Here is a 214,691-nt window from a genome sequence, read left to right as displayed (position 1 = left end):
CAACATGATAAATATAAGCAAAAAAATTGAAAATTCCGAAAAAAAGTCCGCGAAACTGTGTACCGATCTCCCTGTAACGTCGCGAATTACTAACCGATAACATTCGTTGCTATACAGCCCGCATTATTGGAGCTAGAGGCTGTGAAAGAAACCGACACTTGTGTCATAGCCAATGAGTCATGTACACCCGCTACTACGGCAGCGTGAGAACGGCTCCTGTGTCAGTTCTTAGCGACCATACATTCACAACCTATAAGAACCTAAATAAATAGTATTAAATATTATTCAATCATTTTCAAAATCGGTACACTACCTTTTGACATTCAGGAGAAGAGTGTATCCAAATTTCAGCTTTATAACTATCATAGTTTCAGAGATAGAAAAAATTGCTAATAAAGTAAAAAACCGACACTTAGGAATCTAAATTCAGTTAGGAAATATAATAGTTTATCTTTTGGTATTATCTAAAAACATAAACAGAACTCTCAGTGTGCAGAATTAATTAACTGAGATTTTATATCAAAACTTTGTTTTCCGTTTTCTGTAATATAAAAGTCAGACAAAATTTTTATTTGTGTCTAATTTTGTTGTGGGAATAAATGTGAGTGAATGAGAGTGTGTACGTGCGACATTCGTCAGATTGTAATGTTGCATTATATACCATCTTAAGTAACCTGTAAGAGTTACGCAAGCCTGTCGTGGGAAAATGTTCATAGGGAATTACCAACTTTGCTGATGATGTATGTCTAGGTGTGATTGCTATTGTAACAGAGCAGCCAGAAAGTCAGCTGGAGTATTATCTGTATCTAAAGGATATTTCCGGATTTATTGCCTCTTCGTTTTCGTTCATTAAACATTACTTTAATATTTGTATATCAGACTGACGTATATGCGTCTGTATGTAAGGATTGGTGCAGGCCAATTATGGTGCGAGTATGACCATGAGCGAGCATCCTGATTGGCAGCGAGTGTGTTTAGCCAATCAGTACTGAGACGGTTCCCGCTCGTTACCTGATAGTTATTCTGGGAGTGAAGCCACAAGAAAGGAGTCACTCGCTAGCTTTGAACGCGGACGGTCATGTTACTAGTGCGAGTCAAAATAATGTGTAAAATGAGGGGATATTGAGTTCCTCGCCTTTGATACGTGTTGTGGCTAACGCTGATGACGTTATGAACAGTTTTGTTAAGTTTGGAAGTTTTAGAATTGTTTTGTTGGAATGATATTCGCGTGTGAAAATTTGGCCTTCGTAGTATCCACGTGGCGTGTTTCAGTATTCAACCACTGAGCATTTATGGCGAACAGCTTTCTTTCTTCAGAAAACCGGAAGAAGGACCGAATGTGTTAACTCAAATTAGTGGTGAAGTTAATGACTGTGAAAACGTTGTTTAATTCGGGTCGGGTTTGGGCAGATTTCTGTTTGATGTGCGTGCGAAATGACTGTATGAATTGTGAAATTGACGAAAATAACCAATAGTTTAAATGTGAACTGAATAGTACCGTTTCTTTGACTATGAGAACAAAGAAACATTTTTATGTGGAAATTTTGATCATTATTTTGCGGAAGCCGATGTATGATCTTTTTTTTTGGTCATCAGTCTACTGACTGGTTTGATGCGGCCCGCCACGAATTCCTTTCCTGTGCTAACCTCTTCATCTCAGAGTAGCACTTGCAACCTACGTCCTCAATTATTTACTTGACGTATTCCAATCTCTGTCTTCCTCTACAGTTTTTGCCCTCTACAGCTCCCTCTAGTACCATGGAAGTCATTCCCTTATGTCTTAGCAGATGTCCTATCATCCTGTCCCTTCTCCTTATCAGTGTTGTCCACATATTCCTTTCCTCTCCGATTCTGCGTAGAACCTCTTCATTCCTTACCTTATCAGTCCACCTAATTTTCAACATTCGTCTATAGCACCACATCTCAAATGCTTCGATTCTCTTCTTTCCGGTTTTCCCACAGTCCATGTTTCACTACCATACAATGCTGTACTCCAGGCGTACATCCTCAGAAATTTCTTCCTCAAATTAAGGCCGGTATTTGATATTAGTAGACTTCCCTTGGCCAGAAATGCCTTTTTTGCCATAGCGAGTCTGCTTTTGATGTCCTCCTTGCTCCGTCCGTCATTGGTTATTTTACTGCCTAGGTAACAGAATTCCTTAACTTCATTGACTTCGTGACCATCAATCCTGATAAGTTTCTCGCTGTTCTCATTTCTACTACTTCTCATTACCTTCGGCCACCCCGGCTGGCTGGAGAACTTTTAATTATTAGCTTGCACAGCACAAGGAAATTCAAATCCCGCCACGCCGCATCCCGATGAGAATGTTTTATGGATTATAAGATTCTCGTTTGGATCTGTCTATGCATATTTAAATTTTCTGTTGATGCCTCATATCACTTACAACAACAGGAGGGATGGTTCATTCGGAAAGGACACGTTCGATTTCCTTTCCTATCCCTGTCCCTGCATTGTTTGTGGTCCGTCCCTTCTGATATCATGAGGTCACGTCGTCCATAAACAGCCCTTTTCAATCTATACCAGGCATCTGCGATAGGGTTCATGTCGGGAGAACATACTGGCCACTCTAGTAGAACGATGTCGGTATCCTGAAGGAAGTCATTCGCAAGATGTGCACGATGGGGGCGCGAATTGTCGTCCATGAAGACGAATGCCTCGCCAATATGCTGTCGATGTAGTTGTACTATCGGTCGGAGCTTGGCATTCACGTATCGTAGAGCCATTATGGCGCCTTCCATGACCACCAGCGGCGTACGTCGGCCCCGCATAATGCCACCCCAAAACATCAGGGAACCTCCACCTTGCTGCACTCGCTGGACAGTGCGTCTAAGGCGTTCAGCCTGACCGGGTTGCCTCCAAACACGTCTCCGACGATTGTCTGGTTGAAGGCATATGCGACACTCATCGGTGAAGAGAATGTGATGCCAGTCCTGAGGGGTCCATTCGGCATGTTGTTGGGCACATCTGTACCGCGCTGCATGGTGTGGTGGTTGCAAAGATGGATCTCGCCATGGACGTCGGGAGTGAAGTTGCGCATCATACAGCCTATTGCGCACAGTTTGAGTCGTAACACGCCGTCCTGTGGCTGCACGAAAAGCATTATTCAACATGGTGGCGTAGCTGTCAGGGTTCCTCCGAGCCATAATCCGTAGGTAGCGGTCACCCACTGCAGTTGTAGCCCTTGAGCGGCCTTAGCGAGGCATGTTATCGACAGTTCCTGTCTCTCTCTATCTCCTCCATGTCCAAACAACATCGCTTTGGTTCACTCCGCCTGGACACTCCTCTTGTTGAGAGCCCTTCCTGGCACAAAGTTACAATGCGGACGGGATCGACCCCCGATATTGACAGTCTAGGCATGGTTGAACTACAGACAACACGAACGTGTACCTCCTTCCTGGTGGAATGACTGGAACTGATCGGCTGTCGGACCCGTTCCGTCTAATAGGTGCTGCTCATGCATGGTTGTTTACATCTTTGTGCGTGTTTAGTGACCTCTCTGAACAGCCAAAGGGACTGTGTCTGTGATACAATACCCACAGTCAACGTCTATCTTGAGGAGTTCTGAGTTCGCAGGTCGTGGTCTTGCGGTAGCGTTCTCGCTTCGCGCGCACGGGGTCCTGGGTTCGATTCCCGGCGGGGTCAGGGATTTTCTCTGCCTCGAGATGACTGGGTGTTGTGTGTCTTTCATCATCATTGACTCGCAAGTCGCCAAAGTGGCGTCGGCTAAAAAGGACTTGCAATTCCGGCGACCGAACACCCCGCATGGGGTCTCCCGGTCAACAATGCCGTACGATCATTTCATTTCAGGAGTTCTGGGAACCAGGGTAATGCAAAACTTTTTCTGGTGTGTGTAGTTCGCCGCATTTCTTATATTCACACAGCCACATTAGCTTTCCTCATTTTTAGTTCTAGTAATTGCGCTTTGTTTAAATCGTCGCAGTGGTTGCACAAAGCCCGTTTCTGTGCGTGTTGTTAGTTCCATGAGTGTGCGGATTATCAGATCCCTCTCCAAGTGTTAAGTTACGGAAGGCAAAGCTCAGTCGACACATAACGTGTCAGTATCTCGATGAATCATGCGTGGCGACATGGAGGTTAATTTTACTTACGCAACCCATTGCGTCTTGTGTCACCAGATGGTTTTTCACTTTCTCTGATAACTCCACGTGCGTCTGAAACGGTGCTTTGATAGGAAAAATCCAGCAGATAAGGTTTTGCAGTCTTAGTGCGATAGGCAGCCTGCAGCTTCTTTTATTTAGACACAAAGGCGCGACGCAATCAGTTAACGGATCAATACAGAACTGGTGAGTGCAACAGAAGCAGATGCAGCTGTAGTAGTAGTAATAGTAGTAGTAGTAGTAGTAGTTTTATTCATTTGTGACTCAATTTTAAAATGACGATGAACATACCGCAGTATTATAGTTCGACAACAATAAAATTTAATTCGTATACAGTGTCAACGCGAACTTCTTTCCTCCCATTGCGTCTTTGAGTGGTTCAGACACATGGAAATCACTTGAGGCAAAGTCTGGTGAGTATGGTGGATGACGAAGACACTCACAATGCAGGTCTGTGATTGTTCAACTGTTGTACGGGCAGTGTGGGGCCTTGCATTGTCATGTAGCAAAAGGACACCTGCTGACCGCAATCCACGTCGCTTTGATTTGATAGCAGGCCGCAGATGATTTGTTAGGAGATCTGTGTATGATGCACCGGTGACAGTGGTCCCTCTAGGCATGTAATGCTCCAAAATGACGCCTCTTTCGTCCCAAAAGAGAGTCAGCATAACCTTCCCTGCTGATGCTTCTGTTAGAAACTCCTTCGGTTTTGGTATGAGGAATGGCGCCATTCCTTGCTCGCTCTCTTCGTTTCCGGATGGTGGAAGTGAACCCAGGTTTCGTCCCCAGTAACGATTCTTGCAAGGAAGCCATCACCTTCTCGTTCAAAGCACCGAAGAAGTTCTTCACAAGCATCAACACGTCGTTCTCTCATTTCAGGAGTCAGCTGCCGTGGCACCCATCTTGCAGACACTTTGTGATACTGGAGCACATCATGCACAATGTGGTGTGCTGAACCATGACTAATCTGCAAACATGCTGCAATGTCATTCAAACTCACTCGGCGGTTTTTCTTCACTATGGCTTCAACTGCTGCAATGTTCTGTGGAGACACAACTCGTTGTGCCTGACCTGATCGAGGAGCATCTCCCTCTGAAGTCACACCATTTGCGAACTTCCTACTCAATTCGTAAACTTGCTGCTGTGACAAACATGCGTCACCGTACTGAACCTTCAGTAGTCGATGAATTTCAATAGGTTTCACACCTTCACTACGCAAAATCCGAATAACAGAACGCTGTTCTTCCCTGGTGCAAGTCGCAAGTGGGGCGGGCTTCTTTATACTGATACTGCGGCGGTATGTGTGCATCTGCAATATGCTGCCACCTACAGGCCATTCTGCACGCTGTTTTTAGCATTCTTACTAACTTACAGGATGTTGTTGTTGTGGCCTTCAGTCTTGAGACTGGTTTGATGCAGCTCTCCATGCTATTCTATCCTGTGCAAGCTTCTTCGTCTCCCAGTACTTACTGCAACCTACATCCTTCTGAATCTGCTTAATGTATTCATCTCTTGGTCTCCCTCTACGATTTTTACCATCCACGCTGCCCTACAATGCTAAATTTGCGATCCCTTGATGCCTCAGAACATGTCCTACCAACCGGTCCCTTCTTCTTGTCAAGTTGTGCCACAAACTCCTCCCCAATTCTGTTCAATACATCCTCGTTAGTTATGTGGTCTACGCATCTAATCTTTAGCATTCTTCTGTAGCACCACATTTCGCAAGCTTCTATTCTCTTCCTGTCCAAACTATTTATCGTCCATGTTTCGCTTCCATACATGGCTACACTCCATACAAATACTTTCAGAAACGACTTCCTGACACTTAAATCAATACTCGATGTTAACAAATTTCTCTTCTTCAGAAACGCTTTCCTTGCCATTTCCAGTCTACATTTTATATCCTCTCTACTTCGACTATCATCAGTTATTTTGCTCCCCAAATAGCAGAACTCCTTTACTGCTTTAAGTGCCTCATTTCTTAATCTAATTCCCTCAGCATCACCCGACTTAATTCGACTACATTCCATTATCCTCGCTTTTTTCTTTTGTTGATGTTCACTTACAGGATACAGGCGCGAAATTTCGATTTGTTATTACAAATTTAAGGTTTTCATTTGACTCACCCTTGTACTTTTTTCCACTGAAAATGTTATTACACGAATGAAAAAGTCTCTAACATGCTATTACCAAAAAGTACAACGTAAAAGATAGAGTAATGTCTAAATGTAAAGTCGTGTACCATGAATAGCTGGGAGACCCAGAAAGCATGTTTGGTCGCTTATTTGGAAAGGTTTTCCCTGTCCTTCGCGCGTGGAGGCACCTTTCCTTCGCGAAGCATGAGAGCTGTGTAGGTACAAGTGTAGCTGTTAAGTGTAGGTGTCTGTAACAGGTTTGTGTGTAGTGTAATGTGTCGTTCTCGTGTTGGGGACGTTGGGAGAAGGGAGGGGGTGAAACGCGGTGCCGCAACATAGCCTACTCCCCTCGAAGAGCACCAAGGGGGCAGCTCTGAGTCCTTAACGTCCCCATCCGATGGCCGATCACCGTCAATACTGTTGCATGCCCCCACTTCATGAGACACTGCAGAGGGGCTTGGGATTTAAGCCATTGGCGCAAAGGCGACCAGGGTCTCTGCGCCACCACCCTTCGTGTCCCTGCTATCATGAAGACAAAGGGAAAGCTGTCAACAGAAGGCGGAGTACCCTGACGGTCACCCACGCGATTACTGGCCACCCCCGACTTAGGTGATCTGGCGGATGTCGGTGTTCTCACAAAGCGTCACGACTGTTGACAGAGTAATGTAGAAACCATCGACGCAAAAGTACTGTGAAGTGGATGCCGTTGCTGCAGTAACAGCGCTGGATAGCATTATTGTTCCAGTGCATTACGTGAAACCGTACACAACGTGCATATCGGCCAATTCTTTATCAGTATACCTCTCGATACTACAGCGTTTCACTGTCAACTTACAGCTCAAAATGCTGGGAAAACTAATTCGAGACAGAACCGACCCGTATGACGCGCAAGCTTGAGGGCGAGGACTAAAGCGGGCATTGCTGTATGTCAACAGCATGCACCGTGAATGTGTCAAGTTTGTTTACAAACGAGACACATAGTGCATAACGTCGATATTGTAACGCAGTAGAGATATTTCCAGTGCTATGCTAATTCAAAAAAGTGGGAATGAGAATTCAAACCATCGCAGCCGGAGACCACGGGTACATTACTCCAAACTTACTTCTATCATAAACCTCCGAAATTTTCTCGGGGGGTGGGGGGGAGGGGGGGGGGCTGTATGGAGTGATGAAGATGGAGCAGGTAGTCGGTCGTGGCCTTATAGTAGGAACCACCCCGGGGTTTGCCTGAAGTAATTTAGGAAAATCACGGAAAACCTAAACCAGGATGGTCAGATGGAGATTATAGAGTTTCCATCCTCTACAATACAAGGCCAGCCTGTTTAAAACAGCGCAACCTCATTCCGTTTATCCCTAGTTGTTCATACATTTCCCAACACCGATCACTACGCACACTGTGCAGTGTTCATAAAAGACATCATATTTACGTCAGTGACTGTAAGACTTTCTTTGTTTCACGATTGCAATTTCGGCCTTAGGTCATTATAGGTGCAGATTTTTGTGGCTTTAAAGCAGGTCAACTTAAAATTACCTGACACATTTATATGTCGTTGTCATTACTATTAAATACAAAATGGTTCAAATGGCTCTGAGCACTATGGGACTCAACTGTTGAGGTTATTAGTCCCCTAGAACTTAGAACTACTTAAACCTAACAAACCTAAGGACATCACAAACATCCATTCCCGAGGCAGGATTCGAACCTGCGACCGTAGCGGTCTTGCGGTTCCAGACTGCATCGCCTTTAACCGCACGGCCACTTCGGCCGGCTATTAAATACATTTTTCACGCTGTTTAGTGCATAGGTGACTAGTGATGGGCTATCGAACATGAGTGTCTACAGACTATGTTGTTTTATGATATACGGATATGTGTGCTCGAAGTATGTAACAGTGTCAGTACGATCACGTTGGCGTGAGTCTCACTAAGCGGAGGGAAGCGGCACTCGTCGCTGAACACTGCCGACTGCCACTCGTTGTCCTATCTGACTATGGCTCTACATCATGCTGGTGTCTGTTGTTTGTAGTTTGGCGTCAGCGCTAAACGACACATGGCAGTTCGAAATCTCAATCCGGCTTCCAGTAATCTATCTCTGACTGTTCGTGGTGACATTCTCTCGTAACCTCTACACGAATTTTCCAGAATATTCCAGAAATCGAATCAAGAATAGATGCCAACATGAGCTACTTAGGTAGATATCCTCAGTGTAGTACAGCAGCTTACATCACGTAATAAAGGCAGGTCTTCTGGTCCATATAGTACACCAATTAGGTTCCTTTCAGGCAATGGCGATAAAGTAGTCCCATACTCAGCAATCATAAACAACTGCTCGATCGACGAAATATCCATACCTAAAGACTATGATGTTCCTCAGGGCACAACAGTAAGCAAGGAAGGAAACAGAAGTAATCCGATGAACTACAGACTCATATCACTGACCCGATTTGCAGCAGACTCTGGAACATAAACAGTTCGAATATTATGAATTAACTCGAACGTAACAGCGTATTGACACATAATGAGCATGGATACAGAAAAAAAGTTCTTGTGAAATACAAAAAGCTCTTTATTCGCATGAAGTAATGAGTGATACCGGCAGGAGATCTCAAATTGATTTCACATTTCTAGATTTCTAGAGGGTTTTTGGTACCAATCATCGCAGAAGACTTCTAATCAAACCCCTCCCCCTCCCCCCTTACTGGCACACTGTGATGCCTAGGACTGGACTCCACAACCGACATCTAGTGTACGTTAACACTGAACTATAGACGGTTGTTGCAACAGGCATAGGCCAGAATAATGGATCAACACCTACGGTCATCACGTAACCACTAGCTGATAGGCTTATGGCTGTATACATTTCCTTTGTCAGCAAAGTAATGTTGTTTAAAATTGGATACGAGTCCCTTACCCTGCCCAAGGACAGAGAAGGACTCGGTCTTATCAACATCTATGAGAGGGTGGTATCTACCTGAAAGTGAGGCGAAGATTCCTCTTGACCCCTACAAGCTCGTTACTGATCGCAATGGAGCTGGCGTCTCTCGACCCACAGATTACGTTAGGAGACCTTCTGGCTCTGTTCAGTCAAGTTGGGTGATACTACAGAAATTCTTCCAGTCCATATGTGGCATAGAGCAAACCAGTGCTTAACAGTATTGGTTAGAAGCAGTCTTGGTTGCAATTTTAGTTTTCAACGACGCGTTTCGCCTTATTTAGGCATCTTCATGTAATCTACATCGAAAAAAGAGAACAAATACATCTCTTTGAGAATCGCGATTGCGTTGTGCAGACTTGGATAACCTATAAGAATGTATAAACAGATCAACTATTGAAAGAGCAAATACCTTATTTGGAATTACTTAGAAGAATCCATTAGTCAGTGTAGCCAAAGGGCATCGTCGAATATATCAGGCTAACATCGCCTTCGTTAAACTCAGTAAAAACTAGGAATATAAAATAGTAAAATCATTACCTTTTATAGATGGACGCGAGAGGCACCAAGATCTGCATAAGGCGTTCCCGTTCACAGGAGCGAGTAACGGAGTAAGATGGGGGCTTAGGTAGTAAGCATAATGCACCACAACGTCGTGTGCTACTAACACTGAAGCCTAATACAGAATCACCTCAATAGGTGGCGCTGCGACGCAGCAGTGATTAAAAATGAGAGATCGTAAACTGGATATACATACCCACCAAAGTTTTATAAATGTAATGCACATGAAACATTGATACGTTGGAATTACTAGGGGCAACACCTGTGCAATAACTTACCCTAAAATTTTGACGAAGTAAAATATAAATGAAAGCAGTAAATTTAAAATGAGAAAACAAGGTGTATAATACAACGCACAGATGCACTACATAAATAGATTTTTCGTATCATATACCACTAGAAAGAGCACATTAAAAACACAGGACCGTAATTTCAGATAAAGAGGCCGCCCATATAATACTGAATATTGAGTCATTCGGATCTAGAACTTCTAGCAAGTAGACTTTTTTTATAAAATACAAATAAAATTATTAGGCTTAAAAAATACACACCAACGTGGAAGAAGGACGTTATGCGAGTAAACTTTTCCTCCCTTTTTTATAGCTACATTGAAATGTGTAAAATGCGTCATCATTAAAGTGACAAACTCGCAAGTATCCTATTTGAGTCAAAAAAATCCTAACGGCTTGGCTAAGAAGACGACATAAGACCAGAGAAGAATTAATGCTCTCGTAATTCTGCCTATATATTAACCCTGTCTTCTTGCTAGAAGTTCTAGCTCCGAATGACGCAATATTCAGTATTATATGGGCGGCCTCTTTATCTGAAATTACGGTCCTGTGTTTTTAATGTGCTCTTTCTAGTGGTATATGATACGAAAAATCTATTTATGTAGTGCATCTGTGCGTTGTATTATACACCTTGTTTTCTCATTTTAAATTTACTGCTTTCATTTATATTTTACTTCGTCAAAATTTTAGGGTAAGTTATTGCACAGGTGTTGCCCCTAGTAATTTCAACGTATCAATGTTTCATGTGCATTACATTTATAAAACTTTGGTGGGTATGTATATCCAGTTTGCGAACTCTCATTTTTAATCACTGCTGCGTCGCAGCGCCACCTATTGAGGTGATTCTGTATTAGGCTTCAGTGTTAGTAGCACACGACGCTGTGGTGCATTATGCTTACTACCTGAGCCCCCATCTTACTCTGTTACTCGCTCCTGTGAACGGGAACGCGTTATGCAGATCTTGGTGCCTCTCGCGTCCATCTAGAAAAGGTAAAGATTTTACTATTTTATATTCCTAGTTTTTACTGAGTTTAACGAAGGCGATGTTAACCTGATATATTCGACGATGCCCTTTGGCTACACTGACTAATGGATTCTTCTAATAAATTCCAAATAAGGTATTTGCTCTTTCAATAATTGATCTGTTTATATATGCTTATAGGTTATCCAAGTCTGCACAACGCTATCGCGATTCTTAAAGAGATGTACTTGTTCTCTTTTTTCGATGTAGATAACATGAAGATGCCTAAATAAGGCGAAACGCGTCGCAGAAAACTAAAATATAAAATTGCAACCAAGACTGTTTCTAACCAGTACTATTGGGTGATACTGTTTGGACCACGCTTATCGATGCCAAGCGACCCCAACCCCACTTTTGGCGGTGGGCGAAGCGACTCTATGGTGAACTACAGTGATATCATCTGCCTAACATGATCGAATCTAAATATCCAATTACGAGGTGAAGAGTGGTCTGGAGAAAGGAACACCACCCATTACTTGGCTCTGACGCAAAAGCCGCGTGGTATGTGGTTGTCAACTGGAAGTATGTGGCACACAAACTCTTTATAGCACCCACCTGGCGGATTCACCACTTACTGGTCATCTCATTAGGTGGATACCGACGGACACTGTCTCAACTGTGGAGATGCAGGGCAGGTGTGGTACCTTGTGCACAAGGTTTTAGCGTATATTCTAGGTGCAGCGCCATTCCATATCGGAGCACATACGATTCTTCTACCAGACGAAACGTTCTACCCCAGGGCTCAGATGAATGCAGTCTTGTGGATCCGCGGCCAGGCCGTGTGCCGTGATGACCCCAAACACGTTCTTGATTTCTGGTGTTATCTCCATGAGCGGCACTCGACACTACCACAATACAGTCATCGGTTTGAAAATTACGTATGGAGTGTCTTGCACCATCTACCGAGTAGTTGGAACGCCCCCAGCGAGAGAAGTTGATATGACTGATTACGTACTTTAACGAACGAACATGGTGCAAGACGGACTGAAACAAGAAGATACGCCGGGCGACCTGGCGCCACTTCCACCGTGTCCGTTACTGCTTTGTTTTTCGTTCTTCTCCTCAATGTCCATTTAGGTCTCACCCTCCGACTTAGCACAGCGTATCACAGGTCTTCCCGTTTGGTTCTTCATGTATATATAAAAAACGAAAAAATAAATAAATGCGCAATTGTTGATCTATGGCTGTAAGAAGAGAGAAAAACGATTGACGAAAAAGAAATGAATGTGGCCATATGTTAGGCACAACATTTGATACATGATTGTCAGTAGTTCGCAGGGCTGACAACAGCATCCGTTTCTCATGTTTCAGACTCGGCAACATGGGCTTGTATGCGGAGTCGTGGCTCACGGAGCTGTTGGTAGCCCTGTCACTGGTGACAGTGGCAGTGTACGCGTGGTTCTCCAATTCGTACAAGTACTGGCAGAAAAAGGGAGCACCCTACCTGGAACCACAGTTTCCGTTTGGCAATATCTACAAGAGTTTTGTGGGCAAGCAGCCCATGCCCATGGATGTCACTGACGCATACCGGCAGCTCAAAGGTAAGACAACTCATGCAAACATTACATAACTGAAGAATCGGAGGTATCTGAAGCTACAAGTCAAAGGCTGTAAATATACAACAGTTTTTGTTGTAAAATAACATTTGTCTCATAAGAATGTGATCATTTATTTTTTACGAAATATTGACTGAACTTAATACTCTGTAATTTGAGTTTCACGTTTATTTACGAGACGTAGAACTGTTTCAGAAGTTCTAGCTTCAGTGCAGCTTATTAGAAATAGATTGAATATTATTAATTATCTGTCCCTTAAACTTACAGTTTTTCCCAATTGTTTCCTAATGGGCGTCTGCAACTTCTCCCTGTAAGCTGACGTTTCCCTTTCCCCAACCTGTACTCTTACCATCAACCTTGACGTTACCCTTTCTGTTAAAAAATTATGGTTGAAAGTTCTCATGATTTCGATGATATAAAACAAAAACGTTCCTCACACAGACGACGAAAAACTTGATCCTGTTACGGACGACTGAAGGGAAGGAGAACTACGCATGACATACGCCGCCTGGCCATGGAAGATTTGGTTTACGAAACGACAAGGCAAATCTTTGAGCGTGATCCCGTTTAACTAGCAACATTTTTTGATGAATCCCGACACATAAGAGAGAGGGAGTCATCTTATCTTTTGATACCGATACATCTGTAGAAATGGTGACTGGGTAGTTACGCTGTGTGTTCTCCAAAATGAAATAACTACGTAAGACAAAAGCTACAAGAAGTTTGATGATCCATGTGGATAAAGAAGAACCTTTAGTGCACTGCTGACTTTCCATTTTACTTTCAGTAACAGCTGTGTCTCGCACACTCGTACGAAGTATGAGCGGTGTTCAATAAGTAATGCAACACATTTTTTTGTCAAAACAGTTTGTTTTTATTCGGGATTTCAATACTCCATATTATTCTCACTATTTTGGCTAAAATATCCTATATTTCAACGTAATCTCCGCTGAGCGCGACGCCCTTAAGCCATGTCACTGGTAGGGAACGTGTGCCAACGTGGTACCACTCCACTGGTCGACGTCGGACCCATCATCCACGTGTTGTTTCCTTCGGTGTGCATCCCTCATTGGACCAAACAGACGGAACTCGAAACATGCGAGATCCGGGCTGTGCTGTGAATGAGGAAGAACAGTCCAATGAAGTTTTGTAAGCTCCTCTCTGGTGCGTAGACTTGCGTGAGACCTTGTATTGTCATGGAGAAGGTGAAACGCCCGCTAAACCCGTTGGGTAGAACAGGTGATTAGGATTGTGGAAAGGGCCAAATAAGGTGTCGGTCAGTTTCACTCAAAATTGTAATTTGTTGTAATTTAATAACACCTTTAAACCAAAACGGCACATAGCCGAATCTTTACAACTAGGAGTTTCAAAATACAATTCTTTCACGGCTGAGGGCCTCCAAACAAGAAATGTTAAAAATCAACAAGATAAAAATGCAGTTAAAATAGCAAAAAAATTTTGCCTCAAGGCAAAAGTAGATAGAACAAGTACATGCATGGTGCAATACAAACGGCTGAAGGCCACACTTAAATTTCAAAATTCTAAAATATATTACCATAATCTTTTAAGGCAGAAGGCAGCAATGTTTTCGCTTAAGGGGAAATTTTGAGAATAAGGCTTTAAGCGGCTGAAGACCCACAGCTGATTTTCCAAAAATTCAAAAATACCTTAACCTTTAAATTTTCAATTGCAGAACACACACTAAATGAAAAAGCAACGCAACGACAATAACTAAATTTAAGAATATGGTTTTAAGCGGCTGAAGGCCCACAATTGATTTACATAAATTGATTTGCATAAAACACAATAAAAAAATTTCTTTTAAAACATTGGCTATAATAGATTACCAACAGACCATTAAACACCCATGAAAACGACAGTACAGACAACGGCACTAAGACGCCTCCAGGGGGGGGGGGGGGGGGCTGCCCTCGAAACATCAACATGTGAGACAGGTAGACAGGTAGTGGGTTCAACTACACTTGATCCGTCGGTAATCCAATCAAGAGACAGTCACAGACCAACCGACCAAACGACTTGCTCGCCACCAATCGGTACATAAAACTCAAAGACCAAACTCTTACGGACTTAATTATCCACAATAAAATATGTATTAAGCTGTCAAAACTACACACCATGTTGGACAGCGACAACAGGTGAGGTAAGGACGCTGCCTGAAATTGTGTTAGTGGTGAGGGCAGGTAACCGGAACACTAACGGCAACAAGGCAGAAAATTCCGTCGGTACACTTGAATTTGAAATAAGGTAATATAGTTAACTTCACCAAAAAGGAACACAGCCTGAATTTATGTCAGTGGCCAGGGCAGGTAACCAGAACACTAATGGCCACAAGGCAGAAAATTCCGCTGGTGCACTTGAATTGTATTGAACCAATATAGTTGACTCCACCACACGGTGGCTCGATCTCACCACTGCAAACTCGGTGTTGCTCACAGGAAAAGCTCCCCAACAGCGAATCACTGAAACGTGTTGTGGCGTAACAACCGAGCTACGCCACACTGAGAAGGAAGCCGAAAGGCACGCGTACACACACGCCGACTGGCGTCAAGTCTGGAACAGGATACGTAATGACTGCTATAAAGAAAATACGTAGCTTTGGAATATATTTAACTTTTAATCACTCCTTGGGATACATCTCTCTTGACTATACAAATGAGAATCGTAAGATACATGCATTGTGACAATTGGCGCCTTGCTAAGTCGTAGCCATTAACTTAGCTGAAGGCTATTCTAACTGTCTCTCGGCAAATGAGAGCAAAGGCTTCGTCAGTATAGTCGCTAGCAACGTCGTCGTACAACTGGGGCGAGTGCTCGTACGTCTCTCGAGACCTGCCGTGTGGTGGCGCTCGGTCTGCGATCACACAGTGGCGACACGCGGGTCCGACATGTACTAATGGACCGCGGCCGATTTAAGCTACCACCTAGCAAGTGTGGTGTCTGGCAGTGACACCACAAAACGAACGACACAACATGAACGGACGTGGCTTGCGTACTTAACACACCACTCAAGTTTGACGTGCTGGGTCGGTGAGCCACAAAGCTCGTAGCGATCGGACAGCTTCATACACACTCCGTCACTGTGCAGCGACCGCCAGCGGACCCAGCCGACTGTACCATACGGAGATCCTCCCTGGTCCGCACTAACCAACCGACTCCTCTCAGAATGCTGGCAACATCTAAAATAATCGTCAGTAGAGATATCACGAACTACACACACAACCTGACAAACACTTGCATGAAGACCAGAACGATACCCAACATTAACTAAGCACGCACGGAGACAAATCGGGAGTCGATGCACACACTCAGCCGACTCAAGAACGATCGGCTAGCCAAAACGCTTCGTCGGATTGGACGACCGACCGACGATCCACCAAGACCGTGGCCCGACACAAGTGATGCGTGGCGGCAATGGTCGGGCGAGCCATGTCGACGCAGACCTCACAGCTTCAAACCAACTGCACTAGTGCCGCATTGCAACTCCCCAACTGGCAGGTCCGAACTGCGCTCCAGACGCGTTCCAACTGACTGGCAGACCCGAACTCGCTACCCGAACTCCATCAAGACAGACAACGACCGGTAAGTAATAGTAGTCGAGCAAATGAAATGAAATGAGCGTTTGGCGTCAATGTCCGGAAGGACCCTTATGGGGCAGGTCCGGCCGCCTCGGTGCAGGTATTCATTCGACGCCACATTGGACGACCTGTGCGCTGGATGGGGATGAGATGATGATGAAGACAATACAACACCCGGTCCCTGAGCGGAGAAAATCCCCGACCAAGCCGGGAATCGAAACCGGGCCCCTTAGGACGGCAGTCCGTCAGGCTGACCATTCAGCTATCGGGGCGCACAGTCGAGCGAAGATACTACGAGAGGGGATATATCGAGACGCGCTGCTAACGCCGCTCACGGTCAGGCAAAGCAGCAACTTAGTGACAGTAGTAATTTAAATTAACGTAGTGAGTTGGAAGTACATTAAAAACAGGGTGTAAAATACATGATGGCGGGAACACGAGCCACGCACGGCTCAGAAGGAGAAGTTCATTTGTATTTTTTCGGCGACGAACAGACAGAAGTCGTTTCTTCAATTTCTTGAGGGTAGCACAATACACTTCAAAGTTGATCGTTGCACCACGAGGGAGGACATCAAACAGGATAACCAGCTCAAAGTCAGCGGAGAGGTGTTTGGCGTTACTCCATGGATTGTCGTTTTGTTTCCGGTTCAAAATAATGAACCCATGTATCGTCGCCTGCGACGATGTGCGACAAAAAAATTGTCGCCAACAGCCTCGTAACACGCAAGAAATTGCGCACAGATGCTCCTTCGTTTCTCTTCACGGTCTTCTGTTAGACGGCGAGGAACCGACGCCTTTGAGTTCCCCAACTGCTGGAGGAGTGTGTCAGCACTACCAACAGAGACGTCTAGTTGTGCAGCGAGTTCTTTGGGTTCCATCGATCACCTCGAATGAGAGCGTCTGCACATTCCAACGTTGCAGGAGTCACAGCTGTGTGCGGTCGGCCGACATGCGAAAGATCGGACAGGTCTGCGCGACCTTGTTGCGATGACAGCTGTCTTGCACAACGACTCACCGTGCTTTCGTTCACTATCAGGTCCTCGTAGACATTCTGCAAGCGTCTATGAACATCTGCGATGCCGTGGTTTTCCGCAAAAAGGAACTCGATGACAGCTCTCTGCTTGGAATGCACCTCCATTGCAGGCATTTTGAAGGCTACGTAAAGCGCCACCACTTGTCGGAACTTCATGAAACTATTGGGGCTGAAGCGGGAATATTCAGCGATGTTCCACAACAAATTCCGCAGATTTTCAATCGAAACTGGCCGGGAAAATAAATGTGTTGCATTACTTGTTGCACGCCCCTCGTGTCTTTCTTTATGACAATGACAACAGTCAATTTTTATCGACGATGTGTTGTATACTGTGTCCCGCTTTCGTTAATATATTCAACGCGCACGGCCTCATTGGTTTCTGGAATACGGTTATGGCTATCAGATACGTCACGAAACACATATGAAAAGGTAGGGAAACGTTAGTGCATAACTTGGTGAAGGATAACGGCTTCTGGGAGCAAGTCCATTCATAACAGAGACTCTACAGCCGCTCATCTCACAGTCCGGCCTTACAATGCTGTCGTATGTATTTTAACATAAAATACATCAAGAAAGCTACGAAACCAACCAGATATCATGCTTACCGTTTGTTTCGAGAGTTCCGTGAAGAATAATTTGCTAACATTCGTTTAACAAGAAGTTTCTCATTGCATCATCTACGGCGCTAGGAAGAAGGGGTTTAAAGGCTGTATCTCAGGCCTCTAGCCGATATCCTCTCACACGTTAAATACACTGATGTTTTGTGCCATGGTTATGAGGTCCCCTGGTCGAATTTTATTGATATTGTCTCCCTTAAGAGTACTTTGTGCTGAAACTTCTTTATTTAAATGTGTGTGTCTATAGTTAAATTGCAGAACGACTGAAAAAAAAAAAGTTCAAATGTGTGTGAAATCTTATGGGACTTAACAGCTAAGGTCATCAGTCCCTAAGCTTACACACTACTTAACTTAAATTACCCTAAGGACAAACACACACCCATGCCCGAGGCAGGATTCGAACCTCCGCCGGGACCAGCCGCACAGTCCATGACTGCAGCGCCCCAGACCGCTCGGCTAAACCAGCGCGGCAGAACGACTGAGAAGAAGAAACTTCTACGTTATTTGATTCTGAGACAGCTGAGTAAAACTGAACGTACTGAGCCTACTTTCTCTTTACTTTTTTTTTTATCATGTCAACACTGACCCATAATATTCTAGCGGAACGCAAACTACCTGTTCAAAAAATTACAACCTGACTTCAAATTATTAATTCAAAAGAATGGCTCTGACTAAAAATAAATCTTGACAATAACCTGTACATTTCACTAAGCACTTACCTCACAAAAATCTTCATTATGCGAACTACTGCAACACAGCGAGCGTCAATACTGTCAGCTAAATAAAAGATTCTAACTACTAAAGCCACTAACTACTAATAACCATGTGGTTAGCAAAGGAAAGATTTTGTTGCAAACCAAATAATGTATTTTTTTTACCTTAATAACGTGACATCTAATTCAGACACGAATATAAATCCTCATTGACATCTAATACAAAGGTATATAACCATGAATAATATTCAATCTCCAGGTCGAACATGTACAGATCGTTAACCTACGCTAACACTTCAGACCTCCACCCTCCATAATGCTAACTTCTCACATCTAACATCCATCACTGCTGGCTGTTCGCCTCAAACTACACAACTGTACTTCCATCACTGCTGGCGACTAACTTCCAACTGCAACAACACTACTGGCGGTTAACTTCCAACGACGAGTCCAACCAGCCACAGAGTCTCTTACAAAGAAAGCGCAGTCAGAGATCCAATGCAAAGCGCTACACAGCGCTGCCAACACAGAAGCAGCCCACTTACAGCGCGTACTACTTTGATGTTACACTGTCTATGTTAATTTCAATGTTATATAACGTGGGGCCTAGTTGTATTACATCTAATTGACGTCACGCAGCGTGGACCGCCATGTGGTGGTACCTCTTAGTGCTAGCATTTTGTTGTGTTTCAAATCTTGTCATCAGTTACTATGATGTGGTGCCATCGAGATATACAGGTCCTGTGGCGTGTGTCACAGCCGTGTCACTAAAGGTCTTATGAGTGCCGGCGCCATCTCCGACAGGGAGTGAGCTACTATTTCAGTCATTCTTATCTTTGCATTTAAATATATGCAAGCTTTCGAAATGACATGACGAAGTTAAGGCCTTTAGTGGGCATCTTTTCACTGACGTATTGACTGCCTGTAGGCCCTGCCTGGAGGTGAGTGTTCCCTATGTACACTCCTGGAAATGGAAAAAAGAACACATTGACACCGGTGTGTCAGACCCACCATACTTGCTCCGGACACTGCGAGAGAGCTGTCCAAGCAATGATCACACGCACGGCACAGCGGACACACCAGGAACCGCGGTGTTGGCCGTCGAATGGCGCTAGCTGCGCAGCATTTGTGCACCGCCGCCGTCAGTGTCAGCCAGTTTGCCGTGGCATACGGAGCTCCATCGCAGTCTTTAACACTGGTAGCATGCCGCGACAGCGTGGACGTGAACCGTATGTGCAGTTGGCGGACTTTGAGCGAGGGCGTATAGTGGGCATGCGGGAGGCCGGGTGGACGTACCGCCGAATTGCTCAACACGTGGGGCGTGAGGTCTCCACAGTACATCGATGTTGTCGCCAGTGGTCGGCGGAAGGTGCACGTGCCCGTCGACCTGGGACCGGACCGCAGCGACGCACGGATGCACGCCAAGACCGTAGGATCCTACGCAGTGCCGTAGGGGACCGCACCGCCACTTCCCAGCAAATTAGGGACACTGTTGCTCCTGGGGTATCGGCGAGGACCATTCGCAACCGTCTCCATGAAGCTGGGCTACGGTCCCGCACACCGTTAGGCCGTCTTCCGCTCACGCCCCAACATCGTGCAGCCCGCCTCCAGTGGTGTCGCGACAGGCGTGAATGGAGGGACGAATGGAGACGTGTCGTCTTCAGCGATGAGAGTCGCTTCTGCCTTGGTGCCAATGATGGTCGTATGCGTGTTTGGCGTCGTGCAGGTGAGCGCCACAATCAGGACTGCATACGACCGAGGCACACAGGGCCAACACCCGGCATCATGGTGTGGGGAGCGATCTCCTACACTGGCCGTACATCACTGGTGATCGTCGAGGGGACACTGAATAGTGCACGGTACATCCAAACCGTCATCGAACCCATCGTTCTACCATTCCTAGACCGGCAAGGGAACTTGCTGTTCCAACAGGACAATGCACGTCCGCATGTATCCCGTGCCACCCAACGTGCTCTAGAAGGTGTAAGTCAACTACCCTGGCCAGCAAGATCTCCGGATCTGTCCCCCATTGAGCATGTTTGGGACTGGTTGAAGCGTCGTCTCACGCGGTCTGCACGTCCAGCACGAACGCTGGTCCAACTGAGGCGCCAGGTGGAAATGGCATGGCAAGCCGTTCCACAGGACTACATCCAGCATCTCTACGATCGTCTCCATGGGAGAATAGCAGCCTGCATTGCTGCGAAAGGTGGATATACACTGTACTAGTGCCGACATTGTGCATGCTCTGTTGCCTGTGTCTATGTGCCTGTGGTTCTGTCAGTGTGATCATGTGATGTATCTGACCCCAGGAATGTGTCAATAAAGTTTCCCCTTCCTGGGACAATGAATTCACGGTGTTCTTATTTCAATTTCCAGGAGTGTATGTTGGGCAAGGCAACTAGTGTGACATCACAGGTTCGTTGTGGTGCACGTATTTCTCGTGTGCCCCATCCTGCCACGGCCAACATGGCATTATACCACGAAATGATAATGTGCAGTGGATGTCTGTTTTGTTCATTCCATATAAATTGTAAGCTTTCTTGTGATAAGTTTTTATTTAATTTTACTTGTTAGGTGTATTTATTATTGTATTTGGACTTTGGATTGCATCAGTTAATATGAAGAGACTCTTATGTGAGTTATGTCCGCCTGCTTAGATGAATGGTAACGTATTTGCCTTCCGTGCAGTGGGCACAGGTTCGAGTCCCAGCCAGGTTGGAGGTTTTCTCCGCCCATGGTCTGAGTGTTGTGTTCCCCTCATCATCAGCATCATCATCGTGACACAACTCGCCCAATGTGGCGTCACCTGATATAAGACTTGCACTTCGGCGGATGAACTCGATCCGATGGGGACTCTCGCCCATCAATTTTATGTGACTCATTATCGTACAGCACGTTGTATGTTACTCTTGCGATAGAGTGGCTTAAAGCATTGTATGACCGAAGTGCCATTGCCCAGTTTTAAGGGTACATAATTTTTGTCATTGAGTTGTAATGCACATCCCTGACAATATTTTTATGCTACTGTAAAACTGTAATCTCAACGAATTCTCTTTTATGGGTTTGAAGATAGCAACTTATGTTGCCGTAGTAATTTCCCAATAACGTGTCAACATAGCGATCTTGACAAGTAAACAGAAAATTTTCGCATAAAGATTGCAGTACAAATTGTAAGTAGCCTGTTTATATTTTTGTATGTTGGCAGCCCTATAGGCTGTATTAATATCGCTGACAGCACTCTGCGCGCTCGGTAAGAGACTCTCTGGTTGGACGGATTAGCAGTTAACAGTTAGCGAGCGGATGGCTTGGACTTGTGTTCTTCGTGGAGACTCAGTGTTGGTAGGAAATGCGTTGTAAAATGAGGATGGATGCAGTTGGTAATGTTTGGGTAGTTGAATTATTGACAACTATATAACTTTTGGAACTGGATGTCACATGAATAAGGTAAAATCTTCTAAATACATTGTTTGCTCTTCAACAAAATCTTTCTTTTGCTAACCATATGCCTCCTAGTAGTTAGAGTCTATAATAGTTAAAATCTTTTTATTTAACTGGATGTAGTTACTGCTTGCTGTAATTGCTGTAGTTCGTGTTATGAATATTTTCCGTGCGGTAAGTGACTTATGAAAAAGTATCGGATATTGTTAGGATTTTTTGCAATTCAGGACCATTCTTTTATGTTAATTATTTGAAGCCATGTTACTGTATAGCAGTCAGATTGCTTTGGGCTTGTACATTGTGGGTAATAAAGGAGTAGGTCAAGTCTGAGTTGCCTTTGTCAGGGAAAATTCTGTAGATCAGTGTTGAAAAGATAAAAATAAGTAAAGAGACAGCAGCAGCGGTTTCACTCAGTACTTTCAGTTCACACTCAGTAGTTTCAAAATTTGTACATCACCTCCTGCACCGACTGTTCATTTCAGGTAACCACTAACTTTCAGACATTGTTCACCGATTCCTTCTGAGTATTTTGGTATAAATGACGCATGACCTCTGGCAGCTCGTTACAGAGTGTTTCATGTGGTACCTTGTCCAAGTTAGCTCTGTGTATGTATTGCACTGAAAATAGTGGACAATAATGCAAATTCCGAGGGTACACACTTACTTCCGTTTAGTCACGGTACATGATGATGGCAACAGTAATTCCCTCTTTAACTGGTTGCTCTCAAGTTTATATTCAGTATTGTTCGGTTTTGCCTAGTGTTTATTTACCAGCAGTGTTAGTAGTGTGTTAATAGTGATACAGAGCAGTACTATCGATGGATTTACTGATGGCGAGTTGGCCGATATGCTCCTGGCTTATGGGTTCAATGAATGCGATGAAAAAGTGGCACAACTACGCAAAGTTGATCTGTCTCCACAGCGACACCAAACCCCTTAAGCTTTACACTGTGTGAGGTGCCGATTGAACTGTTAGCATGTTCCTAAAATGCTATAAACCCAGTCCCCGGTGACCTATAGAGAAGGGAAGCTCTCCCATAATATCACGCAAAATTTAAGAAAGAAAACAACGTCACACAAGTAGGAACACCTTATTAAAGGAAAATTAATAGGTGTGCCCAATCAAGCACGAAAATATAGGTACCGCACCACACATGTACATACTCATGTTAATGAAGGAGCTCACCTATCTGGAACAAAAACAGCCGGTCACTGTGATAATTTGGTTAATTACCATAAAGCATCAACATGTGAATTACAGTCTCAGATATGTATGTAAACATTTAATAAATGGATAAGGGATAGTAATTATGGCATATAACCATGACACAAGTGAGCGAACACAATAAAGTCATAATCACAAAACTAAAATGCGGATATGGCCAACGACTGCAAGAATCGTAAGTGGTTAAAGAAGGAACAAGGAAAAATAAGTACAAACACCAGTAGAATCGCCAGAGTACACGATGGAAGCAACTGTGAATATTACCACTGTGCAAATAGCCCCTAATGAAAGCATTGCATCCTCCTCGATTCGGTGATTACATCACCAAAACATTTTACCATTCTCACACAGTCTGAATCTGGAAGATGGCTGCAGTAATGACTGGAGATTCTGAGTGCATCCTGTCCTTCATACTCTGTCTCATCCGTCGCCTGGCAGTGAGTTTATTACTCTTCCTTCTCTAAGCAGCAAGTCTACTCTTCGAATTCCTAGCATTATGGGTTACCTCATCAAAAGTTTAACAGCAAGTGTCCGCTGACAACTTTTTGTAATTCTGCTAATTCTGTCGGTGTAGGAATCTCGCTGAGCAATTGTAACAGACCCTGCAAATTGCCTTCTAGTAAAAATTTTGCAAGTACGTTAAAAAAGCTTTTTCTCCCATGATGACCTAACGTAGGGAGCAAGGCAGAAAATCTGGCCCACTGTATGCCAGGATCCTGTAGCTGAAAAATCAAAGGGCTTGCACTTAGACACACACAGGAAATTGCGCTTTCTACAGAAATAATAAGTTTGAGCCAATCACTCAGTTTCTTGGTCCAGGTGGTTTGGGTCCACCGACGCACCGCTACCTGCTAGCCCTGACCGCTGCCCATCACCCCACACTCTGCTCTTTTTCCTTCTGTATCGGCAAGGTGAATGCTGCCATGTGGCAGGGCGCAGGTATGGCCTGCCATGCCTACACACAGTCAGACAGGTCGCAGGTAGGCGACTCGTTCAGTAGGGAGGGGAGGGGGGGAGGAGATTGGGGTTGGATGACTGGTCAGTGTGTATAGATCCCATGCTTCTCTCAGTCTGTTAGCTTTCAAGGATTTCTGCAGGCAAGGTACAAAGAAGTTATTGCGACAGGTAGACTAACACTTGGACTGACCGGAGTGCAGAGATCACCCACAACAAATTCTGCACTTTCTACAAGCACTCAGCTCTGAACATGCTCCTCCTGGTCCTTTTAAGCAAACTTCTATGTCGCCCAAGCTACGAAGCTTTCTGGTCTGCAGAAAAGTAACAAGCTCCTCACTGTCACAGAAAGAAGGGAACAGAGGAAGTAATTAGATAGACATTCAGTGATAGTACTGAATACTGTCTGCAGCGTAGGAGGTAGCCTACGTTGGTCATGGGGATGTGCCTACAAAATTATGAAAATGGAAATGCCGTGTGGCTAGGGACTCCAACGGGTAGACCGTTTGCCTGGGTCAAGTCTTTCGAGTTGGCGCCATTTCGGCGACTTGCTTGTCGATGGGGATGAAATGATGATGATAAGGACAACACAACGCTCAGTCCCCGAGCGGTGAAAATCTCCGACCCAGCCGGGAATCGAACCCGGGCCGTTAGGCATGACATTCCACCGCGCTGACCACTCAGCTACCAGGGGCGGACAAATTATGAAATATTTTGCGTGACATTTCGGTGCCTACTACATGAATCCAAATAATACATTTCATGTTGTTCATTTTGGCGATTACATATTACAGGTTTTTTCAGTGTTGTAAAGGTATTTTCTCACAAACATAGGTCATTGGGTTAACAACATGTATAAATCATGATCATTTTATTACTCTGAAATGAGCTGCAAGAGACCGCGGATCCTTGCATATACTCAGAATGTACGCTGGATAACCTCGGGAAGTTTGTCAGTGGAATTCTGGTTCGCCCTGTACATTAATAACGTGTAGACGTTCACGACCGGTGTCTTAATTAATGAAAACTTCCGAACAAAGAGGCCGTGGTCGAACAGTAGAAATTTTTCCTCCTGACGTTTCGTAGCCAATTTTACTCACTAAAACATCACAAGACAATCAAGAAATGAAAATGAGATACGACGTGGTGTTAGTTCCATTAATGCTAAACACGAAACAGTTTACATACCAACCCATATGAATGGCAGGTAACTTGCAAGTTTTATTAATGCAAAGCGGTATTAAACTTCGGAGTAAATCTTGCTCATCACAAGTGTCTTACATGTTTCTAAACAGCGGCAGTAAATTAAGTTTCGTCCACGAGGAAACATAGATGATTTAGTTATTGACGTTCTTTTTAGTAAGTGTTAAAATATTGTTGTTCTTTGTATCCATGAGATGCTTTCTTCAAGATGGGCATAGAAATTCAAAATAAATACAGAATGTGTAGCTGGAGACGCAAAATCAGGGACAAGATGATAGGACATGTATTAAGACATCAGCGAATTACCTCCATGGTACTAGAGGGAGCTGTAGAGAGCAAGAACTGTCGGAGAAGGTAGAGATTCTAATGCTTCCAACAAATAGTTGAGGACATGAGATAAAGAGGTTGATGCAGGAGAGGAATTCAGGGCGGGTCGCATCAAAGCAAATTAGAAGAATTACATCTAAAAAAAATGTGACCTACGACACATATGGCTAATTAATATTGCAGCATAGTAACCTAAAAAGTACCGATACAGTAAGTCAGATATCCCTGGTGGCTCCCAGTGACGTGAGGAAAATAAATATCGCCCGTTTTTCGGAGTTAAGACCGGATGTGAGTTTCATTGTATTCTATCTACTGAAACTTCCTGGCAGATTAAAACTGTGTGCCGGACCGAGACTCGAACTCGGGACCTTTGCCTTTCGCGGGCAAGTGCTCTACCAACTTTTTTTTAATATTTTTTTTAATCTCTTTTTGTTCGTTTTTGTTCGTTGCATCTGCTCGGTGCGGACGTCAGAAGACACCCGTTTCAGTTCGTCGTTGATCCATCAACTCAGTTTTTTAATTGCAGAGGGCCATCTAACCCTCTGACAGAACACGCTGAGCTACCATGCCGGCTACCAACTGAGCTACCCAAGCACGACTCACGCCCCGTCCTCACAGCTTTACTTCTGCCAGTACCTCGTCTCCTACCTTCCAAACTTTACAGAAGCTCTCCTGCAGAGTGAAAATCTCATTCTGGTAACATCCCCCAGGCTGTGGCTAAGCCATGTCTCCGCAATATCCTTTCTTTCAGGAGTGCTAGTCCTGCAAGGTATCGCAGGAGAGCTTCTGTAAAGTTTGGAAGGTAGGAGACGAGGTACTCGCAGAAGTAAAGTTGTGAGGACGGGGCGTGAGTCGTGCTTGGGTAGCTCAGCTGGTAGAGCACTGGTCTCGGTCCGGCACACAGTTTTAATCTGCCAGGAAGTTTCATATCAGCGCACACTACACTGCAGAGTGAAAATCTCATTCTATTCTACCTACTGTTTTCGCTCTCATTTTAATTTCTTGGTGTTATGTTTTAAACTATCAGTACCCAGCACTGCTCGGGCTTGTACTTACTCCAGTGTTCTATTACTCCATCTCCTTCCCTCTCTCTCTGTCCTTTTCCTCCTGCCCCCTCTCTATCTAAATCCTCCTTGCTCTCTCTATGCCTTCTGCCCCCTCTGTCTGTCCATTTCATCCTCTCTCCTCCTTCTATCCGTCTCCTCCTCTTTTCTTTCTCTGGCCATGTGCTCCTCCCCTTCCTGTCCATTTGCCTCTTTCCCATCTGTTCATCTTTTCCTCCCCTCCTCTAAGTCCATCTCCTCCTTCCCCTCTCTCTGTCTATTGCCTTCTCCCTCCTCTGTGCATCTCCTCCTCTCCCCTCTCACTGTCCATCTCCTCTCTGTTCATCGACTCATCTGCCCCTTCTCTCTCCATCCCCTTCTCTTCGTTCTCTGCGTCCATTTCCTCATTCCCCCCTCACTGTACATGTCCTTCCGCTCCCTCTACCTGTCCACACATCCCCCTCCACCTCTCTGTCCATCTCCTCCTCCCTGCAGTATATTTCCTTCCCCTTCTCTGTCTCTGTCTGTTCATCACCTCCTACCCCACTCTATGATATCACTGCCACTCCAGCAGAAATTTGCTGGTTTGCTGGTTCTTATCTTCCTAGTACTTCTTTCCGGAAAGTAAGGTTGAAATAGATCCAGGGATTTAGGAAGAGCTTTTTTATCTGATGCTTTGCCCACATACGAACATGTCTCATATATTTTGTACACGCTTGATATATTTCACATATATTTGTGCACACAGATCACCCATATCTCTAGCAAATTTTGGCCTATAGTTTAGTTTTCACGCAGCTCAATGATTATGACGTCACACCTCCTGCATATACGTCGCACATTGATTGTAGAAGCATTCAGCAGCATATGCGAATACTGTCTGCGAAATGTGTTGAGAATTTATTTACTAGGGAAGAAATTTAAACTTCAAGGAGGATGTTACAATGCCCTCTGTGGCATTGTGGGGAGAAGGAAGCGACTTTGCCTTACTTCTCCTGTTTCTGTATCACTAACCTGGTGTCTTGCTGCTTCTGTAGTCCCTCGAAAATGGCTCTGAGCCCTATGGGGCTTAACATCTGAGGTCATCAGTCCCCTATAACTTAGAACCACTTAAACCTAACTAATCTAAGGACGCCACACACATCCATGCCCCCGGCAGGATTCGAACCTGTGACCGTAGCGGTGGCGTGGTTCCAGACTGAATCGTCTAAAACAGCTCGGCCACAGCGGCCGGCGGTAGTCCATCGTCGCAAAACAGCAGCGCTCAGGCGCCAGGTTCGATGTAGGTTGTGATCCTGCTGGGTCGGGATGCCAGTTGTTAAACGTTAACAACGTTTTGTACTATACTCGTTTTAATAAAGAATGCTTTGAAACACTTCACCGAATTTCCAATATGGCGGCTCTTGGCTACGCCGTTAATCAACCCTTTACAACACATGAACACCTTTCGATTTTCCATAACCGTGATACACACTGCCCACGACACGTGGCGTTCACTGATAACTAACCTTCACTATGTCTCATGTTTAACAGCTGGAATATGTACTCGCGACCGTTCTTTTGGAGCCGCCCCCGGTTACTCGACCATACGTTTTGAGCGGCGGCTCGCTACTAACTCGCCCTGTCTTCCCGAAGGACAAGAGAGACCCCACCTTTCTCCCTCAGCCAATAAGGACACTTCGCTCGTTTCCTATATATATCCAAACTTTCAGACAATGGGCGTTCAGATCGCTGTGGCTACGCGGATCTGGCGTCACGTTTGCGGACATTGTGACGGAAGTTTGTCTCGTAACACTGTCTCAGATTGTAAGATCCGACTCCCGAATAGGTGGATCTTGTCCCTACTAAGGTTGCACGACATTGCCTCCTGTGATATTATCATTAATGCTGCTTGCTGACGCATAACTGTCTGATGTACATGTAGCCTAGCTGCTACTGAGCATTCTTGATCACGTAAATGTGCGTGATACTTGACCTAAACACGTGAAGGGAAAGCTCATATGCATTACAATGTGTCAGTTTTTCACGCATCTCGGTGTTTATGATGTCATATCTCCTGTACTACGTCCCGCGAAATGACATAATTTCGCATGTAAATTCAGTGACATTGGGAAACCTGTACAATTACTAGTAAAGAAGTAATAAATTAAAGTGTCTTTGCTGTTGCGGCAGTTTTGCTGCACGAACAGCGCCTATGTTTAAGCGATAAACTTGTTTGCTTTCATCATTTTATGGGGGTTGTCAACGAGAAAAATTTTCGTGAACGGTCGAAATTATTATGTGTAATTTGTGTTGTAAGTCACTAAAAGCTCTCATTCTCAAATACTGGATGAGTAAACTTAGGATACTGGTGCGTCATGGGCTACACTCATTTTTCTCCCCCACCCCACACCCCTTTGATGGGTAGGTGGCTCATACCCCCAAAGTGATTCTTTCAAGGTAGCAAATAATATGTGTACCAGGTCTGGTTGAAATTTGTACGGTGGTACATTTTTGTAATATGTATGAAGGTCTCATAAGGTACATGAATCATAGAAATGCATACCTGAGAAAAATTAATTTTCTTATTTCTTCTAGGCAAACGTTTCGGCGGGATTTACTTCTTCAACCGACCGAGTCTGGTGATACTGGATCCCGATCTGATCCGCACTATCCTCGTCAAGGATTTCTGGTCCTTCCAGGACAGGGGGTTCAAGTTCGATGACGCTGATCCTCTGACCAAACACCTTTTCCTGCTGGGTGGCAACAAGTGGCGGAGGTTGCGCGTGAAGCTGTCCCCAACGTTCACGTCGGGGAAAATGAAGATGATGTTCCAGGTGAGCAAGCTAAGTTAATCATCGGTTTGGCACCTACAGAGCACTATTCACTGAACGTAACGTTTATCTGGGCACATTTTTGGTGCCAGAAGGAAGCCCACTTTATTCCGGTCTCAACCCGCTATTATATTGCTGATGTTTCAAGTATTCCCTACGAACCTTCGGGTACGATTTCTGTGTTGATATTAACATGGCACATAACCTAGAAACATTCCAGTAATATAAGGTTTAAGGAAGTCTTTCGAGGTGAAGAAGCCTTTGAAGCTCCACACCAGTTTTGGTAATTTCAGATGGTTCAAAATGGCTCTGAGGACTATGCGACTTAACTTCTGAGGTCATCAGTCGCCTAGAACTAATTAAACCTTACTAACCTAAGGACATCACACATATCCATGCCCGAGGCAGGATTCGAACCTGCTACCGTAGCGATCGCTCGGTTCCAGACTGTAGCGCCTAGAACCGCACGGCCACTCCGACCGGCAATTTCAGATGGTGTTTTGGCAAATTAGCCGGTAGCTGTTTACCAAGTTTTATCATTACTGAAGATAGCGTTGAGGTCATAACACATGTTACTTGAAGGAGGATTACTAATTAACGTCTCTTCGCCGACGAGGTCATTAAAACTGATGCTTAAATTTAGGCAGGAAAAGGATGGGCGAAAGAAATCGCCTGTGTCCTTTTTCCAAATAACCATCTCGACAACCAAGGTGCTTGTCGATTCAGGGAAATCACTGGGTTGTTGGGTGATAGGATATGCCACATGTGCTGCATTCCCAAATACAGTTTACCGATATGTTCTACACAGGCGCATGATAGAGGACTAGCCACAGGACTGGGAGGAAACTACAAGACACAAAGGCAATAATTATGCAACAATTCAGGTGTGCATCACCTATTCTACGAAATCTCGTACAACTTAAGTGCCTAGGCACCTCATTTCTCTGAGAGCCAGACTCAGATTTAACCACAGGTGTTTCTGTGAACATCTTCACAGGCTGCACATTGTAGAGACACCTTTCTGCTCTTGCGGAGAAGAGAGCACACAGATCACCTTTTCTTCGTGCGTCTGGGACTACATGGGATCATTAGAATCCTTTTATATTAACTTAAGGAGCTTGGTCATCTGTTACCTGCCTGCGTGACGGGTTTTTGTCAACACAGGAGCACAGATTTTTCTGTAAAATGTACAGATTAATCGTTGCGACAAAAATCCGCATCTAAGACCTATGTATTACTGACAATGGACTGCACAGAAATGTTCTGTAACATTTGATTTTAGAAAGGTTACATGCTATTGGCCTGTAACTGTATACTGGGTGTTTATAATCAAAGAGCAGCTACTCACAGAGGCCCATTGTTGGCTGTAATTATCGTATGACAGCGAAACGAGGTAGAGTTTGGTAGAGCTAGTTTTTTAGTATCGCGAAATAGGGAAGAGAATGCCACGGACATGATACGTTATTTTGGATAGCAATCAATGAAACGAAGGTGTTTCTCGTTGCTGCAGGATTTCTCATGAAATTTCAGTCACCAACTTTCCCCTCCGATCGCGAAAATATCCTGTTGACACATACCTACATATGGAGAGATGATCGTCATCATAAAATAAAGGAAATCGAAGGTCGCCCAGAAAGATCATGCGCTCGTTTTTGCTGCTCGCCGTCTGAGAGTGGAACGATAGGGAAATAGCTTCTAGGTGGTTCGATGAACCCTCTGCAAGGCACTTAAATGTGAACTGCAGAGTAGTCATTTAGATGTAGATGAAAGTATTCTAATGCGTGAATGTGGAACCAATTTACGTAGCAAAAATCTTAGTCCCAGTTTTGACCACCATGTGCAAATCTGACACTGTGAATGCAAAAAAGTCATATAGAAATGTTTGCATGTGTAATTGATTAGGAATGGGACGTGAGCAAAAGAAGTCAAACAAGCGAGGAAAACGTAATATTTATGTTATGTTAACAACCCCTTACACAGTTTTTTCAAGATGAGCATTGGAGACGTCGACTAGGTGTTTTACAGCGCCAGATTTGCACCTGTTGGCCGAAATTGATATTTTTTTACAGCGTATATCGGTTCCACATTAAATAATTAGAATATCTACCAAGTTTCGCAGCCGTACGATAGTTAAAACCCACTTGAACCGCTGTGAGTAGCTGCGCTTTAATTATAGCCAACCAGTGTGTTCTGCCTACAACGTGTGTGTGTGTGTGTGTGTGTGTGTGTGTGTGTGTGTGTGTGTGTAAGCAAACTAACAAAATTCAACCTATAATTTTCTGTCAGTACCCACGTATCTTATACAAGTAAGAGCTGGGTTTATTGTTTAAGATAAAGGCTAATAAATTAATTAAAAAACAATTGAACTAAAGTCTTTACGAACCAAGCCAGGCCATGCGGATTATGCGATGCTGATCAGTCACGGTGCCATTAATTTGTCTATGGGAATTTGGAATTCAGTATGGGACAATATACGGTGGCCATCGCGCTCGTAGCTGTAAATGCGGATTTTTCGTAACGGAAAATGCTACTGCTCGATCGAGAAGCTGCATTTAGTTCCTGACCTTGGAATGCTTGACTATGGTGGGCAGAGCTACAACCACTAGATGTGGTATCCAGATTCATTTGACGCCAGGACTCGAGTTTTATTGTCAGTAACTGTTCCCTACATTCCCGACATTACACAGGATATAGTGTAGATAAGTACTGATAGATGGCAGATCTGACTGTCTAGGTAGCTCAGTTACGAAGAGAAGTGACCTGAAACGCAATAATATGGGCTCTAGTCCTCGTGTCGGAAAATGTATTCATCCTTCAGAATTTTTCACTACGATGTACTTATCTTTCCAGAGTGGAACACTGACTTCCTTCCACGATGGCTAACAGGCTACTTCTGAAAGTAATCTCACCAGACAGGAAGGTTGTTACCCACCAGGAGATATCACGGGAACACAGTATAACACAGCCTCTATCGCCAGTTGGCTTCTATCTCGGGTTGTTAAGCCGGCTGCATTGATAATTTTTCTGACATTTCGTGAACACGAATGGCTGGCATTGTCGAAGCTTCACCTTCCATTGCTGGTGGCGGATTGGAGTCGAACACGAGGCCGCAGATTATATACACCTGGTGCGCCAACGTCCGAGTGTTTTCCTGTGGTAGTTACCGGTGAGTTAGTCTCCCTGCTGTCAATGCAGAGGAGAGAGCGGATAGATGGAAAGAGTACATTGAAGGCCTCTATGAGGGGGAGGACATTATGTGATCGAAGAAGAAACAGGAAGCGAGAGGGAGGACATAGGGGATCCAGTGTCAGAACCAGAATTTAAATGGGCTTTGGAAGACTTAAGATCAAATAAAGGAGGAGGGATAAATAATATTCGATCGGAATTTTTAAAATCATTTGGGGAAGAGGCAAAAAAACGAATATTCATGTTGGTGTATAGAAAGTTTGAGGCTGGCGATATACCTTCAGACTTTCGGAAAAACATCATTCAAACAATTCTCAAGATTGCAAGAGCTGACAAGTGCAACAATTGTCGCACAACCAGCTTAACAGCTCACGCATCCAAGTTGCTCATTAGAATAATATACACAAGAATGGAAAAGAAAAGTGAGACTCTGTTAGATGAAGAGCAGTTTGGCTTTAGGAAAGATAAAGCCACGAGAGAGGCGGTTCTGACGTCACAGTTGATAATGGAAGCAAGACTGAAGAGAAATCGAAAGACTTTCATAGAATCTGTCGGCCTGGAAAAAGTGTTCGACATTGTAAAATGGTGCAAGATGTTCGAAGTTCTGAGAAATGTAGGGATAAGCTATAAGGAAAGACAGGTAAAATACACTACTTACAACAGCCACGATGGAATAATAATAACACTAGATGACCAAGAACGATTTGCTCGGAGAAAAAAGTATGTAAAGCGGGGATGTAGTCTTTCACTCCTACTGTTCTATCTATACATCGAAGAAGCAATGATGGAATAACAGAAAGTTTCAAGAGTGGTATTAAAATTCTGGGTAAAAAGGACAATAATAAGATTCGCTGATGACACGCTATCGTCAGTGAACGTCAAGATTGCAAGATTTGTTGAATGAAATGGATAGTTTAATGAATACAAAATATGAATTGAGCGTAAATTGAAGGAAGACGAAAGTAATGAGAAGTAGCAGAAATGAGGACAGCGAGGAACGTGACATCACAGTTGTAATCACCAATTACACTACTGGCCCTTAAAATTGCTACACAACGAAGATGACGTACTACAGACGCGAAATTTAACCAACAGAAAGAAGATGCTGTGATATGCAAATGATTAGTTTTTCAGAGCATTCACACAAGGTTGCAGGCGGTGGCGACACCTACAACGTGCTGACATGAGGAAAGTTTCCAACCGATTTCTCATACACAAACAGCAGTTGACCGGCGTTGCCTGGTGAAACGTTGTTGTGATGCTTCGTGTAAGGAGGAGAAATGCGCACCATCACGTTTCCGACTTTAATAAAGGTCGGATTGTAGCCTATCGCGATTGCGGTTTATCGTATCGCGACATTGCTGCTCGCGTTGGTCGAGATCCAATGACTGTTAGCAGAATATGGAATCGGTGGGTTCAGGAGGGTAATACGGAAAGCCGTGCTGGATCCCAACGGCCTCGTATCACTAGCAGTCGAGATGACAGGCAACTTATCAGCATGGCTGTAACGGATCGTGCAACCACGTCTCGATCCCTGAGTCAACAAATGCGGGCGTTTGCAAGAGAACAACCATCTGCACGAACAGTTCGACGACGTTCGCAGCAGCATGGACTATCAGCTTGGAGACCATGGCTGCAGTTACCCGTGACGCTGCATCACAGACAGGAGCGCCTGCGATGGTGTACTCAACGACGAACCTGGGTGCACGAATGGCAAAACGTCATTTTTTCGGATGAATACAGGTTCTTTTTACAGCATCGTGATGGTCGCATCTGTGTTTGGCGACATCGCGGTGAACGCACATTGGAAGCGTGTATTCGTCATCCGTCATCGCCAAACTGGCGTATCACTCGGCGTGATGGTATGGGGTGCCATTGGTTACACGTCTCGGTCACCTCTTGTTCGCATTGACGGCACTTTGAACAGTGGACGTTACATTTCAGATGTGTTACGACCCGTGGCTCTACCCTTCATTCGATCCCTGCGAAACCCTACATTTCAGCAGGATAATGCACGACCGCATGTTGCAGGTCCTGTACGGGCCTTTCTGGATACAGGAAATGTTCGACTGCTGCCCTGGCCAGTACATTCTCCAGATCTCTCACCAATTGAAAACGTCTGGTCAATGGTGGCCGAGCAACTGACTCGTCACAATACGCCAGTCACTACTCTTGATGAACTGTGGTATCGTGTTGAAGCTGCATGGGCAGCTGTACGTGTACACGCCATCCAATCTCTGTTTGACTTAATGCCCAGGCGTATCAAGGCCGTTACTACGGTCAGAGGTGGTTGTTCTGGGTACTGATTTCTCGGGATCTATGGACCCAAATTGCGTGAAAATGTAATCACATGTCAGTTCTAGTAGAACATATTCGTCAATGACTACCCGTTTATCATCTGCATTTTTTCTTGGTGTAGCAATTTTAATGGCCAGTAGTGTAGGTAAGTCAAGGAACTGTGCTATCTAGGGTGCAAAATAACCTATGACGAATGTAGGATGGGCGACAGAAAATCAGACTAGCAAACATAGGCCTTAATTTGAGGAAGAAATTTCTGAGAATGTACGTTTGGTTGTACGTGACAGTTGTATGGTAAAGAAATACGGACTGTGGGAAAACCGGAACAGAAATGAATCGAAGCATCTGAGGTGTGATGATACAGAAGAATGCTGAAAATTACGTGGACTGATAAGGAAAGGATTGAGGACATTCTCCGAAGCAATCGGCGAGGAAAGGAATATATGGAAAACACTGACAAGAAGAAGAGACAGGATGATACATCTGTTAAGACATCAAGGTACAACTTCCACGGTAGTAGAGGGAGCAGCGGAGGGCAAAAATTGTAGAGGAAGACAGAGGTTGGAATACATCCAACAAATAATTGAGGATGCATGTTGCAATTGCCACTTTGTGGTCAACAGGAATCCGGCATACGATCACCCTGATACTCCCCTCTTTCCTGTTGAAGCTATTCTCATTTTTGCCTATTTCTATAGCTTCCCTGGACAAGCAACTACGGTAGCTATTCCCTGCAGGAAGATCTTCTGTGTCGGCGAATTTTATAATGTAGTCGATCTCACACAGTGCGTGCTCAGTCACGATACATCCTTTTCGGATCTGCCGGCCATGGCAGGGCTTGCGTTGTGTGAGACTGACGACATAATAAAATTCGCCGATATGGAAGGTATTGCTGTGGAGAAGAACTACTACACCCTCTTGTTTAGGGAAGCTACAAAACACAAAAAATGACAGTAGCTTCAACAAGAAAGAGAAAGGCCTCAAAGTGAACGGATCCTGGATACCAGTGATGGAGCGAACGACCGTTGCAGGTGACAAGGGCAAACTACAGTGGTAATGACCATGGAAAAGCCCTCGGACGTTGGCGCGCCAGGTTCATATAACCTGCGGCCTCGAGCTGGATTGCAGTCCAACACCAGCAATAAAGGCTGCAGCTTTGGTAATGCCAGCCACTCATGCTGGCGAGAAGTCAGAAAAGTCGTCAGGCTAACGTCGGCTCAAGAACCCGAGATAGAAGCCAACAGGCCATTTGTTAAAAAGTGGCTACGAAAGTCTTAAGGGGAGCCGGAGGTGCCTATGCTGCCCATGTTAAAATCACTAAGTTTGAGGAACATTTATGAATAAACTACCAAATAGAAAAATTTGAATTTTTTTTTTACGTATAGAGTGGTTTAGTATTGCAGTTATGACAGAGGGATTTTGGAGTATCTTTTCTAGTTTCCTTCCTATTATTTTTTTTATTAATGACCCAAGTTTTTTTACAAATAATTGCTTTATAATTAAACTGAAATGAAACTACTGAACATATTGCCAAATAGCTGTGTTACAATGTAAGTTTGACCACCAGGAGTGCTGTATAAAAATTTCATCTCTCTAGCTTGAGTGGATTTTGACAAAATGTTCCTTATATTCGAAAAATTCTAATTTACGGGAAATGGCTATCAAAGTTTCTCAATACATTCCTGCACTATAGGATGGATTATCAGGGTCTTCTTCTTCATCCCCCAAAAGCTTCCTCTTCTGTCTTCTTTTCTGGCCTGTTGTTCCATCATACTTCATATGCCTTTCTCTTCTTTCTTCTCCTCTTATCCTTTCTCTGTCAATATTTCTTAGTGCTCGTACAGTGTACACCCCAGCTGTAAATCCTAATGAATTCAGAAGTTCACACTTCACACTGTTCCCTTGGTTGTAGGTTGCTATTGCATCATAAATGCCAAAGTGCAGTGTTTTTATGCTTACAAACACCCTTTTAGGAATCGCTTTCCAAATCAAATTGTTTACGCTCTCATTAGGATTCTGCGTCTTTCCGTGTAGACATTTGTGCAACAATTCTGGCTGTGCTAAGTCATGAAAAATTGGTTTTATTGCATATATTTCTTAGTGCTCGTACAGTGTCACTAACATATTCACGAAATCTGTCACTTCCACCAGTCAGCTTCTTGCTAGAAGATGTCACAGGGCTATGGACGGCCATGTGTTGCTTAGCAGAAGAACGCACTGTTTCAGTAATTGTAGTATCGCAACTTGGTATGAGTGTTAATTTTCTTTTCCCTACGTTCTTCCTCTTCTTATATACACGGTTACTAAAGCGTGGCATCGTAACCAGAACAACGCTTTACACAAGATGTATAATACTACCAACAACAGGCGCAACACTGAACTAATTCGAAAAGGTAAACAGCAAAGAGACGATGTTCCGCGCTCTTAGCGCTTCATTTGTCACAGAAAACAATGTAGCCAACCCTTGCACACTCGCTGTATGCGTAACATAAGGAGCTGTATGCGTAACAGGCCGAGAAAATCCCAAGCAGTTCGCCAGGAAGTCACGAGAGGGTGTTAGATGCATTCAGCGGCCGCCCATTTCCTTTTTTTTTTTTTTCTTTATTGTAATTTTAATCACCGATACAGGCGGCCTGTCAGCAGCATATTACGCTGCTCTTCAGCCTTAAGTGAAACAATAACATGACGTATAGGTGATACAGACAATACAAAAAACGGCGGGCAAAAGATTGAGATACAAAAAACAATAAACATGAAGCGTTCACGCTGGACGATAAAACACTAACACTTGTTGACACGGCGCACAAAACACAGAGGACGGCGACGGCACATGTGAACAGTGGAGTTGGAACTGCGAAAGACCGCGACACACAAAACGAAGCACACACACGAGACACTGATGAGGATGATCTCCGGCGCGCGAATGTTCACTATGTGTGAGCGAGTCCGGGGACCTGCCAAGAGAGGAGGAGGAGGAAGGGGAGTGGGAGAGCGAGAGGGGAGATCAGAGATGCCACGGGCAGGGGAGATAGGGGAGAGGGAGGAAGGGTGAGGGGAAGCCCGGGGGAAAAGGGGTGGAGGGAGGGGATGGGGGAAAAGGAAAAAGAAGGGAAGGGAAGAGAAGGGAGGGAGGGTGCCTAAAGGAAAGGACACCGGAAGTGGGGGGGTGGGGCAGGGTCAAAGTTGATAGGAGGGGTAGATGGAGGGGAGGAGCACATCATCAGGGACGGGGAGCTGGTGGAAGCCACCTCGGGAGAGGGTAAGGAGGGTGGAGAGATGGAGACCGGGTGGGATGTGGGAATACAGGCGCGGCAGCGGGCGGGGGTGGGAGAGGATCTGGGAGACGAGCGGGTGAGGAGAATCGAGTTTACATGAGGTGTACAGGATCTGTATCCTTTCAAGGAAAAGGAGGAGGCGGGGGAAGGGGATGAGATCGTACAGGATCCGCGTGGGGCGCCCATTTCCTCTGCAGGTGTGGGGGAAAATGGTAATAACTCCACTTCTAGGGCGAGTAGAACAATAATTTCAAGTTTACATTAAAGAGGAATGTTCCAATTAATTTTCGGTAGCAAAAAGAAAAAAATCGTAATTTTTTGGATTTGACCACCTCTGGCTCCCCTTAACAATTTTGTACATCCACTGTCCTTAATAATCGGCTCAATGCGGGAGGTAGGGAAACCATGACTTTATTCAGTCAGCCATATCCAGGTGAAGCCAGCTCATTGACGATCAGATCACGTAGAGCTCCAGAATTGCGGTGACGTTGATCGCTGTACATGTTTCACCCTTAGTTCAAAAGAGACTCAGACTTATTCTATAGGATCAAATGGGTGATTTAGCGAGGTAGCTGAGGTGAGGTAGATTGACTGAGTGTTCGTCAGAGCTGAAACGTATACGTGCAGTCCCATGAACACGCTTGTTGTCGGCTAGAAGGACGAAGATGTCCACAGCATACTGACCGTGAAAACGTATAAAACAGGGCGATAGGTGAATGTTGGAATGAACATCCAGATTTATGTCCACGGTAGTCTGAATCAATGCGCCCAATTCACTGTACGAAAACGATCCGTAAAACATCACAGAACAACCGTTGACTTGAAGTATACCCTCCGCAGACTGCGGGCTCATTGAGGTGTCTGTGCACTCGGCACCTTGTATCATTTTAACAGAGGCAAAACCGCCGCTCTTTGGACCACAACAGACTGCGGGCTCATTGAGGTGTCTGTGCACTCGGCACCTTGTATCATTTTAACAGAGGCAAAACCGCCGCTCTTTGGACCACAACAGACTGCGGGCTCATTGAGGTGTCTGTGCACTCGGCACCTTGTATCATTTTAACAGAGGCAAAACCGCCGCTCTTTGGACCACAACAGACTGCGGGCTCATTGAGGTGTCTGTGCACTCGGCACCTTGTATCATTTTAACAGAGGCAAAACCGCCGCTCTGTGGACCACAACAGACTGCGGGCTCATTGAGGTGTCTGTGCACTCGGCACCTTGTATCATTTTAACAGAGGCAAAACCGCCGCTCTTTGGACCACAACAGACTGCGGGCTCATTGAGGTGTCTGTGCACTCGGCACCTTGTATCATTTTAACAGAGGCAAAACCGCCGCTCTTTGGACCACAACAGACTGCGGGCTGATTGAGGTGTCTGTGCACTCGGCACCTTGTATCATTTTAACAGAGGCAAAACCGCCTCCCTGTGGACCACAACAGACGGCGGGCTCATTGAGGTGTCTGTGCACTCGGCACCTTGTATCATTTTAACAGAGGCAAAACCGCCGCTCTTTGGACCACAACAGACTGCGGGCTCATTGAGGTGTCTGTGCATTCGGCACCTTGTATCATTTTAACAGAGGCAAAACCGCCGCTCTGTGGACCACAACAGACTGCGGGCTCATTGAGGTGTCTGTGCACTCGGCACCTTGTATCATTTTAACAGAGGCAAAACTGCCGCTCTTTGGACCACAACAGACTGCGGGCTCATTGAGGTGTCTGTGCACTCGGCACCTTGTATCATTTTAACAGAGGCAAAACCGCCGCTCTTTGGACCACAACAGACTGCGGGCTCGTTGAGGTGTCTGTGCACTTGGCACCTTGTATCATTTTAACAGAGGCAAAACCGCCGCTCTGTGGACCACAACAGACTGCGGGCTCATTGAGGTGTCTGTGCACTCGGCACCTTGTATCATTTTAACAGAGGCAAAACCGCTGCTCTTTGGACCACAACAGACTGCGGGCTCATTGAGGTGTCTGTGCACTCGGCACCTTGTATCATTTTAACAGAGGCAAAACCGCCGCTCTGTGGACCACAACAGACTGCGGGCTCATTGAGGTGTCTGTGCACTCGGCACCTTGTATCATTTTAACAGAGGCAAAACCGTCGCTCTTTGGACCACAACAGACTGCGGGCTCATTGAGGTGTCTGTGCACTCGGCACCTTGTATAATTTTAACAGAGGCAAAACCGCCGCTCTGTGGACCACAACAGACTGCGGTCTCATTGAGGTGTCTGTGCACTTGGCACCTTGTATCATTTTAACAGAGGCAAAACCGCCGCTCTTTGGACCACAACAGACTGCGGGCTCATTGAGGTGTCTGTGCACTCGGCACCTTGTATCATTTTAACAGAGGCAAAACCGCCGCTCTTTGGACCACAACAGACTGCGGGCTCATTGAGGTGTCTGTGCACTCGGCACCTTGTATCATTTTAACAGAGGCAAAACCGCCGCTCTGTGGACCACAACAGACTGCGGGCTCATTGAGGTGTCTGTGCACTCGGCACCTTGTATCATTTTAACAGAGGCAAAACTGCCGCTCTTTAGACCACAACAGACTGCGGGCTCATTGAGGTGTCTGTGCACTCGGCACCTTGTATCATTTTAACAGAGGCAAAACCGCCGCTCTGTGGACCACAACAGACTGCGGGCTCATTGAGGTGTCTGTGCACTCGGCACCTTGTATCATTTTAACAGAGGCAAAACCGTCGCTCTTTGGACCACAACAGACTGCGGGCTCATTGAGGTGTCTGTGCACTCGGCACCTTGTATCATTTTAACAGAGGCACAACCGCCGCTCTTTGGACCACAACAGACTGCGGGCTGATTGAGGTGTCTGTGCACTCGGCACCTTGTCTCATTTTAACAGAGGCAAAACCGCCACTCTTTGGACCACAACAGACTGCGGGCTCATTGAGGTGTCTGTGCACTCGGCACCTTGTATCATTTTAACAGAGGCAAAACTGCCGCTCTTTGGACCACAACAGACTGCGGGCTCATTGCGGTGTCTGTGCACTCGGCACCTTGTATCATTTTAACAGAGGCAAAACCGCCGGTCTCTGGACCACAACAGACTGCGGGCTCATTGAGGTGTCTGTGCACTCGGCACCTTGTATCATTTTAACAGAGGCAAAACCGCCGCTCTTTGGACCACAACAGACTGCGGGCTCATTGAGGTGTCTGTGCACTCGGCACCTTGTATCATTTTAACAGAGGCAAAACCGCCGCTCTGTGGACCACAAGAGACTGCGGGCTCATTGAGGTGTCTGTGCACTCGGCACCTTGTATCATTTTAACAGAGGCAAAACCGCCGCTCTGTGGACCACAACAGACTGCGGGCTCATTGAGGTGTCCGTGCACTCTTCACCTTGTATCATTTTAACAGAGGCAAAACCGCCGCTCTTTGGACCACAATAGACTGCGGGCTCATTGAGGTGTCTGTGCACTCGGCACCTTGTATCATTTTAACAGAGGCAAAACCGCCGCTCTTTGGACCACAACAGACTGCGGGCTCATTGAGGTGTCTGTGCACTCGGCACCTTGTATCATTTTAACAGAGGCAAAACCGCCGCTCTGTGGACCACAACAGACTGCGGGCTCATTGAGGTGTCTGTGCACTCGGCACCTTGTATCATTTTAACAGAGGCAAAATCGCCGCTCTGTGGACCACAACAGACTGCGGGCTCATTGAGGTGTCTGTGCACTCGGCACCTTGTATCATTTTAACAGAGGCAAAACCGCCGCTCTTTGGACCACAACAGACTGCGGGCTCATTGAGGTGTCTGTGCACTCGGCACCTTGTATCATTTTAACAGAGGCAAAACCGCCGCTCTTTGGACCACAACAGACTGCGGGCTCATTGAGGTGTCTGTGCACTCGGCACCTTGTATCATTTTAACACAGGCAAAACCGCCGCTCTTTGGACCACAACAGACTGCGGGCTCATTGAGGTGTCTGTGCACTCGGCACCTTGTATCATTTTAACAGAGGCAAAACCGCCGCTCTGTGGACCACAACAGACTGCGGGCTCATTGAGGTGTCTGTGCACTCGGCACCTTGTATCATTTTAACAGAGGCAAAACCGCCGCTCTTTGGACCACAACAGACTGCGGGCTCATTGAGGTGTCTGTGCACTCGGCACCTTGTATCATTTTAACAGAGGCAAAACCGCCGCTCTGTGGACCACAACAGACTGCGGGCTCATTGAGGTGTCTGTGCACTCGGCACCTTGTATCATTTTAACAGAGGCAAAACCGCCGCTCTGTGGACCACAACAGACTGCGGGCTCATTGAGGTGTCCGTGCACTCGGCACCTTGTATCATTTTAACACAGGCAAAACCGCCGCTCTTTGGACCACAGTAGACTGCGGGCTCATTGAGGTGTCTGTGCACTCGGCACCTTGTATCATTTTAACAGAGGCAAAACCGCCGCTCTGTGGACCACAACAGACTGCGGGCTCATTGAGGTGTCTGTGCACTCGGCATCTTGTATCATTTTAACAGAGGCAAAACCGCCGCTCTTTGGACCACAACAGACTGCGGGCTCATTGAGGTGTCTGTGCACTCGGCACCTTGTATCATTTTAACAGAGGCAAAATCGCCGCTCTGTGGACCACAACAGACTGCGGGCTCATTGAGGTGTCTGTGCACTCGGCACCTTGTATCATTTTAACAGAGGCAAAACCGCCGCTCTTTGGACCGCAACAGACTGCGGGCTCATTGAGGTGTCTGTGCACTCGGCACCTTGTATCATTTTAACACAGGCAAAACCGCCGCTCTTTGGACCACAACAGACTGCGGGCTCATTGAGGTGTCTGTGCACTCGGCACCTTGTATCATTTTAACAGAGGCAAAACCGCCGCTCTTTGGACCACAACAGACTGCGGGCTCATTGAGGTGTCTGTGCACTCGGCACCTTGTATCATTTTAACACAGGCAAAACCGCCGCTCTGTGGACCACAACAGACTGCGGGCTCATTGAGGTGTCTGTGCACTCGGCACCTTGTATCATTTTAACAGAGGCAAAACCGCCGCTCTTTGGACCACAACAGACTGCGGGCTCATTGAGGTGTCTGTGCACTCGGCACCTTGTATCATTTTAACAGAGGCAAAACCGCCGCTCTGTGGACCACAACAGACTGCGGGCTCATTGAGGTGTCTGTGCACTTGGCACCTTGTATCATTTTAACAGAGGCAAAACCGCCGCTCTTTGGACCACAACAGTCTGCGGGCTCATTGAGGTGTCTGTGCACTCGGCACCTTGTATCATTTTAACAGAAGCAAAACCGCCGCTCTTTGGACCACAACAGACAGCGGGCTCATTGAGGTGTCTGTGCACTCGGCACCTTGTATCATTTTAACAGAGGCAAAACCGCCGCTCTGTGGACCACAACAGACTGCGGGCTCATTGAGGTGTCTGTGCACTCGGCACCTAGTATCATTTTAACAGAGGCAAAACCGCTGCTCTTTGGACCACAACAGACTGCGGGCTCATTGAGGTGTCTGTGCACTCGGCACCTTGTATCATTTTAACAGAGGCAAAACCGCCGCTCTGTGGACCACAACAGACTGCGGGCTCATTGAGGTGTCTGTGCACTCGGCACCTTGTATCATTTTAACAGAGGCAAAACCGTCGCTCTTTGGACCACAACAGACTGCGGGCTCATTGAGGTGTCTGTGCACTCGGCACCTTGTATCATTTTAACAGAGGCAAAACCGCCGCTCTTTGGACCACAACAGACTGCGGGCTCATTGAGGTGTCTGTGCACTCGGCACCTTGTATCATTTTAACAGAGGCAAAACCGCCGCTCTTTGGACCACAACAGACTGCGGGCTCATTGAGGTGTCTGTGCACTCGGCACCTTGTATCATTTTAACAGAGGCAAAACCGCCGCTCTGTGGACCACAACAGACTGCGGGCTCATTGAGGTGTCTGTGCACTCGGCACCTTGTATCATTTTAACAGAAGCAAAACCGCCGCTCGTTGGACCACAACAGACTGCGGGCTCATTGAGGTGTCTGTGCACTCGGCACCTTGTATCATTTTAACAGGGGCAAAACCGCCGCTCTGTGGACCACAACAGACTGCGGGCTCATTGAGGTGTCTGTGCACTCGGCACCTTGTATCATTTTAACAGAGGCAAAACCGCCGCTCTTTGGGCCACAACAGACTGCGGGCTCATTGAGGTGTCTGTGCACTCGGCACCTTGTATCATTTTAACAGAGGCAAAACCGCCGCTCTTTGGACCACAACAGACTGCGGGCTCATTGAGGTGTCTGTGCACTCGGCACCTTGTATCATTTTAACAGAGGCAAAACCGCCGCTCTTTGGACTACAACAGACTGCGGTCTCATTGAGGTGTCTGTGCACTCGGCACCTTGTATCATTTTAACAGAGGCAAAACCGCCGCTCTTTGGACCACAACAGACTGCGGGCTCATTGAGGTGTCTGTGCACTCGGCACCTGGGATCATTTTAACAGAGGCAAAACAGCCGCTCTGTGGACCACAACAGACTGCGGGCTCATTGAGGTGTCTGTGCACTTGGCACCTTGTATCATTTTAACAGAGGCAAAACCGCCGCTCTTTGGACCACAACAGACTGCGGGCTCATTGAGGTGTCTGTGCACTCGGCACCTTGTATCATTTTAACAGAGGCAAAACCGCCGCTCTTTGGACCACAACAGACTGCGGGCTCATTGAGGTGTCTGTGCACTCGGCACCTTGTATCATTTTAACAGAGGCAAAACCGCCGCTCTGTTGACCACAACAGACTGCGGGCTCATTGAGGTGTCTGTGCACTCGGCACCTTGTATCATTTTAACAGAGGCAAAACCGCCGCTCTTTGGACCACAACAGACTGCGGGCTCATTGAGGTGTCTGTGCACTCGGCACCTTGTATCATTTTAACAGAGGCAAAACCGCCGCTCTGTGGACCACAACAGACTGCGGGCTCATTGAGGTGTCTGTGCACTCGGCACCTTGTATCATTTTAACAGAGGCAAAACCGTCGCTCTTTGGGCCACAGCAGAATGCGGGCTCATTGAGGTGTCTGTGCACTCGGCACCTTGTATCATTTTAACAGAGGCAAAACCGCCGCTCTTTGGACCACAACAGACTGCGGGCTCATTGAGGTGTCTGTGCACTCGGCACCTTGTATCATTTTAACAGAGGCAAAACCGCCGCTCTTTGGACCACAACAGACTGCGGGCTCATTGAGGTGTCTGTGCACTCGGCACCTTGTATCATTTTAACAGAGGCAAAACCGCCGCTCTGTGGACCACAACAGACTGCGGGCTCATTGAGGTGTCTGTGCACTCGGCACCTTGTATCATTTTAACAGAGGCAAAACCGCCGCTCTGTGGACCACAACAGACTGCGGGCTCATTGAGGTGTCTGTGCACTCGGCACCTTGTATCATTTTAACAGAGGCAAATCCGCCGCTCTTTGGACCACAACAGACTGCGGGCTCATTGAGGTGTCTGTGCACTCGGCACCTTGTATCATTTTAACAGAGGCAAAACCGCCGCTCTTTGGACCACAACAGACTGCGGGCTCATTGAGGTGTCTGTGCACTCGGCACCTTGAATCATTTTAACAGAGGCAAAACCGCCGCTCTGTGGACCACAACAGACTGTGCGCTCATTGAGGTGTCTGTGCACTCGGCACCTTGTATCATTTTAACAGAGGCAAAACCGCCGCTCTTTGGACCACAACAGACTGCGGGCTCATTGAGGTGTCTGTGCACTCGGCACCTTGTATCATTTTAACAGAGGCAAAACCGCCGCTCTTTGGACCACAACAGACTGCGGGCTCATTGAGGTGTCTGTGCACTCGGCACCTTGTATCATTTTAACAGAGGCAAAACCGCCACTCTTTGGACCACAACAGACTGCGGGCTCATTGAGGTGTCTGTGCACTCGGCACCTTGTATCATTTTAACAGAGGCACAACCGCCGCTCTTTGGACCACAACAGACTGCGGGCTCATTGCGGTGTCTGTGCACTCGGCACCTTGTATCATTTTAACAGAGGCAAAACCGCCGCTCTGTGGACCACAACAGACTGCGGGCTCATTGCGGTGTCTGTGCACTCGGCACCTTGTATCATTTTAACAGAGGCAAAACCGCCGCTCTTTGGACCACAATAGACTGCGGGCTCATTGAGGTGTCTGTGCACTCGGCACCTTGTATCATTTTAACAGAGGCAAAACCGCCGCTCTGTGGACCACAACAGACTGCGGTCTCATTGAGGTGTCTGTGCACTCGGCACCTTGTATCATTTTAACAGAGGCAAAACCGCCGCTCTTTGGACCACAACAGACTGCGGGCTCATTGAGGTGTCTGTGCACTCGGCACCTTGTATCATTTTAACAGAGGCAAAACCGCCGCTCTGTGGACCACAACAGACTGCGGGCTCATTGAGGTGTCTGTGCACTTGGCACCTTGTATCATTTTAACAGAGGCAAAACCGCCGCTCGTTGGACCACAACAGACTGCGGGCTCATTGAGGTGTCTGTGCACTCGGCACCTTGTATCATTTTAACAGAGGCAAAACCGCCGCTCTGTGGACCACAACAGACTGCGGGCTCATTGAGGTGTCTGTGCACTCGGCACCTTGTATCATTTTAACAGAGGCAAAACCGCCGCTCTTTGGACCACAACAGACTGCGGGCTCATTGCGGTGTCTGTGCACTCGGCACCTTGTATCATTTTAACAGAGGCAAAACCGCCGCTCTGTGGACCACAACAGACTGCGGGCTCATTGAGGTGTCTGTGCACTCGGCACCTTGTATCATTTTAACACAGGCAAAACCGCCGCTCTTTGGACCACAATAGACTGCGGGCTCATTGAGGTGTCTGTGCACTCGGCACCTTGTATCATTTTAACAGAGGCAAAACCGCCGCTCTGTGGACCACAACAGACTGCGGTCTCATTGAGATGTCTGTGCACTCGGCACCTTGTATCATTTTAACAGAGGCAAAACCGCCGCTCTTTGGACCACAACAGACTGCGGGCTCATTGAGGTGTCTGTGCACTCGGCACCTTGTATCATTTTAACAGAGGCAAAACCGCCGCTCTGTGGACCACAACAGACTGCGGGCTCATTGAGGTGTCTGTGCACTTGGCACCTTGTATCATTTTAACAGAGGCAAAACCGCCGCTCTTTGGACCACAACAGACTGCGGGCTCATTGAGGTGTCTGTGCACTCGGCACCTTGTATCATTTTAACAGAGGCAGAACCGCCGCTCTGTGGACCACAACAGACTGCGGGCTCATTGAGGTGTCTGTGCACTCGGCACCTTGTATCATTTTAACACAGGCAAAACCGCCGCTCTTTGGACCACAACAGACTGCGGGCTCATTGCGGTGTCTGTGCACTCGGCACCTTGTATCATTTTAACAGAGGCAAAACCGCCGCTCTGTGGACCACAAGAGACTGCGGGCTCATTGAGGTGTCTGTGCACTCGGCACCTTGTATCATTTTAACAGAGGCAAAACCGCCGCTCTGTGGACCACAACAGACTGCGGTCTCATTGAGGTGTCTGTGCACTCGGCACCTTGTATCATTTTAACAGAGGCAAAACCGCCGCTCTTTGGACCACAACAGACTGCGGGCTCATTGAGGTGTCTGTGCACTCGGCACCTTGTATCATTTTAACAGAGGCAAAACCGCCGCTCTGTGGACCACAACAGACTGCGGGCTCATTGAGGTGTCTGTGCACTCGGCACCTTGTATCATTTTAACAGAGGCAAAACCGCCGCTCTTTGGACCACAACAGACTGCGGGCTCATTGAGGTGTCTGTGCACTCGGCAGCTTGTATCATTTTAACAGAGGCAAAACCGCCGCTCTTTGGACCACAACAGACTGCGGGCTCATTGAGGTGTCTGTGCACTCGGCACCTTGTATCATTTTAACAGAGGCAAAAAAGCCGCTCTGTGGACCACAACAGACCGCGGGCTCATTGAGGTGTCTGTGCACTCGGCACCTTGTATCATTTTAACAGAGGCAAAACCGCCGCTCTTTGGACCACAACAGACTGCGGGCTCATTGAGGTGTCTGTGCACTCGGCACCTTGTATCATTTTAACATAGGCAAAACCGCCGCTCTATGGACCACAACAGACTGCGGGCTCATTGAGGTGTCTGTGCACTCGGCACCTTGTATCATTTTAACAGAGGCAAAACCGTCGCTCTTTGGACCACAGCAGACTGCGGGCTCATTGAGGTGTCTGTGCACTCGGCACCTTGTATCATTTTAACAGAGGCAAAACCGCCGCTCTTTGGACCACAACAGACTGCGGGCTCATTGAGGTGTCTGTGCACTCGGCACCTTGTATCATTTTAACAGAGGCAAAACCGCCGCTCTTTGGACCACAACAGACTGCGGGCTCATTGAGGTGTCTGTGCACTCGGCACCTTGTATCATTTTAACAGAGGCAAAACCGCCGCTCTGTGGACCACAACAGACTGCGGGCTCATTGAGGTGTCTGTGCACTCGGCACCTTGTATCATTTTAACAGAGGCAAAACCGCCGCTCTTTGGACCACAACAGACTGCGGGCTCATTGAGGTGTCTGTGCACTCGGCACCTTGTATCATTTTAACAGAGGCAAAAAAGCCGCTCTGTGGACCACAACAGACTGCGGGCTCATTGAGGTGTCTGTGCACTCGGCACCTTGTATCATTTTAACAGAGGCAAAACCGCCGCTCTTTGGACCACAACAGACTGCGGGCTCATTGAGGTGTCTGTGCACTCGGCACCTTGTATCATTTTAACAGAGGCAAAACCGCCGCTCTGTGGACCACAACAGACTGCGGGCTCATTGAGGTGTCTGTGCACTCGGCACCTTGTATCATTTTAACAGAGGCAAAACCGTCGCTCTTTGGACCACAGCAGACTGCGGGCTCATTGAGGTGTCTGTGCACTCGGCACCTTGTATCATTTTAACAGAGGCAAAACCGCCGCTCTTTGGACCACAACAGACTGCGGGCTCATTGAGGTGTCTGTGCACTCGGCACCTTGTATCATTTTAACAGAGGCAAAACCGCCGCTCTTTGGACCACAACAGACTGCGGGCTCATTGAGGTGTCTGTGCACTCGGCACCTTGTATCATTTTAACAGAGGCAAAACCGCCGCTCTGTGGACCACAACAGACTGCGGGCTCATTGAGGTGTCTGTGCACTCGGCACCTTGTATCATTTTAACAGAGGCAAAACCGCCGCTCTGTGGACCACAACAGACTGCGGGCTCATTGAGGTGTCTGTGCACTCGGCACCTTGTATCATTTTAACAGAGGCAAAACCGCCGCTCTTTGGACCACAACAGACTGCGGGCTCATTGAGGTGTCTGTGCACTCGGCACCTTGTATCATTTTAACAGAGGCAAAACCGCCGCTCTTTGGACCACAACAGACTGCGGGCTCATTGAGGTGTCTGTGCACTCGGCACCTTGAATCATTTTAACAGAGGCAAAACCGCCGCTCTGTGGACCACAACAGACTGTGCGCTCATTGAGGTGTCTGTGCACTCGGCACCTTGTATCATTTTAAAAGAGGCAAAACCGCCGCTCTTTGGACCACAACAGACTGCGGGCTCATTGAGGTGTCTGTGCACTCGGCACCTTGTATCATTTTAACAGAGGCAAAACCGCCGCTCTTTGGACCACAACAGACTGCGGGCTCATTGAGGTGTCTGTGCACTCGGCACCTTGTATCATTTTAACAGAGGCAAAACCGCCACTCTTTGGACCACAACAGACTGCGGGCTCATTGAGGTGTCTGTGCACTCGGCACCTTGTATCATTTTAACAGAGGCATAACCGCCGCTCTTTGGACCACAACAGACTGCGGGCTCATTGAGGTGTCTGTGCACTCGGCACCTTGTATCATTTTAACAGAGGCAAAACCGCCGCTTTTAGGACCACAACAGACTGCGGGCTCATTGAGGTGTCTGTGCACTCGGCACCTTGTATCATTTTAACAGAGGCAAAACCGCCGCTCTTTGGACCACAACAGACTGCGGGCTCATTGAGGTGTCTGTGCACTCGGCACCTTGTATCATTTTAACAGAGGCAAAACCGCCGCTCTGTGGACCACAACAGACTGCGGGCTCATTGAGGTGTCTGTGCACTCGGCACCTTGTATCATTTTAACAGAGGCAAAACCGCCGCTCTGTGGACCACATCAGACTGCGGGCTCATTGAGGTGTCTGTGCACTCGGCACCTTGTATCATTTTAACAGAGGCAAAACCGACGCTCTTTGGACCACAACAGACTGCGGGCTCATTGCGGTGTCTGTGCACTCGGCACCTTGTATCATTTTAACAGAGGCAAAACCGCCGCTCTCTGGACCACAACAGACTGCGGGCTCATTGAGGTGTCTGTGCACTCGGCACCTTGTATCATTTTAACAGAGGCAAAACCGCCGCTCTTTGGACCACAACAGACTGCGGGCACATTGAGGTGTCTGTGCACTCGGCACCTTGTATCATTTTAACAGAGGCAAAACCGCCGCTCTGTGGACCACAACAGACTTCGGGCTCATTGAGGTGTCTGTGCACTCGGCACCTTGTATCATTTTAACAGAGGCAAAACCGCCGCTCTTTGGACCACAACAGACTGCGGGCACATTGAGGTGTCTGTGCACTCGGCACCTTGTATCATTTTAACAGAGGCAAAACCGCCGCCTTGTGGACCACAACAGACTGCGGGCTCATTGAGGTGTCTGTGCACTCGGCACCTTGTATCATTTTAACAGAGGCAAAACCGCCGCTCTGTGGACCACAACAGACTGCGGGCTCATTGAGGTGTCTGTGCACTCGGCACCTTGTATCATTTTAACACAGGCAAAACCGCCGCTCTTTGGACCACAATAGACTGCGGGCTCATTGAGGTGTCTGTGCACTCGGCACCTTGTGTCATTTTAACAGAGGCAAAACCGCTGCTCTTTGGACCACAACAGACTGCGTGCTCATTGAGGTGTCTGTGCACTCGGCACCTTGTATCATTTTAACAGAGGCAAAACTGCCGCTCTTTGGACCACAACAGACTGCGGGCTCATTGAGGTGTCTGTGCACTCGGCACCTTGTATCATTTTAACAGAGGCAAAACCGCCGCTCTTTGGACCACAACAGACTGCGGGCTCATTGAGGTGTCTGTGCACTCGGCACCTTGTATCATTTTAACAGAGGCAAAACCGCCGCTCTTTGGACCACAACAGGCTGCGGGCTCATTGAGATGTCTGTGCACTCGGCACCCTGTATCATTTTAACAGAGGCAAAACCGCCGGTCTTTGGACCACAACAGACTGCGGGCTCATTGAGGTGTCTGTGCACTCGGCACCTTGTATCATTTTAACAGAGGCAAAACCGCCGCTCTGTGGACCACAACAGACTGCGGGCTCATTGAGGTGTCTGTGCACTTGGCACCTTGTATCATTTTAACAGAGGCAAAACCGCCGCTCTTTGGACCACAACAGTCTGCGGGCTCATTGAGGTGTCTGTGCACTCGGCACCTTGTATCATTTTAACAGAGGCAAAACCGCCGCTCTTTGGACCACAACAGACTGCGGGCTCATTGAGGTGTCTGTGCACTCGGCACCTTGTATCATTTTAACAGAGGCAAAACCGCCGCTCTGTGGACCACAACAGACTGCGGGCTCATTGAGGTGTCTGTGCACTCGGCATCTTGTATCATTTTAACAGTGGCAAAACCGCTGCTCTTTGGACCACAACAGACTGCGGGCTCATTGAGGTGTCTGTGCACTCGGCACCTTGTATCATTTTAACAGAAGCAAAACCGCCGCTCGTTGGACCACAACAGACTGCGGGCTCATTGAGGTGTCTGTGCACTCGGCACCTTGTATCATTTTAACAGAGGCAAAACCGCCGCTCTGTGGACCACAACAGACTGCGGGCTCATTGAGGTGTCTGTGCACTCGGCACCTTGTATCATTTTAACAGAGGCAAAACCGCCGCTCTTTGGGCCACAACAGACTGCGGGCTCATTGAGGTGTCTGTGCACTCTGCACCTTGTATCATTTTAACAGAGGCAAAACCGCCGCTCTTTGGACCACAACAGACTGCGGGCTCATTGAGGTGTCTGTGCACTTGGCACCTTGTATCATTTTAACAGAGGCAAAACCGCCGCTCTTTGGACCACAACAGACTGCGGGCTCATTGAGGTGTCTGTGCACTCGGCACCTTGTATCATTTTAACAGAGGCAAAACCGCCGCTCTTTGGACCACAACAGACTGCGGGCTCATTGAGGTGTCTGTGCAGTCGGCACCTTGTATCATTTTAACAGAGGCAAAACCGCCGCTCTGTGGACCACAACAGACTGCGGGCTCATTGAGGTGTCTGTGCACTTGGCACCTTGTATCATTTTAGCAGAGGCAAAACCGCCGCTCTTTGGACCACAACAGACTGCGGGCTCATTGAGGTGTCTGTGCACTCGGCACCTTGTATCATTTTAACAGAGGCAAAACCGCCGCTCTTTGGACCACAACAGACTGCGGGCTCATTGAGGTGTCTGTGCACTCGGCACCTTGTGTCATTTTAACAGAGGCAAAACCGCCGCTCTGTGGACCACAACAGACTGCGGGCTCATTGAGGTGTCTGTGCACTCGGCACCTTGTATCATTTTAACAGAGGCAAAACCGCCGCTCTTTGGACCACAACAGACTGCGGGCTCATTGAGGTGTCTGTGCACTCGGCACCTTGTATCATTTTAACAGAGGCAAAACCGCCGCTCTGTGGACCACAACAGACTGCGGGCTCATTGAGGTGTCTGTGCACTCGGCACCTTGTATCATTTTAACAGAGGCAAAACTGTCGCTCTTTGGACCACAGCAGAATGCGGGCTCATTGAGGTGTCTGTGCACTCGGCACCTTGTATCATTTTAACAGAGGCAAAACCGCCGCTCTTTGGACCACAACAGACTGCGGGCTCATTGAGGTGTCTGTGCACTCGGCACCTTGTATCATTTTAACAGAGGCAAAACCGCCGCTCTTTGGACCACAACAGACTGCGGGCTCATTGAGGTGTCTGTGCACTCGGCACCTTGTATCATTATAACAGAGGCAAAACCGCCGCTCTGTGGACCACAACAGACTGCGGGCTCATTGAGGTGTCTGTGCACTCGGCACCTTGTATCATTTTAACAGAGGCAAAACCGCCGCTCTGTGGACCACAACAGACTGCGGGCTCATTGAGGTGTCTGTGCACTCGGCACCTTGTATCATTTTAACAGAGGCAAAACCGCCGCTCTTTGGACCACAACAGACTGCGGGCTCATTGAGGTGTCTGTGCACTCGGCACCTTGTATCATTTTAACAGAGGCAAAACCGCCGCTCTGTGGACCACAACAGACTGCGGGCTCATTGAGGTGTCTGTGCACTCGGCACCTTGTATCATTTTAACAGAGGCAAAACCGCCGCTCTGTGGACCACAACAGACTGCGGGCTCATTGAGGTGTCTGTGCACTCGGCACCTTGTATCATTTTAACAGAGGCAAAACCGCCACTCTTTGGACCACAACAGACTGCGGGCTCATTGAGGTGTCTGTGCACTCGGCACCTTGTATCATTTTAACAGAGGCAAAACCGCCGCTCTTTGGACCACAACAGACTGCGGGCTCATTGAGGTGTCTGTGCACTCGGCACCTTGAATCATTTTAACAGAGGCAAAACCGCCGCTCTGTGGACCACAACAGACTGTGCGCTCATTGAGGTGTCTGTGCACTCGGCACCTTGTATCATTTTAACAGAGGCAAAACCGCCGCTCTTTGGACCACAACAGACTGCGGGCTCATTGAGGTGTCTGTGCACTCGGCACCTTGTATCATTTTAACAGAGGCAAAACCGCCGCTCTTTGGACCACAACAGACTGCGGGCTCATTGAGGTGTCTGTGCACTCGGCACCTTGTATCATTTTAACAGAGGCAAAACCGCCACTCTTTGGACAACAACAGACTGCGGGCTCATTGAGGTGTCTGTGCACTCGGCACCTTGTATCATTTTAACAGAGGCAAAACCGCCGCTCTTTGGACCACAACAGACTGCGGGCTCATTGCGGTGTCTGTGCACTCGGCACCTTGTATCATTTTAACAGAGGCAAAACCGCCGCTCTGTGGACCACAACAGACTGCGGGCTCATTGAGGTGTCTGTGCACTCGGCACCTTGTATCATTTTAACACAGGCAAAACCGCCGCTCTTTGGACCACAATAGACTGCGGGCTCATTGAGGTGTCTGTGCACTCGGCACCTTGTATCATTTTAACAGAGGCAAAACCGCCGCTCTGTGGACCACAACAGACTGCGGGCTCATTGAGGTGTCTGTGCACTCGGCACCTTGTATCATTTTAACACAGGCAAAACCGCCGCTCTTTGGTCCACAATAGACTGCGGGCTCATTGAGGTGTCTGTGCACTCGGCACCTTGTATCATTTTAACAGAGGCAAAACCGCCGCTCTGTGGACCACAACAGACTGCGGTCTCATTGAGGTGTCTGTGCACTCGGCACCTTGTATCATTTTAACAGAGGCAAAACCGCCGCTCTTTGGACCACAACAGACTGCGGGCTCATTGAGGTGTCTGTGCACTCGGCACCTTGTATCATTTTAACAGAGGCAAAACCGCCGCTCTGTGGACCACAACAGACTGCGGGCTCATTGAGGTGTCTGTGCACTTGGCACCTTGTATCATTTTAACAGAGGCAAAACCGCCGCTCTTTGGACCACAACAGACTGCGGGCTCATTGAGGTGTCTGTGCACTCGGCACCTTGTATCATTTTAACAGAGGCAGAACCGCCGCTCTGTGGACCACAACAGACTGCGGGCTCATTGAGGTGTCTGTGCACTCGGCACCTTGTATCATTTTAACAGAGGCAAAACCGCCGCTCTTTGGACCACAACAGACTGCGGGCTCATTGCGGTGTCTGTGCACTCGGCACCTTGTATCATTTTAACAGAGGCAAAACCGCCGCTCTGTGGACCACAACAGACTGCGGGCTCATTGAGGTGTCTGTGCACTCGGCACCTTGTATCATTTTAACAGAGGCAAAACCGCCGCTCTGTGGACCACAACAGACTGCGGGCTCATTGAGGTGTCTGTGCACTCGGCACCTTGTATCATTTTAACAGAGGCAAAACCGTCGCTCTTTGGACCACAGCTGAATGCGGGCTCATTGAGGTGTCTGTGCACTCGGCACCTTGTATCATTTTAACAGAGGCAAAACCGCCGCTCTTTGGACCACAACAGACTGCGGGCTCATTGAGGTGTCTGTGCACTCGGCACCTTGTATCATTTTAACAGAGGCAAAACCGCCGCTCTTTGGACCACAACAGACTGCGGGCTCATTGAGGTGTCTGTGCACTCGGCACCTTGTATCATTTTAACAGAGGCAAAACCGCCGCTCTGTGGACCACAACAGACTGCGGGCTCATTGAGGTGTCTGTGCACTCGGCACCTTGTATCATTTTAACAGAGGCAAAACCGCCGCTCTGTGGACCACAACAGACTGCGGGCTCATTGAGGTGTCTGTGCACTCGGCACCTTGTATCATTTTAACAGAGGCAAAACCGCCGTTCTTTGGACCACAACAGACTGCGGGCTCATTGAGGTGTCTGTGCACTCGGCACCTTGTATCATTTTAACAGAGGCAAAACCGCCGCTCTTTGGACCACAACAGACTGCGGGCTCATTGAGGTGTCTGTGCACTCGGCACCTTGAATCATTTTAACAGAGGCAAAACCGCCGCTCTGTGGACCACAACAGACTGTGCGCTCATTGAGGTGTCTGTGCACTCGGCACCTTGTATCATTTTAACAGAGGCAAAACCGCCGCTCTTTGGACCACAACAGACTGCGGGCTCATTGAGGTGTCTGTGCACTCGGCACCTTGTATCATTTTAACAGAGGCAAAACCGCCGCTCTTTGGACCACAACAGACTGCGGGCTCATTGAGGTGTCTGTGCACTCGGCACCTTGTATCATTTTAACAGAGGCAAAACCGCCACTCTTTGGACAACAACAGACTGCGGGCTCATTGAGGTGTCTGTGCACTCGGCACCTTGTATCATTTTAACAGAGGCAAAACCGCCGCTCTTTGGACCACAACAGACTGCGGGCTCATTGCGGTGTCTGTGCACTCGGCACCTTGTATCATTTTAACAGAGGCAAAACCGCCGCTCTGTGGACCACAACAGACTGCGGGCTCATTGAGGTGTCTGTGCACTCGGCACCTTGTATCATTTTAACACAGGCAAAACCGCCGCTCTTTGGACCACAATAGACTGCGGGCTCATTGAGGTGTCTGTGCACTCGGCACCTTGTATCATTTTAACAGAGGCAAAACCGCCGCTCTGTGGACCACAACAGACTGCGGGCTCATTGAGGTGTCTGTGCACTCGGCACCTTGTATCATTTTAACACAGGCAAAACCGCCGCTCTTTGGTCCACAATAGACTGCGGGCTCATTGAGGTGTCTGTGCACTCGGCACCTTGTATCATTTTAACAGAGGCAAAACCGCCGCTCTGTGGACCACAACAGACTGCGGTCTCATTGAGGTGTCTGTGCACTCGGCACCTTGTATCATTTTAACAGAGGCAAAACCGCCGCTCTTTGGACCACAACAGACTGCGGGCTCATTGAGGTGTCTGTGCACTCGGCACCTTGTATCATTTTAACAGAGGCAAAACCGCCGCTCTGTGGACCACAACAGACTGCGGGCTCATTGAGGTGTCTGTGCACTTGGCACCTTGTATCATTTTAACAGAGGCAAAACCGCCGCTCTTTGGACCACAACAGACTGCGGGCTCATTGAGGTGTCTGTGCACTCGGCACCTTGTATCATTTTAACAGAGGCAGAACCGCCGCTCTGTGGACCACAACAGACTGCGGGCTCATTGAGGTGTCTGTGCACTCGGCACCTTGTATCATTTTAACAGAGGCAAAACCGCCGCTCTTTGGACCACAACAGACTGCGGGCTCATTGCGGTGTCTGTGCACTCGGCACCTTGTATCATTTTAACAGAGGCAAAACCGCCGCTCTGTGGACCACAACAGACTGCGGGCTCATTGAGGTGTCTGTGCACTCGGCACCTTGTATCATTTTAACACAGGCAAAACCGCCGCTCTTTGGACCACAATAGACTGCGGGCTCATTGAGGTGTCTGTGCACTCGGCACCTTGTATCATTTTAACAGAGGCAAAACCGCCGCTCTGTGGACCACAACAGACTGCGGTCTCATTGAGGTGTCTGTGCACTCGGCACCTTGTATCATTTTAACAGAGGCAAAACCGCCGCTCTTTGGACCACAACAGACTGCGGGCTCATTGAGGTGTCTGTGCACTCGGCACCTTGTATCATTTTAACAGAGGCAAAACCGCCGCTCTGTGGACCACAACAGACTGCGGGCTCATTGAGGTGTCTGTGCACTTGGCACCTTGTATCATTTTAACAGAGGCAAAACCGCCGCTCTTTGGACCACAACAGACTGCGGGCTCATTGAGGTGTCTGTGCACTCGGCAGCTTGTATCATTTTAACAGAGGCAAAACCGCCGCTCTTTGGACCACAACAGACTGCGGGCTCATTGAGGTGTCTGTGCACTCGGCACCTTGTATCATTTTAACAGAGGCAAAAAAGCCGCTCTGTGGACCACAACAGACTGCGGGCTCATTGAGGTGTCTGTGCACTCGGCACCTTGTATCATTTTAACAGAGGCAAAACCGCCGCTCTTTGGACCACAACAGACTGCGGGCTCATTGAGGTGTCTGTGCACTCGGCACCTTGTATCATTTTAACAGAGGCAAAACCGCCGCTCTGTGGACCACAACAGACTGCGGGCTCATTGAGGTGTCTGTGCACTCGGCACCTTGTATCATTTTAACAGAGCCAAAACCGTCGCTCTTTGGACCACAGCAGTCTGCGGGCTCATTGAGGTGTCTGTGCACTCGGCACCTTGTATCATTTTAACAGAGGCAAAACCGCCGCTCTTTGGACCACAACAGACTGCGGGCTCATTGAGGTGTCTGTGCACTCGGCACCTTGTATCATTTTAACAGAGGCAAAACCGCCGCTCTGTGGACCACAACAGACTGCGGGCTCATTGAGGTGTCTGTGCACTCGGCACCTTGTATCATTTTAACAGAGGCAAAACCGCCGCTCTTTGGACCACAACAGACTGCGGGCTCATTGAGGTGTCTGTGCACTCGGCACCTTGTATCATTTTAACAGAGGCAAAACCGCCGCTCTGTGGACCACAACAGACTGCGGGCTCATTGAGGTGTCTGTGCACTCGGCACCTTGTATCATTTTAACAGAGGCAAAACCGCCGCTCTTTGGAGCACAACAGACTGCGGGCTCATTGAGGTGTCTGTGCACTCGGCACCTTGTGTCATTTTAACAGAGGCAAAACCGCCGCTCTTTGGACCACAACAGACTGCGGGCTCATTGAGGTGTCTGTGCACTCGGCACCTTGAATCATTTTAACAGAGGCAAAACCGCCGCTCTGTGGACCACAACAGACTGTGCGCTCATTGAGGTGTCTGTGCACTCGGCACCTTGTATCATTTTAACAGAGGCAAAACCGCCGCTCTTTGGACCACAACAGACTGCGGGCTCATTGAGGTGTCTGTGCACTCGGCACCTTGTATCATTTTAACAGAGGCAAAACCGCCGCTCTTTGGACCACAACAGACTGCGGGCTCATTGAGGTGTCTGTGCACTCGGCACCTTGTATCATTTTAACAGAAGCAAAACCGCCACTCTTTGGACCACAACAGACTGCGGGCTCATTGAGGTGTCTGTGCACTCGGCACCTTGTATCATTTTAACAGAGGCAAAACCGCCGCTCTTTGGACCACAACAGACTGCGGGCTCATTGCGGTGTCTGTGCACTCGGCACCTTGTATCATTTTAACAGAGGCAAAACCGCCGCTCTCTGGACCACAACAGACTGCGGGCTCATTGAAGTGTCTGTGCACTCGGCACCTTGTATCATTTTAACAGAGGCAAAACCGCCGCTCTTTGGACCACAACAGACTGCGGGCACATTGAGGTGTCTGTGCACTCGGCACCTTGTATCATTTTAACAGAGGCAAAACCGCCGCTCTGTGGACCACAACAGACTGCGGGCTCATTGAGGTGTTTGTGCACTCGGCACCTTGTATCATTTTAACAGAGGCAAAACCGTCGCTCTTTGGACCACAACAGACTGCGGGCTCATTGAGGTGTCTGTGCACTCGGCACCTTGTATCATTTTAACAGAGGCAAAACCGCCGCTCTTTGGACCACAACAGACTGCGGGCTCATTGAGGTGTCTGTGCACTCGGCACCTTGTATCATTTTAACAGAGGCAAAACCGCCGCTCTTTGGACCACAACAGACTGCGGGCTCATTGAGGTGTCTGTGCACTCGGCACCTTGTATCATTTTAACAGAGGCAAAACCGCCGCTCTGTGGACCACAACAGACTGCGGGCTCATTGAGGTGTCTGTGCACTCGGCACCTTGTATCATTTTAACAGAGGCAAAACCGCCGCTCTGTGGACCACAACAGACTGCGGGCTCATTGAGGTGTCTGTGCACTCGGCACCTTGTATCATTTTAACAGAGGCAAAACCGCCGCTCTTTGGACCACAACAGACTGCGGGCTCATTGAGGTGTCTGTGCACTCGGCACCTTGTATCATTTTAACAGAGGCAAAACCGCCGCTCTTTGGACCACAACAGACTGCGGGCTCATTGAGGTGTCTGTGCACTCGGCACCTTGAATCATTTTAACAGAGGCAAAACCGCCGCTCTGTGGACCACAACAGACTGTGCGCTCATAGAGGTGTCTGTGCACTCGGCACCTTGTATCATTTTAACAGAGGCAAAACCGCCGCTCTTTGGACCACAACAGACTGCGGGCTCATTGAGGTGTCTGTGCACTCGGCACCTTGTATCATTTTAACAGAGGCAAATCCGCCGCTCTTTGGACCACAACAGACTGCGGGCTCATTGAGGTGTCTGTGCACTCGGCACCTTGTATCATTTTAACAGAGGCAAAACCGCCACTCTTTGGACCACAACAGACTGCGGGCTCATTGAGGTGTCTGTGCACTCGGCACCTTGTATCATTTTAACAGAGGCAAAACTGCCGCTCTTTGGACCACAACAGACTGCGGGCTCATTGCGGTGTCAGTGCACTCGGCACCTTGTATCATTTTAACAGAGGCAAAACCGCCGCTCTCTGGACCACAACAGACTGCGGGCTCATTGAGGTGTCTGTGCACTCGGCACCTTGTATCATTTTAACAGAGGCAAAACCGCCGCTCTGTGGACCACAACAGACTGCGGGCTCATTGAGGTGTCTGTGCACTCGGCACCTTGTATCATTTTAACACAGGCAAAACCGCCGCTCTTTGGACCACAATAGACTGCGGGCTCATTGAGGTGTCTGTGCACTCGGCACCTTGTATCATTTTAACAGAGGCAAAACCGCTGCTCTTTGGACCACAACAGACTGCGGGCTCATTGAGGTGTCTGTGCACTCGGCACCTTGTATCATTTTAACAGAGGCAAAACCGCCGCTCTTTGGACCACAACAGACTGCGGGCTCATTGAGGTGTCTGTGCACTCGGCACCTTGTATCATTTTAACAGAGGCAAAACCGCCGCTCTTTGGACCACAACAGACTGCGGGCTCATTTAGGTGTCTGTGCACTCGGCACCTTGTATCATTTTAACAGAGGCAAAACCGCCGCTCTTTGGACCACAACAGGCTGCGGGCTCATTGAGGTGTCTGTGCACTCGGCACCCTGTATCATTTTAACAGAGGCAAAACCGCCGCTCTTTGGACCACAACAGACTGCGGGCTCATTGAGGTGTCTGTGCACTCGGCACCTTGTATCATTTTAACAGAGGCAAAACCGCCGCTCTTTGGACCACAACAGACTGCGGGCTCATTGAGGTGTCTGTGCACTCGGCACCATGTATCATTTTAACAGAGGCAAAACCGCCGCTCTTTGGACCAGAACAGACTGCGGGCTCATTGAGGTGTTTGTGCACTCGGCACCTTGTATCATTTTAACACAGGCAAAACCGCCTCTCTGTGAACCACAACAGACGGCAGGCTCATTGAGGTGTCTGTGCACTCGGCACCTTGTATCATTTTAACAGAGGCAAAACCGCCGCTCTGTGGACCACAACAGACTGCGGGCTCATTGAGGTGTCTGTGCACTCGGCACCTTGAATCATTTTAACAGAGGCAAAACCGCCGCTCTTTGGACCACAACAGACTGCGGGCTCATTGAGGTGTCTGTGCACTCGGCACCTTCTATCATTTTAACAGAGGCAAAACCGCCGCCCTTTGGACCACAACAGACTGCGGGCTCATTGAGGTGTCTGTGCACTCGGCACCTTGTATCATTTTAACAGAGGCAAAACCGCCGCTCTTTGGACCACAACAGACTGCGGGCTCATTGAGGTGTCTGTGCACTCGGCACCTTGTATCATTTTAACAGAGGCAAAACCGCCGCTCTGTGGACCACAACAGACTGCGGGCTCATTGAGGTGTCTGTGCACTCGGCACCTTGTATCATTTTAACAGAGGCAAAACCGCTGCTCTTTGGACCACAACAGACTGCGGGCTCATTGAGGTGTCTGTTCACTCGGCACCTTGTATCATTTTAACAGAGGCAAAACCGCCGCTCTGTGGACCACAACAGACTGCGGGCTCATTGAGGTGTCTATGCACTCGGCACCTTGTATCATTTTAACAGAGGCAAAACCGCCGCTCTTTGGACCACAACAGACTGCGGGCTCATTGAGGTGTCTGTGCACTCGGCACCTTGTATCATTTTAACAGAGGCAAAACCGCCGCTCTGTGGACCACAACAGACTGCGGGCTCATTGAGGTGTCTGTGCACTCGGCACCTTGTATCATTTTAACAGAGGCAAAACCGCCGCTCTTTGGACCACAACAGACTGCGGGCTCATTGAGGTGTCTGTGCACTTGGCACCTTGTATCATTTTAACAGAGGCAAAACCGCCGCTCTTTGGACCACATCAGACTGCGGGCTCATTGAGGTGTCTGTGCACTCGGCACCTTGTATCATTTTAACAGAGGCAAAACCGCTGCTCTGTGGACCACAACAGACTGCGGGCTCATTGAGGTGTCTGTGCACTCGGCACCTTGTATCATTTTAACAGAAGCAAAACCGCCACTCTTTGGACCACAACAGACTGCGGGCTCATTGAGGTGTCTGTGCACTCGGCACCTTGTATCATTTTAACAGAGGCAAAACCGCCGCTCTTTGGACCACAACAGACTGCGGGCTCATTGAGGTGTCTGTGCACTCGGCACCTTGTATCATTTTAACAGAGGCAAAACCGCCGCTCTTTGGACCACAACAGACTGCGGGCTCATTGAGGTGTCTGTGCACTCGGCACCTTGTATCATTTTAACAGAGGCAAAACCGCCGCTCTGTGGACCACAACAGACTGCGGGCTCATTGAGGTGTCTGTGCACTCGGCACCTTGTATCATTTTAACAGAGGCAAAACCGCCGCTCTGTGGACCACAACAGACTGCGGGCTCATTGAGGTGTCTGTGCACTCGGCACCTTGTATCATTTTAACAGAGGCAAAACCGCCGCTCTTTGGACCACAACAGACTGCGGGCTCATTGAGGTGTCTGTGCACTCGGCACCTTGTATCATTTTAACACAGGCAAAACCGCCGCTCTTTGGACCACAACAGACTGCGGGCTCATTGAGGTGTCTGTGCACTCGGCACCTTGAATCATTTTAACAGAGGCAAAACCGCCGCTCTGTGGACCACAACAGACTGTGCGCTCATAGAGGTGTCTGTGCACTCGGCACCTTGTATCATTTTAACAGAGGCAAAACCGCCGCTCTTTGGACCACAACAGACTGCGGGCTCATTGAGGTGTCTGTGCACTCGGCACCTTGTATCATTTTAACAGAGGCAAAACCGCCGCTCTTTGGACCACAACAGACTGCGGGCTCATTGAGGTGTCTGTGCACTCGGCACCTTGTATCATTTTAACAGAGGCAAAACCGCCACTCTTTGGACCACAACAGACTGCGGGCTCATTGAGGTGTCTGTGCACTCGGCACCTTGTATCATTTTAACAGAGGCAAAACTGCCGCTCTTTGGACCACAACAGACTGCGGGCTCATTGCGGTGTCAGTGCACTCGGCACCTTGTATCATTTTAACAGAGGCAAAACCGCCGCTCTCTGGACCACAACAGACTGCGGGCTCATTGAGGTGTCTGTGCACTCGGCACCTTGTATCATTTTACCAGAGGCAAAACCGCCGCTCTGTGGACCACAACAGACTGCGGGCTCATTGAGGTGTCTGTGCACTCGGCACCTTGTATCATTTTAACACAGGCAAAACCGCCGCTCTTTGGACCACAATAGACTGCGGGCTCATTGAGGTGTCTGTGCACTCGGCACCTTGTATCATTTTAACAGAGGCAAAACCGCTGCTCTTTGGACCACAACAGACTGCGGGCTCATTGAGGTGTCTGTGCACTCGGCACCTTGTATCATTTTAACAGAGGCAAAACCGCCGCTCTTTGGACCACAACAGACTGCGGGCTCATTGAGGTGTCTGTGCACTCGGCACCTTGTATCATTTTAACAGAGGCAAAACCGCCGCTCTTTGGACCACAACAGACTGCGGGCTCATTTAGGTGTCTGTGCACTCGGCACCTTGTATCATTTTAACAGAGGCAAAACCGCCGCTCTTTGGACCACAACAGGCTGCGGGCTCATTGAGGTGTCTGTGCACTCGGCACCCTGTATCATTTTAACAGAGGCAAAACCGCCGCTCTTTGGACCACAACAGACTGCGGGCTCATTGAGGTGTCTGTGCACTCGGCACCTTGTATCATTTTAACAGAGGCAAAACCGCCGCTCTTTGGACCACAACAGACTGCGGGCTCATTGAGGTGTCTGTGCACTCGGCACCATGTATCATTTTAACAGAGGCAAAACCGCCGCTCTTTGGACCAGAACAGACTGCGGGCTCATTGAGGTGTTTGTGCACTCGGCACCTTGTATCATTTTAACACAGGCAAAACCGCCTCTCTGTGAACCACAACAGACGGCAGGCTCATTGAGGTGTCTGTGCACTCGGCACCTTGTATCATTTTAACAGAGGCAAAACCGCCGCTCTGTGGACCACAACAGACTGCGGGCTCATTGAGGTGTCTGTGCACTCGGCACCTTGAATCATTTTAACAGAGGCAAAACCGCCGCTCTTTGGACCACAACAGACTGCGGGCTCATTGAGGTGTCTGTGCACTCGGCACCTTCTATCATTTTAACAGAGGCAAAACCGCCGCCCTTTGGACCACAACAGACTGCGGGCTCATTGAGGTGTCTGTGCACTCGGCACCTTGTATCATTTTAACAGAGGCAAAACCGCCGCTCTTTGGACCACAACAGACTGCGGGCTCATTGAGGTGTCTGTGCACTCGGCACCTTGTATCATTTTAACAGAGGCAAAACCGCCGCTCTGTGGACCACAACAGACTGCGGGCTCATTGAGGTGTCTGTGCACTCGGCACCTTGTATCATTTTAACAGAGGCAAAACCGCTGCTCTTTGGACCACAACAGACTGCGGGCTCATTGAGGTGTCTGTTCACTCGGCACCTTGTATCATTTTAACAGAGGCAAAACCGCCGCTCTGTGGACCACAACAGACTGCGGGCTCATTGAGGTGTCTATGCACTCGGCACCTTGTATCATTTTAACAGAGGCAAAACCGCCGCTCTTTGGACCACAACAGACTGCGGGCTCATTGAGGTGTCTGTGCACTCGGCACCTTGTATCATTTTAACAGAGGCAAAACCGCCGCTCTGTGGACCACAACAGACTGCGGGCTCATTGAGGTGTCTGTGCACTCGGCACCTTGTATCATTTTAACAGAGGCAAAACCGCCGCTCTTTGGACCACAACAGACTGCGGGCTCATTGAGGTGTCTGTGCACTTGGCACCTTGTATCATTTTAACAGAGGCAAAACCGCCGCTCTTTGGACCACATCAGACTGCGGGCTCATTGAGGTGTCTGTGCACTCGGCACCTTGTATCATTTTAACAGAGGCAAAACCGCTGCTCTGTGGACCACAACAGACTGCGGGCTCATTGAGGTGTCTGTGCACTCGGCACCTTGTATCATTTTAACAGAGGCAAAACCGCCGCTCTTTGGACCACAACAGACTGCGGGCTCCTTGAGGTGTCTGTGCACTCGGCACCTTGTATCATTTTAACAGAGGCAAAACCGCCGCTCTTTGGACCACAACAGACTGCAGGCTCATTGAGGTGTCTGTGCACTCGGCACCTTGTATCATTTTAACAGAGACAAAACCGCCGCTCTTTGGACCACAACAGACTGCGGGCTCATTGAGGTGTCTGTGCACTCGGCACCTTGTATCATTTTAACAGAGGCAAAACCGCCGCTCTTTGGACCACAACAGACTGCGGGCTCATTGAGGTGTCTGTGCACTCGGCACCTTGTATCATTTTAACAGAGGCAAAACCGCCGCTCTTTGGACCACAACAGACTGCGGGCTCATTGAGGTGTCTGTGCACTCGGCACCTTGTATCATTTTAACAGAGGCAAAACCGCCGCTCTGTGGACCACAATAGACTGCGGGCTCATTGAGGTGTCTGTGCACTCGGCACCTTGTATCATTTTAACAGAAGCAAAACCGCCGCTCTGTGGACCACAACAGACTGCGGGCTCATTGAGGTGTCTGTGCACTCAGTACCTTGTATCATTTTAACAGAGGCAAAACCGCCGCTCTTTGGACCACAACAGACTGTGGGCTCATTGAGGTGTCTGTGCACTCGGCACCTTGTATCATTTTAACAGAGGCAAAACCGCCGCTCTTTGGACCACAACAGACTGCGGGCTCATTGAGGTGTCTGTGCACTCGGCACCTTGTATCATTTTAACAGAGGCAAAACCGCCGCTCTGTGGACCACAACAGACTGCGGGCTCATTGAGGTGTCTGTGCACTCGGCACCTTGTATCATTTTAACAGAGGCAAAACCGCCGCTCTTTGGACCACAACAGACTGCGGGCTCATTGAGGTGTCTGTGCACTCGGCACCTTGTATCATTTTAACAGAGGCAAAACCGCCGCTCTTTGGACCACAACAGACTGCGGGCTCATTGAGGTGTCTGTGCACTCGGCACCTTGTATCATTTTAACAGAGGCAAAACCGCCGCTCTTTGGACCACAACAGACTGCGGGCTCATTGAGGTGTCTGTGCACTCGGCACCTTGTATCATTTTAACAGAGGCAAAACCGTCGCTCTGTGGACCACAACAGACTGCAGGCTCATTGAGGTGTCTGTGCACTCGGCACCTTGTATCATTTTAACAGAGGCAAAACCGCTGCTCTTTGGACCACAACAGACTGCGGGCTCATTGAGGTGTCTGTGCACTCGGCACCTTGTATCATTTTAACAGAGGCAAAACCGCCGCTCTTTGGACCACAACAGACTGCGGGCTCATTGAGGTGTCTGTGCACTCGGCACCTTGTATCATTTTAACAGAGGCAAAACCGCCGCTCTTTGGACCACAACAGACTGCAGGCTCATTGAGGTGTCTGTGCACTCGGCACCTTGTATCATTTTAACAGAGGCAAAACCGCCGCTCTTTGGACCACAACAGACTGCGGGCTCATTGAGGTGTCTGTGCACTCGGCACCTTGTATCATTTTAACACAGGCAAAACCGCCGCTCTTTGGACCACAACAGACTGTGGGCTCATTGAGGTGTCTGTGCACTCGGCACCTTGTATCATTTTAACAGAGGCAAAACCGCCGCTCTTTGGACCACAACAGACTGCGGGCTCATTGAGGTGTCTGTGCACACGGCACCTTGTATCATTTTAACAGAGGCAAAACCGCCGCTCTTTGGACCACAACAGGCTGCGGGCTCATTGAGGTGTCTGTGCACTCGGCACCTTGTATCATTTTAACAGAGGCAAAACCGCCGCTCTTTGGACCACAACAGACTGCGGGCTCATTGAGGTGTCTGTGCACTCGGCACCTTGTATCATTTTAACAGAGGCAAAACCGCCGCTCTGTGGACCACAACAGACTGCAGGCTCATTGAGGTGTCTGTGCACTCGGCACCTTGTATCATTTTAACAGAGGCAAAACCGCCGCTCTTTGGACCACAACAGACTGCGGGCTCATTGAGGTGTCTGTGCACTCGGCACCTTGTATCATTTTAACAGAGGCAAAACCGCCGCTCTGTGGACCACAACAGACTGCGGGCTCATTGAGGTGTCTGTGCACTCGGCACCTTGTATCATTTTAACAGAGGCAAAACCGCCGCTCTTTGGACCACAACAGACTGCGGGCTCATTGAGGTGTCTGTGCACTCGGCACCTTGTATCATTTTAACAGAGGCAAAACCGCCGCTCTTTGGACCACAACAGACTGCGGGCTCATTGAGGTGTCTGTGCACTCGGCACCTTGTATCATTTTAACAGAGGCAAAACCGCCGCTCTTTGGACCACAACAGACTGCGGGCTCATTGAGGTGTCTGTGCACTCGGCACCTTGTATCATTTTAACAGAGGCAAAACCGCCGCTCTTTGGACCACAACAGACTGAGGGCTCATTGCGGTGTCTGTGCACTCGGCACCTTGTATCATTTTAACAGAGGCAAAACCGCCGCTCTTTGGACCACAACAGACTGCGGGCTCATTGAGGTGTCTGTGCACTCGGCACCTTGTATCATTTTAACAGAGGCAAAACCGCCGCTCTTTGGACCACAACAGACTGCGGGCTCATTGAGGTGTCTGTGCACTCGGCACCTTGTATCATTTTAACAGAGGCAAAACCGTCGCTCTGTGGACTACAACAGACTGCAGGCTCATTGAGGTGTCTGTGCACTCGGCACCTTGTATCATTTTAACAGAGGCAAAACCGCTGCTCTTTGGACCACAACAGACTGCGGGCTCATTGAGGTGTCTGTGCACTCGGCACCTTGTATCATTTTAACAGAGGCAAAACCGCCGCACTTTGGACCACAACAGACTGCGGGCTCATTGAGGTGTCTGTGCACTCGGCACCTTGTATCATTTTAACAGAGGCAAAACCGCCGCTCTTTGGACCACAACAGACTGCGGGCTCATTGAGGTGTCTGTGCACTCGGCACCTTGTATCATTTTAACAGAGGCAAAACCGCCGCTCTTTGGACCACAACAGACTGCGGGCTCATTGAGGTGTCTGTGCACTCGGCACCTTGTATCATTTTAACAGAGGCAAAACCGCCGCTCTGTGGACCACAACAGACTGCGGGCTCATTGAGGTGTCTGTGCACTCGGCACCTTGTATCATTTTAACAGAGGCAAAACCGCCGCTCTTTGGACCACAACAGACTGCGGGCTCATTGAGGTGTCTGTGCACTCGGCACCTTGTATCATTTTAACAGAGGCAAAACCGCCGCTCTTTGGACCACAACAGACTGCGGGCTCATTGAGGTGTCTGTGCACTCGGCACCTTGTATCATTTTAACAGAGGCAAAACCGCCGCTCTGTGGACCACAACAGACTGCGGGCTCATTGAGGTGTCCGTGCACTCGGCACCTTATATCATTTTAACAGAGGCAAAACCGCCGCTCTTTGGACCACAACAGACTGCGGGCTCATTGAGGTGTCTGTGCACTCGGCACCTTGTATCATTTTAACAGAGGCAAAACCGCCGCTCTTTGGACCACAACAGACTGCGGGCTCATTGAGGTGTCTGTGCACTCGGCACCTTGTATCATTTTAACAGAGGCAAAACCGCCGCTCTGTGGACCACAACAGACTGCGGGCTCATTGAGGTGTCCGTGCACTCGGCACCTTATATCATTTTAACAGAGGCAAAACCGCCGCTCTTTGGACCACAACAGACTACGGGCTCATTGAGGTGTCTGTGCACTCGGCACCTTGTATCATTTTAACAGAGGCAAAACCGCCGCTCTTTGGACCACAACACACTGCGGGCTCATTGCGGTGTCTGTGCACTCGGCACCTTGTATCATTTTAACAGAGGCAAAACCGCCGCTCTTTGGACCACAACAGACTGCGGGCTCATTGAGGTGTCTGTGCACTCGGCACCTTGTATCATTGTAACAGAGGCAAAACCGCCGCTCTTTGGACCACAACAGACTGCGGGCTCATTGAGGTGTCTGTGCACTCGGCACCTTGTATCATTTTAACAGAGGCAAAACCGCCGCTCTGTGGACCACAACAGACTGCGGGCTCATTGAGGTGTCTGTGCACTCGGCACCTTGTATCATTTTAACAGAGGCAAAACCGCCGCTCTTTGGACCACAACAGACTGCGGGCTCATTGAGGTGTCTGTGCACTCGGCACCTTGTATCATTTTAACAGAGGCAAAACCGCCGCTCTGTGGACCACAACAGACTGCGGGCTCATTGAGGTGTCTGTGCACTCGGCACCTTGTATCATTTTAACAGAGGCAAAACCGCCGTTCTGTGGACCACAACAGACTGCGGGCTCATTGAGGTGTCTGTGCACTCGGCACCTTGTATCATTTTAACAGAGGCAAAACCACCGCTCTTTGGACCAGAACAGACTGCGGGCTCATTGAGGTGTCTGTGCACTCGGCACCTTGTATCATTTTAACAGAGGCAAAACCGCCGCTCTTTGGACCACAACAGACTGCGGGCTCATTGAGGTGTCTGTGCACTCGGCACCTTGTATCATTTTAACAGAGGCAAAACCGCCGCTCTGTGGACCACAACAGACTGCGGGCTCATTGAGGTGTCCGTGCACTCGGCACCTTATATCATTTTAACAGAGGCAAAACCGCCGCTCTTTGGACCACAACAGACTGCGGGCTCATTGAGGTGTCTGTGCACTCGGCACCTTGTATCATTTTAACAGAGGCAAAACCGCCGCTCTTTGGACCACAACACACTGCGGGCTCATTGCGGTGTCTGTGCACTCGGCACCTTGTATCATTTTAACAGAGGCAAAACCGCCGCTCTTTGGACCACAACAGACTGCGGGCTCATTGAGGTGTCTGTGCACTCGGCACCTTGTATCATTTTAACAGAGGCAAAACCGCCGCTCTTTGGACCACAACAGACTGCGGGCTCATTGAGGTGTCTGTGCACTCGGCACCTTGTATCATTTTAACAGAGGCAAAACCGCCGCTCTGTGGACCACAACAGACTGCGGGCTCATTGAGGTGTCTGTGCACTCGGCACCTTGTATCATTTTAACAGAGGAAAAACCGCCGCTCTGTGGACCACAACAGACTGCGGGCTCATTGAGGTGTCTGTGCACTCGGCACCTTGTATCATTTTAACACAGGCAAAACCGCCGCTCTTTGGACCACAACAGACTGCGGGCTCATTGAGGTGTCTGTGCACTCGGCACCTTGTATCATTTTAACAAAGGCAAAACCGCCGCTCTTTGGACCACAACAGACTGCGGGCTCATTGAGGTGTCTGTGCACTCGGCACCTTGTATCATTTTAACAGAGGCAAAACCGCCGCTCTTTGGACCACAACAGACTGCGGGCTCATTGAGGTGTCTGTGCACTCGGCACCTTGTATCATTTTAACAGAGGCAAAACCGCCGCTCTTTGGACCACAACAGACTGCGGGCTCATTGAGGTGTCTGTGCACTCGGCACCTTGTATCATTTTAACAGAGGCAAAACCGTCGCTCTGTGGACCACAACAGACTGCAGGCTCATTGAGGTGTCTGTGCACTCGGCACCTTGTATCATTTTAACAGAGGCAAAACCGCTGCTCTTTGGACCACAACAGACTGCGGGCTCATTGAGGTGTCTGTGCACTCGGCACCTTGTATCATTTTAACAGAGGCAAAACCGCCGCTCTTTGGACCACAACAGACTGCGGGCTCATTGAGGTGTCTGTGCACTCGGCACCTTGTATCATTTTAACAGAGGCAAAACCGCCGCTCTTTGGACCACAACAGACTGCAGGCTCATTGAGGTGTCTGTGCACTCGGCACCTTGTATCATTTTAACAGAGGCAAAACCGCCGCTCTGTGGACCACAACAGACTGCGGGCTCATTGAGGTGTCTGTGCACTCGGCACCTTGTATCATTTTAACAGAGGCAAAACCGCCGCTCTTTGGACCACAACAGACTGCGGGCTCATTGAGGTGTCTGTGCACTCGGCACCTTGTATCATTTTAACAGAGGCAAAACCGCCGCTCTTTGGACCACAACAGACTGCGGGCTCATTGAGGTGTCTGTGCACTCGGCACCTTGTATCATTTTAACAGAGGCAAAACCGCCGCTCTGTGGACCACAACAGACTGCGGGCTCATTGAGGTGTCCGTGCACTCGGCACCTTATATCATTTTAACAGAGGCAAAACCGCCGCTCTTTGGACCACAATAGACTGCGGGCTCATTGAGGTGTCTGTGCACTCGGCACCTTGTATCATTTTAACAGAGGCAAAACCGCCGCTCTTTGGACCACAACACACTGCGGGCTCATTGCGGTGTCTGTGCACTCGGCACCTTGTATCATTTTAACAGAGGCAAAACCGCCGCTCTTTGGACCACAACAGACTGCGGGCTCATTGAGGTGTCTGTGCACTCGGCACCTTGTATCATTTTAACAGAGGCAAAACCGCCGCTCTTTGGACCACAACAGACTGCGGGCTCATTGAGGTGTCTGTGCACTCGGCACCTTGTATCATTTTAACAGAGGCAAAACCGCCGCTCTGTGGACCACAACAGACTGCGGGCTCATTGAGGTGTCTGTGCACTCGGCACCTTGTATCATTTTAACAGAGGAAAAACCGCCGCTCTGTGGACCACAACAGACTGCGGGCTCATTGAGGTGTCTGTGCACTCGGCACCTTGTATCATTTTAACACAGGCAAAACCGCTGCTCTTTGGACCACAACAGACTGCGGGCTCATTGAGGTGTCTGTGCACTCGGCACCTTGTATCATTTTAACAAAGGCAAAACCGCCGCTCTTTGGACCACAACAGACTGCGGGCTCATTGAGGTGTCTGTGCACTCGGCACCTTGTATCATTTTAACAGAGGCAAAACCGCCGCTCTTTGGACCACAACAGACTGCGGGCTCATTGAGGTGTCTGTGCACTCGGCACCTTGTATCATTTTTACAGAGGCAAAACCGCCGCTCTTTGGACCACAACAGACTGCGGGCTCATTGAGGTGTCTGTGCACTCGGCACCTTGTATCATTTTAACAGAGGCAAAACCGTCGCTCTGTGGACCACAACAGACTGCAGGCTCATTGAGGTGTCTGTGCACTCGGCACCTTGTATCATTTTAACAGAGGCAAAACCGCTGCTCTTTGGACCACAACAGACTGCGGGCTCATTGAGGTGTCTGTGCACTCGGCACCTTGTATCATTTTAACAGAGGCAAAACCGCCGCTCTTTGGACCACAACAGACTGCGGGCTCATTGAGGTGTCTGTGCACTCGGCACCTTGTATCATTTTAACAGAGGCAAAACCGCCGCTCTTTGGACCACAACAGACTGCAGGCTCATTGAGGTGTCTGTGCACTCGGCACCTTGTATCATTTTAACAGAGGCAAAACCGCCGCTCTTTGGACCACAACAGACTGCGGGCTCATTGAGGTGTCTGTGCACTCGGCACCTTGTATCATTTTAACAGAGGCAAAACCGCCGCTCTTTGGACCACAACAGACTGTGGGCTCATTGAGGTGTCTGTGCACTCGGCACCTTGTATCATTTTAACAGAGGCAAAACCGCCGCTCTTTGGACCACAACAGACTGCGGGCTCATTGAGGTGTCTGTGCACACGGCACCTTGTATCATTTTAACAGAGGCAAAACCGCCGCTCTTTGGACCACAACAGGCTGCGGGCTCATTGAGGTGTCTGTGCACTCGGCACCTTGTATCATTTTAACAGAGGCAAAACCGCCGCTCTTTGGACCACAACAGACTGCGGGCTCATTGAGGTGTCTGTGCACTCGGCACCTTGTATCATTTTAACAGAGGCAAAACCGCCGCTCTGTGGACCACAACAGACTGCAGGCTCATTGAGGTGTCTGTGCACTCGGCACCTTGTATCATTTTAACAGAGGCAAAACCGCCGCTCTTTGGACCACAACAGACTGCGGGCTCATTGAGGTGTCTGTGCACTCGGCACCTGGTATCATTTTAACAGAGGCAAAACCGCCGCTCTTTGGACCACAACAGACTGCGGGCTCATTGAGGTGTCTGTGCACTCGGCACCTTGTATCATTTTAACAGAGGCAAAACCGCCGCTCTTTGGACCACAACAGACTGCGGGCTCATTGAGGTGTCTGTGCACTCGGCACCTTGTATCATTTTAACAGAGGCAAAACCGCCGCTCTTTGGACCACAACAGACTGCGGGCTCATTGAGGTGTCTGTGCACTCGGCACCTTGTATCATTTTAACAGAGGCAAAACCGCCGCTCTTTGGACCACAACAGACTGCGGGCTCATTGAGGTGTCTGTGCACTCGGCACCTTGTATCATTTTAACAGAGGCAAAACCGCCGCTCTTTGGACCACAACAGACTGAGGGCTCATTGCGGTGTCTGTGCACTCGGCACCTTGTATCATTTTAACAGAGGCAAAACCGCCGCTCTTTGGACCACAACAGACTGCGGGCTCATTGAGGTGTCTGTGCACTCGGCACCTTGTATCATTTTAACAGAGGCAAAACCGCCGCTCTTTGGACCACAACAGACTGCGGGCTCATTGAGGTGTCTGTGCACTCGGCACCTTGTATCATTTTAACAGAGGCAAAACCGTCGCTCTGTGGACTACAACAGACTGCAGGCTCATTGAGGTGTCTGTGCACTCGGCACCTTGTATCATTTTAACAGAGGCAAAACCGCTGCTCTTTGGACCACAACAGACTGCGGGCTCATTGAGGTGTCTGTGCACTCGGCACCTTGTATCATTTTAACAGAGGCAAAACCACCGCACTTTGGACCACAACAGACTGCGGGCTCATTGAGGTGTCTGTGCACTCGGCACCTTGTATCATTTTAACAGAGGCAAAACCGCCGCTCTTTGGACCACAACAGACTGCGGGCTCATTGAGGTGTCTGTGCACTCGGCACCTTGTATCATTTTAACAGAGGCAAAACCGCCGCTCTTTGGACCACAACAGACTGCGGGCTCATTGAGGTGTCTGTGCACTCGGCACCTTGTATCATTTTAACAGAGGCAAAACCGCCGCTCTTTGGACCACAACAGACTGCGGGCTCATTGAGGTGTCTGTGCACTCGGCACCTTGTATCATTTTAACAGAGGCAAAACCGCCGCTCTTTGGACCATAACAGACTGCGGGCTCATTGAGGTGTCTGTGCACTCGGCACCTTGTATCATTTTAACAGAGGCAAAACCGCCGCTCTTTGGACCACAACAGACTGCGGGCTCATTGAGGTGTCTGTGCACTCGGCACCTTGTATCATTTTAACAGAGGCAAAACCGCCGCTCTTTGGACCACAACAGACTGCGGGCTCATTGAGGTGTCTGTGCACTCGGCACCTTGTATCATTTTAACAGAGGCAAAACCGTCGCTCTGTGGACCACAACAGACTGCAGGCTCATTGAGGTGTCTGTGCACTCGGCACCTTGTATCATTTTAACAGAGGCAAAACCGCTGCTCTTTGGACCACAACAGACTGCGGGCTCATTGAGGTGTCTGTGCACTCGGCACCTTGTATCATTTTAACAGAGGCAAAACCGCCGCTCTTTGGACCACAACAGACTGCAGGCTCATTGAGGTGTCTGTGCACTCGGCACCTTGTATCATTTTAACAGAGGCAAAACCGCCGCTCTTTGGACCACAACAGACTGCGGGCTCATTGAGGTGTCTGTGCACTCGGCACCTTGTATCATTTTAACAGAGGCAAAACCGCCGCTCTTTGGACCACAACAGACTGTGGGCTCATTGAGGTGTCTGTGCACTCGGCACCTTGTATCATTTTAACAGAGGCAAAACCGCCGCTCTTTGGACCACAACAGACTGCGGGCTCATTGAGGTGTCTGTGCACACGGCACCTTGTATCATTTTAACAGAGGCAAAACCGCCGCTCTTTGGACCACAACAGGCTGCGGGCTCATTGAGGTGTCTGTGCACTCGGCACCTTGTATCATTTTAACAGAGGCAAAACCGCCACTCTTTGGACCACAACAGACTGCGGGCTCATTGAGGTGTCTGTGCACTCGGCACCTTGTATCATTTTAACAGAGGCAAAACCGCCGCACTGTGGACCACAACAGACTGCAGGCTCATTGAGGTGTCTGTGCACTCGGCACCTTGTATCATTTTAACAGAGGCAAAACCGCCGCTCTTTGGACCACAACAGACTGCGGGCTCATTGAGGTGTCTGTGCACTCGGCACCTGGTATCATTTTAACAGAGGCAAAACCGCCGCTCTTTGGACCACAACAGACTGCGGGCTCATTGAGGTGTCTGTGCACTCGGCACCTTGTATCATTTTAACAGAGGCAAAACCGCCGCTCTTTGGACCACAACAGACTGCGGGCTCATTGAGGTGTCTGTGCACTCGGCACCTTGTATCATTTTAACAGAGGCAAAACCGCCGCTCTTTGGACCACAACAGACTGCGGGCTCATTGAGGTGTCTGTGCACTCGGCACCTTGTATCATTTTAACAGAGGCAAAACCGCCGCTCTTTGGACCACAACAGACTGCGGGCTCATTGAGGTGTCTGTGCACTCGGCACCTTGTATCATTTTAACAGAGGCAAAACCGCCGCTCTTTGGACCACAACAGACTGAGGGCTCATTGCGGTGTCTGTGCACTCGGCACCTTGTATCATTTTAACAGAGGCAAAACCGCCGCTCTTTGGACCACAACAGACTGCGGGCTCATTGAGGTGTCTGTGCACTCGGCACCTTGTATCATTTTAACAAAGGCAAAACCGCCGCTCTTTGGACCACAACAGACTGCGGGCTCATTGAGGTGTCTGTGCACTCGGCACCTTGTATCATTTTAACAGAGGCAAAACCGTCGCTCTGTGGACTACAACAGACTGCAGGCTCATTGAGGTGTCTGTGCACTCGGCACCTTGTATCATTTTAACAGAGGCAAAACCGCTGCTCTTTGGACCACAACAGACTGCGGGCTCATTGAGGTGTCTGTGCACTCGGCACCTTGTATCATTTTAACAGAGGCAAAACCGCCGCACTTTGGACCACAACAGACTGCGGGCTCATTGAGGTGTCTGTGCACTCGGCACCTTGTATCATTTTAACAGAGGCAAAACCGCCGCTCTTTGGACCACAACAGACTGCGGGCTCATTGAGGTGTCTGTGCACTCGGCACCTTGTATCATTTTAACAGAGGCAAAATCGCCGCTCTTTGGACCACAACAGACTGCGGGCTCATTGAGGTGTCTGTGCACTCGGCACCTTGTATCATTTTAACAGAGGCAAAACCGCCGCTCTTTGGACCACAACAGACTGCGGGCTCATTGAGGTGTCTGTGCACTCGGCACCTTGTATCATTTTAACAGAGGCAAAACCGCCGCTCTTTGGACCACAACAGACTGCGGGCTCATTGAGGTGTCTGTGCACTCGGCACCTTGTATCATTTTAACAGAGGCAAAACCGCCGCTCTGTGGACCACAACAGACTGCAGGCTCATTGAGGTGTCCGTGCACTCGGCACCTTGTATCATTTTAACAGAGGCAAAACCGCTGCTCTTTGGACCACAACAGACTGCGGGCTCATTGAGGTGTCTGTGCACTCGGCACCTTGTATCATTTTAACAGAGGCAAAACCGCCGCTCTTTGGACCACAACAGACTGCGGGCTCATTGAGGTGTCTGTGCACTCGGCACCTTGTATCATTTTAACAGAGGCAAAACCGCCGCTCTTTGGACCACAACAGACTGCGGGCTCATTGAGGTGTCTGTGCACTCGGCACCTTGTATCATTTTAACAGAGGCAAAACCGCCGCTCTTTGGACCACAACAGACTGCGGGCTCATTGAGGTGTCTGTGCACTCGGCACCTTGTATCATTTTAACAGAGGCAAAACCGCCGCTCTTTGGACCACAACAGACTGCGGGCTCATTGAGGTGTCTGTGCACTCAGCACCTTGTATCATTTTAACAGAGGCAAAACCGCCGCTCTTTGGACCACAACAGACTGCGGGCTCATTGAGGTGTCTGTGCACTCGGCACCTTGTATCATTTTAACAAAGGCAAAACCGCCGCTCTTTGGACCACAACAGACTGCGGGCTCATTGAGGTGTCTGTGCACTCGGCACTTTGTATCATTTTAACAGAGGCAAAACCGCCGCTCTGTGGACCACAACAGACTGCGGGCTCATTGAGGTGTCTGTGCACTCGGCACCTTGTATCATTTTAACAGAGGCAAAACCGCTGCTCTTTGGACCACAACAGACTGCGGGCTCATTGAGGTGTCTGTGCACTCGGCACCTTGTATCATTTTAACAGAGGCAAAACCGCCGCTCTTTGGACCACAACAGACTGCGGGCTCATTGAGGTGTCTGTGCACTCGGCACCTTGTATCATTTTAACAGAGGCAAAACCGCCGCTCTTTGGACCACAACAGACTGCAGGCTCATTGAGGTGTCTATGCACTCGGCACCTTGTATCATTTTAACAGAGGCAAAACCGCCGCTCTTTGGACCACAACAGACTGCGGGCTCATTGAGGTGTCTGTGCACTCGGCACCTTGTATCATTTTAACAGAGGCAAAACCGCCGCTCTTTGGACCACAACAGACTGCGGGCTCATTGAGGTGTCTGTGCACTCGGCACCTTGTATCATTTTAACAGAGGCAAAACCGCCGCTCTTTGGAGCACAACAGACTGCGGGCTCATTGAGGTGTCTGTGCACTCAGCACCTTGTATCATTTTAACAGAGGCAAAACTGCCGCTCTTTGGACCACAACAGAATGCGGGCTCATTGAGGTGTCTGTGCACTCGGCACCTTGTATCATTTTAACAGAGGCAAAACCGCCGCTCTTTTTGACCACAACAGACTGCGGGCTCATTGAGGTGTCTGTGCACTCGGCACTTTGTATCATTTTAACAGAGGCAAAACCGCCGCTCTGTGGACCACAACAGACTGCGGGCTCATTGAGGTGTCTGTGCACTCGGCACCTTGTATCATTTTAACAGAGGCAAAACCGCCTCTCTTTGGACCACAACAGACTGCGGGCTCATTGAGGTGTATGTGCACTCGGCACCTTGTATCATTTTAACAGAGGCGAAACCGCCGCTCTGTGGACCACAACAGACTGCGGGCTCATTGAGGTGTCTGTGCACTCGGCACCTTGTATCATTTTAACAGAGGCAAAACAGCCGCTCTTTGGACCACAACAGACTGCGGGCTCATTGAGGTGTCTGTGCACTCGGCACCTTGTATCATTTTAACAGAGGCAAAACCGCCGCTCTTTGGACCACAACAGACTGCGGGCTCATTGAGGTGTCTGTGCACTCGGCACCTTGTATCATTTTAACAGAGGCAAAACCGCCGCTCTTTGGACCACAACAGACTGCGGGCTCATTGAGGTGTCTGTGCACTCGGCACCTTGTATCATTTTAACAGAGGCAAAACCGTCGCTCTGTGGACCACAACAGACTGCGGGCTCATTGAGGTGTCTGTGCACTCGGCACCTTGTATCATTTTAACAGAGGCAAAACCGCCGCTCTGTGGACCACAACAGACTGCGGGCTCATTGAGGTGTCTGTGCACTCGGCACCTTGTATCATTTTAACAGAGGCAAAACCGCCGCTCTGTGGACCACAACAGACTGCGGGCTCATTGAGGTGTCTGTGCACTCGGCACCTTGTATCATTTTAACAGAGGCAAAACCGCCGCTCTTTGGACCACAACAGACTGCGGGCTCATTGAGGTGTCTGTGCACTCGGCACCTTGTATCATTTTAACAGAGGCAAAACCGCCGCTCTTTGGACCACAACAGACTGCGGGCTCATTGAGGTGTCTGTGCACTCGGCACCTTGTATCATTTTAACAGAGGCAAAACCGCCGCTCTTTGGACCACAACAGACTGCGGGCTCATTGAGGTGTCTGTGCACTCGGCACCTTGTATCATTTTAACAGAGGCAAAACCGCCGCTCTTTGGACCACAACAGACTGCGGGCTCATTGAGGTGTCTGTGCACTCGGCACCTTGTATCATTTTAACACAGGCAAAACCGCCGCTCTTTGGACCACAACAGACTGCGGGCTCATTGAGGTGTCTGTGCACTCGGCACCTTGTATCATTTTAACAGAGGCAAAACCGCCGCTCTTTGGACCACAACAGACTGCGGGCTCATTGTGGTGTCTGTGCACTCGGCACCTTGTATCATTTTAACAGAGGCAAAACCGCCGCTCTGTGGACCACAACAGACTGCGGGCTCATTGAGGTGTCTGTGCACTCGGCACCTTGTATCATTTTAACAGAGGCAAAACCGCCGCTCTTTGGACCACAACAGACTGCGGGCTCATTGAGGTGTCTGTGCACTCGGCACCTTGTATCATTTTAACAGAGGCAAAACCGCCGCTCTTTGGACCACAACAGACTGCGGGCTCATTGAGGTGTCTGTGCACTCGGCACCTTGTATCATTTTAACAGAGGCAAATTCGCCGCTCTTTGGACCACAACAGACTGCGGGCCCTTTGAGGTGTCTGTGCACTCGGCACTTTGTATCATTTTAACAGAGGCAAAACCGCCGCTCTTTGGACCACAACAGACTGCGGGCTCATTGAGGTGTCTGTGCACTCGGCACCTTGTATCATTTTAACAGAGGCAAAACCGCCGCTCTTTGGACCACAACAGACTGCGGGCTCATTGAGGTGTCTGTGCACTCGGCACCTTGTATCATTTTAACAGAGGCAAAACCGCCGCTCTTTGGACCACAACAGACTGCGGGCTCATTGAGGTGTCTGTGCACTCGGCAGCTTGTATCATTTTAACACAGGCAAAACCGCCGCTCTTTGGACCACAACAGACTGCGGGCTCATTGAGGTGTCTGTGCACTCGGCACCTTGTATCATTTTAACAGAGGCGAAACCGCCGCTCTTTGGACCACAACAGACTGCGGGCTCATTGAGGTGTCTGTGCACTCGGCACCTTGTATCATTTTAACAGAGGCAAAACCGCCGCTCTTTGGACCACAACAGACTGCGGGCTCATTGAGGTGTCTGTGCACTCGGCACCTTGTATCATTTTAACAGAGGCAAAACCGCCGCTCTTTGGACCACAACAGACTGCGGGCTCATTGAGGTGTCTGTGCACTCGGCACCTTGTATCATTTTAACAGAGGCAAAACCGCCGCTCTGTGGACCACAACAGACTGCGGGCTCATTGAGGTGTCTGTGCACTCGGCACCTTGTATCATTTTAACAGAGGCAAAACCGCCGCTCTTTGGACCACAACAGACTGCGGGCTCATTGAGGTGTCTGTGCACTCGGCACCTTGTATCATTTTAACAGAGGCAAAACCGCCGCTCTTTGGACCACAACAGACTGCGGGCTCATTGAGGTGTCTGTGCACTCGGCACCTTGTATCATTTTAACAGAGGCAAAACCGCCACTCTTTGGACCACAACAGACTGCGGGCTCATTGAGGTGTCTGTGCACTCGGCACCTTGTATCATTTTTACACAGGCAAAACCGCCGCTCTTTGGACCACAACAGACTGCGGGCTCATTGAGGTGTCTGTGCACTCGGCACCTTGTATCATTTTAACAGAGGCAAAACCGCCGCTCTTTGGACCACAACAGACTGCAGGCTCATTGAGGTGTCTGTGCACTCGGCACCTTGTATCATTTTAACAGAGGCAAAACCGCCGCTCTGTGGACCACAACAGACTGCGGGCTCATTGAGGTGTCTGTGCACTCGGCACCTTGTATCATTTTAACAGAGGCAAAACCGCCTCTCTTTGGACCACAACAGACTGCGGGCTCATTGAGGTGTATGTGCACTCGGCACCTTGTATCATTTTAACAGAGGCGAAACCGCCGCTCTGTGGACCACAACAGACTGCGGGCTCATTGAGGTGTCTGTGCACTCGGCACCTTGTATCATTTTAACAGAGGCAAAACCGCCGCTCTGTGGACCACAACAGACTGCGGGCTCATTGAGGTGTCTGTGCACTCGGCACCTTGTATCATTTTAACAGAGGCAAAACCGCCGCTCTTTGGACCACAACAGACTGCGGGCTCATTGAGGTGTCTGTGCACTCGCCACCTTGTATCATTTTAACACAGGCAAAACCGCCGCTCTTTGGACCACAACAGACTGCGGGCTCATTGAGGTGTCTGTGCACTCTGCACCTTGTATCATTTTAACAGAGGCAAAACCGCCGCTCTTTGGACCACAACAGACTGCGGGCTCATTGAGGTGTCTGTGCACTCGGCACCTTGTATCATTTTAACAGAGGCAAAACCGCCGCTCTTTGGACCACAACAGACTGCGGGCTCATTGAGGTGTCTGTGCACTCGGCACCTTGTATCATTTTAACAGAGGCAAAACCGCCGCTCTTTGGACCACAACAGACTGCGGGCTCATTGAGGTGTCTGTGCACTCGGCACCTTGTATCATTTTAACAGAGGCAAAACCGCCGCTCCTTGGACCACAACAGACTGCGGGCTCATTGAGGTGTCTGTGCACTCGGCACCTTGTATCATTTTAACAGAGGCAAAACCGCCGCTCTGTGGACCACAACAGACTGCGGGCTCATTGAGGTGTCTGTGCACTCGGCACCTTGTATCATTTTAACAGAGGCAAAACCGCCGCTCTTTGGACCACAACAGACTGCGGGCTCATTGAGGTGTCTGTGCACTCGGCACCTTGTATCATTTTAACAGAGGCAAAACCGCCGCTCTTTGGACCACAACAGACTGCGGGCTCATTGAGGTGTCTGTGCACTCGGCACCTTGTATCATTTTAACAGAGGCAAATTCGCCGCTCTTTGGACCACAACAGACTGCGGGCTCATTGAGGTGTCTGTGCACTCGGCAGCTTGTATCATTTTAACACAGGCAAAACCGCCGCTCTTTGGACCACAACAGACTGCGGGCTCATTGAGGTGTCTGTGCACTCGGCACCTTGTATCATTTTAACAGAGGCAAAACCGCCGCTCTTTGGACCACAACAGACTGCGGGCTCATTGAGGTGTCTGTGCACTCGGCACCTTGTATCATTTTAACAGAGGCAAAACCGCCGCTCTTTGGACCACAACAGACTGCGGGCTCATTGAGGTGTCTGTGCACTCGGCAGCTTGTATCATTTTAACACAGGCAAAACCGCCGCTCTTTGGACCACAACAGACTGCGGGCTCATTGAGGTGTCTGTGCACTCGGCACCTTGTATCATTTTAACAGAGGCAAAACCGCCGCTCTTTGGACCACAACAGACTGCGGGCTCATTGAGGTGTCTGTGCACTCGGCACCTTGTATCATTTTAACAGAGGCAAAACCGCCGCTCTTTGGACCACAACAGACTGCGGGCTCATTGAGGTGTCTGTGCACTCGGCACCTTGTATCATTTTAACAGAGGCAAAACCGCCGCTCTTTGGACCACAACAGACTGCGGGCTCATTGAGGTGTCTGTGCACTCGGCACCTTGTATCATTTTAACAGAGGCAAAACCGCCGCTCTTTGGACCACAACAGACTGCGGGCTCATTGAGGTGTCTGTGCACTCGGCACCTTGTATCATTTTAACAGAGGCAAAACCGCCGCTCTTTGGACCACAACAGACTGCGGGCTCATTGAGGTGTCTGTGCACTCGGCACCTTGTATCATTTTAACAGAGGCAAAACCGCCGCTCTTTGGACCACAAGAGACTGCGGGCTCATTGAGGTGTCTGTGCACTCGGCACGTTGTATCATTTTAACAGAGGCAAAACCGCCACTCTTTGGACCACAACAAACTGCGGGCTCATTGAGGTGTCTGTGCACTCGGCACCTTGTATCATTTTTACAGAGGCAAAACCGCCGCTCTTTGGACCACAACAGACTGCGGGCTCATTGAGGTGTCTGTGCACTCGGCACCTTGTATCATTTTAACAGAGGCAAAACCGCCGCTCTTTGGACCACAACAGACTGCAGGCTCATTGAGGTGTCTGTGCACTCGGCACCTTGTATCATTTTAACAGAGGCAAAACCGCCGCTCTGTGGACCACAACAGACTGCAGGCTCATTGAGGTGTCTGTGCACTCGGCACCTTGTATCATTTTAACAGAGGCAAAACCGCCGCTCTTTGGACCACAACAGACTGCGGGCTCATTGAGGTGTCTGTGCACTCTGCACCTTGTATCATTTTAACAGAGGCAAAACCGCCGCTCTTTGGACCACAACAGACTGCGGGCTCATTGAGGTGTCTGTGCACTCGGCACCTTGTATCATTTTAACAGAGGCAAAACCGCCGCTCTTTGGACCACAACAGACTGCGGGCTCATTGGGGTGTCTGTGCACTCGGCACCTTGTATCATTTTAACAGAGGCAAAACCGCCGCTCTTTGGACCACAACAGACTGCGGGCTCATTGAGGTGTCTGTGCACTCGGCACCTTGTATCATTTTAACAGAGGCAAAACCGCCGCTCTGTGGACCACAACAGACTGCGGGCTCATTGAGGTGTCTGTGCACTCGGCACCTTGTATCATTTTAACAGAGGCAAAACCGCCGCTCTTTGGACCACAACAGACTGCGGGCTCATTGAGGTGTCTGTGCACTCGGCACCTTGTATCATTTTAACAGAGGCAAAACCGCCGCTCTTTGGACCACAACAGACTGCGGGCTCATTGAGGTGTCTGTGCACTCGGCACCTTGTATCATTTTAACAGAGGCAAAACCGCCGCTCTTTGGACCACAACAGACTGCGGGCCCTTTGAGGTGTCTGTGCACTCGGCACTTTGTATCATTTTAACAGAGGCAATACCGCCGCTCTTTGGACCACAACAGACTGCGGGCTCATTGAGGTGTCTGTGCACTCGGCACATTGTATCATTTTAACAGAGGCAAAACCGCCGCTCTGTGGACCACAACAGACTGCGGGCTCATTGAGGTGTCTGTGCACTCGGCACCTTGTATCATTTTAACAGAGGCAAAACCGCCGCTCTTTGGACCACAACAGACTGCGGGCTCATTGAGGTGTCTGTGCACTCGGCACCTTGTATCATTTTAACACAGGCAAAACCGCCGCTCTTTGGACCACAACAGACTGCGGGCTCATTGAGGTGTCTGTGCACTCGGCACCTTGTATCATTTTAACAGAGGCAAAACCGCCGCTCTTTGGACCACAACAGACTGCGGGCTCATTGAGGTGTCTGTGCACTCGGCACCTTGTATCATTTTAACAGAGGCAAAACCGCCGCTCTTTGGACCACAACAGACTGCGGGCTCATTGAGGTGTCTGTGCACTCGGCACCTTGTATCATTTTAACAGAGGCAAAACCGCCGCTCTTTGGACCACAACAGACTGCGGGCTCATTGAGGTGTCTGTGCACTCGGCACCTTGTATCATTTTAACAGAGGCAAAACCTCCGCTCTGTGGACCACAACAGACTGCAGGCTCATTGAGGTGTCTGTGCACTCGGCACCTTGTATCATTTTAACAGAGGCAAAACCGCCGACCTTTGGACCACAACAGACTGCGGGCTCATTGAGGTGTCTGTGCACTCGGCACCTTGTATCATTTTAACAGAGGCAACACCGCCACTCTTTGGACCACAACAGACTGCGGGCTCATTGAGGTGTCTGTGCACTCTGCACCTTGTATCATTTTAACAGAGGCAAAACCGCCGCTCTTTGGACCACAACAGACTGCGGGCTCATTGAGGTGTCTGTGCACTCGGCACCTTGTATCATTTTAACAGAGGCAAAACCGTCGCTCTGTGGACCACAACAGACTGTGGGCTCATTGAGGTGTCTGTGCACTCGGCACCTTGTATCATTTTAACAGAGGCAAAACCGCCGCTCTTTGGACCACAACAGACTGCGGGCTCATTGAGGTGTCTGTGCACTCGGCACCTTGTATCATTTTAACAGAGGCAGAACCGCTGCTCTGTGGACCACAACAGACTGCGGGCTCATTGAGGTGTCTGTGCACTCGGCACCTTGTATCATTTTAACAGAGGCAAAACCGCCGCTCTGTGGACCACAACAGACTGCGGGCTCATTGAGGTGTCTGTGCACTCGGCACCTTGTATCATTTTAACACAGGCAAAACCGCCGCTCTTTGGACCACAACAGACTGCGGGCTCATTGAGGTGTCTGTGCACTCGGCACCTTGTATCATTTTAACAGAGGCAAAACCGCCGCTCTTTGGTCCACAACAGACTGCGGGCTCATTGAGGTGTCTGTGCACTCGGCACCTTGTATCATTTAACAGAGGCAAAACCGCCGCTCTTTGGACCACAACAGACTGCGGGCTCATTGAGGTGTCTGTGCACTCGGCACCTTGTATCATTTTAACAGAGGCAAAACCGCCGCTCTGTGGACCACAACAGACTGTGGGCTCATTGAGGTGTCTGTGCACTCGGCACCTTGTATCATTTTAACAGAGGCAAAACCGCCGCTCTTTGGACCACAACAGACTGCGGGCTCATTGAGGTGTCTGTGCACTCGGCACCTTGTATCATTTTAACAGAGGCAAAACCGCCGCTCTGTGGACCACAACAGACTGTGGGCTCATTGAGGTGTCTGTGCACTCGGCACCTTGTATCATTTTAACAGAGGCAAAACCGCCGCTCTTTGGACCACAACAGACTGCGGGCTCATTGAGGTGTCTGTGCACTCGGCACCTTGTATCATTTTAACAGAGGCAAAACCGCCGCTCTTTGGACCACAACAGACTGCGGGCTCATTGAGGTGTCTGTGCACTCGGCACCTTTTATCATTTTAACAGAGGCAAAACCGCCGCTCTGTGGACCACAAATGACTGCAGGCTCATTGAGGTGTCTGTGCACTCGGCACCTTGTATCATTTTAACAGAGGCAAAACCGCTGCTCTTTGGACCACAACAGACTGCGGGCTCATTGAGGTGTCTGTGCACTCGGCACCTTGTATCATTTTAACAGAGGCAAAACCGCCGACCTTTGGACCACAACAGACTGCGGGCTCATTGAGGTGTCTGTGCACTCGGCACCTTGTATCATTTTAACAGAGGCAAAACCGCCGCTCTTTGGACCACAACAGACTGCGGGCTCATTGAGGTGTCTGTGCACTCGGCACCTTGTATCATTTTAACAGAGGCAAAACCGCCGCTCTTTGGACCACAACAGACTGCGGGCTCATTGAGGTGTCTGTGCACTCGGCACCTTGTATCATTTTAACAGAGGCAAAACCGCCGCTCTGTGGACCACAACAGACTGTGGGCTCATTGAGGTGTCTGTGCACTCGGCACCTTGTATCATTTTAACAGAGGCAAAACCGCCGCTCTTTGGACCACAACAGACTGCGGGCTCATTGAGGTGTCTGTGCACTCGGCACCTTGTATCATTTTAACAGAGGCAAAACCGCCGCTCTTTGGACCACAACAGACTGCGGGCTCATTGAGGTGTCTGTGCACTCGGCACCTTGTATCATTTTAACACAGGCAAAACCGCCGCTCTTTGGACCACAACAGACTGCAGGCTCATTGAGGTGTCTGTGCACTCGGCACCTTGTATCATTTTAACAGAGGCAAAACCGCCGCTCTTTGGACCACAACAGACTGCGGGCTCATTGAGGTGTCTGTGCACTCGGCACCTTGTATCATTTAACAGAGGCAAAACCGCCGCTCTTTGGACCACAACAGACTGCGGGCTCATTGAGGTGTCTGTGCACTCGGCACTTTGTATCATTTTAACAGAGGCAAAACCGCCGCTCTGTGGACCACAACAGACTGCGGGCTCATTGAGGTGTCTGTGCACTCGGCACCTTGTATCATTTTAACAGAGGCAAAACCGCCGCTCTTTGGACCACAACAGACTACGGGCTCATTGAGGTGTCTGTGCACTCGGCACCTCGTATCATTTTAACAGAGGCAAAACCGTCGCTCTGTGGACCACAACAGACTGCGGGCTCATTGAGGTGTCTGTGCACTCGGCACCTTGTATCATTTTAACAGAGGCAAAACCGCCGCTCTTTGGACCACAACAGACTGCGGGCTCATTGAGGTGTCTGTGCACTCGGCACCTTGTATCATTTTAACACAGGCAAAACCGCCGCTCTTTGGACCACAACAGACTGCGGGCTCATTGAGGTGTCTGTGCACTCGGCACCTTGTATCATTTTAACAGAGGCAAAACCGCCGCCCTTTGGACCACAACAGACTGCGGGCTCATTGAGGTGTCTGTGCACTCGGCACCTTGTATCATTTTAACAGAGGCAAAACCGCCGCTCTTTGGACCACAACAGACTGCGGGCTCATTGAGGTGTCTGTGCACTCGGCACCTTGTATCATTTTAACAGAGGCAAAACCGCCGCTCTTTGGACCACAACAGACTGCGGGCTCATTGAGGTGTCTGTGCACTCGGCACCTTGTATCATTTTAACAGAGGCAAAACCGCCGCTCTGTGGACCACAACAGACTGCGGGCTCATTGAGGTGTCTGTGCACTCGGCACCTTGTATCATTTTAACACAGGCAAAACCGCCGCTCTGTGGACCACAACAGACTGCGGGCTCATTGAGGTGTCTGTGCACTCGGCACCTTGTATCATTTTAACAGAGGCAAAACCGCCGCTCTGTGGACCACAACAGACTGCGGGCTCATTGAGGTGTCTGTGCACTCGGCACCTTGTATCATTTTAACAGAGGCAAAACCACCGCTCTTTGGACCACAACAGACTGCGGGCTCATTGAGTTGTCTGTGCACTCGGCACCTTGTATCATTTTAACAGAGGCAAAACCGCCGCTCTTTGGACCACAACAGACTGCGGGCTCATTGAGGTGTCTGTGCACTCGGCACGTTGTATCATTTTAACAGAGGCAAAACCGCCACTCTTTGGACCACAACAGACTGCGGGCTCATTGAGGTGTCTGTGCACTCTGCACCTTGTATCATTTTAACAGAGGCAAAACCGCCGCTCTTTGGACCACAACAGACTGCGGGCTCATTGAGGTGTCTGTGCACTCGGCACCTTGTATCATTTTAACAGAGGCAAAACCGCCGCTCTGTGGACCACAACAGACTGCAGGCTCATTGAGGTGTCTGTGCACTCGGCACCTTGTATCATTTTAACAGAGGCAAAACCGCTGCTCTTTGGACCACAACAGACTGCGGGCTCATTGAGGTGTCTGTGCACTCGGCACCTTGTATCATTTTAACAGAGGCAAAACCGCCGATCTGTAGACCACAACAGACTGCGGGCTCATTGAGGTGTCTGTGCACTCGGCACCTTGTATCATTTTAACAGAGGCAAAACCGTCGCTCTGTGGACCACAACAGACTGCGGGCTCATTGAGGTGTCTGTGCACTCGGCACCTTGTATCATTTTAACAGAGGCAAAACCGCCGCTCTTTGGACCACAACAGACTGCGGGCTCATTGAGGTGTCTGTGCACTCGGCACCTTGTATCATTTTAACAGAGGCAAAACCGCCGCTCTTTGGACCACAACAGACTGCGGGCTCATTGAGGTGTCTGTGCACTCGGCACCTTGTATCATTTTAACAGAGGCAAAGTCGCCGCTCTTTGGACCACAACAGACTGCGGGCTCATTGAGGTGTCTGTGCACTCGGCACCTTGTATCATTTTAACAGAGGCAAAACCGCCGCTCTTTGGACCACAACAGACTGCGGGCTCATTGAGGTGTCTGTGCACTCGGCACCTTGTATCATTTTAACAGAGGCAAAACCGCCGCTCTTTGGACCACAACAGACTGCGGGCTCATTGAGGTGTCTGTGCACTCGGCACCTTGTATCATTTTAACAGAGGCAAAACCGCCGCTCTGTGGACCACAACAGACTGCGGGCTCATTGAGGTGTCTGTGCACTCGGCACCTTGTATCATTTTAACAGAGGCAAAACCGCCGCTCTGTGGACCACAATAGACTGCGGGCTCATTGAGGTGTCTGTGCACTCGGCACCTTGTATCATTTTAACAGAGGCAAAACCGCCGCTCTGTGGACCACAACAGACTGCGGGCTAATTGAGGTGTCTGTGCACTCGGCACCTTGTATCATTTTAACAGAGGCAAAACCACCGCTCTTTGGACCACAACAGACTGCGGGCTCATTGAGGTGTCTGTGCACTCGGCACCTTGTATCATTTTAACAGAGGCAAAACCGCCGCTCTTTGGACCACAACAGACTGCGGGCTCATTGAGGTGTCTGTGCACTCGGCACCTTGTATCATTTTAACAGAGGCAAAACCGCCACTCTTTGGACCACAACAGACTGCGGGCTCATTGAGGTGTCTGTGCACTCTGCACCTTGTATCATTTTAACAGAGGCAAAACCGCCGCTCTTTGGACCACAACAGACTGCGGGCTCATTGAGGTGTCTGTGCACTCGGCACCTTGTATCATTTTAACAGAGGCAAAACCGCCGCTCTGTGGACCACAACAGACTGCAGGCTCATTGAGGTGTCTGTGCACTCGGCACCTTGTATCATTTTAACAGAGGCAAAACCGCTGCTCTTTGGACCACAACAGACTGCGGGCTCATTGAGGTGTCTGTGCACTCGGCACCTTGTATCATTTTAACAGAGGCAAAACCCCCGCTCTTTGGACCACAACAGACTGCGGGCTCATTGAGGTGTCTGTGCACTCGGCACCTTGTATCATTTTAACAGAGGCAAAACCGCCGCTCTTTGGACCACAACAGACTGCGGGCTCATTGAGGTGTCTGTGCACTCGGCACCTTGTATCATTTTAACAGAGGCAAAACCGCCGCTCTTTGGACCACAACAGACTGCGGGCTCATTGAGGTGTCTGTGCACTCGGCACCTTGTATCATTTTAACAGAGGCAAAACCGCCGCTCTGTGGACCACAACAGACTGTGGGCTCATTGAGGTGTCTGTGCACTCGGCACCTTGTATCATTTTAACAGAGGCAAAACCGCCTCTCTTTGGACCACAACAGACTGCGGGCTCATTGAGGTGTCTGTGCACTCGGCACCTTGTATCATTTTAACAGAGGCAAAACCGCCGCCCTGTGGACCACAACAGACTGCGGGCTCATTGAGGTGTCTGTGCACTCGGCACCTTGTATCATTTTAACAGAGGCAAAACCGCCACTCTTTGGACCACAACAGACTGCGGGCTCATTGAGGTGTCTGTGCACTCGGCACCTTGTATCATTTTAACACAGGCAAAACCGCCGCTCTTTGGACCACAACAGACTGCGGGCTCATTGAGGTGTCTGTGCACTCGGCACCTTGTATCATTTTAACGGAGGCAAAACCGCCGCTCTTTGGACCACAACAGACTGCGGGCTCATTGAGGTGTCTGGGCACTCGGCCCTTTGTATCATTTTAACAGAGGCAAAACCGCCGCTCTGTGGACCACAACAGACTGCGGGCTCATTGAGGTGTCTGTGCACTTGGCACCTTGTATCATTTTAACAGAGGCAAAACCGCCGCTCTTTGGACCACAACAGACTGCGGGCTCATTGAGGTGTCTGTGCACTCGGCACCTTGTATCATTTTAACAGAGGCAAAACCGCCGCTCTGTGGACCACAACAGACTGCGGGTTCATTGAGGTGTCTGTGCACTCGGCACCTTGTATCATTTTAACAGAGGCAAAACCGCCGCTCTTTGGACCACAACAGACTGCGGGCTCATTGAGGTGTCTGTGCACTCGGCACCTTGTATCATTTTAACAGAGGCAAAACCGCCGCTCTTTGGACCACAACAGACTGCGGGCTCATTGAGGTGTCTGTGCACTCGGCACCTTGTATCATTTTAACAGAGGCAAAACCGCCGCTCTGTGGACCACAACAGACTGCGGGCTCATTGAGGTGTCTGTGCACTCGGCACCTTGTATCATTTTAACAGAGGCAAAACCGCCGCTCTTTGGACCACAACAGACTGCGGGCTCATTGAGGTGTCTGTGCACTCGGCACCTTGTATCATTTTAACAGAGGCAAAACCGCCGCTCTTTGGACCACAACAGACTGCGGGCTCATTGAGGTGTCTGTGCACTCGGCACCTTGTATCATTTTAACAGAGGCAAAATCGCCGCTCTGTGGACCACAACAGACTGCGGGCTCATTGAGGTGTCTGTGCACTCGGCACCTTGTATCATTTTAACAGAGGCAAAACCGCCGCTCTGTGGACCACAACAGACTGCGGGCTCATTGAGGTGTCTGTGCACTCGGCACCTTGTATCATTTTAACAGAGGCAAAACCGCCGCTCTGTGGACCACAACAGACTGCGGGCTCATTGAGGTGTCTGTGCACTCGGCACCTTGTATCATTTTAACAGAGGCAAAACCGCCGCTCTTTGGACCACAACAGACTGCGGGCTCATTGAGGTGTCTGTGCACTCGGCACCTTGTATCAATTTAACAGAGGCAAAACCGCCGCTCTTTGGACCACAACAGACTCCGGGCTCATTGAGGTGTCTGTGCATTCGGCACCTTGTATCATTTTAACAGAGGCAAAACCGCCGCTCTGTGGACCACAACAGACTGCGGGCTCATTGAGGTGTCTGTGCACTCGGCACCTTGTATCATTTTAACAGAGGCAAAACCGCCGCTCTTTGGACCACAACAGACTGCGGGCTCATTGAGGTGTCTGTGCACTCGGCACCTTGTATCATTTTAACAGAGGCAAAACCGCCGCTCTTTGGACCACAACAGACTGCGGGCTCATTGAGGTATCTGTGCACTTGGCACCTTGTATCATTTTAACAGAGGCAAAACCGCCGCTCTGTGGACCACAACAGACTGCGGGCTCATTGAGGTGTCTGTGCACTCGGCACCTTGTATCATTTTAACAGATTCAAAACCGCCGCTCTTTGGACCACAACAGACTGCGGGCTCATTGAGGTGTCTGTGCACTCGGCACCTTGTATCATTTTAACAGAGGCAAAACCGCCGCTCTGTGGACCACAACAGACTGCGGGCTCATTGAGGTGTCTGTGCACTCGGCACCTTGTATCATTTTAACAGAGGCAAAACCTCCGCTCTTTGGACCACAACAGACTGCGGGCTCATTGAGGTGTCTGTGCACTCGGCACCTTGTATCATTTTAACAGAGGCAAAACCGCCGCTCTTTGGACCACAACAGACTGCGGGCTCACTGAGGTGTCTGTGCACTCGGCACCTTGTATCATTTTAACAGAGGCAAAACCGCCGCTCTGTGGACCACAACAGACTGCGGGCTCATTGAGGTGTCTGTGCACTCGGCACCTTGTATCATTTTAACAGAGGCAAAACCGCCGGTCTTTGGACCACAACAGACTGCGGGCTCATTGAGGTGTCTGTGCACTCGGCACCTTGTATCATTTTAACAGAGGCAAAACCGCCGCTCTTTGGACCACAACAGACTGCGGGCTCATTGAGGTGTCTGTGCACTCGGCACCTTGTATCATTTTAACAGAGGCAAAACCCCCGCTCTTTGGACCACAACAGACTGCGGGCTCATTGAGGTGTCTGTGCACTCGGCACCTTGTATCATTTTAACAGAGGCAAAACCGCCGCTCTGTGGACCACAACAGACTGCGGGCTCATTGAGTTGTCTGTGCACTCGGCACCTTGTATCATTTTAACAGAGGCAAAACCGCCGCTCTTTGGACCACAACAGACGGCGGGCTCATTGAGGTGTCTGTGCACTCGGCACCTTGTATCATATTAACAGAGGCAAAACCGCCGCTCTGTGGACCACAACAGACTGCGGGCTCATTGAGGTGTCTGTGCACTCGGCACCTTGTATCATTTTAACAGAGGCAAAACCGCCGCTCTGTGGACCACAACAGACTGCGGGCTCATTGAGGTGTCTGTGCACTCGGCACCTTGTATCATTTTAACAGAGGCAAAACCGCCGGTCTTTGGACCACAACAGACTGCGGGCTCATTGAGGTGTCTGTGCACTCGGCACCTTGTATCATTTTAACAGAGGCAAAACCGCCGCTCTTTGGACCACAACAGACTGCGGGCTCATTGAGGTGTCTGTGCACTCGGCACCTTGTATCATTTTAACAGAGGCAAAACCGCCGCTCTGTGGACCACAACAGACTGCGGGCTCATTGAGGTGTCTGTGCACTCGGCACCTTGTATCATTTTAACAGAGGCAAAACCGCCGCTCTTTGGACCACAACAGACTGCGGGCTCATTGAGGTGTCTGTGCACTCGGCACCTTGTATCATTTTAACAGAGGCAAAACCGCCGCTCTGTGGACCACAACAGACTGCGGGCTCATTGAGGTGTCTGTGCACTCGGCACCTTGTATCATTTTAACAGAGGCAAAACCGCCGCTCTGTGGACCACAACAGACTGCGGGCTCATTGAGGTGTCTGTGCACTCGGCACCTTGTATCATTTTAACAGAGGCAAAACCGCCGCTCTTTGGACCACAACAGACTGCGGGCTCATTGAGGTGTCTGTGCACTCGACACCTTGTATCATTTTAACAGAGGCAAAACCGCCGCTCTTTGGACCACAACAGACTGCGGGCTCATTGAGGTGTCTGTGCACTCGGCACCTTGTATCATTTTAACACAGGCAAAACCGCCGCTCTTTGGACCACAACAGACTGCGGGCTCATTGAGGTGTCTGTGCACTCGGCACCTTGTATCATTTTAACAGAGGCAAAACCGCCGCTCTTTGGACCACAACAGACTGCGGGCTCATTGAGGTGTCTGTGCACTCGGCACCTTGCATCATTTTAACAGAGGCAAAACCGCCGCTCTTTGGACCACAACAGACTGCGGGCTCATTGAGGTGTCTGTGCACTCGGCACCTTGTATCATTTTAACAGAGGCAAAACCGCCGCTCTTTGGACCACAACAGACTGCGGGCTCATTGAGGTGTCTGTGCACTCGGCACCTTGTATCATTTTAACAGAGGCAAAACCGCCGCTCTGTGGACCACAACAGACTGCGGGCTCATTGAGGTGTCTGTGCACTCGGCACCTTGTATCATTTTAACAGAGGCAAAACCGCCGGTCTTTGGACCACAACAGACTGCGGGCTCATTGAGGTGTCTGTGCACTCGGCACCTTGTATCATTTTAACAGAGGCAAAACCGCCGCTCTTTGGACCACAACAGACTGCGGGCTCATTGAGGTGTCTGTGCACTCGGCACCTTGTATCATTTTAACAGAGGCAAAACCGCCGCTCTTTGGACCACAACAGACTGCGGGCTCATTGAGGTGTCTGTGCACTCGGCACCTTGTATCATTTTAACAGAGGCAAAACCGCCGCTCTTTGGACCACAACAGACTGCGGGCTCATTGAGGTGTCTGTGCACTCGGCACCTTGTATCATTTTAACAGAGGCAAAACCGCCGCTCTTTGGACCACAACAGACTGTGGGCTCATTGAGTTGTCTGTGCACTCGGCACCTTGTATCATTTTAACAGAGGCAAAACCGCCGCTCTTTGGACCACAACAGACTGCGGGCTCATTGAGGTGTCTGTGCATTCGGCACCTTGTATCATTTTAACAGAGGCAAAACCGCCGCTCTGTGGACCACAACAGACTGTCGAGACATATACTGTCCAGTATCTGTATTACTTAGCACACCAATATAGTACAGGCCTGTGTGTTGTTGTGAACAGTGGACATTTGCAAGGTGTCAGATTACAAACGTCCGCTGCATGCGTCACCATTCGCAGTTTTCCGCCTGAAAACTGTTCGTCATGGACCTGCATCACAAAAGAAGTTCAAATGTGTGAAATCTTATGGGACTTAACTGCTAAGTTCATCAGTCCCTAAGCTTACCCGACTGTCATCAACAAGGCGTGACGCGAGTCATTTGGACCCTATTGGTTGGGATTAGAGCTATAAAAATTCCGTAGGCTGCCGTAAGTATCGTAATTAAGCGTAGAGTACGGTAGGTTTCTTAGTAGCCTTGGTCAGTTAAGATCCTGACAGCATTACCTGTACATTAGGTATGTTGCATACCTACTGGACGTTGCCTCATCTGATCCCTTTGTATGCGTATGCGATCAGTGTCTTACAAAATTCCTGTAGAAACCGAAAGCTGTGAACTATCTGGAAATTAAATGAGGGTATATGAAGGGCTTATTTCAACAGTGGTACAAGTCCATTACCTCCACTTTTGTGTCCATAATGCTTCTGAAATTAATGAGCCAAACAAACAGAAAGAAAGGTTCATATCTAGTAAGAAGCCCTATGCTTGAATATTTCTGGTATCTCAACTGAAGATTTTTCAGCGCTCATTTAACATTAGGATTCTGTATCTCAATATGAACAAAAATGGACTTGTACCACTATTGAAATAAGCCCTTCATATAAACGGCAGGGTAACCTACAGAACATTTTTGCTCTACACGTTTATCCTCCTGCCTGTTACTTAAAAATAAACATTATTTATAGCAAAATTGAAACTGCCAATGTTTAATTCGGGTTTTATTGGAAAATTGTTGATTTTTAACTCGAAACAGAGGGATGATGTGGGGAAAATAAGAAAAACAGTACAGATTAATCACATAGCGCTAGAAAACCTAATTTCCTCAAAGAACAGGTAAAATTTAAGAAGTACAAGAAAAACATACCCAACATCGCTTCAGTGCATCGTCGAGCTCATATAAAAAATGTTTCTGTAATGCACAAACAACTTTCGCTCTTATTAATAATAACGGGAAACTCTTGTCTTTGATCGTGATGAAGAACGTTCTGTTGAGTACAAAACAACGACAATAATTATATAAATTTTTATGCATTTAAATTGTACTTGCATCGAAAGTAATTGTTTCGGTTACATAAAAATAAAGGAGATATGCGATGAACTAATTGTTATTACTTGCAAAATGCAATTTATGTTTTGTAAGGATATAAAATACACAATGGATTAACACTGAACGATGTGCGGCTTTAATTATGTGCAAAAGAGATAAATAAATAAGTAAAATAAAGAGAATTCATCGGCTCCAAATTTCTCTCACACACATTCAGTTATGTTCATTTCCGTACTACTACTACCAATACTACTTATAATTCTAACATTTACTTCGTCATATATTTACTGTACCAAAGCTGCTGCCAATGCTACCAATATTACCGGTAACTCTACCATTGTATAAAATTTACAGTTTCAGTGCCATATTACGAGAACAAGTGAAATACAGTTCAAAACACAACTATCAACATCCAGCAAATGAAATTGTAATGTAATCCACTGATTAAGCAGAAGGAGATGGCGAGACCTCGAAACTTACCGTGGAAGAAAATAAAGGTGACTGACACTGTTAATTGTTTAAAATTGTCTTTTAAGGCATAATCCATTTTGTCAAAATTGGGCCCTCTTCACGTCTACACTACTGGCATTGCATAATGCTGCTGATTGTCACTTACTCTCGCACTAACTCGCTACTTTCCGCGTTAAACTTCACAAAGTTGTCTGTGAGTGAGTGTTAATGTTGTAGTATTTTTGTACTATACCAAAACTACCGAACCATCGTTTTTGTAGAGCGTAAATAGTTATTAAATGGCTGCGAATAATACATTTGTACACACGTTGGGCCGTGCACGTTGACACACTAATCAACCGGGTGCACTGGTCACATACACTACTTCAATGCCATGATTTCTGTCAGTGATGGAGGGTGTCATGAGCGCCGACTACCTGCCATACACCAACTACAGAGCTCCAAACCGAACAGCGTGCTTTCTTAACCTTTTGACTTCCAATTTTATTTCAAAAACATAAATGTATGATTATTTTATTTAATGTCTTAGTCAGAAGCAACAATATGAACAGAATGTTCCCCACCGTTGCGTTTTCGAAAGCGTTGCGGAAGGAGGCCGGTAGGACGTTCAGGATTATTCATAAGTATCTCGAGGATTTCAGAAGATGACTGCGGAAAAAATACAAGACATACTAAAAACAGACGCACTTCAGTTGACAGAGTTTCACTTACGCTACAGGTACTCAATAAGGGCTTCGTTTGTGATGTGGCGAGCGGCAGTTCATAGTCGTTGATGCGACGTGTCCGGGAAGGCACAGTGGCAACCCGATTTGCGAATCTGTTAATTGGGTTACTTATCTGCAGGTGCGAATTGTTAGGTTAGTGCAGAAATTTGTTTTTCCATAAGTTAAACAAACGCAAACAGATACACATAACAGAGACTTTACTCATCAATAATGTACCCTCCTTCACTATTTACAACAGTCTGCCAACGCTGGGGTAACATTTCGATTCAGCAAAATGACGTGGTTTTGAGGCAAAGAACTCGTCGAGGTGTCGCAGCGCATTTTCATCTGGAAAGGAAGGCCATTGAAGGTTCTCGATAAAGAACGGAAAAGCTGAGACTCTGACTCAAGATCATGTGAATAAGGTGGATGCGAGGTGACTTTGCAATCCCAGCCCTGTATACAAGATGGTCCATTGATAGTGACTGGGTCAAATATCTCACGAAATAAGCATCAAACGAAAAAACTACAAAGAACGAAACTCGTCTAGCTTGAAGGGGAAAACCAAATGGCGCTATGGTTGGCCCGCTAGATGGCGCTGTCATAGGTCAAACGAATATCAAGTGCGTTTTTTTAAATAGGAACCCCCATTTATTATTACATATTCGTGTGGTATGTAGAGAAATATGGATGTTTTAGCTGGACCACTTTTTTCGCTTTGTGATAGATGACGTTGTAATAGTCACAAACGTATAAGTACGTGGTATCACGTAACATTCCGCCAGTGCGAACGGTATTTGCTTCGTGATACATTACCCGTGTTAAAATGGACCGTTTACCAACTGCGGAAAAGGTCGATATCGTGTTGATGTATGGTTATTGTGATGCCCAAGTAGGTGTTTTAGCTGCTGTCGCGGCTAATCCCGACATCAGCAGCAGACAAAATGCGCGACAATCGGGAATCTCAAAAACGTTGGTGTTGAGAATGCTACATCAACATCGATTGCACTCGTACCATATTTCTATGCACCAGGAATTGCTTGGCGACGACTTTGAACGTCGTGTACAGTTCTGCCACTGGGCACAAGAGAAATTACGGTACGATGACAGATATTTCTCACGCGTTCTATTTAGCGACGAAGCGTCATTCACCAACAGCGGTAACGTAAACTGGCATAATATGCACTATTGAGCAACGGAAAATCCACGATGGCTGCGACAAGTGGAACATCAGCGACCTTGGCGGGTTAATATATGGTGCGGCATTATGGGAGGAAGGATAATTGCCCCCATTTTATCGATGGCAATCTAAATGGTGCAATGTATGCTGACTTCCTACGTAATGTTCTACCGATGTTAGTCCGCAGCTCGTGGTCGTGCGGTAGCGTTCTCGCTTCCCGCGCCCGGGTTCCCGGGTTCGATTCCCGGCGGGGTCAGGGATTTTCTCTGCCTCGTGATGACTGGGTGTTGTGTGATGTCCTTAGGTTAGTTCGGTTTAAGTAGTTCTAAGTTCTAGGGGACTGATGACCATAGATGTTAAGTCCCATAGTGCTCAGAGCCATTTGAACCATTTGAACCGATGTTACTACAAGATGTTTCACTGCATGACAGAAAGGCGATGTACTTCCAACATGATGGATGTCCGGCACATATTTCGTGTGCGGTTGAAGCGGTATTGAACAGTGTATTTCATAACAGGTGGATTGGTCCTGGGAGCACCATACCATGGCCCGCACGTTCGCCGGATCTGACGTCCCCGGATTTAAAGAAATCCGGGGAAAGTTGAAGGATATTTGCTATCGTGATCCACCGACAACGCCTGACAACATGCGTCAGCGCATTGTCAATGCATGTGCTAACATTACGGAAGGCGAACTATTCGCTGTTGAGAGGACTGTCGTTACACGTATTGCCAAATGCATTGAGGTTGACGGACATCATTTTGAGCATTTATTGCATTAATGTGGTATTTACAGGTAATCACGTTGTAGCAGCATGCGTTCTCGGAAATGATAAGTTCACAGAGGTACATGTATCACATTGGAACAACCGAAATAAAATGTTCAAACGTACCTAGGTTCTGTAATTTCATTTAAAAAAACCTACCTGTTACCACCTATTCGTCTAAACTTGTGAGCCATATGTTTGTGACTATTACAGTGCCATCTATCACAAAGCGAAAAAAGCGGTCCAACTAAAACATTCATATTTCTTTACGTACTACACGAATATGTAATAAAAAAATGGGGGTTCCTACTTAAAAAGACGCAGTTGATATCCGTTTGACCTATGACAGCGCCATCTAGCGGGCCAACGGTAGCGCCATCTGGTTTCCCCCTTCAAGCTAGACAAGTTTCGTTCTTTGTAGTTTTTTAGTTTGACGCTTATTTCGTGAGATATTTGGCCCGGTCACGATCAGTGGACCACCCTGTAGTGTTTTCTGTCAGTCTAGTAGAATACGGGCAGTCGTTACCGTGCAGTAGTATCACTTCACGCAGTCATCTAGTTGTTCCTCTTGGACGTCTCAGTTGTTGACAATAAACGTCAACAGTGGTGGATACGCCTGGGGGAAGCAATTATTAGTAAACCATACCGTCGCTATTCCATCAGATGCATAATATTATCTTTTGTGAATGCGCGCAAGTCTTTGTATGGAGAGTTGTTGCTTTGGTTGGGTCCAGTCTTTTCTTTTCCTTACATTAGGATAATGACACAATTTGTGGTCGACAGTAACAATACAGGATAAGAATGATGGGGGTTGTTCGCGAACTAATTGATGACCATTGAGCAGAGGTGCAGATATGGCTACGCACTGATGTTTGTGGTTCTGGATTAGAGCATGCGGTACCCATGAATCCGATTGTTTAATCTTCCCCATTGCGTGTAAATGTCGTACGACGGTGGAAGGATCACAATTCGTCACATATGCCAGTTCTCGACGTGGATGGTTGTGGATTAATGCATTTAAATGATCTTTATCAAACACTGAAATTCTTCCTGCATGTGGTGAGTCAATACTTCATTAGTATCAAAACAATCGTCTTTAAAACGAGGAAACCATTTTTTTTGCCATGCTCTGTGCAGTGGCACTGTCCCTATACACGGGGCAAATGTTCCTGGGTGTCCCTGCTGCTGTTACCCCCCCCCCCCCCCTCCTCATTGAACTGAAACAGAAGAATACGTCGGAAATGTTCTGATTTCTCCACTTGGCACTCGCACTCCATTTTCTAGCGTCTGTTGCTCTACTACTTGTCTTCAAATGACAATATGTAACCTCAAATAGCATCACTGAACCATAAATAAAAAATGCGAATCGCTATATCAACCCACAGCAATCGAATACCAACATGCAAAACAAAAAAGCTACGAAATTATACATCAACCTAATAATTCGATGTGACAATACGGAGACAAGGACTAACAATGAAACCTGAGGACAGCACAACCCACAAGTTGCAATCTGTAATTATAAGAATTCTGGTAACCATTAGTAGACTTTCCTTTACCAGTAGGACGCTGATACATAACAATAACGTGCAAAAAATTCCAATTGGTCTCTGATAATTTGTCGTGGGACACATACATCTCGACGGTAGACAAAGACTTAAGGAAATGACTGTGGATGGCAAAGACAGCAGCGTTTCTGGCGAGCCATGAACATGTGGCTACCGGGGGAAATATGTTAGATGGCAGAGTAGCAAAAGGAAACATACCAGGTAAATACTAAAACACTAACAACCACCCACAGACAATTGTGTGTCGTTAACATGGAAAGTAGCGAGTTAGTCAGAGTAACTAACAACAACAATATGCAACGCCAGTGACGTGGACGTGAATAGCGCCTAGTTTTGATGAAATTCATTGTGCCTTAAAAGACAATTTTAAACATTTACCTGAGTGAGCCACTTTTACTTTCTTCCACGACGCGTTTCGAGTACTCACCACCTCTTTCTGCTTTATCATTGGATTACACTAAAATTTCATTTATTGGATGTTGCAGTTGGGTTTTGAACTTCATTTCGCTACAAATAAAGTACAATTTGTCACTTGTTATCGAAAAATTGTACTGAAGTAATAAATTTTATACAGTTGTGATGTTATTTGGAAAACAATCCAACAAAAAGAATCTTGAAGTTAATTATAAATATTCATTTCCATTATTGAGTGGCAAATAAACAGGAAACAACAACGCAGTTAAGCTTAGGGATTGTACAGATGCAGAAATACAGTGACCTGCACATCGACGAGCATTGCCAGTTTACACTGCGAATCAAAGATACAAATAACGTGTAGCCCTATAAAAATGATTAAGCCTTTACATATTTGCTTTGAACGTATCATGATTACAAATAACTCATAAACATGAATTTCAACACATTTATTAGTTAATGGATCAGTTTGGTGATTTCAGAGTTGAAGCAATGTTTTCATGATTTATATCATTATACAGTGTGAGGCAGATCACAAAGACCACCCGAAATATATCCAGAATGAATAAATATATCGGGATGAGGTTTTCACCAAGTTATAGCGGATTTTATTTTAGTTTCCTGATGTTCGCAAGTACATTTTATCGTTTCTAGACGCCGAATTACGATACCAACTTTGTTTTTTTGTAGTGGAACTATATACTTTTTTTTTGGCATTTGAAAGAAGCTTCTAAGTGAATTTCGACGACATAATCTGCATGGATCTGAATCAAATAGCATTAAGATAACGGACCGAAGCCGTTACACAAACGACTGTCCTATTATACCGACTGTAAGAAAATACGTAATGTAGGTACTGTTCAGTTTATCTGTGCGCTTGAAGCCCGTCAGTCTGTGTTCTGCTGGCGTAGTAATCAGATAACTTGTTAGTAAAGCCACTGAGTCATCAGAAATGCGTACGGCAGTCAATAAAGTGAACATCGTATACGGCGAATATCGCCAAACTGTCTGAGCAGCTGTGCGATTGCTAACTGAAGGCTATCCTGATCGTGCCAAGCACTGACCATCTGTCTTTGCAGACATTACAAAAAAAAAATAGTCTAAAAATAGCTCTGAGCACTATGGGACTTAAGATCTGTGGTCATCAGTCCCATAGAACCTAGAACTACTTAAAGCTAACTAACCTAAGGACATCACACACATCCATGCGCGAGACAGGATTCGAACCTGCGACCGTAGCGGTCACGTGGTTCCAGACTGAAGCGCCTAGAACCGCACGGCCACACCGGGCGGCTAAAAATAGTCTAGAAACTGAAAGTATGGACAATAAAGTACGCCGAGGAAGAAGAAGAGCAACTGATGAAAGAAATGAAGCTAACATTGTAGCAGCAGTGACACACAATGCGCATGTCACTCAGAGGCATCTCCGAAGCACGAGAGATATCAACCAGACTAGTGGTCTGCGAGAACTACACTCCACCGCATTCCATCCTCTTCACATTTTTCTGCATCTACATCTTCATGGCAATGGCTTCCACATTAGTTACAGTTCACCGAATGTTATGTATAACAAAAGCAAAATGATACGTCAAATCGATGGAAAAGTGCGTTTGAGAAAGAAGCATAGATTAGAAAGCACAGTCAAGTCAATCTTCGCAAGATGCACTAATCGTCAGGTGAAAATAGACGCTGACTCAAAGAAGTGGATAAAAATGACATTCTTAGTATGCGCTTTGCGTATAGTTTGGTGCGTGTTTTCAAGACCCGCATCGTTGGTCCCTGTTCTATTGAAGGGAATCTACAGGGTGTTTCAAAAATGACCGGTATATTTGAAACGGCAATAAAAACTAAACGAGCAGCGATAGAAATACACCGTTTGTTGCAATATGCTTGGGACAACAGTACATTTTCAGGCAGACAAACTTTCGAAATTACAGTATTTACAATTTTCAACAACAGATGGCGCTGCAGTCTGGGAAACTCTATAGTACGATATTTTCCACATATCCACCATGCGTAGCAATAATATGGCGTAGTCTCTGAATGAAATTACCCGAAACCTTTGACAACGTGTCTGGCGGAATGGCTTCACATGCAGATGAGATGTACTGCTTCAGCTGTTCAATTGTTTCTGGATTCTGGCGGTACACCTGGTCTTTCAAGTGTCCCCACAGAAAGAAGTCATAGTGGTTCATGTCTGGCGAATAGGGAGGCCGATCCACGCCGCCTCCTGTATGTTTCGGATAGCCCAAAGCAATCACACGATCATCGAAATATTCATTCAGGAAATTAAAGACGTCGGCCGTGCGATGTGGCCGGGCACCATCTTGCATAAACCACGAGGTGTTTGCAGTGTCGTCTAAGGCAGTTTGTACCGCCACAAATTCACGAAGAATGTCCAGATAGCGTGATGCAGTAATCGTTTCGGATCTGAAAAATGGGCCAATGATTCCTTTGGAAGACATGGCGGCCCAGACCAGTACTTTTTGAGGATGCAGGGACGATGGGACTGCAACATGGGGCTTTTCGGTTCCCCATATGCGCCAGTTCTGTTTATTGACGAAGCCGTCCAGGTAAAAATAAGCTTCGTCAGTAAACCAAATGCTGCCCACATGCATATCGCCGTCATCAATCCTGTGCACTATATCGTCAGCGAATGTCTCTCGTGCAGCAATGGTAGCGGCGCTGAGGGGTTGCCGCGTTTGAATTTTGTATGGATAGAGGTGTAAACTCTGGCGCATGAGACGATACGTGGACGTTGGCGTCATTTGGACCGCAGCTGCAACACGGCGAACGGAAACCCGAGGCCGCTGTTGGATCACCTGCTGCACTAGCTGCGCGTTGCCCTCTGTGGTTGCCGTACGCGGTCGCCCTACCTTTCCAGCACGTTCATCCCTCACGTTCCCAGTCCGTTGAAATTTTTCAAACAGATCCTTTATTGTATCGCTTTTCGGTCCTTTGGTTACATTAAACCTCCGTTGAAAACTTCGTCTTGTTGCAACAACACTGTGTTCTAGGCGGTGGAATCCCAACACCAGAAAAATCCTCTGTTCTAAGGAATAAACCATGTTGTCTACAGCACACTTGCACGTTGTGAACAGCACACGCTTACAGCAGAAAGACGACGTACAGAATGGCGCACCCACAGACTGCGTTGTCTTCTATATCTTTCACATCACTTGCTGCGCCATCTGTTGTTGAAAATTGTAAATACTGTAATTTCGAAAGTTTGTCTGCCTGAAAATGTACTGTTGTCCCAAGCATATTGCAACAAACGGTGTATTTCTATCGCTGCTCGTTTAGTTTTTATTGCCGTTTCAAATATACCGGTCATTTTTGAAACACCCTGTAAGAACAATATTTCGAGTTCCGAAGATACGCTGCTGCCGCTGCGGTAATTGTAAGACATCCCGCTGGACATAATGCAATCAGTGTGATACCAACACGGGGTGCCCCTGCGATTCCGCACTCGTAATGACAGACTCTCGTAAGAGAACATTTCGAGAGCTTTGCAAGGACGGTAGTTCAGGAAACGCAAAATGGTCTGCACCATCAACAAACTTAACACTTCTATACTATTATGAAAGCGAACATTAAAACACCTAAGTCTCCAGAAGGCTTGTAATGGTTCATAACACGGGCTTGTGCTGCCGATAACTCTAGACGAAATTTAGCGTGCAGTATTGTTCCTCCAGAATCACTTTACAGCGTGTAGCAGTGCTGATGGCCAACATTTTCAGCACTTGGTATGACAGCTGTGAGAATAAACACACTATCCATACGTGAGTCACGTGTTTGCTTACATCAGAGATAACAGGACAAGCATTTGTAGAACATCTTTTCGTAGCGGCGGGACAGTGGTTTACAGTGCTGTTATCTAGATACTGTTTAGTTAAGTGCCGTACATGTTATGTCGTTGAAGTTCTCTTAGGAACCTCTTTCAAATGCCTCAGAAAAAACATATAATTCTACTAGAAGAAACAGTTCGTTGTCGTAATTCGGCGACTATAAACCATATAAATTACTTGCGAACGTGGCCGAGCGGTTCTAGGCACTTCAGTCAGGAACCGCGCGACCGCTACGGTCGCAGGTTCGAATCCTGCCTCGGGCATAGGTGTGTGTGATATCCTTAGGTTAGTTAGGTTTAAGTAGTTTTAAGTTCTAGGGGACTGATGACCTCAGATGTTAAGTCCATAGTGATCAGAGCCATTTGAACCATTTTGAACTTGCGAACGTCGAGATGTTCGTCGAAATATCCATTATAACTTAGCGAAAACCTAACGTACCACGAAGGAATTACTCGAATGCGACGGAAGTCGACTGGTGTGATGTACATGTACAGACAAACAAATTATTAAAATTTCAGAATAATTGGATGATTCATTCAAGTGAAATTCACAATCTGAGCAAGTCAAAAACGTTTTGGTCCATCTCTGACCCTTATACAATCAGTTTTTTGGCTTAATATTGATTGATAGAGTTGTTGTATGACCTCCTCAGGGATATCGTGCCAAATTGTGTCCAATTAGCGCGTTATACCGTCAAAACCCGAACTGATTGGACATAACGCAATAAAAGTTCTCAATCACGAAAATATCTGGCGACTTTGCTGGGCAATGTAGGGTTTGGCAATCACGAAGACAATCAGTTAAACCTGTCGTCGGATGCAGCCGGTCATTACATTGCTGAAATACAAGTCCAGGGTGGCTTGCCATGCAGGGCAACAAAATGAGCCGTTGAATATCGTCGACGTACCGCTATGCTATAAGGACGCCGCGGATGATAACTAAAGGAGTTCTGCCACGAAAAGAAATGGCACCCCAGACCATGACGCCTGCCTCTCGAGCCGTATGGCGGGCGGCTGTAGGGTTGATGTTCCACCTTGTCCGGCGCGTCTCCAGACAGGTGTTCGCTGGTTATCGGGGGAAGCGGGACTCATCACAAGACAATTCTACTCCAGTCAATGAGATTCCAGGCCGACTCTACGGCTCGTTTTGTTTACCTCCATGGCGACCCATCCTGGGCTTACATTTCAACAGGATAATGCCTACCCGCACACAGTGAGAGTGTCTACTGCTTGCCATAGTGCTTGACACACCCTACCTTGGCCAGCAAGGTCACCGAATCTCTCCGCAGTTGAGAGGGAGCTGGACAGGGTTTGGTACGATGACCCTCAGGAAGACATGCAGCAACACTGCCAGTCAGTGCTAAGCCGAATAACTGCTTGCTCAGGACTCAGAGGCAGACCAACACATTATTGACTTGATCAATTTTTAAAGCTTTTCCTCTAGAACAAATCATCCAATTATTCTGAAATTATAGCCGGCAGCTGTGGCCGAGCGATTCTAAGCGCTTCAGTCCGGAACCGCGCTGCTCCTACGGTCGCAGGTTCGAATCCTGCCTTGGGCATAGATGTGTGTGATGTCCTTAGGTTAGTTAGGTGTAAGTAGTTCTGAGTCTAGGGGACTGATGGCCTCAGATATGAAATCCCATTGTGCTTAGAGCCATTTGATTTTTTATTCTGAAATTATAATCATTAGTTTGTACATGTGCATCACATCAACCGATTTCTGTCCCATTAGGATTATTCCATTAGTAATAATTTCCAGTTCTTGAAAACAGATCATTTTGTGGCCTTTGTTTAGTTTATGAAGTATTACTTTATTATCATCTATGTTGTCAACAACATGCCCTGTTACTTAATGTGAGATTTATGTGGGGTGCTGTACCTAAACATTCCTTAGATCTGTTTTTGAAGCTTCCTCCAGTCTGATCCACATATTGTACTGGGCGCGGACTGGACTTTATATTGGAACTGCTCAGGTAGGAATATTTGTCTTTTTGGCTTTAAGGGGGGACGTTGATGAAAACACACACTATTTCAGAAATGCACCAAATCCACAGTTTTGGAGATATGTCAATGAACGTTTGTACCACGCTTTACATGAAAGTAACACATTTACATATAAAATCCTTTGATTATATATATTCAACTTTTTTGAATGAAATATGAAGTTTTATCTTCAAAAAAATAATGTATGTTCCTTTTTCTCAGAAAGCATTCAAGAGATTTCTACAAAAATTTCTCTGTTTCATCTCTTTATATGTTGAAAGCTTCTCTCATGAGGTTTTTGGAATAGGTCCAATAGGAGAATTTTCATAATTTTTTAATTATAATTCCACAAGTACAAATTTAAATTCCAAGCACTTTGCCCCATATCTCAGCTTACAATAAGAATTTCAAAATTTTCTCTTGAGACAACGTTTATTACGTTTACAGAAATATGTGTACAAAATTTCATAATTCTAGCATTCATAGAATCTAAGGAAAAGGTACATAAATTTTAAAAAACAAACTTTCCAGGAAACGCAATTTAAAACTCAACCTAACTTTTTTCCTTATGTCACTTCTTCAAAAGGCACCACATCTGTACTATGGGTCGTCTTTCCCTTCAAAGTTTCTCTTCTGGTTTCTTGTTGTCTGTCTTCTTTCCTTTACCAGGTCTTCAACTGACTTTTCAGCTGCAGAGACGCACTGTAAATCTATTTTTCTCAGGATGTCTTGACTAAAATTTCCTATCTTGAAGCCCATTGTTTCTAATACCTTCATCCTCCCAACATTCCCATCATTAAACACAATAACTGCATCATAAGTTGCAATCTGACAACTGTAGTAGATGCAAATGTGTTTTTAAGGCATCGTTTCCATATGAGTGTATTTAGAGACTCATTTGGATTTTGGGTTTTGCCATGAACACACTTTTTGAGAAGTGCAGGATCGGTCAGAAACCTCTGAGTGGGCTTGACAAGATCCAGGATACAATTTGGAAGCCTCTCCTTGTGAATGTAGGGGTTGTTATCCCTCTGAGCTTGGAGTGGCAGGGAGGCCGCGTCACACTTTTAATTAATTTTGAGGCACTTCGGATGCTATTTCAACATTGAAACTTTGGGAACTTATTGTCCATGAGCTGTACTAACAAATAAAATTTAAATCGAAAATTGACATTTTTGGTCAATTTCATCAACGTCCCCCCTTAATCTTGTGTGGTAGCCTATTATATGATTTACTGTGGCAGGAAAAAGTACTCCTACATTGTACGGTCTCAGTACAATAGCATGTTTCTGTGAATATCATTTGTGTGGAAGAGTTGCAGAAAGTGATAGGCTCTCAGGGACTCAAAGCACACGAGAAATTTAACAGCCTTAGCACATCTACTCCAGTGCCCTCAAGATCCCATATAATTTTGTATTGAACACAGTGAATTCCTTAGGTAGAGTGCATGCATAATAATATGGTCAGTAGATGCACAGTCGACAGGGCAAGTGTGAGGAGAGCAGTAGTGGTGGGGGTTGAGGGCAGGTGCTGTAGGGGAAATGCTGAGCGTTGGAGGGGAAATGCCGTCTAAACTGAGGCCTATGCTCACAGTTTTCATAAACATTCAGTGGAGCATTTCCACGTCCATATTTGCGTGGTGACCACCCAAAAAATCTGCTATCACCTCTACTGTAATTCCTGTCCAGAACGAATTGCACAGAAAATGAAACAAAAGCATCGATTTATTTGCATCAGACTTGTTAACCATTTGTAACATCCAAAGAAGCGTTATGGGTGGCGAATTTTGTGTACAACCTACATTTCTATTGTTGCCATGTTAAAATTTGCTTCTTTTACCAAAACACAGTGGAGTTCACACAACATCACCTCATTAATACGTTGTGCAATCGCAGTTGCGAGAGATTTCTGAAAAAGCGGTTTATTAAGTGAGGAACTGAGGACATGTAAGACCAATAGATTATGAAAAAATACATCCTTGGAACAAAAATAAAGGTCTAATGTCTCACTTATATTATTCCAAAATCCACACTATTTGTTGATTGATCAGTTATCGATGGCCCTTGAAAATTACAATCTTTCACTGAAAACGTCTGCAGGTAGATAATGAAGGTTCACATAGTAACCTTATGACAAAATACTCTCCTCTTTGCATGGTATCATTTACCAAAATCTCGTTTCGATATCTCAAACCGTTTTGAGGACAGCTACAGATCTCTACCCAAGTCTAAAGAAAAATCCAATATGTTAGCCAAATTGCCCATTTTTCATTACAAACTTTTGCGAATTTTGTGGAGTGGCTTACTTAAATGCAGATATCACAGTAACGATGATTACAATCGGAATGATAGGCACGTTACCATGAAGCTGACGTATAAAGCTATAAGTATTGCAGAAATGAATTTATTTACTGGATAGTTTCCGGAAAATCCTTTGAGAAGGACTGTAGTACGGGCACCTTGATTCTACCATCCCAACCAGCTGAAAGCGGGCAGTAAATGTCGGTCGCCCCTTCCAAACAGCCGGCCAGTGTGGCCAAGCGGTTCTAGGCGCTTCAGTCCGGAACCGCGTGACTGCTACGGTCGCAGATTCGAATCCGGCCTCGGGCATGGATGTGTGTGGTGTCCTTAGGTTAGCTAGGTTTAAGTAGTTCTAAGTTCTAGGGGACTGGTGACCTCAGATGTTGAGTCCCATTGTGATCAGAGCCATTTGAACCATTTTGAACATTCCAAACAAACGAATGAACTCGCCCAGCGCTTCGGACGAAAATTGGTCAGTGCGCACCAGGCACCGTATTCTGCACGGAATTTGTCCTCTGTCGTTCCAGACGATCTTGGACTGCGGTCGAGAGCTGTCAGACGTGCTGGAGGAGCCGGCCTCACGAGGGGAGGTGATGGAGATGCGCGAGGTGGGGGCCCGCTACACCACGGACATCATCGCATCCGTAGTCTTCGGCATCGAGGTCAACTGCCAGCGCAACCCAGACGCCGACTTCCGCCAGTGGGGACGGAGGATCTTCGAGAGCAACATGATTCGGACGATCTACGAAGTCTTACGCACTATTAATCCCGAACTGGTGAAGCCGTTACGGTGGTATGTAAAGTGCACGTTCAGGTGCAGTCTCTTTTCCTTGTGCTGTTTACAGGCACACAGTATAACAGTGTTACTGTGTCGAAAATCGATACTATGAGAGCGTGATTGTGCAAAAATACGAGGTAATTCTTCCAATAAAGTAAAAACAGCAACCAGCCACTATTAAAGGTACTGGGTGATCATAATTAAAGTGCAGCTATTCACAGAGGTCTAGTGTCGGCTGCAATTATTGTACGAAAGCGAACCTTGGTAGGTATTCCACTGCAGAACTGATTTACGCTGAAAAAAAAAAGTTCCAATTTTGGCCATCAGGTGCAAATATGGCGCTGTGGATGCAAGAAAGATGAATAGAAATTTTTCCATATGTAATGGACTGGGAACAAGGTGCAGGCAGAAAAGGTCAAACACTGACAAGGGAACCTCCCCATCGCAACCCCCTCAGATTTAGTTATCAGTTGGTACAGTGAATAGCCCTTGAAAAACTGAACACAGATCAATCGAGAAAACAGGAAGAAGTTGTGTGGAACTACGAAAAAAATAAGCAAAATATGCAAACTGAGTAGTCCATGCGCAAGATAGGCAACATCAAGGAGAGTCTGAGCTCAGCAGCGCCATGGTTCCGTGGTTAGCATGAGCAGCTGCGCACCGAGAGGTCCTTGGTTCAAGTCTTCCCTCGAGTGAAAAGTTTACTTTCTTTATTTTCGCAAAGTTATGATCTTTCCGTTCGTTCATTGACGTATCTGTTCACTGTAATAAGTTTATACCATATTGGCCACGGAATACATCTCACGTATTTAATGCACTCTCGTCCAAAGTAGCGAACAGTCAACTGCCAGCCAGGGAGCCTCGTTAGCAGGAATACTTTCTCTTCCGTGCGCTGTAGTCGACTGACGTCGTGTGTTTCGATGTTTGTTTAGGTGTAGCGACCCCATACTACGAGGCAGTTACCTCGCATCGGACGGACGGACAGATAATAATTGTCTGAAAATAAAAAATTGAACTTTTCACTCGAGGGAAGACTTGAACCAAGGACCTCTCGCTCCGCAGCTGCTCACGCTAACCACGGGACCACGGCGCTCCTGAGTTCTTATATTCTTGATGTTGCTTATCTTGCGCATGGACTACTCAGTTTGTATATTTTGCTTATTTTTTTCATAGTTCCACACAACTTCTTCCTGTTTTCTCGATTGATCTGTGTTCAGTTTTTCAAGGCCTATCCACTGTGCCAACTTATAACTAAATATGAGGGGGGTGCGATGGGGAGGTTCCCTTGTGAGAAAGGCATAACGTTGTTATTTTATTATTAACCATCGCTTACATAATTTGTTCAATATTAAAACTGCAGACGTCGACGAAATGTCACATACATAAAATTACATGTTTCCAGCAGTTCTGGTGGATCTGAGCAACGTGTTCCGAATACTGGATTTCTCATCATGCGACCTTGCACGTCATGCATCTAGAAAACTTCTGGAGATAACACGTTCGTGGAAGGTTGCATTAAGCAGATCTTTCACTGGTAGAACGACATGAGGTGTTGTCCCATCCCATGAAAACAGTGATTTCCTACACAGTTGGGCTCTTCCGAAGCAGGAATCGCATGCTGTACAAGGACGTCTCGATAACGTGCAGACGTCACTGTACACCTGACAGGTCGTCTGGGTGAGTTCGCCTAAAAGAAGAACGCACCGGCAGTAAAAGTTCTTGTGAATCCATACCGCACAGTCACACATGGCGAGTGCAGTGCCTCTTCGCGGGGAACGCGCGGTTTAGCAGTACCCCAAATTAGGCAGTCCTCTGCGTGCACTTCGCCACGTAGTGTAAAATGTGCCTCGCCACTCCATAGAATATTGCCCGGCCACATGTTAGCAGTACCCCAAATTAGGCAGTCCTCTGCGTGCACTTCGCCACGTAGTGTAAAATGTGCCTCGCCACTCCATAGAATATTGCCCGGCCACATGTTATCATCTTCGATCCGTGCCAGAAACCGAAGAGCAAATTTAGAATGTTGCTCCGGATCATGATGTTTCAGTTGCTGCACCGTCTGATCCTTTGCGGATACCGGTTCAAAATAGACCACAAAACTTTCCGTACTGCTGAACAGGTGATGAACATTTCTCGTGAGACTTCCCGAGCAGAAGCACTACCTAGCGCACGGACTGCGTGATCAATTACAGTAACAGCAACTTGGTCAGCAACTTCCTCTGGGATAGGACGACTTCCTCTTCCAAGTGTAACACGAAGCTCACCTGTGTTTTCAAATTTCAGTATTATCTTCCTTAAACCATTTAATAGAATCGGGTCCCCACACCTTTCAGTCGGCAATACTTTCTCAATCCAGCACTATAATTGCTGTCCGCCCCGATAGCTGAATGGTCAGCGTGACGAACTGCCGTCCTAAGGGGCCCATGTTCGATTCCCGGCTGGGTCGGGGATTTTATCCGCTCACGGACTGGGTGTTGTGTTGTCTTCATTATCATTTCATCTTCCCGCCCAATGTAGCGTCGAATGTAATGAGACCTGCACCAAGGCGGCCTCCCGGCCAATGACACCAAACTCTCATTTCCACTATAATTGCTGCTGTTCACATAAAACAGTTTCACCAACAGATCACGGTATCTGTTACCAATAGCCATACTGTTCAGCCACGTTACGGCTTGTTAAACGACAGCGTGGGTGTAAAACCGTCATACAAACAACGTACAGTGCGAGATGTTGACCAAAATCGGAACTAATTTTTTCCACATTAACGCATTAGCGTACCTACCAAGTTTCGCTGTCAAATGATAATAGTTACAGCCCATTCTGGACCTCCAACTGCACTTTAATTACACTGGAGCGCCAAAGAAACTGATACAGGCATGCGTTTTCCGATGCAGAGATTTGTAAACGGACAGCGCTGCAGTCAGCAACGCCTATAAAAGACAACAAGTTATATCAATTACTGCTCCTGCAGGTTATCAACATTTAAATGAGTCTGGACGTGGTGTTATACTCGTCGCACTAGCGATGGGACTCAGCATCTACGAGGTAGCGATGAAGTGGGGATGTTCCTGTACGACCATTTCACGAGTGAACCGTGAGTATCACGAATCCAGCAAAACATCAAATCTCCGACATCGCTGCGGTCGGAAAAAGATCCTGCAAGAACGCGACCAACGACGATTGGAGAGAATCGTTCAGTGTGACAGAAGTGCAACCCTTCTGCAAATTGCTGCAGATTTCAATGCTCAGCCATCAACAAGAGTCAGCGTGCGAACCGTTCAACGAAACATCATCGATATGGGCTTTCGGAGCCGAAGGCCCACTCTTGTACCTTCGATGACTACACGACACAAAGCTTTACGCCTCGCCTGGGACCGTCAACACCGACATTGGACTGTTTATGACTGGAAACATTTTGGCTGGTCGGATGAGACTCGTTTCAAATTGTATCGACAGAACGGACACGCATGGGTATGGAGACAACCTCACTAATCCATGGACCCTGAATGTCAGCAGGGGACTGTTCAGACTGGCGGAGGCTCTGTAATGGTGTGGTTCGTGTGCAGTTGGAGTGGTATGGGACGCCTGATAGGTCTAGATACGACTCTGACAGGTGTTGCGTACGTAAGCATCCTGTCTGATCACTTGCATCTAATCATGTCCATTGTCCATTCCGACGGACTTGGGCAATTCCAGCAAGACAACGCGACAACCCACACGTCCATTATTGTTACAGAGTGGCTTCAGGAACACTCTTCTGAGTGTTCCGCTGACCACCAAAATCCCCAGACGTAAACATTACAGAGCATATCTGGGATATGCTCTCTAACGTTCTGCTTGGAAGAGATCTCCACCCCCTCGTACTCTTACGGATTTATGGACAGCCCCGCAGGATTCATGGTGTCAGTTCCCTCCAGCACTACTTCACGACATTATTCGAGTCCATGCCACGTCGTCTTGCGGCACTTCTGCGTGCTCGCGGGGGCCCTACATGATGTTAGGTAGGTGTAACAGTTTCTTTGGTTCTTCACCGTAGTAACAACCAATACTATTTATAGGGTGCCCAGCGAATGAGTCCCTGATTTCAAAATTAAATAGGCAGCAATCGGTATGTCTATGGCGAAAGCTGTAAGTAACTTATTCAGAAGTTTCGAAGTAGTTCGAGAAGCTTGTAACAGGTGAATCTCTAATTGCAATACGTAGTGCCTATGAACAGTGCGTCGCAACTCAGAACGACCAGTTCCACACCTGAAATGTGAAGGGAACTTAGTGTACCGATGGAAGCGGTTTAAATCATGTTTGTCATTGAACAAAGAGATTTTTGTACTGGAATACCTCAGGTTAGAAAACAGTCCTTGTAGCAAAACATTCTATTTCAGGCAGCCACCCGGACTAAACTTGATATTTTGATATAAGATTACGTCTCTGAAGATGAACTTCGGCTTTGTATCTCAGTTGTCTGTGCGAGGCATTTTCGGTCCTTTCCTTTTGGTTACACTAATAGTTAATTGTTACACTGATATTCCTTCCTTGTTGAGCCTTGCTGCTCTAAAGTTACGTTATTCCTGTATCTTGAATTCTGTTGTGAAACAATAACGTTATTTGGGTTACTTCACCTTTATTTTGTAGTACAATGGATAGCCCTGAATTCCAGTATTAATGAAGCTTCTCGTAAAGCTTTTGGCCTGTAAATTGGTTGTAAGTAGTCAGTTCGATTACGTGATGTTCACGCGCCACAAGTTTGCTATCGTCTTCCCATTTCAATATTCGTAAGTCGAACTTTTAGCCTATGTTTTTAACGAAGTCCGATTGTGATTATTATAATTATCATGCGAACTAACACTTTTGCATTAACGTTTAGCAATAACACGGTTTCGAGTCGAGAAGTTCTCTGCTTTCCAACTACGACTGCATGACTTGGAGCCAGTTCTAGCATACGATTGAAAGAAAATTCCTGGTAGCAAGAATTAGTTTCAGCCGTAACCAAAGACTAAGAAAATCAACACCTTCTTGTCAGTTTTATTATTGCACGTTCTTTTTTCCTTACGGGTAACATAATGTATCCCCTCTTCGATAACATTTTTTTTACTTTCATGAATAAATTTAAAAGAATAAAACCCATATTGTGGAATAAAGATGATGCATTACATCCTACGAGAACAAGGTACAGTCTTCGAATACGATATAATGTTTCAAAAGAACCCGATGCGAAAACAATTCGCAAGCTATTCGCCATATTCCAACGGACAGGCAGAGTGGCTGCTGAACTAGAGAGGAATGTTGGCCCCATGCAAACTGTTGTTACTCTTTAAAATGTCGCCACGGTTTCTGTAACTATTAAGCAAAATCCAATGAAATCCGTCAGAAGAACAGCAGCTGGGATTGGTTTCGAGCGTTCCGTTTCGCAGAAACTACTGATCCAGAATACAAAACCACCAGGCCTTACCAGGAGGAGCTGTACGTCAGAGGGTTGACCTTGCGAATCAGATTCTCACAATGATCGATAATGAAGGATTTGATGTCAACTGCATCTGGCTCACAGATGAAGTACACCTGCACTTGGATAGAGTCGTGAGCAGACAAACTGGCTGTGGCTATAAAATACCGAATTACACTTACCGACTCCACGCCACGCGGATTTAGTGGATTCCATCAGGAAATAGAAATGTAGCATAGTGACTAGGTATGAGTGCATCGACTTACACGCGCAATTCCTGGACACGTGACCATTCTGATTCATTCTCCCACTGTCAGTAGCCTCCCTGTACCTTTTGCCCGTCCACAATAGTTTCTGTTCTATGTTTTTTTCAAAGTATTTAAAACTAAATCTGAAAGTATGGTACTAATGGGAGCGAACTTTCGGATCACGCAGAGAAAGATGGCACTAATTTCCGGACACGTGGATTACTCGTACTTCCGAGGCGACGTAGTGGCCGAGAAACTAGTCAACATTTTTCTTCGCAGCTTTTATCAAGCCTCCTGGAAGCTTCAGGTCAAGGCTACAGGGCACTATACTCGCCAAGGTGACCCTTTCTCCCTGTCGACTTGCCCCTCCATGCTGGATGACGAAAATATGGCAATAAATAAAAATATGAAAGGCAACGACTTCGCCTGGTAAAATACACTGACGGAAAAAAAATTGGAACCCCAAGAAGAAGTCGTGTGACATTAACGAAAGTTCTACATATGGACCATTATGACTATTCGGATTTCGGGCCTGTCGCAAAAGAGTGGCGCTAGTAACGCCACCGTTAGCGAGCAAATCAGATTTGCTTTAAGTACACTACTGGCCATTAAAATTGCTACACAAAGAAGAAATGTAGGTGATAAACGGGTATTCATTGGACAAATATATTATACTAGAACTGACAAGTGATTACATTTTCACGCAATTTGGGTGCATAGATCCTGATAAATCAGTACCCAGAACAACAACCTCCGGCCGTAATAACGGCCTTGATACCCCTGGGCATTAAGTCAAACAGAGCTTTGATGGCGTGTGCAGGTACAGCTGCCCATGCAGCTTCAACACGATACCACAGTTCATCAAGAGTAGTGACTGGCGTATTGTGACGAGCCAGTTGCTCGGCCACCATTGACCAGGCGTCTTCAATTGGTGAGAGATCTGGAGTATGTGCTGGCTAGGGCAGCAGTCGAACGTTTTCTGTATCCAGAAAGGCCCGTACAGGACCTGCAATATGCGGTCGTGCATTATCCTGCTGAAATGTAGGATTTCGCAGGGATCGAATGAAGGGTAGAGCCACGGGTCGTAAATCTGAAATGTAAGGTCCATTGTTCAAAGTGCCGTCAATGCGAACAAGAGGTGACCGAGACGTGTAACCAATGGTACCCCATACCATCACGCCGGGTGATACGCCAGTATGGCGATGACGAATACTATACCAATGTGCATTCACCGCGATGACGCCAAACACGGATGCGACCGTCATGATGCTGTAAACAGAACCTGCATTCATCCGAAAAAATAGCGTTTTGCCATTGGTGCACACGGGTTCGTCGTTGAGTACACCATCGCAGGCGCTCCTGTCTGTGATGCAGCGTCAAGGGTAAACGCAGTCATGGTCTCCGAGCTGATAGTCCATGCTGCTGCAAACGTCGTCGAACTGTTCGTGCAGATGGTTGTTGTCTTCCAAACGTCCCCATCTGTTGACTCAGGGATCGAAACGTGACTGCACGATCCGTTACAGCCAGGCGTATAAGATGGCTGCCATCTCGACTGCTAGTGATACGAGCCCGTTGGGATCTAGCACGGCGTTCCGTATTACCCTCCTGAACCCACCGATTCCATATTCTGCTAACAGTCATTGGATCTCGACCAACGCGTGCAGCAATGTCGCGATACGATAAACCGCAATCGCGATAGGCTACAATCCGACCTTTATGAAAGTCGGAAACGTGATGTTACGCATTTCTTCTCGTTACACGAGGCATCATAACAACGTTTCACCAGGCAACGCCGGTCAATTGCTGTTTGTGTATGAGAAATTGGTTAGAAACTTTCCTCATGTCAGCACGTTGTAGGTGTCGCCACCGGCACCACCTTGTGTGAATGCTCTGAAAAGCTAATCACTTGCATATCACAGCATCTTCTTCATGTCGGTTAAATTTCGCGTCTGTAGCACGTCGTCTTCGTGGTGTAGCAATTTTAATGGCCAGCAGTGTGCATGCTGCAACTGTCGCGAGCGTTAGTTACCTTTGAGTTTGAGCTGAGGGTGGGGGGAGTGATGTTGATGAAGTGACAAAGACGCCCTTATGAACACCTCACTGAGTTCGAAAGAGGTCATGCAGTGGGGTTTGGGGCTTTGAGAAGCTGGATGTTCCTCCTGCGACACTGCAGGAAGGCTTGGCAGGAACGCAGCCACTTTGCATGACATCTGACAGCGGTGATCACGAGAATATACGGTCGCCATAAGATCGGGCTCCAGACGGATGCGTGGTGCTGCCGAGAGGGAAGCCCGTCGTGTTCGGCGTATGTCTCTAGCGCATCATACTGCATATGCAGCAGAGAAGTAATTGGCTCCACAGTGACACAACTAAATGTTTACATATCGGTTACTTCAAGGAGAGCTCCGAGCCGGCCACCTTGTAGCGTGCGTTCCAATGACCGCATACCGCCGCCATCGGCGACTTCAGTGATGTCAAGCGAAAGCAGGGCGGGGTCGAGGTCGGCTTTGTTTTCTGTGGAAGACTGGTTCTGCCTCGGTTTCAATCATGGTCGTGTGTTGGTTAGAAGGAGGCCAGTTGAGGGCCTCCAACCAAACTGTCTGGGTGCTAGGCACTCCTGACCTACACTAGGATAACGGTCTGGGGCGTGATTTCGTATGACAGCAGAAGCGCTGTCGTGGTTATACCACGCACCCTGACTGCAGAGTTGTATGTCAGCATGGTGATTTCGACCAGCTGTGCTGCCATTCATGAACAGCATTCCAGAGGGTGATTTCCAGTGGGATAATGCTTGCTGACGTACCGCTATTGTAACACAAAATGCTCTACAGAGTGTCGACACGTTGCCTTGGCCTGCACAATCACCAGATCTGTCGCCAGCCGAACATGTATGCGACATCATCGAATGAAAACTCCAGCGTCATCCGCAAAAAGCATTAAACCTCCATTTATTGACCAATCAAGTGCTACAGACATGGAACTCCATCCCACAAACTACCATTCGGCACCTGTACAACACAATGCCTGCACATTTGCATGCTTACTTTCAACATGATGGTGGTTGCGCCGGTTATTAAAGAGCGGTTTACTATCTTTTGGTTCGAAAAATCGATTTTTTTAAAAAATTCATTTTTGGATCCATAAAAGTGCTTAGAAACCACCCCTGAAATGGTTTTTCCCAATACGGAACGGAAATGTTTGTTTTTCGCGGTTAAACAAAAAAATGCACCTGCCTGAAATCGGTCTTTTTCACGCGCCAATTTTTTTTTTCCTTTCGGAGGACGAGTTATTGTACCGGTGCTTGGGAGGAAACAAACAAAATTCAAATGAAAGTTTGTACGCGTGTGTTTGGAAGTTAGCGCCCAAGCATTTGCGTTCTGGTGCGAAGATTGTGGAGATTGCGAGTTTTCTGGCAGTGAGCAGCGTCAACGAACGGTATTCAGCAATTCTGAAGACCATGACAACGATGGACGGCACCCTGGGTCTCTATTCGACGCAGTTCGCCAAGCATTCGGCCTACCACCGGATTCAAGCGGCCGAAAACCGCTTGTCACCGGCGGTACGAGCGGCTGTGGAGCAGCGCAGGGTGGATCACATCGAGCAGAACGCCCTCTTTAAGGAAGAGGAAGGACTAGTTTATGGACTCGTAATAGCAGATTGAACGTACGTTGCATAATATTGCATTTATATGTAGTCAAAACTTCAAACGCGTTTTTCTCGAAATACCTTTTTTTTATCGCGCGGTATGGTAACTTCAAATCTACTGAACCGATTGGCATGATTCTTTGTTTCCAACGAAACTAACTAAATTGTCTAGGAGTTGTACAACTTTTATTCCGATCCATCAACTATTAACATTTTTACATGGCCGACAAAGTCGAAAAATCGATGAAAAAATTGTATTTTTTTTTTCAAATGGCCCCCTTTTTGTTTCCTATTGTCCAAATAACTTAAGCGAGGTACAGCTCCTAAAGAATCTTACATACTTCGCTGACGTCAACTCAATTCTGATTTCAGACCAGCCGGCTGTCCTGTTACATACCACGCGTGGAGGTCTACATCGAAATTTTGTTTCGTTCCGACGGCACTTCCGCCTTTGTCCTTCGACATTTCCGGTCCAAAAAATTCCAGTTTGTAGAGGAAATGTGAATAAACATTCCGACAAAATTTGAAATTGATATCTATAAAACATCCCGACAAAAAGAACATGCTTTCATCGGGTCAAAGATAGTAAACCTCCCTTTAATGTACCATGATTTAACATTTCAAATTCCCACTGACATTAAGCTGTGATCTTGCAATGTTACCCAATTAAATATATTACCTAAAAAACTGTGTTCCCGAAATTTCATTACTCCACTTAATTATATTTCGTCACTGCGATATTTGTCCCGTCGGTGTATAAACTGCCCGACGGAAAATGTGAAGCATCCAGAACGGAAAGAGGAAATTGAGCCGTGCTCCGGCTCACGTTTGTGCTGTTGACAGGTTGGCGTCGTGTATTCGGATTGTGACCTCTCGTTTTCTTAGTACGTTCACTGGCGCCACTACGTTTGCTCGCTTTGTCTGTCCGTGAGTGGCAGCAGCGGCGTTCATCGGTAGCGAGTACTGTGGTACTATCTTTGGAGCGGCCTCTAGTATTTCCGGGCTGGAGTGTGTTGGCAGTTCAGTGGGGACGGAGCAGAAGCGAGGTCCGACAGCGCCAGTACTCGCCGAGCGAGCTGGCGGTATATGCACTGCCCGATGGAAGGATGTGGCCGCGAGAGTACACGAGCACGTCGAGGTCCGGATTCAGCGAGTTTAAGTTGAATGGATCGTTATATTCGAGTAGTGCAACTTTCACTTGTGTGTGTGTGCCCGTCCGTTGAAGTGACCTCATGGCTATAAGTAGTCAGTCGATGATTCATACTGGGACCTTTCCGTGGCTGACTTGAGCGGGAACGACCGTTGGGTGGTCGTTCGGTCGTTCATCTCAGCGGACGACGTGTATTTGGTTTTCCGACCGTTTCTGACTCCTCTGTGTTTGTAATTCGTCCTGTTGCTCCACAGTGACTGGTTTTAATATTGTTTGAGTTGTTTGTGGTACTGTTTTCACGGATCCGTGTGTATCTAGTGTGGTTTTGAATTAGCAGTCATTTTAACGCTGTCTGCGTACTGGATTCGCGGAAGCAGCTTGTTGTGATTACCTCGGATTACTCTTGCGTCTGAACATGTTCTCTTGTATAATGTTTGTCGTTTTACGATGTCGAGAGTGTACCCCGACCGTCTGCCTGGCACGGGTGATTCCATCGTTGTATTGGGCATCGGACGTTACGTAGATTTTGCGAGAGTGTTGGTCTTGCGTTTAAACTGTGACTGGTTTGAGTTACCATCCTGGGCTGCCTGTCTCAGCTTATTTACGTTTGAGGGACTTTCCCAGGTCGATCCTTGGAGCACTGTCTGTGGATCACTCCCTTCTTTCTTTGGTCTGATTGTGTCAATTGTTTAGAAAATAATATTTTGTTTAAATTATTCCTATTTCTTGTGGCCTTCAGCCGACAAACAATTTGAATTCTTGTAAATAAGGCCTTCAGCCGTCGGTGTAGCTCGTGTTACAGTTAATTTTTTATTTGGTTGTCTTAAAAATTATTTTGGTATTTTGAACGTGTAATTGCCTTCCTCATTTGTAATTCAGGCCTTCAGCTGTTAATTGTTCTGAAATATTGCTCGTGGCCTTCAGCCGACAAATAATTTGAATTCTTTCTTAATTAAGGTCTTCAGCCGTCAGTGTAGCTTGTGTTACAGTCATTTTATTCTAAAATGATTGATTTTACAAAATTATTTTCTTAAATAAAGTGTATGTGTTTACTGTACAACCAACGGTAACTGATTAGGCCCCGTCCACACCTTTTCCTGCTTTCCCTAAGTCCGTCGTGGGTTGAGAGGTTATCTGATGTTATCTCAGCGATTACAAAAGCGAGTCAAACAAACAAAGAACTTGGCGGTATGAGCCCACTTATGGGAATAACGTTGAACCCCCCTCTGACCTGAATGCACACTCTGATTCGATTGGGAATGGTGTCATAAAGTGTTGTATTTTCTCCTGATGTAAAATGAACCCACAAATGTTCTGACCTGTCTTTCATATCCTGGATACTGGCATTGGCATGGAGCTGACGTCCGAGATGCTACCACAAACGTTCTGTCGGAGACAGACCTCGGAATCTTGCTGTCTACGGGAGTGCCTCAACATCACGCACACTGTTCAGGGAGACAGGTGCCATGTGTGGACAAGCATTGTCCTGCTGAAAAGTGGAGCCACGATTCTGTCGCATTATACACTCATGCTCACAAATTAAGGATAATCATACATGGTGCAACAACGCTCTGGTGTGCGGTTTGCGGGTTTAAATCACCTCGGGGTATGACCATGCGGTGCATTTGACCTGCGTTCGTCGCACAGTGGTTCTGGCAGCAGCCCACATACGAAGAGGTGTGTTGTTGCCTGTCAGAGTACGGTGCAGCGAGTAAGTGTGCAGACGTTTTCAGACGTGCTAATGATGACTGTGTGTTGAAAATGGCTCAAAGAACACATATTGATGACGTTATGAGGGGTAGAATACTAGGGCGACTGGATGCTGGTCAAACATAGCAGGTCGTAGCAAGGGACCTCCGTGTGCCACAAAGTGTGATCTCAAGATTATGGCAACAATTCCAGCAACAGGAAACGTGTCCAGGCGCTGCAGTACGGGACGTCCACAGTATACAACACCATAAGAAGACCGATATCTAAACATCAATGTCTGCAGACGGCCACCGAGTACTGCAGGTAGCCTTGCTCGGGACTTTATCGCAGCCATTGGAACAGTTGTCTCCAGACACATAGTCTACAGACGACTGAGCAGACATTGTTTATTCGCCCGGAGATTTGCAAGGTGCATTCCACTGACCCCTGATCACAGGAGAGCCCGTAAAGCTTGGTGTCAAGAACACAGTACATGGTCATTGGAACAGTGTGTAACCTCCCCCTCACTTATCGACCTTAATGACAGTGAAAAATTAAACCGCGTGTACCTAATGGAAATTTGGAAAAAGCAATCGTCACCAAAGTTAATCTGTCGGTAAAGAGGGAGGAAAGGGTTACATCTTGATGAAAGGAAAAATGCAAATAAAACTGGTGGAAATTAATTTTGAAAAATGGTAAAGTTAATAAAGAAAGTAAATGTGCGGTCGTTACGTTAACAATTAACTAGCGGTAATTAGATATTTGAGATTTGGGGGAAATTACGGTCGCCAGTGCTATGGACAATTAATATAGTAACTGAAAAAGAAAGGTTATTACACATATAATTAGCACTAGAAGCGTGGCAACTGAAGGTTGACACGTGTAGTGTGAAAACTGAAAGTTTGTCAGAAGTAATAAATTTCGCTACACTCTGACTTCATTTAGCAAAAGAATTAATAAAACCGGAAGATCGAAAGTTAATTTAGTGACTGAAGTTAATAGTGAGCTTTCTTTCTGAAGCACATCGAAATTCAGTAAAATACGGTTAGTCTTGGACTACCTCAACAATCATTTCAAAAGCTACTTGAATCCACGCAATTTAGAAATAAGAAATTTAACTTTGAACTTGAATTAAATGATTCTGAACAATTAACAATAGTAAAATTTAGTACGTACCAAGCTGAGCTGCAGTCACAGGTAAGCTAAAATACGGTAACAAAACTCGCACTCTTAATTTGTGCTTGTGTGATCTAAATATTGTAGCCAGCTATGAATACTTAAACTGAACTTTGAAATTAAAGCAGTGAAGTGGAATGATTGTACTTTAATGCTGGCGTCTGAATTTCAATGACACTCGGGTTCATTTCGGAAAAGGAAGGGACCCTGCTTGGTAATGCAATTGGGACAATGAGCAACAAAGGTTCATGCTAAGTTGCTGTAATTTTGCGAGGCAAATGGAACAGTTTGAAAAGCTGAGGTCTGCCATACAGTTCTGAAACTTTACGTGATTGTAGTCTTCCTTGTTGATTGGATGAAGGTTTGAAGTCGTCGATCGAGGAGGTGGCGACAGTTACTCATTGTCGGCCGTCGCTGATGCAGAAGCTGGATGTTGGCGCGCCTTCTTCTCGACACGGTCACCAGACGAAACGGGCTCTTGATGTGCGCCAGCTAATGCTTCCCGTCCGCGACACCATGTCAGAAACTATCATCGCAAGTCGAGCGCAATTACATGCTGCCAAACCCCGAAAGCGCGGCAATTCGCGGGAGCGTCACACAACACACCTGCTCAACCGCACTACTCCAGCCAGACTCTCCTGCTCTGCCCGCGCTCCACGCGACAGAGTTCACACTACCAAAGATCATAAACACTTAGGTTCTCCACACGACCTATCGATGTATTCGTTCGATAGTATAGTTTTCCCTAGGCCAGACCCAGCGTATAAATACAAATAATATTCACAAAATAAACCAATTATAAATCGACACATATATATATATATATATATATATATATATATATATATATATATATATATATATATATATAAACAGTAAAACAATTACAATCGTCACAATATACAAAGACACAGAAACGTCATATATTCAGGTAACAAAATATGGAAAAAAATATTACAGTACAATAGATGGAAATAGGAGGATATGCATTTCCGGCATTACACGTGCCCCACATTGTCTGAGGATGTTCGTGTAACCTAAACAGACTCAGAAAATGTCCCAAAAAAGAAACAGCGGAAATGCATATGCTCAAAACATCAACAAAATTTAGCATTCGTCTAATTAAGCATAAATCAATTTTTTGACCATAATAATTGAGTGGAGACACTCCTAATCATATTCCACTCTGTCAATTTGCACAAAATAAAACAGGTTGACAACATATTAAAATTCATAGAAAACAAAGAAAATGGTTTAGCTATTCTAAAATCGTCAAATTTCGTAACACTATCAAGAAATGGAATATTATTTACAAAATTAATCAGAATACATGGCCATAAAAACAGGTAGATCAAAATACGCAAATTAATTATTAATTACATATTATAAACATTTTATATAACCTTTTCATAATTAATACTCTCGCCATGAGAGTCCATTAAACGCTAAACAAGAAAATAATACACATCAGACCGAAAAAACCATAAATATTGACAACAGAATTCTTTCACATCAGCTGTCCGGGAAGAAAAACAACTTCGCCTTCCGTACCCGCAAGTAGAAATAATGCCGACAGCGGCACAAGAGCTGACAGCGGCTCCGCCTCGCCAGTATTGTTGCCCCCGCCTGTGCGGCACGCTTGATCTCACTCGCCCTTGTAACGGCGTTTCCAGAACGTCCGTTTCACTGAATTCTTTCGGAAAAACTCACTCCCGAGTAATCTCAAGGAGTCCATTAACACTATCACAGTGGATAACTCAACACTGTCCATCATCACACACGTGTACTAGCCTGAAACTCAAAACAGCGTCTAAGTACATCGGCAATGACTAGTAAATTACACATTCATTAAATCTTACAGCTAGTTACAAAATCATATTTACATTCCTTAATCTACTGTGACTCAGCTGAAAACTTAAACAAGCAGCATGGATTTTTCAATTGATTTATAATGACTCTCTCTTAAATCATTTAGTAAAAATTAATTACTTATTAATTACAACTTCTTTAATGTCCTCTTGGACAGGCAAAAGCATGGCAATCTAGCAAATCGTTAAATATTACACACTATATTTACATACTGTTCAAATTACCCATTGTGTGGTATTAATCGATCCCAGGTTGGTACAATTTCAAGTCTACAATATTCCGTATACCTAATAGTTTTCCAGAGCTTGGATACTCTAAGCAATAAGCATTTGTGTGAGGTATACCAATGACTTTATATGGTCCGTTATAAACAAACTTAAATTTAGAGATTTCATTGTCTATCTCGCTCGATTTATGAGCTTTTACAAGTACTAAGTCTCCGATTGCAAACTTAGCAAAACGCACTTTAACGTCATGATGTCGTATGCGAGCATCGGCTTTTAGCTTCATTACTTCTCGCAAACGATCTTTTTTCACACCAATACTAACGTCAATCCGTGGAGGGAATTTGATTATCTCTTCCAATTCACTTTCTACACTTTTGTCAATGCCGAAATTCCTCACGTTACGGCAGTTCAAATTCATTCCTACGTCAATGTCATCCGGCCTGTTAACAATGTGTATAGGCTGGTATTGCCTATGCACACCGTCTCCTGCCTCGTCAAAACCAACTACCATTGTTTTATCGAGTGACATACATGTCAAAGTTTTGCTTTCGCTGTTAATCACTGCACGGTACTTTAATAGCCAATCTAACCCGATAATTACTTCCATAGTTAAGTCTGGCACGACGACAAACTCTTGTTCAAATCGTGTCCCACATATCTTGAAGTGGACAAAAATCTGTTTTGTGACCGGTTTACTGGCCTTCCCAGTAGCACCGATAATTTTTACTCCTGTTACTGGCATAACTACGATACCAGGTCTGTCTTTCAGTAACTCAAATATTTTCCCAGATACAGCACTCAATTCTGCACCGATGTCAATCAACACGTTTAGTTGTAGGTCGTTCATATTAATAGACACTACTATCTGTCTACACTTGTCCTCGACTGTTTCTTTATTTTCCCACAGTAAATCCTCGTCTATATCCAGGTCATTCCAGAAAAAACCATCCGGCTTTGATCCTAAATCCTGCTTATCTGGCGGCTTTTTCAGCCTCTGTTCACATACAGTTTTAATTTCAACACGTTTGTCCTGAGGCTTAGTCTGTAGCTTCGCCTCCAATACCGAAACCTTTTCCTGTAACTCGTCAACTAGTGAGTGTTGCTTTGCTATCAATTCACTAATTGTCACCTTTGTTGATTCCTCTTTGGCCAGATTGATCTCATCTGCCAATCTACCCGGCGGAATGTGCCCAGTGGTATCTGCAATTACTTCCTCTGGATCTGTGCAACCCACACTGCTATCGTCTGACCGTATAATGTCAGCTCTAACCTCATATACGCTGTAATCTATGTGCTTTTCTACCAATCGTGTCCGGCTATCACTAAAATTTTCGCAATCTTTCTCCTTAATACTCTCGCAATGTTTAAACTGGAGTTTTGCCTCGGATGGGTCGGCTACTTCTACCACTATAACTTTCGGTAAAGTCTGCCGGTTAGGGCCAGAACTTTCCGTTACTACTTCAACATCCAACTCCTGCGGGACGAAACACGACGAATCTTGCTCGTGCTCCCCATTAACATCAACTATTTCTAGTAAAGTCTGCCGGTTAGGGCCAGAACTTTCTATCACTTCCAAATACTATCTTCCTGTGGGACGAAACGCGGCAAATCCTGCCCGCGCTCCCCATAAACACTTCTCCCATACAGGCACCTATAATCTCTTAGTTCGTCGTATAAGCGACCAAACTGCCTTAACCAGACCTCATCCCTCTCTGCATCCCCTCGCTCGATGACGGACGTTTTATCCGACATCTGATCTTCTCTCAACACTTGCGAATCATTCTTAAACTCAATCTCCAGTTCCGCTGTGGGTGTTACAGCTGCCACTTTATAATCGATTTCCGGAACATTGCTTAAATTGTTCTCACTGACAGTGAATGTATTTTCTACTACCGTGTCTATAGCTGATCTACTACTTGTGAGCGCACTCCTTTCTCCTAACACTGGCACACTCTCCCGCCGTTGATTATTCCATACGGAATTTTCATAACGACGACACCTGGGTTTTCTCCTGTTATTGGGCCTCCAAAATTTCTCCACGCCCGGTCGGCCCCTCACCGGCGCGGCTAATGGTTTCCCTGTCTCGTCCCAGCAGATGCGCTCCCCGGATACTGCTGAGGCGGCTGGTCACACCCTCTGGCGTTATTACTGTTCTGTGAAGTCCGTATCACGCTAGTGTGATACTGGTTTCCGTCATTCCGGTTATTATTTGCATTGTACCGATTGTCATTACGGCCCGAACCATTATTGTTATTGCTGCCAAGATTGCGGTATGCATTATTCCCATAGTTATCGTTGTTGTGGTTCCCGTTGTTGTTACCACGGCCTCTACCACTGTCGCGATTATTGCGCCAATAGTCCTCGTCCTCAACTCTTTCCAGGAAATCATTGATTGTCCTGTAATTGCTTCCTACGTAGCGTTTTGTATCATCTGGAAGCTTCTTGTAGAGTTCCCAGACTATTTCGGATTCCGTGCGGCGATCACGCAAATATTCCAACTTGCGGATCCAGCCCTCACAAAACACCTTCATCGAACCGCGCGAATTCGCATCGAAAGGCCTCGATACGACAAATTCGCTCCAGACACTTTGCTGTTTTTGCTCTGACCAGTATTCAGCCAGAAACAAATTTTTAAATTCGTCAAAAGTAACGTTCGCAATGTTGAGGTTGAAGCCCCAACGCTTGGCATCACCAGCCAGCACATCAATAACCGCATTAATTTTTCTCTCATTAGTCCATGATCTGGGTAAAACTCTTTCACAATTTTTAATGAAATCCGTCGCGTGTATACCGCCTTTTTTCAAGGGGTCGAACCGCTCCTCTTTCGTCAACAACTCCGAACTATGTGCACAGATTGGCACATAGCTCTGTTTTTCGTCAAGTTTCTTTTCTAATTCCGACACTCTCGTAATTACTTGGCAAGTGGTTGTCGCAAGCGTTTCTACTTCCCTTTTTTTCTCTTCGCAGGTATTAGCCTGCTTCATCACTTTGGTATCTACTTCGGATACTAAAGCCTTTAAAGTTTCCACCTTCTTTTGATCCTCTTTTTTCACTAATTGAATTTGTTCCGTCACCTTATTCTCGATGATCGGAGCAACTGCTTCTCCTACTCTTTTCTCGATTCTGCTAATTTCGGAATAAAAACGAGTATTTATGCTTGCAATTTCCGCCTGAACGCCTATCATTTCCTGTTTAAGATTACCAATTTCGGTATTAATCCCAACAATATCTTCTTTGATTTTATCAACTTTTGTGTTAACAACTTCAACATTGTTGTTAACAACATTAATAGCTTTGTTCTAACTGTCTAGCATTCGTTCAATTTTTTCAGACTGAGCTTCTTGCTTGGCAGCCTGAGCTTCTTGCTTGGCAGCCTGCGCTTCTTGCTTGGCAGCCTGAGCTTCTTGCTTGGCAGCCTGATCATCTTGCTTCGCAGACAGAGCTTTAATTTCTGCCGATTGACTCTTGATTTCGTTAATCAAAACATTCAATAAATCAGTTAAATTCCCGGAAACTACCGGTTTTACTTCCGTAGCGGCTTCCTCTTTAATTGTCCTCCCGTATTCGTCATCAAGGGATTCAGATTTGATTTTCACTTCCGATTCCGAAACATTTTCTAAAGTTTGGAATTCCATTTCTGCTCTTTGTTGCGTTTCGGCGGTCGCGTCTTTCATGCTAGCCGCCTGCCCCTGAACAATGGGTACCGCGGTGCGCGTTTCCCACTGTTCGACCGATTGTTTCGTATCCAAGTCTACCAAATTTTGGCAATTGTTGCCTTCAGTCATTTTAATAATTTTCAATATGAATGCCAAATCTCAAATCTAATTAGAATTCCTCACACTAATATTCTCGCTGACGTATCGACCATTTCGTAACCAGTACTTTGTTACGAGATTTGCACAATGCAAAATTCGTGTCCAGAACAACCTCAAATCTGAAGATTGTCCTGTAACCAGGTCGCCACGTGTAACCTCCCCCTCACTTATCGACCTTAATGACAGTGAAAAATTAAACCGTGTGTACCTAATGGAAATTTGGAAAAAGCAATCGTCACCGAAGTTAATCTGTCGGTAAAGAGGGAGGAAAGGGTTACATCTTGATGAAAGGAAAAATGCAAATAAAACTGGTGGAAATTAATTTTGAAAAAGGGTAAAGTTAATAAAGAAAGTAAATGTGCGGTCGTTACGTTAACAATTAACTAGCGGTAATTAGATATTTGAGATTTGGGGGAAATTACGGTCGCCAGTCCTGTGGACAATTAATATAGTAACTGAAAAAGAAAGGTTATTACACATATAATTAGCACTAGAAGCGTGGCAACTGAAGGTTGACACGTGTAGTGTGAAAACTGAAAGTTTGTCAGAAGTAATAAATTTCGCTACACTCTGACTTCATTTAGCAAAAGAATTAATAAAACCGGAAGATTGAAAGTTAATTTAGTGACTGAAGTTAATAGTGAGCTTTCTTTCTGAAGCACATCGAAATTCAGTAAAATACGGTTAGTCTTGGACTACCTCAACAATCATTTCAAAAGCTACTTGAATCTACGCAATTTAGAAATAAGAAATTTAACTTTGAACTTGAATTAAATGATTCTGAACAATTAACAATAGTAAAATTTAGTACGTACCAAGCTGAGCTGCAGTCACAGGTAAGCTAAAATACGGTAACAAAACTCGCACTCTTAATTTGTGCTTGTGTAATCTAAATATTGTAGCCAGCTATGAATACTTAAACTGAACTTTGAAATTAAAGCAGTGAAGTGGAATGATTGTACTTTAATGCTGGCGTCTGAATTTCAACGACACTCGGGTTCATTTCGGAAAAGGAAGGGACCCTGCTTGGTAATGCAATTGGGACAATGAGCAACAAAGGTTCATGCTAAGTTGCTGTAATTTTGCGAGGCAAATGGAACAGTTTGAAAAGCTGAGGTCTGCCATACAGTTCTGAAACTTTACGTGATTGCAGTCTTCCTTGTTGGTTGGATGAAGGTTTGAAGTCGTCGATCGAGGAGGTGGCGACAGTTACTCATTGTCGGCCGTCGCTGATGCAGAAGCTGGATGTTGGCGCGCCTTCTTCTCGACACGGTCACCAGACGAAACGGGCTCTTGATGTGCGCCAGCTAATGCTTCCCGTCCGCGACACCATGTCAGAAACTATCATCGCAAGTCGAGCGCAATTACATGCTGCCAAACCCCGAAAGCGCGGCAATTCGCGGGAGCGTCACACAACACACCTGCTCAACCGCACTACTCCATCCAGACTCTCCTGCTCTGCCCGCGCTCCACGCGACAGAGTTCACACTACCAAAGATCATAAACACTTAGGTTCTCCACACGACCTATCGATGTATTCGTTCGATAGTATAGTTTTCCCTAGGCCAGACCCAGCGTATAAATACAAATAATATTCACAAAATAAACCAATTATAAATCGACATAAATATATATATATATATATATATATATATATATATATATATATATATATATATACAAACAGTAAAACAATTACAATATACAAAGACACAGAAACGTCATATATTCAGGTAACAAAATATGGAAAAAATATTACAGTACAATAGATGGAAATAGGAGGATATGCATTTCCGGCGTTACGAGTGGTCTCTGGTTATGTTCACAGACGAGTACAGGTATAGTCTGAACAGTGATTCTCGTCGGGTTTTCATCTGGCGTGAACCAGGAACCAGATACCAACTCCTTAATGTCCTTGAAAGGAACCTGTATGGAGGTCATGGTTTGATGGTGTGGGGTGGGATTATGATTGGTGCACGTACACCCCTGCGTGTCTTTGACGGAGGAACTGTAACAGGTCAGGTGTATCGGGACGTCATTTTGCACCAGTATGTTCGCCTTTTCGGAGATGCAATGGACCCCACCTTCCTCCTGATGGATGATAACGCACGGCCCACCGAGTGGAAGAGTACCTTGAAACAGAAGATATCAGGCGAACGGAGTGGCCTGCCTGTTCTCCAGACCTAAACCCCATCGAGCACATCTGGGATGCTCTCGGTCGACGTATCGCTGCACTTCTTCAAACCCCTAGGACACTTCAGGAGTTCCGACAGGCACTGGTGCAAGGATGGGAGAGTATACCCCAGCAGCTGCTCGACCACCTGATCCACAGTATGCCAACCCGTTGTGCGGCGTCTGTACGTGTGCATGGTGATCATATCCCATATTGATGTCGGGACACATACGCAGGAAACAGTGGCGTTTTGTAGCACATGTGTTTCGGGACGGTTTTCTCAACTTATCACCAATACCGTGGACTTACAGATCTGTGTCGTGTGTGTTCCCTATGTGCCTATGCTATTAGCGCCAGTTTTGTGTAGTGCCACGTTGTGTGGCACCACATTCTGCAATTATCCTTAATTTATGAGCATGAGTGTAGATACGACATGAAAATGCAGGATGTCTGTGAGGTTCCGTTATGCCGCCACAGTGCCTTCGTCATTACTGTCCGTGACCCGAAGTGTTACCCGATGGCTCCCCATATTATGACGCCAGAATTAACACCGCTGTGCCTCTCCAATGCCTTTTTCCGCCATACTCGCTATTTACCAGCCGCGGTAGCGCAGAACCGCTATTCGTCGCTGAACCCAATGCGATGCCACTCATCAGCAGCCCATCCTTCCCAATCAACGCACCACTCGAGACACAGCCGTTTGTGTTGCGATGTTGTAGCAGCTTACAAATGGAACGGTATCTCCCTAGTACGGCTGCCGCTAGTATCTGTCCAGTGTTTCAGGATGATACAGAACGTCGTAGGGAGTCCATTACTCGTTCTCAGAACATAGGCGCAGATGTGTAGGGATAACGGCGTGCTGGGTACACAATCCTTCATTGTGATGGTCAGAAGTGGTCGACCTGGAGCATATTGACGAGTAAGAACGACCTCAGATGCCATACAGTCCAACATGAGGCTTTTGTTACATCCGAAAGCCGTACAAACAAGGATTTTGCACGATTCGACCTGCCAGCTAAACAGAGATTCGCAATTATTCCTCTCTGTCTGGTGATGATAACGTTGTCTCACACGAATGTGCGACATATCCGTGCCCTTCATTGTGATCACGCGACTTCTGACGCTGTCACGCCCTCACATACCCTACAAGGCCTGGCAACAAAGCTATGCACTAACGGCACTAATGCACACCAGTAGCCATTCCACCTGGCACTGCTGGTGTGTGCATGTACGAAGTTATACTGACATCCGTCCATGTCTTTTGGGCGCTTCATTTTTTTCTCAAGCTGTGTATATCTGAACACCCCGACATATTCTATGGTGCTACAATAATCTCTGAATTTAGTATCTGTTTGACATTATAATCAGAGCTCTTGCATTAGGAGCAAGCTCTTCCTATAATGAGCCTCTGAATACATTACTAATTTTATTTAACAACTTCATTGTTCATTGTTTCGGTGCAACTTAATCTGGACTCCAATAGAAATAGCACACGATAGTAAGACAGTGTGGTTGTGTGAGCTTTCTTTTTCGATTCTCGGAATTGTGTTGAGTGTCCAGCCCCGGTAGCTGAGTGGTCAGCGCGACAGAATGTCAGTCCTAAGGGCCCGGGTTCGATTCCCTGCTGGGATGGAGATTCTTCTCCGCTCGGGGACTGCGTGTTGTGTTGTCCTAATCATCATCATTTCATACCCATCGACGGACAAGTCACTGAAGTGGCGTCAAATCGAAAGACTTGCACCGGGCGAACGGTCTACCCAACGGGGGGTCCTAGCCACACAACATTTATTTATTATGTCGAGTTCTGATCATACAGGAAAGACCCGGAAACCGTATGACACTGGTTTGTCTCCTGAAAAACAAAAAGTATTGTTTCCTCATGGACAGAAAATGAGTGCAGAGCACACAGATTACATCTGCTACATTTTTTAAGGGATCTGTGAGGTAGCGGTTATACATGTCAGGCTTACAGATCAACAAGGCATATGTGTCAGCCGTAAACAGAAGCTGTACACCATGACCGGATGAGGCTGGCGGTACAAGTCCACATGACCAGCCCTTTTCGTAGACATTGCGCTGAGCAGATCAATCGCCATTAAACATCCGGCCATAGATCCACTGGCTTTATTTGTAACTCGACATTCCCTCTGAGTGAGGGACTACCTGTGTAAATGGCACTCCCTAATATTATCAGCAAGAGGCAATAAATTTAACTTCAACCCGAAGGCGCTCTGGATGGCAACTGCCATGGACTAATTATCGGGCCCCAGAAAGGGTTTCTGGCAGCATGCGCCCTGTCTGCTAGCGAAGATCATAATTATTTTACATTAAATTGAATCTAGAAAAGTTCACATGTCTAAAATATTAATATGCAATTCAATGAAGCAGCTAAGACAGCCGCCAAAAATATATGTATAATGAGTAAATCCAATGCCGAAAAGAAAATCGTAGCACAAGGAGTTGTACGGCATGAACCAAAGTAGGTAGGCGAGGTTCTACATCTGAATGATGATATCTATTCAGATTTCGGGCCAGTCGCATAAGAGTGGCTAACGGGATTCAAATCAGATTTCCTGTAAATATACGCTGTAACGGTCGTGAGTTGCCATTGGGGCTGGACCTTTCACGATGGACGCGGTGGGCTGATGATAGTGGAGAATGCCTTTAAGGCGACAAAGACGCCACTATTTACACCTCACTGAGTTTGAACGAGGTCGTGTAATACGAGAAGCTGGAGGTTCCTTCTGCGGCACTGCAGTGAGACTTGGCAGGAATGTAGCCACTGTACATGATTGCTGGCAGCAGTGGTCACGAGAATGTACAATCACAAGAAGATCGATCTCCGGACGGCCACGTGGCACTACCAAGGAGGGAGGTCATCTTGTTCGGTGTGTCGTTCTGGCGCATCGTACCGCATCTGAAGCAGCAATCTGAGCTGCATCTGGCATCACAATGACACAACGAAGTGTTACAAATCGCTTAATTCAAGGACAGCTCCGAGCCGAGCGTGCATTACACTGACCCCGAACCACCGCCGTTTGCGACTACAATGGTGTCAAGCGAGAGCTCAATGGAAGGCAGGCTGAAGGTCTGTTGTGTTTTCTGATGAAATCTGGTTCTGCCTCGGTGCCAGTGATGGCAACCGTGTCTTGGTCAGAAGCGGGCAAGTTGAGGGCCTGCAACCAACCTGTATGCGTGCTAGACACACTGGATCTACGCCTGGAGTCATGGTCGGAGATACGATATCATATGACAGCATGAGCACTCTCGTAGTCACCCCACGCTTTCTGACTGCAAATTTGCACATCAGTCTGGTGATTCGACCTGTTGTGTTGCCATTGATAAACAGCATACAGGAGTTGTTTTCCAGTAAGATAACGCTGTTCCATATACTGCTTTTGTAACCTAACATGCTCTACAGAGTTTCGACATGTTGCCTTTGCCTGCACAATCACCACATATGTCTGCAGTCGAGTATATACGGGCCATCAATGGACAACTCCAGTGTCATCCACAAACAGCATAAACCGTCCCTATATTGAGAGAACAAGTGCAACAGCCATGGAACTCCATCTCACAAACTGACATCCGGCACTTGTACACTTTCGCAAGCTTGCATTCAACATTCTGTCAGCTACGCCGGTTATTAATGTACCAGCATGTCACATCTGCAACGGCTTATCTGGCTCTTCCATTGACCTGTTATCTTGCGATGTTAATCACTTAAACATTTTATCTAGACAAAGGTATTCCCGAAATTTCATTACTCTGCATTAATTATTTTTTGATGCTGCGATTTTTTGCCATCAGTGTATATGGTGGAGTAGTTTTAGCTACATTATGTTTTCAAATGGCTCTGAGCACTATGGGACTTAACAACTATGGTCATCAGTCCCCTCATTATGTTTTGAATTTTCTGAAACAGGCATATACTTTTTAACTTCTACAATTGTCGAATTACGACACCGACGTTCTTAAAAAAAATGTGATTCTATGTCTTTTATCAACAAAAGCAAAACAAGGATAATGGAATGTGGTCGAATTAAGTCGGGTGATGCTGAGGGAATTAGATTAGGAAATGAGACACTTAAAGTAGTAAAGGAGTTTTGCTATTTAGGGAGTAAAATAACCGATGATGGTCGAAGTAGAGAGGATATAAAATGTAGACTGGCAATGGCAAGGAAATCGTTTTTCAAGAAGAGAAATTTGTTAACATCGAGTATAGATTTAGGTGTCAGGAAGTCGTTTCTGAAAGCATTTGTATGGAGTGTAGCCATGTATGGAAGTGAGACATGGACGATAACTAGTTTGGACAAGAAGAGAATAGAAGCTTTCGAAATGTGGTGCTACAGAAGAATGCTGAAGATAAGATGGGTAGATCACGTAACTAATGAGGAGGTATTGAATAGGATTGGGGAGAAGAGAAGTTTGTGGCACAACTTGACTAGAAGAAGGGATCGGTTGGTAGGACATGTTTTGAGGCATCAAGGGATCACAAATTTAGCATTGGAGGGCAGCGTGGAGGGTAAAAATCGTAGAGGAAGACCAAGAGATGAATACACTAAGCAGATTCAGAAGGATGTAGGTTGCAGTAGGTACTGGGAGATGAAGAAGCTTGCACAGGATAGAGTAGCATGGAGAGCTGCATCAAACCAGTCTCAGGACTGAAGACGACAACAACAACATGTCTTTTATGTGGCACTGGAAAGTGCCTCCCAAGTGTACCTGAACGACACAACATATATGGAACTTGATCGAATAGAACTGTAGAGTTCACCGGTCGGGTTAGGCCTTTGGTGGGTGTGGAAGTTGAGCAGGTGAGGTGCTGACGCTACTGGTGTAAGAGTCCGAGATCAGGAGCAGGGGAGCATTGACTGTCTTACGACTCACAGTGTCAGTGAAACGGCAGTATCTGTTATAACATTTGTTTACTACGTAAAGTGTTGAAAATTACGAGTGTCTTCAGAACTGCAGTCGACAGCCGGGCACTGCCCTGTGTCTGTCACTGCCCGTGCTGAGCTTGAGAGGAAGGCGGTGCTTCTCCAGATGTTCCTTGATCGCCTAGTCTAGTATCCACCTGAGCATTCTCGAAGAGGGACGTACCCTTAGGCGAGTGTCGACAGCGCGTCATAGATGACTATTAGTTTACCTGTAGGAAAGGTAAAGGCACTACAGAGGCAGTTCTGATGTTGCAGTTAATAATGGAAGCAAGACTAAACAAAAATGTAGCGACGTTCACAGGATCTGTCGACTTGGGGAAAAAGTTCGCCAGTATCAAATAGTGCAAGACGTTCGAAATTCTGAGAAAGACAGAGGTAATCTATGGGAAAAGACGGATAATATCCAACTAAAAAGGCTGTAAACCAGGAATGTAGTCTTTCGCCCCTGCTGTTCAATCTATACATCGAAGAAGCAATGGCGGAAATACAAGAAAGATTCAAGAGTAGAACTAAAATTCAAGGTGAAAGGATATCAATGATAATCTTCGCTGGTTATATTGATATCCTCAGTGAAAGTAATGAAGTATTACAGGATCTGTCGAATGGAATGAAGAGTGTAATGGGTACAGGATATGGACTGAGAGTAAGTCGAAGAAATCTGAAAGTAATGAGAAGTAGCAGAAATGATAACAGCGAGGAACTTAACGTCAAGACTGGTGATGGCGAAGTAGACTGAAGTTACGGCATTTTGCTACCTAGATAGCAAAATAACCCATGACAGGCAGAGCAAGGAGAACATAAAAACCAGACTAGCACTGGCAAACAGGGCATTCCTGGCCAAGAGAATTCTGCTAGTATCAAGCATATTCGGCCGGCCGCTGTGGACGAGCGGTTCTAGGTGCTTGAGTCCGGAATAGCGCTGCTGCTACGGTCGCAGGTTCGAATTCTGCCTCGGGTATGGATGTGTGTGATGTCCTTAGGTTAGTTAGGTTTAAGTAGTTCCAAGTCTAGGGGACTGATGACCTCAGATGTTAAGTCCCATAGTGCTTAGAGCCATTTGAACCAAGCACTCGCCTTAATTTAAGAAAGAAGTTTTTGAGTATGTTTTCTGGTGCACAGCATTGTATGGTAGTGAAACATGGACTGTGGTAAAACCGGAAAAGAAGGGAATTGGGGCATTTAAGATGTGATGCTATAGAAGAATATTGATATATAGTTGGACTGATAAGCTAAGGAATGAGGAGGTTCTCCGGAAAATCGGCGAGGAAAGGAATATATGCGAAACACTTGCAAAAAGATGGGTAGGATGTCTGTTAAGACTTCGTCGAATAACTTCCAATGGTACTAGAAGGAGCTGTAGAGGAAGACAGAGATTGGAATACATACATAAAATAATTGAGGATGCGGGTTGCAAGTACTACTCTGAAATGGAGGGGTTGGCACAGGAGAGCAGCTCGTGGAGGGCCGTATCAAACCAGTCAGAAGACTGATGACTCAAAAAAAAAAAATCATGGCGGTGGGTGTTGTAAAGGCGAAACCAAAGGGCCTAGATCGGCAACAGAGGGTACAGTCAGGAAGGTGGTACTGTGTACAACCGTGGAAGCGGTAATCCGGTGTCTCGCCCGACATATTGTAAGCGGAAGTCTGCATTCACTCGGCATGGTCCCTCATCAAGGGAAGACCCAAGCTAACCCACATCTTCTTCATACACGGAATGAATTAGCAATTGCGAATAAGGACAACCATCAGCTGCAGATCTGATCTGGCTATCCACGGACGACTCACAGCCAGATCCAAACTTCTGTATGTCGTCAACCACGCCTCTACACATCTTATTCAGTCAATGCGGCGGCTAGGTACCAGTGGCACCTTACAGCTTCTAACAAGGGAACCTCCCCATCGCACCCCCCTCAGATTTAGTTATAAGTTGGCACAGTGGATAGGCCTTGATAAACTGAACACAGATCAATTGAGAAAACAGGAAGAAGTTGTGTGGAACTGTGAAAAAATAAGCAAAATATACAAACTGAGTAGTCCATGGGTCACATAAGCAACATCATGGACAATATGAGCTCAGGAGCGCCGTGGTCCCGTGGTAGCGTGAGCAGCCGCAGAACGAGAGGTCCTTGGTTCAAGTCTTCCCTGGAGGGAAAATTTTACTTTCTTTATTTTTGCATAGTTATTATCTGTCTGTTCGTTCATTGACGTCTATGTTCACTGTAATAAGTTTAGTGTCTGTGTTTTGCGACCGCACCGCAAAACCGTGCGATTAGTAGACGAAAGGACGTGCCTCTCCAATGGGAACCGAAAACATTTGATCGCAAGGTCATAGGTCAACCGATTCCTCCACAGGAAAACACATCTGATATATTCTATACGACACTGGTGACGGCATGTGCGTCACATGACAGGAATATGTTGTCGACCCACCTAACTTGTACAGTTGGCGAATGGGTAAAAAGATTCTTCTACCTTGCCCGATTTAGGTTTTCTTGTGGATGTGATAATCACTCCCAAAAAAGTGATGAAAACATAAGAGTTTGTCACATAAACTGAAAATAAAAAATTAAAATTTTCACTCAATGGCAGAATTAAACCAAGGACCTTTCGTTCTGGAGCTGCTCACGTTACCACGAGACCACGGCGCTCCTTCGTTCCAATTCTCCTTGAAGTTGCCTATCCTCCCATGAACTACTCAGTTTGTATATTTTGCTTATTTTTTCACAGTTCCACACAACTTCTTCCTGTTTTCTCAATTGATCTGTGTTCAGTTTTTCAAGGCCTATCCACTGTGCCAACTTATAACTAAATCTGAGGGGGGTGCGATGGGGAGGTTCCCTTGTAAGTTGCAATGTGGCTGGCAGGCTGTGGTCAAAATGGAACTAGCGCAGATTTCGATAGCAGTTGCAGCAAAGTTTTGCTCTACATGTAAGAATTTTACTTGTACATTAAAAATATGCGTACAATATTTGCCATCGACATTTACGCTGCACTTGACAGTCATGAGCATGTTCAGTCAGCGAGTTCAAAAATGGGTTGTTGGTAGCTCTTAACAAAAGATTACCAGGATGAACGTGACCATAAAGTTGCCCATCGCAGTAGGAGCACTCCATGAATGCCTGCATGAACCAGGTTTCCGAGTCACACTGCGTTTGAACATGAAAAGTACGTGCGGGCGGTGTTTGAAAGCTCTCTGGCATGAAGTCATCATATCCAGGTACAGTCCAGCAGTACCGAGCGAAACCTGCGAAGACTGGAGAACAGAGCTGATTGTTTCGGATGCACATCAGCAACGAAATTAAATCCATCGGCGATGGTGTGAACTGATAGTCGTTAAGGACACTGTGATCTTCAGCACCGCCATGAACTGTCGGAAGAATAGCACATCAAGTCGATTGAACGTAAAATGTGTACACAGGAGGTAAGGTCTTGACTGTATACACCGTGATTTGCGGTCGGATATAATCGATATGAATCCTGTCACGATATGTCTCTAGCGAACCAATCAGAAGAAGAGAATCCTTCGTATATCACCCCACTCAATCCTCTTCGACGGGCTTCGCAGATAAGCAGATGACTGACTTCCGCTCTTCGTAACAGCTCTTCGTCACTATCAGATTCTGGGTCATCCATAAGTTTTTCACAATGAGACAAGTCTTCTTCAGCGTATTCGCGTTCTTCAATATAGTCTATTGTATTTTCATGGTGTATATTATTACCATTGGCTGCCACTGTTTCAAATATTATATTTCTCTCCTTGACTGTAATTTATCTGGACTTTCTTTTGTGTTTGTAAATGACACGATTACTTTGACGGTGAGAGTAACGTGACACGCTACAAAATCGGTAAAATCACAGACGGACTGAGTAACTGACGAAGATGATGCGACACAGACGAGGGTCACTATTATACTGGTTCCCAGACATATGGTATCGGACACTTAGTCAGGTGACTAAGGTGTGGCGTGTGTCGACTATAGCAAACGCTGCAAGTAAGTACATTAGTAGTAGTAGCTTTATTCATCCGTAGATCTATTTTTACAAGTATATAGGACATGCCAAAATATTTACAAGTATAGACCAATTTAAAAAATGTTCAAATATGTATGAAATCGTATGGGACTTAACTGCTAAGATCATCAGCCCCTTAGCCTACACACTACTTAACCTAAATTATCTTAAGGACAAACACACACACACACACACACACACACACACACACACACACACATGCCCGAGGGAGGACTCGAACCTCCGCCGGGACCAGCTGCACAGCCCATGACTGCAGCGACTGAGACCGCTCGGCTAATCCCGCGCGGCCAATTTAAAATAAGCTAATTCGTATTCACATCCATTTACAGACTTCTAGTTAGAGACAATCATTAGATTTACTCCTGGTATACAATATTTTTTTTTACAAATAACTTATTAAACTCATACACTGGTGATCTCTAGGCCATTTTCTGTACCGCAACTTCCAATTTGCTATCCTGAAAAACTGAATCAGTATCCCTCTATAAAGAGTGAGATAATGAGCTCAGAAAGAGGAACAGGTATTAGTATTGTGCGATATATAGCTTGGGGGTAAGTTTTTCTAGGGAAGGAAAAAAGGGAAAAAAACATAGTGTGACGGTGTTATGTGGAACGTTGAAATAAGGAGAACATGGAATCGAACCCAGGACCTTTCTGATGCACATTATCACGAACTGTAACGCTATCGCTACACCATTGCTAGTGTATTTTGCTAGTGTATTAGCTAGAGAAACACTGTCTATGATGACTACGGTTACTAAAATCATGATATCACGTTAGGTACCCAAGTCAAATGTCCTCCCCAACACAAACCTCAATTCATATCTTCGGCTTATTTTCCCCCTAAATTGTCACTATTGCCAAGGCTCTCCGGCATTGAAATAGTACCCCAGCGTTTGACGTAATGGCGAAGTTCTATACCACAGATGATCGACTAGATCTTATAATTAAATTTTCCCCGAGGCATTTAAGTCTCATCTTTCTGTACGCTAATGCTGGAAGCTGCATGGTGTAATTGTCAGCTTTTCTGCCTAATAAGCGTGGAGGCCCACGTTCCAGTCCCGGCTGTGGCACAGATTTTAATTCATTTCTTCAGCTTCCAGCATTATCGTAGATAAAGATGAGGCTTAAATGTCTTGAGGAAAAGTTAGTACTAAGCACTTGTGTAAGTAAAAAGCTTTTTTATTTTTTCATTTATTATAACTAGTCGCTTCAACGAATGGAAGGGATCTTCCAAGATTCCTCAAATAAAGGATTACAGAAAATCATGTGCAACTTGCTAACATTGGAAATAACAGCGTAGTGGGAGAAAAGCAAATGAAAAATTTCAGCTTCATAGACCTCTTGTTGTTTATGTTTCAATATGACTTATACAATTTACGGTGAAAAAGAGACTTCTTGACAAAAAAATCAAAGCATTGCTTATTCGTCGTTTCCTGTTTACTTTTTTTTGCTTACCTTTCTACTACGTACTAAGGTAAATGGTAAGATGTAACAAGTATTTGTTTATTTTTCGTACAGGGTATTCATGGGCGAAAGTGAAGTCTCGAAGTACTTCCGCAAGATGGTGAGCGACACAGTGGCGTACAGGGAGGAGAACAACGTGACGCGGAACGACTTCATGCACCTGCTGATCCAGCTGAAGAACAAGGGGTGTGTAGACAGTGACAAGCAGAGGGAGCGGAGGGAGGGGGACGAGGACGACACGTGGAGTGAGTTTTCCAGGCTGCTCTCTTTAATGTCAATACTGAACCGTTACTCTGTACGGGTGTAATATAAGAAAAAAATAAAAATCACCGTTTAACGTCTAGACGACGAAGTGGTGACTGGAGGCGGTGGATGTAAGGTAAAATGAGCACAGAAGTAACATAGATAATCTGTTCAACACAACAATTTTCAACTCAAATACTTCACGTCTGGAGTAGTCACGTTCAATATCGTGAACGCACACCTAACACGTTTAAGAGTACCTGAGCTACCGAAAACAGGCTGAATTCTGATGAGGGTTGACGTGCAGAAATCCTTAATGTTGGTCCATGTAGTTTTATTGTATTCCTTGTGAAGAAAGAACTCCTCGTTTGATACTGGAGGATGGTAAGAGGCCCCAACATCTTTTTTTTTTTTTTTTCGAATACAGACACTGGTGGTTAAATAACATCCCGATCAGGTGAACAGGAAGGCTTGTTAGCTCATCCTTGTCCTCCTTAAATTAACCTAGAACGTCAGAGACGTGAATGGGGGCACTATCTTTTGGTAACTGTAATTTCCTGTCGGTAATACAGCTTTCTCCAGTGAATTGGTATAATAACGTAGCCAACTTTTGCACTCTTGATAAATGTCATGTGCTGAGTTTACGGCTCATTTTCACGTGAGACCAGGAGAATAAAAAAGGAATCAACCTTAAGGACAATCGGAAAGTTTTCTATAACACTGAAATAATTTTCATTGACGTTCAACCACCATCGTAAGAATATATTGATGGAGATTGCTACCTATTCAATGTAAGAAAACGGGAAATATGCAAAGAATATACCGAGTGTTAATAAGGAGTGCTTTGGCTGCTATCATAATAGTGAGAATGTCAATGGTTTATGAACCGGCTATAACGTTGAAGAACTGGTGAGCCAAGGATATACACACATCAAAAGAAGTTTTGCGACACCTCGGTTCCGAAACCTGTACAGAAAATTGGAATAGATATCAACATAAACATCATTTCCGCCATTTTTTATTGCTCACGATAACAACACATTGCATGTAGTACCATCAGAAATGGTGGTCCAGATTGCTGTACACAACGGTACCTCTAATACCCAGTAGCACGTCCTCTTGCACTGATGCATGCCTGTATTCCTCGTGGCACACTATCCACAAGTTCATCAAGGCACTGTTGGTCCAGATTGTCACGCTCCTCAACGGCGATTCGGCGTAGATCCTTCAGAGTGGTTGGTGAGTCACATCGTCCAAAAACAACCCCTTTTAGTCTACCCTAGGCTTGTTCGATAGGGTTCACGTCTGGAGAACATTCTGGCCACTCTTGTCGAGCGATGTCTTTATCCTGAAGGAAGTCATTCACAAGATGTGCACGATGGGGTCGCGAATTGTAGTCCATGAAGACGAATGCCCCGCCAATATGCTGCCGATACGGTTGCACTAGCGGTGGAAGGACGGCATACACGTATGGTACAGCCATTACGGCGCCTTCCATGATCACCAGCGGCGTACGTTGGCCCTACATAATGCCACCCCAAGACAGCAGGAAGTCTGCACCTTGCTGCACTCGCTGGACAGTGTGTCTAAGGCGTTCAGCATGACCAGGTTGCCTCCAAACATGTCTCCGACGATTGTCTGGTTGAAGGAATATGCGACACTCATCGGTGAAGAGAACGTGATGCCAATCCTGAGCAGGCCATTCGGCATGTTGTTGGACCCATCTGTACCACGCTGCATGGTGTCGTGGTTGCAAAGATGGACTCCGCCATGAACTTCGGGAGTGAAGTTGCTCATCATGCAGCCTTTGAAGTAACACGACGTCCTGTTGCTGCATGAAAACATTATTCATTATCGTGGCGATGCTGTCAGGGTTCCTCCGAGCCATAATCCGTAGTAGCCCTTGGGCGGCGTGAGCGAGGCATGTCAACGACAGTTCTCTGTATCTCCTCCATGTCCGCTTTGGTTCACTCCGAGAAACCTGGACACTTCCCTTGTTGAGAACCCTTCCTGGCACAAAGTTACAACGCGGATGCGATCGAACCGCGGCATTGGCCGTCTAGGCATGTTTGAACTTCAGACAACACGATCCGTGTACCTTCCCCCTGGTGGAATGACTGGAACAGATCGGCTGTCGGACCCGCTCCGTCTAAAAGTCGCTGCTCTTACAGGGTTGTTTACATCTTTGAGAGGTTTAGTGACATCTCTGAACAGTTAAAGGGACTGTGTCATACAATATCCACAGTCAACGTCTATCGTCAGGAGTTGTGGAAACCGGGGTGACGCAAAACTTTTTTGATGTGTGTGTTTTAGTGAGAGCCGATAACTGGGTTGTCAAAGACCACTGGAAACGGCAAAGAAGAGTGTCTTCTGAAGGGCTGGGTCGACAAGCATCCTTAACACCTGCTGCAGAAGGGGGGTCGGGCGGAGGGTGGTGGGTGGGGGAGGGGGGGGGAGGGGGAGAAAGGAAGGCAAGGCCTTTGACAGAAGTTCGTCAAGTTCCTCCTCATTGCCTATTAAGGGGATGATAGTCTTCGCCTGATATTGACCGCTTTTTAGGATCCCATGCCTCAATCTGTAAAAACGGAACCATTGTAGGATCGCTTTGTTGTCCATCTGTCCATCTGTCTGTCCGTTCTCAGGAGCGTATAGACGTTTGAAGATGAAATTTATGTCACAAACTGGAGTCTATGGTCTCTTGCCAGAGCAAAAAGTTCAAGCTTCTACGTCAATGCAGTCAAAAGAAGCAGCCATTCATGTCACAGTAATACACACTAACTCACCCACCAAAACCTGTACTTCCCATTGGCTTAGAATCATAAAATATGGCAAAAAAAAAAAACAAAGTTTCACTTTACAACCATGGGAAAAGCACGAAAACTGTAAATTTGTAATTATGTATGTCATTTCTCAACTTGCTCTCCATCTGAAACTTCCTGGCAGATTAAGATTGTGTGCCGGACCGAGACTCGAAATCGGGACCTTTGCCTTTTGCGTTCAAGTGCTTTACCATCTAAGCTACTCAAGCACGCCCCGAGAGCTTCTGTAAAGTTTGGAAGGTAGGAGACGAGGTACCGGTAGAAGTGAAGCTGTGAGGTGCTTGCGTAGCTCAGATTATCAGAGCACTTGCCCGCGAAAGGCAAAAGCCCCGAGTTCGGGTCTCCGTACGGCACACGGTTTTAATCTGCCAGGAAGTTTCATATCAGTGCACACTCCGCTGCAGAGTGAAAATCGTATTCTACTCTCTGTCTGTTCGTCTGTCTGTCTATGGTCTATGGTCGCTTGGAAGTACAAGTTGAACTTCTAAGTCAACGCAAACAAAAGTTACGGCCATTTATGACACATATTCTGATACCTGCAAACTCTCTCATGAATTCCTGTAGAGTAATTACCGTTGACGTAGTATCATGAAATTTGGCGAAAACCGAGTTTTCACAGAACATGTAAAGGGAATAATCTGAAAATTGTTATTTTGCAATTACATCAGATCAAAAATACACTCCTGGAAATTGAAATAAGAACACCGTGAATTCATTGTCCCAGGAAGGGGAAACTTTATTGACACATTCCTGGGGTCAGATACATCACATGATCACACTGACAGAACCACAGGCACATAGACACAGGCAACAGAGCATGCACAATGTCGGCACTAGTACAGTGTATATCCACCTTTCGCAGCAATGCAGGCTGCTATTCTCCCATGGAGACGATCGTAGAGATGCTGGATGTAGTCCTGTGGAACGGCTTGCCATGCCATTTCCACCTGGCGCCTCAGTTGGACCAGCGTTCGTGCTGGACGTGCAGACCGCGTGAGACGACGCTTCATCCAGTCGCAAACATGCTCAATGGGGGACAGATCCGGAGATCTTGCTGGCCAGGGTAGTTGACTTACACCTTCTAGAGCACGTTGGGTGGCACGGGATACATGCGGACGTGCATTGTCCTGTTGGAACAGCAAGTTCCCTTGCCGGTCTAGGAATGGTAGAACGATGGGTTCGATGACGGTTTGGATGTACCGTGCACTATTCAGTGTCCCCTCGACGATCACCAGTGGTGTACGGCCAGTGTAGAAGATCGCTCCCCACACCATGATGCCGGGTGTTGGCCCTGTGTGCCTCGGTCGTATGCAGTCCTGATTGTGGCACTCACCTGCACGGCGCCAAACACGCATACGACCATCATTGGCACCAAGGCAGAAGCGACTCTCATCGCTGAAGACGACACGTCTCCATTCGTCCCTCCATTCACGCCTGTCGCGACACCACTGGAGGCGGGCTGCACGATGTTGGGGCGTGAGCGGAAGACGGCCTAACGGTGTGCGGGACCGTAGCCCAGCGTCATGGAGACGGTTGCGAATGGTCCTCGCCGATACCCCAGGAGCAACAGTGTCCCTAATTTGCTGGGAAGTGGCGGTGCGGTCCCCTACGGCACTGCGTAGGATCCTACGGTCTTGGCGTGCATCCGTGCGTCGCTGCGGTCCGGTCCCAGGTCGACGGGCACGTGCACCTTCCGCCGACCACTGGCGACAACATCGATGTACTGTGGAGACCTCACGCCCCACGTGTTGAGCAATTCGGCGGTACGTCCACCCGGCCTCCCGCATGCCCACTATACGCCCTCGCTCAAAGTCCGTCAACTGCACATACGGTTCACGTCCACGCTGTCGCGGCATGCTACCAGTGTTAAAGACTGCGATGGAGCTCCGTATGCCACGGCAAACTGGCTGACACTGACGGCGGCGGTGCACAAATGCTGCGCAGCTAGCGCCATTCGACGGCCAACACCGCGGGTCCTGGTGTGTCCGCTGTGCCGTGCATGTGATCATTGCTTGTACAGCCCTCTCGCAGTGTCCGGAGCAAGTATGGTGGGTCTGACACACCGGTGTCAATGTGTTCTTTTTTCCATTTCCAGGAGTGTATATTTGCCACCAGAGTATACATTGCACTGTCTGTTCGTCTGTCTGTCTATGGTCTATGGTCGCTTGGAAGTACAAGTTGAACTTCTAAGTCAACGCAAACAAAAGTTACGGCCATTTATGACACATATTCTGATACCTGCAAACTCTCTCATGAATTCCTGTAGAGTAATTACCGTTGACGTAGTATCATGAAATTTGGCGAAAACCGAGTTTTCACAGAACATGTAAAGGGAATAATCTGAAAATTGTTATTTTGCAATTACATCAGATCAAAAATACACTCCTGGAAATTGAAATAAGAACACCGTGAATTCATTGTCCCAGGAAGGGGAAACTTTATTGACACATTCCTGGGGTCAGATACATCACATGATCACACTGACAGAACCACAGGCACATAGACACAGGCAACAGAGCATGCACAATGTCGGCACTAGTACAGTGTATATCCACCTTTCGCAGCAATGCAGGCTGCTATTCTCCCATGGAGACGATCGTAGAGATGCTGGATGTAGTCCTGTGGAACGGCTTGCCATGCCATTTCCACCTGGCGCCTCAGTTGGACCAGCGTTCGTGCTGGACGTGCAGACCGCGTGAGACGACGCTTCATCCAGTCGCAAACATGCTCAATGGGGGACAGATCCGGAGATCTTGCTGGCCAGGGTAGTTGACTTACACCTTCTAGAGCACGTTGGGTGGCACGGGATACATGCGGACGTGCATTGTCCTGTTGGAACAGCAAGTTCCCTTGCCGGTCTAGGAATGGTAGAACGATGGGTTCGATGACGGTTTGGATGTACCGTGCACTATTCAGTGTCCCCTCGACGATCACCAGTGGTGTACGGCCAGTGTAGAAGATCGCTCCCCACACCATGATGCCGGGTGTTGGCCCTGTGTGCCTCGGTCGTATGCAGTCCTGATTGTGGCACTCACCTGCACGGCGCCAAACACGCATACGACCATCATTGGCACCAAGGCAGAAGCGACTCTCATCGCTGAAGACGACACGTCTCCATTCGTCCCTCCATTCACGCCTGTCGCGACACCACTGGAGGCGGGCTGCACGATGTTGGGGCGTGAGCGGAAGACGGCCTAACGGTGTGCGGGACCGTAGCCCAGCGTCATGGAGACGGTTGCGAATGGTCCTCGCCGATACCCCAGGAGCAACAGTGTCCCTAATTTGCTGGGAAGTGGCGGTGCGGTCCCCTACGGCACTGCGTAGGATCCTACGGTCTTGGCGTGCATCCGTGCGTCGCTGCGGTCCGGTCCCAGGTCGACGGGCACGTGCACCTTCCGCCGACCACTGGCGACAACATCGATGTACTGTGGAGACCTCACGCCCCACGTGTTGAGCAATTCGGCGGTACGTCCACCCGGCCTCCCGCATGCCCACTATACGCCCTCGCTCAAAGTCCGTCAACTGCACATACGGTTCACGTCCACGCTGTCGCGGCATGCTACCAGTGTTAAAGACTGCGATGGAGCTCCGTATGCCACGGCAAACTGGCTGACACTGACGGCGGCGGTGCACAAATGCTGCGCAGCTAGCGCCATTCGACGGCCAACACCGCGGGTCCTGGTGTGTCCGCTGTGCCGTGCATGTGATCATTGCTTGTACAGCCCTCTCGCAGTGTCCGGAGCAAGTATGGTGGGTCTGACACACCGGTGTCAATGTGTTCTTTTTTCCATTTCCAGGAGTGTATATTTGCCACCAGAGTATACATTGCACTCATCATCCGTCAAATGCGTAATAGACGAACATTACTGCACGCAAATATAAAATGTAGGTTGTAGTCATGTTTTAGTAAGTACGAGGCGTTTTTTTAAGTAAGGTCCGTTGTTTTGTTGTTCGTGCTCATAGCGCAATGAGTGCGTGCGGCATGTACCGGCATGGCTGGTTCAAATGGCTCTGAGCACTATGGGACTTAACTTCTGAGGTAATCAGTCCCCTAGAACTTAGAACTACTTAAAGCTAACTAACCTAGGGACATCACACACAATCATGCCCGAGGCAGGATTCGAACCTGCGACCGTAGCGGTCGCGCGGTTCCAGACTGTAGCGCCTAGAACCGCTCGGCCACTCCGACCGGCGTGTACCGGCATGCCTTGGGATCAACTGTGCTCAGATTCAGTTCTGTAGCTAACCTGTATGGATCTGTTCTGTGCTTTCAAAATGTTTAAGACTATCAACTCGTCGCCGCATGTGAGGTTCGCTCAGTGATACGGTTTTTGTCAGCAAAGAACCTGTCTGCTGCAGAAATTCATCGACAGATTTGCGAAGTGTACGGTGATACTGTCACGAGTGGATGCAAAGTGCGGACGTGGGTACGTGAATTGAAAGATGTCCGTGACAACGTCCATGATGACGACCGCTCCGGTCGCTCTTCTTTGATTACAGACGATTTGGTGGCTTCAGATGAAGCGAGGATTCGTGAGAAGAGGCGGATCACAATAACAGGTCTCTCAAACGAATCTCCTGACGTGTCGGGATCAGTGTTTTACAACACTGTTTCTGAACAACGTAAGTTTAGGAAAGTGTGCTCCCATTGGGTCCCAAAACTCCAAACAGAGGGCCACAGAAACCAAAGATTTGAGTTTGCGATGAATTTCTTGACACGTTATCACGAAGAAGGTGATGGCTTTTTGAGTCAGATTGTAACTGGAGACGAAACATGGGTTTCGCATATGACGCGCGAGATAAGCAACAGAGCATGGAATGGAGACACACGCACGCCTGTAAAGGTGAAGGCCAAACAGACTCTGTCCCAGCGCAAAATCATGGCATCAGTGTTTTGGGATAGGCATGGTTTTGTTGGTCAACTTCATGCAAAGAGGAACCACTATCAATGCTCTGCATACTGCCAAACCCTCAGAAAGCTATGCTGAGCGATTCAAAACAAAAGACGTGGCATGCTGACAAAGAGAATTGTCCTTCTCCATGACAATGCAAGGCCTCACACTGGGGGTGAGACCTGCGATTTACTGGACAGTTTTGGCTGGGAAGTTTTAGACCATCCACCCTACAGACCTGATCTTGCGCCGAGCGATTACCACCTGTTCCTCCACCTCAAGCGACACCTCAGTGGCAACCATTACAATGATGACAACGACATGAAAACGGCAGTGAATTCTTGGTTCTCGGAGCAGGCTGCAAGTTTTTATGAAGAGGGTATTATCAAATTGGTTGAATTAAGCTGCTCGGAACCCTCACTGCGCGAATCTTACTCGAACTCAGCAAACTTTTTCAATAAAATAAAATAACAAACTTGCTTCTTGTGTATTAATCAGGTAAACCAATAATTTCTAGGTTGAACCTAGGTGCATTCAGTCTTAAATAACGTACCCCAATTATAATTGCTTATGTTTAATTAATAAAATTTATTGTCTGCAAATTCACACAGTAATTCGAAGGCTGGTGATCAGCTATTCCATGATTAAGTGAACTGTAACTAATTCCAGCCCCCAGTATAGTGGTTAGCGAACAAAAGCTAAACTACACACTAAGTCCTTACTGGCGAAATGGATTAAAATCAGACTCAGTGCAAATAATTCAGGGTCTAGATTAACTTCACAGGGAAAATTACAAGTTCTACCGAACAGCCATCGAAAATAAATCAGCGTTTTGATATTCGCATTATAACTTTCAATAAACTCATGCAGCTACGCAAAGAATTTCCATGACTGAAAACGTGTAGCTGAACCACTGCTCAGACTATGGTAGATATTGCCTCTTCAAATTCGACCCCAACAGCGTGAAAGGGGAGGACAGTCGCTTCTATTTTAAGGCTTCTGCCCTCACTTCCACAGAAACACACTGCGTTAACGTCACTTAACGACATCTTCTGATCACCAGCCTGATTTATAACTTTTTGTACATAAATGACATTAAAAAATCTGAATCTGTCAGTAGCTGAGGGCTAAAATAAACGGGAATGATGCGTCACATTTAATGTTACACGCAGTAGTCCATCCAGTATTTGATGTTAAACCAATGCAAAGTTTTGTTACTGGACTACAAATCAATTCATGATTTCTGTGCAGCCAGTTATTAGAATAAACATGAATACGACATAACTTTCTTACAAGAATCCCCTGCTCTTCCTATTTCCAAAGTTAGAATTTCTGTCACTTTAATACTTTTTAAGTTATTGGCGAAACTACGCAAATTAATAAACAACTAAGAACCATAATGAAATTTATGAATTTTGCAAACTAAACACAGTGCATGTCAAATGAAAGAGCAACTCAAACAGTTTTGTTTGGCACCAGTGTGCACGTGCAGCGCGGAATGTTTCCGCCGCAATCCGCTAGACAGCGGTAGTAGCGAAGATGGCGACTAGTTTGTAGTTTGCAAATACCGAATCTGCAGTTACTGCGCAACGTGCGTTCCGGCTGAAGTTCGGTTGTGATCGTCCAAGTGATAACATTGGTAGTTGGTATCACCAATTTGAAGATACCGGTTGCCTTTGTAAAGGGAAGAGCACAGGACGACCAAGAGAGACTGTTGAGCGAGTGAGAGAGCCATTCACTCGTAGCCCAAAGAAATCAGTCCGGAAAGCTAGTGGTGAACTATAAGTTCCCGTGTCGACTGTTTGGAAAGTTTTAAGAAAACGCGCTCAACTAAGTCCTTAGCGTTTACAGTTACTACGGGCTCTAAAGCCGCAGACCATGCATTACGTGCCAACTTTGCAATGCATATTGCCTTGCTAATTGTATATGTGTCTTGTATTAAATTATATGCTGATTTTTCAATAAAAAGTAACTCACAGGTTAATTATTTATGTTACATTGCGTATGAGTAGTTCAGTCGATGTGTATTAATGAGCACTACACTTTGATTTCTTTTGTTTGATAAATGTAATAAAAGTTTTGAGATTTAGTTGGATAAATCATGATGATGTATCTAGTGCACTGAGTGTAAGGTGACACTCTACATATTTTATTCATATTTTTATGCTCTAATAGTACTCCCCTGGTCAACTAACATGATGAATGGGCAACTGATATGTTCTTTTTGTAATTCATATTACTGTTTGCTAAGTATTTATGTAATTTCGCATATTCCGTATATCAGGCCCGGAACTGAATTAGCTGTTCACTTCGTCAGTTAGAAGCCGCATTTTTCCGTTTGTTCGGCACAGCAGCCTAGCAGAGAGAGACGGTTGAGGGGCGCAAACATTCGGCCTTTTCCACAGCGATAAACGTGTAGCTTTAAGTGGTCTTCAGGGGTGACGCAGCCTCCACCCCCGCGCTTGCCATGTTGACGTGATGAGAGGTAACGCGCTGGGCGGCTTGAAAGTGTTCGTGCAGAGACGCTAAGCGTATGAGGAAAATTGTTTCCTTTACTCAATGAAAGTGGTGGTTGGAAGTTTCCCACAGGAACCGCAAGACACAGAGTCTCACCGGCTGCTCTGGAATGTGGCTAGAAAGATGATTAACTTCTGCTCTTGTCCCCGTCTCTCTCCTCTGGCGCTCTTCGAAATCTTGAAATTTCATTGCGGTGTTGGTCGCAATCTCAGCAAAATTTGGCTAGAAATTCGACGTATCTCGGAATCTTTACTGTCGTTGGTAGATGACTTGGAGCTTTTTTTCCAAACTTTGAGAGAGACACACACTGCTTCCTGCATCCACGAACGATGGCCTTGCTGACATCTTCGCAGGCTGCACACGCAAAGATGGGGCCAGTATGGTGTCGATCGCCGTTCACGGTCAGCGCGCACGCAGCCGAATGCTGGGAAGTTTATTTCGCGTGATTCGACCAACAATGTTGTTCCGTGGAATAGTTCAGGGAGCGCAGTATTTTTTAAATTTGTGGAATTAGTCGTTTTGGTAAATGATGACCACACTTAGTTGTTTGATTTGCAGAATGAACTTCGCAAGTTTTCATTAGCGCTTTTTGATGATTTTCGCTTGACCACTAGCAATATTTATTACGCGATCGTAAAATTGGTACTGAGATAGGAATTAAATATAATTGTTCTCTACCTTTGTGTCCATCACTATCTTTTGAGAGGTTTCCCCACTCGAATGCCCACTAAGGGAAATAAATAGTATCTTTTATAAGCGAGCATTTTAATTTAATAGTTAGATGTGTCCCTTATCTAAAATGTGCTGTCGTGAGGTGGTATTTTCCTGCGTGACTTAACTTTTAAAGGTGAGCCTATCTCTGATAAATTTAGATCTAATAAGACATTATCCATTGAGCAACTTGTTTCATTACCTTTTAAAAGTAAATTCGTATGATTGCATAGGAAGCTTTACTCCGTTTTCCGATCATGGGGACTATAATCTTGCATATCAGGGGTATGTAATACACTACAACCACAACCACCCTATAATTAAATGTTTGCCTGAGGCATTTAAGTTTCTTATTATTATCTATGACAATGATCGAAGCAGACGAAATGAATTAAAATTTGTGCAGCAGACGGGACTCGAACCCGCGTCGGATTTCTTACTAGGCAGAAATGCTAACCGTTACACTACCACAGCACAATTGTCTACTTGGCTGCATAAACTACCTAAGCCAAGTGCGCTCCCCAATCGTAGATAGTAAAAAAGAGACTTAAATGTCTCGGGGAAACATTTAATTATATCTATAAGCTCACCCATGGTACAAGGACGACCCAGTTCGTCCAATGCTGGGGTGCTTGCCAATATCGGAGAGCCCTGAAATAGTGGATTGAAGTTTGTGTTGCGGAGGGCAGTCAGCTTATGTAGTTCGTGCGGAATGTTGACCACCGTGCTGTGGCAATGTAATGCCTAGCATTTCTGCCTAGCAAGCAAAAAGACCTGGGTTCGAGTTCCTGCTGCAGCACAAATTTTAATTCATTTTGTCTGCTTCGATCACAACCATCCTAGCTCTTTAATCTGATGCAGTGTACTCCTCTGTAAGTACGATAGTTTGCGCGTGGACGGTGGAATTGACGTCACGTCCATTTTGTTCGAACTTCACTGGAGCACATGGCTCGGCCAGCCGCTCCGCCCGTCACCCATACCGCTTTTGAGTGCCGCTGACACACCCACCCGCCAACCCTGGCTGGAAACGTGCATGTCCAGGCTCCGTGACACAGTGTGTGCAAAAAAAAAAAGCCGCTTGCGACCAAAGTTAATCACCCACACTCAAATACAATACGTCATGTCACCAGGGGTAAAGTCCAAATGCCAAAGTACAGGGTTATTACAAATGATTGAAGCGATTTCACAGCTCTACAATAACTTTATTATTTGAGATATTTTCACAATGCTTTGCACACACATACAAAAACTCAAAAAGTTTTTTTTAGGCATTCACAAATGTTCGATATGTGCCCCTTTAGTGATTCGGCAGACATCAAGCCGATAATCAAGTTCCTCCCACACTCGGCGTAGCATGTCCCCATCAATGAGTTCGAAAGCATCGTTGATGCAAGCTCGGAGTTCTGGCACGTTTCTTGGTAGAGGAAGTTTAAACACTGAATCTTTCACATAACCCCACAGAAAGAAATCGCATGGGGTTAAGTCGGGAGAGCGTGGAGGCCATGACATGAACTGCTGATCATGATCTCCACCACGACCGATCCATCGGTTTTCCAATCTCCTGTTTAAGAAATGCCGAACATCATGATGGAACTGCGGTGGAGCACCATCCTGTTGAAACATGAAGTCGGCGCTGTCGGTCTCCAGTTGTGGCATGAGCCAATTTTCCAGCATGTCCAGATACACGTGTCCTGTAACGTTTTTTTCGCAGAAGAAAAAGGGGCCGTAAACTTTAAACCGTGAGATTGCACAAAACACGTTAACTTTTGGTGAATTGCGAATTTGCTGCACGAATGCGTGAGGATTCTCTACCGCCCAGATTCGCACATTGTGTCTGTTCACCATTAAGAAAAAATGTCGCTTCATCGCTGAAAACAAGTTTCGCACTGAACGCATCCTCTTCCATGAGCTGTTGCAACCGCGCCGAAAATTCAAAGCGTTTGACTTTGTCATCGGGTGTCAGGGCTTGTAGCAATTGTAAACGGTAAGGCTTCTGCTTTAGCCTTTTCCGTAAGATTTTCCAAACCGTCGGCTGTGGTACGTTTAGCTCCCTGCTTGCTTTATTCGTCGACTTCCGCGGGCTACGCGTGAAACTTGCCCGCACGCGTTCAACCGTTTCTTCGCTCACTGCAGGCCGACCCGTTGATTTCCCCTTACAGAGGCATCCAGAACCTTTAAACTGCGCATACCATCGCCGAATGGAGTTAGCAGGTGGTGGGTCTTTGTTGAACTTCGTCCTGAAGTGTCGTTGCACTGTTATGACTGACTGATGTGAGTGCATTTCAAGCACGACATACGCTTTCTCGGCTCCTGTCGCCATTTTGTCTCACTGCGCTCTCGAGCGCTCTGGCGGCAGAAACCTGATGTGCGGCTTCAGCCGAACAAAACTTTATGAGTTTTTCTACGTATCTGTTGTGTGTCGTGACCATATGTCAATGAATGGAGCTACAGTGAATTTATGAAATCGCTTCAATCATTTGTAATAGCCCTGTATAACTTTATGGTCGAAACCCCATCAAAAAATTAGCTAGCGAATCACAGTCCAGCTACTAACTTGTGTACGACGTGAAACTTCCTGGAAGATTAAAACTGTTTGCTGGACCGAGACTCGAACTCGGGACCTTTGCCTTTCGCAGGCAACTGCTGTACCATCTGAGCTACCCCAGCATGACTCAGAACCCTGCTCTTCCTTTACTTCCGGCAGCACCTCATCTCCTGCCTTCCAAACTTCACAGAAGCTCTCCTTTCTTCCAGGAGTTTTGATCGTACAGCTACCACAGCACAGATAAGAGGGCTAGTGATTCCAGACGTATCTACGAACTATCGCTAACCGATTACTACTAGTAGGACTACTGGCACACACACCTCTGGTCCGTAAGCCGGCCGAAGTGGCCGCGCGGTTCTGGCGCTGCAGTCTGGAACCGCGAGACCGCTACGGTCGCAGGTTCGAATCCTGCCTCGGGCATGGATGTGTGTGATGTCCTTAGGTTAGTTAGGTTTAACTAGTTCTAAGTTCTAGGGGACTAATGACCTCAGCAGTTGAGTCCCATAGTGCTCAGAGCCATTTTGAACCTCTGGTCCGTATTCCAGTCACGCCACAGCATCGAATGCACAGCTCGAGTGGTGCCTTCAGAGGATCGCTTGGAAGATTAAATTGCGCACCATGGTCTCCAGCAACGAATGTAAATTCTGCCTGCTCGCAAGTGATGGTCGTCTGAGCATACAACATACACCTGGTGTGCACTGTCTTGTAGAGTACCTTTGATCAAGACACCCTGGCTCCACCCCGGGCCTTATGGTCTAGGGTGCAATACGTTACAACTGTCGTTCACCTTTGGTGTTTCTGGAGGGTATGTGCATAATGTTGGACCTATTCTTTCGCCATTCTTGCAGCAGGAAGGTGATGTGTTGTTCCAGCAGGATAATGCTCACTCACACTCTGTCCGTGAAAATCAATGTGCTCTGCAAGACATGCACCAACTTCCCTGGCCAGCATCATTCCAATCGAGCAAGTGCGGAATATGATGGTACGAGAAGTGACTCGTGCAACTCGTCAGCCAGCAACTCTTACAGAACTATGTGAACAGGTTGAGCAGACGTGGGATAACGTATCCCAGGACAGTATTCGCTATCTGTACGATGGACTCGATGCCAGAGTCAGCTTCTGCTTGCCGCCTGTGGTGGCTACACCACGTACGAAGGGTACGGTACTAGGAAAGTTTTGCAGTACAGCTTTATTTATTTAATTTTTTCGAAGTAATTTTCCCCACATTGAATACACCTCTCGATACTCTAAAACCAGCCCTTAAACCAGTTCTCCCAAGTATCGCACACTCGTTTCCCAAGCTCTCAGGAGGTCCTCATCACTTGAAAACTGCTCTCCTTTCACCTTCATTTTCACATGTGGGAACAGTCCAAAGTCACAAGGAGCAAAGTCTGGATTGTAAGGAGGGTGCTCAAGAAGTTTCAGTCATGTACCTCGTAAATATTCGGTGCAAGCTTTGGTGCAGTGAGCTGACTTCGGTCGAAAGCTCTTCAAAGAATGGATGACTTTTGGCAGGCACTTTTCAGTGTACCACTTAGCTGTGACTGTCTTCTGTTTGTCCAAAACAACACGCTCCACTATTCCACTCGAAAAAAAAAGAAAAAAAAATAAGAAGAAAAAACCAGCTATCGTTTTCTTCTTTTCTGATCGGGATTTTCTGAGAGCCAGGGGTGTGTCATCATCTTCAAAGACCCAAACTTTGTATTGAGTCTTAGTCGGCACGTCATAATAGCACAGTCAACTCTCGTCACCTGCCACGGTGTTATTCACATACTGAGATTGTCCCTTTGGAAACTTCTTTAACACCTCCTGGCACGAGGTCACACGCTGTGTCGTCTGTTTTTCCGGCAGTCTATGTGCCATCCACAGACAAACCAGGTTTCTTTACTGGCAAATGATCAGGCAGAATCGAACGAATTGTGGTGCACTTAGCACTAAGGTATTCTCTATCTGCTTATAGGTCACTCGCCTGCCTTCGTCTAGCATTGCCTCAGAGCATGAATGTTTCCCTCTGTAACTAGTGATCGTAGCCGTCCTGTCCTCTCAGCGTCCTCCAGAGTGAAATTTCCTCTCTGGAAATCTCTGTACCACCTGAATATAGTAGTACGGCATGGACACACATAACTGAGTCCAAGAGTTATTTCTTCAAAGCAGTGCTCTATGTTTAAACCAAGCGATAAGTTGTACCGCAAAACTGCCCGAATCTCTCTTCGTCACCACAATGTCATAGCAAGCGCTTCTAACTAATCCTGCTAGTGAACGACTGCGCCAACAGAATTGGCGCAGCAGCTACAATCCAAGTATGAAGTACAGGGTATCCCAAAAAGAATGACCCGATTTTAACTTGTAATACTATTGCGGAAAGGCAAACCTACGTTTCTAGCATTTGTAGACTTAGAGAAAACTTTTGACAATGTTGACTGGAATATTCTCTTTCAAATTCTGAAGGTGGCTGGGGTAAAATACAGGGAGCGAAAGGCTATTTAAAATTTTTACAGAAACCAGAAGGCAGTTACAAGAGTCGCAGGGCATGAAAGGGAAGCAGTGGTTGGGAAGGGAGTGAGACATGGTTGTAGCCTATCCCCGGTGTTATTCAATCTGTATATTGAGCGAACAGTAAAGGAAACAAAAAAAATATTCGGAGTAGGAATTAAGATCCATGAAGAAGAAATGAAAATTTGAGGTTCGCCAATGACGTAATTCTGGCAGAGACAGCAGACTACCTGGAAGTGCAGCTGATCGGAGTGGACAGTGCCTTGAAAGGAGGATATAAGAAGAACATCAACAAAAACAAAACGAGGACAATGGAATGTAGTCGAATTAAATCGGCTGATGCTGAGGGAATTAGATTAGGAAATGAGACACTTAAAGTAGTAAAGGAGTTTTACTATTTGGGGAGCAAAATAACTGATGATGGTCGAAGTAGACAGGATATAAAATGTAGACTGGCAATGGCAAGGAAAGCGTTTCTGAAGAAGAGAAATTTGTTAACATCGAGTATAGATTTAAGTGTCAGGAAGTCGTTTCTGAAAGTATTTGTATGGAGTGTAGCCATGTATGGAAGTGAAACGTGGACGATAAGTAGTTTAGACATGAAGAGAGTAGAAGCTTTCAAAATGTGGTGCTACAGAAGAATGCTGAAGATTAGATGGGTAGATCACATAACTAATGAGGAGGTATTGAATAGAATTGCAGAGAAGAGAAATTTGTGGCACAACTTGACTAGAAGAAGGGATCGTTTGCTAGGGCATATTCTGAGGCATCAAGGGATCACCAATTTGGTATTGGAGGGCAGTGTGGAGGGTAAAAATCGTAGAGGGGGACCAAGAGATGAGTACACTAAACAGATTCAGAAGGATGTAGGTTGCAGTGGTACTGGGAGATGATGAAGCTTGCACAGGACAGAGTAGCATGGAGAGCTGCATCAAACCAGTCTCTGCACTGAAGACCATAACAACAACAATATTGAGACAAATGTCACTAGGTGACCGAAACAGTGGTAGATGTAATCGGAATGGTCTACGGTTTCAGAAAAAATCCGCTAGATGTCGCTACGAGCGTTGTCCTGGAGCGTGCAGCCAGTCTCACGCAATATGGCGTCCGCGCAACAGAAGGCGTATTGTGTTATTGAATTTAGTCGTACTCAGTCAGTGATCGCTGTTCAGCTGGCGTTTCATATTCGATTTCGTGCTAAACAACCATCACCAAAGAACATTCGACAGTGGTATAAACAGTTTGAAGAAACAGGGTGCTTCTGTAAAGGCAAAAATCCTGGCCAGCCACGCGTTCTTGAACAAACAGCGGAACAAATCTGATGAGAATTTGAGCGGAGCCCCCGCAAGTCTACGCGTCATGCTAGCTTAAAACTTGTGTTACCATGCATGTCAGTGTGGCGTGTGTTACGGCGTCGTTTTGCCCTCAGATCATACTGATTACAACTGGTAAAATCTCTTCGAGATACTAACAAAGTGAAGCGAGTGGACTTTAGCAATGCTGTTCTAGAGGACAAGGAAGATGACACTTTTATGTCACTCTTGATATTCAGCGATGATATAACTTTCCATATTAGCAGTAAGGTTCACCATCATAATGTGCATGTATGGGGGCTCGAAAGTCCTCATGAAACAATTGAACACGAACGTGATTCACCGAAAGTGAATGTGTTTTGTGCTGCTTTGAAAAGCAAGGTTTATGGACCATACTTTATTGAGGAAGAAACCGTAACAGGACAATCATATCTTGCAGTGCTACGGAACTGGTTATTCCTACAACTTGACTCTGGTAATTTCATCTATTGGAAAGATGGAGCACCACTGCACTGGCACAACAACATGTGCATTTTCCTCAATGCCAACCGACCTCAACGTTGGATGGGGTGTATAGGACCGCGAGACCAGGCTTTTCACTCTTGGCTTCCTAGGTCCCCTGACTTAACACCATGTGATTTCTTTCTGTGGGGATATGTTAAACGATGTGTTTACGCTACTCCCTTACCTCGTGACATTGATGAACTAAAAACCAGAATATCAGCTGCTGTAGCTTCAGTGACAGAAGACACCTTACGCTCGGTTTGGGATGAAATCGGCTATCGGCTAGGTGTCGTCCGTGCAGCCAGTGGAGGACATATTGAACTTTTATGATGGATTTTTATAAACTCCTGTCTTTCCTGAGTAATTTAGTACGTAATTTGTTGGTGTTAAGCCCTTCTTCCTAATAAATAATTCTATTAGAAATTGGGTCATTCTTTTTGGGACACCCTGTATCCTCAGAACACAGCAACAAACAGCCTCCTGCGACTTGTTACGTTATATTGCAAAACTTTCCTGGTACCTTTACACTAATACGGGTATTTCAGCATAGCTCGATAACTGCTACTGCAGAACCTCTTGCCCTGTGCACCAGTAAAGGTAATCAACTGTCACAACAATAAATCTTGAGCGAACTGGAAACCTCTAAAAGTGTGTACTACTTTTTTCCGGCATTGCATATTTTTCAATCAAAATTGGCCGATCAAAAAGTTATTCACTACTTTCTGAACTCGTTTCGAATTTTGGTACAGATTAATTGTATCAGTGATGATGAAAATGTAAAACTTGACAACTCTTTTCAGAGTTATCGATCGACGACGTCGCTGCCCAGGCGTTTGTGTTCTTCGCTGCAGGATTCGAGACGTCATCAACCACTATGAGCTACGCCCTGCACGAACTGGCCCACAACCCGGACATCCAGACGCGTCTTCAGGAGGAAATCGATACGGTTCTCAAACAAAACAATGGACAAATAACCTATGATGCGGTCAACAGTATGCAGTACCTTGACAAAGTAGTTGCAGGTATGTACGAGTTTGTAAGCAGTAAATTAATACTCTGATACCAACACTTTTAAAGCAAACCATCTCACAGATTCCTTTCCTGATTTGTTCGTACAACTTAACAGGGCGCTGATTCACACCCGGATTCAATCCGCACGACGGTATAACAACCGTTGGTTTGCTACACCGGACAGCCTGACTGCGGTTTCTAGGCTGTTTTCCACGCTCGTTCTGCAGATACTGTACTGATCCCCTACGTCAAACAATTTGAAAAAAAAAAAAAATGTGAAGAACGCAGCTTTACGATTCGCAGGTCTCCTCCTTTAGGTTAGCTCACGACTTTGCGATAGGGAGGGCTCACAGTAACGTAAATTTGTCAAATCATAAATGTCAACGAATCCAGATGACGGAATAAAAACTAAGAAAGAGAGAGATCTTACAGGTTACTTTCTTGCGAAAAGGATATTATTTATGGATTCTTCCGTCGCTTCTTGATAAAACAATTCCATACTGAGGGCTGAATAACAGTTAGGCGGTTTTTTGTTCTATTGATTTTTATTTGTATGAACTACTTTTCGGCTTATTAGGCCATCTTGAGATAACTAGTGGCTGTTGTTTACAAGGAGCTTGTGCTCTTACGAACGAACCATTCTGAACTAAGATAACGCACTTACATACGATCTAGTTGTGGTATTGTCTTTGGAATTGCCAAACGGGTCCTTTGACTTTTTGTTCTGTAAAACTGTTCCTTGACATAATAAGTCACATTTTATGGTTTGTCAGTACCATGTATGACAACAGTTAGAACTGTTTAGAATACACATTATTACCAAATTACAATTTTTTTTGTATTTTTTGTGAACATTTGCATTGGACACTAATTGTTGGTTGTTCAACAACGATGTTTTCTTTGGGGGTTACATTTTGTTATTAGAAAAATTGTGCATTAATAAATACCAAATATTACATTGTTACAGTTGAGTTACAGTTAGGAATGTAAACACGTAAGGGATATTTACATTATATTGGGGTGTGAATTTTTTTACTATTGGGACACTTTGTGGTTAGTAGCAGGTTTACTGTATTGTGGGAAGTTTAAGAGTGGTTCAAAAATGGCTCTGAGCACTATGGGACTTAACATCTGAGGTCAGCAGTCCCCCAGAACTTAGAACTACTTAAACCTAACTAACCTAAGGACATCACACACATCCATGCCCGAGGCAGGATTCGAACCTGCGATCATAGCGGTCGCGCGAGCCCAGACTGAAGCGCCTAGAACCGCTCGGCCACACCGGCCGGCTGTAAGAGTAGTGCTGTGCTCAGTTGCAATTGGTAATTTAGAAAGGATATTATTCCTGTTTGCTACTTCAGTGATGGGTGTTATTCATTTGGTTTCGAGAAGGAAGAGAAAGGAAAAGGTGAACACGCGATTGAACGCAGCGATTACGTATTTAGTGTTACCTGCTGTCTTTATGTCCAGCTATTCTCAGTGTCCGAACATTCCTTTCCATTTCTACCTGAAACTAATCATGTCAGTTTACTGTAGAAACTAAGAACATAGCGACTCATTATTTGTTACACAATTTTCGTCTTACAGCCTCTGAGTTCTGTTTCGTCCATATATACTGAGGTGCCAAAAGTCATAGGATACCTGTTAATATTGTGTCGGACCTTTTTCTGCCCGCCTCGACATGGCATGGGCTAAACAAGTCGCTGGAAGTTCCCTGTAGAAATACTGAGTCATGTTGCCTCTACAGGCATCCGCAGCTGCGGAAGTGTTGGCGGCGCAGGATATTGCGCATGAAATGAGCTCTTGGTCATATCTCAGAAATTTTCTATGGGGTTCATGGGCGATCTGTGTGGCCAAATCATTCGCCCGAAATGTCCAGAATGTTCTTCAAACCAATCGCGACCAATTGGGTTCAGAATGGTTCAAATGGCTCTAAGCACTATGGGACTTAACATCTGAGGTCATCAGTCCCCTACACTTAGAACTACTTAAACCTAACTAAACCGAGCGAGGTGGCGCAGTGGTTAGCACACTGGACTCGCATTCGGGAGGACGACGATTCAATCCCGCGTCCGGCCATCCTGATTTAGGTTTCCCGTGATTTCCCTAAATCGCTCCAGGCAAATGCCGGGATGGTTCCTTTGAAAGAGCACGGCCGACATCCTTCCCCATCCTTCCCTAATCCGATGAGACCGATGACCTCGCCGTTTGGTGTCTTCCCCCAAACAATCCAAAACCTAACTAACCTAAGGACATCACACCTATCCTTGTCCGAGGCAGGATTCGAACCTGCGGCCGTAGCAACAGCGCGGTTCCGGACTGAAGCGCATAGAACCGCTCGATCACAGCGGCCGGCACCAATTGGGGGCCGTTGACCTGGCCCATTGTCATCCATAAAAATTCCATCGCTGTTTAATAAAACCGAAGTCCATGAATGGCTCCAAATGGTCTGCAAGTACCTAAAATAACCATTTCCAGCCAGTGACCGGTTTAGTTGCTCCAAAGGACATAGTCCATTCCATCTAAACTCAGCCCACGCCATTATTGAACCACCACCAGTCTGCACATGCCTTTTTGCCAACTTGGATCCATGGTTGCATGGGATCTGCGCCACACACGAACGCAACCATCGGCTCTTGCCAGCTGTAGTCGGGACTCATCTGACTGTGCCCACTTTTTTCCGGTCTACGGTCCAACCGATATGGTCACAAACCCAGCAGAAGCGCTGCAGGTCGATGTCGTGCTTTTAGTAAAGGCACTGGGTGGCGGTCGTCTTCTGCCATAGCCCATTAACACCAAGTTTCGTTGTCATGTCTCAACAGATACGCTACTCGTACGTCCCACATTGACTTCTGCGATTATTGCCGGCAGTGTTGCTTGTCTGTTAGCACTGATAAGTCTACGGAAACGCCGCTTCTCCCGGTCGTTAAGTGAATGCCGTCGGCCACTGCGTTGTCCGTGGTGAGAGGTAACGCCTGAAAAAGGTATTCTCAGCACATTCTTGACGTTGTGGATTGTGGAATATTGAATTCCCTAACTGTTTCCGAAACTGAATGTCTCATGTGTCTAGCTCCAACTGCCATTCCTCGTTCAAAGTCTCTTAATGCCGTCGCGAGGCCATAATCACACCGCAAACCTTTTCATATGAATCACTAGAGTACAAGTGACAGCAACGCCAATGCACCGGCCTTTTGTATCTCTGTACGTGATACTACCACCATCTGCACATGTGCGTGTCGGTATCCCATGACTTTTGTGACCTCAGTATATAGCGTGTCAAATGAAAATTTTCCCGTATTTGTACAGGAGACGATATTGGTCAAAAATTGAAAAGAAAAAACTTATATCCAGCAACAAATTCTTGTTGAGCTATCGGCCATTCTACTTCTATAAAAGACTGTCAGTACTCAGCAGCGTATGTCGTCTTCCTCTTGGCTTTCTGTATTGGCTGTGTTTGTCTTTGTACTTAGTCCTCTGATTGTGGCGCTGTTGTGAGACGTAGCAATGACAGTAGTCTCTGACATCACAGGATCCACACGTATTGCTTGGAGGTGGTGCTGGCATCTAAACGAGTTAGCCATTCCATGGTTTGTGAACGATACAAATAGCGAAATGGAGTCCAATCACTGCACGTGGGAAATGCTAGACATATGGTATTCTGAACAGCTTGGCAATGCCATTTAACGACAAGCACATCTCATATATGACGGGCGAAATTCTCAATATCGCGCACCACCTTTTTTTTATAAAAAAAAAACTCAACAAGTTGTTCCAGCGATTTCCAATAGACGTGATGAATCTCAGCAAAGAAAAAGAACCGCAGAACATCTGGAAAATCGTAGGTGATCCGGCCAGAAGGCATCTTGACATACAGCGTGAGAAAGGTCTCATCCCACAATTCCACCATGCCTAATTACAGCTATGCCAACGGATTCCAAGACACAGCGCTGAAGAATCACGAGTTCGTGGTTTGCTTGTTACTTTGTGACGTGAGCCACAAAGAATGGGATGAAAATTACCATTCGTGGACAGAAGCACATCTTAAAGCTATCATGAACGCTCATCACCAAGTTCGCTTTAGTATCAATGTATGGGCAACAGTTGCGGGTTATCACCAAATTCTGGGCAGAGAACTACTCGCGCTATTGGAGAACGTTACCCTTCCAGAAAGACAAAGGATTTATTCATGCACGGTTGGTTACCATCACGTTAACCCTTAAATACTATGGTCATTCGCAGGAACACAATTACTATGGAGGGGTCTCACAGACCGCATTTTTCTATTTTATATATCAAACCAGAATTTTGCTGAATATATATAGTTTCTTGACTTCCAGTCATTCATTACACTTCTTAGAGGTGGCTTTTGTAGAAATTTGATTTTTCTTAAACACTACGGTATTTTAAACACTTCGACAATTAAAATAAAGCGAAATCTGGAGAATATTTTTATTTTATGACTTACGAAAACAACAGCAAATAGTTAGCTCTCTACTCACACATAGATTTTCATCAGAGGCATTATATTACAAATTGGCAATATAAGTAAGTAGAAAAATCCCACATGACTTACGATAAATTGTGTGCGAAGTCAGCTTTCAGTTTACGACTCACTTTGCAATGTAGAGCGAATATTTCAGTCCATAAGTCTATGAATGGAGAAACTTTGACACCATTCTACTTCTAAAATTACAAGTAAAAACTAAATACTTGGTCTCATGTGCCACTGAATCATACTTTAGTCAATTTCCACCTGCAAACACTTCACGCAGACCTTCCTGGAACACTCCAAACAAATCGGAGCACCACGCTGTTGACATGGATACCTTGTTTTCCTCTTCAGATGAGGAGGGCAAAAGGTGCACGTTTTTCGATTTTCGAATTCTTCTTTCAGTGTCTGAGGCTCATCTTTCAAGTGAAGACATCTGTCTCACATAACACACGTTGCACAGAAGGCCCAGCTTTCCCCGCCATGGAGAAACAGTAGCATGCAATAAAAACGCGGCGCGCAAACACTATGGTACGTCTGTGAGACCTCTCAAGGCTAATAATTACGAAACAAAGAGCAGCAACAATGCAAGAATGCTGGCACGTGTAGCTTGACAGCCAATAGGAAGGTACATGGAAGAGTCCATTTGGCTTTGCAGGGGTGTGAGAAATATCTCGACATAAGAATTAGTAGCGGTCTTAGAGACGGTCGATAGTAGTTAAGGGTTAACTATGTGTCACACAACAGAATCTACCACAAACTTTTAATAGGCAATGGATCGTCACAGTGGGTCCAGTAGTATAGCCAATGACATTTAAAAACATTGTTGTGTTCCACACTCATCGGCAATATGCACGCGATACAGGGCCGTCCGTCCCATGCATGTGACAAAATCCGAGGATAGCCAGGTATGTTCTCTTGAGTTTCATTCTCCTAAAAGGCTTCAAATGCAACACCCAGCAGATATACACCGAAGCAATACGCGAAAAACGCCAACTAGCGGAAGCAGAAGGAGCAACAACGACTACAACTGGTCGCTGGTGCTACCTAGCGGCAGCGGAAGGAACTACAAAGAGTATAATCGGGATGCTGGCGCATGAACGCGACGAAATCGGGAGCCCGAGTTATCTCGAGATAATATGTAGGTACTTCACATGATGGGGACACAAGGGTATAGCCAGTTTCTCGGCAAAACAGTCTATCCCATCTTGGGACAGACAGTTAAGAGGGTAATAGCATGAAGCCGATGGCCTCGTTAACACTATCCTTCAAAGCAACCCGTCAGACCAGAGACAGTTCACAGGAGTGCAGCTAATAAAGATAGTATGAACGTCAAACCAGAGACAGTTCACAGGATTGCAGCTAATAAAGATAGTACGAAATAAAATTATAACTCTAACTTGTCAATAAGAGGGCAAAATTTGTTCCATTATTTTGTGTTACAGAGACGCTGAGGAAATATCCACCAGTTGCGGCACTTAACAGGGAGAGTAATGTTGAGTACAAGATTCCCGACAGTGATGTCGTCCTGGACAAATTGACTCCAATACTGATCCCCGTGTACGGCCTGCAACATGACCCAGAGTACTTCCCGGACCCGGAACGTTTCGACCCCGAGAGGTTCTCTGAGGAGCAAAAGGCGCAGAGGCACCCCTACGTCTACCTGCCGTTCGGAGAGGGGCCTCGGATCTGCATAGGTGAGTCAAGGAACTGGCAGCACCGTCGCTGTTAGAATTTGTATCCTTACTCTAAATCTACAACAAATCTACTTCGATGTTCTACACCAACAGAAAAAGTGTAAAATGTACCCTATCCATACAACAGTCTGTGATATTTCCGTCTATCTCACTCTATTCATTATTTGTGTCTATAGTTCACAGTAAATTATAGGAGTACACTTTCTCCTTTTCTCTTCTTCTTTCAAATTCAGAATCAATCTCGAGCAGGATCTATTGCTCAGGAATCCGTCTCAATACACAACAAATTGTCCATCAACGATTGAATGTTATTAGAATTTAAAATATGTTTTATAGGCACAAGAAAATATTCATCTCTTGATATTAACGTCTTGTTTGTTAATTTTCTTGTGCAATGGATGTAACAGAGTTACTGTACGTCCCTTTGAAATCTTTTCAAATTTCCGTCGTTCTTGAGAACTAATTGTAAATATTTCATTAATTGTGTCTGCGAACATTTCCAAACTTTGTCTGTACAGAATATTTTCCAATACTTCGCTATTTTTTAAGTTTTTAACCACTTATTTTACATTATTTCTTCAATTAATCATTTTCTAGGCCCTGACAGGTTTCCGTGTCTTTTAATTTATAATATGATTTTGAGTGATGAAGGAGTGCAAGAATTACTTTGTTATTTCACAATTTTGGTGTTATTTAAGTAAACAGGTGATGGCATGCCTATTTGGTAAACTCATTCTCACCCTCACCTCTATACTTAATAACACCACGAGACAATGGAACACCTCTATGAATTCAGAGGGCAGATTTTCGTGCTGTGGTGTGTATAGAGGCTTAGAGGAGTCTGAAAAGTCGGTGATGAGTTCAGACAACGAGGGAAATCGTTTTGCACCACGAAATAATGTCACGTTTCTATGCTGTGGTGTGTATAAAGTGGTAGAGGAACACTACGAAATAATGGAACACTTCTGTTAATTGAGAGGGCAGGTTTCCGTGCTGTGAGGCCTTAGAGGAGTCTGCAAACTCAGTAATCAGTTCAGAGATTGTGAGAATGAGTTTGCACTGTTGAACATTGTTCTAATTTGTTGTATTTTAGGGGTCAGCTTAACGACCACTGGATTTTCATGGATATTTTATCTAACATTTACAAATCTGAGAAACTGCGCTATAAGTGTGCTAGAATAGGTTTGATAGAAACAGTCGGTTTTTGATCGTGTCACTTAGTTTATTACGGCATTTGGAAAAACTGTGATTTGCCAAAATGGTGCAAAAAAGCCTGAAAAACTGGTAAAATTGCGAATTTTGGGAAAGCGCGATTTTTTTAAAGTGTGGAAAAAGTGCGGAAAAAGCGTAAGAAAGAGCTAGTTCTGAAAAGGTGCGCTACAATCCCCAAGCTGCGGCAGCCAACTGGAAGTTTTCAGGCGGGCTTGTTTTCTGTGAAGGCCTCTTCCGTAGACTCTTATCTTGACAACGTATCAAAAATTCCCATACTGCCGTAGATAATTTAATTAGGATTTGTTCTGATGTTCGTCTGTTCTTTGCATATCTATCTTCAGATAGACCAGCGGATGTCAGCTGATGATACTCTTTTTATGAAGGCTGAAAATTAGGGATGTGTAGTTCATGAACGAACTAGTTCAGCTGAACTATTTCAGGTAATGAACTTTTAGTGAACTGTAGTTCTTTTGCCCTCCGCTCGTAGTCTCGCGGTAGCGTTCTCGCTTCCCTAGCACGGGGTCCCGGATTCGATTTTCACCTTCCTCGTGTTGACAAGGTTCATCATCATCATTCATCCCCATTACGGTCGGAGGAAGGCAACGGCAAACCACCTCCATAAGGGATTGCCTAATACTTCGGTGAAGGTCTCCCGCATCGTTCCCATACGCTCTGTCAAGAAGCACGGGACTTCATTTCCATATTTCCATAGTTTTTTTACTCCACGTTTCCCGTGTGTATTAGAAGATGGAATGCGCACAAACGAATTTCTCGTCCCTTGATACTGAATACACTCCACTCCCAGGCCCTAAGTGTCCTTAGTTCTGAACTCGAAAAAATGTGCGAACTGCGTAGATCAGCAGACCGAAACTGTTCCATTAGTTCAGGTGTTCAGTCTCCAGTATCTGCGTCTAAATATTTCTTTTCCATTTTAAGAGATAATTTCGGAAAACTATTAAATAAGAACGAGTTTTTCCTTTTTCCAGAACTTATCAGGTAAGAAAAAGGCAGAAAAACACTCTTGGTGATAATGAGAATAATTTAATCTCCAGCGCTCAGCGCTTCTCGCTATCCACATTTCCCAAGTAAAGGCCTGGGCTAAAACTGAAAGCGCTCAGCTCCATTCTGACGATAAATAAATAAAGAGTATGGTTCAAATGGCTCTGAGCACTATGGGACTTAACATCTGTGGTCATCAGTCCCCTAGAACTTAGAACTACTTAAACCTAGCTAACCTAAGGACAGCACACACATCCATGCCCGAGGCAGGATTCGAACCTGCGACCGTAGCAGTCCCGCGGTTCCGGACTGAGCGCCTGAACCGCTAGACCACCGCGGCCGGCCAAATAAAGAGTATGGAAAAAGTGGAAATATGCTCTCTGGTTTGTTCCTCAAGATCGTTCCGTTATTGTAGACAGTAAAATTATAAAATTTTGCTTCCTAATTTATTATCACAATGAATGAGGGTGTTCAGAACGCCACCTTTATGTGCTGGTGGTGGCTCAGAGCGCACAGATATCGATCCGTGTATGTTGGTTTCCATAGACATTGTGAATGAGGCGCTGATTGTTTTTCCAGCGAGCGAGGAGGTCAAGCAAGGGCAACACACCATCTGTCTCAGTGGTCTTCAAACTTTTTCGCTTGAGAGCCAAAATTGACATTGTAGCGACGGGACACCTAGACCGCATAGGAAGAGGATGAGGACGGGAGGGGGGGGGGGGGGGCAGGTATTGAAGTGGACACTAGAAAAGAAATTAAATTTGCATCAAACCATGGATACTGATAGAAACTTACCACTTACACATTTTGAATCTACAAATAATAATGTATCACTTCAAATGTTTTTCAATGAGAAAGAAAATATGTATTGGAGCTACACGCATTTTTATGAAAGCTTGAATGCTGACCAATTTTCCATACCTGAGCGGGTGCCGTGGTCAATGTTATTACAATACCATGCTTGTTTATCTGATTTCCGGGCACATTTTCCAGGCATCTTCACCTCCTAGTATCTGAAACAGTACCAAGGGCTGCAGCGGACCGTTTTGGAAAGGGCTTTTATATTAGACAAATTACAACAGAACAGTGACGATGTTAGATAATATAACTTGATTAATTCAAAATTGTCACAAAAGGATAGAAATGCGGATGACGGCTTCGTAGACAAAACCGTTTAGGAGTCAGTTTTATCTGTTGTATTATTCTTGAGAGTAACTAAAACTTATTGTGATGAACACCTTGGCCAGTTTTCCCAACAAGTAGTGTAGCCACTTTTCCCGATCGGACGCCATGTCGGCATTTGTGATCCACGGAAGAAACTATCAAATTGAAGTAAATAGCAAGGTACTACATTTGTAGCAGAAAATACGTTTCCAGAATGAGATTTTCACTCTGCAGCGGAGTGTGCGCTGATATGAAACTTCCTGGCAGATTAAAACTGTGTGCCTGACCGAGACTCGAACTCGGGACCTTTGCCTTCCGCGGGCAAGTGCTCTACCATCTGAGCTACCGAAGCACGACTCACGCCCGGTACTCACAGCTTTACTTCTGTCAGTACCTCATCTCGTCGAATGAGATGAAAATCTCTCTGGAAACATCCCCCACGCTGTGGCTAAGCCATGTCTCCGCAGTATCCTTTCTTTCAGGAGTGCTAGTTCTGCAAGGTTCGCAGGAGAGCTTCTGTAAAGTTTGGAAGGTAGGAGACGAGATACTGGCAGAAGTAAAGCTGTGAGTAGCGGGCGTCAGTCGTGCTTCGGTAGCTCAGATGGTAGAGCACTTGCCCGCGAAAGGCTAAGGTCCCGAGTTCGAGTCTCGGTCGGGCACACAGTTTTAATCTGCCAGGAAGTTTCAGAAAAGACGTTGTTTAATTATTTATCCTGTCAAAAATTATATCTCTCCATACAAGTGAGGTAAGTAGAATAATATAAATGACTTACACTACACGAAACGACTCAAAAATAAAAAGAAGTTTTTAGTAAAAAGTAACAGAACAAGCCTCCTCTGTCCGTCTCACTGACAACAATTGTGATGAACACTGAGGAGACAAAACATTGTGGCCATCTGCTTAATAGCTTGTTTGTTCGCCTTTGGAAAGAAATACACTACTGGCCATTAAAATTGCTACACAAAGAAGAAATGTAGGTGATAAACGGGTATTCATTGGACAAATATATTATACTAGAACTGACATGTGATTACATTTTCACGCAATTTAGGTGCATAGATCCTGAGAACTCAGTACCCAGAACAACCACCTCTGTCCGAAATGACGGCCTTGATACGCCTGGGCATTAAGTCAAACAGAGATTGGATGGCGTGTACAGGTACAGCTGCCCATGCAGCTTCAACACGATACCACGGTAGCTCAGATGGTAGAGCACTTGTCCGCGAAAGGCTAAGGTCCCGAGTTCGAGTCTCGGTCGGGCACACAGTTTTAATCTGCCAGGAAGTTTCAGAAAAGACGTTGTTTAATTATTTATCCTGTCAAAAATTATATCTCTCCATACAAGTGAGGTAAGTAGAATAATATAAATGACTTACACTACACGAAACGACTCAAAAATAAAAAGAAGTTTTTAGTAAAAAGTAACAGAACAAGCCTCCTCTGTCCGTCTCACTGACAACAATTGTGATGAACACTGAGGAGACAAAACATTGTGGCCATCTGCTTAATAGCTTGTTTGTTCGCCTTTGGAAAGAAATACACTACTGGCCATTAAAATTGCTACACAAAGAAGAAATGTAGGTGATAAACGGGTATTCATTGGACAAATATATTATACTAGAACTGACATGTGATTACATTTTCACGCAATTTAGGTGCATAGATCCTGAGAACTCAGTACCCAGAACAACCACCTCTGTCCGAAATGACGGCCTTGATACTCCTGGGAATTGAGTCAAACAGAGCTTGGATGGCGTGTGGAGGTACACCTGCCCATGCACCTTCAACACGATACCACAGTTCATCAAGAGTAGAGACTGGCGTATTGTGACGAGCCAGTTGCTCGGCCACCATTGACCAGACGTTTCCAATTAGTGAGAGATCTGGAGAATGTACTGGCCACGGCAGCAGTCGAACATTTTCTGTATCCAGATAGGCCCGTACAGTGCCTGCAACATGCGGTTTCGCAGGTATCGAATGAAGGGTAGAACCACAGGTCGTAACACATCTGAAATGCAACGTCCACAGCTCAAAGTGCCGTCAATTCGAACACGAGGTGACCGAGACGTGTAACCAATGGCACCCCATACCATCACGACGGGTGATACGCCAGTATGGCGATGACGAATACACGCTTCCAATGTGCGTTCACCGCGATGTCGCCAAATACGGATGCGAGCATCTTGATGCTGTAAACAGAACCTGGAGTCATCCGAAAAAATGACGTTTTGCCATTCGTACACCCAGGTTCATCGTTGAGTACACCATCGAAAGCGCTCCTGTCTGTGATGCAGCGTCAAGGGTAACCACAGCCATAGTCTCCGAGCTGATAGTCCATGCTGCTGCAAACGTCGTCGAACTGTTCGTGTAGATGGTTGATGTCTTGCAAACGTCCCCCTCTGTGACTCAGGGATCGAGACGTGGCTGCACGATCCGTTACAGCCAAGCGGCTTAGATGCCTGTCATCTCCAGTGCTAGTGATACGAGGCCGTTGGGATCAAGCACGGCGTTCCGTATTACCCTCCTGAACCCACCGATTCCATATTCTGCTAACAGTCATTGGATCTCGACCAACGAGAGCAGCAGTGTCGCGATACGATACGCCGCAATCGCGATAGGCTACAGTCCGACCTTTATCAAAGTCGGAAACGTGATGGTACGCATTTCTCCTCCTTACACGAGGCATCACAACAACGTTCCACCAGGCAACGGCCGGCCGGTGTGGCCGTGCGGTCAAAGGCGCTTCAGTCTGGAACTGCGTGACCGCTACGGTCGCAGGTTCGAATCCTGCTTCGGGCATAGATGTGTGTGATGTCCTTAGGTTAGTTAGGTTTAACTAGTTCTAAGTTCTAGGGGACTGATGACCACAGAAGTTAAGTCCCATAGTGCTCAGAGCCATTTGAACCAGGCAACGCCGGTCAACTGCTGTTTGTGCATGAGAAATCGGTTGGAAACTTTCGTCATGTCAGCACGTCGTAGGTGTCGCCACCGGCGCCAACCTTGTATGAATGCTCTGAAAAGCTAATCATTTGCATATCACAGCATCTTCTTCCTGTCGGTTAAATTTCGCGTCTGTAGCACGTCACCTTCGTGGTGTAGTAATTTGAATGGCCAGTAGTGTACATCACTGATTGTGCGTATCAGGGATCCGACAGTGTATTGGTTGCTTTTGTGGAGGTATGTGGCATTAGATGTCGTTGGGTCAACATGTCAACACGTAGGCTTGGTCTGCTGCTGAGCTCCATGTTCAACAGTGTACGATGAAAGTGTTCTCCGAAACACTTGCGCGTGCACCAGCATTGTACTCTTTCGACGGAGGTGCCACAGATCGCCATCTATTCTGTTTTACAGAACAGACAAGCCTCCGGACACATTCTGTGATGAGTCGTGGGCGTCCAACCATTTAGCGCCTAGTGGTAGGTTCACTGTTCTATCTCTTCCCGTAGATGCTCACGACAGTGCATGGGGGCTTAATTATTTATACTGCAAATAATTTTAATTTTAGTAGCTGTCTGTCCTGTTACGCAGTCTCGTAACCGGTTGGCCCTGACTAGTATTTGTACGCAATCTGACTGCATAGAACAACAACAAAGAATGAAACGAAATTTCCGTTAACACAATTAATTAATTAAGTCCCCAGCAACTGTGAAAGCTACGAAACAACAAGGCACAAGTGTCGCTGTTCTGTGTGTCGATGTGTGATTCAACGTACACATCTGGCACGGTTCTTCCTCAATACCACAAGATATTTTAAATACCATTTATACTGAAGTAATTAAAAAAATAAACAGAAATACTATAATTGCACATAGAAACCAGAAATACAGTCTAATACAATAACACGAGCCAGATGCTTTGTTGGCTGAACCTGTGACCAAGAGGCATTATTGTTTAAGACATTGAAAAAATGAAAAAAGCGGAATTTTTTTACCTTCATATATATTGACGAAAAGCACACTCTGATCATTACAGCATTCCCAATCCAACAACATCTGGTGTCTAGCCCATCAAAACAATACTACAAGTTCTGAACAAGCACTCTCCATTGGGACTTCTCAACAACAACTTACCACTGCTACATCTCAACAAGCACTGCCTACTGCTACTTCTCACTAAGCACTGCCAGTGGAGGCGGCGGAATAAAACTCTTTGGCGCAATCTCTGGCGCTGTGGCTCAGTGTAGCCACCTTTCAACAGTTGCACGTGAACATTCGACCAGCTTCTGAGTTGTTGAGGTACTCTTTCACAGCCTCTGCATAATAATAATCTGCCGTTGATAAAGTCGCTTATCTCAATAGATTTCAGGATTTTCAGCCCATATCTTAGCTAGCGTGATCCCCCGTGTCTGCTCCGTTTACATAGTTTAGTTACCTCGTCACTTGCCCGGAACGCCACCAGACGGCCTCCAACGTCGCCGTAGGCAGAGGTCATGATGTTTTTGCTTATAACTGTAAATTAGCACTAGTCTCACCACTTCCCGGCAAGCAACATCACAGTACAGGACAAAAGATATGCAATGGCCACTTTTCCCGTCCTTGCCGCTTTAAAACGTCTTCCACAAACGACCTTACAAATGGCTCTGAGCACTATGCGACTTAACTTCCGAGGTCATCAGTCGCCTAGAACTTAGAACTAATTAAACCTAACTAACCTAAGGACATCACACACATCCATGCCCGAGGCAGGATTCGAACCTGCGACCGTGGCGGTCGCTCGGTTCCAGACTGTTGCGCCGACCTTATAATTAATTGGTAACGTACATATGAAGGGCTTATTTCAATAGTGGTACAAGTCAATCTTTGTTCATTCTGAGATACAGGGTCCTGAAGTTAAATAAGTTTTGAAAAATATGCAGTTGAGATAGTATATATACTTGAATATTTCTGGTATCTCAACTGCAGATTCTTCAGCGCTCATTTAACTTGAGGACTCTGTATCTCAGACTGAACAAAACTGGACTTGTACCACTGTTGAAATAAGCCCTTCATATATTGCTGTTACATTAATTAATAACAGTAATTGCATTATGAGACACGATAAGAAATGTTTACTAAATGTTTCGAATGTCATTTTCTTACTCACTGCATTGTATTACGAGAGTCTTTATTTGATTTCATATTACTTAATACAAACATGTGTCACATTTTATGATGACCGTTCCTACAACGCGCATTCACTCATTCATGTTACTACAGTCTGACATTTATACGATAGCAGCTGAAAGATGCTACTTGGACCCGCTCGTGAGTTGTCACCATTGGAAGACAAACAATAAAATATTCCACCTTTCACTTCAATTAACGCTGCAGTGGCCGCGCAACATATCACTCTGCCCCTGACGTAAGTGGCAGCTTTACGTAGATCACGGCCGAAGTCTCGAATGTCAGTTAAAATTAAGCATTTCTTAAAACGGTACTGCCTCTGTAAGTATTTTTGTTTGTGGTGAGCAAGAAAAATACACTCTTAAGAAGCTCTTAACGTTAACCGATGTTTTTGTAATCTGCTGTTTGTTGCTACAAGCGTATTATTATAGAAGGGTCACACACTGCACACTATTTTTTTTAAAAATCCATCTTTTATTCTACATGTTTGAAAGTTTTACAGTGTGTAGATACATCCTTTAGGAACAACTGCCTTACGCCATCTTGGAACCAGCGCCTGTGTACCTGCACGGTAAAATTCTGGACCAACCTGTTGGAGCCACTGTTTGTCACCGTGCAGAAGGGAGTCATCATCATCAAACCTTGTTTCACGAAGAGTGTCTTTCAGTTTCCCAAAGAGATCACAGTCACGTGGAGCCAGGTGAGGACTGTAAGGCGGGTGTTTCAGTGTTGTCCATCCGAGTTTTGTGATCGCTTCCATGGTTTTTTGACTGACATGTCGCCGTGCATTGTCGTGCAACAGCAAAACATCCTGCTTTTGCCGATGTGGTCGAACACGACTCAGTCGATCTTGAAGTTTCTTCAGTGTCGTCACATATGCATCAGAATTTATGGTGGTTCCACTTGGCGTGATGTGCACAAGCAAGAGTCCTTCGAAAAACACCGTAGCCATAACTTTTCCAGCAGAAGCTGTGGTCTTGCATTTTTTTTTCTTGAGTGAATTTGCATGATGCCACTCCACTGATTGCCTCTTCGTCTCTGGTGAAAAATGATGGAGCCATGTATCATCACCTGTCACAATTCTTCCAAGAAATTCATCTCCACCATTCTCGTACTGTTCCAAAAGTTCGCTGCATACCGTTTTTCTTGTTTCTTTGTGAGCCACTGTCAACATCCTGGGAACCCACCTGGCACAAACCTTTTTTAACGCCAACACTTTCAGTATTCTGCAAACACTTCCTTCACCTATCCCACCGTAGCGTGACAATTCGTTCATTGTGATGCGTCTGTCAGCAGTCACCAATTCGTTAACTCTCTGCACATTGTCTGGAGTGTGTGCAGTACGAGGCCTGCCGCTGCGAGGACAATCCTCAATATTGCCGTGTCCGCTTTCATCACGTAACCTGCTTGTCCACCGACTAACTGTACTGCGATCGACAGCAGCATCTCCATACACCTTTTTCATCCTCTTGTGGATGTTTCCCACTGTCTCGTTTTCACAGCACAGGAATTCTATGACAGCACGTTGCTTCTGACGTAGCAGCCATCTTGAATAAATGCTGTGACGGCGCCACTCACGGGAACAGGTTGAACTCAGTTTGAAAACAAGCGGGAAGGACGTATCTACACACTGTAAAACTTTCACACATGCAGAATGAAAACTGTATTTTTACAAAAATAGTGTGCATTTCTTTTGGCTCAGTCAGAACCACTTCTCGCATGAATACTTCATTCGGGCTGTATGCGGCCCATGGGCCGCAGTTTGACGAATACTACTCTATCTCTGCTTCCATTGTTAACCTAATGAGATCGTGAATGCCGTACAGCTGTTCTAAGAATTCTCCCAATTTTTCACTTCCGTGGTGCCAAATAATAAAAATGTTGTCAACACAACAACGAAAGCAACTTTGATTAGCGGGAGCCGTCTCCGAAGCGATGTCCTCAAATTTCCCCATAAAAAGGTGGCTATGGATGGAGCTAACGGGCTTCCAATCGCACGCCTTCCGACTGATCGAAATACTGGCCACTATATAGAGAATACGAAGATGTCGACATGTGCTTAAACAATCCCACAATTGTACTATAAACTGATATTATATTGACGACCGAGCATATCTACTTGGTTGTTTCACTATTTTGCTAGGCAGTGTACGTACTTGACGATGATGTAGAGAAAATTTACATTCATAGGAATAAGCATATTTTGAAATAAATGCTTGCTTTATTAACCTAGTTCACTTTGCTGCAAAAAATGGTATGAAGCTAAAACTCCTATGAACATGTATTTGCAAATGTTCAAATTTATACAACGTCGCTAGTCGACAGTTCATGATTGACAACTTCGTCCATTATTGTTACAGAATGTGAGAAGCTACTGTTAGAAAATGACAGATTTCTCTTGTTTCAGGAATGAGATTTGGGCTACTGCAGACGAAAGTTGGGCTCATACATATACTCTCAAAATACAACATCGAACCGTGCGAGAAGACCGTCCGCCATCTGTCATTCGAGCCGAGGGCGTTTGTCCTCACGCCAACAGGCGGCATCCAGTTGAGACTGAGCAAGAGAAACAAAGCGTAGCGACTATAACCACCATTATGTGGCTTATATAAATTGTCTCATTGTTTTCAATACTGAACATAGTATAATATAGATATTTACGTTATTCAGTGTTTCTTGTAACATCTTTTACAATAAATAAGATTCTCTGTTTTCTGAGAAGAAATGTGATGCCTTTCATAACACTCAGATCAGAACAATCTCAGAATTCAAATTTGCATCGTTTATATGTATGAGTTCGAACGATCACGTAAGACATTCGCTTGCGATGTACGTTTTAATACGTATTGTTGATAGAGTATGAAAGCTTTCCTTGGTTCAACTTCGGTGTCAAAGAGTAGCTTCCCTAATAGCTGACGGGAAAGCCAGTTCAAATGTCGGACAAAGGCAAGGGCAACTATGTCCAATGTAACCAGTCCTAGTAAAGCACTGGGGTGTTCAGACCAATTTTCAGATGAGGGCGCCTTTACTTGTTTGTAATAGCTTTCAGAGTGCACAATTACTTCTGCAGTTAATTGTAATAAACATCGTCGTTTGTTCAGTTTAAAATATTAAGTGCTGCTGACTGACTTTTTGTTTGAACGTACTATTTCTCCGTCTCTTAAGTGCAGCCATAATCTTTTGACTACGTGAAGTAAGTCGCCAGAGGCAACGAAAATTTGCACTCGATAAATCTATGATACAAGTTAAGCTAGAAACAAGAAACAAAACATCTGGCATACGACAGGTATCATCAACAACTTTCAGTTAGGTTATTGACCTTAACATTATGTTGATATGAAAACGGATGTCAAACCGTAAATTAGTCTGCAATCTTCAGTCGTTCAAAAAAATATTGTTTTCATCGCATTATTACCACCTTCATGATTCTGACATGTCCTCTTTACGTGGTGAATAGCTCCATCTTTTATTCGCTTTATACATCCAGGAAGGTTTCACTGAATATTCTAAATTCCCTTCTCTACTTTATCGCCTCTAGGGATTGACTTAATCAGAGACACAAGGAACTTTTCATAATTGGTTATTAGGTCATTCCCTGAAATGCTTTTAATACAGTGTGCAATTTTAAGTCGAAAACGCGCTGGACATCGATAGAACAGTGATCTCTGTTACGAATTAATGTAATACTGAGTGTGTCAGTTGCCAAGTTTAATAGCATAATGCCTTTGTTTTATGATCATCCTTCAATTACACTGTCCACGAACGACGAAAAGATGTTTTTGATTATTGTCATTCATGGAGGTGGTCGTTTTAAGAAAGATTTTGTGTGTAGCCGTAATGACACCAACACTAATGAAGAATGTTTGATATCTGAAGACGACGAGATCATTAGCCGAAAATAGTAATCAACCCAAATAAAGAAGATTCCATGTACGATCTTGACTTCATGGGTTTTCAATGCCTAACGTAAATAAAAAACATATAAGTGAAAGATTAGAGATGGTTTATTAAACAGACAAATAGCTGTACAACAAAAATGGTTTATTACATCGATGTAATTTTTCCACATAATCCCGAGGTTAAGGCGGGAGTGAAGAGGCTATTGGATGACTGGGTGTAGGAATGGAGGATAATCTTTGAAACATATGTAGGCGTGCATATGACAATAATTCGTATGCAGTGAGGATGACTATATAATTCACACCTTGCACACTTGCAGGATAGGTTGGGATCATGTAATCTTGCGGATAGTGGACTCCCTATTAACTGTGTCTTGTAATGCCTAAGATATCTCCTCCTTACTGCACTTATTCAACGCAAGAAAAATTTATGTTTATTAGAGAAAAACAAGTACAAGTAAATATACTTAGTTTTTGCCTTTGCCAGTGGGAACATAGTTGATATTGGGTTATATTGAACATAACGCGAACTTGTCGACAAAGAGTGCATTGAAATTAAATGAAGCGATACATCGGAGAGCGCACTGATACACACACACACACACACACACACACACACACACACAGACACAAACACACACACATTTCACGGAAAACCTAAAAACACCACATTGCTCTATTACAGTCAGTCACTCTAAGGAGTTCATTATCAAGGGACGAATCAAAGTCGAGAAGATGGTGTGTGCAACAATGTAAACTAATGACGAAAACTGCTCACATGTTAGTGTGGCGGCATCGATGGAGTCTCATCGAGAACGCTTGCTCGTTTAACGACGAGATGTGGACGGTTTTATAGCTTTGGGGTATATGGTTACCCCTGTATCTTAATTTTCGTTTATCTGTTCATATCTCGCCGAATCTTTACATATAGACAGATTTACTCTTAATATTTAGGCGCAGTGTGTCCCATGGTCATTAGCTCATCTTTCAACAGTTGATTTAATAAGCCCGATAATTTATTTACAACCTTGGTCAATGTGAACCCTCAGTAAAATTTTAGAAATTGACTAACATAGCAAAACATAGTAACGGATGACGCAAGAGAAAGATCGAGTTGACGTGTCAGCACAGCATGGAATTCAACCTTTTACACAACGACACAAGATCAGCACAATAGGCTGTGGGGTGACAAATCATGTAATCACCATGGACAGTTGCATCTTTAAAATTACCATTCAGATGAGAGCAAGTTACTTCAAAATTTAAACATTCATAAACCACGGCACTTATGGCCTATTACACATTTAGTGAAATGAGTTAAAATTTATTTACTCAAAACTATGATCAACCTGAAGAACAATTTACTAAAATTTAACGAGAAAATGTAGTCTTTCGTAACTGCAGTGATTGGTATTACCAAAGTAATTCAGAGTACAGCCAACAACAAATCAGATACCATGGCACACGACCACGTTACTTAAATGGCAGGCACCCTACAATGCAGGATATAAAATATAAAATTTCATGTGACGAAGCAATCTCGTGGGGTTTAACAAACTGCGCCCAGAAGCGGACGCCCGCCCACTCAGCTGTTTGCAATACAGGCTCGGCATGGACCTCCAGACGTGAGCAGCAACGGTCACGAATAGGCAAGAAAAACCCCAGAACTAGTGGGTATCTACAACAGACTGACATCTGCCTTAAGTAACTAGAAACAGAATTCATTACAGCACATCACCTGTAGAATTAATCAACCTATTAATGAACATCATGTAACCTTCTCATATAAATAAAAAAAAAGCACTCTGTCATCAGGCCACGAGTGGCCTACCGGGACCATCCGACCGCCGTGTCATCCTCGGTGGATGATGCGGATAGGAGGGGCGTGGGGTCAGCACACTGCTCTCCCGGTCGTAAGATGGTATACTTGACCGAAGCCGCTACTATTCGGCCAAGTAGCTCCTCAATTGGCATCATGAGGCTGAGTGCACCCAGAAAAATGGCAACAGCGCATGGCGGCCTGGATGGTCACCCATCCAAGTGCCGACCACGCCCGACAGCGCTTAACTTTGGTGATCTCACGGGAACCGATGTATCCACTGCGGCAAGGCGGTTGCCCCTCTATAGATAAAAAAATATAAAATAATGAAATTTGGATAATTAGTTTCCGACATATGAAAAGTGATAAATCCCAACTCATGAAAAACTGATGAATTCTGACGTAAGCAACGCTACGCCGTGGACCTGTGAAATCAATCTGAATCTGTCTGTGAGAAATAAACTGAGAAATTCTTTCCCCGTGGTGGTGTCGCTGGATAACGCTGTCTATATATCTGCTTGTACATGGCACAGCTTAGTGCAATGCTGGCCTATCTACTAATACTAGATAACATTTGTCTGAGATCTGAATTACTACAAAAACTGACTTTACTTAGTGACACAGCTGCACAGCTGGTCGTCTGATTACTAAAGAGCACGTGACCACGATCTGACAAAAATTCTGGAATATTTTAATTTAGATAAATGATTGGATCGGAACTGCCAATGACTTAACGTGAAATTATACTATTATAGTTGACTGGTAAAAACAACTATATTCTGAAATTTTTTTGCATTAATGATAAAGATCTACGATCCACTACACGGCAAAATTGAATATATTACAAATCTGGGTCAACTGGTGTTGACGAATCCCAAAAGAAAAGAAACAAATTCATATTAACATCTCAGACAAGTGACTTAACTGCGCACAAGCCAATAAAAATAATAAAATTTACCTTGCAATAGATGGTTGACTTAATTACACCGTTGATTTTTCATTATGTTAACAATTATCATTTGTTCATCATCATCTCATTCCATGGTATCATTTAGCTCTGCGGCTGATCACAATTATTATTCAGTTCCATATAATAAAATTTTACAATTTGTTCTGTGCTGTGACTTTTAACAACAACTAACTATAAACTGCGCGACAGGCTACAACTTCACTGTAGCAGCGAGCGACTGCAACTGCGGCAGAGACTGCTCTGACCTGCGACTCTATTGCAGCTCTCTTTAAACGGGGGCAAAGATACACTCCTGGAAATTGAAATAAGAACACCGTGAATTCATTGTCCCAGGAAGGGGAAACTTTATTGACACATTCCTGGGGTCAGATACATCACATGATCACACTGACAGAACCACAGGCACATAGACACAGGCAACAGAGCATGCACAATGTCGGCACTAGTACAGTGTATATCCACCTTTCGCAGCAATGCAGGCTGCTATTCTCCCATGGAGACGATCGTAGAGATGCTGGATGTAGTCCTGTGGAACGGCTTGCCATGCCATTTCCACCTGGCGCCTCAGTTGGACCAGCGTTCGTGCTGGACGTGCAGACCGCGTGAGACGACGCTTCATCCAGTCCCAAACATGCTCAATGGGGGACAGATCCGGAGATCTTGCTGGCCAGGGTAGTTGACTTACACCTTCTAGAGCACGTTGGGTGGCACGGGATACATGCGGACGTGCATTGTCCTGTTGGAACAGCAAGTTCCCTTGCCGGTCTAGGAATGGTAGAACGATGGGTTCGATGACGGTTTGGATGTACCGTGCACTATTCAGTGTCCCCTCGACGATCACCAGTGGTGTACGGCCAGTGTAGGAGATCGCTCCCCACACCATGATGCCGGGTGTTGGCCCTGTGTGCCTCGGTCGTATGCAGTCCTGATTGTGGCGCTCACCTGCACGGCGCCAAACACGCATACGACCATCATTGGCACCAAGGCAGAAGCGACTCTCATCGCTGAAGACGACACGTCTCCATTCGTCCCTCCATTCACGCCTGTCGCGACACCACTGGAGGCGGGCTGCACGATGTTGGGGCGTGAGCGGAAGACGGCCTAACGGTGTGCGGGACCGTAGCCCAGCTTCATGGAGACGGTTGCGAATGGTCCTCGCCGATACCCCAGGAGCAACAGTGTCCCTAATTTGCTGGGAAGTGGCGGTGCGGTCCCCTACGGCACTGCGTAGGATCCTACGGTCTTGGCGTGCATCCGTGCGTCGCTGCCGTCCGGTCCCAGGTCGACGGGCACGTGCACCTTCCGCCGACCACTGGCGACAACATCGATGTACTGTGGAGACCTCACGCCCCACGTGTTGAGCAATTCGGCGGTACGTCCACCCGGCCTCCCGCATGCCCACTATACGCCCTCGCTCAATGTCCGTCAACTGCACATACGGTTCACGTCCACGCTGTCGCGGCATGCTACCAGTGTTAAAGACTGCGATGGAGCTCCGTATGCCACGGCAAACTGGCTGACACTGACGGCGGCGGTGCACAAATGCTGTGCAGCTAGCGCCATTCGACGGCCAACACCGCGGTTCCTGGTGTGTCCGCTTTGCCGTGCGTGTGATCATTGCTTGTACAGCCCTCTCGCAGTGTCCGGAGCAAGTATGGTGGGTCTGACACACCGGTGTCAATGTGTTCTTTTTTCCATTTCCAGGAGTGTATTTTATGTCTCAGGCAGCGCCTGTGAATTGTCGTTCTAGCAAGTGAGCGGTACATCGAGATTACATTTGCTCCAGCATGGTGATGAACCCCTTGCAATTAGCTAAGCAGTACAACTCTATTACCTTATGTGCGTAAGGGCAATTATACATTAAGCCGCGAGCGAACTAGATACACGGCCAGCCGACACGCGCGGGCAAATGGGGAGGAAAATACACAGCAGCATAAGCAGTATGCAACCCAGGGCCCCGCATCCGCTACCAAGAAAACAGCAGGATAGAAAATTACGTATCCTGGATTTCGGGCTATTCTCAGTCTCGAAAGAGTTTCCTTACAACCACACAAAAAATTCTCATTACTAATCAGCACCCATAAATTCTGGTCAAAGTTTACCAAATGCCTTGTAAGGAACTTCTACACAAATAATTTTAAATTCGTGCTCCATTCCTACACACATCTACACCTAAAGCAACAATATTCATTCTGTCATGCAGCAGTATCAACTGCTTTGATACACTTCATACCACTTACAAGAAAAAATAAATCCTCAACTCTCCACTCTACTCACAGACTAAGTCTAATAACTCAACTTGCAACTAATAAAAAATAAATAAAAAATAATAAAATAAAGTAAAACAATGAAAATCAAATTTTTACACTTGCTTCTTTGAGTACGAAAGAGTAAATAATGAGAGGAAGTATTAATACTCTCTTATTTTACCTGCTGATTATAACGTTCTCCTTCGTGCCACCTCAAAGAACAAATCCAATCAGACATTGGTCAGTTACTAGTTGAGATACGTGGATCTCCATCTCCCTCTCACTTGCATATGCAAAATTCGATAATTTTTTCTTAGTAATCCATCCCATCTGACATTGTCCAGATATTCAGATGAAGAAAATTGCTACGTATAAACATCAAAACCTTATATGAAATTACCACTTATCACGTATTAATTTATCTAAATAGTGCAGTTATCAGATGTCCTCTTACTTCACATTTACACCAGTTATCATTCTAATAATAGTTTAATGCCAATACCTAGGGTTAGGTACTACCTGTTTTCAATGCAATGATTTTCTCTCGTTTCATTTTTCTTTCGTACCTCAACTGGATTATTCCTTCGGTGGTAACGACATTCTTCACATTGAGTTATTTTCTCTCTCAAGGCCCCTCAAATTCATTACCACATAAGTCAGCTTCATTCTGCATACGAACACTGCAACAACAAGAACAAGAAGAAAGACACAAATCCGGTGAACCTTGTAACCGCGTCAAAAAAACTCTGACGCTACTTTGGCGTCAGTCATCTCCATTATTGGCGCATCTCTGGCATATAGCTCCTCTCTCTCTCTCTCTCTCTCTCTCTCTCTCTCTCTCTCTCTCTCACACACACACACATACTCACACAGTTCATAACATACGAATTCCGCATCCTTATTGCAGCTGGCAGCTGCTTATCGTCCCCCTACCAACCGACTTTCAATCTTCTGGGAACATGACACTACCATGGTCAGAATATATTATTCATACACTAACCCTTACAGTAACGTTTAGTAGGCTATTACGTGAACGATCGAGAAAAAAATCCTGATTGCTTTCTTATTGTATTTCTTCAAAGTCTACTCAACTATAAATGAGAACAACACTGTCTCTTGATTTCACTCTTGCCACAACTTCAGTTTAGAAATGTTATCTCAACATCGATGTCGACGTAATCTGATGGCTTCGATATCGATGACAGGGAAACCGCCAATGTGTCTGACTCTGAATGGTTTTGAGTTCACGTAAAGAATCTACTGCAGATAAAATCATGCTGTTCTAGTTCGTACTCTACCTTACACGAAGTAAAGTCTTCAATATAATACCATGGTTCAAGTAACTTATAATTTATTATGTCGATGTTACAAAACACAAATAAACAATTTTTCATCATTGCTAGTGCTTCTCCTATCATATTCCTCCTATTCTTCTTGATTTGTCTCTTCTCGTTCTGATTTATTCACCCTTCTGGTAATTATCATCTTTTATCCTTCTCTGGCACAAAAATACCAATCTTCTTTATCTCTAGGAAACAAAAGTTGTTCATGAACAGAACAGATTTTTATAAAATTAACTCACACACATAAATAAAAAATATAAAAAATCAGCATTACACTAATTAGGTTACACTAGCCATCAATATGTTATACTCCCTGTTGTTGTACCTCTACCTTCTCTCGTCACAACTATCCATATTCTCATGGCCCATTGTCATAACATCATCAAGATACAATGGTCGTCTCGCATCTCATACCCTTACTCCATTTACTGTCCATCTTGTTCTTCTGGCAGCGGAACTTCTTCTTCGACAGCTTCACCCTTTGTCTTACTCCCAGAAACTCAATAAGTTCTTGCAAGAGTTACGTTTCAGCGGTTCAAATCCTTCCATTGAACTCACACTATCATGTTTCGCTTGTATCAGGTTCAATTTCGTGTTACCAGACGTGAAAAACTTTCTCAATTAACTCTATTCTACTGATGCACCAATATTACTTAGTTTCTTAGACACAATGGGCCACAAATTCTCAGTATGGTCCATACTCATAGAATTTGAGAGCCACCATAACTGATCAATACCAATATCTGCGTAACACTCCTGGGCAACTATGGCACGGTGACTACGAGCATTGTCGTCCTGGAAAATGAATGGCGCAATGTTTTCTCCACTGAAATGATCCCTTGCAGTATTTAATACTTCCTTTTTAAGAATATCACAGTATTTTCGCCCTGTAAATGAACCTACACAAACCTTATTTCTGCCCACTCCTTTAGAACACTTTGCTCCCCAAACGATTACACTTTTATTGAACTTCTTCTTTTCCGCAGCACAGTCTTTCTTCAGTTTCTCTCCTGGATCTGTCCACAGCTTCAGTTCACTGTCGTTGTCATACAAACTAAATTTATTCTCATCGAAAAATATCATTCTTTTCCAGTCCTCAGGTGTCCACCGTTGATACATATCGAGAAACCTTTTTTTCCTTCAACATGCTTTTTTGTTAGCTCGGCTTTCTCTGCAGGTTTTGTCCGCAAAAGATTGAGATCGGAAAGGCGTCTTGACACTGTTTGATGGGAAGTCGAGATCCAGAAGTCCTGTTCAATCTTAAAAGCAATCTGCTTTGAACTCAGTTTTGTATCTTGCTATGCTACAATTTTGGTTGCCCTGCACAATCTGGGACTGCATGTTTCCTTCGACCATACCTGAATCTCGAACTTGACTTTCCAATTTCAGCTTGGCTCTTTAATACATTTCCCATAGTTTTGCTGTCAATTAATAATTTCCTAGCAACGGTCAATTGATAATTTCCTAATAACTTGCCTATTCGAGAATCCTTCATCTTTGAGCCCCAAAATCATTCCTTGGTTCCTAGGAAAAATGGCTTTTCTCTTTCCCGTAATCTATAAAACCAGATATTTGTATAAGTAACTATGGAAACAGACAGTTATTGTTATTTATGTTGTTACAGCACAAGAATAAATAAAAAACCTGTCTGGATACCTACTGAATCATTATTCACACAATTCTTCATAAAATGCATACAGTTCTAGGTAACAAACAATAGCTGACACAAAAGTGGTGGGAAGACAAACTCAGATATTTGGTAAAGTGTTATGAAACTTCCATCTAGCACCAATTATTGTAAATAACTGATGTATGTATCCTATCAGTCTTCGTCATATCAAATAAAAAATTTCCTTGTTCTTATGGATATTAACCGTACAACATTTGTTCAGTAATTACTCAAACATTAGCTAGTATAAACGCAGCTCAGTTCAAAAGTTCATGGATATGCTAATATGAAACAGTTGGCATCAGAATTCTAGCGCTGAAGCAGGAGAGGTCAATAGTTAATAAATTTAATGTAAGCTAACGTAGAGTCAAAACACTTAGTGGGGATATTATTTTGGACCTTACTGTGCAAAGATAAGTAATTTTTATTAATTATTTTCCATGAATGGATTCGTTATCCGCCACTCATTCGTTCCTCAGATTGGAAATATCCTACCAGTTTGCATATTTTTGCTGCAGTCTCTCTCACCAGTTTTGGATAAGAAATGCTACAATTCCCACTGACGTTATGAACTTGGATCATCTTCTTGCGAATTTTCTTATCCCCTCAGTCAACAATTCTTTACCTTGATCTCGAAATCAGTTTTATCCTTCTCTTGAACTCTTCATTGCCGCTGATACTATGCAAATGTCCTTACACAGGACCAAACGTGAAAATCTGAAGGGGCAAGATTAGTGATGTAAGGACTTTGAGATAGGACCTCCCAATCCACTTTTCTACAGCCTCCAGCTCCAGCGTTGTCTTGTAGAAGAAGGACGATCTTCTCTGCTATTTCGGGTATTTCCTCTTTAGCGTAGGTTTGACATCGTTTCCAAACGTGCATATGTAGTATAAGCTGTTGATAGTTCATTGCTTCTCCGAACAATCACAGAAAATCGGAGCATGGGCATTCCATAAGATGATCAAAATGATTTTACCAGACGGTGGTTGCGTTTCGAATTTCTTATATACGATGCTTGGACTGAAGTTCCAAGTGAAACAATTTTTAAGCTCACCTCAAACTAGAAGTTTCTGTTGTTTGTGATGAACGGTAATCTGCCTGGGAATGCACATTGCACATGTCTTACACTACACGTCATTTGGATTCGAGGAAAATCAGGTACAGCCTCACTTCCTGTGATACGACCGTCATTCCTATCGTCAGATTTGTCCATTTTAAATAATTTCAGATGAAACGTAACGGAGAATGTTTCGGACAAAAACATCAAATGCGGAGAAGCTGCAGCTTTGTCAGAGTCGTGTTGACTGGGCAATTCTTTCTCTGAGTGCCGGGCCGTTATCGCTGGCCACAAATTGCTCGACTTCCTCTGCTGCAGTGTGTTTTTGATAGATTTATGGCAGATAAGATAGCGTACTTCACGCTGGTTGACAGACGAACACTTATCAGACCGGATTCTGATATGGCACATTAACACTGGAGAGCATCAGATATAAGCTGGTCAGTGTACCTTCTGTGCCATTACAAGCAGTGTGATCTTTGGCCCCAGGTTCTCTGGCTTTACCAGTTTTCATCATTGTGACCACCTAGGCCTATTTAAGGTCTTACGAGACCCGTAGCAGTGATGAAAACCCTATCGCCCATTTCCCTGCTACAGTCACCAATACACGCTCAGTTTTTAACGTGTCACTGTACTTTCACATTATGTGTTGAGGTTTTACTGAGAACTGAAGGAATACTCAACCAACAACTAGGAGAGTTTCCAGAATGAGATTTTCACACTGCAGCGGAGTGTGCGCTGATATGAAACTTCCTGGCAGATTAAAACTGTGCGCCGGGTTCAAATGGTTCCAAATGTCTCTGAGCACTATGGGACTCAACATCTGAGGTCATAAGTCCCCTAGAACTTAGAACTACTTAAACCTAACTAACCTAAGGACATCACACACATCTATGCCCGAGGCAGGATTCGAACCTGCGACCGTAGCAGTCGCGCGGTTCCTGACTGAGCGCCTAGAACCGCTAGACCACCGCGGCCGGCTGTGCGCCGGGCCGAGACTCGAACTCGGGACCTTTTCGCGGGAGAGCTTCTGTAAAGTTTGGAAGGTAGGAGACGAGGTACTGGCAGAAGTAAAGCTGTGTGGAGGGGGCGTGAGACGTGCTTGGGTAGCTCAGTTGGTAGAGCACTTGCCCGCGAAAGGCAAAGGTCCCGAGTTCGAGTCTCGGACCGGCACACAGTTTTAATCTGCCAGGAAGTTTCATATCAGCGCACACTCCGCTGCAGAGTGAAAATCTCATTCTGGAAACATCCCCCAAGCTGTGGTTAAGCCATATCTCCGCAATATCCTTTCTTTCAGGAGTGCTAGTTCTGCAAGGTGCGCAGGAGAGCTTCTGTAAAGTTTGGAAGGTAGGAGACGAGGTACTGGCAGAAGTAAAGCTGTGTGGACGGGGCGTGAGTCGTTCTTGGGTAGCTCAGTTGGTAGAGCACGCCCGCGAAAGGCATAGGTCCCGAGTTCGAGTCTCGGACCGGCACACATTTTTAATCTGCCAGGAAGTTTCAACTAGGAGAGTATCAGGCAGGATTTAGGAAGGAAAGGTCTTGTGGAGAGCCAATACTAAAGAACATAATAGAAATGATGAATGTCGGCAACTTGAAATATATGATAACTTTTGTAGATGGTTAGTAAAGCATTGTAGATGGATAGAAAAGCACTAATCAGCATTATAAAGGACTTTTGACTACGATAATAAAACAAGAGAAATAATTAAAGGAACTTTAATAAACACAACATCGAAATTAAGCCGGCCGCTGTGGCCGTGCGGTTATAGGTGCTACAGTCTGGAGCCGAGCGACCGCTACGGTCGCAGGTTCGAATCCTGCCTCGTGCATGGACGTGTGTGATGTCCTTAGGTTAATTAGGTTTAATTAGTTCTAAGTTCTAGGCGACTGATGACCTCAGAAGTTAAGTCGCATAGTGCTCAGAGCCAACCATCGAAATTAAAATTTATGGGGATCTATGAAAACTTATTCTAATGAAATCAAGAGTAAGACAGGGAAATGGTTTATCACCAGTACTGGACAAGGTAGTGAAAGAATGGTAAAAGTCCATCAATACTAAAGGTATTCAACTAGGAAGAAATCCAAAAAAATCATCTTAGACTGTGCAGCTTTTGCAGATGACATGACATTAATTACTGATACAGTGGACAGCGTCAAACAACAAATCACACAATTACAGGAACAAGCAGACAAAATAGGACTAAAAATATCATTCGAAAGAACACAGTTCATGCCAAATATCAATGACACTCCTAATATTAAAATTCATAACAAAACAATATCCAAAACAGTCTGTTTTAAATATATAGGAGAATGGATAACAAGCAATACAAAAGAAAAGATAGCCGTGGAAAACAGACTATACAAAATGGAAAGAGCATTCCACATACGACAAAAAAATATATAACAAAAAGTCTATGTCATAGAACACAAAACTAAGACACTATCAGACAACTGTAGGCCGTAAAACACTATATGCAACAGAAAAACAAACAAGACCTGGGGATCTAGAAAAGCTGGAAAAAGTTGAAAAACAATTCTGAGGAAAATATTGGGACCTAGAAGTAATAATAATGTTGAATACAAATTAAGATCAAACATAAAGTTCTGTTTGAAAATGGAAAAGGTAACTGATGTAACGATGAACAGGAGATTACAGTTTTGTGGATGTATTACCGAATGAGAAGAAGAGACTAACCAAGCAGATCTTCAACTTCCTAAACAGCTACAGATCCAGAGCCTCATCGTTCACCGAAACGATATGAAAGAAACTGGACTTAGAATGGACGTAATAGATAATAGAATACTTTGTAGATGAGCAACACAAAAGGCGGGATTTGAGGAAAGAAAGAGGTCTGCAAAAGGAAGAAAGTGACCCAGAAAGAAAAGGAACAACACTCTCGAAGGATGATGGAAGTCTGGGAGCAACGAAAATTAAAGACAAAGAAGCAAAACCTTTGGCACACATATTGATACCACCCTATAGGCGCCACAGTAGGCAGTGGAATTGTGAGTTTGACACCAACAGCAGTTGCGTGGGATCTGGCGGACCCAATTGTGTGCAGCCACTGAGCGACACCTTCAGTGCCTCTGGACTACGAGCACTCTCTGCTGCTGCAACATAGGACGGCCTCTCAGCCCACATACACTTGGAGCGTTATAGCTATGACATCATCGTTCGTCCTTACTAAAGCGGCGTTTTCAGACGTGCTAATGGTGACTGTGTGTTGAAAATGGCTCAAAGAACACATATTTATGGCGTTATGAGGGGTAGAATACAAGGGCGACTGGAGGCTGGTCAAACGCAGCAGGTCGTAGGATGGGCGCGTCATGTGCCACAAAGTGCGATCTCAAGATTATGGCAACGATCCCATCACACAGGAAACGTGTCCAGACGCTACAGTACGGGACGTTCACAGTGTACAACATCATAAGAAGACCGATATCTCACCATCAATTCCCGCAGACGGCCACGGAGTACTGCAGGAAGCCTTGCTCGGGACCTTACCGCAGCCACTGGAACAGTTGTCTCCAGACACACACAGTCTACAGACGACTGAACAGAAATGGTTTATTCGCCTTGAGACCTGCAAGGTGCATTCCACTGACCTCTGGTCACAGGAGAGCCCGTAAAGCCTGGTGTCAAGAACACAGTACATGGTCTTTGGAACAGTGGTCGCAGGTTATGTTCACGGATGAGTCCAAGTATAGTCTGAACAGTGATTCTCGCCGGTTTTTCATCTGGCGTGAACCAGGAATTAGATAACAACCCCTTAATGTCCTTGAAAGGGATCTGTATGGAGGTCGTGGATTGGTGATGTGGGGTGATATTAAGATCGGTGCACATACCCCCTGCGTGTCGTTGGCAGAGGAACTGTAACAGGTCAGGTGTATTGGGACGTCATTTTGCACCAGTATGTCCGCCTTTTCAGGGGTGAGGGGGGCCCACATTCCTTGTGATGGATGATAACGCACGGTCCCATCGAGCTCCCATCGTGGAGCAGTACCTTGAAACAGGAGATATCAGGCGAATGGAGCGGCCTGCCTGTTCTTCAGACCTAAACCCCATCGAGCACGTCTGGGATGCTCTCAGTCGACGTATCGCTGCACGTCTTCAAACCCCTAGGACACTTCAGGAGCTCCGACAGGCACTGGTGCAAGAATGGGAGGCTGTACCCCAGCAGTGGGATCCAGAGTGTGCCAACCCGTTGTGCGGCCTGTGCACGTGTGCATGGTGATCATATCCCATACTGATATCGGGGTACATGCGCAGGAAACAGTGGCGTTTTGTAGCACATGTGTTTCGGGACAGTTTTTTCAACTTATCACCAATACCGTGGACTTACAGATCTGAGTCGTGTGTGTTCCCTATGTGCCTATGCTATTAGCGCCAGTTTTGTGTAGTGCCACGTTGTGTGGCACGACATTCAGAAATTGTCCTTAATTTATGAGCATGAGTGTAGTTTCTGTGGTATGGTATGAAATGGCTCTAATTCCTGCTGCATTATTTCTAATGAGTCTTCATTCGCGTGGAGAAATACAAATAAATCTTCTTTTTTATGCTGTTAACTTATTCGCCAATCATTTCTACTATAGAAACTGGGTTTCGCTACGCCACCGGGCGATATGAGACAGCACGCAGCCACCACAAGTTCAGATCTCCACTGCCATACCACCCTTCTTCGACTTGGTGCTTCTCCACCACCAAGATACCTCCTGGCTCACTCCAGTAACGACCAGTCTCCTGCCCTACAGTGCAGCAAAGCGATACTGGGACAGTACAGTTGTTCAGCCTTTCATGCTGGTGCGGGCGCCATGGTACCACGTGCTGTCACTTGGAAGGGGCGATATCCATCACTGGAGCCTGGAATCCCCGGCACCCCGGCAGTCTTCATTAACGTCGCGAGCGGATGTGTGTTAGCCCCTGGAGCCAGCATTCCTTGGTTCAAACGTTATGGCCTGCTGGAAATCAGCTCGCCGCTGCAGCAGCGCCGTGTGCTGATTTCGCTACACGTTGTGAGGGGAAATAGCCGCTGCCTCCACCGAGACGCAGGAGTGTAGTCACACTTTTGCTGCTGTTTGTCTGAGATGCCATCGGCCTGCACGATACACCGGCACAACCCAACCGCCGGCCGAAGTGGCCGTGCGGTTAAAGGCGCTGCAGTCTGGAACCGCAAGACCGCTACGGTCGCAGGTTCGAATCCTGCCTCGGGCATGGATGTTTGTGATGTCCTTAGGTTAGTTAGGTTTAACTAGTTCTAAGTTCTAGGGGACTAATGACCTCAGCAGTTGAGTCCCATAGTGCTCAGAGCCATTTGAGCCAACCCAACCCTGCACGCAAGTGGTCCTGCACCCCACATTCACTTAAGCAGACTTATTATCCTCCCTTCACAAGGAGTTTATGTGGCGTTAGGAACGTTACTAAGAGCGCCGGCACTTAAACTTCCCCCACCGCGCGGTCTAGGGCGCTGCAGTTATGGACTGTGCGGCTGGTCCCAGCGGAGGTTCGAGTCTTCCCTCAGGCATGGGTGTGTGTGTTTGTCCTTAGGATAATTTAGGTTAAGTAGCGTGTAAGCTTAGCGACTGATGACCTTAGCAGTTAAGTCCCATAAGATTTCACACACATTTGAACATTTTGAAACTTCCCACGGTGGCCGGTAGCTGAGAGGAGGCCGTCTTCATAGCCCCAGTCGTTCCTATGTGCAGAACATGGAGGGCGTTGCGGTGGATGGCATCTGCAGATCGGCCGTGGACAGCGAGGATTGGAGTCTCTGGCGTCTTGGTCGCAGTGGCGACAAGACAGGTGCTCTAAAATGCTGGGGAGAGGGTAGTGAAAGTTGAGTCACAGGTTTTGGTAGAATAAACGGTATGAAAGTTATGGCCCATTCTGCTGCAATTTTAACTCCAAAATTCAGGCCTGGATGCTAGTAGTATGGACCATAGATTTCATTGGGACATCATCTGAAGTCAGCTTAGGGTACAGTCAGCATACGGTTGAAGAGTGGTCTTATGCACCAGGTCCGGCGATAACCCTGACAATTTGGTCAGACTATTTGTTATAGTTAGATGATGCTACATCTACGACAGCTACATCTCTTAAACAAATGTTGGAAGAGCAAGAGTATTCCCAAAGGCTGGAAGAGGGCTAGAGTGATATCACTTCGTAAAAAAGGAGACAAAAGCATACGAAGTAACTACAGAGGAATAAGTTTACTGGAATCAGCGCACATGACACATGCTAACATTTTAAACATAAAACTTACAAACATAACGGAAGTAATACTGCAAGATGCAGATATGGGTTTTAGGAAAGGACGCTCTACGATAGATGCAGCTTTTATTTTACAACAAATAACATAAAAACGCAAAGAATATAATAAAGAAATACACGCTGCTTTTATCGATTAAAAAAAAAAGGTTTTTGACAGCGTTAAGAGACAGAAACTTCGGAGGATAATGACGAATTGTAGTATCCAAACACCCAATAAATTCGATAAAACGTTTGCATCAGAAGACGACTATCACTCTAGATCTCAACATAAAAGTGACTAATGAGATACTAACCAACAAAGGGGTACGACAAGACTGTTGTAACTCCCCAACTTTGTTTACCATATACATACGTGAAATAATGGATATAAAGGAAACATAATTTCAGAAAAGTATATACCTAGATAGGAAGACTCGTTTAAATAGCTTACTACATGCTGACAATGCATTAATCCTAGCAGATAAAGAAGAGCATCTTCAGAATGGAATTTATTTAGTGAAACAAGTAGGTTCGAAATTTGATGTGGAGACCTCAACAGAAAAAAACTAAGACGATGGCATTCATGGGGAAGATCATATTAGAGCCAAAATAGAGCTATTTCAGAAGATTTTAGAGCGACTGTACCACTTAAGTTACCTACAATGTGAGGTGACATATGCCTACAGCAGTGATACAGAAATTAAGCTTAGGTAAATTCAGTCGGGTGGAACAATTAACAGAAACTTTAACAAATTAAATTCTACAAAACAGTTGCAGACCCCACATTCCTCTATGGAAGCAAGACATGGGTGATTAGCAAAAAGGGAAAAAAGATGTATTCAGATGCAAGAAATTAAACTCCTGAGACGAGTTAAAGGTTGGACAGTAGAATATGGACTAAGAAATCAAGATATTAGAGGAAAACTAAAAATTTTTAGTCTAAATGATAAAATACTAGATTAAAGGAACAGATGGGATGAACACCTACAAAGAATGGAGAGTGATCGACTCTCATTAAAGGGTAGAAGCTGTTAGTGTCAAGGAAGAAGAGATAGAGGGCTTCGTTATGAAACAACATTTCGTTTGTGAAGTTGGCACGTAATCCATGGTCTGCCGGCTATAGAGCCTGTAATAACTGTAAACGGTAAGGATGTAGTTGTACGCAATTTCTTAAAACTTTCCAAACAGTCGACACGGGTACTTGTAATACACGACTAGCCTTCCGAATTGATTTCTTTGGGCTACAGTCTCTTCACTAACTCTTGGTCGTCCTGTGCTCTTAACTTTACAAAGGCACCCGGTATCTTCAAATTGATGATACCATCAACGAATGTTATTATCACTTGTAGGATTACAACCGAACTTCAGCCGGAACGCACGTTGCACAGTAACTACACATTCTATCTGTGTAAACTGCAAAACACAAAACGCTTTCTGTTCACTAGTCGCCATCTTCACTACTACCGCGGCGGAAACTGCGCGCTGCGCATGCGCACTGGTGCCAAACACAACTGTTTGAGTTGCTCTTTCATTTGACATATCATTTATAACTGTAAGTTTAACGTAATAAATATTTTAAAGCGTTAAGATTCCGATATTGATTTATAAACACTCTGTATATTCTTGCATCGGAATAATGTTTCTACCCAATAAAATAATATTTTTTTTTTTAACCTGGATATCGCCCTCTCAACCCACACCACCTACACCAGAGGAATCCTATTCTCGCTACAGATTACAAATTATACGTCTCTCCGTCACAAAACTGAAATAAAATTTTGTACCACAGAATGCTTAGGCTTCGTAAACACTAAAGCTGACCGAGTGTTTCTCCTGTTTTCATTAAGCTGGAAGAGTAAGGTATGCACTTTTCCAGACATGCCATCGCTCAAATTATCGCAAGGTGACCTGACACCTGCGAACCGTTGCAAACGCTGTCTATTACAGCTCAGTTAGCAAGCAGAATGCGCCGTGTTATAATATAAACCTATACAGTTTAAATTTCTCGTCAGAACAGAAAATCGCGACGCCTTCCGCAGCTCTGAGGTATTCATTGAACTGGCGGGACACACAGGCTGAGTAAAGCCAGTTCACGTTGTGTATATGGGTGGAACCTAACACTACAAGGTTTGGCTTGAGATAATGAGAGCACTGTTGCATATGAAGGGGTTAAATATTAAAACACACATGAAACCTTTAGAGAATTGAGTTGAAACAAAGTAGACAGATATACAGGGTGTACCAGCTATCTTGTCCACCCAAAATATGTCTGGAACAATAACAGCTATTGGAAAACGACTTTCACCGGTATCAATGTAGGGCTGGGGCCCATGAATGTACATATTTGGAAACATTCTAAAACGAAAGCATATGTGTTTTTTAACACAAACTTATGTTTTTTTTAAATGGACCTCCTATATTTTTTCTTCAGCAATCCATAGCATGACAAAGCACATACACAATGGCGTTGATTGTATCGCAATATTCCTATTACATCCCGAGATATTGAGACGCGAAGTTGACGCTTGAAACAGCCGACATGCGCTGCTAGCGCACGCCCTGAGACTCAGGCGTGAACCCCATGCTGCCCGTAATCGCGATGTGATTGACTTGTGTAATCACACCTCAATACTTATCAAGAGGTCCGAAACGAATGTCAATCACATCGCGATTACGGGCAGCATGGGGTTCACGCCTGAGCCTCAGGACGTACGCTAGCAGCGCATGTCGGCTGTTGCAAGCGTGAACTTCGCGTCTCAAGATCTCGGGATGTAATAGGAATATTGCGATACAATCAACGACATTGTGTATGTGCTTTGTCATGCTATGGATTGCTGAAGAAAAAATACAGGAGGTCCATTTAAAAAAACGTAAGTTTGTGTTAAAAAACACATATGCTTTCGTTTTAGAATGTTTCCAAATATGTACATTCATGGGCCACAGCCCTACATTGATACCAGTGAAAGTATCTTTCCAATAGATGTTATTATTCCAAAGATATTTTGGGTGGACACCCTGTATAGTGGAGACACGCTTGCACCTGACCTCAAAGTTAGTGAAAGGAACACAAAAAAGAATTGCAGATCATCAGTGACCATAAGACAGACAAATAGCTTTCAGACTTTGGGAGTATTCTGGTTGTAACACTGTTTCGCTGAGCGGCCTCGACATTTGCTACGAGAATATATCAACAAATGAATTTTTGAGTGAGCTCTGTTAACAGTGTGGACAAAATAAACTGTGTCGATAATGTTGCGGCACAAGTTCGTCATTGCCAGTAGCTGAGTCCGATTATGCCACTGCTTCTTCCCATTTTGTTCCACTGGGGTGAGTGGACCTCGATCCAGAACATCCTAACTCAAAAGAAAAATTCCCCATCGCAGCTCCCTCAGATTTAGTGGTAAGATGGCCCAGCGGATAGCCCCTCAAAAACGGAACACAGTTCAGGTATGAAAACAGGAAGATGCACTGAACTGTAAAAAAAATGTAAAATAGAAACAGTGAATGGTCCGAGCTTAACAAGTGCAACATCGAGTGCAGTGTAAAAACGACGGCATGGTTAAATTGTCACGGTGTCTGACTACAAAGCGGACGAGCCGCGTACAGAACACTCTCGTGCCATTTATTTCTATTTTTTAATGAACTGTCCGTCCGGTCATTGAAATGTTTATTGTCTTTTTGTTGTCTTGGCAATTGTCACACTATACATTGGTTATAGACCAGCAGTCAAAGGAATTCAAGAGTCAAAACTTCCAAAAAGGAACGAAACTTCAAAAACGTTAAAAACATATGTTCTGACAGAGCACAGAGAAACTGTGTGATTGTGAAACTGTTGCGTTTATTTCTTGCAGCTTATGTGACAAACTATTAAGTTTTCAATAAATGAAAAGCAGCAGTTTGCTTTTCTTCTACAAAAGATCATATATTGTAGAACAAATGCAAACTGGTGCTTTTCATTTATTATAATGTTCTACCAAGAAACGACGGAAGATTCTGTTAACATATTAAGTTTTCGTTATTTCGCTGGGAGTGATCACATTCACATTCATACGAAGACCTAAATCGGGCAAGGAGGCATCTCTCACTTTCACCAGGCGTACAAGTTGGGTGCGTCGATAAGGGACTCCTATCACATGACACACGTACTGTCACTAACGCCGTGTATGACACACCAGACTTGTTTGCCGGTGGAGGATTCGATTGACTAATCGCCTTGTCAACAAACGTTTGCATTTCCCATTCGAAAACCACGTCCTTTCGGCTGCTAAAAGAATAGTTGTGCAAAATCAACTTTCATTATAGGACCCTTGCTTACACCTCTTTGTTGCAAACGAACGTTACACCATGACACAGATACAAATTTGAATACAGTGAAAAAAAAAGTTTGGCGTAAGGGAGGTTCGAACATGTTTCGCCCTCTTAGCACTCCAACACCGTACCCCTTAACCAAATAGCCGCTGCTCTTATATACTCCTCGATATTGCACTTCTTCTTCTGGGATCTTTCACTGGTTTTTTTTCCACAGTTCAGTTCACCTTCTTCCTGTTTCGTGCTTGATCTGTGTTCAGCTTTTGATTGGCTCTCCACTGGGCCATTGCACAAATAAAGCTGAAGGGAGTGCGGTGGGGAATTTCCCTTCTCGGAAAAAATCTGAGGAGATGCCGGGCATTGAACCCATCTCAAAAATGGTTCAAATGGCTCTGAGCACTATGGGACTCAACTGCTGAGGTCATTAGTCCCCTAGAACTTAGAACTAGTTAAACCTAACTAACCTAAGGACATCACAAACATCCATTCCCGAGGCAGGATTCGAACCGGCGACCGTAGCGGTCTTGCGGTTCCAGACTGCAGCGCCTTTAACCGCACGGCCACTTCGGCCGGCGAACCCATCTCCTTCCGCACCGAAAGCTGTAATAATAATCAAAATTTTCTTCTTTCATTCTGTCTATTTCTTCGTCGATTTTCTTCAGCAATTTTGAGGCGAGGGACAGACAGCATTTTTCGAATTCCATCGATTAAAACTTCACTCCGTATTTTTTATTCCAGATGGTGACCAGTTTCTGCATGTCCACCCCTGGTAGCTGAATGGTCAGCGTGACGGATTGTCAACCCTCTGGGTCCGGGTTCGATTCCCAGCTGGCTAGGGGAATTTTCTCCTCCCAGGGACTGGCTGTTGTGCTGTCCTCATCATCATTGTATCATCCTCATCGGCTGCAGGTCGCCGAAATGGCGTCAGATTGAAACAACGTCACCCGGCGAACGGTCTGCCCGACGGGGGGCCTTAGCCATACGATTATATATATATATATATATATATATATATATATATATATATATATATATATATATATATATATATATATATTTAAAGTTTCTGAATTAACACGCCAAGCTACCGTATTATTCGACTATGGACTTTATCTGTATGCAAAATGTGGTTTAGTAAAATATAATTAAGCTGAATGTATGCTTCAAGCGTTCCAAAATACACACAATTTTATGCCAATCTCCTATTATTTCCAGTATTTCAGAAATATTGCGCAATCATGCACATATAATCCTAAACAGTGGTATTCTCTTCAATTAAAAACTGCTAACACTTAATTTTTCTCCCCAAATAAATTGGGATGTGGCTTGGGGCCTACAGCAACAGCGCGCCGTACTATGAGCTACGCCGGCCGCGGTGGTCTCGCGGTTCTAGGCGCTCAGTCCGGAACAGCGGGACTGCTACGGTCGCAGGTTCGAATCCTGCCTCGGGCATGGATGTGTGTGATGTCCTTAGGTTAGTTAGGTTTAAGTAGTTCTAAGTTCTAGGGGACTGATGACCACAGATGTTAAGTCCCATGGTGCTCAGAGCCATTTTTGAACCATGTGCTACACGAGCGGTGTAAATATACCACGTCTACTAAGCGTGAAGACACAATACCGATTAACCTCATTTGGTTACTAACATTCACACTCGCTACTGGCAGACTTAGACTAGATTTAAAAACACGTACTGCCTAATACAGTCTGGTGACGGGTGAACTTCGTATTTACTGCACAACTGCTGTCTGTACCGTTTCGCTTGATGGATTGTTTGTTTACAATTTCATTGTTTCATCAACAGTTGTCGCACTGAAAGCGGTGTACAAATAACACTTCAACATTTTTTCAGTTCTATTGTAACAATACTCTTTTGAAAGAGGAAGGTGGTAAACGTTTGTTGCGACAAACCGGGCAAGTAAAGTGGAATCCATTAGGCCAGGGGCGGCCAAGGTTTCGCCTCACGAGCCATCCCCTGGCTCACATCCCGTAGCACTTCGTCTGGCTGCACAGTTCCCCCATCTTGTTGCCGTGGAGGGGGGTGAGAGGGGAACCGCGAATTTTCCGTATTTAGATGGCAATGTAGTCGCATTGCTTGTGACTTGGTTTCATATTTCATATTTCTCATCAACATAGATCACAAATGTAACAAATTTTCAGTATTATTTCATTATTTCTGATGCACTGAAGATACGAGGGTTGTCCAGAAAGTAAGTGCCGATTGATATCGAAATGGGCACCACAGTGAAAATCCGATGAAGCTTTGCACAGATGTGTTGGGTTGTGTCTCTAGTGTGACTGTCTATCCCATCAAGGCGCTCTTTTCTGTTGTGAGCGCACTGTGAGCGAGTAAACAACGATGTCTCCCGGAAAGTAGGAGGGCCCACTGAGAGGCTTCGCCTTAATGAATGCAGCACACCTAACACAACTGCCACGCACTTCCTTCTTCATGGGAATTCTCAGCCGCGCTCTACAGGGGTAGTCAAGACGCTCCTGCAGCCTTTTCGAGGGGGAGTGTTTGATCACCCACAACACAGCCCTAATTGACTCGCCCTGAGTATCATCTGTGTTCACATGAAACGCTGGATATGATGACTACACTTGGGCGCCGGCTACGCGCTTCAGACCAGCTTAGAGAATTATCGGAAAGCGCAGGCGGCTGCCTTCTATGACGACAGTGTTGGAAATTTGGTACAACGCCCCTGCAAATGTCTAATTAGGAGTGGTGATTATGTAGAGCAGTATCTAGATAGTGTAGCTAACTCCTGCAAATAAAATGTTTCTGATTTTCCCTGTGGTTTCCATTTAGCAAGCGACTGTGACTTACTTTATGGACAACCCACGTATAACACAGTTTTTATTTGGTGCAAACCGTCGTCTTACAAATAAACAGACACAATTTCATAGATTTTCGCACTTAGGTTGCCATGTAATACTGACTTATTTAGTTGCATATTTGAGAAAAGACCGTTCACACACTTTGATCGAAATATTGTAGTACTCTAGAAACCTCATTATGGAGACATGGAAGCTCTACCTGAGGAAAAAGTGGAGATATCCTGGACAATTTTAACTTAAAAGGATTTGTCTTCAAAATGGGATTTAGATTGCAGATCAATGAGTTACATCTGCGTATGCATAGAGGCACATTCAACTGAAAAGGTAAACAATCTCGAAAACTGCTCGACAACAAATGTAAAATTGGCAGTACTTACGTGCTTTGTGCTAATACAAGAAATTTTCGTACTCCTAGTTTATTTCTGTCGAAACCTGTTGCAGCTGACAGTGGAACAATACGTGCAACTCCATAAATTTAACTGTTTGTATCACCAATTACTTCAAGTGCTCCATGCCTACAAATCCTACACAAAGTGCTTCTTGATGTGCAGAACTATGAACCAAGTCTGCCGAGTGTTGTAATTTTTGCTCTTTCGTTGTCAACTAAATCTTTAAATTCTTTCTGCATGGCACTGTAATGTCATTTCACAGCGGAAGGCCAGAGTCCATGCAGAGTGATGTGACCAGTGGATGTGCAGTTGGCAAAGCATGCATGGGGAGAGCAGTAGTGGTGGGGGTCATGCGGCAGGTGCTGCAGGGAAAATGCCAAGCACTGGAGGGGAAGTACCATTCTAAACTGAAACCTAGGCTCAATTTTTTTTTGTTTTTGTAAATATTTAGTGGAGAGCTCCACGCCAACACTTGACACTTGAACAGTGACCATTCAAAATGATCTGTCACCTTCCCTTTGGTTAGCATCTAAAAACAATTCCACTGAAAACACAACAAACACACCAATTTATTTTCGCTTGGTTTTTTTGACCATTAGTAACTTTCAGAGAAGGATCATGAGTGGCGAACCTAAAAAAAAAAAAAAAAAAAAAAAAAAGGGGGACACTACAGATATCAATAACTACTGGCCAGTATCCTTGCTAACAGAAATTTCAAAAATTGTCGAGAAAGTAATGTACTTAAGAGTGGCTAGCCATCTCAACAGTAATGGGATACTTAGTAAATCACAGTTTGGATTTCAGAAATGCTGTCCTACTGAAACAGCAATATACAATTTCACTGCTCACATAATAGAGCTTTTAAATAGTCTTTCACCAATAGGAATTTTCTGTGACTTATCCAAAGCATTTGATTATTTGAACCATGACATTATGTTACAGAAATTACAATTCTGCAGTATAAATGGAACAGCATATGAGTGGTCTAAGTCATATCTACAGTACAGAAAGTAGAAATTTTATTTATATGGTTTAAGTGATTTAAGGAAGTTTCCTACTTCAACTGACAAGGGTGAAATTAAATTAAGTGTTCCACAGGGTTCAATCATGGGTCCCCTTCTGTTCTTGGTATATGTGAATGACCTCCCTTCTTATCTGAAACAAGAAGCTAAACTGACACTGTTTGCTGATGATACAAACATCATTATTAATCTATAAAACGAAACTCCAGTTGAAAATTATAAAAATAATGTCCTTGGAAAAGTTATTGATTGGTTTTCTGCGAATGGGCTTGCTCCGAACTTTGAAAAAACAAAGTACATCCAATTTTCTACTGCAAGGAATACAGTTCTTTCAATAAATATAACACATTAACAGAAGTCAGTAGCCAGGGTAGAGCATATTAAGTTTTTGGTTGTACATATAGATGAGAATCTTAATTGCAAAATTCATATTTTGAATTTTCTAAAGTGATTAGGTTCAGGAACTTTTGCAATCATAATAATCAATAATTTTGAGGATATAGAAATTAGCAAGATAACATACTTCGCATACTTCCACTCTCTGATGCCAAAAGGAATAATATTTCGGGGTAACTCAAAACTTAGGCAAAAAGTATTCAATGCTCAAAAGAAAGTGGTTAGAAAATGTGTGTTGCTCATAGTCGCACATCTTGTAAGCACCTGTTTAAAAGTTACGAATTCTTACAACAGCCTCACAGTACATTTAATCAGTAATGACATTTGTTCTTGACAACATGGACCACTTTAAAAACAAGTGACATTCGTGATTATAATACCAGAAGAAAAAGAGACTTACACTATCCTCTACTTAACCAACCTTTGGCACAGAAAGGGGTAAAATACGCTGCTGTAAAACTTTTCATTAAATTATCAGACGAAATAAAGTGTCTGACTGACAGCAGTAATAGTTTCAAAAGTATAGTGAAATCATATCTCCTTGACAACTCCTTCTCTAACATAGATGAATTCTTGAACAGGAATAAATTTATCTATAGTTATAATAAATGCATTTTGCGTCATTTATGGGAATGGGGTAGGTAACAGAAATGTTGAGCTTAAAAAAAAAAGAACCTTCATTCATGTGTGCATTTCTTATGCAGTTGACACATTCCATATCACAACAGTTACTGTGTGACTGATCAATGGAACACATAAGTAAGTAACTTTCTCTTGTTGCCATGTTAAAATTTGCCAAAACACAACAGTTTTTACACACTTGCACCTCAATAACATGTTGTGCAGATACAACTGCAAGAGAATTCTGAAACAGTGGTTTATGAAGTTTATTAAGTGAGAAATTAAGGAAAAGTAAAGTAGTAGCTTATAAGAGAAGCTCACCCGTAGTACAAAAATAAACGTGTAATGTCTTCACTTCTGTTGTTCCAAAAGTCATAATATTTCTCTTTTCATCAGCTACTGGTGGCTCTTAACAATTACATTCTTTCATCGAAAAACTCTGTAGTTAGTGGAATAACACGGTAGATAATGAAGTACTGCATACTAACCATATGGCAAAATACTCTTCTCCTTGTGTGTTATCAGTCGCGGAAACCTCATTTGGATATCTCGAACCGTTATGAACTACTAGGAATGTTGTGGATATTTCACTTTCGCCTTAGCGGTGGCACGCGCGACCGCAAATGAGTGTGGTACAGGGCGACAATTTTGCTGAAATATATGAAAAAAGGTAAATTAGTTAAAAACTACGGCGTGCACACATTTTATTCAACATGTATACATCACTACAGATATTCGGATTTACGTTATGACATGTTCGATATGCGATGATGTGAGCAGACGAATAGCGAAATTCTGCATGACTCGCTGAAGTGTCAAAACATCGATGTTGTCGATAACCTCCTGAATGGCTATTTTCAGCTCGTCAGTGATTTTATGGTTATTGCTTGTACATCTTGTCTTTAATAAAGCCCGCCAAAAAGGAGTCACATGTGTTCAGATCCAGAGAATATGGTGACCAATCAAGGGTCATGCCGGAGCCCTCTGGGTACCCCAGAGCCAGAATACGCTCCCCAAAGTACCCCTCCAGGACATCATTCTTCTGCTTCGATGGGGTCGAGCTCCGTCTTGTATGAACCACATTTTTTCGAAATCAGGTTCACTTTGGAACAAGGTGATGAAATCATATTCTAAAGCCTTCACATACCGTTCAGGAGTCACCGTGCCATCAAGGAATATCGCACCAATTATTCCGTGATTGGACACTGCACACCAAACAATCACCCGTTGAGAGTCCAGAGACTACTCGATCGCGAAATGCGGATTCTCAGTCCCCCAAATGCGCCAATTTTGCTTATTGACGAACCCATCCAAATGAACGTGGGCTTCGTCGCTAAACCAAACCATACAGCGCATACTAACTCCCATCGTGCCCCGCAGCCAATCGTGCAGTTGGAACGCCCTAACGGAAACCGTTTGAAGTTATGACGATTTTAGTTCATATAATTCAATAACTGTCACCCTGTACATTAGGGCAATATTCTGGGGACTGATGACAGACAGCTCCAACCAAAATGACGAGATACTGGCAGAAGTAAAGCTGTGAGGACCGGGCGTGAGTCGGGTCGTGCTTCGGTAGCTCAGGTGGTAGAGCACTTGCCCGCGAAAGGCAAAGGTCCCGAGTTCGAGTCTCGGTCGGGCACACAGTTTTAATCTGCCAGGAAGTTTCAGCTCCAACCAAGTCTGAAGAAAAATTCAATATGTTAGCTAAATTTCATTTGCAGCAACATATTATGTACCATACACAAAACGCAAAATCACAGCGACCCCTATTTTACATTCGAAACATTTTCGAATTTCGCGCAGTGTCTTACTTCCATGCAAATGTTACAATAACTATGAGCATTAACGAAATGACGGGCACATTATCATGAAGTTGATATAAAAAGCCATAAGTATCATAATAATGAAGTTTTTTACCAAACAGCTTCTGTAAAATCGTTTGAAAAAGGTTGCAAAGTGTGCACCGAGATTCTGTCATCGCCACCCGGCCGATAGAGGGCAAACACTGTCGGTTTCCCCTTGCGAAGAAACGAATGAACTGGCCCAGCGCGTCGGACGATAACTGGTCACTGCATATGCCACCATATCTTGTGCGGACGCTCAACAGCGCTGAGATCACGATACTTCTGGAGTGATGAGAGTTGTTCACACCGAAAGATGCCACATTGCAATAGTAAATGAAATGTCACGCTGTCCAGAATACTTCCGAGAAGAGCAAGAACGAGACTGGTTGATCATCGGCCTGCACATCTGGTATGCGTGCAGTTCGACGCACCCTGGCTCGCTCTGCATCACTTAATTTACTAGGTGTGTCATTATGGCTTGAATATTTTAGATTGTCAGATGTTTTGCTTACGCCTTTGGGCAGTACTGACCTTCTGTTGCAGTGAGCTTCTGTTAGTTTAGTGAAGGTGTTTCCCACAGATGACCAGATGCTTGTTTCATAAATAATTCTTACTGTAGCCGTTCCATAGCTCAGTAGCTGACGTCACTACCGAACGTCGGTAGAGCGGTACTCGACACTGAATTAGCCGACTCGGATGTCGGTGGAGAAGAAGCTTTTCCATCTTTAACATTTGGCTGACAAGATGGCCTACAGCAACTGATCACCAGACTTTTGAGAATATTCCAACTCTAAACCTGTCCGCAGTAGCTCATTGAAAGGGGCATGTGGCACTGTCGTGATTATTCTTCCATAGGATGTAAACTTTTCTTCTAATTATTGAAGAGTAGTAGCCTTTCTTTCGGCGCAGGGCTCATTCTCTGCGTCTTTCCTCATTAGCAACACATGCACTTGGCTACACTCCACCTGGTCTTGTTGGTCACCGATGTCCAACATGTGCACTTACAATACAAGACCCACACATTGCAAGGAAAGAGAGAGAAAACCTTTCCAGTTAGGCGTCCAAAACTACCCACAAAGCCTCCCAGCCAACATGCCACATGACTAGCGAGAGCTGTTCAATGTGAAATTTGTCAATGAGGTAAATGTATCATTGACTTCTTACTGACACACACACACACATACTCATACACACACACACACACACACACACACACACACACACACACACACTGATGTCCACATGTATCGGTTTCTCTGTTTCTCTGTCTCTCTCTCTCTCTCTCTCCCCCCCCCCCCCTCTCTCTCTCTCTCTTTCACTGAGGGAGTTCCAGTGTCGTTGGCACCACGCACTTGTTTCTTGTTGCTAGTGTTACGTAATAACTACCTCTGTTACATAGTATAGTGCATAGACTAAGCTAGGGTAATGTGTGTAGTGTGGTAACATCAGGATTGTGCTGTGTTGTAGCTAGAGGGAGAGAGGCTATACTATTTGAGCGTTTGTGGCAAATGTTGAGTTATTAACTACAGAAGAACGTTAAAGAGCACTGTTGTACTCCTCTGTATAAAGCCTCTACAAAAGAATGAATGAAGACAAGTTGAACCCAAGGAAAACAATCAAGCCGACAAGTGGCAAAAAATGTGAGAAGCAACAATAAAACACGTTTATGTCAATAAAGAGTTTCATCCATTGTACCAGCAGCTCTTTCAGCTTCACATCCTGGTAGGTAACTGACAAAGTTTAACGGTTTTCTGAGCTCTTCTCACCACTTTGGAAATAAAAGTTTCTAATGTGCTTGTACAGCTATACATGTTTTACCAAACTCATTGTACTGATATTGCATTCTGTTTCCCGATCACGTGAAGTTGTTCTCAAGAGCTCTAAGAACACAACATCCTAATCGTAGTTAACCTCTGCAGTAGCTCACTAATGTTCTATGGTTCGCTCTACCAGCGTTCGAGAAACTTCGGACGCACCATTGGTTATCACGATGATGTCAGTTCATTCGACAGCCACGGAGAACAAAATAAATTTGTCGGACAGAAATAAAATACAGCTGTGAACATTTAAACATTAACAAGGTTACACGTGACTGTACGCTACTTAATAGGCACGCGGCAGTATACAAATGAACAAAATTACACAACTCTACATGGGGTATAACTTTGAGAACTTGCCTACACATAATACAATCATATTCTTCAAGCATCAAAGCACAGAGTCAAAAAAGGCCTGGATTTGTTTTTGGGGAATGTCCGCCAACACGGTTTACGTGTGAGTCTACGGAGCATCGCGCAGGATGTGACGTGAAACTTGTGAACAAGCCATATTCCAATTATGTACGATGGGCAGACCGGAGGGCAGTGGTACTCGTCGGTAGCGTGACAATTCTCAGTATTCAGCGGCGTGCACATCGGAAACCTTGACCCCAGTTCAAGTTAATTTGAGTCATATGGAAATGGAGGCCCTGGTCATTGTTTTCACCGTCATTAATCGCAGATGTAGCTTCATGAACGTCATTCCAGAAGAATGCATGCATTCACGGAGATGAGCTTCTTTTTCTCAGCAATATACAGGGGACAAACTTCAGGAGGCGATTCCTTACAGGAAAATGTACAACGAAGGTCATATTCACTTATGTCCCGAAGTGGAAGGTGAGTCTGCAGTAAACCAGTTCGTACTGGCGGATTACATTTAGACATATGTTATAAGATGGTGAAAATTTTAGAATGATGATAATGATGATGATAATGTATGTTTCGCAGTACCGTCTTCGACAATATCTTTGTAAATTTCTGTTCATTGTTGCACTGCTTCGATTCTATTGTACTGAGAGTGTTTTCAAGTAATCCTTGCTACTGATCTCAACATTCATACAACGTCGCTACCACCACAAGTTCATCAGTCGATACCATTAACCACAGGTAAGCAAAACAATTTTGTTATTGCACTGTCTCGCGCCCTTCTCATTGACAATTCCAGTACGGACATACACACTCAAAGCTCATACCACACAATAAAACATGAATGTACATAGAATAATGAATTACAATAATAATAATAACAAATTTAGTAACTGGTGGAGTATATGTTACATTGACGATCAATGTCTGTATCTACGTCAAAATTAAATTAAGGAACATTAAAGACTTCCGTCTCACACTCAGCGTGTGTGTGTGACCTATATGTCATCGAAGAATAATGATCAGTTCCACGAATTTAAATGAATGCTATATTGTCTGAAGTCCGACTGCAAAAGACCTTACATTGGCTGTGTGTAAACCAACAGTTAGGCTGCCTACCGCAACCTTGAACCAATTTTCAAAAGTATTTGTAGATGAACTGCACTTTGCTAAGACTCTCCCACTAAAACGAAGTCGAGCATTCACTTTCCTGTTACAGTCTTTACGATGACGAAGATTGTGTAATTCTATGTCAATGCGAATATTTTTGTTATTGTTTTGGGTGGCTTCAGAGATGTTGTGAGGGGTCCACTTATACGTGGAGCCCGATTTTGTAATATAATTCAAGAAAAAATGACCTGAAACGATTGTCAGATGTAAAAGAGATCATATTTTTGACACCACTGAACCAAAGATATTGCCTGAGTGGCAGAATCGATTCTAAATAGGGCAGCACGGAGCGCAGTAGCAGTTGCCATTGCACTCTGATGTAGGTAGTATGTAAAGCTTAAAGCTAGTGGCTAGCTGTGAGAATTTAGTTGTTGGTCTATGGACGCAGCATAATACAGCTTCTATAAAATGAAGTGATGAATGGTATTGTTTGTGCTCACACAGAGCCCGTTAATGTTAGGTCGCGGTTATTTTTATAAAAGTGTAAAGTGTGTATCATAATTTGTAAGGCTACAAGATTATCAAGAATTGAAGTGATACTTATCGTTAACAATATTGACCATTGTCTGTGGCAATTAGAGAAGACTAATGAATTGATACTGTAACTCGAAAGGAAAGCAACTGGAACAAATTTGTAGGGTAATGAAATTGTGGATATTTAGTTTTAAGTATGCAGCAACGCAATGTGGATTTCGCTAATTTTTACAGTGCTGACCCCTGAATGTAGGAACCAAGTATTTTCCATCATATTTAATAGGTTGATTAGTTATAACTGATTTGTAATATTTTGTGTGTTTTGTAATTCTGATACATAGAAGTAAAATTTTAGAATCTATTTTGTCAAACGATGTCAGATCTTTTGTCACGTAACAATCCAAGTGTTTTTAATTACGATGGTAAGTGAGAATTGTACAACAGTTAAGAAGTTCACTGATTTTGAAGTTAATGTAAAAAGTTTAACATCAGATTTTGTGAAGGAAAAACTTTATTTTGAATACAATTTTCAAGCTGAAGCATTTGGTCTTTGGATATCCCCTTATCAGTAACTCATCCTCTTCCATGTCGTGTTGACTTAAATACAATGAATATTTTTTAAAAGAAATGATTTTCCTATCAGAATCAGAATAATATTAATGTGGTAGAATCAGAAAAGTATAAATGTTTGTAACAGCTTCAGTGCGGACACTACGGCACAGCGCTGAGCCAATATCCAGTTTTTTCACTGAACATTGGCAAGGTTATTCATTTATCAAACACTCTACTGATATTGTTTGTATTAAGCTAATTTACAGCCGGCATTGCACTTCGCTGTGCCAAAACTGAATATTTTCTATGCCTACTGTGGAAAGAACAGAATACCAAAATTATATCAGTTGCGACTGTAGAGCGAAGGAAAATTTATTTCATTGTTTATTTGCACAGGGAATTTTGTCAGTTAATAATACAGGGCCGTAGAAGTCGGTGCTCACGAGACTGGGTAAATTTCAGAGGGACTGAATTCATTATGAAAATTGCATATTGGTTTTCCAGATTAAGTTGTTTAATTTTTTTGGAATACAGTAAAACTGACTACGCACACCATTGGCTCAACAACACGTCACACAGTAAATTTTCATAAGACAAACATTGTTGTTGTTTATGGAGCTCCTCATGCCACTCTATCCTGTGCAAGCTTCTTCATCTCCAAGTCACTACTGCAACCTACATCCTTCTGAATCTGCTTAGTGTATTCACCTCTTGGTCTCCCTCTACGATTATTACCCTTCACGCTGCCCTCCAATACTAAATTGATGCCTCAGAAGATGTCCTACCAACCGATCCGTTCTTCTAGTCAAGTTGTGCCTCAAATTTCTCTTCTCCCTAATTCTATTCAATACCTCCTCATTAGTTATGTAATCTACCCATTTAATCTTCAGCATTTTTCTGTAGCACCACATTTCGAAAGCTTCCTTTCTCTTCTTGTCCAAACTATTTATCGCCCATGTTTCACTTCCATACATGGCTACACTCCATACAAATACTTTCAGAAATGACTTCCTGACACTTAAATCTATACCCGATGTTAACAAATTTCTCTTCTTCAAAAACGCTTTCCTTGCCATTGCCAATTTACATTTTATATCTACTTCGACCATCGTCAGCTATTTTGCTCCTCAAATAACAAAATTTATTTACTACTTTAAGTGTCTCATTTCCTAATCTAATTCCCTCAGCATCACCTGATTTAATGCGACTACATTCCACTATCGTCGTTTTGCTTTTGTTGATGTTCGTCTTATATCCTCCTTTCAAGACACTGTCGATTCCGTTCAACTGCTCTTCCAGGTCCTTTGCTGTCTCTAAAAGAATTATAATGTTATCGGCGGACCTCAAAGTTTTTATTTCTTCTCCATGGATTTTAATTCCTACTCCAAATTTTTCTTCTTTTCCTTTACTGCTTGCTCAATATACAGATTGAATAACATCGGGGATAGGCTACAACCATGTCTCACTCCCTTCCGAACCACCGCTTCCCTTTCATGCCCCTCGAATCTTACAACTGCCATCTGGTTTCTGTACAAATTATAAATAGCCTTTCGCTCCCTGTATTTTACCCCTGCCACCTTCAGAATTTGAAAGGGAGTATTCTAGTCAACATTGTCAAAATTTAGATTAAAGTTCAGTCTTGATCACGTTATGTCTGTTTTAATGAGTAACCGGTTTCGGTTTTTTCTATAAAACCATCTTCAGACCCATTGGCTCCTTTGGGCTGGTAGGTGGAGCTCCCCTTGCTGCTGTGCAGTCAACTGCAGTCATCAGTTGACTGCACAGCAGCAAGGGGAGCTCCACCTACCAGCCCAAAGGAGCCAATGGGTCTGAAGATGGTTTTATAGAAAAAACCGAAACCGGTTACTCATTAAAACAGACATAACGTGATCAAGACTGAACTTTAATCTAAATATAACAATTAATTGATCACTGTATTCCAAAAATGTTTACCAAAATTGAACATTGTCAAAAGCTTTCTCTAAGTCTACAAATGCTAGAAACGTAGGTTTGCCTTTCCTTAATCTATCTTCTAAGGTATTGCCTCACGTGCTCCAACATTTCTATGGAATCCAAACTGATCTTTCCCGAGGTCGGCTTCTACCAGTTTTTCCATTCATCTGTAAAGAATTCGCGTTAGTATTTTGCAGCCAAGACTTATTAAACTGATAGTTAGGTAATTTTCACATCTGTCAACGCTTGCTTTCTTACGCATTCCATATTCCTTGACAAAAAAAGAAATCCTTTTAAAAGAACGTTACAATGTGTTCGTTGCAATCCTGCCTGTGGTTGCATACAGCTACCTAGCTACTATAGTATACGGCTGGATTGCTCCGTCGCTGATTACCTAAGACAGTGGCAACAGAGCTGCGGTTTCGCTTGTAGCTTAAATAAATCCACTGAAAATTAAGGTAATGAAGAATCAACTTCAAAAGATAATTCACAGTATTTTAAACTTATTGAATAAGCCAGGGAAAAACTTCAGGGCGGATGTAGATGCAGTACCTTGTTGAAGCACGAAAAATATTGGCCACAATGAGCAGCCGCACTATTATGTGTATTTAACTGGTAGCTATACGTTTATTTAAAACTGCCACAAGCACATACTATGCCCTCACAGGTGATTAAGCTGTCCTAAATTGTCCCTCTACCGCCGGTCGTGGTGGCCGTGCGGTTCTAGGCGCTTCAGTCCGGAACCGCGAGACTGCTACAGTCGCAGGTTCGAATCCTGCCTCGGGCATGGATGTGTGTGATGTCCTTAGGTAAGTTAGGTTTAAGTAGTTCTAAGTTCTAGGGGACTGATGACCTAATATGTTAAGTCCCATGGTGCTCAGAGCCAATTGAACCATTTCTTTCTCCCTCTACCACTGAACTCTAGTAATAGCCACAATTCTGACAAACAGTTAGTTCTTATGCCACAGTCGATTTGCACGACACAGTTCACGTCCACTATCCACTTTGCGGTTAAATAAAATTTTACTTGTGAGCGCACTCGACAGTATGTCGCTTCTTCGAACAACACACTTTCAATACGAGTTCATAGGCGCGCGGAGTGGCCGCGCGATTCCAGGTCCATGTCACAGATTTCGCTGTCCCTCCCGCTGGAGGTTGCAGTCCTCTCTCGTGTGTATGTTGTTATTATCATAAGTTAATGTAGTGTGTAAGTCTAGGGACCGCTGATCTCAGAAGTTTGGTAGGTTAGGAATTCACACATATTTGAACACATTTGGACGAGTTCAAAGAGTTAATACCAGTCTTCAAACATATTGTATCACTCTCCAGTCCCACTTCCAATTGAGCCCCAATGACCAGCGAAGAGATGTTCAAATGGTTCAGATGGCTCTGAGCACTATGGGACTCAACATCCGAGGTCATCAGTCCCCTAGAACTTAGAAATACTTAAACCTAACTAACCTAAGGACATCACACACATCCATGCCCGGGGCAGGATTCGAACCTACGACCGTAGCGGTCGCGCGGTTCCGGACTGAAGCGCCTAGAACCACTCGGCTACAACGACCGGCGAAGACGTGTCTGGAGACGCTGTGGACAGTGGGGGGATACCAACCTAACTGTCGTCCTCCATACGGTCCGACACCCATTTGTGCCCATACTCTGCAAATCACGTTTAAGTACCTGGCAGAGGGTTCATCGAACCACCTTTACAATAATTATTATTCCAACCTCGTAAAGGACGCTCAGAAAACGAACACCTATATCTTTGCGTGCGAGCTTTGATTTCCCTTATTTTATTATGATGACCGTTTTTCCCTATATAGGTCGGCGTCAAGAAAATGTTTTCGCATTCCGAGG

The 214,691-nt window shown here is 45.8% G+C and overlaps 1 protein-coding gene across 1 annotated transcript; it reads left to right on the top strand.

The window, feature by feature from the left end:
* Positions 1–4,292: 4,292 nt before the first annotated feature.
* Positions 4,293–178,468, top strand: LOC126262806 (cytochrome P450 6k1-like). Its single transcript, XM_049959646.1, has 8 exons — positions 4,293–4,323; positions 12,388–12,617; positions 29,359–29,597; positions 109,994–110,259; positions 142,167–142,357; positions 160,950–161,171; positions 167,095–167,346; positions 178,232–178,468. Exons 2-8 carry the CDS (start codon positions 12,398–12,400, stop codon positions 178,402–178,404), a joined length of 1,563 nt encoding a protein of 520 aa, XP_049815603.1. The 5' UTR covers positions 4,293–4,323; positions 12,388–12,397; the 3' UTR covers positions 178,405–178,468.
* The last annotated feature ends 36,223 nt before the right edge of the window (positions 178,469–214,691 follow it).

The sequence above is a fragment of the Schistocerca nitens genome, chromosome 6 (assembly GCF_023898315.1).
Source record: "Schistocerca nitens isolate TAMUIC-IGC-003100 chromosome 6, iqSchNite1.1, whole genome shotgun sequence".
Lineage (NCBI taxonomy): Eukaryota > Metazoa > Arthropoda > Insecta > Orthoptera > Acrididae > Schistocerca > Schistocerca nitens.
This window is presented reverse-complemented; position numbering and strand designations above follow the sequence as displayed.

Bases quoted from the DNA above. Each gene is read 5' to 3' on its own strand.
- LOC126262806 (XM_049959646.1), top strand. From the start codon at position 12,398: ATGGGCTTGTATGCGGAGTCGTGGCTCACGGAGCTGTTGGTAGCCCTG. The intron at 110,260-142,166 runs GTATGTAAAGTG...TTTTTCGTACAG, and splicing joins CTGGTGAAGCCGTTACGGTG to GGTATTCATGGGCGAAAGTG. The intron at 161,172-167,094 runs GTATGTACGAGT...TTTGTGTTACAG, and splicing joins CCTTGACAAAGTAGTTGCAG to AGACGCTGAGGAAATATCCA.